The following is a 281652-nucleotide window of genomic DNA, read 5'->3' on the forward strand; positions in this document are numbered from 1 at the left end:
TTTTCCAACCCTGCTGATTCTATGATTGCCAGCGCGCTTGCTGCAGCCGCTTGTTGCTGGTGGGGGGCACAGGGCTGCTGCGCTGCCTTCCATGGGAGCAGACGTCACCCCAGCGCCCTGCTGGCAGTGCCCACTCCTGCTCTTCTCAGGCTGCCTCGCGCTGCCTGTGCGTTGAGGAGGCAGCCGCTGTGGGGCCTGGTGCAGAGCGAGGAGTCCACTCGGCCCTGGCTCGGAGGGAGGCAGCGTCCCCAGCGCTGGGGAGGGGAGAGGATGGAGAGGAGCTGCTCCCCTGCCACTGGCAGCTACCTCGACAGTTCTCGGGAGCTTTCTGCCCTTGTCTCTCCATAGGTGGTCTGCTCTCTGAAGGAGTTCAATGAGTACAGGCAGTATCTGACCACGCTCAAGCTGGAAGCGGAGAAAATCAAGAGGCGAGAAGAGGTAGGCAAAGCTCAGCAGACACGTGTCAGTGGCACGGTACAGAAGGCCGGGGCTTTCCTTGTTGGATATGAGGGAGGTGGGGAATGCAGAAGATGTGCTGGAGGGCAGGCGTTGTGGTAGGGAAAGGACGACCCAGCCCCAAGCTCAGCTAGCGCAAGCTATTGGAGGGGGGGGAGAGATGAGTGTGTGTGTGTGTGTAGGGGGGGTGGATCAGGAAAGCTACTTGCAAGCATACAGATCCCTGAGGGAAGCCCTTCTCTTCAGCCCTCGTTGCGTGGCAGAAGCAGGGCACTGGCATGGGCGGCATGAAACCTCAGCACGCAGGGACACGAGTCATTTCTGAGGCAAGAGTGAGCTAAAACCTGCTGTTCCCTTTCAGGAAAAGCTTCAGCAACAGTTCGCCAAGTTAAAGAAACTTGACGCAAGACTGATGGCGGGGAGTGACCGTTCTCGCCAGAGCTCCTCCAATAACGTGTACTTGGTCACGAAAGAGAAAGCCAGCCTACTGCAGCCTCAAAAACCAGCTGGCCCACCTACCCACAAAAGCAGAAGAAACTTTCCCCAATCTGGCCAGTACAGAAGGCTGAAAGTGACTCCCTCCAGCGTTGAGGTGGGCAGGGAAGATGCCAAGCTCCGTGAGAGTATCCATGCTGTTACTGAGTCCGAGAGAGAGTCACCCGTCCCCGCAGACGGTGTATTCAAAGCTGCCTTGGAAGAACAGGCTGCTAGACAAAACCAGAGGATTGAAGAGGTGGCTCGGGCAGTGGTGCGGCAAGTGTTTGAGAGGGTGCAGGCACTGGAGCAGTCTGTCTGCGTCTTGAAGAGGTCTCTCCATGGGATCCAAGAAAGACCATGTGCAAGGGCCGAAAGCGAAGAGCCTTCAGAGGCATCTCCTCTTGACAAAGAGCAGCAAATTGCACTGCTGGCTAAGAAGGTTGTGGCGAGCGTGATGAAGGCCGTTGAGAAGTCCTGGGAATCTGGCACACCCAGTGCATGTGAGCCAAGGCCAGAAGCCGGCCAGAAGGAGCAGCCCTTGGCCAGGAGAGCGTCCCACGTGGGGAAGCCAAACGAAAAGAAACCGAGGGAAGCCCTTGAGGGAGCATTCTCACAGGCTTCCCTTGACAAGGTCACCAATGAAGCTGTTGGAAGTGTCTGCGACACTTTGGAATCTTTCGTGGCTTCCCGGGTTGAGCAAGACTTCAACTGCAAGTATTCTGAAATCTTGGCACTTCCCACTCTCGGTCCCTCCAACAGGCAGCCACAGCCATCCCAGGGGCCTCTCTCACGGGAGGGCATGAGGGAAGGGCAGGGACTACAAACAGCATCAGAAGAGCAGAGCCCAGAAGCAAGGCCGGGAGGAACGTTGCCCATGATCCCACCAGTGCCAGACACTGATGAGGTCTCACGCCTGAGTCTCAGGATTGTGAGGGAGAGCATCCAAAAGGCTGTCTCTGAAGTTCAGCGTCTGCACACAGAACTGCAGGCCTATGCCAGAACCATTGTCCTTAATGTGATTGAAGAAGTGAAGGACAAGATGGAGAGGGAAATGAAAGCAAAGGCCTTAGACGCCGTTTCAAGCAGCAAAACTGTGGCAAGCGGGATGACGCGCTCCTTATCGGAGCAGAGCTCTCAGTCTGTGACTGCACGGAAGCTGGAGAAGAACTTGGGAAGGCGTGTCAGCAAACAGTCTGTGCCCAGCAATGGGAAGGAGAGCCGTCCCTCGGAGCACCTCCGAAGAGGCTCTGAGCAAGGTGCTGCCATGGCAGGTTCTTCTGCCCCCACAGGGCAATCCCAGACCCAGCTGAGGTCCAAGAGCACCACGGGCACCATCCCTCCCACGGGCCCACTTTTTCTCAGGCAGCCGGCTCCTCCATCTGTTCCGAAGCAGCCTGCCCAGAGCGGAGCACGGATCTTACGCGTGCGTGTCAGACCGATCCCATTCAATCCTCAGTAGCCTGAGGCGGAAGCAGAAAATAAAGAGCTTACATCCAAGTGCTTGCTTGTGCCTCCATTTGTTCAAGCCAGGCCGTGCTGTGCTTGGGGATTTTCCCTACACCGTGTGGTGGTGTCACCCAGCTGGGCAGCTGAACTCCAGCACTAGCACTCTCTCACTCGCCCTCCTCAAGCAGAAAGGGGGAGAAAATAGGATAAAACGGGCTGCAGGGTTGCGATAAGGACAGGGAGGCCACTCTCCCATTAGCATCACGGGCAAAACAGGCTCAGCCTAGGGAGATTAATATAATTCATGACCTATTAAAAGGGGCTAGAGCAGTGAGATACTAAAAGCAAACTAAAATCACCTTCTCCCTTCCACCCACTTCTACATCCACCCTCCCCCCAAGTGGCTCAGGGGAACATGGAGTGGGGGCTGTGGTCAGTCCTTAACGCTTCATCTGCTACGCTCCTACACCGTCACTCTCTGAGTGTGGCTGAGCACACTCTGTTAGGAAGGGACTTAATAATAAGATTAGGGTTGGAAATCAAGAGCCAGGGGGGAGAATTAAAAATTCAGCTCTATACCCTAACCCAAGAAGATGAGGGAGAAATAGACCCACAGGTATGGTATCAAGAGGGAGATTCAGGAAAACTAGGTATGGACCCCTTGGTAGTAGAAAGAGTGGATCCGCAACAGCCAATAAGGATTAGGCAATATCCTATCCCATTGCAGGGGAGAAGAGGACTCAAACCAGTTATAGACAGGTTGCTCCAAAAGGGGATGCTGGAACCGTGTATGTCCCCACATAATACCCCATTTTGCCCGTAAAAAAGGCTGATGGATCATATAGGTTGGTTCAGGATCTTAGGGCTGTGAATCAACAAACCATAACCAAATTCCCAGTGGTGGCAAACCCATATACTTTAGTAAACCACCTAACACCTCAGCTCAAATGGTATAGTGTAATAGATTTGAAGGATGCTTTCTGGGCCTGCCCACTAAGTGAAGGGTCTCGGAATTACTTCACCTTTGTATGGGAAGACCCCAAACAGGAAGGCGACAACAGCTCAGATGGACCTTACTTCCTCAGGGATTCACTGAATCCCCAAATTTATTTGGCCAAACCTTAGAAAAATTATTACAACTCTTTGAGGTAAAGGGGGAAGTGAAGTTGTTGCAATACGTGGATGACCTATTAATAGCTGGGGAGACTGAAAAAGAGACCCGGAGAACCACTGTTGAATTACTTAATTTCTTAGGGAAAAAAGGGTTGAAGGTCTCAAAATCTAAATTACAGTTCGTGGAAAAGGAAGTAAGGTACTTAGGACATTGGCTTAGCCAAGCAAAGAAAAAATTGGATCCTGACAGGGCATCTGGGATTTTAGCAATCTCATCACCCAAAACGAAGAAGGAAGTGAGGCAAGTGCTCAGCCTCTTGGGATATCGTAGACCCTGCATTGAAGGGTTTAGTGAAAAGGCAAAGTTTTTATATGAAAAATTGACTGGAGAAAAAGAATTAAGTGGAACAAGGGAGATGAGGAAAAGCTGAGGTTGATCAGGAAAACGTTATTAGAAGCTCCAGTGCTGAGCCTCCCAGATTTAGAAAGACCCCTTTATTTATTTGTAAATGTTTCTAACCAAACCGCATATGGAGTACTAACTCAAGAATGGATAGCCAGGCATTGCAGCACTCCAGTCATGAGAGTGGTCCCACCACGTCTCCGTGATGGCAACCAAGTCGTAGGCTGCCTGCTGCATGATGGCTTCCAGCTCCTCCTGTTTGTTACCCATGCTGCGTGCATTGGTGTAAATGCGCTTCAGCTGGGCCATTGCCTTATCCCCCGGCCTTGCCATTGTTCCTCCTGGCACAGCTCCAACAATCCTCATTTCAGCCCCATCCCCCTTTTTACCTAGTTTAAAGCCCTCTCAATGAGCCCTGCCAGCTCCTGGCCCAGGATCCGTTTTCCCCTAAAAGATAGGGGCCCGTCTGCGGCCATCAGGCCGGGTGCCGAGTAAAGTGCCCCATGGTTGAAAAAACCAAGATTTCTGTGTTGGCACCAGCCCCTGAGCCACGTGTTTATCAGGTGGGTTTTCCGTGTCCTCTCTGTACCCCTCCCTGCCACCGAAGGGATGGGCGAAAACACCACCTGCACTCCCGCTCCATCCACTAACCGTCCCAGTCCCCTAAAGTCTCGTTTGATAGCCTTCAGGCTTCTCTCTTCAATGTCATCACTACCTGCCTGGACTATCAAAAGAGGAGAATAGTCAGAGGGGCGAACCAGGTTGGGAAGCATCCTGGCAACATCCCTGACCTTGGCCCCAGGGAGACAGCAGCACACTTCCCTATGGGTAGGGTCAGGCCGACAAATAGGACCCTCTGTTCCCCTGAGAAGAGAGTCTCCCACAACAATAACTCTTCTGTCTTTCTTGGTGGAGGCAGTCCTGAGGCGTGGAGGTGACCTCCTCGCCCTAGGCATCCTCCTGGGTACACTTGCTAATTCTTCCTCACCCACCGGTCTCTCAAGCTCCAGGGCCTCAAACCTGTTGCATAAGGGCACCTGGCAAGGTGGGGCCGGAAGGGGAGGGCATCGCCTGCCATGTCGAGCAGGGACCAGTTTCCATTCCTCCTCAACTCCCAGATCCCCTCCCTCTGCCCGACGGCGACAGGGCAGGGGGTCCACCCTCATTTGGGGTGTCTCACCCCGGTACCTCTCCTTGAGGCCCTGCAGGGAGTCGCTCCACCAGTCTATCTCCCGCTCACACTCCCTGATATCCCTCAACCTCTCCAGCTCCTCCTTGAGCTCCGCCACCATGCGGACCAGGTCATCCACCTGCTCACACCTCACGCACGCAGTTTCTCTGCCTCCCGCCGATGGCAGCAACAGGCTCAGACACTCCCTGCATCCGGTGACCTGAACTGCTGCAGTTTTGAACGGGCAGTCGGTCTGGGTGTGTACCGACTTTCTGGAGAGCACACCGTGCCTGGTGGAGACCATTATCACCTAGCTGACGGCTGTCCTTACAGGAGGTGTTGGTATGGGCGGGGGGGAGCGCTCTGCCCTTCCTGATCGCCCTGCCTGCGCCAACTGCCGCGCCAACTGCCGCGCCGCACCATGTGCCATGCCATGGCTCCCTCAAGTAGGCTCGATGCCGGAAAAATGAGCCCTGCCTGGCCCGATCCCCTGCTCCGCTGCAGAACGCGTCTGCCCCGGAGCCGATCGCCTCGGCAAATGGCAGGGAAATGGCGGTGGCCAAAACCTTACAGCTTATTCTCCTTGTTAACAATCGGACAGTTTATGAGCCTGAAATAAGGGACCAAATTCATGTCAAGGTGTGGGACTGCAACTAAAAATGACAAGGTTGCAGTGGGATTGCTCGGCACCTGGCGAGCAGTCTCTGAGGCCTGAAAGAGCCCTGTGGGACCACAGTCAGAAACGTGTGGTTTGCCAGACAGTGAGGGAGCTGCGGGCTCCTTTACTGATCCGACTGCTATGCCATCGGCCCCTCTGCTGCTACAGCCATCTCAGGCCTTTGCTGTTTCGCCCCCGGCTGACCTGGACGTGCCTTTTGACCCAGGCCTCTTGGCCTTCACAAGGAGATGGCTATGCTTTTCTTCGATCCGGGAAGAACGGGCTACACAAGGCCCGAAGGCAGAGTTGCTTGACAACTTAAAGCAGGACTTATTGTTCAAAAGGAGTGGAAAATGGAGACTTGTTTGTAATCAAGAAAAGGAATGGAAAATGGACACCGTTAAGTCATGGAACTTAAAGGATTGCTTGTTATCTTTTCCTGATTGTACGTATGTGTAGGCATACTCGGTTTTAGTATGAAGGAGCAATGTTCTGTATATTTAGAATGTCTGATGTTTGTGTGTGCATGTTGGTGGAGCGTAGACTCCCCGCACACCCAGCGCTGTTTACTTGCCTTTTATACTTTTTATAAATATTTCTTTTATAAATATTACCAAAATCAGATTGAGTTGAGACTTCATTTATAACAGGCCTGTCTGCCTGGCCGTCGGAGGGGTGTCGGCCTGGAGGCACAGGGGCCAGTCCCAGACAGTTCCAGCTGGCTCAGCAAGGGCTGCCTGTGGCACCATAGCCGAGAGCGATCAGAGGAGCCCCTGGCACCGCTGCTTTCTTCTGTGTGACAATGGGTGGCAGCGGCTCGGGCAGCAGGCAGGAGCAGAAATGTGAGGATGCGTGGGCTGGGCCAGGAGGGCACTCAGAGGGAGGCAGACACAGGAGGGGACAGCAAAGGCACAGGAGGAGGCCTGTGGAAGGGGACCCTGCAGAAGTGAGGCCAGGGAAGGCACTCTGGGCAGGAGGCTCTCCATGCTTCTTGGGGACTGCGGCCGTGAAAAAGGCACCCCGGAGCAGAAGAAACAGGTAGGAGGGAAGAGGCGGCAGGACAGAGGAGAAAGTTAGGAGCGGTAGCGAGAAAGCCTTGCGCGCTGCTGCAAAGCCTCCTGCATTGCCTGTCGCCTCGCAGGAGGGATGGGGAGAGCCCAAAGGAGACGTATGGCAGAAGGCACGGCCAAGGGGAGTGGGAAGCCCAGCAGCTGCAGGCAGCAGCCTGATTCCACAGGTATTTTCCTGAGAAAATCAGGGCAATAGGTGAAGACATGACCTGCCGCCAAAACTGTCTCTCAGAGCTGCTGAAGGCTCCGTCACTGAACATTCAGCCAAGAAGCAAGCATTTCTGGTGCGGAAAATAGTAAATATTTCTGCACCTTTAGAAATCATAAGCAATGCCACTACTGATGCTCATGGTTGAATACAAACAGAAATAGAACAAGTATCCCAAATAGCCTTAGAAAACCGTCTTGCCTTAGATGGGCTACTGGCAGCCCAGGGAGGTGTTTGTGCTGTGATAAACTACAGCTGCTGTGTCTATGTAAATGAGAAGAAGCAAATTAAAACAGACATTAACCAAATCTGGCAAGCATCTCACCTGTTTCACCAAATATTTCAGGATGCAACCCTTGGTAGTGGACCAGATTCTTCCTGGCTGCCAGGGTTTGGATGGTTAAGACAACTGTTTTGAATTATTATAATAACTGTAGCAATAGTAGTGATATGTAGTTGTGTTCTGTGATGCACGCCTACTTGTTTGAATTCATGTAGTACTTTATTCAGCAAGCGCACACCTCACCAGGTAACGATGGTGAAACAAGATATAGGTAACTGAGTATTTCTTCAAATTAATAGAAATGGACAAGAACTATGCAGTGAGAACTATGAAGCCTAAAAGTGAGGTTCATAGTCTCAAAGGGGGGAAATTGTAGTCCCAAAGCTGGGAAGAAATAAGAAAACTTTGAAGAAAATTGGGAGGCCTGTAGCTTTTGTAGTCTTTCTATAGCTTGTGTAGTCTTTTAGCTGAAAGTAAGAGACAGGTAGCCTTGAGCTAGCAGAAGCAAGGAAGATAAGGGATAAAAGGTAAAAACAAGAAGGAGAAAAACAGCTCCAGGCTGACCTACAGTAGCCTTTTGCTCATTAAAGGTCATTAACATATTAAAAATCACACTCATCAAAATGCTAAGGTATGGTAATGTGGGATTTGATGTCACCCAAAACTCACTCTGCACTTTCTCTCTCTCCACACAGTAACAACACTAACCCTAACCGTAACTGGGACCATAACAAAACTGTACATCGCCAATTTCTCCCATCAAATGAGCTCACAAAGGAAGTCCTTCGTTGGACCTGAACTCCCTTATCAAGCCTTTAAACAATCCCAGACACAACAGGACTCTGTGCTTTCTCCCTCTCCAAACACCAACAGCCCTAACCCTTACCCTAATTAATAATCCAGGCTCGGCTGCAGTGGCTTGCCCACCAGCATGACCAGAAGCGCCTGCAGGTAGCCAGGGCATACGTCATAGGTGGTGCATTGGCAACGCGATGATGTAACAGGTAGCCAGGGCATACGTCATAGGTGGTGCCATGGCAACGCGATGATGTAACAATGCTTGAGCGCTATATAAAGCCGCTCGCTGGGAAACCGCCTGGGACAGACGCAGCTGTCTGCCTCTGGAGTGAGAGGTGCTAGCAGAGGGTCGCAGCTCCCGTAGAGCTCTTGGAAGGAGCCATGGAGCAGCATGGCACTGCTAGTTTCCAAAACCCAGACGCACTGCTGGGCATAGCTGAGAATTACGGAGAGGTGAGCACTGTGCCCGAGTTTAGGGCTCAGAGCAGGAGCCCGGGGCGTGCGGGAGTGCTCTGGGGCCAGAGGATGCTCCCAGGAAGCTGGGGGGGTCTAAACGTGGTCAGGCCGCAGGAGGCTTGCAGGGAGACGTGCCTCTCTCTACCCATCCTGGGCAGCGTACTGCTAGCAAGTGGGAAGAGAGATGCAGGGGGGTGCGGGGGTGGGCTGCAGAAGGGATTGGAGTGCCTGAGTGTCTGAGTGTCCCTGTCTTTCTAGCTCTGGCACAGATGGGGACTTGGAGAAGGAGGTAGCGGGCTGCTGGACCTCCCACTCGGAGTCAAAATCCCTCTGCTGCCAGGCACCAAGCCTGTCTTCTACAGGACAAAGCTGGGCGAAAAGGTAAGAGAAGGAGGAAGGGGTGGAAGGGGTGGCAAAGGTCTCTTGTGTCACGGGCTCCCTCGCCCTCGTTCCAAGAAGGCCTTGTGGCCACCTGCGCTATGGTTGGAGCTCCGGCACTTTGGTCCCAGTGGGTGGAGGAGTCAGGGACGGATGCTCGCGGCTCCGCAGCACAGAGACATTTCTAGCCGCTGGCCCGAGATGCCTACTTTGCTGGTGGGGTTTGGCCTTCTCTCCCCAGCCCAGGCCGGACCCTCAGCCCAGGCCTGGTGGGGGTGTTTTTGATGGCTTCAGAAGGAAGGTCCAGCCGGGAAGTAAGGCCGGAATCAGAAACCTCTAGCGCAGAGGCTGGCAAAGGCTAGCCCGTGTGCATGAGGAGCTTGGAAGTGCCTTTGTCTCTGTGCTGCTTTCTCCTGCCCCGTTCATACTCTGGACCACCTCTCTTGCAGCTGCACCAGCCTTCCGCTCAGTTTCATCTGGAAGATCCATATTGTCGCCTACTGCGCACAGAGTACAACTGCCTGCACGACCCGCATCTGCAGGCCTACTACAATCACAAAGACAGCCTGCAGAGCCTGAAGAGCAAGGGCTTCATCACCAGCAGTGGCAAAGTAGGTTTGGACGTGGCGCTGACCAGCACAGGTCTCCTCTGGCAGAGGCCAATGGGATGAGGTTTAACGCGGCTCAGTGCCAGTTCCTGCACTTTGGCCTCAAGAACCCCGTGCTTGGGGCAGTGTGGCTTGGGGCAGAGTGGCTCAAAAACTGTGCCGAGGAAAAGGATCTGGGGGTGCTGATTGATGCTTGCCTCAACCTGAGCCGGCAGCGTGCCCAGGTGGCCAAGAAGGCCAACAGCATCCTGGCCTGTCTCAGGAATAGTGTAGGCAGCAGGAGCAGGGAGATAGATGATGGTCCCCCCCTGCACTGTGCTCTGGAGAGGCTGCACCTCGAGTGCTGTGTTGAGTTTTGGGCCCCTCAGGACAAGAAGGGCATCGAGGCCCTGGAACTTGTCCGGAGAAGGGCTACGAAGCTGGTGAAGGGCCTGGAAGAAAAGTCCTGTGAGGAGCGGCTGAGGGAGCTGGGGTTGTTTAGTGAGGAGAAGAGGAGGCTCAGGGGAGACCTTCTTGCTCTCTCCAACTCCCAGCAAGGAAATTGTGGGGAGCTGGGGGTCAGCCTCTTCTTGCAGATGACTAGGGATAGGACTAGAGGGAATGGGCTCAAGTTGCGCCGGGGACGTTTAGGTTGAAAACTAGGAGCCATTTCTTCTGAGAAAGAGTAGTGGGGCCTTGGAAGGGGTTGCCCAGGGGAGTGGCGGAGTCACGGTCCCTGGGGGTGTTTAAGGAAAGCTCGGAGCTGGTGCTTAGCGACATGGTGTAGGGGGTGACACTGGTAGTAGGGTGATGGTTGGAGCAGATGATCTTGAAGGTCTTTTCCAACCCTGCTGATTCTATGATTGCCAGCGCGCTTGCTGCAGCCGCTTGTTGCTGGTGGGGGGCACAGGGCTGCTGCGCTGCCTTCCATGGGAGCAGACGTCACCCCAGCGCCCTGCTGGCAGTGCCCACTCCTGCTCTTCTCAGGCTGCCTCGCGCTGCCTGTGCGTTGAGGAGGCAGCCGCTGTGGGGCCTGGTGCAGAGCGAGGAGTCCACTCGGCCCTGGCTCGGAGGGAGGCAGCGTCCCCAGCGCTGGGGAGGGGAGAGGATGGAGAGGAGCTGCTCCCCTGCCACTGCGCAGCTCCCTCGACAGTTCTCGGGAGCTTTCTGCCCTTGTCTCTCCATAGGTGGTCTGCTCTCTGAAGGAGTTCAATGAGTACAGGCAGTATCTGACCACGCTCAAGCTGGAAGCGGAGAAAATCAGGAGGCAAGAAGAGGTAGGCAAAGCTCAGCAGACACGTGTCAGTGGCACGGTACAGAAGGCCGGGGCTTTCCTTGTTGGATCTGAGGGAGGCGGGGAATGCAGAAGATGTGCTGGAGGGCCAGGTGTTGTGGTAGGGAAAGGATGACCCAGCCCCAAGCTCAGCTAGCGCAAGCTATTGGAGGGGGGGGAGAGATGAGTGTGTGTGGGGGGGGGGTGCTGGATCAGGAAAGCCACTTGCAAGCACACAGAGCCCTGAGGGAAGCCCTTCTCTTCAGCCCTTGTTGCATGGCAGAAGGAGGGTGCTGGCATGGGCGGCATGAAACCTCAGCACGCAGGGACGCGAGGAATTTCTGAGGCAAGAGTGAGCTAAAACCTGCTGTTCCCTTTCAGGAAAAGCTTCAGCAACAGTTCGCCAAGTTAAAGAAACTTGACGCAAGACTGATGGCGGGGAGTGACCGTTCTCGCCAGAGCTCCTCCAATAACGTGTACTTGGTCACGAAAGAGAAAGCCAGCCTACTGCAGCCTCAAAAACCAGCTGGCCCACCTTCCCACAAAAGCAGAAGAAACTTTCTCCACTCTGGCCAGCACAGAAGGCTGAAAGTGACTCCCTCCAGCGTTGAGGTGGGCAGGGAAGATGCCAAGCTCCCTGGCAGCGTCCATCCTGTGAGGGAGTCCGAGAGAAAGTCACCCATCCCTGCAGATGGTGTATTCAAAGCTGCCGCGGAAGAACAGGCTGCTACAGAAAACCAGAGGATTGAAGAGATGGCTCGGGCTGTGGTGCGGCAAGTGTTTGAGAGGGTGCAGGCTCTGGACCAGTCTGTCTGCGTCTTAAAGAGGTCTCTCCATGGGATCCAAGAAAGACCATGTGCAAGTGCCGAAAGCGAAGAGCCTTCAGAGGCATCTCCTCTTGACAAAGAGCAGCAAATTGCACTGCTGGCTAAGAAGGTTGTGGCGAATGTGATGAAGGCCCTTGAGAAGTCCTGGGAATCTGGCACGCCCAGTGCATCTGAGCCAAGGCCAGAAGGCAGCCAGAAGGAGCAACTCTTGGCCAGGAGAGCGTCCCAAGTGGGGAAGCCAAACGAAAAGAAACCGAGGGAAGCCCTTGAGGGAGCATTCTCACAGGCTTCCCTTGACAAGGTCACCAATGAAGCTGTTGGAAGTGTCTGCGACACTTTGGAATCTTTCGTGGCTTCCCGGGTTGAGCAAGACTTCAACTGCAAGTATTCTGAAATCTTGGCACTTCCCACTCTCGGTCCCTCCAACAAGCAGCCACAGCCATCCCAGGTGCCTCTCACAAGGCAGGGCATGAGGGAAGGGCAGGGACTACAAAGAGCATCAGAATTGAAGAGCCCAGAAGCATGGCCGAGAGACAAGTTGCCCGTGATCGCACCAGTGCCAGACAATGATGAGGTCTCACGCCTGAGTCGCAGGATTGTGAGGGAGAGCATCCAAAAGGCTGTCTCCGAAGTTCAGCGGCTGCACACAGAACTGCAGGCCTATGCCAGAACCATTGTCCTTAATGTGATTGAAGAAGTGAAGGACAAGATGCAGAGGGAAATGAAAGCAAAGGCCTTAGACGCCGTTTCAAGCAGCAAAACCCTGGCAAGCGGGATGACGCGCTCCTTATCGGAGCAGAGCTCTAAGTCTGCGACTGCACGGATGCTGGAGAAGAACTTGGGAAGGTGTGTCAGCAAACAGTCTGTGCCCAGCAATGGGAAGGAGAGCCGTCCCTCGGAGCACCTCCGAAGAGGCTCTGAGCAAGGTGCTCCCATGGCAGGTTCTTCTGCCCCCACAGGGCAATCCCAGACCCAGCTGAGGTCCGAGAGCACCACGGGCACCATCCCTCCCACGGGCCCACAGTTTCTCAGGCAGCCGGCTCCTCCATCTGTTCCGAAGCAGCCTGCCCAGAGCGGAGCACGGAGGCTACGCGTGCGTGTCAGACCGATCCCATTCAATCCTCAGTAGCCTGAGGCGGAAGCAGAAAATAAAGAGCTTACATCCAAGTGCTTGCTTGTGCCTCCATTTGTTCAAGCCAGGCCGTGCTGTGCTTGGGGATTTTCCCTACACCGTGTGGTGGTGTCACCCAGCTGGGCAGCTGAACTCCAGCACGAGCACTCTCTCACTCGCCCTCCTCAAGCAGAAAGGGGGAGAAAATAGGATAAAACGGGCTGCAGGGTTGCGATAAGGACAGGGAGGCCACTCTCCCATTAGCATCACGGGCAAAACAGGCTCAGCCTAGGGAGATTAATGTAATTCATGACCTATTAAAAGGGGCTAGAGCAGTGAGATACTAAAAGCAAACTAAAATCACCTTCTCCCTTCCACCCACTTCTACATCCACCCTCCCCCCAGGTGGCTCAGGGGAACATGGAGTGGGGGCTGTGGTCAGTCCTTAACGCTTCATCTGCTACGCTCCTACACCGTCACTCTCTGAGTGTGGCTGAGCACAATCTGTTAGGATGGGACATCACCCAAAAGGAAGAAGGAAGTGAGGCAAGTGCTCGGCCTCTTGGGATATCGTAGACCCTGCATTGAAGGGTTTAGTGAAAAGGCAAAGTTTTTATATGAAAAATTGACTGGAGAAAAAGAATTAAGTGGAACAAGGGAGATGAGGAAAAGCTGAGGTTGATCAGGAAAGCGTTGTTAGAAGCTCCAGTGCTGAGCCTCCCAGATTTAGAAAGACCCCTTTATTTATTTGTAAATGTTTCTAACCAAACCGCATATGGAGTACTAACTCAAGAATGGATAGCCAGGCATTGCAGCACTCCAGTCATGAGAGTGGTCCCACCACGTCTCCGTGATGGCAACCAAGTCGTAGGCTGCCTGCTGCACGATGGCTTCCAGCTCCTCCTGTTTGTTACCCATGCTGCGTGCATTGGTGTAGATGCACTTCAGCTGGGCCATTGCCTTATCCCCCGGCCTTGCCATTGTTCCCCCTGGCACAGCTCCAACAATCCTCGTTTCAGCCCCATCCCCCTTTTTACCTAGTTTAAAGCCCTCTCAATGAGCCCTGCCAGCTCCTGGCCCAGGATCCGTTTTCCCCTAAAAGATAGGGGCCCGTCTGCGGCCATCAGGCCGGGTGCTGAGTAAAGTGCCCCATGGTTGAAAAAAACAAGATTTCTGTGTTGGCACCAGCCCCTGAGCCACGTGTTTATCAGGTGGGTTTTCCGTGTCCTCTCTGTACCCCTCCCTGCCACCGAAGGGATGGGCGAAAACACCACCTGCACTCCCGCTCCATCCACTAACCGTCCCAGTCCCCTAAAGTCTCGTTTGATAGCCTTCAGGCTTCTCTCTTCAATGTCATCACTACCTGCCTGGACTATCAAAAGAGGAGAATAGTCAGAGGGGCGAACCAGGTTGGGAAGCATCCTGGCAACATCCCTGACCTTGGCCCCAGGGAGACAGCAGCACACTTCCCTATGGGTAGGGTCAGGCCGACAAATAGGACCCTCTGTTCCCCTGAGAAGAGAGTCTCCCACAACAATAACTCTTCTGTCTTTCTTGGTGGAGGCAGTCCTGAGGCGTGGAGGTGACCTCCTCGCCCTAGGCATCCTCCTGGGTACACTTGCTAATTCTTCCTCACCCACCGGTCTCTCAAGCTCCAGGGCCTCAAACCTGTTGCATAAGGGCACCTGGCAAGGTGGGGCCGGAAGGGGAGGGCATCGCCTGCCATGTCGAGCAGGGACCAGTTTCCATTCCTCCTCAACTCCCAGATCCCCTCCCTCTGCCCAACGGCGACAGGGCAGGGGGTCCACCCTCATTTGGGGTGTCTCACCCCGGTACCTCTCCTTGAGGCCCTGCAGGGAGTCGCTCCACCAGTCTATCTCCCGCTCACACTCCCTGATATCCCTCAACCTCTCCAGCTCCTCCTTGAGCTCCGCCACCATGCGGACCAGGTCATCCACCTGCTCACACCTCACGCACGCAGTTTCTCTGCCTCCCGCCGATGGCAGCAACAGGCTCAGACATTCCCTGCATCCGGTGACCTGAACTGCTGCAGTTTTGAACGGGCAGTCGGTCTGGGTGTGTACCGACTTTCTGGAGAGCACACCGTGCCTGGTGGAGACCATTATCACCTAGCTGACGGCTGTCCTTACAGGAGGTGTTGGTATGGGCGGGGGGGAGCGCTCTGCCCTTCCTGCTCGCCCTGCCTGCACCAACTGCCGCGCCAACTGCCGCGCCGCACCATGTGCCATGCCATGGCTCCCTCAAGTAGGCTCGATGCCGGAAAAATGAGCCCTGCCTGGCCCGATCCCCTGCTCCGCTGCAGAACGCGTCTGCCCCGGAGCCGATCGCCTCGGCAAATGGCAGGGAAATGGCGGTGGCGCCCGATTGAAACAGGCCGCCGTTGACGCTGCTGGCTCCGCCTACGCCTCATCAGCCTCCCTCACAAGGGCTGCCGGGTCCTGGCGGCTCCCTCAAGTAGGCTCGATGCCGGAAAAATGAGCCCTGCCTGGCCCGATCCCCCGCTCCGCTGCAGAACGCGTCTGCCCCGGAGCCGATCGCCTCGGCAAATGGCAGGGAAATGGCGGTGGCCAAAACCTTACAGCTCATTCTCCTTGTTAACAATCGGACAGTTTATGAGCCTGAAATAAGGGACCAAATTCATGTCAAGGTGTGGGACTGCAACTAAAAATGACAAGGTTGCAGTGGGATTGCTCGGCACCTGGCGAGCAGTCTCTGAGGCCTGAAAGCCCTGTGGGACCACAGTCAGAAACGTGTGGTTTGCCAGACAGTGAGGGAGCTGCGGGCTCCTTTACTGATCCGACTGCTATGCCATCGGCCCCTCTGCTGCTACAGCCATCTCAGGCCTTTGCTGTTTCGCCCCCGGCTGACCTGGACGTGCCTTTTGACCCAGGCCTCTTGGCCTTCACAAGGAGATGGCTATGCTTTTCTTCGATCCGGGAAGAATGGGATACACAAGGCCCGAAGGCAGAGTTGCTTGACAACTTAAAGCAGGACTTATTGTTCAAAAGGAGTGGAAAATGGCAGCGACTTGTTTGTAATCAAGAAAAGGAATGGAAAATGGAGACTGTTATGTCCTGGAACTTAAAGGATCGTTTGTTACTGTTAGAAATGGCTCAGTCTTCCCAATAGGATTAAATCAAAAAATAGGATTTATTAAAAGAATAGAGGTAAGCAAACAGCGCTGGGTGCACCGGGAGTCTCCGCTCCACCAGGATGCACACCACTTACATCAAGTAGCTGATTTTTATGCTCCTAGACTAACACATATTCAGTACTACTTCTAAAAAAACTAGGTTATTATAATTAGCTTCCAGGGTCCAGTCCCTCCTACTGGAGCATGCGCATCAGTCTCTGGTGGTCCCTCTGGGGGTCTCTAGGGGTCTTTCATGCTGAAGGCTCGTAGTCTTCCTCTCCAGGTTTTTTTCTTGTCCTTCCCCTTTGCACTCCTTGGCACCGTGTCAAGTTTATACAGCATCCCCTGCAGGTCTTGTCTCCTAGCCGTCCTTCAGCTTCTTTTTTTTCTTCTTCTTAATCTCTTGGCCACCTGGCCAGATAGCAGGGGCTTGCATAGTATCCCATAACAGTCACTAGTTGTTTCCAGTTGTTCTGAAACCCCCAGACCTCAAAGACTTCATACAAACACAAATAGCTTTCTTATTAAAACATTCCTCACCAGCCATTCACAGGGACAGTCACACCTATAGCAGTGTTAAGTTAATCTCGAAGAAGACAAAAAAAAAAAGGCTGTAACTGTTTAGAAATAGAAGTCCGGAATAACAAAGGCAAACAGGTTCATAAATTTGAGGAGTACTTTCTGAAGACTTGATAAATTGACTAGAATGAGGGGGAGACTGGGACACGCTGCATCTGTGGTTCAAGAATTAAATTGCCACTGCAGGACCCAGAGGCAGACAGGACTGTTCTTTATTGACACGAATTGTTAAAACATTCCTCACATCACCTTTCCTGATTGTACGTATGTGTAGGCATACTCGGCTTTAGTATGAAGGAGCAATGTTCTGTATGTTTAGAAGGTCTGATGTGCGTGTGTGCGTGTTGGTGGAGCGTGGACTCCCCGCACACCCAGCGCTGTTTACTTGCCTTTTATACCTTTTATCAGTGTAAATATTACAAAATTCAGGTTGAGCTGAGCCTCCAGCAGCGGGCAACGAGCCCGTTCGCTGAGGAGGCGGCAGAGGAAGACCTGACTCCTCCTGCAGCAGCTTCGGTGCTGCAGACGAACACCCGGCGGCCGCCGCCTCCTCTGCACCCTCCCCTGCCTGCCGGCCCCGGCCCCGGCCCCGGGCCCCGGGCCCCGGCCCCGCGGCAGCCCCTCGGCAGCCCCTCCGCCTGCCCCGGCCCCGCGGAGGAAGAGGCGTAGCCCCGGCCGCCGCCTTTCAGTTGCGGCCTCCCCGCGCAGCCGCAGCCCGAGCCGCCGGCCCGGAGCGCTGGCCGGAGGCCCGCCGCGCTGCCATGGCGCCGAGGCGGTGCCGGGGCCTGGCTGCGGCGGGCTCCCTGCTGCTCTGCGCCCTGCTCCGCGCCGCCGCCGACAGCAGCACGGGCCGAGTGGGTGTCAGGGCGCGGGGGCCGGGGCCTGGCCGGGCCGGGGTGGGGTGCTGAGGGGAGCGGGGCGGCTCTGGGGCCGGTCGTGCCGCGGCTGGGAGGGGAGCGGAGCGGCCCGGGGGTGGGCTGGGGAGCGGGGCGGCGGCTGCCCGGCCCCGCTGCGCCCGGCTTCGGCCACGTCGCTGCTGGCCCGGCCGGAGCATCCCGGTATCTTCCTTCTCTAGGCCCTTGTCCGGCTGCTCTCCGAAGTGGCCGCTCTGGGTTGCTGCGCTCAGGGGCTCAGGGGCTCAGGGGCGCGGTGTCTGTCCGTGGCAGCTTCTGTGCCTGCAGCCGAGCCGGGTGTTTGGGGAGAGCCGGCCCGCGAAGGCAGCTGTGCCTCTTGTTGGTGCTCTGGGCTCCCGGGAGGACCTCGGTGGTGTCCGCGCAGGAGTGGTGTTGTGGCCCTTTGCGTCCCGCCCGTGTCCCGTGTTGGAGCCTGGCTGGGAAGGAGAGGGATGCGTAGCACTGCTCGGGGCTGCTTTGGTGCCGTGCTCCACCCTTGCAGCCCAAGGGCAGCTTGTTTTGGTCAGGCTGCTGGTCTGTGTGTGTGGGTTAGAGGCCAGCTCTAGAGCTTTAGTTGCCAAGACGGACGTAGTGTGTTCTCCCAGCAGTTTGGCAGCTGGGGCTGTTGGTGCTGCCTGTGTTGCCTATTGCTGCACGTCCATTGACTCGGTGAGGTTTGGCGTGGCTAGCCCTGTGCCGTTACTCAACAAGATCTGTAGATGTTGCAGTAATCGTGGGCTAAGTAGTAAGCACTGAATCGGCCAAATGGGTTTTCTAAAGATTGTAGAAATCTGTCTGTGGCATATGGAGCGCATTGTGCCTGTAGGAGAACACCAAAGCAGTTGGATGTATTTCTTGTTGATGATAAGTACCCCAGGTATCTTGACAGTGCTTGGGGAGCTTGTCAGCTGTCGTATGTTAACTCCTGATTGGTATTGTCCAGGAAAAAAAAAAAAAAAGGCTCCGGGGCAGGTGAATTAAAAGTTACCGCGACAGCAAGCCTACGCTCATGGCTTGGTGTTTTTTGGTCTTTGCACTTAACAGTGACTGAATGTTCCTTTTTCTCATGGTACTAAAATGACTCAAAAGAAAGTCTTGAATTACTTGGCTGTTTTGGGAAATGCAGGCCTTGGCCTGTAAGTTTGACATGGTTCTCTGTAAAGCTGTGTGTTTTGGGGAGGGTGGGGGGAAATAAAACTCCGTGAGGAAGCTTGTGATGGCCTGGGGATAGGGTGCACGGGAGGAACAAGAGAGGAGCTCAGCCTGTGCAAAGAATGGAGGTTCTTTGGCATTTGTGTTGTACCAAAGAGCTATGTCTGCCCCAGTTCTATTCAGTGGGGTTGCTGGCCGTTGTTAACCAGCAGGCCTGTATCATCCAGTTCGGACAGTAGATATGAAGCTGGAGTTCAGTCAGCGTTACCAATCCTAACTGCTCAAGAGAGGTGGTTAAATGGAATGGGCTTTCTTTTCAAGAAATGTTGTAAGGTGTGAAGTTGCAAGCTGAACCTGGCAGAAACTTACGATCTGTTTCTTTCTTTTTCAGGGTTGGTTAAAACCTTATGGCTACTTGCTTCCATGTGACAGCCAGATGTCCACCTTGCAGGCAGGAAAAGCTGTGCAGTCTGCAGTGGCCACTATGCAACAATTCTATGGGATCCCAGTAACGGGAGTTTTGGACCAGACAACTCTGGAGTAAGGTGATCCTAGGCTACTTTTGTCTTTCCATTCTCAAGGCCTTGTCTATTAGCTGGGTAGTTATTCCAGGAGCCAGAGGTCCTCCAAAGGGATGGCTTTCACTGTCTCAGCCCAGTCAGAGAAGTCTTGGTGTTTGTGAAAAGGCGTCCCTAATGAACACACGTGGACAACTCCATCTCGCTCTTGTCAAGATTGTTTTCAAGCATGAGAAGCTCTTGTTAAATGTCATTCCTGTTGCTGGTGCAAAGGTGAAAGAGGAGTGCTGTGAGTTTCTGAAGGCAGTGAACATCAAGGGTTTTATTGATTGCTGTCTCTGTCTGCATGTAGGTAAAACTCTGGCTTGAGAAATGATTTCTGATGTAGTATTTCTTAATTAATGGGAGTTGTGGATCTGCATAGCTGCTGCCTGTGGCGAGCTGCAGTTTGGAGCTGAAGAGAGTTGCAGCAGCCTAATGAGGACAGTCAAGACCACTCAGCTGTTGCTTAGCTGATGTTTGCTGGACATTAGATGTTACGTGCTGTATGTTTTTTGTAGTTTGCGATGGGTTTCTTAATAGCACAGAAGCATAGGCCTAAAGTGCTGAAGCTGGAGGGAGTCTGTTCCTCGAAGGCTGTTGCCTTGAGTCTGCTGTTGAGTGCACACTGCTAGATGTAGCGCAGAAGTGGTGTTTGTTGCTGTGACCTGAATGTCTTGTATCGCCTGAATGTCTGCGGTTCGTCTAGACTAGAAGAGCACCTGTAGACTGTAGCAGACTGCAGATAAGGTCTCAGTAATGCTAAGGACAAAGGGAAGTGTCTTGAGAAAACAGGTTGAGGATACGTGATTTCCTGTCAAAAGAGTAGTAGAGAATACTTGGACGAGCCTTCTCCTATTCCACATTCAGCATCAGCTCAGCAAACTTTGTGTCTGCCTGCAGTTAGTGGGTCGAACGGCAATTTGACTTAACAGCTAAGCAAAGATATAATCCTGGGAGTGTGAAATGAGAGAGAAGGCGTGCTAGTGCCTACCAGAAGCGCTCACTGTTATGTTTGTCATCATCGCGTAGACCTGAGAGGAAGCAGGAAGTAGTCTTGTGTTGGAGGTGTGTGGAGTGATTGCCTAAAGAAACTGGGCAAATTCAACTGCTTCAATTCCCGTTGTAAAGACAGGTAGAGCATTGAAGAGGTTTTCAGGGCAGGGTGCAGCTGCATGAGCTGAGTGTTCCCCAGGCTTTTAACCTTCGATGTTACCACGCCAGGGGAGCAGGGGAAGGTGGTGTGCTAACTCTAAGAAACAATAGGGAGCGTAGAGTGGCGTGGAGACACTGTGGCTAGGCTCTGTGCCAAGAGGGGGACTCGGTTGTTCTCGAGCACAGCGAAACTGATGAAGTGCACCTTTGCCACTCTGAGCCAACAACCTGTCACGGTTTTGGACAAAATGCTGTACCCTAGTGCACTTTTGCTCATTCTGCTGGTTTCCAAAACCCAGACGCACTGCTGGGCATAGCTGAGAAGTACAGAGAGGTGAGCACTGTGCCTGAGGAGAGGGCTCCGAGTCCCTGAGTGTCCCTGTCTTTCTAGCTGTGGCCCAGATGAGGACTTGGAGAAGGAGGTAGCAGGCTGCTGGACCTCCCAGTCGGAGTCAAAATCCCTCTGCTGCCAGGCACCAAGCCTGTCTTCTACAGGACAAAGCTGGGCGAAAAGGTAAGAGAAGGAGGAAGGGGTGGAAGGGGTGGCAAAGGTCTCTTGTGTCACAGGCTCCCTCGCCCTCGTTCCAAGAAGGCCTTGTGGCCACCTGCGCTATGGTTGGAGCTCCGGCACTTTGGTCCCAGTGGGTGGAGGAGTCAGGGACGGATGCTCGCGGCTCCGCAGCACAGAGACATTTCTAGCCGCTGGCCCGAGATGCCTACTTTGCTGGTGGGGTTTGGCCTTCTCTCCCCAGCCCAGGCCGGACCCTCAGCCCAGGCCTGGTGGGGGTGTTTTTGATGGCTTCAGAAGGAAGGTCCAGCCGGGAAGTAAGGCCGGAATCAGAAACCTCTAGCGCAGAGGCTGGCAAAGGCTAGCCCGTGTGCATGAGGAGCTTGGAAGTGCCTTTGTCTCTGTGCTGCTTTCTCCTGCCCCGTTCATACTCTGGACCACCTCTCTTGCAGCTGCACCAGCCTTCCGCTCAGTTTCATCTGGAAGATCCATATTGTCGCCTACTGCGCACAGAGTACAACTGCCTGCACGACCCGCATCTGCAGGCCTACTACAGTCGCAAGGACAGCCTGCAGAGCCTGAAGAGCAAGGGCTTCATCACCAGCAGTGGCAAAGTAGGTTTGGACGTGGCGCTGACCAGCACAGGTCTCCTCTGGCAGAGGCCAATGGGATGAGGTTTAACGCGGCTCAGTGCCAGTTCCTGCACTTTGGCCTCAAGAACCCCGTGCTTGGGGCAGAGTGGCTCAAAAACTGTGCCGAGGAAAAGGATCTGGGGGTGCTGATTGATGCTTGCCTCAACCTGAGCCGGCAGCGTGCCCAGGTGGCCAAGAAGGCCAACAGCATCCTGGCCTGTCTCAGGAATAGTGTAGGCAGCAGGAGCAGGGAGATAGATGATGGTCCCCCCCTGCACTGTGCTCTGGAGAGGCTGCACCTCAAGTGCTGTGTTGAGTTTTGGGCCGCTCAGGACAAGAAGGGCATCGACGCCCTGGAACTTGTCCGGAGAAGGGCTACGAAGCTGGTGAAGGGCCTGGAAGAAAAGTCCTGTGAGGAGCGGCTGAGGGAACTGGGGTTGTTTAGTGAGGAGAAGAGGAGGCTCAGGGGAGACCTTCTTGCTCTCTCCAACTCCCAGCAAGGAAATTGTGGGGAGCTGGGGGTCAGCCTCTTCTTGCAGATGACTAGGGATAGGACTAGAGGGAATGGGCTCAAGTTGCGCCGGGGACGTTTAGGTTGAAAACTAGGAGCCATTTCTTCTGAGAAAGAGTAGTGGGGCCTTGGAAGGGGTTGCCCAGGGGAGTGGCGGAGTCACAGTCCCTGGGAGTGTGTAAGGAAAGCTTGGAGCTGGTGCTTAGCGACATGGTGCTTAGTGACATTGGTAGTAGGGTGATGGTTGGAGCAGATGATCTTGAAGGTCTTTTCCAACCCTGCTGATTCTATGATTGCCAGCGCGCTTGCTGCAGCCGCTTGTTGCTGGTGGGGGGCACAGGGCTGCTGCGCTGCCTTCCATGGGAGCAGACGTCACCCCAGCGCCCTGCTGGCAGTGCCCACTCCTGCTCTTCTCAGGCTGCCTCGCGCTGCCTGTGCGTTGAGGAGGCAGCCGCTGTGGGGCCTGGTGCAGAGCGAGGAGTCCACTCGGCCCTGGCTCGGAGGGAGGCAGCGTCCCCAGCGCTGGGGAGGGGAGAGGATGGAGAGGAGCTGCTCCCCTGCCACTGGCAGCTACCTCGACAGTTCTCGGGAGCTTTCTGCCCTTGTCTCTCCATAGGTGGTCTGCTCTCTGAAGGAGTTCAATGAGTACAGGCAGTATCTGACCACGCTCAAGCTGGAAGCGGAGAAAATCAGGAGGCAAGAAGAGGTAGGCAAAGCTCAGCAGACACGTGTCAGTGGCACGATACAGAAGGCCGGGGCTTTCCTTGTTGGATCTGAGGGAGGCGGGGAATGCAGAAGATGTGCTGGAGGGCCAGGTGTTGTGGTAGGGAAAGGATGACCCAGCCCCAAGCTCAGCTAGCGCAAGCTATTGGAGGGGGGGGAGAGATGAGTGTGTGTGTGGAGGGTGCTGGATCAGGAAAGCCACTTGCAAGCACACAGAGCCCTGAGGGAAGCCCTTCTCTTCAGCCCTTGTTGCATGGCAGAAGGAGGGTGCTGGCATGGGCGGCATGAAACCTCAGCACGCAGGGACGCGAGGCATTTCTGAGGCAAGAGTGAGCTAAAACCTGCTGTTCCCTTTCAGGAAAAGCTTCAGCAACAGTTCGCCAAGTTAAAGAAACTTGACGCAAGACTGATGGCGGGGAGTGACCGTTCTCGCCAGAGCTCCTCCAATAACGTGTACTTGGTCACGAAAGAGAAAGCCAGCCTACTGCAGCCTCAAAAACCAGCTGGCCCACCTACCCACAAAAGCAGAAGAAACTTTCTCCACTCTGGCCAGCACAGAAGGCTGAAAGTGACTCCCTCCAGCGTTGAGGTGGGCAGGGAAGATGCCAAGCTCCCTGGCAGCGTCCATCCTGTGAGGGAGTCCGAGAGAGAGTCACCCATCCCTGCAGACGGTGTATTCAAAGCTGCCTCAGAAGATCAGGCGGCTAGAGAAAGCCAGAAGATTGAAGAGGTGGCTCGGGCTGTGGTGTGGCAAGTGGGGAAGCCGGAAGAAATGAAACCAAGGAAAGCCCTTGAGGGAGAATTCTCACAAGCTTCCCTTGACAAGGTCTCTCCATGGGATCCAAGAAAGACCGTGTGCAAGGGCCGAAAGCGCAGAGCCTTCAGAGGCTCTGCTGGCTAAGAAGGTTGTGGCGAGTGTGATGAAGGTCTTTGAGAAGTCCTGGGAATCTGGCACACCCAGTGCATCTGACCCAAGGCTAGAAGCCAGCCAGAAGGAGCAACCCTTGGCCAGGAGAGCGTCCCAAGTGGGGAAGCCAAAAGAAAAGAAACTGAGGAAAAGAAACCTGTGAGAATGCTCCCTAGAGGGGCACCTTGCTCAGAGCCGAAGAGGCTGTGAGCAAGGTGCCCCCATGGCAGGTTCTTCTGCCCCCACAGGGAAATCCCAGACCCAGCTGTGAGCATTCTCACAGGCTTCCCTTGCCAAGGTCACCAATGAAGCTGTTGGAAGTGTCTGCGACACTTCAGAATCCTTCGTGGCTTCCCAGTTTGAGCAAGACTTCAGCTGCGAATATTCTGAAATCGTGGCGCTTCCCACTCTTGGTCCCTCCAACAGGCAGCCACAGCCATCCCAGGTGCCTCCCTCAAGGGAGGGCATGAGGGAAGGGCAGGGACTACAAAGAGCATCAGAATTGAAGAGCCCAGAAGCATGGCCGAGAGACAAGTTGCCCGTGATCGCACCAGCGCCAGACACTGATGAGGTCTCACGCCTGAGTCGCAGGATTGTGAGGGAGAGATCCAAAAGGCTGTCTCCGAAGTTCAGCGGCTGAACACAGAACTGCAGCCCTATGCCAGAACCATTGTCCTTAATGTGATTGAAGAAGTGAAGGACAAGATGGAGAGGGAAATGAAAGCAAAAGCCTTAGACGCCACTTCAAGCAGCAAAACCCTGGCAAGCGGGATGATGCGCTCCTTATCGGAGCAGAGCTCTAAGTCCGCGACTGCACGGATGCTGGAGAAGAACTTGGGAAGGTGTGTCAGCAAACAGCCCGTGCCCAGCAATGGGAAGGAGAGCCGTCCCTCGGAGCACCTCCGAAGAGGCTCTGAGCAAGGTGCTCCCATGGCAGGTTCTTCTGCCCCCACAGGGCAATCCCAGACCCAGCTGAGGTCCGAGAGCACCACGGGCACCATCCCTCCCACGGGCCCACAGTTTCTCAGGCAGCCGGCTCCTCCATCTGTTCCGAAGCAGCCTGCCCAGAGCGGAGCACGGAGGCTACGCGTGCGTGTCAGACCGATCCCATTCAATCCTCAGTAGCCTGAGGCGGAAGCAGAAAATAAAGAGCTTACATCCAAGTGCTTGCTTGTGCCTCCATTTCTTTAAGCCAGGCTGTGCTGTGCTTGGGGATTTTCCCTACACCGTGTGGTGGTGTCACCCAGCTGGGCAGCTGAACTCCAGCACGAGCACTCTCTCACTCGCCCTCCTCAAGCAGAAAGGGGAAAAAATAGGATAAAACGGGCTGCAGGGTTGCAATAAGGACAGGGAGCCCACTCTCCCATTAGCATCACGGGCAAAACAGAGTCAGCATAGGGAGAGCACAAGTCTGATGAGGAGCGGCTGAAGAAGCTGGGATTGCTTAGTCTGGAGAAGTGGAGGCTCAGGGGAGACCTCATTGCACTCTCCAACTTCCTGAAATGAGGTTGTGATGAGGAGGGGGTCAGCCTCTTCTTGCAGATGACTAGGGATAGGACACCCAGAACAACCGAGCTCTAAAAGGGGGACTCTGGCGGAGGTGAGGTGTGCATCTTGGTGGAGCAGAGACTCCCGGCGCACCCAGTGCTGTTTATAATTTATGAAATTAATAGAGTTAAGCAAACTGTGATTGTAACCCTATTTGGGACTCAGTCATTTATAACAACTGGGGGCTCGTCCGGGATGCCTTTGGTTCCTGAATTTTGATTCGATCTAGGAGAGGCACTCCACCCTTTGGTGGCTCCTGTTCGAGTCAGGTCAGGACTCATGCCATCTTGAACCAGAATAAAGGTAAGCAAAGAATTTTATTTTGTTATGAGCTCCCTTGCCGGCTGCAGCACTGTATTTTGCCCGTAATTCTGCGCGCGAAGATCCGAACAAAGACGATGGATGGAGTCATAAGTGTTTAAGGAGTGTACTGTTCGGTTGGGTGGGATTCGGTTGCCTGTGTGTGTAAGAGTGTGACTGAGACGGAACTTAGTTCCGAAGCGAGTGTGGAGGTCTTCTAACTGCGGTTCCAATCTCTCGCGAGGGACTTGGCCGCTGAAGGACCGAAGCAATTGCTATAGGAAAAAAAAAAAAAAAAAAAGGCTCCGTTCTATTCAGTGTGGATGCTGGCTATTTTGCGTCAGCAGGCCTGTATCATCCAGTTCGGACAGTAGATATGAAGCTGGAGTTCAGTCAGCGTTCCCAATCCTAACTGCTCAAGAGAGGTGGTTAAATGGAATGGGCTTTCTTTTCAAGAAATGTTGTAAGGTGTGAAGTTGCAAGCTGAACCTGGCAGAAACTTACGATCTGTTTCTTTCTTTTTCAGGGCTGGTTAAAACCTTATGGCTACTTGCTTCCATGTGACAGCCAGATGTCCGCCTTGCAGGCAGGAAAAGCTGTGCAGTCTGCAGTGGCCACTATGCAACAATTCTATGGGATCCCAGTTCCCATTTTCCTTGTTGGATCTGAGGGAGGTGGGGAATGCAGAAGATGTGCTGGAGGGCCAGGTGTTGTGGTAGGGAAAGGATGACCCAGCCCCAAGCTCAGCTAGCGCAAGCTATTGGAGGGGGGGGAGAGATGAGTGTGTGTGTGGAGGGTGCTGGATCAGGAAAGCCACTTGCAAGCACACAGAGCCCTGAGGGAAGCCCTTCTCTTCAGCCCTTGTTGCATGGCAGAAGGAGGGTGCTGGCATGGGCGGCATGAAACCTCAGCACGCAGGGACGCGAGGCATTTCTGAGGCAAGAGTGAGCTAAAACCTGCTGTTCCCTTTCAGGAAAAGCTTCAGCAACAGTTCGCCAAGTTAAAGAAACTTGACGCAAGACTGATGGCGGGGAGTGACCGTTCTCGCCAGAGCTCCTCCAATAACGTGTACTTGGTCACGAAAGAGAAAGCCAGCCTACTGCAGCCTCAAAAACCAGCTGGCCCACCTTCCCACAAAAGCAGAAGAAACTTTCTCCACTCTGGCCAGCACAGAAGGCTGAAAGTGACTCCCTCCAGCGTTGAGGTGGGCAGGGAAGATGCCAAGCTCCCTGGCAGCGTCCATCCTGTGAGGGAGTCCGAGAGAAAGTCACCCATCCCTGCAGATGGTGTATTCAAAGCTGCCGCGGAAGAACAGGCTGCTACAGAAAACCAGAGGATTGAAGAGATGGCTCGGGCTGTGGTGCGGCAAGTGTTTGAGAGGGTGCAGGCTCTGGACCAGTCTGTCTGCGTCTTAAAGAGGTCTCTCCATGGGATCCAAGAAAGACCATGTGCAAGTGCCGAAAGCGAAGAGCCTTCAGAGGCATCTCCTCTTGACAAAGAGCAGCAAATTGCACTGCTGGCTAAGAAGGTTGTGGCGAATGTGATGAAGGCCCTTGAGAAGTCCTGGGAATCTGGCACGCCCAGTGCATCTGAGCCAAGGCCAGAAGGCAGCCAGAAGGAGCAACTCTTGGCCAGGAGAGCGTCCCAAGTGGGGAAGCCAAACGAAAAGAAACCGAGGGAAGCCCTTGAGGGAGCATTCTCACAGGCTTCCCTTGACAAGGTCACCAATGAAGCTGTTGGAAGTGTCTGCGACACTTTGGAATCTTTCGTGGCTTCCCGGGTTGAGCAAGACTTCAACTGCAAGTATTCTGAAATCTTGGCACTTCCCACTCTCGGTCCCTCCAACAAGCAGCCACAGCCATCCCAGGTGCCTCTCACAAGGCAGGGCATGAGGGAAGGGCAGGGACTACAAAGAGCATCAGAATTGAAGAGCCCAGAAGCATGGCCGAGAGACAAGTTGCCCATGATCGCACCAGTGACAGACAATGATGAGGTCTCATGCCTGAGTCGCAGGATTGTGAGGGAGAGCATCCAAAAGGCTGTCTCCGAAGTTCAGCGGCTGCACACAGAACTGCAGGCCTATGCCAGAACCATTGTCCTTAATGTGATTGAAGAAGTGAAGGACAAGATGCAGAGGGAAATGAAAGCAAAGGCCTTAGACGCCGTTTCAAGCAGCAAAACCCTGGCAAGCGGGATGACGCGCTCCTTATCGGAGCAGAGCTCTAAGTCCGCGACTGCACGGATGCTGGAGAAGAACTTGGGAAGGTGTGTCAGCAAACAGTCTGTGCCCAGCAATGGGAAGGAGAGCCGTCCCTCGGAGCACCTCCGAAGAGGCTCTGAGCAAGGTGCTCCCATGGCAGGTTCTTCTGCCCCCACAGGGAAATCCCAGACCCAGCTGAGGTCCGAGAGCACCACGGGCACCATCCCTCCCACGGGCCCACAGTTTCTCAGGCAGCCGGCTCCTCCATCTGTTCCGAAGCAGCCTGCCCAGAGCGGAGCACGGAGGCTACGCGTGCGTGTCAGACCGATCCCATTCAATCCTCAGTAGCCTGAGGCGGAAGCAGAAAATAAAGAGCTTACATCCAAGTGCTTGCTTGTGCCTCCATTTCTTCAAGCCAGGCCGTGCTGTGCTTGGGGATTTTCCCTACACCGTGTGGTGGTGTCACCCAGCTGGGCAGCTGAACTCCAGCACGAGCACTCTCTCACTCGCCCTCCTCAAGCAGAAAGGGGGAGAAAATAGGATAAAACGGGCTGCAGGGTTGCGATAAGGACAGGGAGGCCACTCTCCCATTAGCATCACGGGCAAAACAGGCTCAGCCTAGGGAGATTAATGTAATTCATGACCTATTAAAAGGGGCTAGAGCAGTGAGATACTAAAAGCAAACTAAAATCACCTTCTCCCTTCCACCCACTTCTACATCCACCCTCCCCCCAGGTGGCTCAGGGGAACATGGAGTGGGGGCTGTGGTCAGTCCTTAACGCTTCATCTGCTACGCTCCTACACCGTCACTCTCTGAGTGTGGCTGAGCACAATCTGTTAGGATGGGACATCACCCAAAAGGAAGAAGGAAGTGAGGCAAGTGCTCGGCCTCTTGGGATATCGTAGACCCTGCATTGAAGGGTTTAGTGAAAAGGCAAAGTTTTTATATGAAAAATTGACTGGAGAAAAAGAATTAAGTGGAACAAGGGAGATGAGGAAAAGCTGAGGTTGATCAGGAAAGCGTTGTTAGAAGCTCCAGTGCTGAGCCTCCCAGATTTAGAAAGACCCCTTTATTTATTTGTAAATGTTTCTAACCAAACCGCATATGGAGTACTAACTCAAGAATGGATAGCCAGGCATTGCAGCACTCCAGTCATGAGAGTGGTCCCACCACGTCTCCGTGATGGCAACCAAGTCGTAGGCTGCCTGCTGCATGATGGCTTCCAGCTCCTCCTGTTTGTTACCCATGCTGCGTGCATTGGTGTAGATGCACTTCAGCTGGGCCATTGCCTTATCCCCCGGCCTTGCCATTGTTCCCCCTGGCACAGCTCCAACAATCCTCGTTTCAGCCCCATCCCCCTTTTTACCTAGTTTAAAGCCCTCTCAATGAGCCCTGCCAGCTCCTGGCCCAGGATCCGTTTTCCCCTAAAAGATAGGGGCCCGTCTGCGGCCATCAGGCCGGGTGCTGAGTAAAGTGCCCCATGGTTGAAAAAAACAAGATTTCTGTGTTGGCACCAGCCCCTGAGCCACGTGTTTATCAGGTGGGTTTTCCGTGTCCTCTCTGTACCCCTCCCTGCCACCGAAGGGATGGGCGAAAACACCACCTGCACTCCCGCTCCATCCACTAACCGTCCCAGTCCCCTAAAGTCTCGTTTGATAGCCTTCAGGCTTCTCTCTTCAATGTCATCACTACCTGCCTGGACTATCAAAAGAGGAGAATAGTCAGAGGGGCGAACCAGGTTGGGAAGCATCCTGGCAACATCCCTGACCTTGGCCCCAGGGAGACAGCAGCACACTTCCCTATGGGTAGGGTCAGGCCGACAAATAGGACCCTCTGTTCCCCTGAGAAGAGAGTCTCCCACAACAATAACTCTTCTGTCTTTCTTGGTGGAGGCAGTCCTGAGGCGTGGAGGTGACCTCCTCGCCCTAGGCATCCTCCTGGGTACACTTGCTAATTCTTCCTCACCCACCGGTCTCTCAAGCTCCAGGGCCTCAAACCTGTTGCATAAGGGCACCTGGCAAGGTGGGGCCGGAAGGGGAGGGCATCGCCTGCCATGTCGAGCAGGGACCAGTTTCCATTCCTCCTCAACTCCCAGATCCCCTCCCTCTGCCCAACGGCGACAGGGCAGGGGGTCCACCCTCATTTGGGGTGTCTCACCCCGGTACCTCTCCTTGAGGCCCTGCAGGGAGTCGCTCCACCAGTCTATCTCCCGCTCACACTCCCTGATATCCCTCAACCTCTCCAGCTCCTCCTTGAGCTCCGCCACCATGCGGACCAGGTCATCCACCTGCTCACACCTCACGCACGCAGTTTCTCTGCCTCCCGCCGATGGCAGCAACAGGCTCAGACATTCCCTGCATCCGGTGACCTGAACTGCTGCAGTTTTGAACGGGCAGTCGGTCTGGGTGTGTACCGACTTTCTGGAGAGCACACCGTGCCTGGTGGAGACCATTATCACCTAGCTGACGGCTGTCCTTACAGGAGGTGTTGGTATGGGCGGGGGGGAGCGCTCTGCCCTTCCTGCTCGCCCTGCCTGCACCAACTGCCGCGCCAACTGCCGCGCCGCACCATGTGCCATGCCATGGCTCCCTCAAGTAGGCTCGATGCCGGAAAAATGAGCCCTGCCTGGCCCGATCCCCTGCTCCGCTGCAGAACGCGTCTGCCCCGGAGCCGATCGCCTCGGCAAATGGCAGGGAAATGGCGGTGGCGCCCGATTGAAACAGGCCGCCGTTGACGCTGCTGGCTCCGCCTACGCCTCATCAGCCTCCCTCACAAGGGCTGCCGGGTCCTGGCGGCTCCCTCAAGTAGGCTCGATGCCGGAAAAATGAGCCCTGCCTGGCCCGATCCCCCGCTCCGCTGCAGAACGCGTCTGCCCCGGAGCCGATCGCCTCGGCAAATGGCAGGGAAATGGCGGTGGCCAAAACCTTACAGCTCATTCTCCTTGTTAACAATCGGACAGTTTATGAGCCTGAAATAAGGGACCAAATTCATGTCAAGGTGTGGGACTGCAACTAAAAATGACAAGGTTGCAGTGGGATTGCTCGGCACCTGGCGAGCAGTCTCTGAGGCCTGAAAGAGCCCTGTGGGACCACAGTCAGAAACGTGTGGTTTGCCAGACAGTGAGGGAGCTGCGGGCTCCTTTACTGATCCGACTGCTATGCCATCGGCCCCTCTGCTGCTACAGCCATCTCAGGCCTTTGCTGTTTCGCCCCCGGCTGACCTGGACGTGCCTTTTGACCCAGGCCTCTTGGCCTTCACAAGGAGATGGCTATGCTTTTCTTCGATCCGGGAAGAATGGGATACACAAGGCCCGAAGGCAGAGTTGCTTGACAACTTAAAGCAGGACTTATTGTTCAAAAGGAGTGGAAAATGGCAGCGACTTGTTTGTAATCAAGAAAAGGAATGGAAAATGGAGACTGTTATGTCCTGGAACTTAAAGGATCGTTTGTTACTGTTAGAAATGGCTCAGTCTTCCCAATAGGATTAAATCAAAAAATAGGATTTATTAAAAGAATAGAGGTAAGCAAACAGCGCTGGGTGCACCGGGAGTCTCCGCTCCACCAGGATGCACACCACTTACATCAAGTAGCTGATTTTTATGCTCCTAGACTAACACATATTCAGTACTACTTCTAAAAAAACTAGGTTATTATAATTAGCTTCCAGGGTCCAGTCCCTCCTACTGGAGCATGCGCATCAGTCTCTGGTGGTCCCTCTGGGGGTCTCTAGGGGTCTTTCATGCTGAAGGCTCGTAGTCTTCCTCTCCAGGTTTTTTTCTTGTCCTTCCCCTTTGCACTCCTTGGCACCGTGTCAAGTTTATACAGCATCCCCTGCAGGTCTTGTCTCCTAGCCGTCCTTCAGCTTCTTTTTTTTCTTCTTCTTAATCTCTTGGCCACCTGGCCAGATAGCAGGGGCTTGCATAGTATCCCATAACAGTCACTAGTTGTTATCAGTTGTTCTGAAACCCCCAGACCTCAAAGACTTCATACAAACACAAATAGCTTTCTTATTAAAACATTCCTCACCAGCCATTCACAGGGACAGTCACACCTATAGCAGTGTTAAGTTAATCTCGAAGAAGACAAAAAAAAAAAGGCTGTAACTGTTTAGAAATAGAAGTCCGGAATAACAAAGGCAAACAGGTTCATAAATTTGAGGAGTACTTTCTGAAGACTTGATAAATTGACTAGAATGAGGGGGAGACTGGGACACGCTGCATCTGTGGTTCAAGAATTAAATTGCCACTGCAGGACCCAGAGGCAGACAGGACTGTTCTTTATTGACACGAATTGTTAAAACATTCCTCACATCACCTTTCCTGATTGTACGTATGTGTAGGCATACTCGGCTTTAGTATGAAGGAGCAATGTTCTGTATGTTTAGAAGGTCTGATGTGCGTGTGTGCGTGTTGGTGGAGCGTGGACTCCCCGCACACCCAGCGCTGTTTACTTGCCTTTTATACCTTTTATCAGTGTAAATATTACAAAATTCAGGTTGAGCTGAGCCTCCAGCAGCGGGCAACGAGCCCGTTCGCTGAGGAGGCGGCAGAGGAAGACCTGACTCCTCCTGCAGCAGCTTCGGTGCTGCAGACGAACACCCGGCGGCCGCCGCCTCCTCTGCACCCTCCCCTGCCTGCCGGCCCCGGGCCCCGGGCCCCGGCCCCGCGGCAGCCCCTCGGCAGCCCCTCCGCCTGCCCCGGCCCCGCGGAGGAAGAGGCGTAGCCCCGGCCGCCGCCTTTCAGTTGCGGCCTCCCCGCGCAGCCGCAGCCCGAGCCGCCGGCCCGGAGCGCTGGCCGGAGGCCCGCCGCGCTGCCATGGCGCCGAGGCGGTGCCGGGGCCTGGCTGCGGCGGGCTCCCTGCTGCTCTGCGCCCTGCTCCGCGCCGCCGCCGACAGCAGCACGGGCCGAGTGGGTGTCAGGGCGCGGGGGCCGGGGCCTGGCCGGGCCGGGGTGGGGTGCTGAGGGGAGCGGGGCGGCTCTGGGGCCGGTCGTGCCGCGGCTGGGAGGGGAGCGGAGCGGCCCGGGGGTGGGCTGGGGAGCGGGGCGGCGGCTGCCCGGCCCCGCTGCGCCCGGCTTCGGCCACGTCGCTGCTGGCCCGGCCGGAGCATCCCGGTATCTTCCTTCTCTAGGCCCTTGTCCGGCTGCTCTCCGAAGTGGCCGCTCTGGGTTGCTGCGCTCAGGGGCTCAGGGGCTCAGGGGCGCGGTGTCTGTCCGTGGCAGCTTCTGTGCCTGCAGCCGAGCCGGGTGTTTGGGGAGAGCCGGCCCGCGAAGGCAGCTGTGCCTCTTGTTGGTGCTCTGGGCTCCCGGGAGGACCTCGGTGGTGTCCGCGCAGGAGTGGTGTTGTGGCCCTTTGCGTCCCGCCCGTGTCCCGTGTTGGAGCCTGGCTGGGAAGGAGAGGGATGCGTAGCACTGCTCGGGGCTGCTTTGGTGCCGTGCTCCACCCTTGCAGCCCAAGGGCAGCTTGTTTTGGTCAGGCTGCTGGTCTGTGTGTGTGGGTTAGAGGCCAGCTCTAGAGCTTTAGTTGCCAAGACGGACGTAGTGTGTTCTCCCAGCAGTTTGGCAGCTGGGGCTGTTGGTGCTGCCTGTGTTGCCTATTGCTGCACGTCCATTGACTCGGTGAGGTTTGGCGTGGCTAGCCCTGTGCCGTTACTCAACAAGATCTGTAGATGTTGCAGTAATCGTGGGCTAAGTAGTAAGCACTGAATCGGCCAAATGGGTTTTCTAAAGATTGTAGAAATCTGTCTGTGGCATATGGAGCGCATTGTGCCTGTAGGAGAACACCAAAGCAGTTGGATGTATTTCTTGTTGATGATAAGTACCCCAGGTATCTTGACAGTGCTTGGGGAGCTTGTCAGCTGTCGTATGTTAACTCCTGATTGGTATTGTCCAGGAAAAAAAAAAAAAAAGGCTCCGGGGCAGGTGAATTAAAAGTTACCGCGACAGCAAGCCTACGCTCATGGCTTGGTGTTTTTTGGTCTTTGCACTTAACAGTGACTGAATGTTCCTTTTTCTCATGGTACTAAAATGACTCAAAAGAAAGTCTTGAATTACTTGGCTGTTTTGGGAAATGCAGGCCTTGGCCTGTAAGTTTGACATGGTTCTCTGTAAAGCTGTGTGTTTTGGGGAGGGTGGGGGGAAATAAAACTCCGTGAGGAAGCTTGTGATGGCCTGGGGATAGGGTGCACGGGAGGAACAAGAGAGGAGCTCAGCCTGTGCAAAGAATGGAGGTTCTTTGGCATTTGTGTTGTACCAAAGAGCTATGTCTGCCCCAGTTCTATTCAGTGGGGTTGCTGGCCGTTGTTAACCAGCAGGCCTGTATCATCCAGTTCGGACAGTAGATATGAAGCTGGAGTTCAGTCAGCGTTCCCAATCCTAACTGCTCAAGAGAGGTGGTTAAATGGAATGGGCTTTCTTTTCAAGAAATGTTGTAAGGTGTGAAGTTGCAAGCTGAACCTGGCAGAAACTTACGATCTGTTTCTTTCTTTTTCAGGGTTGGTTAAAACCTTATGGCTACTTGCTTCCATGTGACAGCCAGATGTCCGCCTTGCAGGCAGGAAAAGCTGTGCAGTCTGCAGTGGCCACTATGCAACAATTCTATGGGATCCCAGTAACGGGAGTTTTGGACCAGACAACTCTGGAGTAAGGTGATCCTAGGCTACTTTTGTCTTTCCATTCTCAAGGCCTTGTCTATTAGCTGGGTAGTTATTCCAGGAGCCAGAGGTCCTCCAAAGGGATGGCTTTCACTGTCTCAGCCCAGTCAGAGAAGTCTTGGTGTTTGTGAAAAGGCGTCCCTAATGAACACACGTGGACAACTCCATCTCGCTCTTGTCAAGATTGTTTTCAAGCATGAGAAGCTCTTGTTAAATGTCATTCCTGTTGCTGGTGCAAAGGTGAAAGAGGAGTGCTGTGAGTTTCTGAAGGCAGTGAACATCAAGGGTTTTATTGATTGCTGTCTCTGTCTGCATGTAGGTAAAACTCTGGCTTGAGAAATGATTTCTGATGTAGTATTTCTTAATTAATGGGAGTTGTGGATCTGCATAGCTGCTGCCTGTGGCGAGCTGCAGTTTGGAGCTGAAGAGAGTTGCAGCAGCCTAATGAGGACAGTCAAGACCACTCAGCTGTTGCTTAGCTGATGTTTGCTGGACATTAGATGTTACGTGCTGTATGTTTTTTGTAGTTTGCGATGGGTTTCTTAATAGCACAGAAGCATAGGCCTAAAGTGCTGAAGCTGGAGGGAGTCTGTTCCTCGAAGGCTGTTGCCTTGAGTCTGCTGTTGAGTGCACACTGCTAGATGTAGCGCAGAAGTGGTGTTTGTTGCTGTGACCTGAATGTCTTGTATCGCCTGAATGTCTGCGGTTCGTCTAGACTAGAAGAGCACCTGTAGACTGTAGCAGACTGCAGATAAGGTCTCAGTAATGCTAAGGACAAAGGGAAGTGTCTTGAGAAAACAGGTTGAGGATACGTGATTTCCTGTCAAAAGAGTAGTAGAGAATACTTGGACGAGCCTTCTCCTATTCCACATTCAGCATCAGCTCAGCAAACTTTGTGTCTGCCTGCAGTTAGTGGGTCGAACGGCAATTTGACTTAACAGCTAAGCAAAGATATAATCCTGGGAGTGTGAAATGAGAGAGAAGGCGTGCTAGTGCCTACCAGAAGCGCTCACTGTTATGTTTGTCATCATCGCGTAGACCTGAGAGGAAGCAGGAAGTAGTCTTGTGTTGGAGGTGTGTGGAGTGATTGCCTAAAGAAACTGGGCAAATTCAACTGCTTCAATTCCCGTTGTAAAGACAGGTAGAGCATTGAAGAGGTTTTCAGGGCAGGGTGCAGCTGCATGAGCTGAGTGTTCCCCAGGCTTTTAACCTTCGATGTTACCACGCCAGGGGAGCAGGGGAAGGTGGTGTGCTAACTCTAAGAAACAATAGGGAGCGTAGAGTGGCGTGGAGACACTGTGGCTAGGCTCTGTGCCAAGAGGGGGACTCGGTTGTTCTCGAGCACAGCGAAACTGATGAAGTGCACCTTTGCCACTCTGAGCCAACAACCTGTCACGGTTTTGGACAAAATGCTGTACCCTAGTGCACTTTTGCTAATTCTGCTGGTTTCCAAAACCCAGACGCACTGCTGGGCATAGCTGAGAAGTACAGAGAGGTGAGCACTGTGCCTGAGGAGAGGGCTCCGAGTCCCTGAGTGTCCCTGTCTTTCTAGCTGTGGCCCAGATGAGGACTTGGAGAAGGAGGTAGCAGGCTGCTGGACCTCCCAGTCGGAGTCAAAATCCCTCTGCTGCCAGGCACCAAGCCTGTCTTCTACAGGACAAAGCTGGGCGAAAAGGTAAGAGAAGGAGGAAGGGGTGGAAGGGGTGGCAAAGGTCTCTTGTGTCACGGGCTCCCTCGCCCTCGTTCCAAGAAGGCCTTGTGGCCACCTGCGCTATGGTTGGAGCTCCGGCACTTTGGTCCCAGTGGGTGGAGGAGTCAGGGACGGATGCTCGCGGCTCCGCAGCACAGAGACATTTCTAGCCGCTGGCCCGAGATGCCTACTTTGCTGGTGGGGTTTGGCCTTCTCTCCCCAGCCCAGGCCGGACCCTCAGCCCAGGCCTGGTGGGGGTGTTTTTGATGGCTTCAGAAGGAAGGTCCAGCCGGGAAGTAAGGCCGGAATCAGAAACCTCTAGCGCAGAGGCTGGCAAAGGCTAGCCCGTGTGCATGAGGAGCTTGGAAGTGCCTTTGTCTCTGTGCTGCTTTCTCCTGCCCCGTTCATACTCTGGACCACCTCTCTTGCAGCTGCACCAGCCTTCCGCTCAGTTTCATCTGGAAGATCCATATTGTCGCCTACTGCGCACAGAGTACAACTGCCTGCACGACCCGCATCTGCAGGCCTACTACAGTCGCAAGGACAGCCTGCAGAGCCTGAAGAGCAAGGGCTTCATCACCAGCAGTGGCAAAGTAGGTTTGGACGTGGCGCTGACCAGCACAGGTCTCCTCTGGCAGAGGCCAATGGGATGAGGTTTAACGCGGCTCAGTGCCAGTTCCTGCACTTTGGCCTCAAGAACCCCGTGCTTGGGGCAGAGTGGCTCAAAAACTGTGCCGAGGAAAAGGATCTGGGGGTGCTGATTGATGCTTGCCTCAACCTGAGCCGGCAGCGTGCCCAGGTGGCCAAGAAGGCCAACAGCATCCTGGCCTGTCTCAGGAATAGTGTAGGCAGCAGGAGCAGGGAGATAGATGATGGTCCCCCCCTGCACTGTGCTCTGGAGAGGCTGCACCTCAAGTGCTGTGTTGAGTTTTGGGCCGCTCAGGACAAGAAGGGCATCGACGCCCTGGAACTTGTCCGGAGAAGGGCTACGAAGCTGGTGAAGGGCCTGGAAGAAAAGTCCTGTGAGGAGCGGCTGAGGGAACTGGGGTTGTTTAGTGAGGAGAAGAGGAGGCTCAGGGGAGACCTTCTTGCTCTCTCCAACTCCCAGCAAGGAAATTGTGGGGAGCTGGGGGTCAGCCTCTTCTTGCAGATGACTAGGGATAGGACTAGAGGGAATGGGCTCAAGTTGCGCCGGGGACGTTTAGGTTGAAAACTAGGAGCCATTTCTTCTGAGAAAGAGTAGTGGGGCCTTGGAAGGGGTTGCCCAGGGGAGTGGCGGAGTCACAGTCCCTGGGAGTGTGTAAGGAAAGCTTGGAGCTGGTGCTTAGCGACATGGTGCTTAGTGACATTGGTAGTAGGGTGATGGTTGGAGCAGATGATCTTGAAGGTCTTTTCCAACCCTGCTGATTCTATGATTGCCAGCGCGCTTGCTGCAGCCGCTTGTTGCTGGTGGGGGGCACAGGGCTGCTGCGCTGCCTTCCATGGGAGCAGACGTCACCCCAGCGCCCTGCTGGCAGTGCCCACTCCTGCTCTTCTCAGGCTGCCTCGCGCTGCCTGTGCGTTGAGGAGGCAGCCGCTGTGGGGCCTGGTGCAGAGCGAGGAGTCCACTCGGCCCTGGCTCGGAGGGAGGCAGCGTCCCCAGCGCTGGGGAGGGGAGAGGATGGAGAGGAGCTGCTCCCCTGCCACTGGCAGCTACCTCGACAGTTCTCGGGAGCTTTCTGCCCTTGTCTCTCCATAGGTGGTCTGCTCTCTGAAGGAGTTCAATGAGTACAGGCAGTATCTGACCACGCTCAAGCTGGAAGCGGAGAAAATCAGGAGGCAAGAAGAGGTAGGCAAAGCTCAGCAGACACGTGTCAGTGGCACGGTACAGAAGGCCGGGGCTTTCCTTGTTGGATCTGAGGGAGGCGGGGAATGCAGAAGATGTGCTGGAGGGCCAGGTGTTGTGGTAGGGAAAGGATGACCCAGCCCCAAGCTCAGCTAGCGCAAGCTATTGGAGGGGGGGGAGAGATGAGTGTGTGTGTGGAGGGTGCTGGATCAGGAAAGCCACTTGCAAGCACACAGAGCCCTGAGGGAAGCCCTTCTCTTCAGCCCTTGTTGCATGGCAGAAGGAGGGTGCTGGCATGGGCGGCATGAAACCTCAGCACGCAGGGACGCGAGGCATTTCTGAGGCAAGAGTGAGCTAAAACCTGCTGTTCCCTTTCAGGAAAAGCTTCAGCAACAGTTCGCCAAGTTAAAGAAACTTGACGCAAGACTGATGGCGGGGAGTGACCGTTCTCGCCAGAGCTCCTCCAATAACGTGTACTTGGTCACGAAAGAGAAAGCCAGCCTACTGCAGCCTCAAAAACCAGCTGGCCCACCTACCCACAAAAGCAGAAGAAACTTTCTCCACTCTGGCCAGCACAGAAGGCTGAAAGTGACTCCCTCCAGCGTTGAGGTGGGCAGGGAAGATGCCAAGCTCCCTGGCAGCGTCCATCCTGTGAGGGAGTCCGAGAGAAAGTCACCCATCCCTGCAGACGGTGTATTCAAAGCTGCCTCAGAAGATCAGGCGGCTAGAGAAAGCCAGAAGATTGAAGAGGTGGCTCGGGCTGTGGTGTGGCAAGTGGGGAAGCCGGAAGAAATGAAACCAAGGAAAGCCCTTGAGGGAGAATTCTCACAGGCTTCCCTTGACAAGGTCTCTCCATGGGATCCAAGAAAGACCGTGTGCAAGGGCCGAAAGCGCAGAGCCTTCAGAGGCTCTGCTGGCTAAGAAGGTTGTGGCGAGTGTGATGAAGGTCTTTGAGAAGTCCTGGGAATCTGGCACACCCAGTGCATCTGACCCAAGGCTAGAAGCCAGCCAGAAGGAGCAACCCTTGGCCAGGAGAGCGTCCCAAGTGGGGAAGCCAAAAGAAAAGAAACTGAGGAAAAGAAACCTGTGAGAATGCTCCCTAGAGGGGCACCTTGCTCAGAGCCGAAGAGGCTGTGAGCAAGGTGCCCCCATGGCAGGTTCTTCTGCCCCCACAGGGAAATCCCAGACCCAGCTGTGAGCATTCTCACAGGCTTCCCTTGCCAAGGTCACCAAAGGAGCTGTTGGAAGTGTCTGCGACACTTCAGAATCCTTCGTGGCTTCCCAGTTTGAGCAAGACTTCAGCTGCGAATATTCTGAAATCGTGGCGCTTCCCACTCTTGGTCCCTCCAACAGGCAGCCACAGCCATCCCAGGTGCCTCCCTCAAGGGAGGGCATGAGGGAAGGGCAGGGACTACAAAGAGCATCAGAATTGAAGAGCCCAGAAGCATGGCCGAGAGACAAATTGCCCGTGATCGCACCAGCGCCAGACACTGATGAGGTCTCATGCCTGAGTCGCAGGATTGTGAGGGAGAGATCCAAAAGGCTGTCTCCGAAGTTCAGCGGCTGAACACAGAACTGCAGCCCTATGCCAGAACCATTGTCCTTAATGTGATTGAAGAAGTGAAGGACAAGATGGAGAGGGAAATGAAAGCAAAAGCCTTAGACGCCACTTCAAGCAGCAAAACCCTGGCAAGCGGGATGATGCGCTCCTTATCGGAGCAGAGCTCTAAGTCCGTGACTGCACGGATGCTGGAGAAGAACTTGGGAAGGCGTGTCAGCAAACAGCCCGTGCCCAGCAATGGGAAGGAGAGCCGTCCCTCGGAGCACCTCCGAAGAGGCTCTGAGCAAGGTGCTCCCATGGCAGGTTCTTCTGCCCCCACAGGGCAATCCCAGACCCAGCTGAGGTCCGAGAGCACCACGGGCACCATCCCTCCCACGGGCCCACAGTTTCTCAGGCAGCCGGCTCCTCCATCTGTTCCGAAGCAGCCTGCCCAGAGCGGAGCACGGAGGCTACGCGTGCGTGTCAGACCGATCCCATTCAATCCTCAGTAGCCTGAGGCGGAAGCAGAAAATAAAGAGCTTACATCCAAGTGCTTGCTTGTGCCTCCATTTCTTTAAGCCAGGCTGTGCTGTGCTTGGGGATTTTCCCTACACCGTGTGGTGGTGTCACCCAGCTGGGCAGCTGAACTCCAGCACGAGCACTCTCTCACTCGCCCTCCTCAAGCAGAAAGGGGAAAAAATAGGATAAAACGGGCTGCAGGGTTGCAATAAGGACAGGGAGCCCACTCTCCCATTAGCATCACGGGCAAAACAGAGTCAGCATAGGGAGAGCACAAGTCTGATGAGGAGCGGCTGAAGAAGCTGGGATTGCTTAGTCTGGAGAAGTGGAGGCTCAGGGGAGACCTCATTGCACTCTCCAACTTCCTGAAATGAGGTTGTGATGAGGAGGGGGTCAGCCTCTTCTTGCAGATGACTAGGGATAGGACACCCAGAACAACCGAGCTCTAAAAGGGGGACTCTGGCGGAGGTGAGGTGTGCATCTTGGTGGAGCAGAGACTCCCGGCGCACCCAGTGCTGTTTATAATTTATGAAATTAATAGAGTTAAGCAAACTGTGATTGTAACCCTATTTGGGACTCAGTCATTTATAACAACTGGGGGCTCGTCCGGGATGCCTTTGGTTCCTGAATTTTGATTCGATCTAGGAGAGGCACTCCACCCTTTGGTGGCTCCTGTTCGAGTCAGGTCAGGACTCATGCCATCTTGAACCAGAATAAAGGTAAGCAAAGAATTTTATTTTGTTATGAGCTCCCTTGCCGGCTGCAGCACTGTATTTTGCCCGTAATTCTGCGCGCGAAGATCCGAACAAAGACGATGGATGGAGTCATAAGTGTTTAAGGAGTGTACTGTTCGGTTGGGTGGGATTCGGTTGCCTGTGTGTGTAAGAGTGTGACTGAGACGGAACTTAGTTCCGAAGCGAGTGTGGAGGTCTTCTAACTGCGGTTCCAATCTCTCGCGAGGGACTTGGCCGCTGAAGGACCGAAGCAATTGCTATAGGGAAAAAAAAAAAAAAAAAAGGCTCCGTTCTATTCAGTGTGGATGCTAGCCATTTTGAGTCAGCAGGCCTGTATCATCCAGTTCGGACAGTAGATATGAAGCTGGAGTTCAGTCAGCGTTCCCAATCCTAACTGCTCAAGAGAGGTGGTTAAATGGAATGGGCTTTCTTTTCAAGAAACATTGTAAGGTGTGAAGTTGCAAGCTGAACCTGGCAGAAACTTACGATCTGTTTCTTTCTTTTTCAGGGCTGGTTAAAACCTTATGGCTACTTGCTTCCATGTGACAGCCAGATGTCCGCCTTGCAGGCAGGAAAAGCTGTGCAGTCTGCAGTGGCCACTATGCAACAATTCTATGGGATCCCAGTTCCCATTTTCCTTGTTGGATCTGAGGGAGGTGGGGAATGCAGAAGATGTGCTGGAGGGCCAGGTGTTGTGGTAGGGAAAGGATGACCCAGCCCCAAGCTCAGCTAGCGCAAGCTATTGGAGGGGGGGGAGAGATGAGTGTGTGTGTGGAGGGTGCTGGATCAGGAAAGCCACTTGCAAGCACACAGAGCCCTGAGGGAAGCCCTTCTCTTCAGCCCTTGTTGCATGGCAGAAGGAGGGTGCTGGCATGGGCGGCATGAAACCTCAGCACGCAGGGACGCGAGGCATTTCTGAGGCAAGAGTGAGCTAAAACCTGCTGTTCCCTTTCAGGAAAAGCTTCAGCAACAGTTCGCCAAGTTAAAGAAACTTGACGCAAGACTGATGGCGGGGAGTGACCGTTCTCGCCAGAGATCCTCCAATAACGTGTACTTGGTCACGAAAGAGAAAGCCAGCCTACTGCAGCCTCAAAAACCAGCTGGCCCACCTACCCACAAAAGCAGAAGAAACTTTCTCCACTCTGGCCAGCACAGAAGGCTGAAAGTGACTCCCTCCAGCGTTGAGGTGGGCAGGGAAGATGCCAAGCTCCCTGGCAGCGTCCATCCTGTGAGGGAGTCCGAGAGAAAGTCACCCATCCCTGCAGACGGTGTATTCAAAGCTGCCGCGGAAGAACAGGCGGCTAGAGAAAACCAGAGGATTGAAGAGATGGCTCGGGCTGTGGTGCGGCAAGTGTTTGAGAGGGTGCAGGCTCTGGACCAGTCTGTCTGCGTCTTAAAGAGGTCTCTCCATGGGATCCAAGAAAGACCATGTGCAAGTGCCGAAAGTGAAGAGCCTTCAGAGGCATCTCCTCTTGACAAAGAGCAGCAAATTGCACTGCTGGCTAAGAAGGTTGTGGCGAGCGTGATGAAGGCCGTTGAGAAGTCCTGGGAATCTGGCACGCCCAGTGCATCTGAGCCAAGGCCAGAAGGCAGCCAGAAGGAGCAACTCTTGGCCAGGAGAGCGTCCCAAGTGGGGAAGCCAAAAGAAAAGAAACCGAGGGAAGCCCTTGAGGGAGCATTCTCACAGGCTTCCCTTGACAAGGCCACCAAAGAAGCTGTTGGAAGTGTTTGCGACACTTTGGAATCTTTCGTGGCTTCCCGGGTTGAGCAAGACTTCAACTGCAAGTATTCGGAAATCTTTGCACTTCCCACTCTCGGTCCCTCCAACAGGCAGCCACAGCCATCACAGGTGCCTCCCTCAAGGGAAGGCATGCGGGAAGGGCAGGGACTACAAAGAGCATCAGAAGAGCAGAGCCCAGAAGCAAGGCCGAGAGACAAGTTGCCCCTGATCCCACCAGTGCCAGACACTGATGAGGTCTCACGTCTGAGCCGCAGGATTGTGAGGGAGAGATCCAAAAGGCTGTCTCCGAAGTTCAGCGGCTGAACACAGAACTGCAGGCCTATGCCAGAACCATTGTCCTTAATGTGATTGAAGAAGTGAAGGACAAGATGGAGAGGGAAATGAAAGCAAAGGCCTTAGACGCCACTTCAAGCAGCAAAACCGTGGCAAGCGGGATGACGCGCTCCTTATCGGAGCAAAGCTCTAAGTCCACGACTGCACGGATGCTGGAGAAGAACTTGGGAAGGCGTGTCAGCAAACAGCCCGTGCCCAGCAATGGGAAGGAGAGCCGTCCCTCGGAGCACCTCCGAAGAGGCTCTGAGCAAGGTGCTCCCATGGCAGGCTCTTCTGCCCCCACAGGGCAATCCCAGACCCAGCTGAGGTCCGAGAGCACCACGGGCACCATCCCTCCCACGGGCCCACAGTTTCTCAGGCAGCCGGCTCCTCCATCTGTTCCGAAGCAGCCTGCCCAGAGCGGAGCACGGAGGCTACGCGTGCGTGTCAGACCGATCCCATTCAATCCTCAGTAGCCTGAGGCGGAAGCAGAAAATAAAGAGATTACATCCAAGTGCTTGCTTGTGCCTCCATTTCTTTAAGCCAGGCTGTGCTGTGCTTGGGGATTTTCCCTACACCGTGTGGTGGTGTCACCCAGCTGGGCAGCTGAACTCCAGCACGAGCACTCTCTCACTCGCCCTCCTCAAGCAGAAAGGGGAAAAAATAGGATAAAACGGGCTGCAGGGTTGCGATAAGAACAGGGAGGCCACTCTCCCATTAGCATCACGGGCAAAACAGGCTCAGCCTAGGGAGATTAATGTAATTCATGACCTATTAAAAGGGGCTAGAGCAGTGAGATACTAAAAGCAAACTAAAATCACCTTCTCCCTTCCACCCACTTCTACATCCACCCTCCCCCCAGGTGGCTCAGGGGAACATGGAGTGGGGGCTGTGGTCAGCCCTTAACGCTTCATCTGCTACGCTCCTACACCGTCACTCTCTGAGTGTGGCTGAGCACAATCTGTTAGGATGGGACATCACCCAAAAGGAAGAAGGAAGTGAGGCAAGTGCTCGGCCTCTTGGGATATCGTAGACCCTGCATTGAAGGGTTTAGTGAAAAGGCAAAGTTTTTATATGAAAAATTGACTGGAGAAAAAGAATTAAGTGGAACAAGGGAGATGAGGAAAAGCTGAGGTTGATCAGGAAAGCGTTATTAGAAGCTCCAGTGCTGAGCCTCCCAGATTTAGAAAGACCCCTTTATTTATTTGTAAATGTTTCTAACCAAACCGCATATGGAGTACTAACTCAAGAATGGATAGCCAGGCATTGCAGCACTCCAGTCATGAGAGTGGTCCCACCACGTCTCCGTGATGGCAACCAAGTCGTAGGCTGCCTGCTGCATGATGGCTTCCAGCTCCTCCTGTTTGTTACCCATGCTGCGTGCATTGGTGTAAATGCGCTTCAGCTGGGCCATTGCCTTATCCCCCGGCCTTGCCATTGTTCCCCCTGGCACAGCTCCAACAATCCTCGTTTCAGCCCCATCCCCCTTCTTACCTAGTTTAAAGCCCTCTCAATGAGCCCTGCCAGCTCCTGGCCCAGGATCCGTTTTCCCCTAAAAGATAGGGACCCGTCTGCGGCCATCAGGCCGGGTGCCGAGTAAAGTGCCCCATGGTTGAAAAAAACAAGATTTCTGTGTTGGCACCAGCCCCTGAGCCACGTGTTTATCAGGTGGGTTTTCCGTGTCTTCTCTCTGAGAAGAGAGTCTCCCACAACAATAACTCTTCTGTCTTTCTTGGTGGAGGCAGTCCTGAGGCGTGGAGGCGACCTCCTCGCCCTAGGCATCCTCCTGGGTACACTTGCTACCTCTTCCTCACCCACCGGTCTCTCAAGCTCCAGGGCCTCAAACCTGTTGCATAAGGGCACCTGGCAAGGTGGGGCCGGAAGGGGAGGGCATCGCCTGCCATGTCGAGCAGGGACCAGTTTCCATTCCTCCTCAACTCCCAGATCCCCTCCCTCTGCCCAACGGCGACAGGGCAGGGGGTCCACCCTCATTTGGGGTGTCTCACCCCGGTACCTCTCCTTGAGGCCCTGCAGGGAGTCGCTCCACCAGTCTATCTCCCGCTCACACTCCCTGATATCCCTCAACCTCTCCAGCTCCTCCTTGAGCTCCGCCACCATGCGGACCAGGTCATCCACCTGCTCACACCTCACGCACGCAGTTTCTCTGCCTCCCGCCGATGGCAGCAACAGGCTCAGACACTCCCTGCATCCGGTGACCTGAACTGCTGCAGTTTTGAACGGGCAGTCGGTCTGGGTGTGTACCGACTTTCTGGAGAGCACACCGTGCCTGGTGGAGACCATTATCACCTAGCTGACGGCTGTCCTTACAGGAGGTGTTGGTATGGGCGGGGGGGAGCGCTCTGCCCTTCCTGATCGCCCTGCCTGCGCCAACTGCCGCGCCAACTGCCGCGCCGCACCATGTGCCATGCCATGGCTCCCTCAAGTAGGCTCGATGCCGGCAAAATGAGCCCTGCCTGGCCCGATCCCCTGCTCCGCTGCAGAACGCGTCTGCCCCGGAGCCGATCGCCTCGGCAAATGGCAGGGAAATGGCGGTGGCGCCCGATTGAAACAGGCCGCCGTTGACGCTGCTGGCTCCGCCTACGCCTCATCAGCCTCCCTCACAAGGGCTGCCGGGTCCTGGCGGCTCCCTCAAGTAGGCTCGATGCCGGAAAAATGAGCCCTGCCTGGCCCGATCCCCCGCTCCGCTGCAGAACGCGTCTACCCCGGAGCCGATCGCCTCGGCAAATGGCAGGGAAATGGCGGTGGCCAAAACCTTACAGCTCATTCTCCTTGTTAACAATCGGACAGTTTATGAGCCTGAAATAAGGGACCAAATTCATGTCAAGGTGTGGGACTGCAACTAAAAATGACAAGGTTGCAGTGGGATTGCTCGGCACCTGGCGAGCAGTCTCTGAGGCCTGAAAGAGCCCTGTGGGACCACAGTCAGAAACGTGTGGTTTGCCAGACAGTGAGGGAGCTGCGGGCTCCTTTACTGATCCGACTGCTATGCCATCGGCCCCTCTGCTGCTACAGCCATCTCAGGCCTTTGCTGTTTCGCCCCCGGCTGACCTGGACGTGCCTTTTGACCCAGGCCTCTTGGCCTTCACAAGGAGATGGCTATGCTTTTCTTCGATCCGGGAAGAATGGGATACACAAGGCCCGAAGGCAGAGTTGCTTGACAACTTAAAGCAGGACTTATTGTTCAAAAGGAGTGGAAAATGGCAGCGACTTGTTTGTAATCAAGAAAAGGAATGGAAAATGGAGACTGTTATGTCCTGGAACTTAAAGGATCGTTTGTTACTGTTAGAAATGGCTCAGTCTTCCCAATAGGATTAAATCAAAAAATAGGATTTATTAAAAGAATAGAGGTAAGCAAACAGCGCTGGGTGCACCGGGAGTCTCCGCTCCACCAGGATGCACACCACTTACATCAAGTAGCTGATTTTTATGCTCCTAGACTAACACATATTCAGTACTACTTCTAAAAAAACTAGGTTATTATAATTAGCTTCCAGGGTCCAGTCCCTCCTACTGGAGCATGCGCATCAGTCTCTGGTGGTCCCTCTGGGGGTCTCTAGGGGTCTTTCATGCTGAAGGCTCGTAGTCTTCCTCTCCAGGTTTTTTTCTTGTCCTTCCCCTTTGCACTCCTTGGCACCGTGTCAAGTTTATACAGCATCCCCTGCAGGTCTTGTCTCCTAGCCGTCCTTCAGCTTCTTTTTTTTCTTCTTCTTAATCTCTTGGCCACCTGGCCAGATAGCAGGGGCTTGCATAGTATCCCATAACAGTCACTAGTTGTTTCCAGTTGTTCTGAAACCCCCAGACCTCAAAGACTTCATACAAACACAAATAGCTTTCTTATTAAAACATTCCTCACCAGCCATTCACAGGGACAGTCACACCTATAGCAGTGTTAAGTTAATCTCGAAGAAGACAAAAAAAAAAAGGCTGTAACTGTTTAGAAATAGAAGTCCGGAATAACAAAGGCAAACAGGTTCATAAATTTGAGGAGTACTTTCTGAAGACTTGATAAATTGACTAGAATGAGGGGGAGACTGGGACACGCTGCATCTGTGGTTCAAGAATTAAATTGCCACTGCAGGACCCAGAGGCAGACAGGACTGTTCTTTATTGACACGAATTGTTAAAACATTCCTCACATCACCTTTCCTGATTGTACGTATGTGTAGGCATACTCGGCTTTAGTATGAAGGAGCAATGTTCTGTATGTTTAGAAGGTCTGATGTGCGTGTGTGCGTGTTGGTGGAGCGTGGACTCCCCGCACACCCAGCGCTGTTTACTTGCCTTTTATACCTTTTATCAGTGTAAATATTACAAAATTCAGGTTGAGCTGAGCCTCCAGCAGCGGGCAACGAGCCCGTTCGCTGAGGAGGCGGCAGAGGAAGACCTGACTCCTCCTGCAGCAGCTTCGGTGCTGCAGACGAACACCCGGCGGCCGCCGCCTCCTCTGCACCCTCCCCTGCCTGCCGGCCCCGGCCCCGGCCCCGGGCCCCGGGCCCCGGCCCCGCGGCAGCCCCTCGGCAGCCCCTCCGCCTGCCCCGGCCCCGCGGAGGAAGAGGCGTAGCCCCGGCCGCCGCCTTTCAGTTGCGGCCTCCCCGCGCAGCCGCAGCCCGAGCCGCCGGCCCGGAGCGCTGGCCGGAGGCCCGCCGCGCTGCCATGGCGCCGAGGCGGTGCCGGGGCCTGGCTGCGGCGGGCTCCCTGCTGCTCTGCGCCCTGCTCCGCGCCGCCGCCGACAGCAGCACGGGCCGAGTGGGTGTCAGGGCGCGGGGGCCGGGGCCTGGCCGGGCCGGGGTGGGGTGCTGAGGGGAGCGGGGCGGCTCTGGGGCCGGTCGTGCCGCGGCTGGGAGGGGAGCGGAGCGGCCCGGGGGTGGGCTGGGGAGCGGGGCGGCGGCTGCCCGGCCCCGCTGCGCCCGGCTTCGGCCACGTCGCTGCTGGCCCGGCCGGAGCATCCCGGTATCTTCCTTCTCTAGGCCCTTGTCCGGCTGCTCTCCGAAGTGGCCGCTCTGGGTTGCTGCGCTCAGGGGCTCAGGGGCTCAGGGGCGCGGTGTCTGTCCGTGGCAGCTTCTGTGCCTGCAGCCGAGCCGGGTGTTTGGGGAGAGCCGGCCCGCGAAGGCAGCTGTGCCTCTTGTTGGTGCTCTGGGCTCCCGGGAGGACCTCGGTGGTGTCCGCGCAGGAGTGGTGTTGTGGCCCTTTGCGTCCCGCCCGTGTCCCGTGTTGGAGCCTGGCTGGGAAGGAGAGGGATGCGTAGCACTGCTCGGGGCTGCTTTGGTGCCGTGCTCCACCCTTGCAGCCCAAGGGCAGCTTGTTTTGGTCAGGCTGCTGGTCTGTGTGTGTGGGTTAGAGGCCAGCTCTAGAGCTTTAGTTGCCAAGACGGACGTAGTGTGTTCTCCCAGCAGTTTGGCAGCTGGGGCTGTTGGTGCTGCCTGTGTTGCCTATTGCTGCACGTCCATTGACTCGGTGAGGTTTGGCGTGGCTAGCCCTGTGCCGTTACTCAACAAGATCTGTAGATGTTGCAGTAATCGTGGGCTAAGTAGTAAGCACTGAATCGGCCAAATGGGTTTTCTAAAGATTGTAGAAATCTGTCTGTGGCATATGGAGCGCATTGTGCCTGTAGGAGAACACCAAAGCAGTTGGATGTATTTCTTGTTGATGATAAGTACCCCAGGTATCTTGACAGTGCTTGGGGAGCTTGTCAGCTGTCGTATGTTAACTCCTGATTGGTATTGTCCAGGAAAAAAAAAAAAAAAGGCTCCGGGGCAGGTGAATTAAAAGTTACCGCGACAGCAAGCCTACGCTCATGGCTTGGTGTTTTTTGGTCTTTGCACTTAACAGTGACTGAATGTTCCTTTTTCTCATGGTACTAAAATGACTCAAAAGAAAGTCTTGAATTACTTGGCTGTTTTGGGAAATGCAGGCCTTGGCCTGTAAGTTTGACATGGTTCTCTGTAAAGCTGTGTGTTTTGGGGAGGGTGGGGGGAAATAAAACTCCGTGAGGAAGCTTGTGATGGCCTGGGGATAGGGTGCACGGGAGGAACAAGAGAGGAGCTCAGCCTGTGCAAAGAATGGAGGTTCTTTGGCATTTGTGTTGTACCAAAGAGCTATGTCTGCCCCAGTTCTATTCAGTGGGGTTGCTGGCCGTTGTTAACCAGCAGGCCTGTATCATCCAGTTCGGACAGTAGATATGAAGCTGGAGTTCAGTCAGCGTTACCAATCCTAACTGCTCAAGAGAGGTGGTTAAATGGAATGGGCTTTCTTTTCAAGAAATGTTGTAAGGTGTGAAGTTGCAAGCTGAACCTGGCAGAAACTTACGATCTGTTTCTTTCTTTTTCAGGGTTGGTTAAAACCTTATGGCTACTTGCTTCCATGTGACAGCCAGATGTCCGCCTTGCAGGCAGGAAAAGCTGTGCAGTCTGCAGTGGCCACTATGCAACAATTCTATGGGATCCCAGTAACGGGAGTTTTGGACCAGACAACTCTGGAGTAAGGTGATCCTAGGCTACTTTTGTCTTTCCATTCTCAAGGCCTTGTCTATTAGCTGGGTAGTTATTCCAGGAGCCAGAGGTCCTCCAAAGGGATGGCTTTCACTGTCTCAGCCCAGTCAGAGAAGTCTTGGTGTTTGTGAAAAGGCGTCCCTAATGAACACACGTGGACAACTCCATCTCGCTCTTGTCAAGATTGTTTTCAAGCATGAGAAGCTCTTGTTAAATGTCATTCCTGTTGCTGGTGCAAAGGTGAAAGAGGAGTGCTGTGAGTTTCTGAAGGCAGTGAACATCAAGGGTTTTATTGATTGCTGTCTCTGTCTGCATGTAGGTAAAACTCTGGCTTGAGAAATGATTTCTGATGTAGTATTTCTTAATTAATGGGAGTTGTGGATCTGCATAGCTGCTGCCTGTGGCGAGCTGCAGTTTGGAGCTGAAGAGAGTTGCAGCAGCCTAATGAGGACAGTCAAGACCACTCAGCTGTTGCTTAGCTGATGTTTGCTGGACATTAGATGTTACGTGCTGTATGTTTTTTGTAGTTTGCGATGGGTTTCTTAATAGCACAGAAGCATAGGCCTAAAGTGCTGAAGCTGGAGGGAGTCTGTTCCTCGAAGGCTGTTGCCTTGAGTCTGCTGTTGAGTGCACACTGCTAGATGTAGCGCAGAAGTGGTGTTTGTTGCTGTGACCTGAATGTCTTGTATCGCCTGAATGTCTGCGGTTCGTCTAGACTAGAAGAGCACCTGTAGACTGTAGCAGACTGCAGATAAGGTCTCAGTAATGCTAAGGACAAAGGGAAGTGTCTTGAGAAAACAGGTTGAGGATACGTGATTTCCTGTCAAAAGAGTAGTAGAGAATACTTGGACGAGCCTTCTCCTATTCCACATTCAGCATCAGCTCAGCAAACTTTGTGTCTGCCTGCAGTTAGTGGGTCGAACGGCAATTTGACTTAACAGCTAAGCAAAGATATAATCCTGGGAGTGTGAAATGAGAGAGAAGGCGTGCTAGTGCCTACCAGAAGCGCTCACTGTTATGTTTGTCATCATCGCGTAGACCTGAGAGGAAGCAGGAAGTAGTCTTGTGTTGGAGGTGTGTGGAGTGATTGCCTAAAGAAACTGGGCAAATTCAACTGCTTCAATTCCCGTTGTAAAGACAGGTAGAGCATTGAAGAGGTTTTCAGGGCAGGGTGCAGCTGCATGAGCTGAGTGTTCCCCAGGCTTTTAACCTTCGATGTTACCACGCCAGGGGAGCAGGGGAAGGTGGTGTGCTAACTCTAAGAAACAATAGGGAGCGTAGAGTGGCGTGGAGACACTGTGGCTAGGCTCTGTGCCAAGAGGGGGACTCGGTTGTTCTCGAGCACAGCGAAACTGATGAAGTGCACCTTTGCCACTCTGAGCCAACAACCTGTCACGGTTTTGGACAAAATGCTGTACCCTAGTGCACTTTTGCTAATTCTGCTGGTTTCCAAAACCCAGACGCACTGCTGGGCATAGCTGAGAAGTACAGAGAGGTGAGCACTGTGCCTGAGGAGAGGGCTCCGAGTCCCTGAGTGTCCCTGTCTTTCTAGCTGTGGCCCAGATGAGGACTTGGAGAAGGAGGTAGCAGGCTGCTGGACCTCCCAGTCGGAGTCAAAATCCCTCTGCTGCCAGGCACCAAGCCTGTCTTCTACAGGACAAAGCTGGGCGAAAAGGTAAGAGAAGGAGGAAGGGGTGGAAGGGGTGGCAAAGGTCTCTTGTGTCACAGGCTCCCTCGCCCTCGTTCCAAGAAGGCCTTGTGGCCACCTGCGCTATGGTTGGAGCTCCGGCACTTTGGTCCCAGTGGGTGGAGGAGTCAGGGACGGATGCTCGCGGCTCCGCAGCACAGAGACATTTCTAGCCGCTGGCCCGAGATGCCTACTTTGCTGGTGGGGTTTGGCCTTCTCTCCCCAGCCCAGGCCGGACCCTCAGCCCAGGCCTGGTGGGGGTGTTTTTGATGGCTTCAGAAGGAAGGTCCAGCCGGGAAGTAAGGCCGGAATCAGAAACCTCTAGCGCAGAGGCTGGCAAAGGCTAGCCCGTGTGCATGAGGAGCTTGGAAGTGCCTTTGTCTCTGTGCTGCTTTCTCCTGCCCCGTTCATACTCTGGACCACCTCTCTTGCAGCTGCACCAGCCTTCCGCTCAGTTTCATCTGGAAGATCCATATTGTCGCCTACTGCGCACAGAGTACAACTGCCTGCACGACCCGCATCTGCAGGCCTACTACAGTCGCAAGGACAGCCTGCAGAGCCTGAAGAGCAAGGGCTTCATCACCAGCAGTGGCAAAGTAGGTTTGGACGTGGCGCTGACCAGCACAGGTCTCCTCTGGCAGAGGCCAATGGGATGAGGTTTAACGCGGCTCAGTGCCAGTTCCTGCACTTTGGCCTCAAGAACCCCGTGCTTGGGGCAGAGTGGCTCAAAAACTGTGCCGAGGAAAAGGATCTGGGGGTGCTGATTGATGCTTGCCTCAACCTGAGCCGGCAGCGTGCCCAGGTGGCCAAGAAGGCCAACAGCATCCTGGCCTGTCTCAGGAATAGTGTAGGCAGCAGGAGCAGGGAGATAGATGATGGTCCCCCCCTGCACTGTGCTCTGGAGAGGCTGCACCTCAAGTGCTGTGTTGAGTTTTGGGCCCCTCAGGACAAGAAGGGCATCGACGCCCTGGAACTTGTCCGGGGAAGGGCTACGAAGCTGGTGAAGGGCCTGGAAGAAAAGTCCTGTGAGGAGCGGCTGAGGGAACTGGGGTTGTTTAGTGAGGAGAAGAGGAGGCTCAGGGGAGACCTTCTTGCTCTCTCCAACTCCCAGCAAGGAAATTGTGGGGAGCTGGGGGTCAGCCTCTTCTTGCAGATGACTAGGGATAGGACTAGAGGGAATGGGCTCAAGTTGCGCCGGGGACGTTTAGGTTGAAAACTAGGAGCCATTTCTTCTGAGAAAGAGTAGTGGGGCCTTGGAAGGGGTTGCCCAGGGGAGTGGCGGAGTCACAGTCCCTGGGAGTGTGTAAGGAAAGCTTGGAGCTGGTGCTTAGCGACATGGTGCTTAGTGACATTGGTAGTAGGGTGATGGTTGGAGCAGATGATCTTGAAGGTCTTTTCCAACCCTGCTGATTCTATGATTGCCAGCGCGCTTGCTGCAGCCGCTTGTTGCTGGTGGGGGGCACAGGGCTGCTGCGCTGCCTTCCATGGGAGCAGACGTCACCCCAGCGCCCTGCTGGCAGTGCCCACTCCTGCTCTTCTCAGGCTGCCTCGCGCTGCCTGTGCGTTGAGGAGGCAGCCGCTGTGGGGCCTGGTGCAGAGCGAGGAGTCCACTCGGCCCTGGCTCGGAGGGAGGCAGCGTCCCCAGCGCTGGGGAGGGGAGAGGATGGAGAGGAGCTGCTCCCCTGCCACTGCGCAGCTCCCTCGACAGTTCTCGGGAGCTTTCTGCCCTTGTCTCTCCATAGGTGGTCTGCTCTCTGAAGGAGTTCAATGAGTACAGGCAGTATCTGACCACGCTCAAGCTGGAAGCGGAGAAAATCAGGAGGCAAGAAGAGGTAGGCAAAGCTCAGCAGACACGTGTCAGTGGCACGATACAGAAGGCCGGGGCTTTCCTTGTTGGATCTGAGGGAGGCGGGGAATGCAGAAGATGTGCTGGAGGGCCAGGTGTTGTGGTAGGGAAAGGATGACCCAGCCCCAAGCTCAGCTAGCGCAAGCTATTGGAGGGGGGGGAGAGATGAGTGTGTGTGTGGGGGGGGTGCTGGATCAGGAAAGCCACTTGCAAGCACACAGAGCCCTGAGGGAAGCCCTTCTCTTCAGCCCTTGTTGCATGGCAGAAGGAGGGTGCTGGCATGGGCGGCATGAAACCTCAGCACGCAGGGACGCGAGGAATTTCTGAGGCAAGAGTGAGCTAAAACCTGCTGTTCCCTTTCAGGAAAAGCTTCAGCAACAGTTCGCCAAGTTAAAGAAACTTGACGCAAGACTGATGGCGGGGAGTGACCGTTCTCGCCAGAGCTCCTCCAATAACGTGTACTTGGTCACGAAAGAGAAAGCCAGCCTACTGCAGCCTCAAAAACCAGCTGGCCCACCTTCCCACAAAAGCAGAAGAAACTTTCTCCACTCTGGCCAGCACAGAAGGCTGAAAGTGACTCCCTCCAGCGTTGAGTTGGGCAGGGAAGATGCCAAGCTCCCTGGCAGCGTCCATCCTGTGAGGGAGTCCGAGAGAAAGTCACCCATCCCTGCAGATGGTGTATTCAAAGCTGCCGCGGAAGAACAGGCTGCTACAGAAAGCCAGAAGATTGAAGAGGTGGCTCGGGCTGTGGTGTGGCAAGTGGGGAAGCCGGAAGAAATGAAACCAAGGAAAGCCCTTGAGGGAGAATTCTCACAAGCTTCCCTTGACAAGGTCTCTCCATGGGATCCAAGAAAGACTGTGTGCAAGGGCCGAAAGCGCAGAGCCTTCAGAGGCTCTGCTGGCTAAGAAGGTTGTGGCGAGTGTGATGAAGGTCTTTGAGAAGTCCTGGGAATCTGGCACACCCAGTGCATCTGACCCAAGGCTAGAAGCCAGCCAGAAGGAGCAACCCTTGGCCAGGAGAGCGTCCCAAGTGGGGAAGCCAAAAGAAAAGAAACTGAGGAAAAGAAACCTGTGAGAATGCTCCCTAGAGGGGCACCTTGCTCAGAGCCGAAGAGGCTGTGAGCAAGGTGCCCCCATGGCAGGTTCTTCTGCCCCCACAGGGAAATCCCAGACCCAGCTGTGAGCATTCTCACAGGCTTCCCTTGCCAAGGTCACCAAAGGAGCTGTTGGAAGTGTCTGCGACACTTCAGAATCCTTCGTGGCTTCCCAGTTTGAGCAAGACTTCAGCTGCGAATATTCTGAAATCGTGGCGCTTCCCACTCTTGGTCCCTCCAACAGGCAGCCACAGCCATCCCAGGTGCCTCCCTCAAGGGAGGGCATGAGGGAAGGGCAGGGACTACAAAGAGCATCAGAATTGAAGAGCCCAGAAGCATGGCCGAGAGACAAGTTGCCCGTGATCGCACCAGCGCCAGACACTGATGAGGTCTCACGCCTGAGTCGCAGGATTGTGAGGGAGAGATCCAAAAGGCTGTCTCCGAAGTTCAGCGGCTGAACACAGAACTGCAGCCCTATGCCAGAACCATTGTCCTTAATGTGATTGAAGAAGTGAAGGACAAGATGGAGAGGGAAATGAAAGCAAAAGCCTTAGACGCCACTTCAAGCAGCAAAACCCTGGCAAGCGGGATGATGCGCTCCTTATCGGAGCAGAGCTCTAAGTCCGCGACTGCACGGATGCTGGAGAAGAACTTGGGAAGGCGTGTCAGCAAACAGTCTGTGCCCAGCAATGGGAAGGAGAGCCGTCCCTCGGAGCACCTCCGAAGAGGCTCTGAGCAAGGTGCTCCCATGGCAGGTTCTTCTGCCCCCACAGGGCAATCCCAGACCCAGCTGAGGTCCGAGAGCACCACGGGCACCATCCCTCCCACGGGCCCACAGTTTCTCAGGCAGCCGGCTCCTCCATCTGTTCCGAAGCAGCCTGCCCAGAGCGGAGCACGGAGGCTACGCGTGCGTGTCAGACCGATCCCATTCAATCCTCAGTAGCCTGAGGCGGAAGCAGAAAATAAAGAGCTTACATCCAAGTGCTTGCTTGTGCCTCCATTTGTTCAAGCCAGGCCGTGCTGTGCTTGGGGATTTTCCCTACACCGTGTGGTGGTGTCACCCAGCTGGGCAGCTGAACTCCAGCACGAGCACTCTCTCACTCGCCCTCCTCAAGCAGAAAGGGGAAAAAATAGGATAAAACGGGCTGCAGGGTTGCAATAAGGACAGGGAGCCCACTCTCCCATTAGCATCACGGGCAAAACAGAGTCAGCATAGGGAGAGCACAAGTCTGATGAGGAGCGGCTGAAGAAGCTGGGATTGCTTAGTCTGGAGAAGTGGAGGCTCAGGGGAGACCTCATTGCACTCTCCAACTTCCTGAAGTGAGGTTGTGATGAGGAGGGGGTCAGCCTCTTCTTGCAGATGACTAGGGATAGGACACCCAGAACAACCGAGCTCTAAAAGGGGGACTCTGGCGGAGGTGAGGTGTGCATCTTGGTGGAGCAGAGACTCCCGGCGCACCCAGTGCTGTTTATAATTTATGAAATTAATAGAGTTAAGCAAACTGTGATTGTAACCCTATTTGGGACTCAGTCATTTATAACAACTGGGGGCTCGTCCGGGATGCCTTTGGTTCCTGAATTTTGATTCGATCTAGGAGAGGCACTCCACCCTTTGGTGGCTCCTGTTCGAGTCAGGTCAGGACTCATGCCATCTTGAACCAGAATAAAGGTAAGCAAAGAATTTTATTTTGTTATGAGCTCCCTTGCCGGCTGCAGCACTGTATTTTGCCCGTAATTCTGCGCGCGAAGATCCGAACAAAGACGATGGATGGAGTCATAAGTGTTTAAGGAGTGTACTGTTCGGTTGGGTGGGATTCGGTTGCCTGTGTGTGTAAGAGTGTGACTGAGACAGAACTTAGTTCCGAAGCGAGTGTGGAGGTCTTCTAACTGCGGTTCCAATCTCTCGCGAGGGACTTGGCCGCTGAAGGACCGAAGCAATTGCTATAGGGAAAAAAAAAAAAAAAAAATCATCCAGTTCGGACAGTAGATATGAAGCTGGAGTTCAGTCAGCGTTCCCAATCCTAACTGCTCAAGAGAGGTGGTTAAATGGAATGGGCTTTCTTTTCAAGAAACATTGTAAGGTGTGAAGTTGCAAGCTGAACCTGGCAGAAACTTACGATCTGTTTCTTTCTTTTTCAGGGCTGGTTAAAACCTTATGGCTACTTGCTTCCATGTGACAGCCAGATGTCCGCCTTGCAGGCAGGAAAAGCTGTGCAGTCTGCAGTGGCCACTATGCAACAATTCTATGGGATCCCAGTTCCCATTTTCCTTGTTGGATCTGAGGGAGGTGGGGAATGCAGAAGATGTGCTGGAGGGCCAGGTGTTGTGGTAGGGAAAGGACGACCCAGCCCCAAGCTCAGCTAGCGCAAGCTATTGGAGGGGGGGGAGAGATGAGTGTGTGTGTGGGGGGGGTGCTGGATCAGGAAAGCCACTTGCAAGCACACAGAGCCCTGAGGGAAGCCCTTCTCTTCAGCCCTCGTTGCATGGCAGAAGGAGGGTGCTGGCATGGGCGGCATGAAACCTCAGCACGCAGGGACGCGAGGCATTTCTGAGGCAAGAGTGAGCTAAAACCTGCTGTTCCCTTTCAGGAAAAGCTTCAGCAACAGTTCGCCAAGTTAAAGAAACTTGACGCAAGACTGATGGCGGGGAGTGACCGTTCTCGCCAGAGCTCCTCCAATAACGTGTACTTGGTCACGAAAGAGAAAGCCAGCCTACTGCAGCCTCAAAAACCAGCTGGCCCACCTACCCACAAAAGCAGAAGAAACTTTCTCCACTCTGGCCAGCACAGAAGGCTGAAAGTGACTCCCTCCAGCGTTGAGTTGGGTAGGGAAGATGCCAAGCTCCCTGGCAGCGTCCATCCTGTGAGGGAGTCCGAGAGAAAGTCACCCATCCCTGCAGATGGTGTATTCAAAGCTGCCGCGGAAGAACAGGCTGCTACAGAAAACCAGAGGATTGAAGAGATGGCTCGGGCTGTGGTGCGGCAAGTGTTTGAGAGGGTGCAGGCTCTGGACCAGTCTGTCTGCGTCTTAAAGAGGTCTCTCCATGGGATCCAAGAAAGACCATGTGCAAGTGCCGAAAGCGAAGAGCCTTCAGAGGCATCTCCTCTTGACAAAGAGCAGCAAATTGCACTGCTGGCTAAGAAGGTTGTGGCGAATGTGATGAAGGTCGTTGAGAAGTCCTGGGAATCTGGCATGCCCAGTGCATCTGAGCCAAGGCCAGAAGGCAGCCAGAAGGAGCAACTCTTGGCCAGGAGAGCGTCCCAAGTGGGGAAGCCAAACGAAAAGAAACCGAGGGAAGCCCTTGAGGGAGCATTCTCACAGGCTTCCCTTGACAAGGTCACCAATGAAGCTGTTGGAAGTGTCTGCGACACTTTGGAATCTTTCGTGGCTTCCCGGGTTGAGCAAGACTTCAACTGCAAGTATTCTGAAATCTTGGCACTTCCCACTCTCGGTCCCTCCAACAAGCAGCCACAGCCATCCCAGGTGCCTCTCACAAGGCAGGGCATGAGGGAAGGGCAGGGACTACAAAGAGCATCAGAATTGAAGAGCCCAGAAGCATGGCCGAGAGACAAGTTGCCCGTGATCGCACCAGTGCCAGACAATGATGAGGTCTCACGCCTGAGTCGCAGGATTGTGAGGGAGAGATCCAAAAGGCTGTCTCCGAAGTTCAGCGGCTGCACACAGAACTGCAGGCCTATGCCAGAACCATTGTCCTTAATGTGATTGAAGAAGTGAAGGACAAGATGCAGAGGGAAATGAAAGCAAAGGCCTTAGACGCCGTTTCAAGCAGCAAAACCCTGGCAAGCGGGATGACGCGCTCCTTATCGGAGCAGAGCTCTCAGGCTGTGACTGCACGGAAGCTGGAGAAGAACTTGGGAAGGCGTGTCAGCAAACAGTCTGTGCCCAGCAATGGGAAGGAGAGCCGTCCCTCGGAGCACCTCCGAAGAGGCTCTGAGCAAGGTGCTCCCATGGCAGGTTCTTCTGCCCCCACAGGGAAATCCCAGACCCAGCTGAGGTCCGAGAGCACCACGGGCACCATCCCTCCCACGGGCCCACAGTTTCTCAGGCAGCCGGCTCCTCCATCTGTTCCGAAGCAGCCTGCCCAGAGCGGAGCACGGAGGCTACGCGTGCGTGTCAGACCGATCCCATTCAATCCTCAGTAGCCTGAGGCGGAAGCAGAAAATAAAGAGCTTACATCCAAGTGCTTGCTTGTGCCTCCATTTCTTTAAGCCAGGCTGTGCTGTGCTTGGGGATTTTCCCTACACCGTGTGGTGGTGTCACCCAGCTGGGCAGCTGAACTCCAGCACGAGCACTCTCTCACTCGCCCTCCTCAAGCAGAAAGGGGAAAAAATAGGATAAAACGGGCTGCAGGGTTGCGATAAGGACAGGGAGGCCACTCTTCCATTAGCATCACGGGCAAAACAGGCTCAGCCTAGGGAGATTAATGTAATTCATGACCTATTAAAAGGGGCTAGAGCAGTGAGATACTAAAAGCAAACTAAAATCACCTTCTCCCTTCCACCCACTTCTACATCCACCCTCCCCCCAGGTGGCTCAGGGGAACATGGAGTGGGGGCTGTGGTCAGCCCTTAACGCTTCATCTGCTACGCTCCTACACCGTCACTCTCTGAGTGTGGCTGAGCACAATCTGTTAGGATGGGACATCACCCAAAAGGAAGAAGGAAGTGAGGCAAGTGCTCGGCCTCTTGGGATATCGTAGACCCTGCATTGAAGGGTTTAGTGAAAAGGCAAAGTTTTTATATGAAAAATTGACTGGAGAAAAAGAATTAAGTGGAACAAGGGAGATGAGGAAAAGCTGAGGTTGATCAGGAAAGCGTTATTAGAAGCTCCAGTGCTGAGCCTCCCAGATTTAGAAAGACCCCTTTATTTATTTGTAAATGTTTCTAACCAAACCGCATATGGAGTACTAACTCAAGAATGGATAGCCAGGCATTGCAGCACTCCAGTCATGAGAGTGGTCCCACCACGTCTCCGTGATGGCAACCAAGTCGTAGGCTGCCTGCTGCATGATGGCTTCCAGCTCCTCCTGTTTGTTACCCATGCTGCGTGCATTGGTGTAAATGCGCTTCAGCTGGGCCATTGCCTTATCCCCCGGCCTTGCCATTGTTCCCCCTGGCACAGCTCCAACAATCCTCGTTTCAGCCCCATCCCCCTTCTTACCTAGTTTAAAGCCCTCTCAATGAGCCCTGCCAGCTCCTGGCCCAGGATCCGTTTTCCCCTAAAAGATAGGGACCCGTCTGCGGCCATCAGGCCGGGTGCCGAGTAAAGTGCCCCATGGTTGAAAAAAACAAGATTTCTGTGTTGGCACCAGCCCCTGAGCCACGTGTTTATCAGGTGGGTTTTCCGTGTCTTCTCTCTGAGAAGAGAGTCTCCCACAACAATAACTCTTCTGTCTTTCTTGGTGGAGGCAGTCCTGAGGCGTGGAGGCGACCTCCTCGCCCTAGGCATCCTCCTGGGTACACTTGCTACCTCTTCCTCACCCACCGGTCTCTCAAGCTCCAGGGCCTCAAACCTGTTGCATAAGGGCACCTGGCAAGGTGGGGCCGGAAGGGGAGGGCATCGCCTGCCATGTCGAGCAGGGACCAGTTTCCATTCCTCCTCAACTCCCAGATCCCCTCCCTCTGCCCAACGGCGACAGGGCAGGGGGTCCACCCTCATTTGGGGTGTCTCACCCCGGTACCTCTCCTTGAGGCCCTGCAGGGAGTCGCTCCACCAGTCTATCTCCCGCTCACACTCCCTGATATCCCTCAACCTCTCCAGCTCCTCCTTGAGCTCCGCCACCATGCGGACCAGGTCATCCACCTGCTCACACCTCACGCACGCAGTTTCTCTGCCTCCCGCCGATGGCAGCAACAGGCTCAGACACTCCCTGCATCCGGTGACCTGAACTGCTGCAGTTTTGAACGGGCAGTCGGTCTGGGTGTGTACCGACTTTCTGGAGAGCACACCGTGCCTGGTGGAGACCATTATCACCTAGCTGACGGCTGTCCTTACAGGAGGTGTTGGTATGGGCGGGGGGGAGCGCTCTGCCCTTCCTGATCGCCCTGCCTGCGCCAACTGCCGCGCCAACTGCCGCGCCGCACCATGTGCCATGCCATGGCTCCCTCAAGTAGGCTCGATGCCGGCAAAATGAGCCCTGCCTGGCCCGATCCCCTGCTCCGCTGCAGAACGCGTCTGCCCCGGAGCCGATCGCCTCGGCAAATGGCAGGGAAATGGCGGTGGCGCCCGATTGAAACAGGCCGCCGTTGACGCTGCTGGCTCCGCCTACGCCTCATCAGCCTCCCTCACAAGGGCTGCCGGGTCCTGGCGGCTCCCTCAAGTAGGCTCGATGCCGGAAAAATGAGCCCTGCCTGGCCCGATCCCCCGCTCCGCTGCAGAACGCGTCTACCCCGGAGCCGATCGCCTCGGCAAATGGCAGGGAAATGGCGGTGGCCAAAACCTTACAGCTCATTCTCCTTGTTAACAATCGGACAGTTTATGAGCCTGAAATAAGGGACCAAATTCATGTCAAGGTGTGGGACTGCAACTAAAAATGACAAGGTTGCAGTGGGATTGCTCGGCACCTGGCGAGCAGTCTCTGAGGCCTGAAAGAGCCCTGTGGGACCACAGTCAGAAACGTGTGGTTTGCCAGACAGTGAGGGAGCTGCGGGCTCCTTTACTGATCCGACTGCTATGCCATCGGCCCCTCTGCTGCTACAGCCATCTCAGGCCTTTGCTGTTTCGCCCCCGGCTGACCTGGACGTGCCTTTTGACCCAGGCCTCTTGGCCTTCACAAGGAGATGGCTATGCTTTTCTTCGATCCGGGAAGAATGGGATACACAAGGCCCGAAGGCAGAGTTGCTTGACAACTTAAAGCAGGACTTATTGTTCAAAAGGAGTGGAAAATGGCAGCGACTTGTTTGTAATCAAGAAAAGGAATGGAAAATGGAGACTGTTATGTCCTGGAACTTAAAGGATCGTTTGTTACTGTTAGAAATGGCTCAGTCTTCCCAATAGGATTAAATCAAAAAATAGGATTTATTAAAAGAATAGAGGTAAGCAAACAGCGCTGGGTGCACCGGGAGTCTCCGCTCCACCAGGATGCACACCACTTACATCAAGTAGCTGATTTTTATGCTCCTAGACTAACACATATTCAGTACTACTTCTAAAAAAACTAGGTTATTATAATTAGCTTCCAGGGTCCAGTCCCTCCTACTGGAGCATGCGCATCAGTCTCTGGTGGTCCCTCTGGGGGTCTCTAGGGGTCTTTCATGCTGAAGGCTCGTAGTCTTCCTCTCCAGGTTTTTTTCTTGTCCTTCCCCTTTGCACTCCTTGGCACCGTGTCAAGTTTATACAGCATCCCCTGCAGGTCTTGTCTCCTAGCCGTCCTTCAGCTTCTTTTTTTTCTTCTTCTTAATCTCTTGGCCACCTGGCCAGATAGCAGGGGCTTGCATAGTATCCCATAACAGTCACTAGTTGTTATCAGTTGTTCTGAAACCCCCAGACCTCAAAGACTTCATACAAACACAAATAGCTTTCTTATTAAAACATTCCTCACCAGCCATTCACAGGGACAGTCACACCTATAGCAGTGTTAAGTTAATCTCGAAGAAGACAAAAAAAAAAAGGCTGTAACTGTTTAGAAATAGAAGTCCGGAATAACAAAGGCAAACAGGTTCATAAATTTGAGGAGTACTTTCTGAAGACTTGATAAATTGACTAGAATGAGGGGGAGACTGGGACACGCTGCATCTGTGGTTCAAGAATTAAATTGCCACTGCAGGACCCAGAGGCAGACAGGACTGTTCTTTATTGACACGAATTGTTAAAACATTCCTCACATCACCTTTCCTGATTGTACGTATGTGTAGGCATACTCGGCTTTAGTATGAAGGAGCAATGTTCTGTATGTTTAGAAGGTCTGATGTGCGTGTGTGCGTGTTGGTGGAGCGTGGACTCCCCGCACACCCAGCGCTGTTTACTTGCCTTTTATACCTTTTATCAGTGTAAATATTACAAAATTCAGGTTGAGCTGAGCCTCCAGCAGCGGGCAACGAGCCCGTTCGCTGAGGAGGCGGCAGAGGAAGACCTGACTCCTCCTGCAGCAGCTTCGGTGCTGCAGACGAACACCCGGCGGCCGCCGCCTCCTCTGCACCCTCCCCTGCCTGCCGGCCCCGGGCCCCGGGCCCCGGCCCCGCGGCAGCCCCTCGGCAGCCCCTCCGCCTGCCCCGGCCCCGCGGAGGAAGAGGCGTAGCCCCGGCCGCCGCCTTTCAGTTGCGGCCTCCCCGCGCAGCCGCAGCCCGAGCCGCCGGCCCGGAGCGCTGGCCGGAGGCCCGCCGCGCTGCCATGGCGCCGAGGCGGTGCCGGGGCCTGGCTGCGGCGGGCTCCCTGCTGCTCTGCGCCCTGCTCCGCGCCGCCGCCGACAGCAGCACGGGCCGAGTGGGTGTCAGGGCGCGGGGGCCGGGGCCTGGCCGGGCCGGGGTGGGGTGCTGAGGGGAGCGGGGCGGCTCTGGGGCCGGTCGTGCCGCGGCTGGGAGGGGAGCGGAGCGGCCCGGGGGTGGGCTGGGGAGCGGGGCGGCGGCTGCCCGGCCCCGCTGCGCCCGGCTTCGGCCACGTCGCTGCTGGCCCGGCCGGAGCATCCCGGTATCTTCCTTCTCTAGGCCCTTGTCCGGCTGCTCTCCGAAGTGGCCGCTCTGGGTTGCTGCGCTCAGGGGCTCAGGGGCTCAGGGGCGCGGTGTCTGTCCGTGGCAGCTTCTGTGCCTGCAGCCGAGCCGGGTGTTTGGGGAGAGCCGGCCCGCGAAGGCAGCTGTGCCTCTTGTTGGTGCTCTGGGCTCCCGGGAGGACCTCGGTGGTGTCCGCGCAGGAGTGGTGTTGTGGCCCTTTGCGTCCCGCCCGTGTCCCGTGTTGGAGCCTGGCTGGGAAGGAGAGGGATGCGTAGCACTGCTCGGGGCTGCTTTGGTGCCGTGCTCCACCCTTGCAGCCCAAGGGCAGCTTGTTTTGGTCAGGCTGCTGGTCTGTGTGTGTGGGTTAGAGGCCAGCTCTAGAGCTTTAGTTGCCAAGACGGACGTAGTGTGTTCTCCCAGCAGTTTGGCAGCTGGGGCTGTTGGTGCTGCCTGTGTTGCCTATTGCTGCACGTCCATTGACTCGGTGAGGTTTGGCGTGGCTAGCCCTGTGCCGTTACTCAACAAGATCTGTAGATGTTGCAGTAATCGTGGGCTAAGTAGTAAGCACTGAATCGGCCAAATGGGTTTTCTAAAGATTGTAGAAATCTGTCTGTGGCATATGGAGCGCATTGTGCCTGTAGGAGAACACCAAAGCAGTTGGATGTATTTCTTGTTGATGATAAGTACCCCAGGTATCTTGACAGTGCTTGGGGAGCTTGTCAGCTGTCGTATGTTAACTCCTGATTGGTATTGTCCAGGAAAAAAAAAAAAAAAGGCTCCGGGGCAGGTGAATTAAAAGTTACCGCGACAGCAAGCCTACGCTCATGGCTTGGTGTTTTTTGGTCTTTGCACTTAACAGTGACTGAATGTTCCTTTTTCTCATGGTACTAAAATGACTCAAAAGAAAGTCTTGAATTACTTGGCTGTTTTGGGAAATGCAGGCCTTGGCCTGTAAGTTTGACATGGTTCTCTGTAAAGCTGTGTGTTTTGGGGAGGGTGGGGGGAAATAAAACTCCGTGAGGAAGCTTGTGATGGCCTGGGGATAGGGTGCACGGGAGGAACAAGAGAGGAGCTCAGCCTGTGCAAAGAATGGAGGTTCTTTGGCATTTGTGTTGTACCAAAGAGCTATGTCTGCCCCAGTTCTATTCAGTGGGGTTGCTGGCCGTTGTTAACCAGCAGGCCTGTATCATCCAGTTCGGACAGTAGATATGAAGCTGGAGTTCAGTCAGCGTTACCAATCCTAACTGCTCAAGAGAGGTGGTTAAATGGAATGGGCTTTCTTTTCAAGAAATGTTGTAAGGTGTGAAGTTGCAAGCTGAACCTGGCAGAAACTTACGATCTGTTTCTTTCTTTTTCAGGGTTGGTTAAAACCTTATGGCTACTTGCTTCCATGTGACAGCCAGATGTCCGCCTTGCAGGCAGGAAAAGCTGTGCAGTCTGCAGTGGCCACTATGCAACAATTCTATGGGATCCCAGTAACGGGAGTTTTGGACCAGACAACTCTGGAGTAAGGTGATCCTAGGCTACTTTTGTCTTTCCATTCTCAAGGCCTTGTCTATTAGCTGGGTAGTTATTCCAGGAGCCAGAGGTCCTCCAAAGGGATGGCTTTCACTGTCTCAGCCCAGTCAGAGAAGTCTTGGTGTTTGTGAAAAGGCGTCCCTAATGAACACATGTGGACAACTCCATCTCGCTCTTGTCAAGATTGTTTTCAAGCATGAGAAGCTCTTGTTAAATGTCATTCCTGTTGCTGGTGCAAAGGTGAAAGAGGAGTGCTGTGAGTTTCTGAAGGCAGTGAACATCAAGGGTTTTATTGATTGCTGTCTCTGTCTGCATGTAGGTAAAACTCTGGCTTGAGAAATGATTTCTGATGTAGTATTTCTTAATTAATGGGAGTTGTGGATCTGCATAGCTGCTGCCTGTGGCGAGCTGCAGTTTGGAGCTGAAGAGAGTTGCAGCAGCCTAATGAGGACAGTCAAGACCACTCAGCTGTTGCTTAGCTGATGTTTGCTGGACATTAGATGTTACGTGCTGTATGTTTTTTGTAGTTTGCGATGGGTTTCTTAATAGCACAGAAGCATAGGCCTAAAGTGCTGAAGCTGGAGGGAGTCTGTTCCTCGAAGGCTGTTGCCTTGAGTCTGCTGTTGAGTGCACACTGCTAGATGTAGCGCAGAAGTGGTGTTTGTTGCTGTGACCTGAATGTCTTGTATCGCCTGAATGTCTGCGGTTCGTCTAGACTAGAAGAGCACCTGTAGACTGTAGCAGACTGCAGATAAGGTCTCAGTAATGCTAAGGACAAAGGGAAGTGTCTTGAGAAAACAGGTTGAGGATACGTGATTTCCTGTCAAAAGAGTAGTAGAGAATACTTGGACGAGCCTTCTCCTATTCCACATTCAGCATCAGCTCAGCAAACTTTGTGTCTGCCTGCAGTTAGTGGGTCGAACGGCAATTTGACTTAACAGCTAAGCAAAGATATAATCCTGGGAGTGTGAAATGAGAGAGAAGGCGTGCTAGTGCCTACCAGAAGCGCTCACTGTTATGTTTGTCATCATCGCGTAGACCTGAGAGGAAGCAGGAAGTAGTCTTGTGTTGGAGGTGTGTGGAGTGATTGCCTAAAGAAACTGGGCAAATTCAACTGCTTCAATTCCCGTTGTAAAGACAGGTAGAGCATTGAAGAGGTTTTCAGGGCAGGGTGCAGCTGCATGAGCTGAGTGTTCCCCAGGCTTTTAACCTTCGATGTTACCACGCCAGGGGAGCAGGGGAAGGTGGTGTGCTAACTCTAAGAAACAATAGGGAGCGTAGAGTGGCGTGGAGACACTGTGGCTAGGCTCTGTGCCAAGAGGGGGACTCGGTTGTTCTCGAGCACAGCGAAACTGATGAAGTGCACCTTTGCCACTCTGAGCCAACAACCTGTCACGGTTTTGGACAAAATGCTGTACCCTAGTGCACTTTTGCTAATTCTGCTGGTTTCCAAAACCCAGACGCACTGCTGGGCATAGCTGAGAAGTACAGAGAGGTGAGCACTGTGCCTGAGGAGAGGGCTCCGAGTCCCTGAGTGTCCCTGTCTTTCTAGCTGTGGCCCAGATGAGGACTTGGAGAAGGAGGTAGCAGGCTGCTGGACCTCCCAGTCGGAGTCAAAATCCCTCTGCTGCCAGGCACCAAGCCTGTCTTCTACAGGACAAAGCTGGGCGAAAAGGTAAGAGAAGGAGGAAGGGGTGGAAGGGGTGGCAAAGGTCTCTTGTGTCACAGGCTCCCTCGCCCTCGTTCCAAGAAGGCCTTGTGGCCACCTGCGCTATGGTTGGAGCTCCGGCACTTTGGTCCCAGTGGGTGGAGGAGTCAGGGACGGATGCTCGCGGCTCCGCAGCACAGAGACATTTCTAGCCGCTGGCCCGAGATGCCTACTTTGCTGGTGGGGTTTGGCCTTCTCTCCCCAGCCCAGGCCGGACCCTCAGCCCAGGCCTGGTGGGGGTGTTTTTGATGGCTTCAGAAGGAAGGTCCAGCCGGGAAGTAAGGCCGGAATCAGAAACCTCTAGCGCAGAGGCTGGCAAAGGCTAGCCCGTGTGCATGAGGAGCTTGGAAGTGCCTTTGTCTCTGTGCTGCTTTCTCCTGCCCCGTTCATACTCTGGACCACCTCTCTTGCAGCTGCACCAGCCTTCCGCTCAGTTTCATCTGGAAGATCCATATTGTCGCCTACTGCGCACAGAGTACAACTGCCTGCACGACCCGCATCTGCAGGCCTACTACAGTCGCAAGGACAGCCTGCAGAGCCTGAAGAGCAAGGGCTTCATCACCAGCAGTGGCAAAGTAGGTTTGGACGTGGCGCTGACCAGCACAGGTCTCCTCTGGCAGAGGCCAATGGGATGAGGTTTAACGCGGCTCAGTGCCAGTTCCTGCACTTTGGCCTCAAGAACCCCGTGCTTGGGGCAGAGTGGCTCAAAAACTGTGCCGAGGAAAAGGATCTGGGGGTGCTGATTGATGCTTGCCTCAACCTGAGCCGGCAGCGTGCCCAGGTGGCCAAGAAGGCCAACAGCATCCTGGCCTGTCTCAGGAATAGTGTAGGCAGCAGGAGCAGGGAGATAGATGATGGTCCCCCCCTGCACTGTGCTCTGGAGAGGCTGCACCTCAAGTGCTGTGTTGAGTTTTGGGCCCCTCAGGACAAGAAGGGCATCGACGCCCTGGAACTTGTCCGGGGAAGGGCTACGAAGCTGGTGAAGGGCCTGGAAGAAAAGTCCTGTGAGGAGCGGCTGAGGGAACTGGGGTTGTTTAGTGAGGAGAAGAGGAGGCTCAGGGGAGACCTTCTTGCTCTCTCCAACTCCCAGCAAGGAAATTGTGGGGAGCTGGGGGTCAGCCTCTTCTTGCAGATGACTAGGGATAGGACTAGAGGGAATGGGCTCAAGTTGCGCCGGGGACGTTTAGGTTGAAAACTAGGAGCCATTTCTTCTGAGAAAGAGTAGTGGGGCCTTGGAAGGGGTTGCCCAGGGGAGTGGTGGAGTCACGGTCCCTGGGGGTGTTTAAGGAAAGCTCGGAGCTGGTGCTTAGCGACATGGTGTAGGGGGTGACACTGGTAGTAGGGTGATGGTTGGAGCAGATGATCTTGAAGGTCTTTTCCAACCCTGCTGATTCTATGATTGCCAGCGCGCTTGCTGCAGCCGCTTGTTGCTGGTGGGGGGCACAGGGCTGCTGCGCTGCCTTCCATGGGAGCAGACGTCACCCCAGCGCCCTGCTGGCAGTGCCCACTCCTGCTCTTCTCAGGCTGCCTCGCGCTGCCTGTGCGTTGAGGAGGCAGCCGCTGTGGGGCCTGGTGCAGAGCGAGGAGTCCACTCGGCCCTGGCTCGGAGGGAGGCAGCGTCCCCAGCGCTGGGGAGGGGAGAGGATGGAGAGGAGCTGCTCCCCTGCCACTGCGCAGCTCCCTCGACAGTTCTCGGGAGCTTTCTGCCCTTGTCTCTCCATAGGTGGTCTGCTCTCTGAAGGAGTTCAATGAGTACAGGCAGTATCTGACCACGCTCAAGCTGGAAGCGGAGAAAATCAGGAGGCAAGAAGAGGTAGGCAAAGCTCAGCAGACACGTGTCAGTGGCACGGTACAGAAGGCCGGGGCTTTCCTTGTTGGATCTGAGGGAGGCGGGGAATGCAGAAGATGTGCTGGAGGGCCAGGTGTTGTGGTAGGGAAAGGATGACCCAGCCCCAAGCTCAGCTAGCGCAAGCTATTGGAGGGGGGGGAGAGATGAGTGTGTGTGTGGGGGGGGTGCTGGATCAGGAAAGCCACTTGCAAGCACACAGAGCCCTGAGGGAAGCCCTTCTCTTCAGCCCTTGTTGCATGGCAGAAGGAGGGTGCTGGCATGGGCGGCATGAAACCTCAGCACGCAGGGACGCGAGGAATTTCTGAGGCAAGAGTGAGCTAAAACCTGCTGTTCCCTTTCAGGAAAAGCTTCAGCAACAGTTCGCCAAGTTAAAGAAACTTGACGCAAGACTGATGGCGGGGAGTGACCGTTCTCGCCAGAGCTCCTCCAATAACGTGTACTTGGTCACGAAAGAGAAAGCCAGCCTACTGCAGCCTCAAAAACCAGCTGGCCCACCTACCCACAAAAGCAGAAGAAACTTTCTCCACTCTGGCCAGCACAGAAGGCTGAAAGTGACTCCCTCCAGCGTTGAGTTGGGCAGGGAAGATGCCAAGCTCCCTGGCAGCGTCCATCCTGTGAGGGAGTCTGAGAGAAAGTCACCCATCCCTGCAGATGGTGTATTCAAAGCTGCCTCAGAAGATCAGGCGGCTAGAGAAAGCCAGAAGATTGAAGAGGTGGCTCGGGCTCTGGTGTGGCAAGTGGGGAAGCCGGAAGAAAAGAAACCAAGGGAAGCCCTTGAGGGAGAATTCTCACAAGCTTCCCTTGACAAGGTCTCTCCATGGGATCCAAGAAAGACCGTGTGCAAGGGCCGAAAGCGCAGAGCCTTCAGAGGCTCTGCTGGCTAAGAAGGTTGTGGCGAGTGTGATGAAGGTCTTTGAGAAGTCCTGGGAATCTGGCACACCCAGTGCATCTGACCCAAGGCTAGAAGCCAGCCAGAAGGAGCAACCCTTGGCCAGGAGAGCGTCCCAAGTGGGGAAGCCAAAAGAAAAGAAACTGAGGAAAAGAAACCTGTGAGAATGCTCCCTAGAGGGGCACCTTGCTCAGAGCCGAAGAGGCTGTGAGCAAGGTGCCCCCATGGCAGGTTCTTCTGCCCCCACAGGGAAATCCCAGACCCAGCTGTGAGCATTCTCACAGGCTTCCCTTGCCAAGGTCACCAAAGGAGCTGTTGGAAGTGTCTGCGACACTTCAGACTCCTTCGTGGCTTCCCAGTTTGAGCAAGACTTCAGCTGCGAATATTCTGAAATCGTGGCGCTTCCCACTCTTGGTCCCTCCAACAGGCAGCCACAGCCATCCCAGGTGCCTCCCTCAAGGGAGGGCATGCGGGAAGGGCAGGGACTACAAACAGCATCAGAAGAGCAGAGCCCAGAAGCAAGGCCGAGAGACAAGTTGCCCCTGATCCCACCAGTGCCAGACACTGATGAGGTCTCACGCCTGAGTCGCAGGATTGTGAGGGAGAGATCCAAAAGGCTGTCTCCGAAGTTCAGCGGCTGAACACAGAACTGCAGCCCTATGCCAGAACCATTGTCCTTAATGTGATTGAAGAAGTGAAGGACAAGATGGAGAGGGAAATGAAAGCAAAAGCCTTAGACGCCACTTCAAGCAGCAAAACCCTGGCAAACGGGATGACGCGCTCCTTATCGGAGCAGAGCTCTAAGTCCACTACTGCGCGGAAGCTGGAGAAGAACTTGGGAAGGCGTGTCAGCAAACAGTCTGTGCCCAGCAATGGGAAGGAGAGCCGTCCCTCGGAGCACCTCCGAAGAGGCTCTGAGCAAGGTGCTCCCATGGCAGGTTCTTCTGCCCCCACAGGGCAATCCCAGACCCAGCTGAGGTCCGAGAGCACCACGGGCACCATCCCTCCCACGGGCCCACAGTTTCTCAGGCAGCCGGCTCCTCCATCTGTTCCGAAGCAGCCTGCCCAGAGCGGAGCACGGAGCCTACGCGTGCGTGTCAGACCGATCCCATTCAATCCTCAGTAGCCTGAGGCGGAAGCAGAAAATAAAGAGCTTACATCCAAGTGCTTGCTTGTGCCTCCATTTCTTTAAGCCAGGCTGTGCTGTGCTTGGGGATTTTCCCTACACCGTGTGGTGGTGTCACCCAGCTGGGCAGCTGAACTCCAGCACGAGCACTCTCTCACTCGCCCTCCTCAAGCAGAAAGGGGAAAAAATAGGATAAAACGGGCTGCAGGGTTGCAATAAGGACAGGGAGCCCACTCTCCCATTAGCATCACGGGCAAAACAGAGTCAGCATAGGGAGAGCACAAGTCTGATGAGGAGCGGCTGAAGAAGCTGGGATTGCTTAGTCTGGAGAAGTGGAGGCTCAGGGGAGACCTCATTGCACTCTCCAACTTCCTGAAGTGAGGTTGTGATGAGGAGGGGGTCAGCCTCTTCTTGCAGATGACTAGGGATAGGACACCCAGAACAACCGAGCTCTAAAAGGGGGACTCTGGCGGAGGTGAGGTGTGCATCTTGGTGGAGCAGAGACTCCCGGCGCACCCAGTGCTGTTTATAATTTATGAAATTAATAGAGTTAAGCAAACTGTGATTGTAACCCTATTTGGGACTCAGTCATTTATAACAACTGGGGGCTCGTCCGGGATGCCTTTGGTTCCTGAATTTTGATTCGATCTAGGAGAGGCACTCCACCCTTTGGTGGCTCCTGTTCGAGTCAGGTCAGGACTCATGCCATCTTGAACCAGAATAAAGGTAAGCAAAGAATTTTATTTTGTTATGAGCTCCCTTGCCGGCTGCAGCACTGTATTTTGCCCGTAATTCTGCGCGCGAAGATCCGAACAAAGACGATGGATGGAGTCATAAGTGTTTAAGGAGTGTACTGTTCGGTTGGGTGGGATTCGGTTGCCTGTGTGTGTAAGAGTGTGACTGAGACGGAACTTAGTTCCGAAGCGAGTGTGGAGGTCTTCTAACTGCGGTTCCAATCTCTCGCGAGGGACTTGGCCGCTGAAGGACCGAAGCAATTGCTATAGGAAAAAAAAAAAAAAAAAAAGGCTCCGTTCTATTCAGTGTGGATGCTGGCCATTTTGAGTCAGCAGGCCTGTATCATCCAGTTCGGACAGTAGATATGAAGCTGGAGTTCAGTCAGCGTTCCCAATCCTAACTGCTCAAGAGAGGTGGTTAAATGGAATGGGCTTTCTTTTCAAGAAATGTTGTAAGGTGTGAAGTTGCAAGCTGAACCTGGCAGAAACTTACGATCTGTTTCTTTCTTTTTCAGGGCTGGTTAAAACCTTATGGCTACTTGCTTCCATGTGACAGCCAGATGTCCGCCTTGCAGGCAGGAAAAGCTGTGCAGTCTGCAGTGGCCACTATGCAACAATTCTATGGGATCCCAGTTCCCATTTTCCTTGCTGGATCTGAGGGAGGTGGGGAATGTAGAAGATGTGCTGGAGGGCCAGGTGTTGTGGTAGGGAAAGGACGACCCAGCCCCAAGCTCAGCTAGCGCAAACTATTGGAGGGGGGGGCGAGATGAGTGTGTGTGTGGAGGGTGCTGGATCAGGAAAGCCACTTGCAAGCACACAGAGCCCTGAGGGAAGCCCTTCTCTTCAGCCCTTGTTGCATGGCAGAAGGAGGGGAAAAAATCAAGCAGAAAGGGGAAAAAATAGGATAAAACGGGCTGCAGGGTTGCGATAAGGACAGGGAGGCCACTCTCCCATTAGCATCACGGGCAAAACAGGCTCAGCCTAGGGAGATTAATGTAATTCATGACCTATTAAAAGGGGCTAGAGCAGTGAGATACTAAAAGCAAACTAAAATCACCTTCTCCCTTCCACCCACTTCTACATCCACCCTCCCCCCAGGTGGCTCAGGGGAACATGGAGTGGGGGCTGTGGTCAGTCCTTAACGCTTCATCTGCTACGCTCCTACACCGTCACTCTCTGAGTGTGGCTGAGCACAATCTGTTAGGATGGGACATCACCCAAAAGGAAGAAGGAAGTGAGGCAAGTGCTCGGCCTCTTGGGATATCGTAGACCCTGCATTGAAGGGTTTAGTGAAAAGGCAAAGTTTTTATATGAAAAATTGACTGGAGAAAAAGAATTAAGTGGAACGAGGGAGATGAGGAAAAGCTGAGGTTGATCAGGAAAGCGTTAATAGAAGCTCCAGTGCTGAACCTCCCAGATTTAGAAAGACCCCTTTATTTATTTGTAAATGTTTCTAACCAAACCGCATATGGAGTACTAACTCAAGAATGGATAGCCAGGCATTGCAGCACTCCAGTCATGAGAGTGGTCCCACCACGTCTCCGTGATGGCAACCAAGTCGTAGGCTGCCTGCTGCATGATGGCTTCCAGCTCCTCCTGTTTGTTACCCATGCTGCGTGCATTGGTGTAGATGCGCTTCAGCTGGGCCATTGCCTTATCCCCCGGCCTTGCCATTGTTCCCCCTGGCACAGCTCCAACAATCCTCGTTTCAGCCCCATCCCCCTTCTTACCTAGTTTAAAGCCCTCTCAATGAGCCCTGCCAGCTCCTGGCCCAGGATCCGTTTTCCCCTAAAAGATAGGGGCCCGTCTGCGGCCATCAGGCCGGGTGCCGAGTAAAGTGCCCCATGGTTGAAAAAACCAAGATTTCTGTGTTGGCACCAGCCCCTGAGCCACGTGTTTATCAGGTGGGCTTTCCGTGTCCTCTCTGTACCCCTCCCTGCCACCGAAGGGATGGGCGAAAACACCACCTGCACTCCCGCTCCATCCACTAACCGTCCCAGTCCCCTAAAGTCTCGTTTGATAGCCTTCAGGCTTCTCTCTTCAATGTCATCACTACCTGCCTGGACTATCAAAAGAGGAGAATAGTCAGAGGGGCGAACCAGGTTGGGAAGCATCCTGGCAACATCCCTGACCTTGGCCCCAGGGAGACAGCAGCACACTTCCCTATGGGTAGGGTCAGGCCGACAAATAGGACCCTCTGTTCCCCTGAGAAGAGAGTCTCCCACAACAATAACTCTTCTGTCTTTCTTGGTGGAGGCAGTCCTGAGGCGTGGAGGCGACCTCCTCGCCCTAGGCATCCTCCTGGGTACACTTGCTACCTCTTCCTCACCCACCGGTCTCTCAAGCTCCAGGGCCTCAAACCTGTTGCATAAGGGCACCTGGCAAGGTGGGGCCGGAAGGGGAGGGCATCGCCTGCCATGTCGAGCAGGGACCAGTTTCCATTCCTCCTCAACTCCCAGATCCCCTCCCTCTGCCCAACGGCGACAGGGCAGGGGGTCCACCCTCATTTGGGGTGTCTCACCCCGGTACCTCTCCTTGAGGCCCTGCAGGGAGTCGCTCCACCAGTCTATCTCCCGCTCACACTCCCTGATATCCCTCAACCTCTCCAGCTCCTCCTTGAGCTCCGCCACCATGCGGACCAGGTCATCCACCTGCTCACACCTCACGCACGCAGTTTCTCTGCCTCCCGCCGATGGCAGCAACAGGCTCAGACACTCCCTGCATCCGGTGACCTGAACTGCTGCAGTTTTGAACGGGCAGTCGGTCTGGGTGTGTACCGACTTTCTGGAGAGCACACCGTGCCTGGTGGAGACCATTATCACCTAGCTGACGGCTGTCCTTACAGGAGGTGTTGGTATGGGCGGGGGGGAGCGCTCTGCCCTTCCTGATCGCCCTGCCTGCGCCAACTGCCGCGCCAACTGCCGCGCCGCACCATGTGCCATGCCATGGCTCCCTCAAGTAGGCTCGATGCCGGCAAAATGAGCCCTGCCTGGCCCGATCCCCTGCTCCGCTGCAGAACGCGTCTGCCCCGGAGCCGATCGCCTCGGCAAATGGCAGGGAAATGGCGGTGGCGCCCGATTGAAACAGGCCGCCGTTGACGCTGCTGGCTCCGCCTACGCCTCATCAGCCTCCCTCACAAGGGCTGCCGGGTCCTGGCGGCTCCCTCAAGTAGGCTCGATGCCGGAAAAATGAGCCCTGCCTGGCCCGATCCCCCGCTCCGCTGCAGAACGCGTCTGCCCCGGAGCCGATCGCCTCGGCAAATGGCAGGGAAATGGCGGTGGCCAAAACCTTACAGCTCATTCTCCTTGTTAACAATCGGACAGTTTATGAGCCTGAAATAAGGGACCAAATTCATGTCAAGGTGTGGGACTGCAACTAAAAATGACAAGGTTGCAGTGGGATTGCTCGGCACCTGGCGAGCAGTCTCTGAGGCCTGAAAGAGCCCTGTGGGACCACAGTCAGAAACGTGTGGTTTGCCAGACAGTGAGGGAGCTGCGGGCTCCTTTACTGATCCGACTGCTATGCCATCGGCCCCTCTGCTGCTACAGCCATCTCAGGCCTTTGCTGTTTCGCCCCCGGCTGACCTGGACGTGCCTTTTGACCCAGGCCTCTTGGCCTTCACAAGGAGATGGCTATGCTTTTCTTCGATCCGGGAAGAACGGGCTACACAAGGCCCGAAGGCAGAGTTGCTTGACAACTTAAAGCAGGACTTATTGTTCAAAAGGAGTGGAAAATGGCAGCGACTTGTTTGTAATCAAGAAAAGGAATGGAAAATGGACACCGTTAAGTCATGGAACTTAAAGGATTGCTTGTTATCTTTTCCTGATTGTACGTATGTGTAGGCATACTCGGTTTTAGTATGAAGGAGCAATGTTCTGTATATTTAGAATGTCTGATGTTCGTGTGTGCGTGTTGGTGGAGTGTAGACTCCCCGCACACCCAGCGCTGTTTACTTGCCTTTTATACTTTTTATAAATATTTCTTTTATAAATATTACCAAAATCAGATTGAGTTGAGACTTCATTTATAACAGGCCTGTCTGCGTGGCCGTCGGAGGGGTGTCGGCCTGGAGGCACGGGGGCCAGTCCCAGACAGTTCCAGCTGTCTCAGCAAGGGCTGCCTGTGGCACCATAGCCGAGAGCGATCAGAGGAGCCCCTGGCACCGCTGCTTTCTTCTGTGTGACAATGGGTGGCAGCGGCTCGGGCAGCAGGCAGGAGCAGAAATGTGAGGATGCGTGGGCTGGGCCAGGAGGGCACTCAGAGGGAGGCAGACACAGGAGGGGACAGCAAAGGCACAGGAGGAGGCCTGTGGAAGGGGACCCTGCAGAAGTGAGGCCAGGGAAGGCACTCTGGGCAGGAGGCTCTCCATGCTTCTTGGGGACTGCGGCCGTGAAAAAGGCACCCCGGAGCAGAAGAAACAGGTAGGAGGGAAGAGGCGGCAGGACAGAGGAGAAAGTTAGGAGCGGTAGCGAGAAAGCCTTGCGCGCTGCTGCAAAGCCTCCTGCATTGCCTGTCGCCTCGCAGGAGGGATGGGGAGAGCCCAAAGGAGACGTATGGCAGAAGGCACGGCCAAGGGGAGTGGGAAGCCCAGCAGCTGCAGGCAGCAGCCTGATTCCACAGGTATTTTCCTGAGAAAATCAGGGCAATAGGTGAAGACATGACCTGCCGCCAAAACTGTCTCTCAGAGCTGCTGAAGGCTCCGTCACTGAACATTCAGCCAAGAAGCAAGCATTTCTGGTGCGGAAAATAGTAAATATTTCTGCACCTTTAGAAATCATAAGCAATGCCACTACTGATGCTCATGGTTGAATACAAACAGAAATAGAACAAGTATCCCAAATAGCCTTAGAAAACCGTCTTGCCTTAGATGGGCTACTGGCAGCCCAGGGAGGTGTTTGTGCTGTGATAAACTACAGCTGCTGTGTCTATGTAAATGAGAAGAAGCAAATTAAAACAGACATTAACCAAATCTGGCAAGCATCTCACCTGTTTCACCAAATATTTCAGGATGCAACCCTTGGTAGTGGACCAGATTCTTCCTGGCTGCCAGGGTTTGGATGGTTAAGACAACTGTTTTGAATTATTATAATAACTGTAGCAATAGTAGTGATATGTAGTTGTGTTCTGTGATGCACGCCTACTTGTTTGAATTCATGTAGTACTTTATTCAGCAAGCGCACACCTCACCAGGTAACGATGGTGAAACAAGATATAGGTAACTGAGTATTTCTTCAAATTAATAGAAATGGACAAGAACTATGCAGTGAGAACTATGAAGCCTAAAAGTGAGGTTCATAGTCTCAAAGGGGGGAAATTGTAGTCCCAAAGCTGGGAAGAAATAAGAAAACTTTGAAGAAAATTGGGAGGCCTGTAGCTTTTGTAGTCTTTCTATAGCTTGTGTAGTCTTTTAGCTGAAAGTAAGAGACAGGTAGCCTTGAGCTAGCAGAAGCAAGGAAGATAAGGGATAAAAGGTAAAAACAAGAAGGAGAAAAACAGCTCCAGGCTGACCTACAGTAGCCTTTTGCTCATTAAAGGTCATTAACATATTAAAAATCACACTCATCAAAATGCTAAGGTATGGTAATGTGGGATTTGATGTCACCCAAAACTCACTCTGCACTTTCTCTCTCTCCACACAGTAACAACACTAACCCTAACCGTAACTGGGACCATAACAAAACTGTACATCGCCAATTTCTCCCATCAAATGAGCTCACAAAGGAAGTCCTTCGTTGGACCTGAACTCCCTTATCAAGCCTTTAAACAATCCCAGACACAACAGGACTCTGTGCTTTCTCCCTCTCCAAACACCAACAGCCCTAACCCTTACCCTAATTAATAATCCAGGCTCGGCTGCAGTGGCTTGCCCACCAGCATGACCAGAAGCGCCTGCGGGTAGCCAGGGCATACATCATAGGTGGTGCCATGGCAACGTGATGATGTAACAGGTAGCCAGGGCATACGTCATAGGTGGTGCCATGGCAACGCGATGATGTAACAATGCTTGAGCGCTATATAAAGCCGCTCGCTGGGAAACCGCCTGGGACAGACGCAGCTGTCTGCCTCTGGAGTGAGAGGTGCTAGCAGAGGGTCGCAGCTCCCGTAGAGCTCTTGGAAGGAGCCATGGAGCAGCATGGCACTGCTAGTTTCCAAAACCCAGACGCACTGCTGGGCATAGCTGAGAATTACGGAGAGGTGAGCACTGTGCCCGAGTTTAGGGCTCAGAGCAGGAGCCCGGGGCGTGCGGGAGTGCTCTGGGGCCAGAGGATGCTCCCAGGAAGCTGGGGGGGTCTAAACGTGGTCAGGCCGCAGGAGGCTTGCAGGGAGACGTGCCTCTCTCTACCCATCCTGGGCAGCGTACTGCTAGCAAGTGGGAAGAGAGATGCAGGGGGGTGCGGGGGTGGGCTGCAGAAGGGATTGGAGTGCCTGAGTGTCTGAGTGTCCCTGTCTTTCTAGCTCTGGCACAGATGGGGACTTGGAGAAGGAGGTAGCGGGCTGCTGGACCTCCCACTCGGAGTCAAAATCCCTCTGCTGCCAGGCACCAAGCCTGTCTTCTACAGGACAAAGCTGGGCGAAAAGGTAAGAGAAGGAGGAAGGGGTGGAAGGGGTGGCAAAGGTCTCTTGTGTCACGGGCTCCCTCGCCCTCGTTCCAAGAAGGCCTTGTGGCCACCTGCGCTATGGTTGGAGCTCCGGCACTTTGGTCCCAGTGGGTGGAGGAGTCAGGGACGGATGCTCGCGGCTCCGCAGCACAGAGACATTTCTAGCCGCTGGCCCGAGATGCCTACTTTGCTGGTGGGGTTTGGCCTTCTCTCCCCAGCCCAGGCCGGACCCTCAGCCCAGGCCTGGTGGGGGTGTTTTTGATGGCTTCAGAAGGAAGGTCCAGCCGGGAAGTAAGGCCGGAATCAGAAACCTCTAGCGCAGAGGCTGGCAAAGGCTAGCCCGTGTGCATGAGGAGCTTGGAAGTGCCTTTGTCTCTGTGCTGCTTTCTCCTGCCCCGTTCATACTCTGGACCACCTCTCTTGCAGCTGCACCAGCCTTCCGCTCAGTTTCATCTGGAAGATCCATATTGTCGCCTACTGCGCACAGAGTACAACTGCCTGCACGACCCGCATCTGCAGGCCTACTACAGTCGCAAGGACAGCCTGCAGAGCCTGAAGAGCAAGGGCTTCATCACCAGCAGTGGCAAAGTAGGTTTGGACGTGGCGCTGACCAGCACAGGTCTCCTCTGGCAGAGGCCAATGGGATGAGGTTTAATGCGGCTAAGTGCCGATTCCTGCACTTTGGCCTCAAGAACCCCGTGCTTGGGGCAGAGTGGCTCAAAAACTGTGCCGAGGAAAAGGATCTGGGGGTGCTGATTGATGCTTGCCTCAACCTGAGCCGGCAGCGTGCCCAGGTGGCCAAGAAGGCCAACAGCATCCTGGCCTGTCTCAGGAATAGTGTAGGCAGCAGGAGCAGGGAGATAGATGATGGTCCCCCCCTGCACTGTGCTCTGGAGAGGCTGCACCTCAAGTGCTGTGTTGAGTTTTGGGCCACTCAGGACAAGAAGGGCATCGAGGCCCTGGAACTTGTCCGGAGAAGGGCTACGAAGCTGGTGAAGGGCCTGGAAGAAAAGTCCTGTGAGGAGCGGCTGAGGGAACTGGGGTTGTTTAGTGAGGAGAAGAGGAGGCTCAGGGGAGACCTTCTTGCTCTCTCCAACTCCCAGCAAGGAAATTGTGGGGAGCTGGGGGTCAGCCTCTTCTTGCAGATGACTAGGGATAGGACTAGAGGGAATGGGCTCAAGTTGCGCCGGGGACGTTTAGGTTGAAAACTAGGAGCCATTTCTTCTGAGAAAGAGTAGTGGGGCCTTGGAAGGGGTTGCCCAGGGGAGTGGCGGAGTCACGGTCCCTGGGGGTGTTTAAGGAAAGCTCGGAGCTGGTGCTTAGCGACATGGTGTAGGGGGTGACACTGGTAGTAGGGTGATGGTTGGAGCAGATGATCTTGAAGGTCTTTTCCAACCCTGCTGATTCTATGATTGCCAGCGCGCTTGCTGCAGCCGCTTGTTGCTGGTGGGGGGCACAGGGCTGCTGCGCTGCCTTCCATGGGAGCAGACGTCACCCCAGCGCCCTGCTGGCAGTGCCCACTCCTGCTCTTCTCAGGCTGCCTCGCGCTGCCTGTGCGTTGAGGAGGCAGCCGCTGTGGGGCCTGGTGCAGAGCGAGGAGTCCACTCGGCCCTGGCTCGGAGGGAGGCAGCGTCCCCAGCGCTGGGGAGGGGAGAGGATGGAGAGGAGCTGCTCCCCTGCCACTGCGCAGCTCCCTCGACAGTTCTCGGGAGCTTTCTGCCCTTGTCTCTCCATAGGTGGTCTGCTCTCTGAAGGAGTTCAATGAGTACAGGCAGTATCTGACCACGCTCAAGCTGGAAGCGGAGAAAATCAGGAGGCAAGAAGAGGTAGGCAAAGCTCAGCAGACACGTGTCAGTGGCACGATACAGAAGGCCGGGGCTTTCCTTGTTGGATCTGAGGGAGGCGGGGAATGCAGAAGATGTGCTGGAGGGCCAGGTGTTGTGGTAGGGAAAGGATGACCCAGCCCCAAGCTCAGCTAGCGCAAGCTATTGGAGGGGGGGGAGAGATGAGTGTGTGTGTGGGGGGGGTGCTGGATCAGGAAAGCCACTTGCAAGCACACAGAGCCCTGAGGGAAGCCCTTCTCTTCAGCCCTTGTTGCATGGCAGAAGGAGGGTGCTGGCATGGGCGGCATGAAACCTCAGCACGCAGGGACGCGAGGAATTTCTGAGGCAAGAGTGAGCTAAAACCTGCTGTTCCCTTTCAGGAAAAGCTTCAGCAACAGTTCGCCAAGTTAAAGAAACTTGACGCAAGACTGATGGCGGGGAGTGATCGTTCTCGCCAGAGCTCCTCCACTAACGTGTACTTGGTCACGAAAGAGAAAGCCAGCCTACTGCAGCCTCAAAAACCAGCTGGCCCACCTACCCACAAAAGCAGAAGAAACTTTCTCCACTCTGGCCAGCACAGAAGGCTGAAAGTGACTCCCTCCAGCGTTGAGTTGGGCAGGGAAGATGCCAAGCTCCCTGGCAGCGTCCATCCTGTGAGGGAGTCTGAGAGAAAGTCACCCATCCCTGCAGATGGTGTATTCAAAGCTGCCGCGGAAGAACAGGCTGCTACAGAAAACCAGAGGATTGAAGAGATGGCTCGGGCTGTGGTGCGGCAAGTGTTTGAGAGGGTGCAGGCTCTGGACCAGTCTGTCTGTGTCTTAAAGAGGTCTCTCCATGGGATCCAAGAAAGACCATGTGCAAGTGCCGAAAGCGAAGAGCCTTCAGAGGCATCTCCTCTTGACAAAGAGCAGCAAATTGCACTGCTGGCTAAGAAGGTTGTGGCGAATGTGATGAAGGCCCTTGAGAAGTCCTGGGAATCTGGCACGCCCAGTGCATCTGAGCCAAGGCCAGAAGGCAGCCAGAAGGAGCAACTCTTGGCCAGGAGAGCGTCCCAAGTGGGGAAGCCAAACGAAAAGAAACCGAGGGAAGCCCTTGAGGGAGCATTCTCACAGGCTTCCCTTGACAAGGTCACCAATGAAGCTGTTGGAAGTGTCTGCGACACTTTGGAATCTTTCGTGGCTTCCCGGGTTGAGCAAGACTTCAACTGCACGTATTCTGAAATCTTGGCACTTCCCACTCTCGGTCCCTCCAACAAGCAGCCACAGCCATCCCAGGTGCCTCTCACAAGGCAGGGCATGAGGGAAGGGCAGGGACTACAAAGAGCATCAGAATTGAAGAGCCCAGAAGCATGGCCGAGAGACAAGTTGCCCGTGATCGCACCAGTGCCAGACAATGATGAGGTCTCACGCCTGAGTCGCAGGATTGTGAGGGAGAGCATCCAAAAGGCTGTCTCCGAAGTTCAGCGTCTGCACACAGAACTGCAGGCCTATGCCAGAACCATTGTCCTTAATGTGATTGAAGAAGTGAAGGACAAGATGCAGAGGGAAATGAAAGCAAAAGCCTTAGACGCCACTTCAAGCAGCAAAACCCTGGCAAGCGGGGTGACGCGCTCCTTATCGGAGCAGAGCTCTAAGTCCGCGACTGCACGGATGCTGGAGAAGAACTTGGGAAGGCGTGTCAGCAAACAGTCTGTGCCAAGCAATGGGAAGGAGAGCCGTCCCTCGGAGCACCTCCGAAGAGGCTCTGAGCAAGGTGCTCCCATGGCAGGCTCTTCTGCCCCCACAGGGCAATCCCAGACCCAGCTGAGGTCCGAGAGCACCACGGGCACCATCCCTCCCACGGGCCCACAGTTTCTCAGGCAGCCGGCTCCTCCATCTGTTCCGAAGCAGCCTGCCCAGAGCGGAGCACGGAGGCTACGCGTGCGTGTCAGACCGATCCCATTCAATCCTCAGTAGCCTGAGGCGGAAGCAGAAAATAAAGAGCTTACATCCAAGTGCTTGCTTGTGCCTCCATTTCTTCAAGCCAGGCCGTGCTGTGCTTGGGGATTTTCCCTACACCGTGTGGTGGTGTCACCCAGCTGGGCAGCTGAACTCCAGCACTAGCACTCTCTCACTCGCCCTCCTCAAGCAGAAAGGGGGAGAAAATAGGATAAAACGGGCTGCAGGGTTGCGATAAGGACAGGGAGGCCACTCTCCCATTAGCATCACGGGCAAAACAGGCTCAGCCTAGGGAGATTAATGTAATTCATGACCTATTAAAAGGGGCTAGAGCAGTGAGATACTAAAAGCAAACTAAAATCACCTTCTCCCTTCCACCCACTTCTACATCCACCCTCCCCCCAGGTGGCTCAGGGGAACATGGAGTGGGGGCTGTGGTCAGTCCTTAACGCTTCATCTGCTACGCTCCTACACCGTCACTCTCTGAGTGTGGCTGAGCACAATCTGTTAGGATGGGACATCACCCAAAAGGAAGAAGGAAGTGAGGCAAGTGCTCGGCCTCTTGGGATATCGTAGACCCTGCATTGAAGGGTTTAGTGAAAAGGCAAAGTTTTTATATGAAAAATTGACTGGAGAAAAAGAATTAAGTGGAACAAGGGAGATGAGGAAAAGCTGAGGTTGATCAGGAAAGCGTTATTAGAAGCTCCAGTGCTGAGCCTCCCAGATTTAGAAAGACCCCTTTATTTATTTGTAAATGTTTCTAACCAAACCGCATATGGAGTACTAACTCAAGAATGGATAGCCAGGCATTGCAGCACTCCAGTCATGAGAGTGGTCCCACCACGTCTCCGTGATGGCAACCAAGTCGTAGGCTGCCTGCTGCATGATGGCTTCCAGCTCCTCCTGTTTGTTACCCATGCTGCGTGCATTGGTGTAGATGCGCTTCAGCTGGGCCATTGCCTTATCCCCCGGCCTTGCCATTGTTCCCCCTGGCACAGCTCCAACAATCCTCGTTTCAGCCCCATCCCCCTTCTTACCTAGTTTAAAGCCCTCTCAATGAGCCCTGCCAGCTCCTGGCCCAGGATCCGTTTTCCCCTAAAAGATAGGGGCCCGTCTGCGGCCATCAGGCCGGGTGCCGAGTAAAGTGCCCCATGGTTGAAAAAAACAAGATTTCTGTGTTGGCACCAGCCCCTGAGCCACGTGTTTATCAGGTGGGTTTTCCGTGTCTTCTCTCTGAGAAGAGAGTCTCCCACAACAATAACTCTTCTGTCTTTCTTGGTGGAGGCAGTCCTGAGGCGTGGAGGCGACCTCCTCGCCCTAGGCATCCTCCTGGGTACACTTGCTACCTCTTCCTCACCCACCGGTCTCTCAAGCTCCAGGGCCTCAAACCTGTTGCATAAGGGCACCTGGCAAGGTGGGGCCGGAAGGGGAGGGCATCGCCTGCCATGTCGAGCAGGGACCAGTTTCCATTCCTCCTCAACTCCCAGATCCCCTCCCTCTGCCCGACGGCGACAGGGCAGGGGGTCCACCCTCATTTGGGGTGTCTCACCCCGGTACCTCTCCTTGAGGCCCTGCAGGGAGTCGCTCCACCAGTCTATCTCCCGCTCACACTCCCTGATATCCCTCAACCTCTCCAGCTCCTCCTTGAGCTCCGCCACCATGCGGACCAGGTCATCCACCTGCTCACACCTCACGCACGCAGTTTCTCTGCCTCCCGCCGATGGCAGCAACAGGCTCAGACACTCCCTGCATCCGGTGACCTGAACTGCTGCAGTTTTGAACGGGCAGTCGGTCTGGGTGTGTACCGACTTTCTGGAGAGCACACCGTGCCTGGTGGAGACCATTATCACCTAGCTGACGGCTGTCCTTACAGGAGGTGTTGGTATGGGCAGGGGGGAGCGCTCTGCCCTTCCTGATCGCCCTGCCTGCGCCAACTGCCGCGCCAACTGCCGCGCCGCACCATGTGCCATGCCATGGCTCCCTCAAGTAGGCTCGATGCCGGAAAAATGAGCCCTGCCTGGCCCGATCCCCCGCTCCACTGCAGAACGCGTCTGCCCCGGAGCCGATCGCCTCGGCAAATGGCAGGGAAATGGCGGTGGCGCCCGATTGAAACAGGCCGCCGTTGACGCTGCTGGCTCCGCCTACGCCTCATCAGCCTCCCTCACAAGGGCTGCCGGGTCCTGGCGGCTCCCTCAAGTAGGCTCGATGCTGGAAAAATGAGCCCTGCCTGGCCCGATCCCCCGCTCCTCTGCAGAACGCGTCTGCCCCGGAGCCGATCGCCTCGGCAAATGGCAGGGAAATGGCGGTGGCCAAAACCTTACAGCTTATTCTCCTTGTTAACAATCGGACAGTTTATGAGCCTGAAATAAGGGACCAAATTCATGTCAAGGTGTGGGACTGCAACTAAAAATGACAAGGTTGCAGTGGGATTGCTCGGCACCTGGCGAGCAGTCTCTGAGGCCTGAAAGAGCCCTGTGGGACCACAGTCAGAAACGTGTGGTTTGCCAGACAGTGAGGGAGCTGCGGGCTCCTTTACTGATCCGACTGCTATGCCATCGGCCCCTCTGCTGCTACAGCCATCTCAGGCCTTTGCTGTTTCGCCCCCGGCTGACCTGGACGTGCCTTTTGACCCAGGCCTCTTGGCCTTCACAAGGAGATGGCTATGCTTTTCTTCGATCCGGGAAGAACGGGCTACACAAGGCCCGAAGGCAGAGTTGCTTGACAACTTAAAGCAGGACTTATTGTTCAAAAGGAGTGGAAAATGGCAGCGACTTGTTTGTAATCAAGAAAAGGAATGGAAAATGGAGACTGTTATGTCCTGGAACTTAAAGGATCGTTTGTTACTGTTAGAAATGGCTCAGTCTTCCCAATAGGATTAAATCAAAAAATAGGATTTATTAAAAGAATAGAGGTAAGCAAACAGCGCTGGGTGCACCGGGAGTCTCCGCTCCACCAGGACGCACACCACTTACATCAAGTAGCTGATTTTTATGCTCCTAGACTAACACATATTCAGTACTACTTCTAAAAAAACTAGGTTATTATAATTAGCTTCCAGGGTCCAGTCCCTCCTACTGGAGCATGCGCATCAGTCTCTGGTGGTCCCTCTGGGGGTCTCTAGGGGTCTTTCATGCTGAAGGCTCGTAGTCTTCCTCTCCAGGTTTTTTTCTTGTCCTTCCCCTTTGCACTCCTTGGCACCGTGTCAAGTTTATACAGCATCCCCTGCAGGTCTTGTCTCCTAGCCGTCCTTCAGCTTCTTTTTTTTCTTCTTCTTAATCTCTTGGCCACCTGGCCAGATAGCAGGGGCTTGCACAGTATCCCATAACAGTCACTAGTTGTTTCCAGTTGTTCTGAAACCCCCAGACCTCAAAGACTTCATACAAACACAAATAGCTTTCTTATTAAAACATTCCTCACCAGCCATTCACAGGGACAGTCACACCTATAGCAGTGTTAAGTTAATCTCGAAGAAGACAAAAAAAAAAAGGCTGTAACTGTTTAGAAATAGAAGTCCGGAATAACAAAGGCAAACAGGTTCATAAATTTGAGGAGTACTTTCTGAAGACTTGATAAATTGACTAGAATGAGGGGGAGACTGGGACACGCTGCATCTGTGGTTCAAGAATTAAATTGCCACTGCAGGACCCAGAGGCAGACAGGACTGTTCTTTATTGACACGAATTGTTAAAACATTCCTCACATCACCTTTCCTGATTGTACGTATGTGTAGGCATACTCGGCTTTAGTATGAAGGAGCAATGTTCTGTATGTTTAGAAGGTCTGATGTGCGTGTGTGCGTGTTGGTGGAGCGTGGACTCCCCGCACACCCAGCGCTGTTTACTTGCCTTTTATACCTTTTATCAGTGTAAATATTACAAAATTCAGGTTGAGCTGAGCCTCCAGCAGCGGGCAACGAGCCCGTTCGCTGAGGAGGCGGCAGAGGAAGACCTGACTCCTCCTGCAGCAGCTTCGGTGCTGCAGACGAACACCCGGCGGCCGCCGCCTCCTCTGCACCCTCCCCTGCCTGCCGGCCCCGGGCCCCGGGCCCCGGCCCCGCGGCAGCCCCTCGGCAGCCCCTCCGCCTGCCCCGGCCCCGCGGAGGAAGAGGCGTAGCCCCGGCCGCCGCCTTTCAGTTGCGGCCTCCCCGCGCAGCCGCAGCCCGAGCCGCCGGCCCGGAGCGCTGGCCGGAGGCCCGCCGCGCTGCCATGGCGCCGAGGCGGTGCCGGGGCCTGGCTGCGGCGGGCTCCCTGCTGCTCTGCGCCCTGCTCCGCGCCGCCGCCGACAGCAGCACGGGCCGAGTGGGTGTCAGGGCGCGGGGGCCGGGGCCTGGCCGGGCCGGGGTGGGGTGCTGAGGGGAGCGGGGCGGCTCTGGGGCCGGTCGTGCCGCGGCTGGGAGGGGAGCGGAGCGGCCCGGGGGTGGGCTGGGGAGCGCGGCGGCGGCTGCCCGGCCCCGCTGCGCCCGGCTTCGGCCACGTCGCTGCTGGCCCGGCCGGAGCATCCCGGTATCTTCCTTCTCTAGGCCCTTGTCCGGCTGCTCTCCGAAGTGGCCGCTCTGGGTTGCTGCGCTCAGGGGTCAGGGGCTCAGGGGCTCAGGGGCGCGGTGTCTGTCCCTGGCAGCTTCTGTGCCTGCAGCCGAGCCGGGTGTTTGGGGAGAGCCGGCCCGCGAAGGCAGCTGTGCCTCTTGTTGGTGCTCTGGGCTCCCGGGAGGACCTTGGTGGTGTCCGCGCAGGAGTGGTGTTGTGGCCCTTTGCGTCCCGCCCGTGTCCCGTGTTGGAGCCTGGCTGGGAAGGAGAGGGATGCGTAGCACTGCTCGGGGCTGCTTTGGTGCCGTGCTCCACCCTTGCAGCCCAAGGGCAGCTTGTTTTGGTCAGGCTGCTGGTCTGTGTGTGTGGGTTAGAGGCCGGCTCTAGAGCTTTAGTTGCCAAGACGGACGTAGTGTGTTCTCCCAGCAGTTTGGCAGCTGGGGCTGTTGGTGCTGCCTGTGTTGCCTATTGCTGCACGTCCATTGACTCGGTGAGGTTTGGCGTGGCTAGCCCTGTGCTGTTACTCTTCAAGCTTTTGAAGCAAAGCCTTTCTCTATCCCCTGTGGAGTTTGCTATCTTCATGGTGCTTCAAAGAAATAGGAATTGTCCTCTCTCTCGTGCTCCTCCTTGCTTTAGCCCCTTTTTCCCATGGCTGCATTAGGCTAAGGGACAGCGTGCGAGCCTGGTCTGAGCGAGCAGGCTTGCAGTAATCATGGGCTAAGTAGTAAGCATTGAATCGGTCAAATGGGTTTTCTAAATATTGTAGAAATCTGTCTGTGGCATATGGAGCGCATTGTGCCTGTAGGAGAACACCAAAGCAGTTGGATGTATTTCTTGTTGATGATAAGTACCCCAGGTATCTTGACAGTGCTTGGGGAGCTTGTCAGCTGTATTATGTTAATTCCTGTGGGGTATTGGCCAGGGAAAAAAAAAAAAAGGCTCCGGGGCAGGTGAAATATTAAAATGACTCAAAAGAAAGTCTTGAATTACTTGGCTGTTTTGGGAAATGCAGGCCTTGGCCTGTAAGTTTGACATGGTTTTCTCTAAAGTTGTGTTTTGGGGAGGTTGGGGGGAAATAAAGCTCTGTGAGGAGAGCTGTCTGTTTTTGTGATCTGAAAAGTTGCTAGATATCTGGTATTCAAGGAAGAGTCCACCTAGTAAAGGTCTATGTAATTGTTGAGCTTGTTTTTGTAAGAAATCCCTTCTGTGTCTGGTGGAAACATAAAGCTGAACTTTTGTTTGTGGGGAATTTTCCAGGCCTGTTAAGCTGTCTGCTTGGAGCGCTGGTCCAGAAGCAGCAGTAGGTGGGCAGTGGGTTCTTTGGAGCGTATTGCTGTGGGGGCTGAGAAAGCTTGTGATGGCCTGGGGATCGGGTGCACGGGAGGAACAAGAGAGGAGCTCAGCCTGTGCAAAGAATGGAGGTTCTTTGGCATTTGTGTTGTACCAAAGAGCTATGTCTGCCCCAGTTCTATTCAGTGGGGTTGCTGGCCGTTTTTAACCAGCAGGCCTGTATCATCCAGTTCGGACAGTAGATATGAAGCTGGAGTTCAGTCAGCGTTACCAATCCTAACTGCTCAAGAGAGGTGGTTAAATGGAATGGGCTAGTTTGTCACCTTTCTTTTGAAGAAACCTTGTAACATGTGAAGTTGAAAGCTGAATATGGCAGAAACTTACAATCTGTTTCTTTCTTTTTCAGAGTTGGTTAAAAACTTATGGCTACTTGCTTCCATCTGACAGCCAGATGTCTGCCTTGCAGGCGGGAAAAGCTGTGCAGTCTGCAGTGGCCACTATGCAACAATTCTATGGGATCCCAGTAACAGGAGTTTTGGACCAGACAACTCTGGAGTAAGATGATCCTAGCCTAATTTTGTCTTTCCATTCTCAAGGCCTTGTCTATTAGCTGGGTAGTTGCTCCAGGAGCCAGAGGGCCTCCAAAGGGATAGATTTCACTGTCTCAGCCCAGTCAGAGAAGTCTTGATGTTTGTGAAAAGGCATCCCTAATGAACACACGTGGACAACTCCATCTTGCTCTTCTAGTCAAGATTGTTTTCAAGCGTGAGAAGCTCTTGTTAAATGTCATTCCTGTTGCTGGTGCAAAGGTGAAAGAGGAGTGCTGTGAGTTTCTGAAGGCAGTGAACATCAAGGGTTTTGTTGATTGCTGTCTCTGTCTGCATGTAGGTAAAACTCTGACTTGAGAAATGATTTCTGATGTAGTATTTCTTAATTAATGGGAGTTGTGGATCTGCATAGCTGCTGCCTGTGGAGAGCTGCAGTTTGGAGCTGAAGAGAGTTGCAGCAGCCTAATGAGGACAGTCAAGACCACTCAGCTGTTGACTAGTTGATGTTTGCTGGACATTAGATGTTATGTGCTGTATGTTTTTTTGTAGCTTGTGATGGGTTTCTTAATAGCACAGAAGCATAGGCCTAAAGTGCTTAAGCTGGAGGGAGTCTGTTCCTCGAAGGCTGTTGCCGCCTCCCAGGTGCGACCACCCCTCACTGAGCATGCGCTCTGAATTTCTCAGATCCTATACCTTTAAGCAAAAGCAAGACAACTTTTCAGCCATCACTATTAAGATATGCTTGACTACAGTTGGTCAAGCTCCACCTTAAGGCTAGCAAATAATCAATTGGCTTAAGAGAGAGGGGACGTTAGGGAAGATGCCATCCTGAAGGAAGATACCAGATAGCATCCTGACTTCTGGAGCAGTCTATGGGCTGAGCCTCCCTTCCCCCACTCCCCCCCTATTGGGATGCCTTTGGGTGAGATTTTAACACTTGAATAATCTCTACACTCTTTGTGCCTTTTAATGCCTTCATAGCCAGGCTGTGTACCTGTGTATTTCATGCATGCTAGCTTGTTTTTGCAGACAATAAATTACCAACAGCAATCCAAAGAACTTTTGTACCTGTTGCTGTAATATATTGTACTTAATTACATTATTCCTAGCCATAATAGTTCTCATTGAACGAAACAAGATTAAGGGCATGTTAAGTTGGTGGAGAATCCGTGTCTGTGATAGCTCAGTACCCTGAATCCAACCAGATCCATAACGTTAATCGGCTACACCCCTTAATGCGACAAGACCCCTTGTGTGTCTTTGCAAAGTCTTGAGCCTGTTGCCCACCTCAGGTTCCAAGACACAGCTGTCTAATTTCATTTCTTAACTCAGAGATTTTAAAGATACCACTCCTACCAGCTCAATGGTAGGCAACTGAGAGTGATAGCTTCCTCTGTTTAGGAGTCTTGTGGAGGACTTGGAGTCTGACTGGGGGAAGCAGCTGTGTCAGGTCAAGAACTGGATGTCACTGCTGTTGGAAATTACCTATTTTTCTGCATGCCAAGTAGCTGGAGGAATGCAATAGTTCAATAGCGTTAAACAATGCCATACAAACTTTTGAGGGTCCAATGCTATTGGCGCCCCTAGTGAAAATAAATATTTTTTTCAGTGGTGATTTATCTATTTGAATCCTGCCTTAAGTAATTGCCTTTTGTTGTTATTTGTGATGCATTTTTATAAATCCCCCGGAAGAAGTAAGGAGCTATCCAAAGTGCTCAGTAGAGTGCAGCTGGCAAAAAGCTGCATGTAAGAAGATCAGTGGCTGCAAGTTACAGCTCTGTGATTATTTTGACATAAATCTGCCCTGCTGAGAAAAGGAGAAGAGAGAGCTGGAATTGTACTCTAGTCCTTGTGGTTAGACTAGGGCCCATATTTCTTGAAAGGAAGTTGAACTAGGAAACCAGTCCAGATAAACCTCAGCTTGACATTAGTACAGGCTATTGGCGGCCTGGGTGTTGCCTAGCTGTAAGTGGGTGTTGTGGTGTAAATGTGGCAGGCAGCTAAGCCCCACAGAGCCACTCGTATCCCCATGGGATGGGGAAGAGAGTCAAAAGGGTGAAAGTGTTAGACCTGGTGGGCTGAAATAAAGACAGTTTACTAGTTAAAGCAGAAGCTGCACACAAGGTAAGCAAAACGAGGAATTCAGCCATTGCTGGGAAAGCAGGGTTTCTTGGGAATATAAACACCATCACTCAGAATGTTCCCCTCTCTTCCCCCTTTTTCTCCTTAGTTTTTCTTGCTGACTGTGACGTTATATGGCACAGAATGTACTTTGGCTAGTTTAGGTCAGCTTTCCTGGCCATGTCCCCCTGCTTCTTGTGCACCCCCAATGTCCTCGCTGGCAGGGCAGCACAAGAAGATGAACTAAAACATTGATGTGTTATCACCACTATTTTCATTGAAAAAAATAAAAATAAAGCATTATACAAGCCTCTGCAAAGAAAATTAACTCTATCCCAGCCAAAACTGAGATACCAGGTAATCAGGCTTTTTGTACTAGACCTATTTCAGACATTCTATAGTTGAGGTCTGGAACAAGTATAATGGGTTTGAAAGAGGAGTTAGGCAGCTGTGCATACGGAAAGTAGGGACAGCTCTGAAAATGCTGATGCCATGGAAGCTTTGGCTCAAGAAGTCCTTAAAGCCCAGAGTACTGATACTGCAGCCTGTCTCTGTTTTCTAGGCGATACTTGTAAAGATAAAATGGAAGATAATTCATGAGTTCTCATGAAGCTCAAGAGATACAAAATGCAGTGTGAATTAGGTTTTTGTAAGGTTAAGCTAAAAACTCTGTACAATTATATGACTGGAATTAAAAAAAATACTCAGATACCTAGGAAACTGAGAAATATCTAGGTAGAAACAACACAAAAGAGCACAAGTAAAGGATGTTTTAAAAACAGTATTTTGAGATTGAGTTAATATGGCTTTTGTAAATGTCAATCTCAAATGTACCACTTTTCTTTGAAGGTGGCAGCAGATGTGTGGGCATACTGTACCAATAAATGTAAGGTAAAGGAAGTGGGGAAGATGAGCGCTAGCTTCATAATACAAAACCTGCATTCTTGTCAAGTCCAGTACAATCTGTAGGGGAGGAGGCCTGACTTCTCCAATAATGGTGCATGGATCCATCTGCAAGGGACAGCATCCTTTGATCTCTGAGTTTACGTGGCCATAGAAGCCAAACTGTCCTATATCATGAGTGAGATCAAAAGACTCAAGGGGTATGGGGAAAATCTGACAGAATTTGGTGACTGTGACTCACAGATTGCAGTTACCTGTTCTGGTGGTTATAGAAAGTCATATCCATTTAGGTTGGAGGGTTATGTTGCTTTCATTCAATCTTATCTAGTGAATTCTGGCTTGGAAGGTTTTGTTTTATTTTGTTTTTACCAGCATAGGAACACTTCAACAAGAGTAAGTAATAAGAAGATTTGATCCCAGAGTATGTGTATGTGCCATTTGGGTCTGTGTCTCAGCTGGCATTATCATCATTAAGCTTTCGTCAAGAATTAGGGCTGCCTGGCCCAGTATCTGTGTTTCCAAATGGAAAAAAATGAAGCCTTTTTTGTGTGCAGAGGTGTGTGGAATGTCAACAGAGGTGGAGCCCTTCTTGGTGTCTGTGTTGATCATCTCTCATCCCTAGGAGGTCTTCTGATCACTGAGTTCTTTTTAATTTCTGTTCTAAACTCATTAGCTTTCTTTTTTGCTCTTTTCCTCCCTAGGTGGATGAAGAAGCCTCGATGTGGAGTTCCAGATCATCCACACCTAGGCCGTAGCCGGAGGAAAAAGCGTTATGCACTAACTGGACAAAAATGGAGGCAGAAACATATAACCTACAGGTAGGTACAGTATACTCCATAACACTTTAATTTTTTTTTTTGGGGGGGGGGGGGGGAGGGGAGGGGAGGGGAATGTTCTGTATTTGTTCAGTATGCACATTTTTTAGTTAGCTTTAAAAAGTGGGTTTTCCTTATGAAGCCCAGTTAAGGCTTTCAGACTTGAGGATATGGTGGAGCAGTATATTTTCAGATCCCTGGAGCAACTGAGGAGTGTTTTTCATTAGGAAATAACTGGTTAGTAATCCCAACCATCAGTTGTGTAACTTTGGCAGGAAAATCCTACTAAGCCCCTTTCTGTTCTCTGAGAAATCTAAATGCTAATGAAATCTAACCCTTGCAACTGGAACTACAGATGGAGACAGCAGGACTCTAACCCTTAAATCTTTTGTCCTCTTTAATAAATAGTACCCTTAAAGCAGAAGGTACATCATTGTCTAATGGAGTGTTGCTTTGTTCCTCCACTGATTTGCAACATTTTACTGTTTATTTTTGCAGAGTTTTTCCTTTTAGTGCTGTAGTAAAACACTTGCTTTTATCCTGGTTTAGACCTGCCAAGGCAATATGCTGAAGTGACCTACTAGTGTAAAATGCGTGTTGCATACTTACAATTGTTTTCCAGAGAGGCCTTTGTGTTAGAATCATTTAGGTCCTTAGGTTTTGAAAAGCAACGATGCCAATGAAAATTTGACACTAAGGATGTTAATTGAAAATAGAATTAATAAACCCTCTTGATGAGAGTCTCTGAAGAAGAGCTTTCTAAATTTGGAGAGAAGGGGACTTTGCAGAGGAGTAAAACTTAGGAATGTAGATGGTAAGGAGAAGATACCGGTGAATAAGGCTTAGATGGAAAGAAAGAAATCTGTTAAGGAGAGAAATCTGAGTGACCAACATGGGAAATATGCCCAAGTGTGAGGTAGTACTGAGACGGGTAGGAGGGACTCGTTCTGGGGACTAGTTCAAAGCTTCCACCAATAATTACTCCTTTAACTGAGATTACAAAGGCTTACCCTCTATATGTAAAAATGTAAGAGTCAGATCTTGCTTCTGACCTTTTCTGGACCTTAGGGAAAACTAGTATATAATCATCTGTGTAAAACATAACTTAAACCACAGCTTATTGGCTGCAGTCTTGCCATTGTCAAACTGTTAGGTATTTAACTTTCCAACTTCAGTATTTGTAGAGTGACTTTCCTGTGATGGATATATCATTTTACCACTAAATATAATACAGGATATTTCATCTCTCATCATTAGATTAAATTGAGCTGAGTTTCATTAAAGGCTGAAAGCTGTTTCTATGACATAGATGTTTCATATTCCTCGAGCCAAGTTTAGTAGGTCTTGAGTCTGTTATATATCCACCAAAAAATATAAAAATCAGTATTTTTTTTTTAACCTAAAGTTTACCATTATGGGAAATTTATGTGTAGTTAAGCTATTTTTCATGATATCCATCATGGATTGACATGCATAATATTGGCCTATCAATCTTAAATATTCAAGGACTTCTGAGAATGAAGCTGCTCACCTAAGTAAAGTTGTATAATTTACTGAAAAGTTTATTTCTCAAAAATAATTTTAGTAGCCAGGTGTTTTCATACACTGGAATTTTAGTGTGATATTATCACACAAAATCTGGAATAATTTACATTCTTTAAACTAACTGTATATGTGAGGATTTGGAAGGTTGCCAGGCTTTCAGAAAGCGATATGAGATAAACCAAAGTATTGGGATTATTTTTACTAATTAATGTACTCTCTGCATCAAGGCTGGTGGTGGTGGCTTTATTTGTAACAGCAAAACTTTGCATGCACAAAGTAGAGTCTGCAAAACAATAAATACATTTCAGAAATGGAAACTTCGTAGAGGTGGCTGTGTATTGGAATTATAATAAGAAGTCTTGTATGGAATTTGCACCTTTAAACAACCCTTCTCTCTCATTCACACAGTGTACACAACTATACCCCCAAGGTCGGAGAGCTTGATACAAGGAGAGCCATTCGTCAGGCATTTGATGTTTGGCAGAGAGTGACACCACTTACCTTTGAAGAGGTCCCTTACCATGAAATTAAAAATGACAGGAAGGAGGCAGATATTATGATTTTTTTTGCTTCTGGTTTCCATGGAGACAGTTCTCCATTTGATGGAGAAGGTGGATTCCTAGCTCATGCATACTTTCCTGGACCAGGAATAGGAGGAGATACTCACTTCGATTCAGATGAGCCATGGACCCTGGGAAATTCTAACCACGATGGTAAGGGTGCAAATCATTTTTTAGAATAAGAGTAAGTTGAATGTAGACACGTTGACAGGCTTTTAACTGGAAAGTGGTTAGCAGAGCCTTCCTCTCCCATACAATGGTTCAAATGCTTTCTAAAACATGTATTCTATCTTAAATGGTTAAAACATTTCGTTACTAGGTCTGTGACTCTGCATGCCTCTGTGCACATTTGCAAATGCTGAGGAATAAACAGAAGTGTGTATCTAGTGGCTTTATACATATTTTGAGATTTGGACCACTGTTGCTGCAGAAAGCAATGTCTCTAGAGGGTCAAGATGAACAAGAGGGTGTTGAAGATTAAACTCTGTCTTGTGGAATTATTAGCATGATTAAATAGAGCCATTTGTAGTGGTGAATAGAAAATTGAATGAGTTAAGGCATTTGTATTTCAAATAGTTTAAATCTGTATTTATTTGTGCATGATCTGAGTGTGGTCATAATTTCTCCCATCAGAGGATGGGGCTGGCTAATTTCTGAAGGAGGACTGGTGATTAGGAGAACTGCTTTTGTGACACTAAGCAATGTAGAGTTTCTGTGTCTTTCTGGCTTTGTCTTACTCTCAAATGACAATGAGCACTTTCAGATTTATTTTAAAATCTTTGAGGATAGTGGTGACTTGTAAAATTTTTAAATTGGAAAACCAAATTTTGGAAAACCAAATTGAGTATTTGGCTGACGAGAGCTCTTATTTAGTCCATATAATTTTGTTATAAACCAGCATGACTTGAAGGTTTGCTTTTGTTGGTCTACATCTGTCTTTCTGTGTTGTGGCATCTGAAGAGTTTCAGTAAATCCATAATTGGATGCAACTGTCTCCCCACAGAAGAACTATTTTGGAGTCTTTGCTAGCAGTGCCAATTGTGTGGATAAAAGTGAAATATTTCATGTAATGTCTCATCCGGTCAGAAAAAAATGAAGAATGGTTTGAACAGATCCTTCTAGGAAAACAACTCTCTGATTTGTACATGGAGATTGAGATCTATCCTATAAAAGTTTCTGGTTTTGTAAAAACACCCTGTTGGTTGTGACTGTGGTAATAGGGGCAAGTGCACCAGCACATCTGTATCATCTGCTGTGAAGAATGATCCTGTATAGAACTTCAGAGTGGATGCAAAGTTTCCTTTTTAATGAACTTTAATTATAGTTCCACTCATGCATACAGTTCTAGTAGCCAGTACTTAGCTTAGTACTGTCAATTAATGATTGCTGATTTGTTAATACTACTATGTTCTCTGACAATCCCATAGGCAAGCTATGGAAGTTAATTGTTTAATATTATGACGAGAATGTGTAAAACTAGGTAGGAAATTGAACTCATGGAGCAGTCCTTATTATCTTGGATCGTGAGGTGCAGAATTCATTTGTTAAGTTTTCAAATGAGAGTGTCGTTGGGAGCAGCTACAAGCATGAGGCAGAATATTGGAATTCAGAAGGACCAAGGCAAGCCAGAGAAGTGATGGGCAGGTGTCCCTCTCCGTGGCAGGGGCATTGGAACTAGGTGATCGTTAAGGTCCTTTGCAATTCAAACCATTCTGGTGATTCTGTGTTATAGCAAACAGGATGCAACTGAGAGAGAAGATGTGGTTTTGCATTTGGAGATAAATTAGCTACACAACAACACGATGAGGAGCAATTGGTATGGTCAAAGTAGGAGGCAATATCTTTTTTTTTTTCCCAAAAAAGTGCTTCTGAATAGAAATGAAAGCAGCACTCATCCCTTAGTCTGTCCCAGACTTGTAGCAGCAAAGGCTTCAGTTTATTAGACTTCAGTCTATGGGCACTTGGAGGCAGTTGAAGCTTTTTTGGATTCATTGTCCTTTAACAGTACATGGTGTATGTTGCTCATGGGCCAGGTGACCCCTGCTGGCTGCTTAGAGCATTTGGTCACTGAGTTACCTGTTCATGAAGATGGCCTTGGTGTCCCAGTTGCTTGTTGCTTGCCAGAAGGCACATAAAAGGTGACTTTGCTATGCTTTCTGCAAGTCCTGGGCCATTTTTTACTTGTAATAAGCCATATGTTGTCCACTCTAGGCAGCAAGCCTGTGCCCAAAAGAAGGTAAGCAGATTCGGCTATGCTGTGATCTCTCCCTTGGCAGTCTCAGTATCTTACCAAACTTGGATCAAGTGTGCATGGTCCATTAACTGGACTAAATCAAGTATTTCCCAGCCTTTATATTAAACTATTAATAATATACATATGTATGTATATATTTCCAAGAATGGCTTGAAAATAAATCCTATCAAGTGTCTGACGTTAAGTTCTGTCAGTTTAAATATCCACATTAACTGTGACTGCTCTTATATCTCTCTAAGAACTCAAACATTTGTTTAATCGAGGTTGATTACAGGAAATCACTTTTAATCCCCAGATTATGGTGCTATTTATAATGTTAAATATTCCCTAGCAAATCTTCTTCATGGTCTTTTAAAAGATCATTGCTGTTTGTGCATGTGCCAACACCATACCACTAAATGTGAGGTGCCTGCCAACCTGTTGCAGCTGTTAGCTCTATAGCTATATAGATAAAGCTGTACAGCTGTATGTAGCGATTAGGTCCTCTGTTTGTAGCGACAAAACTTGCTTTTGTCGCCATCACTGTAAATGGCAGTGCCTGTGTTTTACCATCTCGGCTAATGGCACCATCTCTGCTGTTGCCACCCGTGAGCAGTGAGCATTACTGGGGCTGTCCCATCTGCAGTGGTGATACCACTGGCAGTTTTTCTGTGCAGTCTGGATTTCATTCCAAAGCTTATATGTACCAAGCACTGTCCTGGTCAGGAAATACTCTGAAACAGTGGTTGAAGGCTTGAAGTGGAGCAGGGTTGATTTAGGCAAGAAGTTTAGAGAAGCTTTTTAATGCTAAAGCAAGGTAGGTACTGAGTTAATGATGCTCTGCCAGGGATCACCAGAAGTTTTTTTCTTTCAGCAAACCTGGAGTTGAATTATAAGATCCTCCCTATCATCTGCTTGCTGTGTGGCATGCAGGTGGGAATGTGCCCAAGTTCACCCACTTCAGCTTCCTCAGTAAACAACCCCAGCTGACAAGTTATTCCTGGAGCCACTGTGGTGTAACTCAACTTCACATCACATTTGATCATTTTGCAGTTCACAGGATGCACGTTCAGCATCCTTTCTTCCAGGTACTCTCCCAGCTTCACACCTGCATCAAGTTCTCTTTTGAAAGCGTAGGATAACCACCGCTTCATATTCAGCGAGACTGGATGTGACCGACTCTAACTATTGGCAGGAAATGCTGGTCTTTGGTAACAGGAAGCAAACAGATTTTGCAATCATTACAATAAACATGTTCCTATGGATCCCAGTGGTTTTCCTCTAGAGGTTTCTCTGGAAAGCTTCCTGTTAAAGCCTTCCGAAGACAAGCCAGACTAGTGTCAGCGTTTACAAGCCACTGCCAGAACTGATACAGGAGATGAGATTTCCTGGGTCTCATTTGGTGACAAATCAATGTAGAAGCTATTGAGAAAATTCTGGAGGAGAAGGACCTGATCCAGCTCCCAGAAAGGCTTCTGTTAGCAACGGCGAACTGGACAGACTTCCTTGTGTGATTCCACACAAGAACTAGCACTGTTCCAGTAAATAACTCTTTGGACAGCAGAGCAAGCACTTCTAAAGCCACTATCTGGACATCACATTTGTTCAGCAGATTTTTCAGGGCAGCCAGAAGCCATCAAAGCTGGTGAATGTAAATGTTCAGCAGGGATCTCAAGGAACAAGTTCCAGTTAGAGTAGCTAATTTTGGAGCAGAATCTTGCTGATGGATAGTGAGTATTGCAGCCTGTAAGGGAGAATTTTGCCTGTTGTTGGGGAGGGGCTTTATAGCTTTGAGTTGGCATTTAATTGGCAATGCCAGTGTGTTCAAAGTACGCTGACACAGACTGGGAGACACATAGCTGGAGAGCAGCTCAGCAGGAGGAGCAGCGCCTTAGGGTGCTGGTGACAGCAGCTCAGCACGAGCCAGCAGTGAACCCTGGCAGCCAAGGGGGCAAGCTGCATTTTGGGATGCATTAAGCACACTGCAGCTACCCAGTTGAAAGCTGTGATTCTCCCTTTAGCATTGGTGCGACCTCACCTGGAATATCGTGTGGAGCTCTGGACTGCACAGAATAAAAAGAACGTTAAGGTCCTTGAAAGCATCCAGAGGAGGGCAACAAAGCTGGAAAAAGAGTCTGGAAGGCCTGTCCTGTGAGAAGAGGCTGAGGGCACCTGGGTGCTCCAGGCTGGAGGAAAGGAGGCCAAGAGGCGACCTCGCTGCTCTCTGCAGCTTCCCAAGGAGGTGCCGGTCTCTGCCCCTGGGGACCGATGGCAGGATGTGCGGGAAGGGCACAGAGCTGTGCCAGGGTCAGACCGGGCATCGGGAAAATAGTCTGGACTATGAGGGTGGTCAAAGACTGGAAGAGGCTTCCTAGCAAAGCATGGTTGAACCCCATGCCTGTCATTGCTCAAGAGGCATTTGGACAATGCCCTCATTACTATGCTTTAACTTTTGGGTAGCCCTGAAGAGGTCAGGCAGTTGAACTCTGATCTTTGCAGGTTCCTTCCAACTAACTGTTCTTCTCTTCTCAAGTGGTGTCTTCCACTGGAATTTTACTGTTTTCTATTTTGGCAGTAGGAATACCCCAGACCTTCCAGATTCTCGTGACAATTGTATCCCCTTTCTTAAAGGGATTCTGCCTCTTATCTCCACTTCTGTGGAATTCAGTTGCTCAAAGAAAGACATACAGCCACTCTTTGAGAGATCCGGTTTACTCATGGATTCTGTGCTTTGTCTCTTCTTTCTCTGTCACCATTTTCTTCTAGAAATCTTCTCTTGTTCCTTAGCTAAATGTTTTTCAAAGCCAGCTTCCCTGTTGTCAGTACTACATGGTTGAAACCAGTCAAATTTTGAGTTTAACAAAAATGGAGTATGATGTCTGGGGACCTTGCTACAAGAAAAGTGTCAGCAAACTGGGAAGAGTCCAGTGCAGCAGCACTGAGGTGAAAAGGAGTCGGAGCATTTGGCACACAAGGAGAAACCAGAGGAACTGGACTTGTTCAGCCTACTGAGGAGGAGGACTGGGGAAGAGGGAGGTCTAATAGCAGCCTTCTGCCACCCGTGGAGAGATTATAGAGAAGAACTACGCTTTTCTTGGAGGTGCACAGAAAAATGAACAAGAAGTGATGAGCACAATATGCGACAAGGAAAATCTGACCTGGGCATAACAGGGACAATTCTTCACCAAGAGAATGATGCAACTTTGAGATAGAGTCCAGAGAGGTTGTGGATGCTCCATCCTGGGAGATCTTCAAAATTTGACTGTATGAGACCTTGAGCAGCCTAATACAGTTTTGAGATTAGCCTTGCTTGAAATAGAAAGTTAGGCCTAATGACCTTCAGATGTGCCTTTCAATCTATTTTTTTTTCCATAATTCTCTATAATTGCTAAGAAGACAGCATTTCAGTACCTGGAAGTTCAGTAAATTGCAGTTACTTCTCATGGCAACTCTGAGCTGTAACAAGATATTCAGCTCATAAAATTCTGTCAGCAAATCTCTTCTTAAAAACAGTTTTTTTTTAATATCAAGATTATTCACGATGGAGTACTGATTTGTATAGGTGCATAAAGGTGGTTGGCAAGTTTTTTTTCCAGGTACTTTAAAAGTACCACGTCTTACTGTTACTTTTTTGAAATGTGAGAATATAATAGGTTGCTGTAAGCATTCACTGGATTAATGGTATAAATATATTGGATGTAAGTTAGGGTATAAGTTTGCCTAGTATTAAGTGGTATGTACAAATAGGTTTAGCTATTTTTTTTCCCTGAGCCAGTCAGGTAGTTCTTTATTATAAAAGGCATCATTGGAAACATTACCTACTAAACAATCCTGATTGTATTTGATGTCTTCAGCTAACATAGTAATGTTTTAGGTGGAGAAAGGGGACTAAGAGGAATGAAGAGTATCCAGTTCTTGGGTTTTGTTTTGATTTGCATTGTTATTCACTTTTCTAGGACGACTGTACTGTCTGCTTGCAGCCCAGTTACCTGAATTGTACAGGTACAGTGCATGCTTGCTGAAAAAGAAAATATAGCTTCCTTTAACCCCTGCCCCTTCACCCAGCATAATGCCACAACTTGGTACAATCATTTATTCTTAACTTATTCTGAAATTTAATTCTGTTTCCTCTGTTTTGCCTTGCTTTCTGTCTATTTCTCTTTCATTTTACTACTAATTTAATATCTGTTTTCCGGGGAAATGCTGAGGACAGCAAAGAAAATCTACAGAGTATCAATGAGCAACTTGACAGCATATGTACTCACAATACAATACACCCATAATGTTGCTTTTTGGCTGTTAAATACTTTTAAAATTTTCTTTCTCTGATTTCTCAGGTAAAGAACGTCTCCACATCTAAAGAATTTTGTTCTAATAAATGGCATTTTGAATCTATCATTATTTCTAGGCTTCTGGCATTGTTGAAAGTAAGCATCAGAATTTTTCAGAGCAAAAATCAGAGCTGCTTTGATACTACTCACCTGTCTTCTGTTGCAGAAGACCTGTTATCTGAAAGACTTGAAAATAGATGTTGGAAACTTGGGGGCATAAGTTTGCATTAAAATTTAAACTTACTCTATCAGACTTTCCTGTAGTAGTTCACTGCACCAGATCATGCTGTTGGTCAGTACTTTTCTTCATTGAAGATCAGTTTTTAGTCTCTAAAACATACCTATTTAATGTTGGATTCATCCTGTAACTTCTCAGAGAGATCTGTTCCCATAAGTCAGAGATCTCTAAAATCATATTTTAATGTTGAACTGAATTTGAGCAAGCATGTAGATGCATGGTTTCAAAACAGCCATCCATGGTAAAAAGACATTAAATTGGCTTGCTTAAGTAAGCAAGAGTTTGAGATTACACCCCTGTCATGTCAAACCACCAAAGCATAGAAGGCCTTAAAAAAAAAAGGACCTGAAAAATTATATTTTTTTTTAAAGTGAATTCCACCAGAGAAGCTGGTCAGTCATCATAGCCACTCATATGGAAAAAATGTTCCATTTAGTGTGTGAATTACAAAAGTGAAGTGAAGACAGAAAGCCCACCAGCACACATAGAAGACTTCTGTCTACAAATTCTTCTTCGTACTGGACAGCATCTCTGTAAGTAATGCTTTCTTTTGTGTTATACGCTGTCATTTATACAAAGATAGAAGTGGCATTATGGTAGTGCTGTGCTAGTGCAGTCTGGATTTTGAAGCTTTGCTGTGTTGACAGTGATAGTTGTTGATCACAGCTAAAATTCTTGAATAAGGATCATCTGCAAATTCTACTTTCAAAGCAATGTACTTTTAAATACACCTTATGTTCACAGTGTTCTGTGAAAAGATAATTAGTACCCATTGTTTTTGTCAATAGTTGTTGGATACGTAGAGTATAAATATAGCTCTGTAGGTATTGGGAATCCTATTGATTTCTGTATAACAAAAGTAAAATATTTTACTTCATTCCACAGAGAATCATATAATCTGAGATTTGTAGGAAGGAGCCAGTAGGGATCAGAATGATGTCATTCCCATAAAAAGAAAAAAAAAAGAAAGAGGCAGAACATGAGAATCAAGGTGAGATAAAACCTTTGTGTCTTCTGATCCAGTGAAAACAGATGATGTGAAGCAAGCCAAAACACAGTAGTATCTGTAGTAAACTTGCTGCATTCCACTGAATGAGGAGATAAATAATATGCCAGATGTTAACTAGGAATATAACACAGCTGACACAAGCAGGTCCAGGAGGTTCTTAAAGCTTGTTGATGATAGCTTCTTGGTGCAGGTTCTAAAGGAGCCAAGTGGGGAAGGTGCCCTTCTAGATCCCTCTCTTGAGAACAGAGAGGGGGTAGTGGCAATTGGTGGCTATCTTGGTCATTGTGACCATGAAGTGGATGAGTTTAAAATTTTTGGTGACAGAAGGAAAACTGCCACCAAAACTTGAGCTCTGGATATGGGGAGAGCAGACTTCAGGCTGCTCAGGAAATTAGTTAGTAAGGTCCCTTGGGAAACTGCATTTGAATGCATTAGTGTCCGTCAGTGCTGGTCAGTCTTTAAGCACTGCCTCCTAAAAGCACAGGATCAGGTAATTCCGAAATATCAGAAGTCAAGCAGGCAGGGCAGAAGGCCACTTTGTCAGACCAGGAGAGTCTGGAGCTTAGGTACAAAAAGAAAGTGTATGGCTGTTAGAAGCAGGGTCAGGAAACATGGAAGGACTGCAGGGACATTGTTCGCCTTTGTAGGGAGAAAATTTGTGTGGCCAAAGCCCAATTAGAGTTGAAGCTGGCCAGGTCTGTGGGAGACAGCAAAAAGGAATTTTTTAAATATGTGAACAAAAAAAGGAAGAACAGAGAAAACATAGGTCCACTACTTGATGGGGATGGTCACCTTACAAATAAGGACATAGGCAAAGTAGAGATGTTTAATGCCTTCTTTGCCTCTGTCTTCAATGCGGATGATGGGCTTCAGGACCCAGGGTGTCCTGAGCTGGAGGGCTGTGATGGTGGGAATGACAAACTCCCAGCCAACCCTGAACATGTGTGGGATTTGCTGCTCCACCTGGATCCATACAAGTCCATGGGTCCAGATGAGATTCACTGCAGGGTGCTCAAAGAGATGGCTGACATCATCGTGGCACCTCTCAATTATTTTTCAACGGTCTTGGGAATCTGGAGGGGTCCCAGTTGACTGGAAGCTGGCAAATGTGACAATTTTCAAGGAGGGCAAGAAAGAAGACCCTGGTAACTACAGACCTATCAGTCTCACATCAGTGCCTGGTAAAATTATAGAGAAGATTATTCTGGGTGTTACTGAAACGCACCTGGGGGACAGTGCAGTCATAGGTCCCAGCCAACATAGGTTCATGAGGGGTAGGTCCTGTTTAACAAATTTGATTTACTTTTAAGATAAGACCACCCATCTTGTTGATCAAGGGAAGCCAGTTGATGTAATCTTTACTGAAATCCAAAAAGCTTTTGATACAGCTTCTCATAGGATCCTACTGGACAAAATGTCCAGCATACGGCTAGATAAAAACACCATGCGATGGGTGAGCACTTGGCTGACAGGTAAGGCTCGAAGGGTTGTGGTAAATGGGGTTACATCAGCCTGGCAGCCGGTCACAGTGGGGTCCCCCAAGGCTCCATTTTACAGCCAGTTCTTTTCAGTGTTTTCATAAACAATTTGGATGTAGGACTGGAGTAAATGGATGAAGGACTTTGAGGCAACTATGATAAAGGAGAGCATCTCAGATCTTGTATGAGTTAGTACTGCAGTTTCTCAATGTGTTTGCACTGTAGACAAGAAAACTTAAGAGTCAAATTGCCCTTATAGGGGACATCTCTCTTAGCAATATGAATTAGTTGTTTGTTACATATGCATACATACATACATGTTGTGCAATTTCTTTCAACATTGTATATCACTCTCTATTCTTTCTCCAATTAAGCTGTCTTAAAAGTTTTCATTAAATCCTTAAGATGTATCATACTCATCGCTAAATTTACAACTGTCAGAGTTTATTAACAAAATGAAGCTTATTTTTCTTTTTAAAGAGCATTTTTTTCCTTTGCAGATTGAAGAGCTGTTTTTCACATCCCTTGCTTGATACAAGCAAATGGTAGAGCAATATCACCACTTCTTCAGGGTCTTTATGTGCAAGACTGAAAGCTTTTCTCAAGCAGAGCATGTTGTGGAGGTGAATGGAGGAGCACAAGACAGATTGCATGTTCTTCTGTTTGACAGTTCAGACCTAACAGGTCAGGTCTGTAGATGGAAGTACCAAAGCATAGCTTAGAGTAGCCCTAAAGCTTCTTTAAGTTGTGCTTGGAAAACAGTTGCTGGACTTGAAATTTATTTTAAAAGCATGTTAAGTTCATGCCATCTTTTCTGTAATTACGGTATGCATGGTATTGTCACAACCAATGATTTGACTTCTTCGGTATTGTTTATACTTCAATAAAATTGCAAAATATAACCTTTGTATGTCTATTAATTATCTGAGTAAACTGCAGTAAGTAGATCAGGGTTAGCATGATGATGCAGTTGATAAAATATAAAACTAACAAGATAAAGATCAGAGATTCACAGTTGCTCTGGTATTCTTAATCAGATCTACAGTATTATTAAATTGTACTTCTGCTGTCTTACAAGCTCTAGAGTTACACTTCATTGTGCTAGGTGCTCTACAGAGTCTACCTACGCTCATTACAGCTATGTGTACAGCTATCATGTTCAGTGGTAAATACTGATAGTAATATAACAATTTCCATAATAGTAGCCCTGGGAATTGTTATTGTAAACTGATAGGCATTTAAATAAATGGTTTTTGCTGACTTACAGAACTTGGACACCCTAATATATAAAAACATTTGCCTAAGAAATGCATTGCATGAATGTTGGTAGTTAAAATGAATAAAACTATAAAAGAAGGCATGTGCTAACAGTTTCATGAAAACCTTTCCCAGAATGTTTCTTGCCTGATTTAATAGCTGTTTCTCCAGCTGAAGATGCAAATAAAAGAAGCATGAGTGGTGGAGTACACGTCTAGAAGGAAGATCATTCATAAATCTGTTTATTTATGTCTGTAGTGTTTTTTGTGTTGTTGCAACAAAACCATGGGTTTCTCATCTCTTTAGGAAAGGGCAGTATCTTATAAACAACTGGAGATTGCTTAACCAGAGAACTGCTTTTGATATGTCTCTATATTGCAATTTATCTTAAATCAGTCTGCTAAGAGGGGGTTATTCTAAACATATATATAGATATCTTCTAGTTAGGAAAATTCAACTTAAATTTACTTCTAAAGTTGTGTGTATTCTTTTTCTGGTGTCTGGTTTTTCATGGAAAGTAATAGAATTGTTAAACCAAACATAATTCTTAACCTCTTTTGGCATGATGATAATGAGCAATGCTTTTATATTGTTGCAGGTGAGCTGTCAGATATAACTTTATCTGGTGATAGCATAGTTTTTGTAAGGAACATGCACCAGCTTTAAAGCTAATTTAACTGTGTTTATTTATGTTTTAGCATAGCAAATCTAACTATTTCACTCAGTGAGCCAACTTATAAAAATGCCCTTAGTCTTGGGGGCTTATCCTCTACCTGGTAATTTTTAGTGAACTTTGGGATGCCTTGTGAGAATCGGGAAGGAGATGATGCTTGGTCTCTGACCAAGCAGATTTTATGGTACAAATTAGCAAAAAATGTTTTATTTCTCTGGAAAGCTTTCACTGCAAATACAAATTAAGGGTAGCCAGTTCCTTCTTCACCCTGCTTTATGACACAGGTGGCTGGTGTATACTGAATACAAGTTTAGTTTGTTCTTGTTGGCTTGGGGAGACAGGGACTGAACAGGAAATTAAGGAGCTTTATCTGATTGCCTGATCTTTCTGTGTGACCAGACGAGTATCAGGCTAGTCTAATGGTCCTCCCTCCTGAGTTTTGCTCCAAAAAAATGGACATTAATAGAAGAGTACTGTTCAGACAAAAGCTGTGCAGAACATAGTCAGAGACCTTACTGCGTATTCAAGAACTGACAAACAATCTGAGAAGTCCAGGCTCTAGATTTCCACACAGTAATGGGTAACAGTGCACAATGAGACATTGCAAGTCCAACCTAAGGGTGGAGATAGGACCACCATCAGGCAACAATTTTAAAACTTGATGCCTTCTTTTTAAAGTAGATCATAGCCCACTTTTGAAAAGGAAAATGAGCAGTATGTTTTCTTTCATGCTGTGAAATTCCCTACCTTTCACAATGATAAAGAGGACTTCTGCAAGTTTGCAGATAATGTACAGTTTTGAGGGGTGGTTGATACACCAAACGCTGATGACCTGGATGACCTTCTTTACTTGACCCTGCTTGAGTAGGGAGGTTGGACTAGACAATCTTCAGAGGTTCTTTCCAACCTTGACCATTCTATGAGTCTGTGCAGTTCTGTTTTCCAACTGTGGAGTGGGCTGGTATTAGTTTTGGGCAGAAACAAGTAAATGAAGGCTAATAAAACTGAATTTAAATAGTATCAGATATTATGCTCCTCATAAAGCAGCAAGGGACTTACGTAGATTTGTATGCAGACTTACAGTGAGGTAAATTCTAGACGTGCTGTCACTACAAAGACTCTTTAGATACTTCAACAAGAGATAGAATGCCACCATTTTGATGAGGAGAGTGTCTAAGCACTTGGCATGCACACCGCTCTCTTCTCATTAAAGTCAGCTCTCTGCTGAGTGACCTTTAGTTGGAATCCCATGTGTGAATAGTTGTGGCAATGAAAATTATGTTTTCACAAGCATTTAAGTGATACAGGTAGCTAAGTCCTTTTATTGTCAATAGGACCTTGAGTCATTTAATCACTTTTGAACATTGGGTACATCTTCTAAACTTGAATATTTTTGAAAACTCATGAAGAATGATCAGTCCTCCAAACTTTACTGTGAAACTACTTAATGAATTTTATAACTAAGGTGTTGAACATTTTATTGACTTGTTCCGCACACATCAAATTTTCCAGCAATGGATTACAAAAAGTAAGTCCCCATTTGGATTTTTAGAATACAGAAAGTCTGGTATTTTAAATACTTATATGGCTAGATTTTAGCCCCCCTATTTCTTTGTATGTTTGTATTTGAACATTTATTTGAAATGTGTATTTTAACATGGCAAATGCATGTTCCCTCCAACTCAAATGTTCTGATGATTTAACCATTTTGGTGTGATATGTATAACCAGATAAATATTACTTGATACTTACTTTTGGTAAGATGTCTTGAGATGCTGGTAAAGTATCCTGCTGTGAAGATTCGCAGGCCCCTGATTCAATGTTATCAGATTTTCTTGGATTACGTGGAGCAAAAAGCATTTAAAAAGTGGAGATAGTTCTACACTAATCACTGTTCGACACTCCTGTCTGGGGAAACTGGGAAAACTCCTGTCTCAGGGACACCTCAGCCATGCACACAAATCTGAAGCTTTTTGCCGCTCTAAGATAGGTGTGGTTTGAAGATGCATGAAATGGAGATGTGCAGTTTGGAGATGCTGCAAAGCAGCCACAGAGCTGCCACCACCAACTGTGTTTTCCTGTGTCTGATTGCCAATGCTCTTGGTCTGTGCCTTGCAAAAACAAATAAACAAACAAATAAAAAAAACAACAGAGAAGGCCAATTCAACAATTCAGGCAGGGGGAAAGGCTCAGGCGTTTTATTGACAGGGAAGCTCTTATTGTCGGCTGTGTCTTCACCACCTCACACAGACATTGCTTGTGTCACCTCCCATGTCAAGATGCCCTCAGGACATCCAGGGACCACTCTAGATCAAGGAGATGGGTGGCCCATATCCATGGGGCTGAAGAGGAGTGTATGTCTGTAACAGAGAGCTTCAGGTACCCCAAATTCACCCTTCTACCAGATAGGGCTCCTCCACCTTTTCTTTTCCTGTCAGGAACATGTTCCTTCTCTTCTCCATCCTTCTCTCTCCTGCCTTTGAGATTCAACTGAGTGTCACCAGCATTTTCCTGTGTGGCTCTGCCAGTGCTCACCTTCTGCTGCTGACATGGCAGTGCCAGGAGTTTAGCAAAGCAAAGCACACTGAGAGAAGCCTGTGCTAGAGGAGATGGGGCTGTCCCTTGTACCACAAGTATGTGGTGGTGAGTGTTAGCTCTAGTCTTCTGTGTCCCGCCTCCTCCCTTCATCAGCCTGGCTGGTGCATTGCAGATGTCCATTAGGATTTGGTGGTCCAGATCAGATCAGAGGACAGCACGGGAGGACCCAGAAGGGGTACCAGGCTCCCCTCCTGTCCTATGCCTTTGCTGATTAGCAGACTGGCGGCGCTCTCACCTTTCCTGGCAGCACTGGGATAAGGAAGCCATGGTATCTGAGCTGCCGATTTTATTGGCCATTTTCTGTAAACTCTACAAGAGAGTCTACAGCCAATATCCATACACTCCAGGCAGCTGCCTGTTTCAACTGCTCTGAAGGTGCTCCATGTGGCCATTGGTTAGGAGTCTCCTGCCCATTCTGTGATGATGAATGTTAAAGCCACACAAGCTTTCAGGACTGAAGCCATCTCCAGGAGCTGACACTGACACTGTGACCTGCTGTGCAGTAGGATAGAAAAGCAGTCGCTTCTTATGTGATGAGCAAGCAGGGCTTGGGATTGTGTTGAGCTGTGGCTGCATACTAAACCAGGTGTGCCTTCCTTCCACAGGGAACGATCTCTTCCTGGTTGCAGTCCATGAGCTGGGACATGCACTGGGTCTGGAACACTCCAATGATCCCAGCGCTATCATGGCTCCTTTCTACCAGTACATGGAAACACACAACTTCAAACTGCCCCAGGATGACCTCCAAGGAATTCAGAAAATCTATGGTGAGCAACGCTATCCACTCATCTATTTATACTGAGCCTGAGTGTAACATGTAGTTTACAGATGCAAACAGGTATCACTCAAAATTTTTCCAGTCAGGATGGATTTCCTACTATGGCTTAATGAGACCTGTTTAAAACCCTTAATCCACAGACAAATATCAGATGGTTGTTCCAATGGCAGTATCTTTGCACAGGTCAGGATAACCATGATCTCACTGCTGCTCCATCCACTCTGTCTGTAGTATCAAGGACCAGAAAAAAGGGAAATTATGCAAATTGCTGTACCCAAGGGTTTTCTGTTAGGAACAGCCAGCACAAATAGAGGGGAAGAATTTGAAGGACCTGAAATGTCAAGGAAAGCAAAAAGTATTTATGCCACCATTTTTTTCTCCATATACAGAAGGTAGGGAAAAGTAGTTTGGATCCACTTAGGGAACACTTCTTTTAGTCTCCTGCTGAACTAAAAGAACATCATTGTATAACATGCCACAAAGTTGTGGGTCAAGGAAATGAGAGAGAAAAGGAGATGGAGGGATTATGGGAAAAAGCCAAGGGGTTGGGGATGATATGGCATCATGTGATACAATCATGGATATCAGGGTATGAGGACAGGGATTTCATGGCGGGTTGGCTGGAGTAAACGGGGAGCAGGGGGAGATGCAGTTTGGAGGAGCCTCTGTTGAGGGCAGGCTGAGCTAGAAGATGCTCGCTGTGAGACTGTGAGGCGCTGAATCTGATGTAGTCTGTGGTCATTTATGGACAGTGCTTTGTCAAACATGCCTGATTTCTTTCTTTGAGGAAAGTACAAGTTTATCCTTACATTTACCCTATGTAGCTATGCAATATTCACAGCTGCATAACACCTGAAGTAAAATACTGGCTCCCAGTACCATTAGATATAATATGAATTAGACATAAGAAAAAGAAAACAAACAAACAAACAACAAAAAAAACCTGTTAGATGGTTGTCAGTTGGAAATCATCACAGAAAGCTGGTGTCTCTAAGGGATTGCTGCTGGGGTCAGCAGCAGACCCAATACTAGTCAGCCTTTACATGAATAATCTACCAATGAATTTTAAATTGCTGCTAATAGAATTTGTGCCAAGACCTGTAAGACTCTAAAGAAGTGCAGAGAGACTTCAGAGATCTAAACTGTATGTCAGTTGTTTTAGTCTGTTTTTTTTTGCTTGTTTGTTTGTTTGTTTGTTTGTGACTGGAATGAGATTCATTTGTCCAAATGTAGACATATGGCTATGTCTCTGTCTGGACTAGTTTCCCTGACTCCTGCCTAGGCAGTGGGAAAAAACAAGCATTTGTATGAGTGCAGGCAGATAGATATTCAAGTAAAATCCAACATTTAAAATAAGATGGCTTGAAGTACACTCGGGGAGCTGCCTTTTTCCATTAGTGCAACTGAAGATTTCTCTTCAGTGTTCATTAACAGGATGAAGTTGTATGGCAATTGACAAGTGGTATAATTTAATTATGCATACTTACACACACTATGTACACAGATACTCTGGATGGCAGAGACTCTGCATGGTTTTGAAATAAAGTGCTGGGGTAGTAGGCATTAAAGCTTCATTAAATATTATTCCTAAGCTTTCATTTCTGAAAGCTGCCATAATGTCTATTTTGAAATACTGATTTACTTCCTGTGAATTAGAAAGGGGTGAAAAAAAACTTTATATCTGACAATGAAAGTGCAATCAAGAAAATATGACTGGTTTCTCTATTTTCAGATACCTTTTTGGAAAGGAAACAGATGAGGAATTGACAGCCATATTTCTTCCACATTTGTGGTTCAAGCCAATATCAGTATAGCTCAGGCAGGGCCCCAGTGCCCAGGGCTGGGCTGCAATGGGGGTCCTGAGCCTATGGTTGGGGTGGGCCTGGAGATCATGGACGAGGCTGGTCAAGGCCATGAAGGCCTATTAGTGTCCTTTGGGGGCTGACAGTTTGTGAGAGCACTGCGTGACCTCTTGTGCATGGCTGTAATGGAGCGAAAAGCTCAGCACTCTACTCCCCATGGCTTAACACCACCACTAGACTTCAAATGAGTTTTCACTTACCTAGTGACATTAAACTTTAGCCAACAACAATGTTTAAGATTCTCCTTATGCAATATAATATGTTTAAAATTCAAAATCATGTTGAAAAAAGCAGTATGAATGAATTACTATCTAGTTCAAGTGGTAGTCAGGAATGTTGACTATCATGAAATCATGAAAGGCTTATCTCTGAGGTCTGTGAACTGAAGTGCATTGGGGTTGGTGTTGCTAGTTGTAGAGATACCTATCCCTGTAGGGAGAAGAAGGAGCAGCTTCTGCATTAAGATCTTTGCTTCTCCAGCAAGATTTCACCCCTTAGCACAGAGTTCTGGACTGGAAACTACAGAGTAGTTTATGTCTAGGTCTTACTCTTATGGGTCACAAAGAAAGGAAGATGCAGGTTTGTGTTTCTCCCTGGAACAGGAGACATGAGAACAAATCCTTTCATCGGAACGCCTTAGAACTGAGAGGGGCCTGCTGAAATATCTTTCTTTGTAGCTTTAGCAGGAACATTCAACTAATGTGCTTTATTTCCACAATGCCAATCTGCCTCATCTTGCCTTGGGGATGTCAAAAGCTTGTCTACCAAGCACCTATCCAAAAACCAAAATGTCCTGCTTTGACATTTGACAATGTGATGCTTTGACATTATCTACAGAGCAGCAGCATGTGCTCAATACATATTACGTAGGAGCATGCTATGCAAAAGTCGTAAGTCAAAAGTCAATAAGACATAGAGCTAATGCCTTGCATGTAGCATCCTTTTTTTAAAAAAAAGAAATTCAACTAAAATCTCCAATTTGTCATTCTACTGAATTTGCTAGAAAAATAAAAGAACAAGGCTGTACTGAAATTTAAGTTCACTTTGTCTTCTTTTGACAGTGATGCACTTCAAATGTGTTTTTATGTTGTATCTCTATTTTCTATCCATTAGAAAAGTATATGTCTGAGTCTCTCATATAATGATTTGTTGCATGATTAAGTTATTTTCTGATGGATTTATTTCAAAACTCACCTAGAGAAACAGCAGGTGATAGGAAATCTGATTTGTGCTTTTCTCTGGTTGGTATAAGGTTGATGTTTAAAATGTTATTTCCATTTATGAGCTAATGATGAAAGGGGCAGCAGCTCACCATGCGTAACAGAGTGGACTGTAAAACAAGTCAGCAGGATTTCCATCTTCTAACAGGTGCTTTTTGAAGTTTGCGCCTTGACATAAAGAAGGAAATACCGTGACTGTCCCTTGTATGTCTTTTTCAGAAGGATATCTCCCACTGTACTTTTGTGCCTGTGTTATGAGCAGCATGGCCAGGAAGGAATTAAACTGGAAGTAATACTAGTATGTAGGTCCTTTGGATATTCAGTTAAATTGACTGCCTCTTTTACTAGTGTTCTAGTGTTGAAGTCAGGGCTGCATGTAGATACCATGCAGATGGAGAGATGAGGCATGCTCAGCCATAGCATTGTCACATAACCCGAATCAATCATCTTTCAATGTTGTTTCTTCTGTTCTTCATGTCCTGCTTTAAGCATTGTTTTGCAGTGGGCTGTGAAGCAGCCTCTTATATTAGGAGTGACCCTCCTAACACCATGCCTGGGGTACAGAGAGGCCAACATGAGGTGCAGAAAAAACTCATATCTATATGGATACTTGAGCTGGTAAACCAGGCCATTACCTTCAAGGGCTTTTTGAAGCCTAAGGTCACAAAGGAAAGGTCTGCTGTCCACTCAAAGACAGACCAAAGCATTAAGCCTGGAGACAACCTCAAGGATCTCAATGCTCCCAAGCCCTGCTGAGGACATTAGCCTTACACATTTTTTCCACAGCCCAAGAGAAGATTTCCTAGTCAGTGCATGTGCTGCATCCCATGAGGGCTGAAGTCTAGGGTGGTAGTGAAAACCCTGCCAATGGCTGTCCAAGGAACAGATTAATCACCACGGGACAGTGCCACCTCTGACATCCAGGTATAGCTGATCAGCAAGTCCTCAGCAAGTAGCACCTTCTTCTGGTCCTTTTATTCCTGTGCAGCAAGCATAGGTTTCACAACTTAACTCACCTTTTTCCCAATGGCTTCCCATAGAGCAATCCTAGATCTGTATAACCTACATTTATGTGACAGGTGGCTTGTGATGAAACAGCAGAAAGACCTGTTGCAAAAGGCTCTAAGTTCCATGTGACAACACTGCATTGTGAGCGGGACCATCAGAGCAAGCTTTGCTGTCATGCAGGATCTAGAAACATTCGTATTAGGACCATTTTCTGATAATGGCCTCTGAAGGTGGTAAAAGTATGGAGTAACACTGAAGACCCCTGTGTATAGAAGGTGATTTTAGTGATTGTGAGATAGAGAAGCATGTTGTGCGTGATGAATTTGCATGCTTATAGTGTATCTCCCCATGCCAAAGATCAGTAATGACAGTCCTCTACAGCATTGTGATGGATGTTCATCTCCTGAAGGACAAGTACCAGAAGACAGAATTTGGAAGGGTAATTTTCACATGCAGAAATGAAGTACCTACTCTGAGAGATCCCAGCTCTTGAGGACAGAGTGATTCTCCCTGTGACTGCTCATTCCATCTAGAGCTTCTGCTTTGCAGGGGCGAAGAAGGTGAGTTTCTGTGCTTGGTGAGCAGGTGGATGAGCAGTGGCAGGGACAAAGGTGGTAAGGTCCAGGTGAGTTGGAAGCAGACTGCATGCTATCTTACAGGTGAGCCCAAGGTCACATAGTTCCCAAAATCCAAAGGCATGTGAGCCCTGGAGTCCCAGCAGTGTGGGCTTCAGAAACACCAAGGGCCACACAGATGCGTCCACTGAGATCACTGTTGTGTTTGTACTAAGGTATCAGTCCTCAAGACAGCAGTACAGAGGTTTCCAAAAATGTTCCTCTTAGTATTCCTTTCAAAACCTGTTACCATCTCTCCACTTCATTGGCAAACTGACAATACTATTTTCTTTCAAAGCAAAGAAGATGAACAGGTTTTTTTCACTGTGTGAAAAAGAACTAAGGCATGCAGCTGATCAGATAGTAGTATTATCTCTCCCTGTGTTATCTGTATTGGAAGACTGACTGGTAATGGTACAAATAATAGTGCTGCTTTTATTTTCTCCTTTTTTTTTTTTTTTGGATGGTATAATTAATCCTGTGTCCTTGCACTCTTGCACTCTGCTGAGTGCAGAGAATAGAGACAAACTGTATCCTCATTCCCAGTGACCCTCCATCCTGTGTACTTACGCAGCAGCAGCTAGAAAAGCAACTGAAATGAGCATCTCTTTGAAGACTTAGGGGTTTCCTATACTACCATCAGCCTTTCTACAGCCTCACTTGTGTTCTTCTAGCATCCCTGAAACACTACAAAATGCTACAGGATGCTCCCAGATCTGGGACTTTTAGATCCATGCTCCACAGAGGGCAGGAGAAGGACAACATTTGTCAATAAGAGAACTGAAAAGATCTGCCATGATTACACATCTCTGGCATGCTACAGAAATACCAGATTCTCTCTCTCTGTTGCTTCCCTTCATGTTCACCTTTCCTTCTTTCTAGCGACTCTGTAGGACCCAGAACAAAACATCGGATTCCACCTCTGGTGCATCCACTGAGTCTCACCTGCTATACACCAGGTCTCCGTTCCCATTCTTCCAAAATGCAGGCAGGGAGTAACCACCTGGTCCCCTGTGGTATCCCTGAGGCCCACATGACCCATGAAGGTCTCAGCCACGATGCAGGGACTCACCCGCAACCATGCTGGCCCTGGAGCTGTACGCTTTGGGCTTGAGAGGAGGGAGCTGGCCCACACTGACTAGCTGTCCCCTGGCAAAGCGGGGAGCCCACCCTTCTTAGGCACTTTCTGAGCTAAAGGAGGAGCACTGCTTTATGGTATGGCTGGGCAGGAAAAACTTCTTTCATCCTACAGATTTTTCGGAGTACAAAAAAGTGCTTTGTTTTGAAGTGGAGTGAATGTCAGGCTTCTTAATGTTTGTTTTTTTTCCAGAGGGAAACTGGGCTGCAGGCACCACATCTGGAGCATCTTGCAGAGCCCTAAACTCTCATCCTTCTTCTGCCTAAGGTCAGCCCAGGAATTTTGGACCCACTTTTATTGACCCCAAAGCAGAGAACTCAAATGCAAGGTGAATCACCTTGTTACAGAGCCCAGGAAAGAATTTCTTTTTGTTTAGAGCAAGGATTTCAGCCGTGGACTCCTGGAGTCCTTCCTGAGTGTTGAGCTGTTGTGGGTGGACCATCTCTCCTCCCTGAGCTAGCTCATTGGCAACTAGCTCGTTTAATATGAGCAGGGACCTCTCTCTGTGGGGTCTGCAGAGCATCCCAGTGTGTTTCTCTCACTCTCCCATGCTCCTTTGGATCATACATTTTGATTTTCATCTGAAAAGCCTTTCCTTTGTACCTGCATAGATGGCTAAGTCCTGCAAAAACATGTACCTCACTGTTTTACAACCCTAAGTTCCCTGTATTTTATTCAAAAGCCTAACTTCCTGGCTGTAGTCCTGTTGGTAGTCTTATTCCTGGAGTGAATATTAAGAGAATAAAGAAATACCTTTGTTTGCAGGTGGATTGTTCTCTCCCCTGACCTGCAACAAAGGATGTCCTCTGCACTGGCAGGCTTGGAGAGCCGCTTGGCTCATGCAGAGCTGGCCCTGATGGATGCCAAGCCGTGCAGGATGCCTGCAGGCGGGTGTTGTGCAGTTGAGGGAACACTCTGTCAATAGCCGGGAGGACAGTACAATTATATTTTGTCCTCAACTATCGACACAGTGGCTCCTAAATGCCTCCTCTCTCTGTGTTATCTTCACAGGTCACCTTGGTATTCAGATGGTCTGCGACAGAGGAAGCATGAAGGGAGGAGGCTAAGTGCCAGTGGCGGAAGTCACACTCCGAAGGTGATCTGCTGTGACCCAAAAGCTTTCTGACATTTTTTTTGCCTTGATTGTGATAGAGAGGAAGAAAGTCTTCTTCTCCACACAGTGTCTGTAAAATCCCAGCAAGGTGCCTCCCTGCGGAGCAGAGTTCCTGGCTCCAGGGGGTTTCTTGCCTGCTTCTTATGTGGGAATGGCTGTAGGGTCAGCCCCAGGGGAGGGTTCGGCCCCGGTGCTGGAATCACACACAGTAACTAGGTGCAGACCAATGACCAGGTTCAGGCTCAATAGCAGACCTAAGCAACAGCCTCTCACTTAATTTTCTCTCAATGAGATTTGCTCTGACTGATTCTCTGAAGTTGTTTGGAAATGCAGTGATAGAGGCTGTGATTTGTGTGCAATACTGCCTGGTTAGTCATATCAAGGGTGGGTGTAATCAGTTTCCATAATAAATACCAAGGTGCCAGCATCTGTTAAGTAACTCTTTGTTCACGGTCATCTCTGCTACTCATAAAGCTGTTATATCCTGCCCTTAGCCATCTATTTTGAAAGCAGGTTACAGTCATGACACTAATGTAATAGCAATGATTGGCAAACTATATAGGGTCTATTCATTCTGCTTTTGTGCCAGGTTGGGCTCCAAAAGTGGCTCATATCTTACAAGAGAGCATCTTTCTTCAGTAATGGGCAGGCTGTGCTACTGCTTTCCATCCCCCTAACTGTAGACCAAATTTCAGTGGCATCTCAGGATTAATGAAAGCCTTTAAGAGTTGCAGGTGCTATTTTAACTTTCTTCTTTGCTACAGAAGACTGTGACTTTGGGCACATAAGCCTTAAGAGAGATGAATGTGACTGCTGTCATGCAGCTTGGGTAGGGTAGGCTGTAGCCTGGTGTACGAATGATCCTCGCTTGTGAATCTGAGCCTTTGGTGTAACAGAAAAAGCACCCCATGTAAACCTTCATCCCCATGGGACAGCCCTCAAGCCATCCTTTTGCCCAGCAACATTCTGTGCTCCAGAGACATGCCTTTAAAGCATCTAAGTGGGGCATCTCACTTGTCTTATCCCTTGTTTAGGGAGAAGAGAACCAAAGCCCAGGGATGCCACCCCTGGGCCTGGCACCTTGAAGTTAGGTGTGGCAACAGTCAGTGCTGACATCTGTGTATTTGATTATGGATCAAGCCCAAGCACCTGCTCCGAAAACCAAACTACAAGAATGGCCTCTCACGTTCCTTGGGAAAGATGAACCAATTCAAGTTCTCCAAACCCCAGCTATAAATGAAAGGCAGTACTTTTAATTCCTGGGGTACCTTTTGGCTGGAACGGTTTTACTAAAGATTGCAGTGAGCTTTTCATTTCCGTCTTTCCCTCTTTTTAATATTAAATATGCTTAAAACTAGCATGGTTTGAACAGGAATGAAGTATGGATACATGCTACACAGCAGACAACACAAGATGGTTTCTTAGTCTTTCCTGGTGCTGTAAATCTGTGAAACAAGAAAGGGATTGTTTTTACCAGCTGCAGTCACAAATACAGCTACCGGGTGTCCAGCAGCAGGTATACCCTGCAAATCTTTGCAACTGCTGAAGCTGGAGTCCACAGCTTCTCTGCTCACAGCACATCCCCTTGTCCCCTCTCATTGTGCACATCGCTATTTCATTCTTACACAGCTCTCTTTACCCTGGGAAATGAAGCAGTTACACTGTTGGTCTTTTTCATAGTGGTATAGAAAGCATTTGGGCTGGAAGGGTTCTCCTATGTCTGTAGTTGGAACTTCCACCTGTAGCAGACTTGCCAACACTACTTGGCCCCATTCATGGCTTTCTCTAGTGAGCCCTGAAAGCCTCCAGGCTGGAGAGTCCACAAACATCTTGGGACAATTTTTCCCAGTGCTGCTCCACCATCCTGTCTTGCTGCCTTTCTGCCAGTACCTATCGCTAGTCCATATGATGAACCAGAATATCCCATTCCCAAATTGCCTGATTTTGAAGAGTTGTCTGTACTCCTATAGTTTTAACCCATTTCATTAATGCTCTGTTTTGTTATGGTTTTGATTCTTTCCATGACAATTCAGCTGTTCTAACAATTTAGAGATACTCATCTAAAAACAGACTTTTTTTTTTTTTTTTAATTATCTCTGTAAAAAGGATTTATATGCCAGAAACAAAAAAACAAACAAACAACAACAAAAAAAACAACTCTAATTCATTGAGTCTTGAATACCTCCAATGATTGGTGAAACATTAAATTATAGCATATGATTACAAAACTATAGTCTTTATTCTGCACAATATAATCAGCTTATGTCTTTTTGACCTGTCAGACACATTTAACATTAGTGTCTTTAGATACTATTCCTTTCTCAGCCTTTTTTGCTTTGAATGAGAGTTTTAAAATATTTTCATCTCCTTATCTTATTACAGTCATCTCTTTAAGACTGTATTCTTGCTCTCTTCTCTCAAAGTGTGGATTTTTTGGCTTATTATTTCTGGAAATCCAGAATGGCTGTTGATTTCAGCATTTCTGTCCATTTGCTGTGTCTGAGAAGCAGAACAGCCCCGACTTGGCATTCACTCCCTTTCTCGCTAGGGGTCTTTCCATCAAGCAGTTTGAATACAGCACACACATACATAACACAGTGACTTCTTGGGTCCGTCCCAGACAATTCCCTCTGGCAGCAGGTGTTCCTCTCTGCATTGCAGACTGCTGCCCATCTCACCCCGTTTAAAGGCAACAGTACTCCTCGGAGCCCTCCCTACAGTCATGTGGGTTTACTTCTAACTGCTTCTTAAAATACAGGGATCTTTCCAGGTATAGACTTCGTGCTGAAACAGTTGGTGGTCCTTCACAAACTACCAAATAGGTGTCTTATGAAGATGCTCCACCATATCAATTAAACTGGCAACCAAAGAAGCTTTTCTGATCCATAAATGTCAACAGAAATGCATCTTTGATTTGGTCAGCACGTTAGCCTCTTGCAGAGCGGGGAACAAATAACTACACGTCCGTTGCACTGCTGTAGCAACATGCTGCAATCTCGTTTAGAAAGGTGAACTTTGCAGTAGTCTGCTAGCACAGGAATCCAAATGAGATTTTGCAACATATTTGGGTAGACAAAACAGGCCTCCAGTTTCTTGGCCCATTTAATTTGTCAAAGCAAGAGCTGAGGACCATGTTCCCATGTCACAGCTGAACAAACCAGAACTCTGGCCTTCAGTGTATAGGATCAGCCTGGGACCTTTCCACATTCCCATCCCTTCCTCTGGCATCATGTCCTACTGTACCAACTCAGTCCTACTTCCATGAGCTTTCCAGCCTAAATCAGAAGTGCCAGCTAGTGTGTAGCTCATTGCAGGAGTTGCTTTTGCACATACTTCACATGACAATCCGTTAACTATGGCTATATTAGCAAACAACATCTATGGCTGTTAGCAAGAATAATACTAGCACATCTGTAGATGCAGCAGTTATTTAGGGATGGTGTTATAGAGTGCTGAGGACTTGGCACTTACTCTGTAAGCATCTGGGGGAATGGGGTTACTGCGAATTATCTCTAGTCTTTCCCTGTGATGCCCATTTGCAGCTGCAGTATCCTAGATGTGCTCCTGAAATGCATTTTTCAAACTTAGTTTCATCCAAAAATAGTTTATTTAATGTGTTTTGATGTGAACCAAGGCACAGATATTGAAAATGATTGATTGAGAAATTCTATCAAAAGCACACACCTGAGCTCACTGGATACAATAGTGTAGATGCACCCATACTGACACATCCAACAAGAGGGGGATGCTAATCCTGTTGGCAGTACCTGGAAATCTTTACTGCATACCAGTAGGGGAAAAAAATCACAGATCATCAGTAATAGCAGTATCACAGTTTGGGAACTTGATTTAAGAGAAATTTATGGCCTGCTAAGATACGGGGCACTAACCAGCTAAGATTGGAGGAGAATGAGAAATATAAGGTAACAGAGTAGTATTTTTATTCATTTAATGTAGGCAAATTATCTGACAGCTTTCCAAGAATAATTTTACACTGTGAATCCTCATCTAAAGAGTTTCCATGAACAATATTCAATGTCTTTTATCACAGTTCTGGAGTAAAAGTAAATAAAAACAATTGTTATTAAAAATTAAAGATGGCACAAAATACCACATGGCAAGGACAAGTCATACAGGAATACCGTTATCCATTTGCAACACTTTACAAAACAGCTGTAAGACAAGTTTCAAGATCTCAAAACTAAAAGACATTGTAGGAACAGATGGAATCGGTCCATTTAGCTCATTAAGGGAACTTTAAAGTTTATCCTTATCAAGATCTATAAACACTTAAAGGTTGAGAGACTAGAGATAGAAAAGGAAAAAAAAAAAAAGAAAATAAAAGAATATGAACCTGCACAAATTCAGACAGTAAGTCAGACAGATTTCAGAAATGACAGGGCTTAATGACTGGAACAATTTGTGCATTACATATTTTATGTAATGCCTTGAAGTTTGTGAAGTTTGAAGACTTGAAGCCCTAATGAGATGTCTCTTCCTGGAAAATATCCTGTATCTGCACCAAAAACACTAGATTTGTCATAGGATTAGCAGCTGGAGGTTTCTGTCCTAATTATACAGGAAATTGGACTATACTATCTGAGTGGCACTTTCTGAACATAACATCCATGAAACCTATGGACATAATTCTTGTTAGAACCTCAGTAACAATTAAATGTGATGACTTTGATAACTTTGTCACTATCTGTGATGATTTTCACTGGCCCTGTCACCCTTCTAGGCCATGTTAAGCACTCAGTCATTATAGGAACCTTTTGAAAATGTAACATTTAAGATCTAAGTTGATATGTGAGCTTGGACACCCAACTATCATTTTAGGCATCATAGTTCAGAATGTTCATCTGCAAAACTGTTCTGATCCCACAGGTGCGTAGCCTCCATGAGTATCTGTATCCTTACTAGTAGATTCCTTCTTTGGGTTTGAGCAAGACAATCATACACAACAGGATAGCTCTTCTTGCAGTGGCCTGTGAGGACAAGCTTCACCCAGTAATACAGCTGATGTGAAGCACATCAGTGCTTGAACCCCTAAGACAGTGAGACTGATAGCAGTCAGCCCTTGTTCTGCCTGGTGATGGTTTTTTTTCCTGCAATCTCTTTACATGGCTGCTTAAAAATCACTTTTCAGAAAGAGATGGCAACCATAATCTATAAACAATCAAATCAAATCCTATTTAATTACATCAAATGTAAAACTTGCCAAATCTCTTGCTTCTTGTAGCCTTTTGTTTATTTTCATGCTAACTTGGGGCTGTCTCTGAGAAACAACAAGAAATCTTACCATGATTTTCTTAATTAGGTATGGACCAGATTTTATCACTGTTAATGAAAGTTTCCTGTGGGACAGTCATTTCAAAAGCAGACCTTTGCTCCAAGTCTCAGCTGCTTATATTTATTATAGTTCTTTACATTCTTGCAGCCCTGTAAGATCCCCAGAATAATCTGGGTAAGGATCGAAGGGAAGAGCTGTGCTTGTAGGGGGGAGGGCATCACCTGAATGATGGAATGAGAGCAAAGGCCCTTATCACAGTTGTTCGTTGGAGTTCCTATGGTGTTCTGAAGAGGAAGATTAGTGACTAATCTGCAATAAAGTAATTGACTTCTAATTTCTAAATTCCTCTGCAGTTTCCCTTAGTTTGCAGCAGTATCTTCAATATAACTTTGTTCTGGTTGTTGTTGTTGTTGTTATGGACTAATAAACATTTCTGTTCAGTGGCTATTACCTTTAATTTCATTTGGGAATGTGATTGGTGTGCATCCTCCTTTTATCTACAGCCTCCTTGGAAAGACCTACACAAACATACTGTCTCTTCTTCAGTTCATATCCCTTGTTTGTTCTGGGACCTCTTTCATGTGTGTATACATCTTGTTCTGCTTCCCATTTCTAGGGAATGATCTCTTATGTATACATAGTTCATAAAGAATATATACATTCCTCACAACACACTTCATCCAGCCTGTTGCCTTTTAAAACCTGAGGAAAGTGCAGAAAATCCAGAATTGCCCACTTCACTAAACATTTTTATTTTCAATTCTAGGTCCTCCTGTTGAGCCCTTGGAGCCAACCAGGCCTTTACCGACTCTTCCTGTTCGCAGAATTCACTCCACTTCGGAAAGAAAACACGAGAGACAGCCACGACCTCCTAGCCCTCCTCTAGGTGACAGGCCATCTCCTCCTGGCATGAAACCGAACATCTGTGATGGCAACTTTAACACTGTGGCTCTCTTTAGAGGAGAAATGTTTGTTTTCAAGGTACTAAAAATTCTTGCTTATCTCATGGATGGTTTTCTTTAGTTTCATTACTGGAAAAGACGAATAAAAGTATAAGGTAGTTACCGTTACATTTGAAGTGTTTCTAAAGGTAGCTCTGTTCCTCTGAGGCTGATAAATGAGTAATATTAGAGGGAACTGTAAGCAGACTGGCTTTGCAATATTTTGAAACAGTGCCTAATGGGATTTACAGACTAAACAGAATTTTGGTGTCTGTGCACCAAAAAGTGAACTCATCAGTCTCACGTCAGTGCCTGGTAAAATTATGGAGAAGATGGTCTTTGAAGTTATTGAAGTGCACCTGGGGGACAATGCATTCATTGGTCCCAGCCAACATTGGTTCACGAGGGGTAGGTCCTGTTTAACAAATTTGATTTGTTAAAGGAGGGCTACAAAGATGGTGAAGTGCCTAGGGGGAAGATGTGTGAGGAGCGGCTGAGGGCACTGGGCCTGTTCAGCCTGGAAAAGATGAGGGTGAGGAAAGAACTCATAGCAGTCTACAGCTTCCTCACGAGAGCAATTGGAGGGGAAGGCACCGATCTAGTCTCTTTAGTGACCAGTGATAGGACCCGTGTGAATTAAGCTAAGGCAGGGGAGGTTTACGCTAGACATCAGGAAGAGGTTCTTCACCAAGAGGATTGTCACACACTGAACAGGCTCCCCAGGGACGTAGTCACTGCACCAAGCCTGTTGGAGTTTAAGAAGCATTTGGACTGTGCACTTAGTCACATGGTCTGAATTTCTGGGTAGACCTGTGTGGTGCCAGGTATTGGACTCGATGATCCTTATGGGTCCTTTCCAACTTGGGATATTCTATGATTCCATTATTCTATGAACTGGACAGATTGGCAGAAAATTCAGAGGCTGTTAAGCTGAGAGAGAAGTCACCCTTAAAGACAGAAAGCAATGCCAGTAACAGAAAGGGATTAAGCCTCGTGGCCTCCAGAGATAGCATATACCAAAACCTGGGCTTCAGGGAATACTCAGCATACTTGCAGCTCTTGAGGAGTTTGAATCAACCTTGCTCATAAAGTGCAGCCAGGAAAGAAGAGGCTTTGCTCAAAGACCTACATGTACATTAGATCACCTTGCATCTGAAAAACCATGGTCCTACTCCCAAAATACCCAAGGCTTTCACTCTGCCCACTGGGTATGAATGTGGAGTGGGAAATATGGAAGGTTATTAAATGCACAGAACACATCAGCCACAGAAAATGTCTGAATTGAAAATTGTTGAAGGTATTTGGAGAAGTATCAGAGACTCTGTCCTCCTCTTACTCTTCCCTGAGCATCCACTATGGCTTTAACTAATGATCTGATATCTAAAGGGATATTTAATAACTCCTTTGGGCCTATGGATGTTGTGTGTTTCACACAGTCACCATATGTGGTGGTATACATAGTGGTATACGCTGTATGGCTGTCCTAAGGTCAGACAGTTGAGCACCAGCTCTCCTGGGAGGTCATATAACTGTAAACTTGCTTCCCCCTGCTTTTTTTTCTTCTCCTTCTGTCCATCCTTTTTCACAGTACCAATAATCATCTTGTTACCCTTTTGGCTGCCATCTTCCCCATGAAGTGCTTCCCTCACTGGGATTGGTGTTGGGCAGCATTGGAGCTCTCATCCAGACCAGGACTTCTACCTTTAATGGCTACAGGCTTAGGCATGGATTAGTAGTGCTTGATGCCAGACTGCAGGATGAAAGTACTCAGTCTGAAGAGCTTTCTGATTTTCTCAGGATCGCTGGTTCTGGCGTCTGCGCAACAACCGGGTGCAGGAAGGATATCCCATGCAAATTGAGCAGTTCTGGAAAGGTCTTCCCGCAAAGATTGATGCAGCCTACGAGAGGTCTGATGGAAAATTTGTTTTCTTCAAAGGTACAGTATATTTCAGTATGAGCCTGCTACACCTGCCTTGCATCACACAATTAAAGCATTAAGATGATGAAAATGGGTTCACTGAATCCCTGTCCTTTTCCAAGGGGGCACTTCTCTCCTTGCTCATTTGCCAAGTGCAAACTGCTGCAGAACAGTGCAGATCACTGGTGCTGCGCAGCCTCCTGAGGCTTTACTGCTGGCCTATATACCATCATGTTCAGGGACAGATCTGCTCTCCTGGGTCAAAGTCTGCTACAAAGGGAGTTCAGTGAGTCAGTCAGTTGCAACTTGGGTTGAAAGTTCAGCTACAGGACCTCCTGCAGTCTTGAAAATATCTCTATGCCCATGTAGAAGTGCTTGGGTGACTATTTGCCATGCAGCTGAGTCACACAGGGCTCATATTCTCTGCCCTAGAGGCACTAGCAAAGGTAGTTGCTGTGACAACACCCCTAAAACATTTTAGTCCAGTAAGCAATGTGGGCTGTACAAGAATAAATGGAACAGGGAGGCTGTTAGCACAGACCTGTCTTTTTCTTACATATTTTTGCTACATTTTTACTAATGGTTGTTAGTCCTTCTAACAGCTGAGCCATACATAAAAGTTCTCCTTTGATTTTCACCTTCCAATGTGATAGACAAGCCTTAACATATTCCTTAGTGTGGGTTGGCCTTGCCAGTACAATCTCTGTATAAAGCTAATATAGTTCAGTAGATATTGGCTTCCATGTAATTCCAGGTAATGAGAAACAGTTCCTGTTTCTCAGGGAGTGAGGCTCCTGCCTGTCTCCTTGAACATGTTGTGGCATCGTGTTGGAGCTTCTCTAGATACAGGGCAACCCCAAACCACACTTCTAGACAACTATGAAGGTTTTGACACCTTGATCAGAAGAGTCTGGGGAAATATTAGGAAGAATGTAGTCAGTATCCTTGAAGAAGACCTTTAATTGTGGCCACTGCCCATTAATCAAAGGCTTCCATTAAACATCTGTAACAAGAGGTTGTTCATAATGAGATCAGTGAGGCATCAATATGGCTAGTTGACTTAAAGCATGTTGGTGGCTTTTATGGAAGGTACATGGCACTTGATTTATAGTCCCGGTCCTTGTTCTAGTCTAAGAGGGGCACACTACTGTTTCCTACATATTGTTTCCTGTCAGTGCAATGTGAGCATCTGTGTCATGATCTGCTCACATCTGTTCAAGATGCTGGAAAAATGTGTTATGGGTGCTTTCTCTGAAGAGTCCATATGGCCATCTTCATGTGAGGCCCATATCATCTCCTTGCGCTGTGACAGTTTCTGAACATGATCAAATTGTAAGCAAGGAAGAGTAACTGGAAACCATCACCGTGCCCCCGTACAGATGCAAAGTACATGTGGACTTCTAATATACTGCATGCGGCTTCAGTCCCTCAGCTCAGTAAAATGTATTAAAACTAGAGAAGGCTCTAAGAAAGGCAATGGAAATTAGCAAAAAGTATGGACTGGCCTTCTACAAGGAACAATTAAATATCCTATAACTCCTCAGCCTGAATGAGAGCTGACAAAGACAGGATGTGAGAGAAGCTTTTTAAATCAAGACTGGCCTAGAGGATGTGAATGGGAAAGCATTGTTTAATGTTTCCAAAACAAGAGCTAGAGTGTCAAATGAAATCAAGAGGTTTCAGGTTTAAAATGCCAAGGAGGAACTTTTCACATAATACATTTAAGCCCAGAAGTCATCACCATGCTGTGGTTCAGTGTAGGTGTTTTTCATTTGTATCACTTTACCTACTAATTAGGCATACTCATATGTTGCTTGTATCCCTGTTCATCTCCAGGAGATAAATACTGGGTTTTTAAAGAAGTGACAGCAGAGCCAGGATACCCACACAGTTTGGTGGAGCTGGGTAACTGTCTGCCCCGGGAAGGCATTGACACGGCTTTGCGCTGGGAGCCTGTAGGCAAAACCTACTTCTTCAAAGGAGACAGGTATTGGAGATACAACGAGGACAAGAGAGCAACGGACCCAGGATACCCAAAGCCCATCACTGTGTGGAGAGGAATCCCTCAGGCACCACAGGGAGCTTTTATCAGCAAAGAAGGCTGTATGTATCTGTAATCGTTATACAAATTAGGCCAATAGTATCTTGCTGAGCTCAGGAGTTGTGTTGTTGGGTTTGGGGTGTTCCAAATTTTTCCACTGAGGTAGGACTCACATCTCAGGCTTCCCAAGGCCACAGTGACACCTGCAAGCACAGGCAGTCTGCAGTTCTTCCTGACCCTCATCCCAGCCCAGGTACCTCCAAGCCACTAAAACACATTACTCTAATACTAGCCATTTGGAATGGGAAAAGGACTTTTTCTGGTTTTGCTTCCACAACAGTCCCTAACCAAGCTTTCCCAGGCTGTGGGGATGCCATACCTTGTTTTTTTCTCCTGTTCTCTTAGCTGTAGCTAGCTTAGTTGCTCTCTCCCTATTACGGGTTCCAACCTTCTGGATGTACTTTGAAGTTAGACATGCCCCGAGCATGGGTTTGGACCTCTAGAGGCTCCTTCCAGTGCATTTCTTTCTCTGACTTGAAGATTTCTTCCTTTTCCACCAACTAGGAAAGAACTAACAGAAGGGGTTTGTCCATTGAGCCCTTGTCCCACTTGTGGTGTGGGACAAGGTCTCTAGGGTTGGGCTTTCCAATACATCTGGAATACTGCAGTGACAGCCAGCTAAGCAGGAGACTAGATAAAGGAGAGCCATCACTTTCACTGGTGTTCCTTTCCCTTTTTTTCCCCTCCCCCCCAAAAAAAATCACTTAAGAGTGATTAAAAAAGGAACCTTGGAGTCCTCTGTAGAGATGAAGGATACTTCAGACAATATGTAGCATAAACCATCTGCCTGTTATTAGCAGCAGGACAAGACTGTTTCTTAACTAAGTCCAAATCTTTCAGATTCTGTCATCAAAAGGACTTGTCTTATTCAGTATTTGCTCTCTCAGGTGGGGTAAAGAGAAACACTTGTGTATCCATCCAAATAGTATCACACCAAGGCAAACACTGTCATTCTTCAGACTGTTAACGGCTTGATAATGATAAGTAAATATTACAGATGCTTTAGTAAAAAACAAATCACTACAGAACACACTAAAATTTAGGTGGAGAGAAGTGAGCTCAGTATTTTTGTTATTCACAGCTTAAATCCTGTCATCAGCTTGTCTTGGCCAAGGGGAATGGTGTTCTGTGAGCAACATTGCACCCACAAGCCAAACAAGAAGTTAGGGCTTCTCAAATCATAGAATTGTAGAAAAAGTCAGGATTGTTTGGGTTGAAAGTGGTCCTTAAGGATCATTTAGTTCCAACCCCCTGCCATGGGCAGGGACCCCTCCCACCAGCCCAAGCTGCACAAAGCCCCATCCAGCCTGGCCTTGGGCACTGCCAGGGGTGGGGTATCCACAGCTTCTCTGGGCAGCCTGGGCTAGGGTCTCACTATCCTTAAATTTCTTCCTTACATCTAATATAAATCTACTTTCTTTTAGTTTAAAGCCATTACCCCGTCTCCTCACTACAGCCCCTGACAGAGTCCTTCCCCAGCTTTCCTGTAGGCCCCCTTAAGGTATTGGAAGGCCACTGTAAGGTCTCCCCAGAACCATCTCTCCCCTAGGCTGAACAACCCCAACTCTTTCAGACTGTCTCCATAGGACAGGTGTTCCAGCCCTCTCATGATCCTCACTGCCCTCCTCTGGACGCACTCCAACAGGTCCACATCCTCTTTATGTGGTGGGAACCAGACCTGAACACAGCACTCCACGTGGGGTCTTGCAAGGGCAGAGCTGAGGTGGGCAATCCCCTCCTTTGCCCTACTGGCCCCACTTCTTTTGATGCAGCCCAGGATATGGTTGGCTTTCTGGGATGCAAGCACACATGTTGAGCATCCCATCAACCAACACCCCCAGCTTCCTCTCAATCCATTCTTCACCCAGGCTGTATTTGTGCTTGGGATTGCCCCATCCCAGGTGCAGGACCTTGCATTTGGCCTTGTTGAGCCTCATAAGGTTTGCACAGGCCCACATCTCAAGCCTTTCCAGGTCCAACTGGATGGTATCCCTTCTGTTTCTCCTTTTAATCAAGCTCTAAAAATGTCATCTTACTTCCATGGCTTTGGAATGCCTTAGATGATTGCACTATTGACCTAGACAGCTACCACCCTCCAGCCTTTCAGGCTCTCTGTACACCCTCACATGTGCACAATTTAACCTGTTGGAAATAGTGTGATGAGAAATATTCTCTGTTTTGTCTCCTAGTTTATACCTACTTCTACAAAGGGAAGGAGTATTGGAAGTTCGATAACCAGAGGCTGAGTGTGGAGCCAGGCTATCCCCGGTCAATCCTCAAAGACTGGATGGGCTGTAATCAGAAGGATGTTGAAAGAAGCAAAGACAGGCGCCTTCCTCACGATGATGTGGATATTATGGTGACAATAAACGATGTGCCTAGCACTGTAAATGCTATTGCAGTTGTGATCCCTTGCATTTTGTCTCTGTGTATCCTTGTCTTGGTGTACACAATCTTCCAGTTTAAAAACAAAGAGGTGCAGCAAAACGTTGTGTATTACAAAAGACCTGTCCAGGAATGGGTATGACACAGTCAGCTGCACATTTCAACTCATTGATCTGATGAGGATATGGACAAAAAAAAAAAAAAAAAAGCATTAAAAAAGCCTACCAAACAAAACTACTTCAGTGACTTACAAGTTTTGGACATCCTGGGACTGAAAGAAGCAGAAAAACTGGAAAAAATGCAGGCAACCTTACAATGTGGAGCCTCATTCCTTCTAACTGCCTCAGTCGTGTCAGTCTTGGCGTGCCATTCTCCACAGGCTCACTCTGCAAACATCAGAGATTTGAGACTTCAAGACAGATTTTCTTCAGACGTTTCAACTGACCTGGGAAACTTCCTTCAGTTCCCTGCATCAGTGCTCCCTGTTAAACCCAGCATTCTCCAGTGTAGCTAAACCACCTCTGAACAGAACCATTTTTTTAATAGCTGTCTCATAAATGAATTAAGATCATGGAATCTATGAACAGGAACAATTCAGTACTGTAAGAAGACATTCTGATGCTGAGCCATTCTAAAAGATCTTCTTTGTTTATTACAAAAAAACAGGGAATTACCTGGAAACAATTTTCCAATACCTGCTGGTCAGATGTTTTGTACATTCATAACTAATCGATGCTGCCACTCAGCACAGTGCATGAGGAACCATTAAGTACTCCGAGAGGTAAACGAGTGCAGAGCAGAAGCTCAAGAAGCACCAAAACAGACACCATAATGTTACTTGGTGATATCAAGTCCTAGATTGGGACAATCTAAAGACAAAAAGTAATTGAGTCTTAAAAAAAGGGGGGGGAGGGGGGGGGGGGAAGAGAATACGCTTTTGTTTTGGGAGCCATTAATGAAATATTTAGATGTCATATGATGCTGTTTTAAGCTCCCATCAGCCAGAAACAATGAACCAATAATTACCAGTATAACGAAAAATGTACAGACGTAGACTGCACTCTGCCCCTGTAAAGATGCTGGGAAAAGATGAATTGTTGTTATGTGGCATGTGTAACTAGACTGTAGAATTTGTATGTTGGGTTTCAGGAAAATGGAAATGTTTTTTTTTTGGAGTGAGATCGTCAGTATATTTTGCTGAAATAGTCAAGATACAGTAAGGATTAGGCCTGTTTATAAAACTAAAACCAATCCCTGTAGATGTTACAAACATCGTATGACTTTGAAATTTGTTGTTTGTTTTTGCTCACTTCTTCACATGCAAGAATTTGGCGAGGACCAAAGGAAGCATGCTACACAGTAGAATGAGTTCATTACTAGCCACATTTGACAGAGCCATAAAAATCAGGTAAACACTAAATAAAAACCTGAACTTTCAGTTAGTAACTTTTCACGACTCTCTTCCCACATCAGTAGCTTCTGCTTATCCCTGTTACAATTGTAAATGGTTTAGGATTTTGTGTCCTAACCACAAACTTAGTCCATTTTCGTATTGATGCCAATACTCCTACCATGTTAACTAGAAGCAGAAGAGTCTCCTGCAATGCAATCTAATGAAGTCCTGCCCAGTACAAAAGTGCCATTCATGTAAGCATATGAACTGCTTTGCACGCTCACTATAGGGAATAGGTGATTAGTGTAAGCCCTCTGCCTATAACTGAATTTTATTCAGTGCAATAGAAGTTCAATGCACAGAATGTCCAACTAGTATAGAAAAATACAGCTCCATGTCAGCTATGGAAAAAAAATCCAAGGACTTTTATTTTCTTGACAAACATGCTATGAATATTTGTAATTACAACGATGAGGAATGAAGAAGCAGAAAGATTGTTAGCATTCTGAATTTCTAACTAGGATTCAACTATTGCTATGATGAAGCCAGACAGACAAATAGATACTTCTTAGTGAAGCCCACTAGGACTGCATAACATGTGGTCTCAAACTGTATTTTGTCTTTCATAATTAATTTCCATAGCCACGCTGTTTTTTGTGTTTAAAAAGTATTACAAACATATTATGAAATAAGTGAGAAGCTAGTAGATGCAAAACTGAATTTTAGTGAAAAAATGTGGTTATGTCTCATGATGGATGAAGGAGTGCAAAGGACCAAATGAAATCAGAGCTATCAATTAGACACTCCCCCCTACATGCTACTCTGTATGTTGCTATGTGTACTATATATGTGGTAGAATGCACACTATGAATGCCACAGCCACATGGCACATCAAACTCATCTGTACGCTGCCATCTCTTCTGGGACTGTGACAGCCCAAACCTCTGAGCAACTTCCAACAGCCATCATTAAAAAAAAAAAAAAAAAAAACAACCAAGAGAAATGTCTCTTTTTGGGGTATGAGGGAGGGGTGTTTTTTTTTTTTTTTCTTAGTGCCCAGCTGTAGATATTTTTCTTCAAAATTTTATACTTAGTGCCAAGTTGTACAAGCAGCATGTGCATGATGCTGGTCTGAAGCAAGCTCAGCTGTTTCCTCAGACAGCTACATATTGCCCTGTAAAATCAGGCACCCTGCTGCAATAAGGTAAGCCTTCTGCCCTATAGTGCCAAAGTCCAGCGTTCCATGAAGAACCGATGCTTTAAAGAACTGGAGAAATAGTTTGGTGCCTTTTATCACCACCTCGTAACTGGCTGCTGATGCACACTGAACTGCTTGTTCAGTGCACCTCTGGGTGCAGGTAAATGTTGTAACTGAAGTCCGTGATTTCCAGGGGCATAAGATGTTTCTGTAAGCATTTTAGTTGCTGAGAAACAGCCCTCAACAGCTACAAGCGTTGGCACTTGGGGGGTCTGAGGCAGGTAGATGAGCAGTTCGCCCATTTACTCTGCAAGTACAACCCAGTTCACTCCATTGTCATCTCACTTTTAGTTAGATTAACACCTGTGCAATCCTGGAGTGACCTGGATCCAGACACAAATGTTAATATTCACATAGGGAACAGTTCCTTATATTCCCATGTCTGAGCTTTTTGCTGAGATCCTGTCCAATGCAATCCAATGCAAAACAAGCACATCACCCGAGTACTGACTCAGCACGCCTTCCATCAGCGCCTCCAGGGACAGGTGGCCACATTCCAGTTCTTGTCCGGACACACAGAACCAGGACACATTGCCACCACAGGGGAGCAGGGAACATCAGTGCTTACTCAACTGATACACACTGCCCTGCAGTATGTGCCATCTGTACAGAAGACAGTCCTGGCATGCTTACCTTGAGCGCAGCAGTTTCAGCTCCTCCAAGGTGCAGCCCATTTTTTGCATTCTTTTTTTTTTCCTCCACATTTTGACTGGGAATAATTTGATCACCAGTAAAGTACATTCATTTTTCCAGATAAATATGCAGGGAAATACAATCAGCAATTAATCACTACAGTCATACAATCACTACAGTCTTAACAGAGGTGGGCCTCCACTCTAAGAGGGATCAGCTTCTGCCTTGTAATTGGTCATTACACCTCAACACAAGCTCCCATCACCACATCAGGTAGTCCTCATCCCTATTAGTCAGAATGAATCATTTTGAGTAAACTTCGCTCCACTAATCCACTGCCTGTACTAAACAGGACACAATAAGCTGAACATCATGGCTTCCAGCTGAGCTCCCTATAAAAATCCGGTGAAAAATTCAGCTTTTTGCTCTTTTTCCCCCCCATCCTCTAACACACGAAAGAGCCTCCCTCTCATTCCATAGGATTATTCAGGGTCTTTAGAAGCCTTTGGCACAATACCTTGCAAATACCTTTTGGAAGTTCAGATAGATTACAAAGAAACTTCATCTTTAAATAACTCCATAGGCTTTGTTGGTCTTGCCATTAAAGCACCAGGTTTATGCTCTCTCATGCTATCATATATCCACATTTCTACTACTTTCACTCTTCACTAGTTTCTGGTAGTTTTCTTTGTACACAGGTCCACCTTACTAGTTCAGAATTCCCACAAACCCTTTGTTTTTAAGTGATAACATGTTTGCCACCTTCCAGTTCCCAGGTTTCAATGCAATACTCATAGGAGGTCATACATCACAGTTAGTAATACCTTATTCTTCTGTCTGTCTCTCACTCTGGCATATTTCTATCGCCAACATTGTCCTAGTATCTTTCTTATTTAAGGATTTGGATTTCACAGAAACTGGATTATTATATCTTATATTATTATATAAGCAATTTTTAACACGTATCAAGTTCATTAATACAAACTAGGATTTCTGCATAATGACTGTAATTAAAAGTAGAGACAAAAAATGCAGTTTTACTCATTTCACACTTGATGAATATATGCTAACACCCACAGCGATGGTCAGACGACCATTTATTCCTTATCAGAACCCTGTGAGGTGACCAAAGAAAAACAGTGTCAAACTCGAAATACTGAGACTTGCTAAGAGGAAGAAACCTGAAATCAGTGACAAAAAAGGTTGTCCACTGCGTTAAAGGGGCCACAGGCACCAGAAATTGTTAGCCAAATTATATGAAGAGCTGTAACCTGCTTATAGGCTTCCCCAGTGGCAGAGAACAGGTGAGCTATCTGGAAATGGCAGCCCCTGCCTGTCACCATTCTAGACAAGCTAGATAACAGGGCTTGCTATTACCAGAGACAATCTTATGGCAATCCTCACTTAAAACTCTAAGGAACAACCTTTAATCAACCCAAAACTTATAAATCATTCCCTAAACATCCTGACAGTCTAACGTATGTGGAGGTTTATTTAATATTCTACAGAGCCTGAACCACCAGGGCCAAAAAAAGAGCTCTGCCCTAACTGCCTTCAGGACTTAACTCCTCAAGAGAATCCAGCTGAGAATAATACAGCTACATGGAAGCAAGCAGGCAGCTTCCATATACCCTTTGGATAGGAAGTAGAGACATTTGTATGCGTTCAACATACCTGTACCAAGCAAGCACAAGAAAAGCAACTGAAATGAGAAGTCAAGGAGCAGTAGCTCTGTTTAGAAGTAAATGACTATCTTCTACCTGAAAGCAGCGTTTATGTCACTGTCACTGCTAGACAAAAGCAGAACTCTTCAATAGCAAGCTCCCAAACCCAAAACATATTACTGAATGCAGTAACTGTTTACAACTGCGTTACCTAACCTTTGTCTCCAAGGTAACTCAAGATGACATTCTTCAACCCTTTTTGATGTGCTGACTTTTAAGAGTTTTCCAGTGTAGGTGGCCAACTCCCGTACAGCACATTTAAGCCTACTGGCAACTGTACGTTTTTCCAGGCTCTTTTGCAGATGCCTCTGAAGTAGCATATATGTCACCAGACATCTGCAGACAACAGATCAAATACCACTGCTTTGGAAGCAGTCACACTTGGCTGTTAAGTCCCTGTATTAACTTCTTAGAGAAACTCCATTTCTAATCTGAGCTAATCACTTCAGAATCACCAGCCCTATGAGAATAGCTGCAAGTCAGGTCACAAGAACAGGTGATGCTTTCCAAATTATTTTTTGGTAAGTAAACTACTATATTTTTGGTATACAAAATGCAAAGGGCTCTTAAGTTCACTTACAGCAGAAATATTACTCTTTAGCAAGACTGTGAAAAGAGAAGGCAGTGCCATATACGTGCTTAAACAGTCTGCTGCGCAGCAGAACTCTGATCTGCTATTTAAGGCAAAACAATCTCTAGTGATCAATATCCAAAAGACAAAAGTAAATATTGTGGGCTAAATTGAGGGCCTCGGTCAGCATCACAAAGAAAGCACAACTGAAGAAAAACTGGAGAACATTAGCAAAGGGTTAGAAAGCATTCCATATTTGCAACTTATATATGTTATTTGTCACATTTTGCAACAATACTTAGTTTACAAAACACTACATTTGTTTTTGTAGCCTCTTCCTGGTGCTGGGCCTGCAGAAACAACAGAAGATCTAGATGTCTGTAATCCAAACTGCTGCTTGACACTTCACTCTTTAGGAGCTTCCTGAACCAACACTGCTCATGTCAAGCTAAAAAGACAAAACAGAAATGAGATTTAGAAAATGAGTGCCACAGTGCAGAAAACATTTCCAAACACCAGTATAGTCAGTTCTCAACCTCCAGCTACAAAGGACCAGTAGCAAATTTCCCTTCCTAGAACATATGAGTTTGTGAAAAGAGTGAAGGAGACCTGGTGACTGCTAACAGCTAGCTCTAAGAACACATTCGTCAAGTTGGCAAAGGCAAGAAAATCAGTCTTGTCTAAGCAGTTATTAAAAGCTTAGCACAAGTTTAATTATGGTTTTATGCTGTGCTCAGAAGCACAAGGCCTTTACATAGGAACTGTGAAGGTAAGAATAACTCTTTCAAACAGTTCTTCATTGGAAGGAATTAAGGAATTCCTTATTCTTTCTCTATGCCATAAACCATTCCCATACATTTTTATGAGAACTGAGAACTCTGTAAGTAAATTACAGTGGCCTAAGCAGCTCAAAAGCACACCTCTAGCATTACTGCAATGATAAGAGTTACAATCAGTTGAAAGTCCAAATGAAGTTCGCATTGGACATTCACCTATAAGCCATGCCTAAACCCTGTAAAAGTTTTTGTATATATCAACAAGTGGGGAAGGTCCTCTATCACTACCAGTCCAGGCAGACAAAAAAAAAGATAACCTGCATTCCACTTGGACAAAACCTTTGACATAAAGGCTTGAAAAAAAAAAAAAAAAGCCAAGATGTTAAAATGCCAGTAACTTCGCTTGACTTTTAAAACAAGATTTGTTTTCCATTAATAAATAAGTAAATAAAAAAAATCATAGGTGTCATAAGCTTAGCACTGGCATTTAGAACAAAAGTATCTGAAAGTTGAAGTGGCTACTTTTATGTTTCCTCAGAAAAAAAAAAAAATCTTGCAATTCTAAATGCAACAAGAACTGTTAATGCAGTCATGATTCATGACTAAGAGTGCTTATCAACTACATAAACCAAACCTTTCTGCAACAAGGTAATTCTCGTCAGTAACCCAATAAAAGCAAAGAGGAAGCAAAGAGAGAAATCAACTTTGAAAAACAGCTAGTGTTATAGCTTCCTTACAGTAAGATCTTGCCTGTTTCGATTATGATTATAGATGAAGCTGTATCCTCCTTACCTGTCAATCAAGGAATCTCTCATATTGGTAGCAATGGTACTTGGCTGAGCTTCGTTCAACCTGAAGATACTCTCAATGACGGAGAGCTCTGTGCTGGTTGTGTCCAGTCCACAGAAGGCACACCAGTCATTTACAACCATTCCTGCCGCAATGACCTCACTGCCACGATTCACTGTTCCAGCCTATGGAAGAAAAAAAAAAAAATCAGCAGTAGTTTGCAGAGCACACTGACATCACCACATTTTGTTACATTTCCTTATTACTAGGTCTTAAGTAGAGGGCCTCAACTCACACCCCTGAAAAGATTAAAGCTTCTGCCATCAACAAAGATTTTACTTAAACACTTAAAAGTCAACAGATAGCCTGCAGTATCTGGAAAGAACATTTTGTGACATTCAGTTAAAAATAACAAATCTAACAAACAAGCATAAAAGCATAGCAATCTTGAAATTAACAAATCCAACTGAGCCAGCACAGGATTTTATTACTAGATTTTTTTGAAATGTGCCTTTAGCCAAACCAGACAATTTCATATTCCATATGAATGAATCAGCAAATCTTGCATAATCTCAGCAGAGCAATGTTTCAGAAGCAAACTAAAGCCTCTATGCAGCTTATTCAAACTCAGAAAAGGTGGAGAAAACATCTCAGAAGACTGGCCTCCTTCAGGACTTCGCCTCATCTCCCTTTTGGAACAGCCCTGCAGTGAAAACAGTACCTAGGAGACCATGAGACTGCAGAAACTTTAAAACCATAAAACAGAAATGGAAGGGAGCAGCAAGAAAAAACACAAATGCCTTACCACAAGTGGAACCTGGAGCAATGAAGACAGTTCATCCTGATCATCAATTGATGTTTTGGGGTGCACAATTCCTCCTTGGTTACTAAAAACACAGTAACTTCCTACCAGCACCTGATCTGCTACAGTCTGCCTGAATACTTCAACCTTTAGTACATCTGCCAAGATCTCTTCAGTCTCCTGCAAACAGAGAAAGAGAACAAAATCCTCAGCACAATGGTATTCTAGAATTTGAAGTCAAGCTATTCTTGCAAAGAACTAGTTGGGATCCTTTCACCACGCACTGCAATCAAATCATCATAAAATGCTCTTACTCTTCTCCATCAACCTCTGTACTCCAGAGGTGTTTCCACTTACCTGTGCACACTTGAGCTGGAAGCAAGGCTCCTATAACTAAACACACCACCACTGAGAAGTGCTCTTCCTCCCCTTTTTCTCAAAGATGCTGGCAGTACATGAACTGTGTCAACACCTGTTGTGTAGGTATTCCCCTGTGAATCAGTCCTTTTTTGCCCAGACCTGAGTACTGTCTTAACCTTCTGCATAACTCTAAGAACTTCTTTCCCTTCCAAATAAAGCTCAGCAGGTTTTCATTGTAACTGGTTTTGATTTCTCCCTTTCTGGCCATCTTACCATACTTTTTACACTTAAAACATAGTATGCTGCAAAGACTTTTATTTGAGTATTGCCTGCAAAGGCTTTTACCTTGACCTCTTTTTTGTCTTTGCACTCCTTATACCATTTCCATCACCTTTAGCACAAACTGAAAGAAAACATCAGGACCTTCAGTAGCTGTAGCCACACAACTCACCTCTCTAGTGCTATTGAAGTATCAGCTCTCAAACATAAATTGGCAGCAACTTCATGTCCCCTGCCCTTGTTTTTAAATTTCATACAGGAGCTTCCATTTTTCTTTTACCTCACTGTAAACACACACACTGCATCATCTATGATCTCTTCTAACTCTATTAGAAATTTCAACTTGATCAGCAGCATTTTTTAACTACTGCTACAGTCCTGATCAAATTTGTTATGCTCTTTATTACACACATAGATGCTCTTTTTTTGGTCAATTTTACATACGCATAACAAACTAGACTTGACAATTAACTTCCACATCCCACGGCTTCCCACCATTAACTACAGCACACCAAACAAGAGCACACACTGAATTTACAGCAGACTCCACATTCACAAATAAGGATAATTATAGGAGAAGAGGAAGATCAACTGAAACAGAGTCAAAAGTCCCAAATCCAATTCGGTGATTTCTCTCCCAAAAATAAAGGAAATGTGAGGCAGCACAGCTTCCTACATGATATTAGCTTAACCGTTAGCATAACTCTTCTGAAATTCATGCTACTTATAGTATGCCTCAATAGCTACAAACTCCATTTGCAGCTTCAGAATAATTTCAGATGCATCCATAAGGAATGTAAAAGCATAAGAGCCGTATACCCTGTCAAGATCTGGATGAACAAGAGCTACGTAGTCATTGCAGGTAGTGACGTTGCCTAGTGCGGAGAGACGCTCTTCTACTCGCTGAATTCGTACAGAATCTGGAAGGCTATTGCGGATATGTTGAAGCTCTTGGTCTGTTGTACTGCTTGGGACCAACAGCCCGTGCCTGTTCCCTAAAATGACCAAAAAAAGGAAAGTAATACATAAAAAAGAAAAATAATTCCACATTACAGTAATTTTAAAAGCAACTATTTCCATTGTGCTTATTACTTTACTGCAGTTCAGAAAAAGGCTGGAACTGCCCCACCCCATCTGTTCATTTCAAGCCCACAAATCAGCCCAAACAAAATAACACGGCGCCACAGGTGAGGGAAAGCCATGATGAAGCACAAACTTAAAAGAATGTAAATGGGTAAATGACACTACTTTTATTCACTATTCTTTTTTAACAGTACTGAAGGAAACACAAGGTTCTCAATGAAACACTTTGTTATGAGATTTCCCCCAGTAGATGCTGGTTGTCCTCACAAAGCCTACAAATTCCACTTGATTTTGTTACTCTCCTTTAGCAAATTGGTAACATAGGACAGATACGTTTTGATACGTTTTTATTTTTTCAGGAACAAAAAGAAAGCACAAAGCATACTCTTCTGAATAGTACACCACTATCTGGAGACAGGTGAAAGAATTTTCTTTGACCTTCACATCTGTAATGCCTCCCTTGCCCTCACCCCTCCAGTCCTAGCCCTGAACCATTAACCTGCAGAAAAAAAAATGGAATGGCTTCTCCCAGTTTACCAGAAAGCAGATTTATTTGCATCAATAACCTGTCCTCAGGCCTTGAGAAGAAGATGCTCTTTATTACCCTGGCTGTTTTTTCTTGTTTGTTTGCTTGCTTTTTAGCAAAGGAGGAAATCCTTCACTGTAAGGGCGGTGAGGCACCGGCACAATCTGCCCAGAGGAGCTGTGGGTGCCCCACCCGTGAAGGTGCTGAAGGCCAGGCTGGATGGGGCCTTGGCCAGCCTCACCTAGTGGGTGGCATCCCTGGTTGAAACTACGTGATCTTTAAGGTCCCTTCCAACCCGAGCCATTCTATGATTTTTAATCGGGTGAGCTTCATTTCCTACAGCCTTGCTGTAATCCCGGCTGAGGGGTGCCACGCGTCGGCCTCCCCAGCCCAGCCCGCCCACCTGCGGGCCCCGAGGCCGGGTGCCCCCCGCCACCTACCCACACACATCCTGCCGATGATGCGGCAGCCGGCGATGGAGGCGTGCACCACCGGGATGGTCCCGAACAGCTCCCCCTCGAACACGCTGCAAGGAGAAGGAGCCGTTAGGGGTCAGCCGCGGGGGGGTCCCGCCGAGCCGAGCCGAGCCGAGCCGGGCCGGGCCGGGCCCTCACGGCTCCCTCACCTGTAGAAGTTCTCGGAGCCGCCGATAGCCACCAGGCAGTAGGCGTTGGTGAGCTTGGCGAAGCAGCCCAGCTCGTTGTTGTTCTCGAAGCTGGCGCGGATGGCCATGGCAGCGGCCCCTCACGGAACGCACGCGGGCTCCGCCGCTCCCGACCCCGGCGGCGGGCGGAAGGCAGCGGGCGGGGCGGCCCCGGCAGCGCCCCGCGGAACAGCGCCGCCCGCCCGCCGGGAGGAGCGGGAGCTCCGCCGGCCCCTCCCCGCCCTGCCGCCATTTTCCGGGGCCGTGGCACGGCGCCTCAGGGCTCCGCAGCCAGCTCCGGGCTCCGGCATTGCGCTGCGGGAGCAACGCAGCGCCGCGGGCCTGGCCCTCGCAGGCCACTGTGTACACAAAGATGGCACCGTGGGTCCAGGCACGCCGCTGTGGGCTCAGACACAGCGTTGGCATCTGCGTACTTGGGTGCTGCACCGTCCCTGTGCCTGGACCTGTCTCCTCATGCCATCACCATCTGTGATGGACCAGTGCCTGGATCTGTCTCCTCATGCCATCACCATCTGTGTTCTCAGACACGCTGCTGTGTGCTGGCACCGCCTGCGTGCCCAGGCGCACCACCACGTGTCATCGCTATCCCCGGACACAGACGCATGCTGTGGACTCAAATGTGCCGCTGTGTGCCGTCACTGTCTGCGTGCCTGGATGTACCACCATGGTCTGGACCACCACCGTGGGCCAACACTGCCCATGTGCTGGAAAAAAACATGTCTGGATGCCACCGATGTGCGGGCATAGCTTCCCCATCCAGGCATGACTGAATACCACCTTTGTTCTGCCACCACCAGTGTCCCAACAGCAGACACGTCGCCTGTGTGCAAGCATACACACAGGGATCCAGACACCATCCTTGTGCCTGGCATGCCACCCATGTCCAGGCACAACCCATGTCAGCTGCCATCTGCGTTCAGATACAATCTGTGTGCAAATGCTGCCCGTGCGCTGGCATCGCCCATGTGCAGACACCACTTACCTGCCATCACCACACATTCGCAGGTGTCACCCATGTCCCTAGACATGCCACCCATGTGTAGCCACCACCCGTATCTTCCTGGCATGGCACAGATCAGCACTGCTGGGGCCTGGCCCCAGGACAGGGTGGCAAGAGGCCCTGGCCAAGCTCAAGATGCTCACCACCTTAGGAGGGACCCAACACAGCTCTTTCCAGTAGAACAGTGCCTTTATTTTTTAACATCACCCTGCATTTGACCATTTCATTTTTAGCAAATGGCTACAGGGAGAGGTATTGCTCCATACAAAGAGAACCTGGGTTCACCCTGAAAACCTCAGTAGCCAAACAGTTTCCAGTTATAGCAGTGGTTTTCCAGTAAGTTTGGGGGGAAATAGTTCTTTTCCAAATGAGTAAAAAGTATATAGAAGTGTGCGTTCTGTTTATGTCATTTTTTCTCCCTTGCTATCAACTCGTAATTGAAAGATTGAATTGTACTTGCTAATCTCATCTTAATCAGTCATTTACGTATATTAGAAATTGCAGCACAGCACAAACACCTTTTGATAGGAACAGGACTAATTTGCCACCTGTACTTTGATTTCAAGCCCCAGACATGTTGATTGGTAGGGAAAAGCAACCACTTGAAAATAAGACCAAAGGACACACCAAGGCCCAGGAGAACCAGGTCAGAGTTCAAACCGACTGTGTATGTGTTTAGATTTTAACTTGTTGTATTTGGTGATCAGATCCAGCTTACTGTGCCCAAGAGTCATTCTTTTCTCAGCCCCGTATGCGCTGCTCTTTTCCGTCAACATGTCCTCAGTAAGTTTATCATAGGAAGGAACTGCAGGCTTTTTTGTGCGTTTGAGCTGGTTGTATGGTAATAACAGGTCCAATTTTCCTTGTCCAAGATTCTGTCTTTTTTCTGTCCCATAAAAGTTATCATTTTCTACTGTTGGTTCCCTGGAGGTAGCAGCAGCTTCTTTTTGCTTTATGCCTGTCCCAGTGCAATTGGCATCCTCTGAAGGGAACTGTGGTGTCTGCTCCTGTGTCACCGGGGAGCAGCGGCCGCTGTTTGTTTTGTCATCCCCTTGATAATTAGGTTTGTTGGAGCTGAGGACAGGGGATGGCTCTGGCTGCAAAAATGTCCTTGCTGTCATGAGATTTGATTTATGATACAAGGTGGATTTATTTGAAGGACTGTTAGGTGAGTCTGGTGGTTCCCCTTGCTGCACAGGGCAAGTGGACTTCAGAGATGTGTCTTCCTTCCCCTTCTTATCACCAGAATCAGGGCTCACATCATGCTTCTCCTGGTGAGCACTGCAACTGGGGTTTTTCATAAAGGGAGACATTTTTATGCTTCTGATGCTTACATTGGAGAGGCTGCTGGAGGCACTGAGAGTTTCAGCATCATTCTGGATGGGCTTCAAAAAGGATTCAGTACCTTTTGAGGTGTTCTGACACATGGGATCCAACACAGAGAAGCTGGTCACTGCTTTGGACTCTGCATACAAGTACCGAAATTCCTTGTCAAATTCTGCAACTATTTGACCACGGAAGTGGGTCACCAGGCTGGTGTGGACTTGGCTGCAAAGCCAGGTGAAACTACAAAAAAGGAAGAAAAAAAATCACGTGTAACTTTTGTTCACAGAGTACTGAGACAGCTGACATTGATTTTTACGAGTGATTTATCACTACCCAATTTATGTTATTAAATTAACACTTCCTCTGAAGTATGTAAATTGAGATTACTTGTAGTAATGGCTGTATTCATTACATATTTATTTTTTTAATGGTCATTTAATTTTGGCTCAGTGATGTAACGACCTGTATGAAAATACAAACAACAGACAAGAATTACACTGTACAGTCAGTGTAGAAACCATTAATACAGTAACACCAGGTTTTCTTAGCCTTATGAAAAGTGCAGAACAGCAAATGGTTCCCGTGCTAAAAAGCACAGCACTATGTTTCAGACCTTTTCTTCTCCAGCTTCTTACTGCCAGCACTCTGCCCACAGACAAGGAAGCATCGTTTCCAACTCCCATTCGAGTGTTGGAGAGTGCTAGCCTTACATCTGTCAGCAGGTTTGTCAGTCTGCCCAGGGGCACTGCAGCATGCATGGGTTGTCTGAAGATGGAGAAGCTATGGGTCATTGCAAGTGCAAGTGGCTTCCACAAAATATTCCAAACTGGAAGGGACCCACAAAGATCATTGAGTCCAACTTCTGGCTCCATGCATGACCACCCAAAAATCAAACCACGTGTCTAAGAGCTCAACCAAACACTTCTTGAACTCAGTATTGAAAGGCTCTTTCTGTCCAACTTGTATGGCAGATCTCCTAGTACAGCATTTGGCCAGCACAGGATACTGCAACATCACCTTTCATAGAGGACAGGGAGAGTGTTTTGGGGGGATATCAACACATGCCTGGACTTCTCCTCTCATCCCTTGTATTGGCAGGTCCTTTGTTCTCCATAAGAGCTGCAGCATGGTGGACTCAAGGGAGCTATATAGACATGCAGTAGGGTGAGGAACGGAGATTTCAGGCACTATCTTGAGGTGCAGAAGAGGTCTCTAGAGCTCCACATGGAAACCACAGGACAGGAAGCACAATGATGTTTTCCATAAGTATTGGTGCAAGATTCCCCAGAATCTTTTTGTATGCACTATGTTTTGGGACCTCATCAATGTTTATGTCACAAGATGGGTATTTGGGAACTCAGAACAGGAAAAGCATCTTTTGGCTTAATCCTGAGCAGTACACAGTTGTTATGGTTCATAATGTTATTTTGAAAAAAAGTAGTATAGTTACATTCAGCATACACACTCCCCAAAGAGCATGAAGGTTATTCAAAAATACTATACTGGAGGATGAAAGCAAATGCATACACTTCACAGGAAGAGGGAAGGGAAGAGAAGGGGAGGGAAGAGGAAAAAGAAAATATCTGGGATGGTTAAATTACAAAAGAGAAGCTATTAAAAGCAGAAAAGGCATCCTTCAAAAAGGTTGGGTCACACACTGCAAAAGCTGTAAGAAATAATACTCATTTCTCTGTGGGGCTAATGCATGGCCCATGTGCAATAGGCATGTTCAAAGAATTCCTTTGGATTAGCGTTTAACCATGAAGGGGCTTGGAATGGTCCCTGCCCTGAACACACCTTTATGCAGAAAGCCCGTTTGACGCCCGTGCAGCTGCGCCTTTGGCCAGGAGGTGGAGGTGCAGCACCAGCTCTCAGGCTGGAGGTCTGCGGCCACGCCGGCCTGGCCTGGGCCGAGCAGTGACAGGAGCACCCCCAGGTACTGGGGACTAGGTCTCGGTGTGCCCCTCTGGAAAAGAGGGGCGGCAGTTCATGGCTGCATTGTGCAGGTGGCTTGCAGTTCCTCACACTCAGCTCCTCTGCTTCAGCTGTCTCCAGCTGATGACATGCCAGTTTGCAGCAGATTTTTTTCTCCTCAGTAATTTCTGTTACTCGTTTTTATTGTTTTATTGCTTGACTCTGGCTGTCAGGGCATTCTGATCTTTCTGCGTTCCAAAGCAAACCTTTGTGTATCATTTTACTCGTTAAATGCAGATAATACACAGAATGCAGTACTAGACTGTTAATTTCATGTTACATTTTCTTTCTAATATCTGAGAAGATAATCTGATTTTATTGTAGTAAGCTCTTTAAGCTTGCTTCCAGTGCATTTGTAGTAATTTCCATTCCTATTTTTTCATCTTCTTTTTCATTACAAACAGTGCAATGTATTCAGTTAATTTGGGCACGCCATCTCAGTTATCACTTATTTCTTATTCATCCTTACAGCAGTATGCCTTGTCTCTTCCTTCTGGATTCAGTTTTTATTTGTACACCTGAGAATTCCTCCTCTTTGGTGCGCTCTGCAAAGTTTTATATAACTTATTGTTTGGCAGTGCTCACTTTATTGCTATACATTTCAGCCTGGGGTTTCTTGGCTGATACAGTGGTCTTTCCTTTCCTTGTATGTTCACTTCCTGCTTCATTATGATTTCTTTCTTAAGGTAAATGTACATTGGGTTAGATCTGGAACTCCCTCTTAGAAGCTCCTTTTTCTTGCGTGGGGCATGAATACCTGAAAGTATGTGTTTTCTTCTGAAGAAATCCAAAGCTTTCTCTAGCTTCCCTCCCTCCCTCCTCCCAGCTTTACCTGTCCTTTCCCAAACACTTTTGTACTTAGTTTCTTCCTTTGTGCTGAAGCCAGATGTAGAGTGTTTGTGACCATCTCTTAGCTTTCTCCCCTCATTTTTCAGTTTCATTTGTCAAGTCAGCTTGAACACCAAAAACTGAGTTCCTTTCAGTACAATGCAGCAAACAATGAGCTCCTTCCTCTCTATGCCAGTGGCAGGACGTATATCCGTACTTTGACTGCCTCCCTTTTTGAGCTGAGAAAACTTGCTCTAAGGCAACTCAGACATACAAAAAATGCCTTTCAGGCTGGCAATAACACACCTTTTTTTCTGCTCCTAGCCTGGCAAACATTTACTCAAGTTTTCCAATTCAAGATCCTGTTTAGCTCTAGTCCCATTTACCCTTAGGCTCCTCTCTCATCTGCATTAGTAAATGTCTTCATACCCTTTACTCTGTTATTTTAATATGCTCAAGGAAACATATTAATTCTTCTGGTGCTCAGAATAATACTAAGGAACTAGATTTTCTAAACTAAAGAAACAGATGGATGTTGTGGAATACCTGAGCTGAAATGATGGCTAACACAGGAGGCATCTCAGACACTTACTGGGTAGAGGAAAATCAAGGAACAATTGCAAGGGCAGAAACTATACAGAAAGAATAAATAAGGGATATGTTGCTGGGACAATAGCACAACACATTAAAGAAAAATAAGTCAATGTAAATGATATATCATCAAATGAAATATATTCCTGTTGGATTAAAATTCCAATCCCAAATATGGAAACCATAATACCGGGACTTGCCTGTGAACTTTCTGAGCAGAGTGCTGATGGTAAATATGGCGTGCTAAGGGGCTATGAAGGCAGAAAGCAGAGGAATAAAGAGACACTCAGTTATATCCATGTTGAATAGGGGCCATGGCTAGGAGAGTTGCAGAAAAGGCATTTTGCACACTATAAATGACTGCTTTGGGGAAGAAACTAACCAGAAAACCAAAAAAAGGAGAAATAACATTTCAGTTCAGAAAGTTCCTTTGGAAAGGCCAGTCGGCAAAAATAACGATGATGTACAAGTATCAAATATTCCTTCAGGAGCAAAATAATCCACAACAGTAACATTCAATTTATAAGAGAAAGTGAGGGATGCTATTAAAAAGAAATTCAAAAGAGTAACTGAAAAGGTTAAATGCTTGAGGCAGCACAGATTGTTTGAAGATGCTATATTAGAGGCTCAGAGCAAACATACCTAACAAAATAAAGACATTTAAAAACATCCCAAAAGTCACCATAGTTAAAAGGCACAGTAAAGGAAAATATTAAAATAAAGAGCCTTCAAAAAGTGGAAGTCAGCAATTTTCCAATTATTAACCAATGAATACCCTATAATTTAAAATTGAACATGGTAGCAGAGGAATGGAAATTAGTAAATGTGAACCTTTTAAAGAGCTCCTGGAAAATACAAACCAGCCACTCTTATTTCCATACTGAACAAACTGGTAGAAGCAAATAGTGAGTAAAATGATTAGATGCATAAAGAACTTTACTCATAATGCTGAAGACTCAGCATATTTTTGTGGAAGGAAGCCATGCCTCAAAAGCCTGTTGCAGTTCTTTGAAGGAGGCAGCAGCACACAGATGCATACAAACTGCTTGATTTAAGATGCTTGGATTTACAAAGAGATTTTGACAGAGTCTTTCTGTGATTAAGTGATGAGTATAAAATAAAGTCTTCCCAAAGAGTAACAGTTGATTATAGATGGGGAAAAATGCTAGCAATAGTTTTAATTTACCCACTGGAATCCCACAGATTTTGTGCTGAGATATGTGCAGTTCAACACGTTCAGAAAAGTTCTGAAAAGCAGTGGAAAAAGTCATGACAGGGCTCATAGGAAACAAAATTGTCCTCAGTGGTCAAAGGAAAACTGGATAATAAGAAACTATGAGAGTATTTTATGGTACGGGGTGAATAAGTGACAAAATGATAGACAAAATCCAGCATCAATAAATGCAAACTGTTGTAAAAATCCTGATGATCTCTGAATATTTACTAGTTCTTAGATATTAACACTTAGGAAGGAGGCCAGAGTTCCCTTGAAAAATTCAAAACAAGAATCATTTCAGTATTTAGCACTAGTCAAAAGAGCAAACAGAAGACTAGGAACTGCCAGAATGGAGACAAAGGAAAAGACAGAAGTCACGCTTACACAACTACATGTATGCTGAAGGGTATAGTGAGTGGGGATATGTTGACCACTTTGTGCAGTTCTAATTAATTCATATAATGAGAGATAGACATTATGGCTAAAGGTCTGCAAGTTCTGCATGAGAAATGACTGAACAACTGAGGATACTTCAGTTGAGAAGAGCTTGTATTTGATTGGACTAGATGATCTTTCAAGGTGCCTTCCAATCCCTAATATTCTGTGATTCTGAGAAGAGATGATTCACATGAGGGATTATAATGGAGGAGGATGAAATCATGGAAGCAGTCAAGAAAATAAATAGGAAACTGTGATTTACTGTTCCCAGGTTATGGAAATTTGGGGGCATCAAATATAATTGTACAGCAGCAGGCTTAATGTAAATAAATTGGATCACTTCTTCACACAAATCATAAATTAAACTGCATAACCCATTGCCAGAAGGTATCGTGGAAGCCAAAGACAGAACAACCAAGGTGGGAAAAATTCTCCTATGGGAAACCAAACGCAAAGAAACACACAACATACAACCCCAGAGGTCCTGAAACCTCTGATTCTTACACACAAGGCTGCTGAACTATGTAAGAATGCTCTTACTCACTTCTCTGTATCATCCCAAGATACAGGCATATATGGATCTTTGGCTTTACTCAGTAATTATACTCTTCTTTTGAATCTAGCTTTCCCAACTGCAGGGAGAGTAACCTAAATATCTGCTAAACTACATATAGTAGCAGGCTGCAGTATACCTGACTTTCTCCTGTGGAAATTTTTCTGTTCACTGTTAAACAAATTCCACAGAGAGAAACTGGTTCCTGTAGACCAGAACATCACATGGATAGTGGGACAGCAGAGAACCAGATACGAGGCCCCTATTCAACTGAATTATTATCTTCCAGAACTTGAGAAATTACAGCTACAGATATCTAGAGAGAGCAAGCATATCACAGACCCAAATCCCTGCTCCAAAACAGCAGAGGAAAGAATTGATACAGAGAACTGAATCTGCGTTTCAAGCAGTAACCTGACTCAGGGCTATTCCTGACCCTCTGATCTGAACAGTGATGGTGATCATACAATGTTAAGTGAGATTATAAAAACTGCAAAATTAGGAGAGGTAGTAATAGTGAAAGAATTCTTCATCCAGTCATACACAGAGAAGGTTAGTGCTTCACTGGAATAGGCAGTGGAGAAAAACTTTTTGGAAGCAATAAAGTATTACTTTCCAGAATTAACTAGTCTAAATTTTTTGACCCACAAGAAAAGGTGCTATTCAGGATGTGGTCTGGAATGATGCATGAGACTCAGTTCAAGAGGCAGCAGTAGAAGAGCCATTTTGTAATAATGCTCACATCCCAATTTTAACCCTGTAGTGGGAGAGAGCATCTAAATAAATGTGGCACATGGATATTGAATGTCAGGAAAGGTAAATATTTAAACTGTCCAATGTGCAATAGCAGAAAAAATCAATCAATCAATCAATGCTAGTCACTGTCAGCAAGGCTACAAAGCAGAAAGCATCATTTTGACAGTCTGTAACACCTTGGTGCCCTGCCTTGGGGGCTGCATACAGTTGAGGTGTCTGCATCTCAAGAAGTGCATAGTGATGTTTGAGAGGATGCAGAGAAAGGCTACTAAAACTACCAAGAGATTGTGCATCTGCCTTAAGAGGAGAGACTGAAAAAAGTCTTCAATTTGGACAGGTAAAGGGGTGGGGAAGGGGCTAAGATGAAGGCTTGGAAAGCTGTGAACACAGTGACTTCGCTGAAGGTAGGACAGAAATTTTACCTATGTACAGCACTAGAACTAGGGGTACTCATGAAATTAGTAGGAGATTGGTTTAAAAATAGACAATGAGTTTGGGCATATTCATGTACAGTACATTCAAAACAGATACAGAAGGGAAGAAGTAGAGAAGTACTCTCTTAACATCCCTAACTGTTTGTGCTGTGGGAGGACAAGGGAAATGCCCTACAGATAGCAGTTTGGGCTGCTCTCCCTAAAAAGCATCTGCTACTACTGGAGACAAAATCTAGGCTAGGTGGAGCATCATCTGACCTGGCAGGGCATTTTTTACATTTTCAAGAATTTAAGTGATACTTGTAGACAGATGTGTCCAGGAAGCATCGGTGTTGGCAGACAGGTAGTTAATGCTATCTGAATGTTGAACAGCAAAATAAAGGCAAGAGGATGGGGTGGAAGGTAAACCACTAAATTGAAAAAGGATGTTTATAAGGGTGAAATGAAGAGGAACAGCAGTGCATCTTTATTGTGCAGAAAAGAAACTTGGAGTTACTCAGTTATTTGGAAACGCGTGTTTTTGCAGTGTCACCAATCTTTGTATTGGTAGTCACTGTTTTTTTCTCACCTGTATGTACCAGCTAGAACTTGGTCGCAATCTATCAGGATAAACTTCTCCAGAACCTGGCCTGCAAATTTCTTGCCTGCTTTGCTGTAATATGTGTCTCCACTCAGACATCTTATGCGCATGTTCTGAAACCAAAGAAAGTAGAGATGGTAAGGGGATGTGTGTTGGACAAAACTGAAATATTTCCCTATGCATCAATGATTAGACTCTCTCAAGCAGAAGCTCTGGTTCTAGAGGTAGAATGCAGCAAGGCATAGCACTATTTTCTGACTTCTACATATGAAGTATTTTGGAATAATGCCTGTTTATATAAAATAAAAATTCCAGCAAATATTAAAAAGCTGCACTCAGGTACAAATGCTGTTTCAAAAAAAAAAAAAAAAAAAAAAAAAGAATTCTATGATCCTACAGATCATCTCTGAAGTATGCAAGAGTTTCTTCCAGGTTATTGCTAATATTTTTAATCAAATTAAATATGCTCTTCTGTTTTTATACAGTGACAGGCTTCCTAAAGCCAAAGTATTGCTCAATATAAAAGACTTACAGAACAGTATGCCTACATTTTAAGAACAACCTTTTACCAGTATTTTTTCAAATAGTATTAAGTTTCTGCTGCTGTACTCAGGTGAAACCAACCTGATCCTCACCTCTTTTAAAGACTGCAAAGAACTTCTCTGATCCAACTTCAGCCTGTAGAACTGATTGCCCTGTTCAAAATAGGAAACAAGGCTCCCGGTGTCCAACAGGAGCCTCTTTCATAAGGTGAAATTTTTGCCCATAATAAAAGTTATTTGCACCTCAGCTGGGGCAAGCAGAAGAGGAGAACAGTCACTGGAAACAGTTACTGGGCTGGTCTGTATAATACAGTGCCAACAAAACATCTCAAAAGAAAGATTTCCAAGGCTGCACCTACAGGGGCCTGCCAGATCATCCCTTCTGCCCTTCCATGCCAGCTCATGGCCACGAGGAGCTATGACAAACTGTCCCCATCTGCATTTGAACAGGTGGATTCCTTCATGGGCAGCCCATCCCTGCTTGGCATCAGTACCCTAAAAGGTGAAGACCCATGGCAGCAGAGGTAGGTATGGGTGACACAAATTGATGGGGCTGTTTTGCCCCTCCACAGAGGTGGGTTCCATCCTCCACCATGCTGTGGATTTCAGTCTGGCCAAACACAGCAGTTTTTAACAGCCACTGCCAGGATGAAACAAAAGACACAAATAGTTTTCATTTGCCTGCAGACATTCTTCGCAGGTTACAGATTCGTGTCCTTTCCCTGATGCTCCCCAGGAGCTGCTCATGAAAACAGCTCCCTTCTCCTTCCCCTCTTCCCTGGCAGGATGACCATGAATGGGCTCATGGGGCTGCCTGTACGCAGCCAGGGACTGGCTTGCTCAGTGTCTGGCCTCACGTGTAGCTCACAGCACAGAAGTTGTGCCTCGGGGATGAGAAGCTGGAGGCAACCACCCTGCGGGAGGCCCAGCTCAGCTCTGCTCCTGCCAGCCTTCCTCTTCCATCAGAGGCCCTGGAGGCAGGAGGTTGGCTTCACAGAAACATCTTCTGGAGAGCTCAGTGCAGCAGGTCAGGAAAGGCTTGACTCACACAGCATGGAGAGGAAGTCTCACCGCCCATGTAATGTCCACCATTGCCTTCAGGGCTCCTCTACGCAGGTGTCCATCTAACCCAACACTATCTCTTGCTGTGGGCCATGGCAGCTCTGGCAATCATTTATGACACTTCCCCCTAATATTGATGAAGCCTCTGTTTTCTGCTAAGGGAAATTCTTGAGCCTCTTGTGGCTTGTCTCAGTGGGCACCCCACCTGGCCCTATTCTCTTCTCATATTTGTTGAGTCTTCTCTTGAGCTCATGGAAAATTTTAGCAGGGACAGAGCTGAAGTTTCACAGTCTTTGCACTTTGCACTTGGCTCTCATTCGTTACCTTGCAACCCAGAACATGTTCTGATTTGTCACCCATTAGAAGGGATGAAATCTTTCCCCATGAAGACAGTTAAGCATTAGAACAAGTTAACTGGGCAGATTGTGCTGTCTCCATGCCTGGAAATTTTCAAGACCAGACCTCCCAGGTGACCCTGCTTTGAGCAGGAGGTTGGACCTAATGACTTCCTGAGGTTTCTTCCAACATGGATTACTCCATGATACTATGAAACGCCACCACAAATTGCTGAAATAGAGAAAGATACACTGGATGCTTGGGGAGGTGTTCACCTAATCCTGTTGCCATTCAACACAGGTATTTTTTTCTTCCAATGCTGAAGTTCTAGTAATAGTAATTCTCAATGGAAAGAGCCCACCCTTCCCCTGTGGAAGTTAAAACCACTCCAAGTAAGGGTTATTGTGTAGATTTATTTCCATAGCATATCTTTACTGCCTCTCTCCTTTCCAAAGCTGGGTGAGTTTCTGATACCTATCTCATTTTTTCCATCTTCTTCTTCTTCACGACAATCCAGGCCCTGAATTGTCCAGGCAAGATGAGAATACTGCAGTCTTGAAGGAAAGCCAGGACAATGTGTATCATTCTCCCTCAGCTTAGTAGTCTTAAGTTTAATAGAAGGTAATTTGAAAAAAAAAAAAATCAAAAAATCTTCTGCTGTGACCACTGGCAATTCCTAATGAACTACTGCAGGATTTGTTGATGCTCAGCAGTAAGATATGACACAATTAAGCTCACAGAATGTTCTCAGAAGTAAGAAGCTACAGGAGAAATTGTCCCATAATCCTCATTAAACTCCATATCGTCACCAATTTTTTACAAATGGAGATTTACCATCATATCCAATCTCAACTCAGAACCAGGAATAAAATATGTACATTCATTGAAGTGACTATCAATCATGTATGTTAATGTACTGCTTAAGATGCAGAAACCTAAGAGGGACTTGACATTGAAACCTGCGGATGAGTCACTGAATGGGTGAGGCAAGTGTTAATTAGCCATTAAAGCACAAGACGTCACATCAGGTCTAACAAAGAGATGTAGACATTTCCATGGATGTAAACCAATGTTAACATTAAAAACAATGGCCATACTTTTGGATAAGAAGCAAACAAAATACATTTTGGAGAGTTTGAATTTATCTGGATCCACTAGGTGACTTCAGTAATGCTGTTGAAATGTTTATGAAACCAAACATGCATGAAGCATATTTTCTCTAACACTTGCCATCTCAACAGGCAGGATGAAATGGGGTTGGCTTGTGATTAGCAAGAAAGGACAGTGCATCACCAACATGAGGAGAAAAGGATGCATGTCTAAATTAATCTTTGTGTAGACAGATTAAACATTATAAGAAATTCAGACATTTGCAACTGTATCTATTCTGAATGCTGTAAAATATTATTTTTGTATTTTCCCTACATGAGGGGAAAATCTATGAAATGGATGGCTGGAAGTCTATCAGCCTCATCATTCTAGGGAAGGCACACAATGCAGAGCATAGCCCCTAGGTGTTGGCCTTGCAGAACTAACAAATGATATCAAAAATCATCCTCTATTGGTAGGTGTTAACCAGAAAGGTTATATGAGGGACAGCATGCCACTGGGGTAAATTTTTGAGTCTGGGAGTTCCCAAGAGAGCTTGTCTCACTGTCACATTAATTTTCAGTGTTTGCCTTGCTCGGGATACCTCACAGCATTGATGATGGACACCCCAATGAGTGGGGAATCAGGCTCTTCACAAATCCTTCATCAACCCAGGTGCCAAACTGATTCACAAGCATAGAAGCAAATCCTACATTCACCAGTGCAGCAAAGCTTCCAGTAATGCATTGCATCTTACTGGCTTGACTTCACATCTCTTGAGTGTAAATCTGAAATGAGGACCACAAGTCATCAAGACATGGGACTAGAAGGGCTTTTCCACTCTAACCCCCATGTTTCCATAAAGATCTCAATTTACCAGACCTCAGTCTCTTAGCCTGGGGCAATGGGAAAACAGGTCCTAGAGATCAGTCGAAGAGAACAGAACAAAGAGTTCGTGTTTTTTATCAATTCCAAGACTCAGTTGTTACATTCGAAGTGTGATTAAAAACTTACTGGAAAGCTGTCCTGAGTAAGAGACATTTTATTGCACATTTCCACAAAATGCTTCAAGTATTCTTCATCCAGGATCAGGTAAACGGGGACATGCCGTCTGCTTGAGGCCTCCAGTAGGTCACACAGTATTTCCATGTCTGTAAACAGATCCATCACAATTGCTATCACCTAGCCAGGAGAAGGGGGTGGGGGGAAGGAAGAGAGGAGGGAAAAAAAAAAAAAAAAAGACGAGTATTGAAACTTCATGCCCAAGTGAATTGTACTTCAAACCATGAATTAAGTAGTCAAACTTCCAGACTTACAGTGTCAATGGCCACGAGTGGAGATAGCTTCTGGACCTTTGTATTTAATAGTCCTTACCCCACCATGGCAGATAAAATCACTCTTAATGACTCTGAAGACATTCCCTGTCCTGCTACCTCCTGCCTCATCCATCTGTCATTCACAGAAAGAAATAGCTGAAAGGGTAATGTGTGTGCAGAAGCTCTTAATGTCATTGGTGCAACAATTACATATTGCCTTAAGCAAATGCGTCAGAAACATAGCATACAAACAGGAAGAACTGAGACTGACCAAAATCATGATTCAATTTAAAGAGTGATTCCATAGATGACTAGCATATTAATCTCAAGAAGTATAATTTCTTCATGAAGTACACACTGACAGGTAAGGGAGAAGGTATGTTGCTCAAGTATGTACATGTCCTTGATCACATCCTATGGGCAACTAGACAGAATCATAGAATAAAGAACCCTTCTGCTTCCCTGCTGGTGCCAGTCCTGCTAACACAGCCCAGGATGTAATCAGCTTTCTTTGGCACAAGGCAAGGCACATTGGTGACCTCTTCCCAGGACCCCAGAGCTTTCTTCCAGAAAGCTGCTTTCTAGGCTGTTGTCCCCAGTGCGTCCTGCTGTATGCAGTTGTTCCCTCTTACATGCAGGACCGTGCATTTGTCTTTCTTTTCTGGGGTTTCCATCAGCCAAATTCTCTAGACTGCTAACATCCCTCTGAACAGAAACCCCACCTTCCAGCACATTAACTGCTCTTATTTTGGTATTGCTTGCAAGCCTCCTCAGGTTGCACTCTATCCCATCATTCAGATCATTAATAAAGAGGTTAAGCAGTACTGGCTCCAGTACTGACCCCCTCAGGCCATTAGCTAGACTTTGGACCACCTGAGTGCAGTGATAATGCCAATTTTTTTTCACCTATCTTGTGGTCCAACTATCCAAACCATGTCTCACCAGTTTGGCTATAAGTATACTATGAGACACCATGTCAAAGTCTTTGCTAAAGTTAAGGTACCCAGTGTCCACTGCTCCTCCCCAATCTACATGGCCTATCATTGACTCACAGAAGGGAATCAGGTTGGACAGGCACACTATGGCTTTCATATTCATATTTTATTCTTCATTTACCTGGATTTACCTTCCAGGAGGACTTGATCCACACTTTTTTCCTAGGGAGTAGGGTGGGGCTAACAGACCTGTAATTCCCTGGACTTTCCTTCTTGCACTTTTTGAAGATGGATGTGATGTTTGCCCTTTTCCATTCATGAAACTTCCCCTAAATGCAATAACATTTCAGACGTGTTCAGAGAGTGGCCTTAATGATGACATCAACAGGCTGAAAGAATCTGTCTCATAAATAATGTGGAAAAGAACATACACATCATTATACCGGGGATTGCCCTCACTGGGTCAGAAAGATCAAGTGGATAGTCTTTTTACAGGCAATTGGCAGTTGCCCAGATCTCAGGCTTTTGTGACAAAGATGAATTATTAACTGTCCAGTCATTTTTTGGCAAAGAAACATAGCAGGGCAGATATTGTCTATGAAGACCTTGGAATGCACTACTGATTTGTTTTCATAGAAAATGAAAAATTTCTATTTCAACACATAGAAAACTGACCAATTGGAGAGCTCTTCTGAATTTGACTTTCCAATAAGCAGATAGATATTTTAAAGCATGTTAGTAAGAGTCACCATAAAGAGATAGTTGAGAATTCTAAGGGTAGAAAGAAGGTATAACACTAAAATTAAACAAACAGAACAGATTTTTTAAAAAGATTTGCAAGGGATGCGGTTTTAAAATTGAAAATAAAAAAAAAAAAGGGAGAGAGAGAGAGAATAAAGAATACAATGGCAACCCATCCAATGGATGAATGCATTCTTGAAAAAAGTAGAAGGAAACCACAGAAAGTAGAAGGTACGTCTTTACAAGAACCTAGTACAAGTGAGTTGTCCCAGAACTAGAAAATTCATATTACAGTATGACCTGCAACAAGGACAATGGATCAAGGGAAATCAACCATAAGTAGACTAAAATGTAACTGGAAAAGCTGTTCCATTCTTCCTCAGAGTGACATTGCCTGCAGACACCTTCAAGAAGGCTATTATTTGGATCAGAAGGGGACTGCTAGGATCCATCCATTGGCCATCACGATAGGGTGACATCTTGGAGACAAAAGGATAGCACTTGCTGATCTGAATGATTAGCACCAGGCCTGAGGCACTTCACCCAAGAATGCTTGCAGAGCTATCTCATGACTTAGACCAGTGACAGTTAACACTGAGAACTCAGGGAAGTTGACATCACACTGAAGAAAGTAAAGTAGCGAAAGATATACAGACAGGCCAGCTTCATTTCAAAAGCTGAAAAAATACTGGAATTAGTGATCAATAACTTTAGTTTTGGTCCTTACCATACCTTAGCATTAAATAAGATAACTGTTACTTGTAAGTTGCATGTTTAAAGAGAATTTTGAGTTTCTCCACCTACTAGAGAATCAGAGAATGGCTGAGGTAGGAAGGGACCTCTGAAGATCATCTATTCCAACCACCCTGCCAGGCAGGATCACCTACAGCACATTGCACAGGATCGCATCCAGGCGAGGTTTGATTATCTCCAGAGAAGGAGACTCCACAACCTCTCTGGACAACCTGTCCCAGTGCTCTGTCACCCTCACAATAAAGAAGTGCCCCCTCATACTTAGCCAGAACCTCCTGTGCTTTGGTTTGTGCCCATTGCCTCTCATTCTATCGCTGGGCACAATTGAAAAGAGACTGGTTCCATGCTCTCAACACCCTCCCCTCAGATATTTATACACATTGATGAGGTCTCCCCTCAGTCTTCTCTTTTCCAGACTAAATAGGCCCAGTTCTCTCAGCCTGTCCTTGCACAACAGGTGCTCCAGTCCTCTGATCATAAGGATGCCCAAATATATACATCCCAAAAGCTCTGAGGTTTGGAGTGACTCTCCCATGGCCTTCTTTTCCCTGCTACTCAATGTTTGTGCCCTGTACTACACTTTGCACACAAAATCCACAACATAGCATATTCCTGATGCTAATCATGCACACTGGGAGAGTGGGAAGCCTGTTTCCAAACACTTCTTCTGCCGCTGTTAGAGCATGAATACAATTCTCAATAGCCCAAACCACCCTATGGAGCAGACCATATAGGCTGAGCTTCTCTCTGCTGCTTCTGCTCAGCTGCTCCTCTTTAAATAAAGAGTTAAACGCAGAAGACAGCAGTGAAGCTGACTTTCATGTGTGCAGTGGTTCAAACTTTAAAACAGGAGCAGGCTGAATCATGTTCACAGGTTAGACAAAGAAAAGAGTTGAGGAGCTCTATTGCTGTCCTTGGATGTGAGGACATGCCCATGTCTCTGCTTCATAGACTCATAGAATGGTCAAGGTTGGAAGGAACCTCTGAGGATTGTCTAGTCCAACCTCCCTACTCAAGCAGGGTCAAGTAAAGATGGTTGTCCAGGACTGTATCCAGTTGGGTTTTGAATTTTGAGTTTCTTGTACTGTGAAGCCCAGAACAGGCAAACTGTCCCAGATCGCCTGCCACCCAGTAGCTCTCCTGTGTGTTTTTATGACCAAACGGCCTCTTTCCAAGCCCACATTCATGGTTCAGGTGCTGGCTGGAGGCAGCTGCCATAGACAGAACAGGGCCTTGCTGGCCTCCCCATGCCCTCATGCCCAGTGCTTTGTCAGGCTGGTTCCTCTCAGCCCTGCTGTGTCCTTACAAGCCATTGGACCGTCTGCACCAGGACCACAGCAGAGGGGGGCAGCAATGCCAAAAGGTTGCTATCTGAGTTCTTGGGGATTTAACCCTTTTGTGGATGGACAAGGTTTCTGGCTCTATCTGAATTGTCCCCAAAGACCATCTTGGTGACATACCTCACAATGACATCGGTCCTCTCTGTCTTCCAGGAGACCTCAGCCCCAGCCCACCACAGAAGGATTTGGGGGAGTACCTTCCTGGAGGGTGTGATCTCAGGCATCCACACGGGACACAAGACAGCTGTCAGAAAGTGACAGGTGCTTTCAACAAGCTCCTCAACACGCACTAAAAAACATTCCTACTGCTCAGGCCAAAATTATGTCTCCTCCACCCTCTCGCCCTGGCAGATATGGGCTTCAGAGCCTGACTCTAAAAAGTACTTTTCATGGCCTTTGTTGCTAATGTCTTTTAGAAGCCTTATGATGCTCTGGCAAACTATCATCCCTTTCTGAAATCCCATCATCCAGCAGAGTCAGTCCTGAGAGCACCCTGAAGTTAGCAAGAAGCATTTTCAACTTTCCAAATCAAAATTACTGCTGGGTCGTCAGCATTAGGTACCACTGAGACCTACGCAAAAGAGCAGGACTTCACCCTGTCTTTCCACAGTAGCCTTCAGCCAAAGACCAAGGGTTACAAGACCAGGCAATTTAGCCAAATGACTTTCATAGGCCACTCATTCTTTAACGAGGAAGAACCAGGAAAAAAATCTATAGCCCAAACCTTGTGTAGAGCCCCAGGCAAGTCCCTCTGAGCCACACTTGCCTCTTGATAGCCCAGCTCATCTCAGACATAGTTCCTGGGGCAGGCTTCTCTCCGGAGACAATCTAAACATGCCTTGAAAAGTCAGTATGATGGAGTCAAGAGAGAGTGATGATCCTTTGGCTCCAGACCCTCCAAGCTCAGGGGCACCACATGCGCCTGAAGGGCACAGAAGGCCACACCAGTTTGCATTTCCCTACCAGTGCTCACAGGCTTTGGCAGAGCTTGGGGTTGTTGACTGCCCCAAACCAGTACAGCCAGTCTATAGTACTCACTGTAAGAGGGATATAGCTGAGCAGGTGCTATTACAGCTTTGTATGGCAGCATGGGGACACCGTGGCACCAAGTGCTCTGGGCTGGGGTGCAGCCAGCTGCCAAGCAGATCTGCATCTCCTGGCAGCGTTGTGGCAGGGCTCTGATGTAGCTGTGGGAGCAGGCACCCCAGGCAGTGGGACATCAGCTTGTGCAAGCTGGGTGGAGCCCCATGTGATAGTCAGACTCATGTTTTCTGACGTGGGTCTTCACTTGGCATCAGGAGGTAGAATGGGTGCTGGCTCTGTTCATGGCCTCCTCACATGCAGCCCCTTCACTGGAGGGATTTGGGTAGAGTTGTTCCTGGCGGCACTGGTGTGCACCCACAGCTGATGTCAGGGGAGAAAGCTGGCAGCCCCTCACACACTGTGCATTGCAGTTGGGAGAGGGGAGGTTGTGCCCTACTACAGCCTCATGCAGTGGAGGAACAGGTACCTGCGGAGGGGCTGCTTGTACCAAGTGTGGGTGCCACAGGACAACTGTAAGGGCCACTCAGATTGACATATTCTGATAAACAAAACAGGCAGCTTAAATAATAACATCAGTTAAAACCCAAAGACAAGATGTCTTGGAGGATGAAGACACTGGAAGTCTTCCCCTTGAAACATCCTAAGAATGTATTGTCACAAAAGTGAGGTCTAAACCCTCAAATATCATTTCCAGCAGCTCTCTGCAATAGTGGAAGTTAGGTACCTAAAAGCCATCTCCAATTCACGCTCCTGACAACTCAAGTTTAAAAACATTTAAGTCACTCTGGGGTAATAATGGACCCTGCGTGTCCAGGGCCCAGCTCCTTGGCCTCAGTGGTTGTTAGCTGCGAAGCTGGAGCTGGCTCAGAACCTCCTTGTTCCTCACCAAGACACCGCAAAGACACAGCTGTCCTAAAGGCTCTAGAAAATTCACACCTTGCCATTGTAGGGTTAAAGCAAGATGTTTCTGGATCTGCTTCTGGAAACTCACAATTCAACAATTACTGCAGTCATCACTTTGGGAATTACAGCATTTAACAGCACCCCACTGGGGTTGCCATCTGTCTGGTTTCTAACCAGCACAGCTGGTTTTACTGGTATTTGCCAATAGCAGTGTGGTTTTGGTTATTACTATAGTGTTGCCATTTGCAGCAATACATTGCTTCTCTGGGGGACCACCAAGGACCCTTCTACCATCACTTGCAAATGCAAACACACAGCCAGTGTCAGAGCTGTACCAGAGGGGTAAAAGAAGAAGTATGGACCCGACCCCTACAGTTGGATAGCTTGGAGCTCATCCAACAAAAGTATAATTATAATAGTATTATCAAGTGAAGGCTAAGGTGTGGCTGCACTGCAACTTCTTAAGTCTGCAAAGGGAAAAGCTCAAATCTGAAAATACATCTTCAAAGACAGCTGGTTAAATACAGTAAAGTAGAAAAACAAACCACACCAGGAAAAGGTACCAATAAAACAAATGCCCATTTTGATAATTTGTCAGTACAAATATGCTGTTGCAAAATAAGTCAGCTGATGTTGTTCACTATGACTGTACAGGAGAAAACAGCAAACAACATTTCAACACATGCTTTCCAGTCTATAGGACCAATGAAAAGCATTCAGAGATCTCAGCATCTTTCCTACATCTCACTGGCACTGTTTCCCTCTTTTATGTTACCTGTAAGCACATAGGAGAACAAACACTCTGAAGGAGGAATACGAGGAGAATTTATGTCTAGTGGAGAAAATATTTGCTAACAATTGCAAAATAGGAAGCTGCTCTCTGTGCAGTTGCTACTGGCACTTCAGGCAAAAGATGTTTCTTACCTTTGGTTGCCCTTTTGGTATTAGAAAACGTACAAATAACATCCTTTTGGATGGTTTGAAGGGCAAAATGACTGGTTTGCAGAGCAAAATGACTCAGTAACTACTTAAAGATGTGTAACTGGGGTTGTGGATGAGCTGGAACTGCTGTCAATCACAGAGTTAATCATGGGAAGTACTGGCCAGAGCTCCTAACACAGAAGCCAGTAAAACACCAATAGGGAACCAATAAGATGATTGAAAACTCATTATCACATTTCACACAAAAGTCAAAAACACTATGAGAAAATCCCCAGTTTGAAAATAAAGGGCTGAAGATCATCAGTGCTTTTTCAAGCCAAGCAAAAATAAAAAGCTCAAAAAGTACTCAGAGCACAATAAAGTACCTGATATCCAAGCAGCCTCTCTGCAGCAACAAGGAAGTTCCTCTGAACTGAAAAAGCAGCAGGATATTTTTCACATGGTTTAAAGGATCAAAATGTCATCAGAGGTCCGGGGCGTGCTAAGAAACAAGGGGACATTTCTCGGTAGTCATTTACTTTGTGCATTCTGCCATGACTGTCTTAATCCCCACTGCTGAAGTGTCAACGGATTTATCAGTTCATTTAAAATGTTATAAACTGGCTGCCTGCAAAGACAAACAAAGCTTTTTGCTTGTTACTTCCTGGAAAAAAACTTCCCATATTTGCCTACAAAGCCCAACAGAAATTCAGGTATTAAGCAACAGCTGCTTATGACTGAGCCAAAATGGCCTACTATTGGATAAAAATTGAAGACGTTCATTTTCTTCATGTCATGCCTAAATTTCAATTATATGTGGTTGTTCAACAATGTTACAAAGCTACACAGCAATTTGAGCTGCTGCATGGCCCCAGTTTCATCTACTGAGGACAACATAATTATGTTTGCTCAGTTCTGTGGGTGGTGGTATAAGATAGCACTTTCCTTCAGTCTGCCTGGAAATGACTCGTTCTTGACAAAGCTAAAGTCCAATAAGAGAAACTACCTATGAGCTGAATTAAAAGAGAAATATTTGCACTGAAAGCTAACTCAATATCACTACACTACTGGAACGAAATTGTATGAAAAAAAAAAAAAGAAAAAAAAGATGTGAAGGATGTGGAAAAATTGAAAAGAACCACGAAGAGGACAAAGCTAATAAAAGCTAAAAATGTGTCTGAGTTGCTCGTTTAGTACACAGTATAATGGCAAAGTACAAAGAAGCAACAAGTGAGAAGCATAGGTCAGTGAGTATATCCCAGCCAGGATTATGCTTCATATACCAGTATGGTGGTTGTCCAGTTATTATTACATCCACAGGCTGGCAATCACCACTCAGCAGAGGCTGTGTGATGGGGCAAAGAGAGCTAATCTTACTCATCCTCAGAGAGACACAGACATCGAGTCTAGAAGACACAACGATGTATTCTGAACTATTTCAAACCACAGGCAGGAATTTTCAGTCCCACAAGTTTACTCAGGTCCTGTTCTCCCACAGCAACTCACCAGTGCCATCCTCTTGCTCTGCCTGACATGGTATCCAGGGGTCAAGGCCAGCCCTGGCCATGTGGACTCCCTGGTGTAGGGCAGGAGGGCCAGCAGGTGCATGACTGCTGCTTGAGGACAGCGAAGCTTTAACACTGTACACCCTGCCACTTGCTCCAGGCTTTGGTACCGTGCTCTGCATACCCACAAATACAGACGTGAATGCCTTAAAGCATATTGCCTGGATGACATGAAATCTGAGGTGGAAAGAAATTACAGGAAAGGAAAGAAGCAGAACAGTTACAGATGTGCTAGAGAAAGAGCAACCACATCATACCAGACATCTAGACAGCAGCACCAGCTTGGAGCATGTGCTGTACAGCTGTAGGACCAGCCACCAGGACTTGGGGGCTGGAGCAGAAGACCCCGCTGGAGGGACACAGTTCTATACATACCGTCCGTGCCCGGCTGATCAGAGACCGGAACAAATCCTTAATGCTGTTAGCTTTGTTTCTTTGGAAAATCACAGTGGCTTGAGTCTGGCCAGACACTGTGAGGAGTGGGATTCCTGGCCACCCCAGCTCCAGCTCAGGAGGGTGCACATCAGACATGAGTGGGAAGTAGGTGCCAGATGTTAGTTCGGAGCAGAGGGAGGACCTGTCTCCAGTATCTGCATCACCGGGGTCACCCTCTTTGTCTTTGATTGTATCGAGTTCTGGATAGCTTAGGTTTCTCTGGTGGCTCATATATTCCATGTCCAGGGTGGAAAGAAAAGGCAGCTCCCGTTCCTCAGTGATGGCACTCAGGTAGCCGCGTTCCCCCTGCTCAAGAAAGGCGTCAACGGCAAGCCTGGCTGTTTCACTGTGCTGGAGCACCAGGGGGGTGGGCTCCCTCCACCACGGCTTCTTCAGCTGCTCCAGGCGGTTCCTTAGTGGCCCAGACATCCCTTGCTGGCTCCCATAGTTGCGGTGGAACTGGGGTCTCACCTCTACTGCCAGGTAGTTGAACATGACCAGAGCTATTGATGATAAGAAGAGCCTCTCCAGCCGTGTCAGTCCTCCGGCTGATTCCAGGTATTTTCTGTCCCTTTCCTGCACTCCTGAGTTCCTCCCAACAGGTTCCTTCAGGACTCAGCATGAGCTCCACTCCTCCGGTTGGAAGTGAATCACGAGGTACAGCCTCCCACCCTATGGGAGGAGCAGGCTCTCAGCTCCCTCTCGCAGCTCCGCCAACTGCACGCTTGATAACTGGGACTTAGAGTATCCCTTTTGCAAGGGGAGGAAGATCATCTCTTCTAGCTGCTCCTTCCCTTTCCCTGTAACTGATTCATGCACTGCCCTCCCTTTCTCTCCTGACAGGTCCCCACCCTTGGCCAAGCATGCTCTAACCTGTTTTGTCTCTCATTGTGCTCTCAGTGGAAATGCAGATGTTGAAACTTGTTCCTACTTGAATTTTGTTCCAAATCAAACGTGCTTCTCAGTGGCAGCTATAATGAAATACATATATCCCAAGTGGGTAATGAGACTTGGCCAAGAAACTAAATAATCCTTGAAACATAGCTCCTGTTTAGCATTTCCTGGGAGCCTGGGCTCTACTACACTGGCACCCAGCAGGGAATCCAAACCACCATCTTTTAGTTATCACAGGGCCATGGTATTTGTCTGAAACTCAGCAGGAATCTTAGCACGGTTCACATCATTAGATACCACAAGAGCAATAGCTCATATGGTCTTTTAGCATCTCCCTGTAAATTTCTCAAGGAAGGGACAGTGCAAATCAAGTCTGAGTCTGGTGCAGTGCGAACAAAGATATTGTCCACATGCCACATAGTTGGGGAGTTGTTAATTCCAGTTTTCCCAGAAGTACCATTAAGTTACTTTTGGAAAATAACAATACAGACAAACATTAATATGGGATTTAAAACACTGTGTTAGAAATGCACCCAGACCACAGAAAAATCGTCCACAGGAGGAGCACAGAAGTCCCCAGACTACAAGCCAGACCTCCCCCACCTCACTCATCCCACTTACCCTGGAGCTACTGAACTCCACAGAGGCTAACCAGAGAATGATATTAAAGCACAGGATGAAGAACTGGCTACATAGCTGATCTCATCAGTTTGTCTTTTATCTGCAAGTCACAAAAACCCAGTAGATTAAATTAATCCAGGCTAAATTAAGTCATCAAAACACTAAATGTCTACTCTCAAATAATCAGCAGGCTATAGTCAATGGAGATAGACAGCCGTGCCTAAGTGTGAACCAGCACATTAAGACACTGGGTTCTAAGTCATCTGGGATGAATCACGTCCCAAAGGACTATCACTCCCTATCGACTGCAGCTAGAGTGAGATGACTAGTTTGGATGAGCTGTTTGGTCCTTAGACTGCTGAAATCAGAACAAACTCTTACTGGGACTGCACAAACTGCAAGAACAGAAGAAAAAACAAATTTGATTAGAAAATTTGAGTTGCCTGTCAGAGCTGTGCTGCAATGTAGCCAGCAGCAAGCAGGAGCAGAGTTTGCTGCTGCAGATAATAGATCTAGGACAAAATTGTAACAAAGCTGCTGAAAGGAAGTTTATAGGTGTGAATAATTGTTAGAGCAGTTGAAAGAATGGTATTAATTTAAAATGGTGAGGTGAATAGTCAAATTAAATGTAAAGAAATTTAGGGGGAAAAGGAAGGAAGTAAAGAAGGAAGGAAGGAAGGAAAACATTTGATGGTTCTTCTCAAGGTGCTCTGTCAGGGTGATAACATTGCCCTAGTGATAACATAAAAAAGGGCAAAATCACCCTTATTTTTGCCTTTCTAAAGAGATTAAAAGAGCATAAACTTTTTAAAAAATCACATAATGGCTGAGGTTGGAAGGGACCTCTGAAGATCATCTATTCCAACCACCCTGCCAGGCAGGATCACCTACAGCACATTGCGCAGGATGGCATCCAGGTGGCGTTTGATTATCTTCACAGCCTCTCTGGGCAACCTGCCCCAGTGCTCTGTCACCCTTCCGGTGAAGAAGTGCCCCCTCATATTCAGCTGGAACCTCCTGTGCTTTGGTTTGTGCCCATTGCCTCTCGTTCTGTCGCTCGGCACAACTGAAAAGAGACTCCATCCTCTCCACACCCTCTCCTCTGATATTTATATACATTAAAAGGTCACCAGGTGTGTGTTTTCTGCTAGATGAGCAACTGCTTCTGGTTCTAGAAAGAGATTTCCACTGTCTCCAGCTAGTGTTTGGTTGTGACCTGCTCTCCCTCCAGTAATTTCTCATGGACATCAGCACATGAAAGCAACTATGGTGTAAATCTCTCCATCCGAGATTGTCAGCTTGGGCTTCTTCAGTGTTGGTCAGTGGGAAGAGGCAAAGCTTTCCTGGGAGTCAGCTCACGCTGCAGCAGACATCTGAAGCAGGTAAGATGAAACGTACCATGAAGGTATTTCTCTCTCTCTGCTGAAGAGGAGAGCTCAGGTTGTCCAGGTAAGTGACAGAGGTTTACCATACAGACATCTAAAATTAGATGAGATATATCCTGTTCCTGTCTGGGAAACAGATGTCTATAATTGGTACTCCTCAGTCTGATCAGCCAACACAGGATGTGGGAATCACATCAGATAATTTCTGCCGGCTAAAAGGATCTTATCTGGAAGTGTTGTCTACACACTTTCTGCAATCAGAAAGGGGAAAACTCCCCTCTGGCTAAACATGCATACTGATTCCCACTTCCAAGTGAATGTCTCTAGACAGCTGTACCTGGGCTCAGTCAGGATCCGAGCATTAGGCAATACCTCATGCTCTACTACAGATGTTCTTGGAGCTCACCAAACATAAAACACCTTGCCAGGACTTTCCATAAAATGTACCTGCCACTTCCTCTTCAAGCACAAGTGGAAGGGAGCCTGCCTCCTCACTCCCTAATAGCACAGGTCTTGGAGACCGTGCACCCAGGGACATAGGAGGTCCAACATCCTTCTTTCACCTCTATTTCAGCACTGAAATTCACATCCTCCACCACAAAACATCATGGTGTTCAAACACACTTATCTATAGGCATTTCTGGAAATTCATAAAACCCAGAAATGTTCCACTGAGGAGGATTCAGTGGCCAGATATAGTACAGCTAGATGGGAAAAGCCTGAGTTTTGGTCACTGCTGCTCTGTGCTGAACACAGCAAAAAGCACGTTCGGATGTCTTTTCCTTCTCTCCTTCCAAAGGAAATACATAGAAATGGAATTGGGCACTGTAATGTCAGTGGGCCTAGTTATCAGCAGGAAGAGGATATGAAGGGAAGGATGTGAGACAATGACCAAATCCACACAGGATGCCCCACTTTGACAGGATGTGGAGCAGCCCAGGATACAGGCAGGTGGGATGAGGTATGAATATGAGCCCAGCTCACTCCTTTTGCCAGTGACGTAACCATTAATGAAAGCTTTGCATTTGCAAGACTCCTTGCTTCCTAAATATGCATGGAGGTGGCTCTTACCTCCTTGAAGAGCTGCAGTAGCATGCCAACACCAACAGGATCCAGCCTCAGCAACATGATGCAGGGTCCTCTTACATGAAACACCTGCACAAGAACAGGGCTGTAGATATTTCTGTTTACACCAGTCCATCCCAGGTCCCTCAGACAGGTCTGCTGCCACATCCCCTAAAGATGCTGGGTGCAGCCACTGAAATGCACTAGAAAACATGGGATCGTGCCTATGTGAGCTCCTGCTCTGCATTCCCAGTGGAAAGATGAGGCCCAAACTTTTCTTCTGCCCCACAAATGAGCAGAGCAAGCTGCTGAGCAGGTTTAATGACTGTAAGCAAAACAAGTACTCCCTCAACATGTTCAGCAACTTCAAGAAGCTATGTAGGATGTGCAGGATGGTTAAATACCCCTGAAGAAGGGAAGCAGGAAAGAAAATCTCACCAGAGGAATCTGGGAAGGATTGTCATGCAACTGGCCCAACACAGCACAGAAGGTCCACCAGCACCAGTGGGCAAAACTCCTTTGCAGGCACAGAAGAGAGGTGGACACTTCACAAGCACAGCGCAATTGTCTAAAGCAGTAGAGCCTAGCACTCTCATGTTGAGCGTCAGGGTCTTTCCCATGTCCTTGCCAATTTTCTCAGGCTCCGGTGCAAGCTTTTGACCTCTCCTCAGCCTCTCGGACCTTCATGAAAAGACTGACAGTGCTGAAGCCAGGCTGTGCAGATGCAATATGCCCAAAGGTGGAGATATTGCTCCCCAAGGCATGCTGCAGTGGTAGTACTGTCATCCCAGCTGCTAGAAGAGGTGTTGAGTCTGCCCTTAGATCACCAAAGGCCCCATCAAGCCTGACGCAGCACTGCTGTGTCAGCTGAGAAACAGACACAGAAGTTTTGATTGAAGTTCAATGTATGAGAGACTATAGGAGAGATGAAACAAAGAGCGGCAAACGTGAAGAGGCAGATGGGGAGGGCAGAATCCTATACATTTGTGGCACAACTGTACTAAGCAGAAGAGTTAGAAACACACTCGGTAATTTCTAGGTATTATTATAAACATTTACCACTCCCAACATTGTTATTTTCACCTTCCTGGAAGAAGCCACACACAGTTCAGTTTCAGAGCTCAAGATGGGTGATGAATTGCTCAGCATACCCATGCAGTGGATCAGGAAACTTCTCCACTCATAGCAGTACTTCAGCACATCTCTGGGATGCACAGAACCTGTTACACGCTCAGGATTAAACTTGTCCTGGAGAACGCTGCAAGTAAACTGCACCAGGTCTATGCTGATAAGAATTTCTGAATGAAGGCCTCCTTTGTAAGGCTCAAAGTATCAAAGAATATGGGTGTGGGTCACCAGGGTAAGTCTGTACTGGTATGGCTCCTGCTGCTTCTCAAAGTGGTGTCATGCAGAGGCGCATACCTCAGGGACCACGCTTGCAGAACCAGTCACCATCCTCTCCCAGCTGATGGTTCTCCTCCCATGGCTATTCTTCATCTACTCTACATTCATCCAATATAAAGCTCTAGTGGAAAAATTTGCTTTTTGTCTCCAGTTTCTGCTTACCTTATTTGCCAAACCAAAGGCAGTATAAATGAGACAGGTCAGTGGTTAAGTCCCGCTGCTATGTCAGGAGCCACAGTTCTGCCCTGAGGGTTTGGTGTGGCAGGAACATGACTAAAAACTACACTTTGTGGAAGGTGAGGACAGGTCTCAGAAATCTGGGAAGTGGAAACTACATTTCAACAGGGCTGAGACACCTGGACATCATTAAGGATGTTTGTGCTCTTAGTGTATTTAACTTTAACTGTATTGAGAAGCAAGAGAAAACTATTACATATGAACACAACAAAGGGGTGTGAACACAGAGACACAGGTAATGACATGAGCTGCAGAAAAACACGTAACCACCAAAAATACAAATTAGGCATCCAAGGGGATCAGATGATTGCTCTGCACCCCAAAATGTCTCCAAATATCACTCTGGAGTAAGGGACTTCCCAAGTTTGACCCTGCAGGCAAAAACATGAACTTACATTACTACTGGTGCACAGGAGCAGAGAGGGAAAGGAGGACACCAAGGGTTGGCCTTCATTTTCTGCTTGCAGTAACAAGGAAGCCACAATAACCTAGCTGAAATAATGAGTGCTTCTGAGAGTTTGCGTCTCAGGATTTTTAGCCACAGCTGGGAGAGCAATTCCTTTGAAATAACCAGCAACATCCGAATTCTGTATATGATTCAAGATATCACAGGTTGGATGATAAAATGCTCAACATAGCTCCTTTCAGAGGAAGCAGATTTCCACATATATAAACCTAAAACTCAGTAAGTGTCCCCATGCTGAAGTAAAAAAGAATTGTCCATAAGCAAAATACCATTGATTATTCCCTTTGCAAAACACAGAAAACTGGAAAAGATGGCCTTTGCAATATTTTTTTAAAAGAACTATGTTTTGCTGCACTTGGAGCAGTTGTGTACACAGGAATCACTTAACTGCTACCCACTGCTCCTGTAACGCTTGCAAGGTGCAGATTTTGCTACTGGAAATGTACACTCTCTCAAGGACTCTCAAGTCTGGTTGTAAAGATGTCATAAGATGTAGGCAATGGCATATTTCTAGCCTACTGGCATGCATCAAGAGTAAGAGGAGTCATTTTACATCCAAATGCTGTCTCCAGGTAATTAATGTCTGGGAAGCAAAGTCCTGTGTAGTCTTCCATGTATTTTTCCTCTCTAACAAAGATCACTCGTTTCATACATTTTCTATCTTCTAGGTCTGTAACAATCTTCTAATGTCTTAATGTGCCCCACATGGTTCTGTCCAAAACACACTGTGACTGCTGGCTCAGCTCTGTAACGGAGGGGTGGTTGAAGGTATTTTCTGGAGCAAGCAAAGAACTATGATCATAGGTCTTTCTATTCTCACATTAATAAGCACAAAAACAGATGCCAACAACCACAGTCTGGCACCATATTTCTGAAGCCTCCTGCCCATAAACTTAGGAAAGCTTTAGTTTTGACCATTTGGCTGTTCAATATCCATGCTCCTAATGGCACTGCCATCCACAGACTAGTGGTCCCATGACTACTACTGAATTGCTGGCTCTGTAGCATCAGTGCCACAGACACTGCACAATCTCTGACCTGTGTGCAGCACCATGTCCTTTGGGTTGGGTGGTGTACACCCAGTCCTGTGTTCCCATGGCATGAATAACATGAGTCCAGGTTTAAATTACATAGCAGGAAAGGGGCTAAAGTTTAAATGACTGTTTTGTATATGAATTAATGTATGTAGCTTTGAGCCAAAATATCTACCATTAATTTTTCCACCTATTTCAGGAGCAGTAAGATACACAAAGTAAAGTTTATTTTGGTACTTGGTATACTTCACTCCCATTAAAAATAAATTAATCAGCAAATTCCTACACAGCTCAGCCTTCTTTTATGTAAATACAACCCAGCTGTAATGAATTACAAGGTGTTATTATCTCACATACACTGTATAATACTTCACACATAAGAGGTTTCTCTGCTTAGCTCAGCTTTCAACAAAAGCATCTTAAATAAACTGCAAGCAAGTTGTTTGGTCTGTAATGTTTTCACAGAGAAGGGATACACCTCACACATAGAGGGTTTCTTTACATGACTCATTTTATAACAAGTTAAACTGAGGAAGTTCGGCTTGGAAAAAAAATAACAAAATGCCTTTTTTGTATAGAGAAGGTTCCTTAAGTGAAGGCTAAAAAAAATGCAGGCCAGTGTTTGGGAGCCTATTTTCAACATCCCACTGCTCTTCACACAGAGGAGGGATGTCAAATATTCAACAAAACGTACAATATGAAGCATACAATGTCATAAAGAACAGTCACAGCCAGGCACAGTCACTCTTTCAGCAGAAATAACATTTCATCAACTAAGAATCATCCTCCTCCACTTTTGCTTAATAGTGTTATTAGGAATACACCCTAATATCATAGGGCTTACTCTTATCAAAGTCACGTATGGCCCAGAAAACACATACACATCATTTTTACCCAGACTGGCATTTATTACAGACTACAATTTTAGACATGAGAGAAATGAAAACTGTTTTTGTCACTGACCTGGAAATAGCCTGGTGAACCATCCACCTACGCAGTACACCTCAGCCTCTGCTGATTTAATCAGTGGAGCTATTGCTCCCGTAATTACTGTGTTGGGGTAATTTGCTTGCACAGCCATATAAACTTTTAATTGGGGTTGACAGCTCTTGTTGAAAAACCCTGGACCATTGCATTGGGAGTGGAGGGCAGCACAGTCCTATCCCATTAAGAGCCATGGACAGAAACATAGATGCTATTTTCATGAAGAAATTCTTATACCACAGCTCTCAAAAGAATATGGAAATATCAGCATGGCAGAGCTCCTCTGAAATACCAAGTGCTCTGAGGTAGCTTTTAGCAACAGCCCAGCCATGTTTCAGACTTTTTTTCCTCATTAAGATGGCTAGAGTTAGAGAATTACTGGGGACCATGCATTATTCTTTGCATCTCCTACTCCTGTGCAAAGAGTTCCTAAAAAGGATTTTCATGGAAAATCCTTCAGAACCTGATAAAGCAATTCTTTACTCTATTAAAGCAAAAATGGACCATACCATCTTGGTATCAGGCTTTTAGAATATATTAACATCTAATATGCAAAGCTCAGATTTGTATTAACAACCATTCAGTAAGCAAAGGAACACCATACAGTCTGTATGTAGCAGCTCTCTAAATGAGGCAAAGGACAGAAATGGCTTCTGGAGATAATTATAAGTCATGGTAAAACATCTGTTTTCCCAAAGATGGAAGGCAGGTCTTGCAATTTGTCTGCAAGGACCAGGCAGTGCCATAAAAAGAACACAGGTTCCCAAACCAACTAGCTTTATTCACAGGTGAATATTCAGAAGAGTAAGGCTGTCCAATTTGCTACTCAGCTACCACAGATAAGATATCTATTTAAATACGCTCTTTTTCAACAGCAGTTTTCACTTCCTGACCTCACAGCCTCTGCCTAGTTCAATTTCAGGTATGTTTCCCAAGCTGGTTTGAGAGATGCTCTCAGAGTCCTTCGTCATTGTAAACAGGGGAAAGGGGCTTGAGGATGCTGCGGGCGTTGTCCTCCACAAGAGGCCTCCAGCTCACCTCACCCGTCAACAGCAGGTCCTCCCCGCTCAGTGCATCCAGGTGCTGCACCTGCAAGAGACAGGGTGTTAGTGCAAGGCATCCTGACACTCATTAAAGGCCCTCAAGAGCTACGCAAACACGCTACTTTCTGGTATACTTTGCCATTTGTGAGAGGTACACTGAAAAAGATTTATGACTGCTTAAGCATTACAGGCAGGCTAGGAGATAAGTATCTGCAGATCAACTGGAGTTAACTGCGCAAGGTTGTCTAATTCCTTAGCTAATGCTTCCTCTGAAAGTTTGGCAACAGGACAAAGATGCAAAATAACATGATTCATTTCATCTTCCAAGCAGTTAATTCCAATGACACGCTGCTAGTACCATTATCTGCAAGGAGTGCTCTCATAAAAGTGGTTTCACATAGACCAGGGCTTTTCGCTGTAGGAAAAAACCTGACCAGCAGGGAACTTTTGAGATTTACAAAAACGCACAGGCTGATGAAGGAGATGAACAGGGAATGAACTCACATTCTTACACTACAAGAAATAATTGGCATCAAATGAAATTTCAAGGTGCAACGCAAACAAAACATTTAAGCAAAGTACTATTGTCACATAACATAGCGTTAACACATTGTAAATGCCATGCTTGCTGCCATAAGACACTGCAAGCACTGGGGTGAGGGAAAGGAACTAAAAAGCCCATCAAGAGGCATTAAAAATTAGAAACACCACCTCTGGCTCAGGAAGCCTGAGCATAGATTGCTAAGAATCAACCAGGGAAGTAGCACACACACTTGCCCTGTTGTTACATTCTTCTCTGCGCATCCAATAATAGCCACTGTTAAAGACAGGATCAGCAAGAACACATGTGAAAGACATCTTACACAAGGGATTTCCAATGTTTACTAGCAATAAAAGATAATCTGAGAAGGAATTTCTCAACAGAGGAAATACATCCATGGCAAGAAGGATCAGACTGAAGAGCCACCTAAGCACAGCATCCTGTTTCTGACAGTCCATAGCAGATTCCCCAGCAGGAGTTGAATACAATGCATGAATGCAATGTTATTTTCTTTATTTCCCCTCCCTCACAAAATTTGTTAGTACAGAGATTTTGAGCTTCAGGTTGTTACTCTACATTTATTAACCCTAGACAAATTTCTCTTCAATAAGATTTCCCAGCGACATTAAAACCCATGTGCAATTTCAGCATCCCAAGCAACCTGTGGTTACATGCATTCAGCCTTTCCTTGCTCTATCGGGCTTATATAGCAAGGTTTTGATAGTGGGGGGGCTGCATGGGCAGCGCCTGTGAGAAGAGCCCAGGAGCTACCTCGTATTAGAAAAGAGCCAACTCCAGCCAGGGGACCCAAAAGGGCCCACTGGTGGCTGAAGTGAGCAATGCTGTTTACACCCCCGGAGAGCACAATGATGAAGGGAGAAAACAAACCAAACCAAACAAACAAACAAAAAAAACCAACCCTGCTGCACAGCAGCAGCTGTGAGAAAGGTGCGAGGAAACGCAGAGAGAACCTGTAGCCACCAAGGCCTGTGCAGAAGGAGGGCAGGAGCTGCTCCAGGTATGGAGCTGAAGCTTGCCTGTGGAGAGACCCATGGTAGAGCAGGCCATTGAGGTTTTATTTATTGACCCCTATTATCTATATTTCACAGTTGCTTGTCTATGGGAGAACCTTGACTCTTCCCCTGCAACTGCTCAATTTCTTTTAAAAACAGTAATTGGTGAGATGCTTTATTGGAAGTTTCCTAAAAATCCATAAAGACTACATAAATCAAATATTCACTGTCTACAGTGTCAATGACATTTTCAAGCCACAGATTGATGAGGCATGACCTGTATTCACAGAAGCTCTGCTGACTTTTCTCTTATGTGCTACTTCTATCTGTATGGTCACTGTTTCCTATTTGACTGCTGACAGTTTCTCTCCTATCATCTGTGTTACAAAGCCTACAAAGTTGCTACAAATTCTCTACATGGCAATACTTTCCCAAATTACATATTTTTATGCTGGTTTACTTCTTGACAATCTTAAGTTTTAAACGTTCCTACAGCTTCACTGATGTTAAGCATCAGCAACCCTAAGCATTAAGTCTGTCCCTCCTGAGAATCCTGCAAGCAATCCAGAAGCAACCTCAGTCCTTGACAAATTTGAGTCCTTCACTTCCCATGCTGTTTTCTGAGAGTCACAATGAATACAATTCCAAATCTCTACCTGGTCCTGAATGCAGCACTGGAAACATTACAGAGAATGGTGCCGTGGAGGTACTAGTCTTCAATTTTCTGTCCCACAGTTACACTCTTCCTCCAGTCCTCTTCACCCTTTTTCTGTCTTTGGTACCCACCTGGACCATAGCCACAAGGTCCTACCCAACATTTCCTAAAAATCTGGTTCAGAAACTTCCTAAGGGTTGAGAGGATAAACACTGTTTAATATATTTTCCTCCAAGTAATAACTAAAAGAAACTGGAAGACAAAACCTTTTATGTATTTACATACAAAGAAGAAGAATTTTGTACATACAATACATCATCAGAAGAATTTTAATCACTGCATGCTAGCTACTACATTTTCAAGGATTCCAACTCCACAGCATCAAGTATAATTCTACAGCAAACTGCAGACCACTTCTGATGTGTTTTGTTCAGTCCCTGAAGTTCAGTATCAGAAGACAACATGGGCCCAGAAAAAAGGAATACAGGTTTGCTTTCAATCCTCTGTGAATTTCTCTGTAGTTACTTTTCATCAAACCACAGTGAATATCAGTCAGTTTTTATGGTTTTACTTTTTCTCTAAAAAATAATCAACATTAAAAAAGTGATATTGATAAGGAGAAATGAGCTACTTATTATGCAAGCAAAAATAAACATTCAATATACAAACCAAGAGAATGAAGAGAATTCACAATATGAGCTGTAGCATACCTGCTTGCGCACATACTCTACGAGTAACTCCAGATGCCGAGGGTCCTCGCAGTTCCTGTTAAAAAGGTTTCTCCAAAGAGCTGCTGCCAGAACATGATCATCAGACAAAATTCCCTAAAGTATAGAGGTGGGTTAAAAATTACTTGCCAACTGACAATATTAGATGCCTCAAAGCCCACAGCAACTACAGATAGCACATATAAAAAGGCATCAACATCACTCCTTTTACAGAACGGAAAACAATCCTGGCCTTAAATTAAGTAACTTACAGAGCAGTCTGTAACAAATATTCTGGCAAATTAATCTGGAAAAAAAAAGCTAGGTTAGGATATTCCTAAATGCAGGAGCTAATCACTGCATTTCTGTTATGAAAACTTTACCATGAAGATTTTGGCTTTACAAAGAAGACAACACCACCTTACAAAATTTGTGAAGACCATGACAATTGGAGGATGTATAATTCTCCAATTATGTACTGAAGGAAAAGGATGCATAATATGACGTTGCAGAGAAGTAATGAGGACTTTGCTATTTTGTTTTGCTTTTATGTTTTTCATACTAAATGAGAAAAAGAGAACTCTTCATCAAGAACTATCTAGATATTCAGTTAAATCTAATATTAAATTTGGCTTATAGGAGAATCACATCCATGAACACCTTTTCTATAAATTCTCTCCAACTTTTGTTGTCTTTTCAGATTACGTGGTGTTCTCACCATAGTATCATAATTCCTGTCTCTGCTGACAACATTTGCCAAAGGAAAGGGTGGATAAGAGGTCAACATTTGTCATTAATTTAATTAGACATCTTGTTTCCAAAAAGACTGTCAACAACAACAATAAAAAAAAAAACAGTCACAGACACATCGTGGCAACACTTAAAACTAGATTAAAGACTCACATTAATAACACTGTCCAAAACTCTGAAGTTTAAATTTAAGAGACATTAATAATGTATTAATAATGCAAAATAACCACATGAATGCAAATACCACCCCGTGAATAAGAGCGTGTGAAGAACAATATCCACTAGAGGGAAAAAAATAACTACTAAAAGACCTGATGCAATTGTATTTTCTCCTTGGAAATCCCACAGATGCTTGTGCACAGTGATACTTTTGCCTCCCCATATTGATCAGATATTTCCTATAAATACTTCCACATTTACACGCTCTTTATAAATACTCTATTTACTCTCAAAGTATAGCTGAATACAATGGAACTCAAAGGAAGAAAATTATTTATTGACAGCAGGGACAGTGAAACAGAACAAAGAATATTCCTTCTTCTATGTCCAGTGGTTTAAATCAGTATGTCAGGCGCTTCTTTTTTCTTAAAAAGGCATAAGATTATCACTAAGAAGTCTGCTTACGGTGTAACATTTCTCCAACAATACATATAGCAAATGCTTTACCCATCTGCAACATTCTGTGTTCTTAGTGACTTAGTTGGGTCTATTTGTTCTTGCACATTTCTCTGAAAGCACCCTTCTTACCTCATCATATCCAAATAGAGCTGCATAGAAATTTTCTACCATACTTCTCAAATCTTCCTTTAGAACAACAGAATTAATCTGAAAAATAAAGCAGAAAACCTTCTGTAGGGGATCTAAAGAGGTCATGAAAAAATTATTATCAGTAGGAAAAGAAGAAAAAGCACCTTGGCCAATGTAAGTTAGAATTTGGCTGTAAGTAATGATATTCCTATAGTTAAAGATTTTAGAACAATGTGCAATGCAGCTCAGTTAAGTCTGTACACAAAAGAAAGACAAAGTCAAGGTTATGGCTATAAAGTCAAGGAATGGCAGAAAAATCATCAGCCTCCAGTGCTGACACAGAGTTACGTGAACAGAGGAAAAGACACAACTGGGTGAAGAGTGAAGGCAACGCTGTTCCCGATAATGAAGACTCCTCTGCATTTTAACTATTAAGCTGCTTTGTCCTTTTTTTTCTTTTTTTTTTTTTTCCCTAAAGCATGGACCTCAGAGCTGGGCATTCTGTCACAGTAGAAATACCATAATACTAAAAACAACATCCCTACCACTTCTTACTATTACTTCTCAATATTGACTTGTACATTCAGGAATCACATGAATTCTGTTCCTACAGCATCTCAGTAGAAACTCAGATGCACTAGTTATTCGCTATGACTGAATTTCTTTCAGTTTGTGATGGCACAGATACTTCCTCTTATGCTGTGTGACTCAGTCTAAGTTCCACACTGACTTTTAACTAAATTTAACAAGTGCTTAAATATTTGCTGGTTATAGCCTAAGCCACTCATTGGCTTGCAGAACTAACCCCTACGTGAGATTAAGACAGAACAAAAGGATATCAGCAGAGAGAGGGTTGAAATAACTCTGTGCAACTCCCTCAGGCTGTCTACTTCTTTTGCCTGTATTTTTTTATTTCTATCAACAGAATGGTTTAATAAGCAGTTCTTCTCCTGAGGGTTGAGCTATGCTTCCATTGGTTTTTGTTTGTTTGCTTGTTCTTGTTTTAAACAGACCTCACACGCAAAAATAATTATCTTAATACCTGCATACTAGCAGAATACTCATCTATGAGACTGCATCTTGGAGGCAGGTTTTATAAAAAACTGTCAACAGGAATACAGGGTAGTCAATTCTACAATGGACTGAGCATTACTGCTTTTTGATGTACAGCTTATCACAAGGCTAAAGAAAAGCTGTGAAAACTTTGCATATTTAGTATCTTAATACTTATGAAAATATGAGCCATGTCCTAAATTCTTAGCATCCTTAAGGGTACTCAACTTGGTGCTTATGCAACAGCTTTTCTATCAAAATGTGAATTAGTTTTTGCCACACTAGCAAATCTCCAGTTAAATATTCTTCCATTAAACCACTATCTTTTTTCATCAGTTGATTTTTATAGAAATGCATATAGGGCAAACACAAGGAAAATTCCTTTTATGTCAGTTACTCATATTTTCCCATTAATTTAAGCTATTAAAATTCATGCAGATATTTTATAGGCTATCAAGATTTGGTGACTGGTTATTATTGAATGTTTTAAAAAAAAGAACTAACCATAAGAAATCAGAGGGTTAAATGATGACTGCAACTTCTGTAATGACTTAATTAAATTTTTATTGAGTACATAAACTATGATGTCATTTCTACCCAACCATGCTCAAACTTTCTGTGTATGTCAGAGATCGTGGTTTTTCTCAATAGAACATACTTCTAAATAAGCTGCACTTCTACAGCTCTAATAAGGGGGAGCAGGTCTCATGTAACACACTCAATAAATTATCCTTCCATTTTTAAACAAACAAATTCCATGAGTTATTATATATTTGCCACGCACTTTTTATGACATAATAAAAATGTTACCTCAAGGATTACTTAACACATACTACAAATGTTACAGCAGGCAACTGCAAGGGGCAAAGAAAACAAATAGTCCCATTACAGAGACAAGTCCTGGACTATACTTCCCCAGGGAAGCAGCCCTCTATACTAAAAACAAAGAGCAACAGCTTTAAGTTAGCAAGAAACAGATTGATGAAGGAGATAACCAAGTTAAACAAACATGGCAATAAATACATCTTTAAAGACAAACAGTTTAAAATATAAAATGTGACTTTGGGGATGAAGCAGTATCTTAGCAATAAAATTATGTTTAAAGGAATACTGCAGCTTCTGAAGAATACAACAGCAGAGGTTAAGTACAAACACAGTAGGAAAAAAAAAAAAAACACCTTTATAAAGTATGAAAAATGAGAAAATCTAAATCACGGTTTGTTGGAAATGCTTCCTCTTTTCAAACTTCTACATATTCTTACCACTACCAAGTTTCATGATCTGGCTGGTCATGATTCTGCTGACTCTTCCACAGTTCATTATTAAGAACAAAAAATGCTAGACAACTCCAAGCAAGTAATTGCTAATAATAAGAAAAAAAAATCTGTAACATCTGGAGCTCTTCTAGGGACTTCAGCCCTTTGCCTTCTTTGCAACAATCCATTGCAGAACTGTCACCAGAATAAATGAATGTACCATCATCTAAATTAACATACAGAACTACCTTAGTTCATATATATTTTATATATATGTGTATATAGATATTTTTGTACATCTTTCTACTATATTGCTACTTTTCATTAAAGCACTCTGTGATCCCACATTCCGCCTGCCAAACTACAGTGTGCACACTGCATTTTTGTTACTATATTGCAATGAGAAATCTTATCTTCAGCCTCAAGTTCAATATGCATCATTTAACAGCCAGATGCTGAGTATTACTGCTACATCAGGCAGTTTACTATATCAAATCCCAGTTAAGGGTTCGTATTCTAACAAAATTTCTAGGAAAGTAAGAGCAGACTGTTTCATTGTATACACTATACATGTGTGGAACTATCATACATATATGTGTACAGTTAAAAAGAAAGGTGCTTTAGGATAAGCCTATACTAATCTCTGGTTGGATGGAGAATCTTCTTTCATAATCAATCTCCTCTCCGTCCCTACCTACCAGCTTTGGTATACACTGCAGAGAAGTCTGTCTCAAAGAGCACTAGCTGGAAAATGTGCAGGGGTGTGCTCTGCCTGCTAAGAGATATCCAGGTCATGGGATCGGCCCAACACCAGCACCACATAAGGATTCAGCCCATGTATCAGGGATGCTGGATCATTAACTGCTTCCCTCAACATGCATGTTCCTGCTGGGCCACAGTACACAATAGTGTGGGCATAGCTGCCACCTCCACAGGCTATGCTACTTGAAAGCATTTTAACAGGAGTATCTTTCTGTTATGGTTTTTGCTGGCATGTATTGTGACATTAAGCTACTTTCACACATTAATCCAACCATAAAGTCAGAAGGGACACTTCCAACTCACCTTGTGCAAGCACTAGTCATTGAATTTTATGCAGCAATTCCTCTCTTTAGGCCATAAGTTATGGTTGAACTAGATTTTTTTATGAAGAGATTTCAGCCAGAAGAAATGATTAGATCATAGAACCTGACCCTCTGCATATCACAGGCCATTACATTTCACTGAGTTCCCTCTGTACTAAGCTCAGTAAGTTGTGTTTGGCTAAAGTGTATCACACTCACAGCTGAACATGTGTATCTCATTTCATATTTGAATTTTCTGGCTTTAGCTTCCACCTCCTCATTCTCATTATACCATTCCTTCTAGAATAAAATGTTTCTCCTGTAGAATGTATTTGCTCTTTTGTGTGTACACAGTAAATGTGTCACCACAGCCCTCTTTTCACACTAAGACAAGGTTGTTAAGGTAATGTTTACACTAGGTACGCTGATGTACTGCATCATCAGAGCACTCCCAGAGTAGTCACACTTGTAGTAGCAAAGTAGTGTTTTATGCTGATACAGTAAAATCAGTCCATCTCTTGCACAAAACTAGTCACACAGCTCTGAGTACCCTTCTGTTGTTATGAAGGAGTCTACTCTGAGGACTTCTATGAATTCTGTGATTCTATGACTTCTGTTAGCCATGCTGCCACAAACATGAATCACTTCTATTTACACTTCTGATTACTAGAGCAGTCAGTGTCGGCAGGAGTTCCTGAAGGACATAAAGACTAATCATTCACAATTATTTTTTGTCAATCCTCAAACATTCAGGCTTTTTTTTTCCCCAGACCTTCTCCAAATCTGCATTTGGAAAGAATGACTTATTATATGTGTTTACATTAGTTATAAATAATATAACCACATACAGTTATATATGGGCTTTTAAGTTTTTGTTGACCTTTTAATAAATGCACATGGCATAAAATGGAAAAGACTGCATACAACCCTTTTACTTCTTCTAATAACATAACTATTACTTGTAGGACAGCAATTTTGAAAGGGACTGAGACTGCAGCTAAGATCAAAAAGACTAAACTAATAAAACAGATTAAAAATACCTCCATAGCAAGGGGACGAAAACGCTAGCTCCTTCAGGCAATCTTGCATAGTTGTGAAATGACAAAGATATTACAGAAAGTATTTTTCCAATCTTTTTTTTTTTTTTTTTTTTTTTGAGTCTTTTATTAACCATCCTGTTTCTTTGTCTGCAAACAAGGTCAAGAGTATTGGCTTGTAATTAGCTGCAGCTGTGATTCCCCATACACTTTAAAATAGTAACTTTTTAAAATAATCTAATTTTCTAATTAAGAGACATTAATTTTGTAATGTACCACAGAAGATAATTAACTTCAGAGAACAGTCTTTAAAGCCACCTTAAATGTTCAACATTGTATTAACCTAAAAAAAAAGCTAAATTTATTTAGATTGTATCACAACCAGTTCCTGCCAAAACCTTCAATCTATAAAAACATGTTAATGGAAAAAGACTTTTGCATGCTCTGTTACCTTCATAACAACTGTACAATCATTAATAACACACCTTAGAGCATATCTGTTTTTTAAGCAGACATAGAAAAGCAAGTTATACTACATTATCTACAGATTTAAGAAAAACCTGATGGCCACCCCTACTAGACAGCCAGTATTAAGAAAATGAGGTATCTTTCTATACTGCAGTCTCTTAATTTGGAAACTTTGCCATGGTAACAAGTGAAAATGCAGAGTAGGTCACAATACAATCCTAATTATATTAAATATATGGCGGCTTGTTCTGAATTCTTCTTTTCTCTGTAGTATGTGGCTGGCAGAGCTCATTGACAACCTTTCAAGAGAAAGATCATGGAAGAGAGGTCAAATTGCTGTGCTCTCCGTCTAGTTGGGCTGATTCTGTAAGGGTGAGCAGCTGTAGAGAGTTTTTGCTGTAATGCTTCTTTAAAAGACCTACTTGCTAAAAGCCTAAAACTGATCATTAAAATGTTTCTGAATGAACCAGAAGCAAGAATTCTGTCTGAGAAACTGAAAGAAGAAACAAAGAAGCTTCAAAGAGGCACTTGGAGAAGACAGTAGTAAAGCTAAATAAATTTTTAGGGTAGATATTTAACATGAGCAGGTAACAGAGAACCTGCAAAACTTGGCCTCATTACTGAGACAAACTTGAATAACTATGAGGAAGTCACACACAATCCTTAGTAGGAAAAAAAAATGTAGTGGATCAGACCAAGGATCCACCCAACACACAACAGCAGTCAGATACAGCAAGAGAAGTAAAGAGTGCAAGGTTATCTGTGCTTCCTCAAAGCATTCTCCCAACCACTTTCAGCTCAGGGCATTTCTCAGCCCTTGAGATCTGTTTATATACTAACCTTCAGAAGGTCTTTATTTCAAGCAACTTATCCAGTGAACTCTCTGCATCTACAAGATGTTTCAGCAAAAAGTTCCCTTGTCTACTAACCGTGAGGAGAACCACCGTCTCCTGCTTGTTTCTCTTTAAACTAACACCTACCAGCTTCATCTGATGGCCAAAATGTTTCACTGGATGAGGCTGTGAATAAACAAAGCTCTGTCACCACCTCACTACCACCCAGCATTCTGAGTCCCTCGTATTCCATGTGGTATGATCTGCCCATAGAAAAAGATTTAAAACAACTTGACAAAAATATGGAGCAACAAAATCCCTGTGCTCCTCAAGTTCTAAACTACATGAAAAATATTAGGTAGCTTTTAAAATGATTGCAGAGCCACAAAAGGTAGAGTCAATTGTGAGAATTATTTCAGGAGACCCAAGGAAGTACAGACTGATAAATCCTGACTTCCATTAGTACGAAGTAGTAAAAAACAACAATAATAAATTGATTAACAATCACAGATAATTATGAATAATTTTCAGCGCTGATAAACGTACTAATAGTAGATGTTAAGAAAAAGTAATAATTTACAGAAAAAAAAATACAGAACAACGTACCCTTGCTTAACAGCCACAATTCAAGAAATTAAAGAGTTTTTAATGGAGATATCTCAAAAATTTCACCTCAACATTCAATAGTGGAGAAAGACGAATAAGTTTCATAAATTATTATGAACATAATACAATATTATGAATGTAGTACAAGAGGAACCTCTTCCACCACAAATCCATAGCGTGCCCATACATAAAATGCTGCACATAATACTTTTTCATCTAAGAAAATATATAAAAAAATAAAAAACACAAAATAGCAAGAGGATTAGACACATGGGAGGACACATTAGTAGCATTCATGAATGAATGAGAAAGAAGATGGAGAAGGTAAAACCATGAGTGGTATAGAGCAGGTAAATAAGGAATTACTCCTCTCATAAAACAAGATGTAGAAAGAAGCTGATGAAATGTCCAACCAATACATAAAAAATAAACAGGAGTATTTTCTCATGTAGAGAAAAAAATCTTATTAATTTGTAGAAGTCATTGTCACAGTACATTAATACATAAAAAATATGAAAGGGGTCAAAAAAGGACTACATGTTCATAGATGACTGCTCTGCTAGTAGACACTAAATATGACAGCCCTTATGCAATTTCATATTACACATCAGTGAATGCTGAGAGGACATACCAGAAGTCATGCTACACATTAGTTCTCTTTCTTATATTTTTTCCCAAATATCTCTGGTCATTGTTAGAAGTTGTATACTGGATCTTCACCTGACATCAGAAGATGACTACTTAACATGTTCCATTTCATTCATTTTTTGCTGATATTTGCAGAGAGATTGGCATCTCTTCTGCCTACGTATCTGTTCCTGTCCTAACTTGCAGCAAGACAGCCACAGCCCATTAGATGATCCTGGATTCCAATCATCAGGTCACTTTGCTAACTTCATAGAAATTCATCTGAAATAAGCTAGAATGATTAGCGGAAAAAAAAAAAAAAAGAAAAAGAAAAAAAAAGCTATCTTTAGCATAACTTTTAGTAATCTTACTGGAAGAGACTACATTTTATGTACAAATACAAGAATGATCTTGTTCATACCAAATAGCATGTTTTCCTTAATTATTTTCTTCCCCGGGGGAAAATACTCTTTCTCCAAGAAGTTTCCAATTTTCTGTTGAGTTGGAACAAGCATGTCCCCCAAAGCAGTTGCCATCTCCTCTCCAAGAAAACCCTCCACACACACAAAAGAGTTCATTTTATTTCATTTCATTTCCAAATTGAGGAATAATAGCTAGATTCCATGCAATTAGTAAACCTAATCCTTGATGCTAACACCTAGTACTGCTACTGCCTTTATCCAGTGACTGAGGTCAGGACAAATGCAAACACTCACTCTCACTATCTAACTTTGAAATTCATTATTGTAGTGTCCAGCAGCCCAGCTTATTTGTGTTTGCCCCATCAGACTTCCCAGTATTTCCTATCACAGCCCTGCTCATACATGACCCGCCTGGCATTCTCCCATCAGTTCTACATTCGAATAAAATTGAAATTTGAAGTCACAATACTCTCACCTTCTACCAATATTCTGCACCTTCTGGTTTCAATCATAAGCTGAGAAAAACCCAATTTCCCCAAGCACTCCTCCTCCCCAGGGCTTCAAACACACGCATGCCACAGAATAGTTAACAGTTAAATATTTTCTTGCCAATATTTTAAGAGTGCAGAAGGTTCCAAATTGCTGGTAAAATAAACAATGCCAGACTGTGAAAACTCCTGCCTGCCATATACTCTGATGTTAACAAGAGTTTCTTTATTACTGTAACCTTTCAGAAGCGAACAAAAATTATTTCTGTACCCTAGTTCTGCCCTCAAGTAAAAGGCAAAGGAGAAAAGTGAACCATGAAAAAGCCGCATGGTAAGATACTGTGAGTTTTCCCTCTTCTGTATTTCATTCAGACTTGATGCTGCCGTGGATAAATAAACTTCCAGAAGATCCTAAAAGAGCAATCAAGGATTTTAAAAAGGCAAAAATTTCCTTTTGCAGTTTCCTAAATAACAGAGATGAAACCTAGATATGCAGTATCTTCTCCCCTGCAAGTACAGAATTAAACAGGAAACACAAAAGGGGAAAATTAGGATACTCTCAGACTTTATTTTCAATCTTCTTGTACACAGCTCTGTCCTCTCGGGCTATCACCACCAACTTCCATCAACTAAACGTGTCTCTATGATTTCCTCAGTTTCAAAAACCAAAGTCTTCATTTAACAGCTACAAATAGAAGAAAACGTTAGTACCTTCAGCATGAACTAGACAAGTGAATATATAGTTCAGGTGATATTCCCAGAACAACTGGTCATTCACAGGAATGCTGCTTTCTGTTACCCTCCACATACATTTGGAGTTATGACATCTATGCCCAATCCATACAAAAATGAGCTCAGATCAGTGTTGCTCATTTTCCATACACCAAGACTTTAGTGACACAGTCTTCCATCCACATTACTCCTTACCACGAGCTGAATCTCCCTTTTTATGTTCAGTCATTCTCATGACCACAAGGCCATATGATTAATTTGAAAATCAATATGATGCTAGCAACATAGATCTCTTTGTAAGATCAGATATGCCGGTGTTTTGGTGAAATTGTTTCAACCTTTTGCATTATTTCCTACCCTTTGAATATGGAGACAAAAACATTCAAGTTCTAACAGAAATGTAACAATAATTATCTAGTTAATACCAACAGAGAAAGAGTAAGTGCTGTGCGTGATCTGAAACAGAAGAAGATAAAACAACTTAGGACAGACAAGGGAATAGAAAGAATTGAATCTACTGAGATTCCCAAAACAGCATGGAAAACAGAAAAGTTTGCTTAGATGTGTACAAAAAAATTGCTTATATTAAAGGAATAAAAAATAGCAAAGGAAAAAGCATGAAAGACAGCACTGCAATTACTGAATGCATTGTATTTGCACCATTTATTTTACTGTGGGAGTTGTTAGCAAAAGCAGTCAAAAATAAGGACTTCATAGAACTGGCAGTTTTATGAACAGATAAAACAGGCTGGAGAAGTCAGAAAATGAAGTAACAAAATAAACTGAGCTCTAAGAAAAACATAAACATTTGCAATCCACTTACCTAGCCAGACTACTAGGCACTGCAGTAGGTACATTATAAACATGAAGACATTGCTTCTGCAGCAGAATTTAAGACTGTACTTTGAAGAGTTGTACAACTGAAGTGGCACAGAGCTGCATTCAGGAGAAGAGAGTATACCCTCAACAAGATTGAGGACAAAATCAAGTTAGGTGGAACTGTGAATCTGCATGAGGGTAGGAGGGCTCTGCAGAGGGACCTGGGCAGGCTGGGTTGATGGGCTAAGGCCAACTGCATGACATTCAAGATCTGGGGTTGAAAGAATCAAAGTCATGAAGATGCTTCAACTTTCAAGAGTAGGTTTAGCAGAGAAGACATATCGTGAGGTTAATTGTGGACCTTTGCAATATGAGGCTGCTGGAAGAGTATGACAGAGTCAGCACATGCCTGTGTAAGCAGTGAAGCAGGAATGGAGAGCAGGCGCAACTGGCACCATGACTATAACAGGATTATGATCATCAAAGAAAACAAGAGAATGGAGAGAGGTGGTGGTGCCAGTCTGACATACAGAAAGGAATTCTGCAAGGAAACAAAGAATTAACAGGTAAAAGGAACGGGTAGAGAAATAGACTAATTCTCTAAAAGATAGTTAGGAAGGGAGAAGTATGAGACATACTGACACAGCAATTGTGAAAGCAGGTGAAAAACCTGAAAAGGGAGAAAAGATACAAGCTCAAGTGAATTCAGGCATCAGGGCAATGCAAAAGTTATCAAGAATAAGGAGAGGAAGGAAAAACAAAAACCATGCATAATGGGTGAGATAAGTTAAGACCTTAAGTAATTACCTACATACTACAAGTAAATGCCAAAATGAGGCATATCAGGAAACAATAATATGGCCAATGCATCATTACGAAAAGTCATCAATGCAGAAGTAAACTAACAAAACCAAAGAGTCAAGCAAAAAAGGCTATGAAAATAGCAGCACCCTGTTCTTATAACAGGAGAGAGTGGTATAGGCTCATCACCACAATTGCACAAATATTGTGGAAGGATGACAAAGATCCTATTAGAGTCATTGTACTGGCTGACACAGAGACTACAGTCTTGCAGTTCCTTCTGCGCAGTGCCCCTTCTTCCACATACACAGCACCATACCAGTTACTAGGCGGAAAATTAACTCTATCCTAGCTGAAACCGGGACATCCTGTAAACAGAGTAGTCTGCAAAGCTGCACACACATTTTCCCTCAGACACGAAGAAAACATAGTTGCTAACTATTCTTCAAAATAAAGACAAGAGAAGAGATCCCAAAACCACTTCATCTGTGCCCTGTGGAGACAAGGCCAGAATTTGTGCCAAATGTAGGACTTCAACCACTCCTTAGTTTGGACAGAATTAGCATTTGGAAACATTCAATGGAAGCTGAATATGTACAGAAAACGACTGGCATGATGTACCCCCATAAAGTCACCAAGCTGCTATATTTCATAAGAGTTACCATGCTTCTTTCAGGGTCAAATGCTCATGCTCAGTTAATACTACCTGACATGGCATTATTCACAGATAGACGTGCCATGGTAGGGTGGCCTAACAGCATCTGCAGAAGAACCAGAGCAGGATTTTCAGCCCTTTCATGTCAGCCCCTCTGCAGCATCCCTGCACCACACTGGAACCTTAACTAATGCTTATGTTATTGTCTTTTAATACAGACATGTACCACAAACATAAAGAAATCTTAAGTTATACAGATTTTGAAGAGGAAACAGCAGATACCAGTGACATTCGACTGGCAGTGAAAAGCATAAGCAACAATATGATCAAAGTACACGGGGAACCTCTCAATAGTTTGATTTAGAAGAGACATTGGTCTGGGTATTTTTCTGTATTGGAAAGGGAGATTAAAAGTGTATATATGTTTTCACTGCAACAGCTTGGGGTTAATAAAGAATTACATCCACATGAGATACCTTTCTTCGAAGAGACTCCAAAGACTTAGCCAAGCTGATCAGTTGATCTCAGTTGTGGAATTCTGGGACAAACTCCAGAAGAATAGAAAGCTGATAACGATTTCCAAAACACCTAGCATAACACATTATTCCACCCTGTATTGACCACAGGCAAAGCATAAGAAACAGTAAGTGATACACAGAGCAATGACAGGAACCAGGAACACTGAAAACCTAACTGCTAACAGCTCTGCTGAGCCTGGAAATTGAGACAGGTTCACTACAGATCACTTCCCTGTTTCTGCTGTCATCTCTACACTGTGAAAATAAAGATAGTGCAGTTGTGGTGAGAAGCAATTCCATTGCTCAACATTTGAATTGTGGGAATTGCACTACGTTCTGAAGAATTTGAGGAACATGAGGCAGCAGTTAACATCTACAACCACAGCACAGTAAAATCAATTTTGGCAAGTGAGTCACAAAGGTATATGCGGGGAATAATGAAAAGTATTTCTAGAAGTCACACGGCAGCTTCCAGTGTAGTTTTTTAGGCACCAGAGGAAGGCACAAAATAGATGACAAACACTACCTTAGGGCAACAGAAGCAAATACATCTGGGAAATTTAATTTATTTACTTTTTTTAATACCAGACTTTACAGCAAACTGTGGGCAGGTCAACTGCAAAGAACCCAAGCATATATTATACCTTGATTTCAATACCAGGTATCCCTGGCAAATCTAGAACTACAATAAAAAGTGAACACGAGAAAGACCCCATTAAGCTCTCATCACCATGCTTACTATTTGTTCCGGACCTCATCATGGTCCAGGTATTTTCAAGGTATTATTACACACACATGCATCTGCCTGCATACTTAAGTTAATAAGATTTCCATAATCACATAATAATAAATTTACTCTGAAAGCAGTACCTGGTGCTCTTTTGCATTTACGAAGTGAGGACTACTGGAAACTCACTAAGAACTTTGGAGCTCTTTGAGAAAGGACCAAGAGTTGATGCTTCTATTCCTTTTTTTTGCTTGTATTTCTGTTTCTATTATGTGCAGATAGACTTCATACAATAAGAATTAGATTCTAATTTTGAATATGGTGTTCTGAAACCACTGCTTGGTGACATTCAGAAGGTGAATTTAGGCAAATCAATCAAAATTCACATCCTACTGATGAAGGAAAAGCAATACTTCAACCACATACAAAGCCTCTAAGTACAAGACAAAGCTAACTTTAAAACCAGTTTCTTAATTTCCATCATATTGAACTTGACCTTAAACATGCATTTCTGACTTACCTATTAAACCTTCAATGACACTAGCCAATAAATTGGCATTTTCAGGCCACTATACTCAAGACATCAGAGTACCTCTTGTTGGAAAATATCTCCAAAAGGTTGTTTTTTTTTTTAAAGCAAAAAAAAAACCTACTCTGCTGCATAGATGATAATCATTCTGAAATTTTATTCATGCACACTCAGCATGCAATAAATAAAATATGTTTCATTATCCCCTCTGAATCACACAGCTCCTAGGATATGGTGTGACCCCATCATGCTTTCCTACTCAAAATGTAGTATTGATAGCTAGATGTAAATTTTTTTTTACTAAAAGCTTTATAGGCTGTTAGCTAAAACAGCAACTATAATCCCATTTTCTACAGGACTTGTTTTCTGTCTATTATGTTAATCTCAAAGCCATACTCTCATACTGCTAGAGAAACAGACCCTACAATTGTGATTTCAAAAACACTTTAACCACCCAAAGTGAATATTTTTAATTCACTGTGTATGACCATAAGTAACACGTTTCCTTTATGCCCAGGAACACATGTATCCTTGGCACAAAGGATCTTCAGGTCCACAGTATTTTATGTTCTAAACACAAGTGTTTTATACATACATGGCTTCTCTACCTAGAGAATCAGTATTGTGCTTAAGTTTCTACATGTGGATTAGTTTGTTAATAGAGAGAAGAGCCATCATCGTCTTAAATGGGATTGAAGAACTGTCAATAACCGTATAATCCATACCCTAACTGTATAATCCATAACCCTAACAAACAGGGGATGGAGAACCCCTGTAACAAAGAAAATCAAGTGAACACTGGCATTATTGGACCCACAAGTGGTGCACAGAACTGATGCAACTTGGCTTTCATGCTCTGAGGAAAAGATCATGTTTTTTTGTTTGTTTGTTTGTTTTTTAATTAGCAAACACCGCGGAAGTAGAAGTGCCTATGTGATATTGCTTCGATTTTAAAGAGCTGTATTGGACCTAATCTCACAAGGCCTTTGCATCCACAGCCCAGTTAATCTTCAGATTAGATTAACTACCTGTGGATAATTCAAACATCATTTTTTATGATGTTCTTAATACACTAAATTTAATTAAACATGTCATACAAAGCTTGCTATCCTATTGAACAAAAAAGCACAAAAATGTATATGGCGATTTTGAATCTCAATACTTTGAGAAGTTGTTTTTTTTTCCTTAAAATAATCATCAATATCTTAACATTTTTCTCATTAAAATGTCATAGTGAAGTTGCACATTTTAAAATGTACAGACCATTTGAAACTAAAATTTTTCCTCTTTAGCCTTAGATTTTTATTTTAACTTTTTCAACTGTACTAAAAGCTCTCTTCTTTCTTCTATCTCAGAGTTTTTCTGAAAAAAATTACTACCTTCTCTACATCTTTTCCTTCAGTATACTTTCCTCATCTCAACTACCACATCTGCTATGCTGCCAGAATACTACACACACTTTCTTTCTGCCCCAGATCTCCCCTGTTCTCCCATGATAACGTAGTTTCTGTTCTGTGCATCCCAAATTGACTCCATGACTTTGCATGACATTTTGAAGACCAGCCTGAAAGGGACCCCCCTGAGTCTTTAAGTGTAGTAGCTTCCCACTGTAGGTCAATCAACTGCATTAGTTCAATTCATACAAAGACTGCATTCAATCTTGAAAATTTTATCAATTTTACACTACGTCCTCTCATCTCTGAAAGCCATTCTAGAACCTTACTGGTCTCACTCTGACCGTGATTTCTGAGTCCTTAGGTAAGCGTCAGACTTCATTCTCCACAAAAATAACAACTTTAATTGAACTGTATCAAGTTTAGGAAAGTCCAATAATGTAGGATGTAAACCTAAATTCTGGCTCTGCCTTTTTTTTTTTTTTTTTTTTTTGCTGGTGTACAGCAAAATGGCATTTTAATCTTCTAAAGTCTTTTAATTGTACGAAGAGTATTAAGCCAAAATTGTGTTCAAATTTACAGAGCTAAATTCTGCTCTCAGCTACATTGATGTGAACCATGTTATTGATTCTGATGGTGTTACTTAAGATGTACACCAATGTAACTGAGAACAAATTATGGTCACTGTATATAAACAGCTCTAGCTAAAAGTATAACAAAGACTGTATTGTGCTATGAGCAGCAGAGCCAATAAATGAATTCAAAAGACACCTAGATGTGTTCCTGGAAAAAAAAGGGGGGCAGGGGAGCAGGGGTCTGAGTGGTCTGGTGGGAAAACAGGAAAGTGGGATTAAGATAAATTAAAACATGTTTGGGCATGCTGGGCTTGACAGCCCCTCCTATTCTCATCTCTTTTGCAGCTTTTAGAACACATACAGTTTAAAAATGAATTGTTCTTCTGCACTGAAAAAAACTTATTTCAGAAGCACAATGCTACCACAACACACAAGATTATCACTGCTAAAATGAGCTTACAACAATATATGTGCATTTGAGTGAAGAGTGATGCCTCTTTCTAAAGCTGCATGCAATCTGCATCCAGAAGTAGTGGGGGGGGGGGGAGGTTGCCTTTTATTGTGTTTGTTGTTCTTGTTCTTGTTTTAAGAATCACATCTCTATTGTCAGATTACCATCTGAAATTCCATTCCATGGAACTCCAGCATCCACAAATCCTTCTGATCAGGTCTGCAGCTTCATCTAAGCATATTAAAATACATTCAAACTTGCAACAACTGCTTTTATACACACCAGTTAGTGAAACAATACTCAGATCAGAAAGGTTAATATTCAGGTTGCTGAAGAACACTGATTGGAAGACAAATAGCAGCAATTTCTAGTAAATTTCTGATTGAATTACCCTTATAAAACGATAAAGCAGCTGCCAGTTTGGACAGTGTAAGTCTATTCACTGCAAGCCACAAGGTGGAGATCTCTGGCAAAGCAGGATCGAAAGAAGTCTTTTACCCAGCCTAACGTTACTATTAACACTTTGAGCCATTGCATCAAGCCAATTTTTCTGTTTGTTTTTAAAGTTTGATAGAAATGTCACTAGTGGAAAAATTAAGTAAAGAGCACTGGTTAGCCACAGAACTGGACACACCTGGCTGCAAATCCACCAAAAGAAACTGACTTCATTAGTACAAGGGACAGCAGAGTAAAATTTATATCTGAAATATGCCTGCACCAGTAGAATTTGCTGAGGCCACAGGCTCTCTGTGTGTTTTTACAGCTGTGTCAAGTTTTGGTTTCTGACTCTTGCCGACATTCAGGAGTGCTGAAGGAGCTCAGGCTAACAGGTCCCAAAACTTTGTAGCTGAGATTTAGATTTCAGCAATTTTAACAACCAGTTTTTGAAATAATACAAACTCCATTTGGAGTTGGAGCTGATGTAAATTAGCAGTTAAAATGCCTTGCATTCTATCACTTTCAGCTCCAATGAACTTATATACTTAAGAGCAGATGGTGTATTTCAATAAACTATCCATATCAATTCAGGAATATAATATCAATTTTCTGCATCAAATGTTGTAATTCTTGCTAGATATGAAAACAAGCTGAAGAACTGCAGCTTTGTCTGTCACCAAGTTAATCTAACTGCATCCAACCTGCAAATTTCATACAGGTCCTCTGTCACGTGTACCACTATACAGGAATGTACCAATTGGGGGTTAATATTGACCACTGATACCCTGTATGACAGAAAATCAGGGTATAGAATTTCCATTGCTCCTTTTGGGAGCTCTGCAGTTGATATCTTAGTGCCATAAAATAATTCAGGAAAAGTTTCTTTTCATTTGACTTACTTCTGAGAAAGTCTCAGATTATGAAATCTGAAAGCACCAGCAGTGAAACACTAACGTCATAATCTTTTCCCTTTATCTACTATTCTTCTCTTGACGTATTTATCTTCTTTTGAAGGTTCAATATATACTGACTGCAGGACTAAACTGCTTTAAAATAAACAGCTTTTATACATATTTCCCAACTGGATCACAAATTCTTTGTCAGATTGTAAGAGATAAGGTAAAGAATTACCTCAACTTCTTTTAAGATGAAAGGCTAGAGATACATACATCAAGATTAATAATTAGAACCTAACATCCAGTGTAAGCATCCTTTATTTATCACTTACTACTCCTAAAGCTGAGATGTGAGAAGTTCAGTGAGCATACATGAATGTGAAGTGGAAAAAAAGTGAGGAAGGATGAGAAAGCATGGGTGAAAGGAGAATTACCTGTGCAGAGGGATGGGCAAAATGGGACAGTAGGCTAAGATCACTAGCACAGAGGGAAAAAAAAAAGTGAGGATAAGGAAAAAGGGAACAGCTAACCTCTACAAACATCAATGTATAAACTGTTTTTATGCAACAGACAATAAATACTACCAGAAGAGTTAAGACTATTAAATACTACAAATAAAAACTTGACAAACTAATGACTGAAAGATTAGGAATAATTAAAGGATGAATGAAAAAACTCTGAACAATTATGAAAGCTATGTTCCTTCACAAACAGGATGGGGCAGAGCACTGTCCTGATTTCCAAGTCTACAAACTAGTACAGCTCACTAGGCTTTCTTAGTGCCTATTCTAGTTAGCTGCTACCTCAACAGTCCACCTTCTCTCACTAGGAGTCTCATTAAAATCTATGGGCTTCTGTGCAGCTAAATTGTACTAAATATACACACAGATGTAGCTGTTTGTGGGATCAAGCCTTTAAATGTGTACATGCTTTCTTTAAGCATCAGCTATTGCTACATAAAAGCTATGTTAAGAGTAGGTTACAGCCAAAAGCATATCTTGATAATGTAAAACATATTGTAGGCATCTTATTATTGCAGTATAAGCATATTTATTATTACATTGCATGATCATCATTACAAAGATTGTGAAATTTTAATTCAAGGACAAACTGAAAAGATGCCTAGCTTGCCAAAGCAAGGAATGAATGGCATTTAAACAACATATGATCTCTTTATAGTTGCATCATACAGCAAACATACAATTAAAAAAGCATATATTAACATCTGAGGCTCCAGATTAGATAAAAACATATACGGAAGCTTTCAATTTTCAACATCTGGGGGGAATTTTGAGAGCAGATGAATAATTCAGTTTGCAGAAATGGAAGCCCTGTGCTTCCCTTCACAAAGAAAGGACAATAAGCCCTATCTTTTTTTTTTTTTTTATTTCCTTGGAGACTACTTAAAAGCCTCGATACAGCTCTAACTTACACTATGCCTCGCTTTTGCATTCTACATACTTGTAAGGGTAGCAAACAGCTTTGCTTCTGTTTGCTGTTCGCTGTTGCTTCAAATCACAGAATCACACAGAATCACAGAATTGTAGGGGTTGGAAGGGACCTCAAGGGATCGTTGGGTCCAAGCCCCAAATCCTGTAAGGAAAACTAAAAGATGACATTTGAGTTCAGTTCATATAAATAAAAACAGCATCGTCAAAAAGGAACAGAGAAATAGCTTTCTGTCCAAAAGCAGTATTCTCTCTGTGCTCTGATGGAGTTCAAAGAACCCTGAAGAGATGAGAGGAGGAGAGGGGGGGCAGCTGAGGAGGGTAATGTGGTTTTGTTTGTTTTTAAAGAGGAGCAACCTTAAATTTACACCTAGGACAAGGCTCTGAACCATCTCCAGTTTCTAAAGAAACATGAAACAGCTGCTATGACATGGAAGACATGGGAAAAGGCCAAAAATGTATAAGCTATTTCATTCAGTCTTTTTCTCTGGTGCTTTTCTTAGACAAGATGATAAACAGGAAGTCAAGGCTGAAAGCACAGGACAATGAAAAACTCAAAACATAATACTTGAGAAATACAATCAAATACAGAGAGTTTAGAATAGTATATGTTTCTGCAATCAGGTAGCAAACCATGTGGAAAATTAATTATTTACAGACAAATCAGTATCTTCATCCAGGCCATAATATGGTTTCAAAACTAAAGTCAGGGGCTCAATACAATAGCCAGTGCAGCTGCAGGAACGAGTGACCAAGATTAAGGCTACATGTACCATCTTAAGGTAATACAGAACTACATATGTAGCTATAAATTTATTCTTAAAAATTCTTTCAAGACGTGAATTTACAAAAGCATTGGAAGAGATGAATCATCAAAATAATCAAGATTATCAACACCAAAGATAACTTACCCCCATCACCTTACCACGTTGTTGAACATCCTCCCACATGCAATGAACTATATAGCGACACATGTATTTTCCAGCACGACCCTCTTGCTTCATTCGTACCAGACACATCCTGCAAGAACATAAACACCATATTCATAGCTTCCAGTTTTTCTTCAAATTTAAAGAATAAATTAAATCTATTTCAGCTTATTTAAGATTCTCCTTAGAGTATGTGCTTTTGTGATCAGGAACAAAGTTTTTTTTTAAATATCCTAAATTTGTCTATTCTGTTCTCAAGAGCTGTATCTGTTGGATTTCGGCCAATCCAGCTATGGAAGAGTGACAGCAAACTCTACTTTGGCTGACAGTACTGTAATCTAGTTAAACAGTACTGCAACCTAAATTCCATAGCCTTAAGAACATATCACTCTTTGGAGTAGGAACAAATATCTTGTCTAATCCTAGGCTAGAAGCCAGCTGTTAATTCAGCCTGGTATACTAAAATGCTGGAAGAGTCTGTCCTAGCCAAGCTGCAAAAGCTTAAGCAAGTTACAGACATCACCCAAACTCACTTTAGCTTTGTCCTAAATTATTTCAACTACAGGGATCTTAGGATACACATCCAACCACTTGGTAAAACCCCTAAATGCAGTACATGCTAGAAGAAATCACAAGTTTGTGTGTTGTAGGATCGTATTTTGAGCGTCATCATGCAGCAGGGCAACCACGTGATCAGGCCCAGTCAGCATGGGTTTATGAAAGGCAGATCCTGCTCAACAAACCTGATCTCCTTCTATGACAAAGTGATGCACTTAGTGGATGAGGAAAAGGCTGTGGATGTGGTCTACCTTGACTTCAGCAAGGCTTTTGACACTGTTTCCCACAGCATTCTCCTCAAGAAACTGGCTGCTCTTGCCTTGGACTTGCGTACGCTTCATTAGGTTAAAAACTGGCTGGATAGCCAGGCCCAAAGAGTCGTGGTGAATGGAGTCAAATCCAGCTGGAGGCCGGTCACTAGTGGTGTTCCCCAGGGCTCAGTACTGGGGCTGGTCCTCTTTAATATCTTTATCAATGATCTGGATGAGGGGATCAAGTGCACCCTCAGTAAGTTTGCAGACAACACCAAGTTAAGTGCTTGTGTTGATCTGCTTGAGGGTAGGAAGGCTCTGCAGGAGGATCTGGATAGGCTGGACCCATGGGCTGAGGTCAACTGTATGAAGTTCAACAAGGCCAAGAAGGCTTGTATAAGAAGCAGTGTGGCCAGCAGGGCTAGGGAAGTGATTGTCCCCCTGTACTCGGCTCTGGTGAGGCCGCACCTCGAGTGCTGTGTTCAGTTTTGGGCCCCTCACTACAGGAAGGACATCGAGCTGCTCGAGCAAGTCCAGAGGACAGCAAAGCTGGTGAGGGGTCTGGAGAACAAGTCTGATGAGGAGCAGCTGAGGGAGCTGGGGCTGTTTAGCCTGGAGGAGGCTCAGTGTCAACCTTATCGCACTCTACAGGTACCTTAAAGGAGGCTGTAGCAAGGTGGGGGTTGGTCTATTCTCCCATGTGCCTGGTGAGAAGATGAGGGGGAAGGGGCTAAAGTTGCACCAGGGGAGGTTTAGGTTGGATATTAGGAAGAACTTCATTACCGAAAGGGTTGTTAGGCACTGGAATGGGCTGCCCAGGGAAGTGGTGGAGTCACCATCCCTGGAGGTCTTTAAAAGACATTTAGATGTTGAACTTACCAATATGGTTTAGTGCAGGACTTGTTAGTGTTAGGTCAGAGGTTGGACTAGGTGATCTTGGGGGTCTCTTCCAACCTAGATGATTCCGCAATCTTACTATGAATACCAGGTTGCGTTGTTTTAATTTTTTTTTTTTTTTTAATTTATAACAAGTTTTAAAGCCATTTGAAATTCATTGCTGCTATTCAGTCTAAAAAATAAACCACCACCACAACAAATGTATTTCCTTTTATTTCCTCCTACATTTGTAAACAGCATGAACTGAAATACAGGCTATTGCCTCACTAACCTAAGAGACAAGTCCCATCACCAGCCCACGTTCTCCACTTTACCAGTCAGCTCGGCTCCTGTTTTTCAGATTAGAAGAGCCTGTTTGGGTTGACTAAGTTACTGTGGATGCAGTGAAGCTCAAACATTGAAACTAAAATAAGTCACAGCTTTGCACAGACACATGCTACAGCTTAGGAACTGCTCACATAAAAGCTTTTTCTCACAACTTTGTAAAAGCAACAGAGCAGAGCTACTGCAGGCCTCTTTGAAGCAGCCACGTATTACCAATAGTGAAGGTACCACAAGAGTTAAGAGGTAAAAAATGATTTATGCATCTGTTCATTTCTCCAGTGGAGATAAGATCTGGGCTTCCCTTCAGGCATTAGAAGTATTTGGTGCTCTGTGAATGCCAGCTCAGAGAAAATCATAAACATTTGAAACTTGTCTGTTGGGCTGACCTGTAAAAGGGCAGATGCCAATCTTTATGATGGATTCTATGTGATGTGCTGATTAGTAAATAAAACTTTGTTTTAATCTGCAAAGATAGAAAAATTTATTGCCAGAGATGAGTCACAGAGTGAAAGCAAACTGAAGGCACCAAAACCTACATTGCTTCTCTACTCTTTTTTTCCTAAATAGAACCATACATATAAGTCCCATACAAGGGTCATTCAACTGACACACCAACAATAAAAGAATAGCCTTTGGGCCAGAATCTGATTCCTAGATGGCGGCTTTGGAAAATGACAGCAACCATTAGAGGCTCCATGGATCTGGCTCCAATATAACACAATCCTAACATAATGAGGTCAGAAGGCCAGAGAGAGGGACTGAGGCGTGTCACATAGACATGTGATCAAAAGGTGGAGTGACCGTAGTGGGTCTACATGGCAAGGTTTTGGTGGCAGGGGGCTATAGGGGTGGTTTCTGTGAGAAGAATCTAACTCACCGTCCTTATATCAACCCTTGAGCCCTTGCATTGTAATTTCTTCCCCTTTTCCTTTGAGGATGGGGAGTGAGAGAGCAGCCATGGTGGAATTTGGGTGCACACCCGAGTAAAACCACCACAGTGGCAGAGAACCTGGGTAGAGGGTGAGTAGAAAAGGGAACAGGCAACAGTCAGTGAAGGGAACACTGGGATGAGTGGCAATTCCCGTTCCAGGAAACAGAGCCATGTAAGAATTCCCAAGGTTTATATTGTGGCAGTGACAACCCCATTTCAGTCTAATAGCACCACTGTCCCAGCAACTAAATGCAATTAAGATGGTAGTAAAAAGTGAATCTGTCAGCTTCTTGCCCTCAGAAAAATGGCAAAGCTTTCTGCTAAACCAATGGTCCAGACATCAGGACAGCTGTCTATCTTGCCACAAGTCAAACACACAGCAAGCTTAAAACTTCTTTCTTACTTACTTCCACCAGTTTCAAAACCTTTGTTCCTCTTGTGTATTTATATAATTGACTTGTATGAAAATGTTAATTAGTTATTGTATCCAAAATTTTTTGCTCACTCTTAAGTCAACGAGTTAAAGACTAAGTTTAGAAGTCTAACTCTGGGTTAAGAAAAATATTTTTATGCTTCTCTCACTCAATACACAAGCACGGCAAAAAAAAAGGAAAAAAAAAGTGGCTTGGCAAGAATCCCCACAGGCATAAACACTGGTTCCCATCTAGTCTGCCTTAGCAATGGCAAACCAAGAGGAGAGTAGTTCACAGACTAGCAGTTAACAGCTGGTCACTGATGAGCAGGAATGGAGTAGTGTTCTTAGTTAAAACTGGCTACCCTTGAAGTCTAAAAGGTTTCTCTGTGTTTGGATGCATAGTGCTGTCATAGAGCTGTTCTGCAGCACCACGAGTGAGATCATGGAAATCTGCAGTTTATTTGAAAATTTGGTAGTTTGTTACTACACCTGCTGTCTGAGGTTTAAAAAAGACACACACTCTTTAAAGACTATAAACCTTCTAACTGGATCAACACAGTGTGAAACATTTTATCGTTTCACTACTGAATCTGTTCTGCAGTTTACTCAAATACTGACTCATCTTCATCAAAGCACGAAAGCAGGATTATTCCAAACTGTCTTTAGAAATCTATCTACCTAACATTTGCTGGATAATTTATGCATGCAGAGAGGTTATGTTAGAAGAAAAATATATGAAAGGATGCCTGAAAAGGAAGAGGAGCACCTTCACCTCTATCCATCTTAGGCAAGAAGTAGCAGTTTCCCACAAGAGCCTCAGCTGTGACTGTTTCCATCGGTATTCCCGTAATGTCCACTGACTAGCTTATACACCAGAAGCAGCAATTGTCATCACCCCAATTAACTGGTGGGATGTGGCTCAGTACTACACAATCAAGGTGATAATATGCTTCCACGGCTCAAGCCCACTCAGAGCTTCATACTATCCCCTGCATAGCCAGTCATTCTGGCTTCCTCAGTTGTTCCTGAACAACAATTTCTAGGGTTGTGTTACACTAGATCAGAGAAATTACTCTGGCTTAACAACAGAAATATCAACAAGAATTTTGGAAAGCTGTTGCTTTACTCTGTTTAACCCAGATCATTCATGAATGGCCAGCAATTTGGATACTGGAGAAGGAAGTTCCTGAGTAGACTTCAGCTATATGTCATGATATACTTTACGACCAATGGTAGCTTAGAATAATGGTAAGAAGCAGAATTCTGAATTCTTGCTCATTATTGTTTAGAATGTTTGCATGTTATCCTTTGCTTCAGCCTATCAAGTTTGCTAACTACTGTATTTACAACCACGTATAGTTTTTTGATAGGACACAAGCTAACAGATCTGAGCCTGGCTGCGTAGCCATCTTCCCTCCTCGTGCCTCTGCTTAGGTCAATTAGCCCATTCCCTCAAGGTAAGACAGCAATGCCTCAACTAAATGTCTAAGACAGTCCAGATAAACTTGTTCTTAAAATGTCTTTATTTAACACTCTCTCTTGGTGCAATTTTAAGCCCCTTGCTTCCTGTTCTCCTAGGATGAACCATAGACAGATTACTTCCTTTCTTCTGAAGCAGCAAATCTCATAGTACAGTAACCTCACTCCTTTCTACGAAAATCTGATAATTATTTCTTTGCAAGAACAGTTTTCTACAAACTTGATGGTTCTTTTTCTCCTTTGGACTCTCTCAAACTGCTCAACACTTTAACAAGTACAGTTTTCCTTATGGGAAGCAATAGTCAGATGAAGTTTTGCAACAGACTTCGGAGTCTGTTGTCGAATGAAGCAGAGATTTAGTTTCTCCAATGTTGTGTAGTACCTTGCTGTCAACATGTTGACCATACCTTAAGCATAAAAGAACTTCAGTGTCCCTCATTAGCTGTCTCCTTAGCACCACAGGCTCAAATTCTTGGCTTTCTCTTACGTAGCAGTGATCTTAGAAGTTCTCTATCCAGTATTCCTTTTCTATCACAGTTCCCTACCATAGTTGCCTTATTTATTTTTACACCTGTCAGTCATGAGAGAAGATTATACATCTTGACCATGATGCTGGCACAAGGTACATTTTCCTATCAATACAAAATCAAGATGTGAAAAAAAGAGTTCTTTGCAGATTCATGTTACCCCTCTTCGTTTTCCCCCAGGTATTTACAAATGGTTTGATTTTGAAGTTTATTGCAGTAGTTTTCCGAATATCAAAACATGATTGCCTTATTGATTCAATTATTAATGTCCCTTTCACAGGAAACTGTAAGAAATAAACTGCAAGTCTCAAGGGTAATCCATTAAATGATTCCACTGATTTCATTAACTGATTCAATGGTTCTGCTAATTTACTCATTGCTTGGTGAAATGAGCTGCCCCATCTTTCAATATACTGAGGAGACAGGAAATTAAAAAGAGGGAAGGGGAAAAAAAGGAGGCAAGGAAATAAGGGGCCTGTGCATAAGGCAACTATTTTAGTACAAACTTCCTTTCAGCCTTTGGATAGCTGAGTGCAAGTCTATGTACTTCAGTAATTTTTGTTAAGTGCCAGGTCTTTCATGAAACTGTACTCCCTTGTGCATCCCTCTGACCTTTATGAGTAGGTAATATTAGATGAAGAACTGATTTTTTTTGGCTATTTTCACAAATGAAAAAAGGTGGCAAAACACTTAACGTGTAAGGTGTTAAATATTTTTACATACAGCCAAGCTGGCATTCACCAACCTGTATGCACATTTCAGAGGTGCAAGAATAAATGCCAGCGCTATAATTTGTTAAATGCTTCTGACAAGCAGCAACTTCAACCACCACAAATTCTCACAATTTAAAACACTTCTACATAAATTTAAACTTTTCCTAAAACACCCAAATAAGATTTTTCCACACAGGCTAGGCAAGGCTTTTTGAAAACTCATGGCACAGATCATTCCACTACCTAGGAATTCAGAGATTTAAACAATGTTAGCTTCTCCATAGGTCTTTTTGCTCTTTAGTAGAAAACTACTAAAATTCAGTATTTAGTAAATTGAATATAAACATTGTTATCAATAACCATATATCCTCCTTCCCCCCCCCCCCCCAATAAGGTACTTATCATTCTATTTCCTAAGAATAGTTATATTACTATTTAAGTTCCACTTACCAGACATGAAGCTGTGCTACAAGGAACCAGGAATTCAAAGTATCAGGCATTTGGCACCCTTGATGGAAACAAAGCTAAATATTAATATGAATTTCATCTTTTTTTTTCCATCTAACAGAAATTCACTCCACCAAAAGCCAAATACATTTTAGTAATTTAATTTCTAGCTCTACATAGTAAATACATATTGGAAGCAAACATCATTTACTGTCAAACATGTGCTTAAAATTTAGAACATGCAGTCATGGGACACTGCAGATTCCAAAAGATTTCATATGTGTAGAACTCAGATAAAATTTATATTAGAAAAAAAAAAATCCATAATGGAGAATTAAGAAGAAAAACATGTGGCTTCTAAAGTCCCAAAGCAGTAGAGAATAACAAGGTAGTAACAATGAATGCTTTGCTCAGTTCTTACACTCATCCTTTACCAAGTGCTGTTGCCTCCTACTGGAGGCAGGACACCATGCTAGCTCTGACTCAGCTGTCAGGACTTGCTACATGGCTGCAGAACCCACTACACTCTGAGGTATACCTTGCTTCTAGCCATATTAGGATTATTAAAAACAACCAACCACGGAAACAACTTCTTCCATACTCAGTTCTTCTACAATAGCCACTGGGCTATAGAGGTTTCCATAGGCACGTTCACACTCCGAATTTGTACCATGTCATGAGGCTGTGGGGCTGGAAATTTAGTCTATAGGCCACAACAAACTCCTTTTCCTCATGTTTAAAAAGCATGGACCTATGGGCTACGTGCACATTAAGTCCTCTAGCTCCTCTCAGTCTTAAAGCTTCCTTGTGGGAAGCTATTTCTACATCTGTCTCCTGAAGAAGTTTTTAAACAGCAGTAGAGAATCCCTCAAGAGAAGGATTCAACACAGCTGCCTTCGCCTACCAAGCACTTCATCTTGTCTTCTGAACTATTCAAATCTAGCTTTAAGAAGGCCAGAGTATTCAAAAACAGACTCTCCTGTCAGATATGCCCCAAGGAAGCCAGCCTTATCTTTTTCTGTACAGGAATGTATTCTTTCCCAACTCCTATACTTCCTGGCTCCCAAGTACCACCAAGGAGGCTCACCTGGATTATGAAGCAATATTTTTACAGCCTTTCTTTTTACATACCAACCATGGTCAGGCATCCACCACAACAAACAATCACTATTGCTCCCTCCTCAAAGAGATAATTCCACCAGGGCATAGGGGGTGCCAATCTTCACCATCAAATGCCCATGTATCACCCACACCACCTCTAAGAGGGTATAAAGACACTAACAGTCTATGTTTGGAGATTAAACAGAGATTTTCCTCACCCATCTCCCTTTCTGGCTGTCTCATTCCTATTAGGAATAGTTCAAGAGCCTAGAAATGACTACTTTGACATAAAGACTTGCTAAGGCATCTCTAATCAGAGAGAGAGTACACAGCACTTGTATTAATCAAACCATTTCATTAAATGAGGGTTCCACAGGTAAGACACAGAGTGAAACACTCCGTTCAAGAGAGAGAATTTTCTGAAATCAATTCCCACATACCAGTCTCCTACCACAAAAATTAACAATTCATTGGAAAGCAAAGCTCACAACTCCACTACTGGAAATACTGAGAGTTTGTAAACACCTATTCAATAACCAGGAGGGAAGATTTTTTTCCTCTAGCTTTCCAAGTGTTGCACTTCTATTTCCATAATTCATTTTTTTTAACTTCAATATTAAGACTGACTGTATCCTAAACTTGAAGGAGAGGTGGTTTCTTTAAAGCAACAAGCTTCCCCTTAGTTATCAGCTTTTTTGAAAGAAGGTACTTATAAAATTTGGGGTTTTGAAAGACCTCATTCCAGGAAACTAACATGGCAGAAATATGCATCCTATAATTCAAGAGAAAATTATTCCCTTCAGAATATAGTTAGATGCAGAAAAAAAAAATATCACAAAGCGCAATTACCTATGAAATTACTGTGATACTTATCAGCTAGGGAATAAATCTATTCTGCCTACAGAATACCTCCTGTTCACACCTGTGCACGTAAGAGACATGAATGCCCATGATTATGAGGACGTACCTCTTTCTCCAGTCATATTCTGCACTTAAAATTCATCAAGTAGGGGAAGCAAACTTGAATGTAGAATTTTTCATGATAGATCATCTTTGCAACTATCACAATTTTAGGAAGAACACAATTGGATAGCATCCCCACACCCTGAAAAAAAAAAATAGGTGCACTACATCAGCGTTCCACTCAGAGCACGACTGAGACAGCAACAGGTGCCAATAGGATGCCTGATGGGCTTCGGAAGCCAGAAGAATCCAAAGCACTGTAGGTAAACTCCATCTCTTTTGTGCTTCTTGATAGACCCTACTAAGAACTACCTGAAATAGGGCCAGCTCTTTGTTACTGCAGCTGCATAACAACAGGTCAATTAACACTATTAACAGATGAAGATAAATTCAAGGTAACCCTACACTCCATGCTCAGACAAACTCCAACTCAGCTCTCAGTATCACCTACCTGATATTAACAGTTCTTCTGGTCTTTCAAATATAAGGATAAGCATGAAGTGTTCTCCTCACAAACAGGAGCTTCCTATATTTTATTAGAACTACCCAAACTCTACAAGCTTTATGCACAGAAGGTTTTGCACCAGTAATCTTACTTCCCTCTACTATTTCTCTGTTCTCCTTTATACAAAGGACAGAAAAAATGTTAAAACAGCCTCACTTTCCATATAAGCAACACAGTGTAGCAGATATTTGGGATGTCAGCCCAAAAGCAGAATTCCCAAAATTTTGCTTTATAATCATCCATGGACAAAGACAGAGCAGAATGGCACACACACTAAAGTTAACTTAAGTATAATACTGGAGACCCTCAGTTAGAACACCTCCTTTCTATGCTACAGAAGCTTCATGTACCTCGTATCCATAGTGTTTTAGGAACTGCTGTTCCACAGCATAATGCAGAGAAGGGCAGTAGACAGTGCTCACAGTGCATGAGAGAAACTCTCAGAAAAACGCACAAGGTATCAGTAGAAATGCACCGAGACAGCAAGATAGCCTGTAAGACATGCACTTTATGTCATTGTTCTAGTCCTCAACACTACAATATCCAGCCAACCCAAGTCACCTGTCAGAGAACCACCTCACAAAATCCACATACCAGTATGAGTTCCACAAGGTCACATCACAGTTATTATTCTAGCCATGAGGTAACCACATCACAAAAGCAGGTCCAGAAACACTGAAGACAACTCTGTGACAAACCAGTTCTGATCACACGGGGTTAATCAGCCCATAAATGGTTTTACACATGCATGGGCGTACTGTTTTCAAGGCCAGCTCAGCAGGTTAACAGCTTTCACAAACTACAGAGAAAAAGCTAATAAGATCTCCAGAGACCTGAGCTGACTGTTCATTTCACTTGGATATCTCAGCACCATGCAACTACAGCCAGAAGTGCTGGGGGCAGCAAAACATAACTACACTTCTAGGTCTGCATGTAGTCAGCTTTGGTGCAGGCAGACCTGATCTGAGTCTCACACAGCAGCATTACCATTCATAGGGGTCTTGAGCAGTGCAGTTCATTGTGTGGGTGTGTAGCACCCACATCAGCATGGTCTCAGGCACACCTGTGTTTGCTGCATCACCAAGAGACAGAGCTAAGAGGTAGTTGCTTCCTGTTCCTACTAGTATCCCAGACTGCTCTTTTGAGAATAAGCCGTAGTTCTGGCTTAGGTGTTGTTCCCTTTACTTGAAAAAGGACCAACTCAAAAAGGAAAAACCTGTTCCTGACTGATATAGTTTGATTAAAACAGGATGACTTGAACTAAGTTGGGTATCTTGTATGCCATGTTCCCACCTCTGAACCACATACTCCTCACCACCTATTTTATGCCACAGCCTCTGGCCATCAGTCCCTTCCATATGTCACTAATTCACTAACACAGCAAAACAGGAAGGCAGCAAAAAAGCAGGCTAGTTCCTTTCAATGACATAAACATTTCATCAGAGGACATGGTAATTGAACAGACTAGACACAGGCAGAAAGCCCATGCAGAGAAGAGGAAGGAAGATGGAGAAGCGAGCCTTTTCCTTTTGGCCACCCTTTCAACTCATCTGCCCGTGGAACTACATGTACAACCTAAAGCTCTTCATTGGTTAAAAATAAACAAACAAACAAAGTAAAAGGTTCCTGTCCACTCCATCCAGTCTATCTTTTAGGGGAATTAATTTTTAAACACAGATCACATGCTTATTAGGTTCTAGAGCCAATTCCCCAAACAGCTGCAGGAGATAGAAGTAACAGAAACATCTGTCTATATTAGAACAATGGGTTCTTTGGAACAACCACCATAGGCACCAACATCACAGGCATTCTTACACCAACAGATACATCATACAGTCAGTGTCAACAAAACTACTTCCTTGCATTAAAAAGGTCTCATATGAATGCAAGCAGAGATTTCCCTGTGTATAAATTTAGAACTTGACTGGCTACAACTTGTACTGTAGAGCAAAAAGACAATAGGAACAACTATGACATTCTGGAGAAAAAGGAGGGAAAGACCACCTGCTGTTTGTGATATGCTTGAAGAGAGGAAGAGCTCCAGGAATTTTTCTCTTTAAAAAGGTAAGACAGTACCAAGAATACAAAAATAATACAAAAATAGTAATTGAAGTCATTTTGCTCAGTACTGAGCCAGAAGAATCTGTAGCAAACAGAAAACACAGTATCTCTTTCCTAGACGGGTTCTGAAAATCCTTCAATCTAGGGTAACATTTATAAATCTTTTTCAATTAATCTGTTAAACAGAGATAGTGAAACAACTGCTAAAAATAGCAAAACTTATGTCTGAGAGGTACATATGACAAGACTATTTAGCTGAGAAAGTCTGAGAGGACACACAGCTGGGGAGATGTGTGTGTGCAGAAAAGATGAGGTTCTAATTTTTTCATCATCAGTGATGAATCCTACTACTTATAGAGTTCTCCCTACAACCACTGAAACCACATCATAGTTTTGGAAAACCTTTGAAAGCCATCGGAAAATCTTGCAGCAGCAATACCATGTGCCAAACCACCCTCAGAAAATTCTGCACTAGATTAAAACACAAAGATGCACCTTCAGCTCATCTCTTGAAGAAGCAGCAGCAGCTCCCACCTATGCCTAGTACAACCATAATCACACTGTCATGGGAAATAATTCATATAAGAATAATTATTTGAAATTTACTTAAGTGAATCATACAGCTCCCCATTCACCAATCTGTATTTGATACTAACAAAAGCAGCAACAGATTTTTTCACTGATAGCTAAAAAAAAACCACAAAACTGTTCAACAAGGAAGAGTCATCACAATTCCAGCTAAAATTCGTATATACTTAAAGGAGAGACTTACGTGTCTTGGTTCTAGTCACACCAACTAGTCAGGAGATGTGTCCTGGCTTAACCAGATACAAGGAAGAGAGACAAGTAGAACCCTGAAATCTAACTGATCCTGTATCATTAAAAAAAGCTGTGCATCAGTGGAGGGGGATGGTTCTCTCATGCCTGTATCCTGATTACACTGGACTTTCTCACTAGTCATGGGACTGGGTAAGACAGAGACCATCAGACCATGGTAAAAAAGAAAGAAACATTTGGATTCTTAGCTTATCCCACCCTTCGTAATAGAAATGGCAATGTCCTTCAAATTCCAGGATATTCTGGTTTTACCAATCCCACCATGTTCTTATTCTCCATTGCAGGGGACAAAATGTAACAATTCCAGAAGCCAGAGCATGCCATTGAACCTTTGCAGCTTCAGAGCTTAAAGTAATAACGTAGCATAGTCAGCTTCCAGTTGGCTGTGCACTGTTACCATATGGCAAGTCTTACTGTTGTCTTATTTATAGATATACATGTAAACCTATCTAATTATTTTTCATCATAAGTTCTCTCACCAGGGTTACATTCCAAATTCTAGTATCTTCAAAGACACAACTTACTGTTAAAGAATTCCTCATAGTCAGTTTTCTCCACACAGCATGTGTACATGCGCAAAGCTGCTACCTTAATTTTCTAAAGAAAAAGAAAAGACAATACTTGATTACACGATGAATACAATCATTCATCATAAGAACACTACTGTTTTTGTTAAATACATATGCTGTATTCTTCTGAAAAGACTTCTTTTGAGACTCACTATCAGCTGAGATTTTCAAGAGCACAATAAATTATTATTTCCCAGAAATTACACAACTGTAATTCATCTTGCCTCGAGGCAAAAAATGGCTAAGTGGCTGCTTGAATACCCTTCCAAATCTAGTTTAGTATAAAACTAGAATTGCAGAAAAATAAATGAAATAGCTTCCCTACAGAAGCTCAAAAGATCCCAACACACAACTCCTAGATTCATCCAATATTTTTACCTGTTGATATATACATTAGTGTTCTGTATGTTTTATTTTTTAAGTAGCAATATACCAGATGTACTAAAAATATCTTGTTTTTCCCCACAAAAACGAGATTTGGCCAACAAAGCTTCAAAAGCAAGAAAGCAATCCTGTGTGATGAATGATGTGAGCTATATTTCAGGTGCTTCAGAACTTTTAATTTTGTTCATCGCTTGCCATTCCACCACAAAAAAAATCAGTGCATCATCGATAACTAAGACAGACACGCTGAAGCTTCAAAAAGCACAATAACAGACAAAGTTCTGAAAGAGAATAACTGACAGCTATTCCTGTCTACCAAAATCATGGGAGGAGAAAAATAAAAAAAATTGAAAATTCCAAAGCCTACTCCCATACACGCCTAAGCAAGGGATCAGCATTGGTTTTTTTGTTTATTTGTTTTGTTTTCTTTTCATTGGTAACTACTAGGGATTGTCTTGGTGATCAATATATTATAGATGAGCACTCTATGACTATCAAATGGCACTTCAAACTGCTGAAGTACTATTTATTTTGGCTCCTCCAGCCAAAAGAAAGATAGGAAAGTTACACTTGATCTGCTGTGGAAACACAGAGGCCATTAATTTTTTATTCAGTAATCACAAGGTTCTGTCAAAAACATAGGATTAGAAGCTTTCTCAACAATTGATTACATGTCTAAAATTCTTGCAGTGAAATAATTTACACCATTTACCAGAGTTCTGAAGGTTTCAATTTTAAAAGAAACACTGCCTGGCCTGGGAGTAGAGATCTCCCCTGTGAAAGTCACTGCTCCAGACTAAGCGTTATTAGACATTAAAAACATACTGTAAAGAACAGTTCCTGCAATCCAGCCCTTAAATAAGACGAGAAACACAGGAGAAACTGCTGAAATTTAATCATGGAAGTTTTGGTGTGTAAAAGAGGTAAGAGGGAAGGGAGAAGAAAGAAAAAAACAGAAATATTAAGAAAACGTCCCTAAGATCTCATAGAGGGCACTGGCAAGGCCAAAAATGAACTCAGGTCTCCTGAGCCCTAACCACAAAATAACTCTCTCCAAACCCAGGTTCCCTAGCCAAAAGCAGGCACTAAAGAGTAGCAATTAAGGAGAGCTCTGAATCAACACTTGCAGCTAACAAGAATCTTTATTACAACAATATGTACACAAACACATGGGAGAGAAACTACCCTCTCATGATGTTTATCAGCATATGATATAAGTAACTGGTTTTCAAGCAAAATACCTCACCGCCATAACTGCCAGTTATCTTTTCTTTATATTTTCTTTCTGAGGGGCAAGATGCAATAAGCAACAGTTTCAGATCAGTCTCACAGGAAGCCCACTCTGCCTTGCAGATATTCAAAGCACCTTATAAGTTTTTAACATCTGCACAGTTGGGCTCAGCCCTTCCCAGTCATGTCACCTTTTCCTGTGACCTGGTTCACAGCAAAATTCAGAATTGCATCTGTCTTTTTCCATTGTGCAGAAGGAACTGGAGGTCTCCTACAGAACTGCTCTCATTTAGTCACTGTTAACAACTGCTTTATAAAAGGACTCTTTTACAAACACCGAAGAGAAGGACCTATTTGTGACTCTGCCTTAGGCAGCTACTACTGAAACAGCAGTAACATCTCACTACTGTCCATTTCAGAGACACTCCTGTCACAGAAACACAGAACAAGGGAAGATGCAAAGAAGGCCAACGAAAATCAAGACATGAAACTTGTTTCAATAACAGAAACAAGTTTGACTAGGTCTCTTCAGTTCAGTAAAAAGTTCAGCTAATACGGCATATGTAAGATTATAAAGCCACAAGTGAAAGGGAAAAGGTGAACATACACCCCAAAGAAAGAATAATCACCTTTTTTTTTAAAAAAAAAATGACAAAATTAAAAAACATCAATTGAAAACAACTGTACCTCTTCCCACAGCAGATACTTAAGCTACGGAACTCCTTAATATAGAATGCTGTAGATGTTACAAGCTCACAAGAGCTCAAAGTGCAACTGCATAGATTTATGGAATAAAAATTCATCTACAGAAAAATGCCAACTCTTGTTCAAGAAATCCTGAAACAGGCATTTGCTGTAAGTTCGGGAAGTACACGAGAAAAGTATCATTATATGCTTTTACTGTAATTAAATTCTTTCTAGATAACTGGTACTAGTCATTACCAGAGACAAGATTCTGGTCTGTGCAGATGTTGGACTGACTTTTAAGATAGCAAGGTGGTTATTGTGTTCTTTGGTGCACAAACGAAGAGGAAAATAGGCTATCTGAAGAAATTCAAGAAGGCTTAAAGACTCTACAAAGCTAATGCAATGTTCCTACTTAGGTCAAAGATGACAACACAGACCAAAGCAGGTTCCAGCTTATATTACTATATCCCCCGCATTATAAAACAATGACATACTTGGGTAATAATTAGAATTGTTCCATATAAATATTGTTCCTATTGCAAGAAAAAACGGTCGTGAGTTTTTCTGCTTTTGTTTGTCTTTGCTTTTTAAGAAAGCTGAAAGTATTAACCAAGATACTAAATAAATGCTTTACCCATCTGCTATACTTCAGAGGTCCTGTGAAACCCATTGCTTCTATTATCCTTGTGAAAGGACCCACTTTCTCTTCTGTCTGCAAGGAATCTTTTGCAGAAAGATGCTGTAAAACAGAAAGATTACCACAAATATCAGTTTCAGCAATTGGATCTGACTATTTTAGTTTGACAAGCTAGAAGTTTAACAGAGAACTTCAGATTTTCTGTTTACTTTCTCTGCTCAATGAAACAAATACATATTAGATTTTATCTGCAAAACAGTGTACTGTCTTTCCTTCTTGACATTCTTCTGTATATAAATGCAAGCATTACATGTCTGTTCCAATAAGAGCATCCCACTGGGAGCTCAGGCCCAGACTGCACAGAAGTCTGCTTTCTGAAATATTGCTCTTACTCTAAATTACCATATTCTTTCTGGATTACTGTCCTTTACTCAGGCAGATAAAATAAGCAAACAAATCACAAACACATAGTAAATAACAAATAGTAAATTGACAGTAAATGGATAGTAAAGAGATAGTAAAAAAACAGTTGGCCCTTTCACATCCTGTCTTACTCTCACAGCCATATTGCATTCTAGAGTAATTACGTATGATAAAAAGCAATCAGCTCCATCTTAAAATTAATGAAGGCACATGAAGCCACTGAAAAGCTTACTGAAATCTTACTAGAAAGCTCCTTCAAATTCTTGTTCCCATTGCAGTTTTTCTCAATTTTACTTGTGGAAAATCTACATCAGAGGAGTAATTTATTCTTCAATGATTTGCAGCATTTGCAAACATGAAGATAAATGTTTTCCTCCAGATTAACTATACAGCACTAGGCTGATAAGAAATCTTTGTGGCATTCTGGCTAAAACTTCCTAGCAGTACTAATCAGCCAACAGGAATTATCATTTGTACTCCAGCAAATAATTTCTAATCAATGAAGGATGCAGTATAAATATTATGTTATAAATAAATTACTTTTAACCATTCTAACCAAAATCTACTGCAAATGTATCTTGTACATATACTTGAGAAATGCAGCTGAGAGCCATTATCATCTGAGAAACTTCCATGACCAAGGAAACGTTAAATTGCTTTAACTCGCTGGAATTTCACTTTAAGCACTTCCTCCTAAGATGTGAACATACTAAGAAAAGAATTTTCTTAGCAGGGAAGCAATTTAGCCACATAAGCACTGCCATACTTGGCCAGACCACTCAGAGAAATACCCCATCTCCAACAAGGACCATCCGCAGATGCTTAGAAGAGACACTTCGAAGGGCAGAGAAATAGTCACACACACTGCAGGTTCCTGTGGTATATCTGCCCAGCTTTTAATGCTCACTCCCGTTCTGGAAAACGTATGCACACATTTATTCTTGGCAGCTACAAATTCAGCACTCCAAAACAGTTTGTAAAACCATCTAACCTCCATAATACATAGAATTGTGGTACATGACTTTCACAGCTTCGTTACATAAAATCAGTTCCCTTGAGCCTCTTTTAAACCCAACCTTGGGATTTCATTGGAAGCCTCCAATTTAACTACAAGAAGCCACAAACAGCCATCTCCTATGCCCTTTCTCAGTACCTTTTATGAATTTTACAGACCAGTATTATGTATAGGTCCATCAGTTATCAGACCGTGATTCAGATGAGTCCTAAAATAGCCTCCTCTCATATAGAAGGCTTTTCAGATTTCTCTTTATTCTTTTTGTATTCTCTATAGCTTTCCTAGCACAACTGATTTTTGAAATGGCATGAATGATACACAAATATTTAAATACTGATACATATCCAGCACAAGTTGCTATACTTCAAAAAAAATTAACTGCAAAGCTACAAAAAATGTAGCTTAGAGCCATAATCAACTCCCACATATACCCAGAGAGTACACACTATCATTAGCATTTGAGATAAAATGATTTGCACTCGTGCAATCCACAGATGGCTATTAATGTCTTGACCTCCATCACGCTTAGTATACACGTAACTAAAAAGAAACATGCTCAATGCCATTTTACTATCAGTCACCTAGTTAGACAGTATCACACTGTCCAGGACCTCAGACCCTTTAAACCTAATGGCTATTAAACCTGTTCACCAAGTCCACTGCTATCATGCAAAACAACAGCATCTGCAACACATGATAAGGAATCTGGAAACATCTTGTCACTTCTAATATGTATGGACAACATCGGACAACATCTGTTCTTCCTTCTTTGAAGGTAAGAAGGGAACGTCTGCCACCAACCCCCACCCCAATAACTACTCTTCCCAACTTTGCTTCTTTCCCCATTGGGCTCATTTCCCAAAAAAAGCAAATGCGATTTGACTCTCCTATACTAGCAGTTCATTTTCTGGAAAGCAACAGAGTTTCTTTTCAATTTATTGGATTCATTGTTAATGCTATACTAAAATATTTTACGTAAAAGATGAATCATCTCCTACATGCTTTCAAAAGCATTTCATTACCTGTATCTGTACAATTCCTAGAACAATGTGCCCTGACAATAAAAACATAAAATTCTTCTAACCTTATTTGTATTGTAAAATGTTCTATTTAGCTGTTTAATGGTTCCATTGGCTTGAATAAATCCACCACAGGCTTCAGACAGTTGGAACTGGCCAGTCTTGTGTCTCTAGTAAAAATGACGAAACAAAAAAAGAAAAAGAAAAATTGAAGACACCATTGATTAGTAAATACTTAACTTTACACCAATTACCCTCACTTTGCTTCCAAGCCAATTTGGTATAATCCTGAAGAAAAAAAAAGCACAAATTTATATCATAACTGCTACAAATAAAATGGCTGCTCATGCTTAATGCTCCACTTTACGAATTTACTAGTTTTCTGAAAATGTACTAATGGAATGGACCGGCAGAACGCTCCACTCTCAAAAACCACAGCTTAACTGCTTTGACTCACGAACTACTTCTAATTACACTTTTTGCCTCTTAAAAAAAATAATTATTTTTCCTGGCCTTGCAGAGAAACAGAGCTTATGGCATTTTTAATCTACAACTTTATAGTCCATTGAACTGCCTTTATGGCCAAGACTTGAGCAAAACAAATTACAGGGAAATAGTCGTCACTGTAACCTCTACATTGCACATGATTTGCATTACACAGCTACTGCATAATAACAAAACATCGTACAGGAGTGAGTGGAACCTCTAAGAAGCGCCGCACTGGAAAGCATATCTATCATATATCTACAGCTTGCCCAAATCAGTAGCAAACTATTTATGAATAAATTCAGACAAAGCAAATATGCTGTTTTGTTCAGTGTAGCCATTCCCAGAAGCCTCTAAATCCTAACATGTGGCTCAGAGTCAAGTCTAACTTTATCAATCAACTTCACAACTGCTAGTTTCTCTCACTACTCTCAACGCTATATGTTACTTCACGTGGGCTGGTGCTTTATTAGTATCACAAAAGCACAAGTGATTTTTCCAGGACTGGAAGGTCTTATCAGAGGATAGACATCAAAGCCAAAGAGCTTAGAAATTTCTAATTCTGTAAGTCCAAGCTCTACCAGCTGTAATATACAGGAAAAGAGAAAAGAGGATTAATCTCTGGTTACTTTGCATTCATGAAGGAAACACCCAGAGACATACCCTATTTCTGTTCTGATAACCTGCATCTATTCCCATCTGTGTTTTGTATTGCATTCCTATATATGCATTTTAACCTCTATAATTGGCTGCTATTAAGCAATCCTCTTGTTGATTTACTATAGACACAATCTGATACTAGGTATGCTTGTTTAAAACTGGAAGTAAAATTGCAAAGCAGTGCTTTCACACTGAAATAATATTCCTCAATGTTGTTCTGTGCTAGGTAAACATACCATCAATACTAGAAAGTCCAAGGCTACTGTACAGCAGAGAAATGTTCTATAACATAAAATGCTGGCAATTATCTGCAAATGTGACTTGTTTGTAATTAGCTGCTTTGAGAAAATGACGCCTACGTTTGGATTTCTGTATTCCGAATCAAAACAACTGTGTGATAAAGAGTGGGAGCTCACTCCTTCAGCAGCAGAAAGCTTTTAAGTTGCCTCCATATTTCAGCAATACACAGTGAAGTGAAGACACCGCTTCTGGAAGCCTCTTTACTGAAAAACTATTCCAGATTCAAATTCATCCCAGTGTTTACATATTTTAATATACTGTGACATCCTACCTGGAAAATGCTATGGAGCATCCTTCTACACTGGCCTTGGACCACGGCTGTCTGTAATAGTCCACTGCATACTGCTGTCCATTGAGTTACTCCAGTCCGGCAGCTCTGGAACAGAAAGAGTAGCAATGAAGAAGATCCTAATACAAAGACAGTATAACTGTCATCCTGCTTCCACAGATTTACTCATTTATACAACAACCCTCAGATTAATTAAGCTCCAAACTTGCATTTGACAGAAATCTAAATTCTGATTACAAAAAAAAATAAAATCTTGCCTTACAGTAAAGTAATGCAACCTGAGTTTGATAAGAGAAACAGATTAATCAAAGGAAGTGGTGGGCTGTCTACATCATAAAACTACACCACAGTTTTTATATCTAGTAGAACAAATTCAGATACTTATGTATTGAGTTGACTGAGTAAGATCTTTAAAAAACCCTCAACCAGTACTCAACTTTTATGCATCTTTGTCTTACTGAAGCACTGCAAATAATTCTAGTATTTCAAAAAGTGTATGTTGTCCCAATACATTTCAGCAAATATAATTATTTGTAATGCTTTACATTAATACAGGAAACAAGATATATCTTATGAGAGAACAGACTTTTCTCTATTAAAGATAGCTTAAAAAAAAAAAAAAAGCCCAAAAAGATGATAAAGGGATTGAAGCACCCAACATGTGAGGAAAAGCTGAGAGAGTTGGGACTATTTAGCTTTGAGGAAAGACACAGCAGGGAAATCTTAACAATATACAGGAATACCAAGGTGGGGGGCACACGGCCAATCTTGGCTGAGTGGCGGCAGTGAAAGGCAACCATGAGAGCAGCAGATTGCCCAAAAGCTAGGAGAAACAGACAGAACCAGTCCCTGTTCCCCCTTCCCTGCAGAGACTTTGCTGTTTGCCAGGTGCAGCGCACTGCTTCCTCAGGCATGGTACTCTTGAACCATTGAGGGAATTGATTTGGACTTCTACAAACTGAGGGAAAAAAACGTGTTTCCATTGCAAATGTGATTAGTACTCACTAACTTTACCATTTAGTACTACCCCTTTCCTCTTCTATTGTAGCTATAGAAGATCCCTTACTTTCTGATTTTTCTCTGTAGCCAAAGTACCCAGCAAGGACAGATACAAAGCTGATACGTTTCTATTCAAAAAGACATTTCAGCTGAGTAACAGAAAACAATTCTTGAGGCAATCTAGTGCTCTGATACAAACAGTTTAACTAACACTAAAAGCCAGAAAGAAAATTCTTTTTTTTTTTTTTAATTGATAAAGAATGACTAAAAGACTCCAATGTGTCTAACAGATTTTTTGAGGCTTATTCCTGGTAATAAGAAAACACACATTGATTGCAATAGATCTTTAAGTCTGCAGGCAGCATAAGCACCTCCTGCAGCTAGCTGTCTTGTCAGGATTCAGATGAAAAACAAATACCCATGGTCATCTAAATCCTCCTGGCAACCTTTCAAAAAACCTTAGGTAACACACAAACATTCATCAGGAACTCTTCTTAAGTAAAAGACAATTGTATCGTAACAGCGCTATTAACTGAAATGTTCAGACAATAATCATGACTATACCATACGCCATGAGCACCCAAGGAGGCTTGAAGATCAGAGGAAAACAAAACAGTCCCTTCCCATTTGTAATACACAGAAGAGATGTTGAAAGTATGAAGACTTACTTTCATTTGATTAGTAAACTATTAAATCCTAATGCAAAAGCAGATACTAGGAAACACCATGGATCAGCAATGCTATGATAGTACAAAGCTTGAGCTGAAGCATGGTGCTTGCTGTTAGAACTCCCCAGCCTCCCAGCTGCATCCTCCCATCCTTACTAATGCTCCAGTACTTCTCCCAAAATCACAACATGAGGCTCTTCAGATCACAAAAATTGCAGCCAACTAAATCTCTCATCCCAAGAGAAATTCTTCTGGCCAGGCTGAAGAACTGAACCAACTTCGCCATATGAATGCCAGAAGTAGCTGGGAGAAGAGCCAGGATTAGGGAGGCCAGGGAGATGAGTCCTGCCTCCTCTGTGCACGCAGCCTGGCATTGCCAGTAGCACCCTGGGGCACAGCTCCTCAGATAGCTGAACCCCCAGTGACTCACTGCTCCTCTAGCGCTCAGCTCCCCTTCCCCCTGGCTTCCCCCTCCTCTTTTGCTCCCGACTGCCTCTTCAACTCATCACAGCAGGGAACTAACTTTATGTTCCACCAGTTCTGCTGCTTTGGCATTCAGAGCATAGGGGTCAAGAAAAACACTGGGGCACACAGAGGGAGGCAACAGCGCAGAGATGTAAGGACAGAGCGCAGCAAGGGCAGAAGGAAGGCAGGAACTCACGCTCACTGCGCTTCAGTTGCTCTCAGGCAGATTTGCTCTCAGCTGCTTTCAGCTGGACAGATGAAAGGGCAGGGCTCACCATGCCTGCAAGACCACACCCTGAGACATTGGTTATAAAACCTAGGTGGATTAATTGTGCAAGCTCTCTGATTAAGGGCTTTCCATTTTCCTCAAGCATTGGTCTCCAGCTAGCAGCGTTGGCCATGCCCGTATCTGCACTGGGGCAGGGAATCAGATCCTGGCACCAACCTCTAGACGCAAAGCTGAAATCTGGTAACCTGCTGCTGAGATTTCAAAAGCCAACAGACCAAAAACATACACATGGATGAGAAACGAAGGAGCTAGTTAGTAACCCATGCTCATTAACAGGAAGCCAATCTCCTCCAACTGACACAGAAATTGGAACCTTTATAACACCTCTAAAGTGAGACAGGGATCTCCAGAAAGGGGAACCCTCAGAGGAAAAAAATAATAACAAATCCTCAAATATAAAGCCCAAGCCCAGAATGCCAAAACCCCACACGGCTCCTATGGAAGCACAAACCCAGAGGAAGCCTCCCCATCCCCAGCCAGCCCCCTCCTCGCCCCGGGTGAGCGCTGCGAGGCGAGCAGCCCCGCTCCGGTAAGGTCGGAGCACGGCAGAGGGGCCGCAGGGGCCGCTCAGCCCCCTCAGGGCCCCGCCATGCCGCGGGGAGGGGCGGGGCGGAGGGCGGCGGGTGAGGGGGGGGGGGGGGCGGCGGTGCCGCCCGCCGCTGTTGCCACTCACCACGGCCCGCACCAGCGCCGCCATGGCCCCTCGCGCCGCTTCCGGCAGAAAAGCCCCGTCCCTTCCGCCCTCCGGCCGGAGAGGAGGAGGAGGAGGAAAGGGAGGAGAGGGAGGAAGGCGGTGGGGGGGGGGATGTGCTGGGTGTCTTCCCGCAGAACATGGCGGAGCACCCCCACACACACACCCGTGTTGCCTGCCCCCAGCGCGCCTCCCCCGCCGCTCCTGCTGGCACCGTCCCGGTGGGACAGAAGCAGCCGCCTTGTTGCGCCGGGGTAGTCCCCGTCTGCATCACATCCACAGCACCTCGCAAATGTTAGTGCTAGTCCAAGGCTGGTGCAGATGTGAGCAAGAGCAGCTGGGGAAGAGGGAGGCTGCGCTTCTCGGCAGCAGTGCTGGCTTAAAGGGCTTGGGGAGCTATAACACTCTGCTCCCCTCTTTCCCGGCATATTTATTGGGATGTCAGCTTCTCAAGAGGGCAGTAGCAGCTGCTTTAATGGCTCTGAAACTCCACAGTAGTCCTTGGAATTCTTTCCTGTGTTCTTAAATGTCAGCTCTCCCAGGGCCAATGGAGACACCTGCCCGGCCTTCCTTTCCACGGGCATCCCAGATCTCTGCACATGCAGGCAGTTTTTCTGAGGTGTTCTGACTCACTGCAGCTATAGGTTGAAATACGTCTAACTAAACTGTATCTGACTGTGTTTAGTGCACAAGTTGTTCTGATGCAGTGCCAGATGTTGAACAATGCAGGGGACTGCAGGTCCCAGGGATGTGCACCATTTCATTTGTTTCTTCTGCCTGTTGTCAGTTCTAGGGAGGAAGGTCAGAGCTAGCTCTGCTTCCATTTGCTTAGCTGTCCTCTGTGTATTAGACTCAAAGCAATGTTGAATGCTGTTCATAACAGCAGCTTTTTTGTGTGTGTGTGAGAAGGTGGAAGAAGAGAATGCGCATCCATTTCTGAAGCCTCCTCTTTGCCATTAGTGAGCTAGAGTCACTGAAAGTGATGAAGCTCCAGGATTCCTACACTATGCAATTACAGAATCACAGAATTGTCTAGGTTGGAAGAGACCTCAAGATCATCGAGTCCAATCTCTGACCTAACACTAAGAAGTCCTCCACTAAACCATATCGCTAAGTTCAACATCTAAATGTCTTTTAAAGACCTCCAGGGATGGTGACTCCACCACTTCCCTGGGCAGCTCATTCCAATACCTCACAACCCTCTCAGTAAAGAAGCTCTTCCTAATATCCAACCTAAAACACCCCTGGCGTAACTTTAGCCTGTTCCCCCTCATCCTGTCACCAGGCACGTGGGAGAATAGACCATTCCCACCTCACTACAGCCTCCTTTAATATACTTAAAAAGAGCAATAAGGTTGCCCCTGAGCCTCCTTTTCTCCAGGCTCAACAAGCCCACCTCCCTCAGCTGCTCCTCATAGGACTTCTCCAGGCCCCTCACCAGCTTTGTCACCATTCTCTGGACTCTCTCAAGCACCTCCACGTCCTTCTTGTAGCGAGGGGCTCAAAACTGAACACAGTACTCGAGGTGCGGCCTCACTAGAGCCAAGTACAGGGGGACGATCACCTCCCTAGCCCTGCTGGCCACACTGCATCTTATACAAGCCAGGATGCCATTGGCCTTCTTGGCCACCTGAGCACACTGCTGGCTCATATTCAGCTGACTGTCCACCAATACTCCCAGGCCCTTCTCTGCCAGGCAGCTTTCCAAACACTCATCTCCTAGCCTGTAGCTCTGCTTGGGGTTGTGCCCCAGGTGTAGGACCTGGCACTTGGCCTTGTTGAACTTCATACAGTTGACCTCAGCACATGGGTCCAGCCTATCCAGATCCTCCTGCAGAGCCTTCCTACCCTCAAGCAGATCAACACAAGCACTTAACTTGGTGTTGTCTGCAAACTTACTGAGGGTGCACTTGATACCCCTCATCCAGATCATCGATAAAGATATTAAAGAGGACCAGCCCCAGTACCGAGCCCTGGGGAACGTCACTAGTGACCGGCCTCCAGCTGGATTTGACTCCATTCACCACGACTCTTTGGGCCTGGCTATCCAGCCAGTTTTTAACCCAACAAAGTGTGCGCCAGTCCAAGCCACGAGCAGCCAGTTTCTTGAGGAGAATGCTGTGGGAAACAGTGTCAAAAGCCTTGCTGAAGTCAAGGTAGACCACATCCACAGCCTTTCCCTTTTTTTATTATACAGAGAAAAGACTTGCCATCAGTGGCAGTCTCTGAGTCTCAGTGTGCAGCAGTCTGTCCACAGCAGTGGACACTTTCCAACTAGGAGCCGCGTGTCCGAGAAATACACTGAGTATGACAGTTTTTGATAGCAGCCTAGGTTTGGTTCAGTCTTAACTAGTATCACATAGGAGGATTTTGACACATTTCAGCAGCAGAAAATTATTGTCTTAACCTAAGATTCCTCTCCCGTTCTTTGTTATTTCATTCACCATGTAGCACTAATCCCTTTTCATGGCAATATAGCAGAACACAGCTATCTCAAGCACAGAACAGCACACCAGACTGCCTCTGAAGGGACTGTGGAGACAGAACAGTTGCTGGATCTGAATTTTAAATTCAGTTTTACAGGGATTTCCTCAGTCAAAGCAATGGCAATTTACTCCTCTTTATGTACAGAATCCTTGTTGTCCCCAAGTTCCTACCATTCAGCTGTGCTTGGTGGGCAGCTCCATGACCACATGAGTCTTACCTCAGTCATAATGAGTCTTCAGTCTGGAGCTGCTCCTGGGCGAGCAGCACCAAGAAGTCCCAGTGGCAGAACAGTGAAGTTCCCATTTCACTGCTGGTGTTCTTTCATTCAGTGCTGCTGATGGTGCCCCCTACATGTGCTGGCAACCAGGTGACTGAACAGGAAAGAAGACTCAGTTTGGGCTCAGGCAGAGGCATCCTCCAAATAGCTGGTATTTGTCATTTTCAAAGCTTGACAAAGAAGAGGTGTGGGACTGTTCAGTACTAAAGGCAGAGAATGTAGGGTGCAGAAAACAAGCAAGAGGAGGATGGAGAGACCATTCTCTGCTGCTCTTTGGAACACTGCGGGTGACAAAAGCCTGGTGACCACAGGAATGGTTGCTTCTTTACTCCAGTGATTGGGGCCATGCTATGCAGTCCTACGTGCTGCGCCCATTAGATAGATGCAGTGATAATCCACGTGTGTCAAGACAGAGCTGGTAAAGGCCTCTCCTTGCTCCTGCATATCTGGTTTGATGGGGCTGGTGGATGAAATAAGGATACAGTTTAATATAACTAAGCACCTAAAGTTACTCGTAGCTGAAAGGTTCTGCTCCTGGCTGAGCTAGCACTAGCATTCATCTAATGAATGCTGAGCCAATGAGGAGTTAGACCACCAGAAAAATGTCTTTTTTTGTTGTTTTTAGTAGGATTAATTTTCTGTGAAATTAGCTACCTGAACCACCTCTCCACGGGATCAGAGGAATGCCAGGAATGCATAGCTGGGGACAGGCTGAGGAGAGCAGACAGGCTGTTTTGGCAGTAGCCAGCTAATCGGTCAGCTTAGCTGTGTTGTCAAACCATGTGAAACCTCCATCCTGACTGCTGCTGCTGTCAGCAGTCTGTCTGAGAAGGTGCCAGTAGTGATTCTGTTCCTGCAGGTAATAGAGGGAACAAGGGGAGAAGCTGTAGTGGTCACCCTGAAAAAGCTCAGGGAGGAAAATTTCCACATCTACTTTTTATCTGGGTACATGAAGATGAGATAAGCATCTGATCCATTGGTTACTTAGAGGGGAGAAAACCAGGAACTGTGATCTTTACAGCACAGAATCAGGAGAGAGCTGGCAGCAACAGATGTGAATTACAAGCACATAGGAAGTTCTTTGGTATTGAGATACTACACCAAAGTTGAGTGGATTTAAAAAGCTAAACCCTTTGAAAGAACTCACAGATCCAAGTTGTGCCTAGAATTTCTTTTTAACAATTTTGGTTTGATTTAACCCATGAAAGCCACTGTAGGTATTTTTATCTTTTTAATCTGTTTTGATCCAGTCTCAAGTTGCCTTCTACTGACTTCACTGTTTGTCAGGACTGCAGTTCCATTGAATTGCACGCAGTCTATTTGCAGAGTTTGTAAGAAAAGAAGAGTTACAGGGGGAGAATGGTTGACTATTATCAACTGGGTGACTTGGATACCTGTTATTAAAATTTATCAGAAAAGAAACTGACTTTCTGATACAGTGAACTGCTAAATAGTCATAAAATGCCACAAGAAAGACTGGAAGAGGAGCAGAGGCCTCTAGCATAATATGGTGTTTTCACACTGACGGGCAGCTGAACTCAAATGAGCAAAACACACTCAGCATAAGGGAGATTAATGTACTTTGATTGCTAACTGCTAACAGTACTGTATTGTTACATTATTCCTTGGTTGGCATAATTAAGTAGAAACTTTTGCAAATACCATAGGTTTGTAGCTAAAAAGATCACCTAAAGCATCCTCCATGTCCAAGGCTGTACTAAATTTAGATTCTCTGGTGCACATTTCTCTTACCTGCACTTAAAAATTTTAATGAGGGGAATTCCAATTTCCACATGAAGCTCACTCCAGTCTCTCACTGTGAAAGTTTCATCATACTTACTAAAAAGATGCACAGTGTGATCCCTGTTCTCCCTTTAATGTCAAGTTCCTTAAGGTATTAGGTCAGAGCAGAGTTTGGCTAATATTTTAAGAAACTGACCTCAAGGTATTTGCTGTGAGAAGCTCTGTAGAGTTGTTAAGAAGGCTTCTTAATGCAGCTCTGCAAGTTTATTTTTAATACAACATTTACACACTACTTGGGTTTTCTTCACTCTGCTAGTGGATATGCACATATTTCCTCAGAAAATGACACAGGGTTTGTTTCAGTTTGGTTTTAAATAGCTTGTTATAGTGCCATCAGAAATAAGAAGTACAAGCAGGTATGTGAAGGCCATACCGTGAAAAACACAAAACAGTTTATGGTGACCCAGCGATCCAGGTCCTGTGTGACCTCTGTATCATAGTCTGCCTTGCAGAATGCTTATGTCTTTCAGAGTGAGCAATACAGTGCTGAAAAGGCAAAGGGGCTGCACTTGGGAATTTAATACAGTGAGCACTGCCTGACCTGCTAAGCTGGAATCTCCAGACTAAATCTTTCCTGAAATTTCCACTTTTTGGACTTTAGAGACAGCCACCTCAATGACCTCCTTCGCTATTTTTCATTTGCTATCTTTCCTCCTCTCCAGCAGTGATGATGCTCTATGCAGACCGCTCTGCAGTCAGCCAGCCTTTCTGTATGTAACACAACAGGAAATAACCTTTATCTATTTTTTTCTGAGTATTTTTGTTCATTTTCAATAGACCCCACAGACTCTCCGTACATTGCACAGAGGTCTTTGGGCTACTGAGATCTTGAGTTTTGGTATGTATTTAACCTCTCCCAAGCAGGTTCAGTGGTCAGTACTAGTTTTGTTTGTTCTTTGTCTTAATGAATGAGAAATGATATATAGCTTTTAAACAAATGCATTTAAAAATATTTTGATGTTCCTGTCCTCCTAATTTCCTGTTAGCATCAGATTTTATTTCAAATGTTAGCATAGAACATGATTTTTTTTTTCCTTTTCACTGATCATTTTTATGTAGTTATATATTTTTATCTTTTGAAAAGTAACTACACTTGTAAATCAACCTTTTTGAAACAGTTTAAATATATGAAATTCCAAGACAACTTCTATTTTTCTCCTCTTGATCACAGGAAGAATCAAAATTAACATAAAGCAATTGTTAGCCCAACATTCCTGAGGAGAGCTCCCTGTTTCCAAAACACAAACATACTCTGCACTAGGGCAAAAGTACAGATCTCAAATTCAGTCTTTTCTCTGCTCAGTCTGGAGTTCCTGTCTAAGTGCAGAATTTAAAATTATATTGATTTTCCTTCTTAACAGCCTGCTCCTGCTTCCACAGGAGAAAAGTCAAAGGAAATCTCACGAATATATAGGAAAACAGAATCTCTCTCTGTTATCTGAGACAAGTGCGGCTGGGATACTCCAGATAACAAGAGTGAAAATAGTCTCCATGGGTATTCCAGGACACCCTGGAGATCATGATAAAGAAAAACCCAATTTTAAAAACTCTGTTCAGGTCCAGCAGGTCTTATTAACTCTGGTTCAGTGCCAATGCTGCAAGACTGCCAGCTGGCCCCTCAGCTATTTGACTGTCTTTGCAGCATACTTTCCCAGTGCTCCAGGTTCTGAAAGGGCCTTGTATGTACCAACGAGCCAGTGCAGGTCTGGCACTGCATCCTGTCTAATGCACCCTTTTAGGACTTGGAGTACAAATCAGTGATAACAGGCCTTTGGAGCCCTGGCATATGTGGACTGACTTCTTCCAGAGCTCACTTGGATGTCTTTGCACTGCTCTTCCAGAACTCCCAGTCCCAGAAATGAAGTGAGGGGCCACCTGACTCAGCATGGGGAAAACCAGGTTCCACTGGGTTTCTAGCTGAGGCTCTGTGCTGAAGGAAAAGGGCATTTGTAGGGTTGAACTGGTAATTTATAATGGATTTGTCATACTTTGCTTTCACACAATTTTTCACCATTGCATGCGTAGTATATCTGGACATTTTGAGACTGAATTCAGCTTTGGGATGACATTACAAGTTGATAGAGGAATTTAAATGGAAGTTAATTGTGTTATTAACAAAGTAAAGATGCTTAGTTCTCTCTGTAAGACTGAATCAGTTTGTGGGGTTGGTATGAATACATTTACTACTGCTGCTTCTCAAGCTATATAAAAAAGCATACAAAAGAAGAGAAATTTTCAGTAAAAGTATAATCACAACAATGTATTATGGATATTGCAAGGTTTAGCAAGTATGGAGATCAATTGCCTGATCTGGAGTTCTTTGGCCACAGGTGCAAAGAGGTCCTTGCTCTGGTCTCCAAGAGGGAACTACCCCTCTCCTCTGTAAGTGCTGCAGTAGTAAAAGCAGACCTGGAGCAGAACAGGCTCCTCACTGGGGCACTCACTGGGTTTGGTGAAGCCTAGTAAGCAACATCTGAACTCCATGAGTGAACTGTTCAGGGGAAGCAGAAGTCAGACCTGATTACTTTTTCCAAGCGTATATATCCTAGTGGCTGCTGCTACTGTTAAACATGATAAACTCCTATTTGTTCACTTTAACTTGCCATCAGTAGTCACTGTTTGCTGGGGCAAGCCCAGGATGTTTCCCTCCCCACCTGTCAAGCTTGAAGTGTGCTTTGGCACCCTGCCATTGTGGAGTCTCAACATCTTGAGCAGACAGCTTCAGAAACAAGACATCCCAGTACTTAAGCCGCCTCTACTTCATGAACTTTTCTTCCCATCTGTATGCTTTCTGAAGAAGAAAATGTTTGCTGGTCAGAGAGGTTTTCCACATGCGCCTCCTTCAGCTTTCCATTACTGCTAAGAGGTTATATGGGGTGCAGTGCCATACACTGTACTGTACTATATGCAGAGGTGTTCAGACTTAATTTATTCCCTTCTCCTGGATAAAGATTATTGCAGCTGTGTGTTTTGGAAAACTATCAATGAAGGGAGTTCAGCTCATACAACACACTTTCAATAGGGTACTGTACTCTATATTTCCAGGTTCTGTTTTAATTACACTTGCATATTACCTTGGAGGAAGCTGAAATCTGGAAAATGTTTTCTCATATACCATGTCTTAAACCTCCTTGACCTTCTGTTTTATACCGAGTACATTTATGCTTGTGATTAAAACCATATAATATGGGGTAAGGCTTGGCTATCCAGGATAATCTATCAGAGGCGTGCTGTCAGTCCCTACTAGCAACGGCTGAACAATTTTCACCAAGAAATGTCCCCACCATCCCTCAACCCACCACCTTCCAGCAGTAATTCCCTCTTTCCTCTTCCCTCCCTTCACATGGCTCCCAACAAAAGCGGCAGGAGTTGGCCACGGTCTGTGAATAGGGCACAAGGTGGTCTTCCCCCGTGGTAGCAAGTGGTCCTGCTGCTCCAGAGTCCCAGAGGGACAACACAATGGGATGACTCCCGTGGTGTCAATGTATTTATTACCTGTATCTCAACAGAGACAAGTGGGAGTCCTTGTTATGCCTCCCATCACTCCTGCTGGGCTGGGTAGCTGAGCAATGTTAGTGTTGTCTACACTGGAGGCCACAGTGCAAAAAAGAGCCTGATGTCCAGAGCTGAAGTCTCCTTGAGACAGCTGGCATTGTCCAGGGAGAGTGGGGCACCGGTGGGCCTCCGGGTGTAAGCGGCTGCAAGCAAGTGACAGAAGCACCCTATGGAATAGCAGTGAGAGGTGTGAGCCTCCTTCAGCTCTCAGAAAGTGCACACCTCCTAGAGCTGACAGGATAACAAAACCTGTATGAATCAGTCTTGTGATCCATTACGGGTATGTACAGGTATATCATCTTGTGATTCAACTTGTAAAATGGAAAGATTTTCATCTGAAAGCAGTGACTAAGGAGAGCAGTGTAGGTCATAATAGAAGGCTGAGAATGAGCTCCTAATGTGGTACCAAAGCAGAGAGGGAAAGCCAAACCCTGGATGATAATGAAGGTCAAAATCCAATAAAACTACAGTCGTGTTGTCTCTGTGTCATTGATGAGACGGTTAATGTTAACCAAATGTGAAATGAGAGATCTGGTGCAAAAAGTATTTGGAAAAATGGAAAAAGTCCAACCAAACCCAACCAACCAAACAAATAAATAAAAGCAGGAGAAAGAATCTGGCAAAGAAAGGGCACAGCAAAAACATAGCCAAGGTGATGTACATGTATGTCTTCCATTGAGGAGAGGAGAGGAGAGGAGAGGAGAGGAGAGGAGAGGAGAGGAGAGGAGAGGAGAGGAGAGGAGAGGAGAGGAGAGGAGAGGAGAGGAGAGGAGAGGAGAGGAGAGGAGAGGAGAGGAGAGGAGAGGAGAGGAGAGGAGAGGAGAGGAGAGGAGAGGAGAGGAGAGGAGAGGAGAGGAGAGGAGAGGAGAGGAGAGGAGAGGAGAGGAGAGGAGAGGAGAGGAGAGGAGAGGAGAGGAGAGGAGAGGAGAGGAGAGGAGAGGAGAGGAGAGGAGATCATCACAGTCGGCATATGAAGAACAATGCCCATAGGAATAAGTTTTTAGTATAGCAGGCAAATAAGCCAATTCACTGATTCAAAGTGAAAACTGGACAGTAGGTAGAAATAAGCTGCTTATTTAAAAAATGAAGTGCTAATATTCACAGTATTAGCTTAGAGCTGACTGTGGTGAGCTTTTTAATACTTCTGGTCTTTAGATCAATTCTGGATCTCTCTTTCCATATATATAATACCCAGTTATTTTGTAACATCATTTAATTCCAATGAATTTTAAAAATAGACTTCCTTTTAAAAACAAATTGGTGGGAAAAAAGAGACCACATCAGAAAGCTATGCTTCTCTAACAGGACAGTGGCCAAGGTGCCATAAGTCCTATGCAAAGGATTAAGCCTGTACTGTACTAGTCCACTGGAAATTTGGAGCTTCATACAGAACATAAGAATGGTTTTGTGAAGTGAGCCCATGGCTGCATCTAGCCTGTGTCCAGTGGGTGACAGCAGATCGCTAAAGAAGATAACAAGGACAGGAGAAATGTGCAGTGAGGTTTTCCTGGCACAGCTTCTCAGCTACCAATGGCTCAGAAAGTCACAAGTCCCTGTGTCTACCAGCTTTTCATGGAGATTTCTTACATGAAATTAATTCTGTCAGTTTATTTATTTGTTTATTTAACATATGTAGATATGTAACATAGAAACCAGCATATAGTCAGGAGTTTTGCAGCTGGGCATGCTGTAGGAATCAGTATCTCTGTTTCAACCCTGTCCCAAACTTGTTTCATTTGGTGCACCATGGTTCTTGTTTGGGAGCAAACACTCCTTGTTCACATTCTTAGCCCTCATCACTTTTCTTTCTTGCCCCAGTCACCTCTTGCTGAAGAGCTCCAGTCTATCTAATTACTCCTCATACAGAAGCTGTTTCATACCTCCAATCTTTCTCATTGCCTTCTTCCAGCTCTACTATATCATAGTGTTCAAGAGCCATGTATATCCCTAGAGTGCCTGCATATTGTTTTCTCATTTGTTCTCTATTTCTCTCCCAGTCATTGCTAAAGTTGCATTTGCCACCTCGATGTCTGTAAAAACTGAGCTGATATTCTCAGAGATGCAGAGTCCCTAGGTTAAAGTTTTACCTTTGTGTGCAGCTCATCCAACTAAATGATCTTAATTGTTCTTCCTGCCTATGAATTAAACTACCACCCTTCAATCATATTGCAAGATTCAGTCGGTATCAACAGACCCATAATTTGCTTATAATTGCTAGGTCAAAACAGTGACCCTTTATAGTACTGAATTAAATTCCTTTTCTCCAGAGCCTCCCAAACCTCTGGAATTTCCCTAGAATTCCAAGATTTATTAAAAATCAGTAGGCTTATTGGGGCAGGTTAAATGTTCTAAAACTCAGACAGTGCCAGCACATGCTCCTCATCACTTTCTTATCTTACTGGCATGGGGAATATTTCATTACTGTTGCGAGAAGTGAATTATTTCATATGGCATTTCTCTCTTACCAACGTATTACAATGGTTTGAGAAAGAGATAGCTTAACTGTATTCACATTTTGAAATAAATAGCAGGTCTTTTTTCCTAGCACTCCAAAGAATCAACCTATTTTTAAAGTTTGTATGCCTCGGAAAATCTCCAGCTAGTCACTTACATTTTCTGGGACTCACAGATCTGATTATAATCACAAAATAATCCCTAGGGGGAAAAAAAATAAAAATGAAGTGATAGAATCATAGAATCACAGAATGATTTGGGTTGGAAGGGACCTTAAAGATCTTCTAACTCCAACACCTCTGCCATAGGCAGGGATGCCACCCCCTAGATCACGTTGGCCAAGGCCCCATTCAGCCTGGCCACCCAACACCTCCAGGGATGGGGCATCCACAGGTTCTCTCAGCAACCTGTTCCAGTGCCTCACTACCCTCAGAGTAAAGAATTTCTTCCTTACATCTTATCTAAACCTACCCTCTTTTAATTTAAGGCCTCTTCCCCTTGTCCTATCACTACACTCCCTGACAAGAGTCCTTCCCCAGGTTTACTGTAGGCCCCCTAGAGGTATTGGAAGGCCGCTGTAATGTCTCCCCAAAGCCTTCTCTTCTCCAGGCTGAACTCCCAATACCCTCAGACGGTCTTCATATAAGAGGTGCTCCAACCCTCTGATCATCCTCTTGGCCTCCTCCAGTCTTGTTCTAATACTTCCATGTCTTTCTTGTGCTGGTGACCCCAGCTGAGCAGAGCGATCAGTGAACTTGTCCCATTTCTTTAATATTTTTGCATACATTTGAGCCTCATCTTCCATGACCAACTCACCCCAAGGAAGTTCAAGTTCCAATAAGGATAACGTGAAGTGAAAATCCATGGACTGTAGCTACCAGAATTCCAAGCAAACACCTCAGCCTTGATCAAGCTTGGACACCAGGCTGTGGTTCGAGGATCTGTAAAAACACTGTGGCCACGTATCATCACTGACAGCAGTGACAGCTTCTTGCAAATACATTCTTGCACAGGCACAGTAGTTTGGATGTATGGCCAGAGCCCAAATATGAGGCACTAGTGACCTTTCTTTCTCCCCTCTTTCCCTCCCTGCACTCAGTATTTCTTGCCTGTTGGACTCTTCCAGCAGCTGTTCTCATAGTATACCTAAAATATTCATCTTTCTACAGCACAGCCATTTACCTAAGGACCCAGCAGCTAAAGGACCCAGTTGAATGTGGAAGCATTTAGCCCAAGTCCTTCCTCTGTGTTACTGGCATCACAGGCTTGGTCAGCTCAGCTACTCCCTGAAGGGTGAGCTCCCTGCAAGGCTTGCAGGTGCAGACATCTACCTCAGCCCTCCTGGGGATGCTGTTTGGCTTCCCCTTGTCGGGCATGGGTGGGAATTTCCCAAGTGGAGTCCAAATGCAGCTGCACCATGGAGGATGTGAAGTCCCCCCCACCTTGTGCCTCCCAGCAGCCACAAGCACAGCAGGAAAAGGGACAGGTCCTGGCCTGCAGCTGCCAGGCCTTGGAGAGGAGAAGTGAGCGTAGGGGGTGCTGGGCCTGGGTGCCTCTCAACAGCTCCCAGCTTGGATGCTTCCGTTCCCTTCTCTGGAACCAGTGTCTCCCCTTGGACTGTCAGGAAAGCCACTTGCTTTAGTGCTCTGAATAAGATGAAGCAAAGGGCTGTTGTGAAAAACACACGAAGGCCGAAGTTAAGACATTTGAGGTAACCATCCAGAGCTGCACGCTCAGTCTTTTTAACCTTAAAGCTGCACATGGCTTAGAGAAGACAGCCTGCCTGCCTGCAGCCCATCAGTGAGACTCATGATCCATCTGAAAAACCTCATAAATGAAAGTGCCTCATCATTCACACTCGGGTTTCTCAACTCTGTTACTTTGGACCTCCCCCAGCAGCACACATGGCCACAGTCTGTACTCATGCTAAAGCTACTGATGCTTCTGGCTGCACAGGGACAATGGCAGAAGCCATTTGACTTTGCTGGGTTTCAGCAGCTTCTTCCTGCTTTAAGTCTTCAGCAGCTTCTGGACCAAATCTCTGAGCAAAGCCCTGAAAGCCAGTGGCAAGTGGAAAGAAGAAAGAATTACTCACACTAAGCCCTCAGGGAAAAAAAAAAAAAAAAGTTTGTTTCTCTGTTTGGCTTGTGGACCTTCCTATTTCCACCAGCGGCACTGCAACCCAGCTCTTGTTCCATTTGGGTATGCATTCACTCCATAATCCTGTATTCAGTCCATCTTTGTTTTCCATCTATTGGCCAGTCCTCAGCTACTCTAGTCCTTCACCACTCCGCAAGTGCTGCCTTCCCCCAAAAGCCAGTTCTCCCCAACTCCTTCCTCGCAAGCCACATTCCCTTGGGTGTTTCTTTGGAGCACCTCCTGTGGCATGCAATTCTCCCCACACTGCCATTAGCCTTTTCTCTCCTCTCTCTGGGCTCCTGTAATCTGATCACTAACAATATGAGCTAAGGACTTCTTTACCATCTAAAATTTATGAGTCTTATTGCACCTTCACAGAAAAGATTGCTCCTATGAAGATATAGACTCCCTTCTCTAATCCTGTGGAAGACCCAAGTTGTGTTTCTCTTTCAGTATTTCTGGAGAATGATCAATGTTTTGAAGCCATTTGCACAAGCAAAAATGAAATGTGGCTGATTTTATCAATTTCAAAATTTACTTTAAAATTAACTTTATTCCAATAATAAGTGGCATCATGTCAAAAACAAGCAGACACTTTCTGAATATACAGAAGCATAACACTCATTGTAATGGCATTTCTCTGTCACTACAATGGGCAGAGTCTGCTCAGCACTGATTCCTGAATGGCAAAGCCTGGCACAAGATATTATAGTGAGCAGACTCCTAGAGAAAACAAGCAAAAAAAAAGACATTTCGTGTCCCCTAGCAGAGAGTCAGCCAATTGATTACCACTAACGGAGTCATTTCTCTTGACAGCTGTGCCCTTCAAAATGATACCAGGGAAAACAGAATCCAGCTGCATTACTTCAGCTAACCTAATCATTGCAAAAAATTGAAACTAATTCTGCAGGAAAAAAAAAAAAAAAAAAAGCAAAATAAGGACATCAGAAAACTTGAGATGACAATAAATGGATTATTCTGAGCAGTCAGCAAAGTATATTTATTGCACTGTATTTATTGTTTTTCAAAAAATGTTGAGATTTCCTTCTTTATTAAATTTGTTGAGAAGCAATGAAAGCTTGTGCAATTTTATTTTTAAATATCACTTTACTACCCAACAGCAATAGTAAATTCATAAAATAACACATGATTGTCCAGGACTATGAAGTAAAAAAAAATTGTTTGCTTTGTACATTCTTATTAGTCTTGGCTAAGATGTTATAAAAGCAGTATCTTTTAACACCTTTTATTATACAAGGGTCAAGGGGTTTTTATGTTTCTTAAAGAAAGCTTCAAATAGCCCACATAGCGGGTTACTGCATCTTTCATATGGCTGCTGTATAAACAAGCACATTTTACACAGGAAATGACATAACCATGTAAAAGTGTACATGGAGTTTAGGCACATATTCAAACACTAATGGGAATGCATTGTTTTAAATGGCATACTTTTATGTTTACCTATTCAGCTTAGTACCCATATTTTAGCCAAATACAACAAAAATTATCCACACATACCTGTCTTATAGTGTACTGTTTATTTGAAATTTGGACCTTCACAAAGACTCTCATGGGACAGATAATGACCCTAAAAAGTAAATATAAATGAGGCATTCTCAGTGAGAGAGTGAAACCTGCCATCATAAAGGTGGAAAGCTGAACTTTTAACCTGTATTACTTTACAGATCAGGTTTCTGTGCATTTCTACCATCCAGTTGCTAACACCAACTCACCCATGGGAAGAAAACCGTAACAACAATTTAGGGTGTCTACCTTTGCACATTGTATAATGACCATGCTAAAGAAAGCAGGACCAACTTGTGCAATTCCAAGTTCCTCTGTTTCTTTCCAGTTTCTTTGCTGTGTGTCTGTCCCAGGTGGTGCCCAGTCCCTGGATGTCTGCTTTCAGAGAGCCATGAGGTCTGAACAAGTCCAGCTGGGTTGTACTTCTAGGCTTGTCTATGATAATGAAAACGTGTAATAGCCACCTTCACATGGCTTGTGAAGTTTCAATACAAGTTTCTGGTCTCACTCCAGATAACTCAGATTATTCCCATGTGAAAACTTGAGAAGATTTGAAATGGTTTGTGAACAGAAAATGAATGTATACATGGAATTCAGATTATATATATATATATATATATATGTAGATACATAAAGGACAGCTCACTGTGGGTGCCTCTTTACGTTGCTGTTGAAATTTCATGTGATTTAAGAATAACAGAAACTTCTTTGAGAAGAGCAGTGAAAGAGTTCGGTCCTTTCAACACTGTATATTTATGTGATTATAACCATTCAGTATTTTATGATTAATTACAGAGACAGAAGTCTGTACCAGATGATCCCAGTGGCTCAAACAATACAGTGATAAAGCACTGATATGTTAGCATATGATTATACCACAGTGAAAGTTAGTAGACCACTCCAGAATAAAATAGCATTGAACCAGAATTCCTGGAGTTATCAAACATTTTCAGTACTGTAAATGCAAAAGGATACTCTGGGTATCACAACAAACAGCATTATATGCCAATACTCAATTTAAGAGATAAAAGTGAAAATAACTGTCTTCATCCTGCTGTCTACCAAGCCCACTGTTACAAACTCCTCACTTAGAGCTGGACCAAACTTGACAGGACTTCCCCTTCTGGAGGTCACCTGAGCTAACAGCTGAACAAGGTGGATGTTGGGTCACCACCTAGTCCAAACACTCAGGTTGAAATTACTTCTATCTGGACCAAACCCAAAATCTGGCAATTTTGATGTGGTAATAATCCTTTCTAATTATAGCATTTAATTGTCTGTAGTTTCAAATTTGTTTAAAATGGTATTAAAAATCAATTAGTTTCTGTTTGGTTGGTTGGTTTCTCCTTTCAAAATATAACTACTGCTTACCAGAATTTTGGTTTTTGAATCAGTACCAAAGGACTCTTTTTTAGGTCTTTACACATTTGTGTTTGTTTTAATTATTCTTTGGTTCATACTGTTTGCTTTGGGATAATTGCAAAATCTTAGTTTTTTGTTTTGTTTTGTTTTCCATTTAGATGCTGATACACTCAATTTCATTACCACGTATCTGAATCTTTCTCTTGTTCTATTAATGTATTGAGAAATTCATATAAAGGCAGGGAACAAGTGATACTAAGTGATAAGTAGGTTTCTAAAATGCTTTATCATGGCCAGCCTCACCAGGATCATCAGGTTGACCAACAACTCTGCAGCCTGAAATGCCAAGCAATTTTCCTCCTCAGATTTCTAAACTATTGTGTGACACGAATAACACAAATGCTACCTTCCTTCAAAGGAAGCTGCATCTCATGAATCCAGCTGGAACTGAAGCAAAGTGCCTTTTAGAAAGGTGGTGCTTAGCTACAATTCCAAGTGTTAACTTGTCTCTTAGGTTTGCTTCAAGTAAATTTACATAGGCAGTATTTGCTATTTTAAACTGATTGCCCTGAACCAGGAAGGGATGCACCTGTGCTGTTAATAGACTGAATGGCACAGCTGTGTCCATCATATGCGGGAACAGAGATTTCACTAGGAGCTTGCAAACAGACACCCGCATGGGGAGCAGTACTCTTTCACACCAAGGAGGAAGAAGACAACCCTTTCTCATGGTCATCTAACCAACCTCTCCAGAAGGCAGCTGTGCTCAGTGCTAGAGAAAGGAGCCTGAAAAGCTGCAGGCTAGTTACCCAGGAAACAGGCAGCAGAAAGATGAGAAATGCTTGAGTAGAATCAGCAAAAAAAAAGAGTATGAAACACCCTCTTGATTTGGGACTGGGCAAGAGAAAGTTTTCTCTTCTGCTGTGATAATGGTAAAACATGTCAAGATAAGCTTGTAGTAAAGCTTATGATTAAAACTCCTGGTTTTGCAATTCGTACAATAACTTGAAAGCCAGTAGATTGGCAGTCAGGGCTGGGCCAGAAGCCGTTGTCCTGGTCTGAGATCCAGCTGGGAGGAGAAGACCAGGACCTGGGAAGCGTTGACCCCGGGAGCCCTAGGGACAGCCCTGAGCCACAAACCAGATCTGTATGACAGAATTTCTCATGCACATGTTACTGAGCAGCTTCAAGCGCTCATCATTTGAAATGCGTATTACCCTGATGTTTAGTCATTCTCCCTCCAGCATTCTGACCCACCTCATGTTGTGATATTGAATAGCCTGGGCTGAGTAATATCCAGTCCTGCAGGCAGAAATCACCGTGCTAAACTACTGCAAAGAGATTGCACATATGAATGCTTCCCACAGCGCTTTTTTTCTGTATCACCGTGCTGTAGGCTGTGGTACATGACTGGCCTGTATGCCCAGGGGAGCATACCTGGTTCCACATGTCTGGAACCAGGTATTTTGAGCTGGTTACAGGCTCAGCAGCCTAGAGAGAGCAGGAGGAAGGGCAGAACTTTTTGCTACTATTTCTCTATGGCTATTGACTGGGTGCTTAGGACAGTTTGCTGCTAGTGTGAGTTAGACGTTGTTCAGTCTGGGGTAAATGCATGATGACCTCGGGGGCCATATTCACCTCGCTGTCACTGCCAATGCCAGTGACGATGTGCAGGGCAGACTTCAATCATTTCTGATGGTTCTCATGACCTGTCTGATCCTTCTACGGTCAAATGTCTGGCATCTGGTTTTGTAGATGGAAACATATAAAGAATAATCCCAGAATAAATTTATAATCCAGGTCTAGAATAGATATAGGAGATATGCAAACACAGTCATTGGAGGGTTGAATAAAAGGATAACAGAGCTCTTTTGCAATCACCTGCATGGTGCATTCTTGCACGAGATACATCAAGTGATAGTGTCATTCCACACTAGGTCAAAACATGACACATTTTCAGATTGTTCTTCCAATGTTTCCACAGTCTCTTTCTACAGCAGCAGTTAGAGGCAACCAAAATACATGAACGCACATGTTACACACACCACCAGTATTCTGCTATACTGAAAAATCCCTTTCACTTGCATTTATTGTATAAAAACATTAAAACAAATTCTTAACAGCATTATAATTATGCAGAGTTGGACAGCTGGACAAAATGTAGCACTGTGTCAATAATTTATTACATCTTATGCCATAATTGAACACTTTTACTATGATCATTTGAGAACAACGTGGGCCTTATACAGAGTAATATATCTTGCTACATAATAATGGAAAGGTGGATATTTAAGAAAGATATGTAGCTTGGAGGAAAACTTACATGGAAACAAACACCTCTTGCTTCACCTATCTCCATGTACAAATTAAAACTAAATCAGCATATTATATTTAATTATTTCATTTTATATATGCATAGTTTCAAGAGCTAATCAGAAAGAAATCATATTACAGCATAACTATTTACACCAAGATGGGAGCATGCCAGAATGCCTACCTTCTCTTTTAGATATCAGTACTTTTTTCTTACGTTTCTTAATGGACAATGCACATGGGATGTAAATTCAGCATCTAGAACATTGTTCAAAAGAGCAAACATCATATCCACAGCTCACTGATACCATCTTTACACACTGTCTCCAGGTAAAAGCAGGTGATATAGAGGCACAAAGGTCTCATCTTCTCTGACACAAACTTTAGTAAGAACCAGTCTTGTGTTGCCAAAACAAGTCTTTATATTGGGCTGCATGATAGCATCCAAATATTCTAAAATATGCCCATGGAGGAGAGATATACAGAATCACTGGATTTGTTGCTACATCTTTGTAAACATACGTACCCTAGAGGTAAGAAATTAAGTTAACCTTGTTTGAGCAGAGGTTAGATTTGGTGTGTCATATAACCTTTGGTGTGTCATATAACCTGTGTCATAACGTATTCACTTGAGCAACTGTTCTGCTACCTACAGCCACACGACTCCACTACCATGTCCTCATACTGCTTGTAGACCACATTGTTTGCAGAGTCAATGAAAAGAATGCTGATAGGACTCAGCCTGGTTGGGACACAGCAAGTTGGGGGCGTTGATTCGGGGTCCATTGAGTTCATTAAAGTTTGGATAACTGCGTGATTGGTGGGCTCCAGATGGGATCGAAGGGGAAATTCACAAAGACCTTCACAGTGATACGCTTCGTATTCTAGGGGGGCTATTATCCAGTCATCCCAGCCCATATCCTTAAAATTCACATGGAGGGCTTTTCTGCTACACCTTGCCTTCGGATTCTTACTGGGCCTCTTCCCCTGACGTGTTGCTAAAGGAGCTCTTCTCTTCCGCCTCTGATTGAATAAGTACTCATAAACGGTTTTATCATCTTGGCCAGATCTAGCTTTGATTTCATTGAAAAATAAGTCTCTTTTTTTTGTCCTCCCAAATACCAAGAAGAGAGCCTTTTCATTGACCTGTCTTCCAGTTCTATTAAATCCCACAGTCCTGAGATCAACAGCTCTCCCCCTGTCAAAAGTTTCCAGTTCAAAACACAAATTAACTAAGTTTTTAAAGTTCCTAAAAAGCTTCCAGATGTCAAACACTTCCCATTTTGGTGTATCTGTGATACTGACAGTGCGAGAGTCCAGGAGTGTTGCTGCTTGTCTGTTGGTAGAGCAACTAAATAATTTCACTTGGGAAGTTTTTCCAGAAGAATGAGACTTCCAAGTATCAGAAGGTTTTTTCCTCAATATTCGAAGCTCTGCTCCCAGCAAGCCATCTTTTTCTAATGCACTAATATCAAAAATATATTTTTGTTTTCTTATAGTTGGCGCTCGCTCATCTAAAAAAACAAAAAGCACACACATTTTAAAATGTATATCAAGCACAGACCAATCTTGTTTTTTCAGTTCTTCATGGTGTCCCAAAAGTTTGCTCATAAGACTACAATTTCCCTTAATTAGCCCACTAAACAGAAAGAACAATTTTTGTCTAAGGGATCAGCTGTGAGCAGGGACCCAGAAATATTCAGTGACTCAACAGGGAAATGAGTTTCTGAGTTTGCCCTGTAGAAATGCCATTTCATTTACCAGCGGGAATTTTCTAGCTTTAAAGTAGCAATTAGCCAATTGGAAAATAGTTCTTTATAAGGGCTGAGCACTCACAGGGCCTATTCACCACTTGCATCTCAAATAAATTACTGAAGCAGGACTTCAGCGGAGCCCAGGCCTCATGCTGGCTCCAAATATGAGCAACCGTACCCTTAAACAATACAATAGTGAATTAGTCCTTTAAAACCAACATCCCCCAGGAACTGCCAGACACAAGGATAATTGCCTTATTAACTTAACTCCACATGATTCACGACTTTCTCAAATTGGGCAGAAAAACATACCTCCCCTTGCTGATGCTACCTGATGCTACATTTGCTTAGTTAAGCTCAGGAGTAGTGCTAATGAGGAGTATGGCTGAGCCAACACTATCGACATTACATTAACAACGCTTTCCAGTGGCAAGCTGAGGACTGAAATGCAGCACTTGCAAGCAGCGTGTCATCCCTTCCTAGAAGCCAAGCTATTCTTAATTAAATGACAGACAAATCCAGTCCTGGCTGAGCCTTCCATCACAATTACTTTATTTGCTGTCAGCCTGTGTTGCTTCCTTAAGCCCATGACAAAGTTCTTATTAACGTCACTGGAAACAGCATGGAGCTAATTCTCCAACCAGAGTGATCAGGTAAACATCTTTCTTTGGGAGCCTGGTTATTTCTTGTGTGAAAGCAGACACTAGTCCAGATTTCCAAGAAAAGTTTGGAACCATAATGTAGAACTGCAAATTACAGAGTTCCAGAAGTTATTTACTCTGATTATCCCGTGCTTAGCTGTGAGCTTCTCTGGTTAGGAGGCTGGTGGTGCCTGAAAGCATGAGCTTCAAGCTACTACAGATACACCAAAGCTACACGATAATGACTCCTGTGTCTACAGTGCAGTTCCTCCCAACTCTACTTTGAACAAATCTGGGTGAACCTTCAGTAATGAAACATTTTTATTTTTATTTTTTCCACAGAATAGCCCTGTTCTCAACATAACAATAAAATCTGATGTTACCAGTTTCCAGGAGCTACTTATGGAAAAAACATAAGTCAAAAAAAAAGTAAAAATTTTATACACCTATATATGCAAGGACTGATGGATTTTCAACAACATGCTTCTAAAATATTTCCTTAATGTTTTGTTTGGCTGCCACACAACCATCTAGTTCTGTCTCTAGATGAATTTGCCAAGATAAGGCATGAGGACAAAATCTGCAGCAAAGTTGAATGATTTCATATACATTAAAAAGAGCTTTTTGACTTAAACAATGTACAATTACTTTCTAATAACACTCTCTATACGTATAAACACGCTCAGAAATCCCTCTCTGTCCACACACACACACACACACATGCACGAGCTCCTTTCTTACCTTGTCCTTTGTCTATAAAGCTGGTTATTGTATTGGCAAGTCCAGCCTCCAGTTTTACACTTCCATTAACACCTTTTCTTTCTGCATCTGAGAGAGTCCTGTACAAAGAGAGCATGTATTCATGTGGCGTTATAGGGGGATGTCTGAAAGTCTCCTTAGTTTCCCTTTGGGTTATAGGCTCTTTAGTCTTTTTGGTTTTGAAAGAATCAGTGCTGCTTGTGCCAGTTTTTTTCAAAGCCGCCTTGCTGCTAAGATTTTGAACCTTTGGAGTCACTGTCCTTACTCCAGAAAGTCTGCCTGGGAGATGTCCTACCTTTGCCTCCGTGGCTGCTGTTCTTGAGAGAACCTTCTGTGATTCATCATTCTTGGCCAAGAGAGTTCCAGCCTGAGTAGCACTGCTTTTAGTCCTAGCCTTTGAGGTGCCAGTACTGTATCCATGGTTCACAGTCCGCAGTGTACCTGCCCGAGCTGAGGGACTCCTCTCTTTTCCTTCTGTTTTTAACAAACCTAGTTTAGATCCTGGATTACTCTGGCCTGCTTCAGAATTACTCAGTGCTCCAGGAACTAGATCCAGAGACAGCCAAGTCAAATGCCAAAGCAGTAAAGTGAGAAAGTGCAGGATTTTCATCCTCTGGTCTTCCTCTGAATGCCACTAAAGAAAAAATCAGAAAAGGTTCCTCCAGTTTGGCAGAAGAAAACATGAAAGAAATTAAAAACCAAAGTCAGCAAAAATGGTTTTCGTTTGAGATTAAAACATTTCAAATCTCGTTGTTCAATACTTGTATCCAGTCCCATAGTGGAAATGCTCATGTACTCAGATACGATCTCCCCTGACTTCAGTTAGCAGCTATAAAGAACTTGTTCTTGAAAAGAGAAAGTTTACCACCTCGTTTTCTTCTGTAAAACTGACTGAAAACTTGAAGGAGTCCTGTTTAAATCTGAGGGTTTTTTTTTTTTTTCCAAGAAGGAAGAATGGCGTAATGCTGCCTCTGTGTTAAAAGGTTTTTTTAAAGTTTTGAATCCTTTCCAGTGAAAATATTTCACACACAGAGACCTGCAGGTGCTCAGAAATCTTTTACAAACCTGAACTCAGGAATTGGAAACGGAATTCCAACAAACCTATTTAATTACTCTCTGATGTCATGCTGTCTAAACTAATTTAACTGCGATATATTTCTTAAAAAAAATCTTCTTTGCCCTTTTCATTAGCATGAGTCATACTCTGCCTCATGTGAAACAACTCCACAGGCTCAAAACTCCAGAGGATGCCTTTTCAAGTGGCAATACGACCTCTACCTTAGCCTTCGATGAACTTCATGTTTAAACAGGACAAACTGCAAGATCAACAACAGATCTGTCATACAGTCCACTGCAACACATACATTAAAATCTCTAAGTATAACTCGTTTAGCTCTTTTTTTTTTTTTTTTCTGGAGCACTGTAACAGCAGCTTCACTTTGTCCTCTGATGACTTAGCCAATAATACAGGCACTTAACAAGGGTAAAGTTTAATTTTGTATAAATGCAAAATGGCCATGCCCACATTCGGTGTATTTTGGCATATTTATTGTTATGCTTTAAAAAGAACCTAATAAGCCCAGTTTGAGAAGAAGCCTGTGCCAGCAGTGCACCCTGCAGGCAGCCAGGCTCCTGCCACCTGGAGATGCTTGGGGAGCCAGGGTCACACCAAAACCCCACTCTTTCTTCCAGAAGCAGATGGATGCCACACTTTGTTTTAAAATTAGACGCAAAAAAATCAAGAGCCACCTGCCCCAAGGCCAGGGGAAGGCTAGGAGTTAGAAAACAGCATTATTTACAGGGGAAAGGTATCCTGCTTCTTTCAGCTTTACAGAAGGGAGCACAAAGCATGTGTGTCTTTCACAAGTGACAGAAAACAAGCTGTTGTTCTAAGTGAGGCTTCGGGAAATGAGGCATGGGCTGGATTGAACAGAGATTAATGGGACTCTTATCTCACCCTCCACTGATGCTTAGCCCAGTTCTTCTCCCCAGTGGGTCTTATTCCTAAAGCAAGAATATATGGAATAGATGTAACACTTAGATTTTAGATTGATTTGCACATGCTGTAGCATTTCCCATCCTGACTAGTATCAGAAACACCAAATTACTTTCATAAATAACAACAGCCCTTTCTACATGAGGAGCTCAAAATGCTCTGCCTTATTTTGGTGGAGGAACTGAAGGGTAGAAAAAACTCAGTGATTACACAGGAGTCCCAAATAAGGTAGTACAAAAAAAACACCCTCCTGATTTTGGCCTAATTGCCATTCTTCTGAAGTAGTTTTGATGTCCTCTATCAAAATAAAGCAGCTTTTCCCTGAGTTACGTCCTACAAACCCATTCCCCAGCAATTCCTTTACGCTGTCCCCATGCCCTCCCAGCCAAGCCATCCTTTCCTCCTTGCCACAGTACCACTCCAGCAGGCAAATGCAGGGTGTAGCACCAGTTCTGCACTATGGGAGTATTCACCAGCCATCAGGCCACAAAAACAGCTAAATGTTGTGTTCACGCTTTTATTCTAACAAGCTTCCAGTTTTCACAAACATTAAAAAAATTTAGTATCTTTCAGATCTCTATCGCTCTGTCAAACTTGGTTGAGATCTGCAGATACACAAATGATTTGGGTTGATGGACAGGAAAGAGCAAAAGGTATGACCGTGTAAATAGGCCTTGTCTCTTAGTAAATCTGATTAAAACCAGAATCAATCAAATGTTCCAACAATCTTTGCATATCTGAGATGAATATACCCATCAATTTATGGATTTTATTACACAAGAAAAAAATTGACTTTGCCAGTAGCAGCAAGTAAAAGAATGCACACAACAGGGGTAAATCAGGTCCTCATCTCACCATGGAATTAGATGTCTTCATAGATTGGACAGGCCAACACAGAAAAAAATAAAAATAAAATAAAAGAGTAAAAGCAAGCAGAAACTGTGCAAACTATTCTCTATCTTTCAAACAGTCTCTCTTGAGACGCTGTCCCTCTAAGTGCTCAGTCACTGCACAGAGCCCCATGGCTCCTAGAGGGGGATCTTGGCCCCAGACAGCACCCATGCAACAGGGTGTCTGACTGTGGCCCTCTGCTAATGTGGGGCGACCACGCTTAGCTCAGGCTAAGCTCAAGCTTCCCTGGTATCTTCAATATGTAGATGGAAAACCCCTCTCTCATGCAGGCTTTAGCCCAGCTACAGGACAGTGGAAGAGGATGCTCAAGGCCTGTTATTTCTCACTACTGGCCAAGGGCGTGTGCATCACTTGAGCAGTTGAGTTCATACCACCCACTCATCCGCCCTGCAGTGGCCCATTCTGTAGGGGCAGCTCCTCTCTCAGTGTGCTGGGGACTTGAAGAAGGAGGGCAGCTTGGGTTTCCACCCCATGGGGTTGCCTCCTGTTCGCCAAACTCCGAGGAGCTTGACTACAGAAGCTGTGCCAGCTTCTCAAACAGACTGCTCTGAGAGTCCCTCTGGACATCCTGGATGGGCTAGAGGAAGGGATCACAACAGGAAGCCAAGGAACATTTCACAGATTTAGCCAAATAAACTCCAAAAGTTAAGCCCCACTTGCTGACACATTGCTTTTGCTTATTGAAACCAACTAATATTCTATTTCTGTGAGAACTTGGATTTCTGCACCAAAGCTTTTTCAAGAGTGACTTTTAAAAATCTGCAGTTAATTTTGGGGAGGAATTCAGCAGTTCTGTCTTTCTTTTTTGAAAGGAAAGAATTACAGAAAATTAAGAGATGCTGTAGATTGAAAAAAAAAAAAAAAAGTAAAAAAGAAAGAAAAAAAAGACTTGTTTGGGGCTGGAGCAAAACAAAAGTAATAAAATTCCTAATAACAAAGGAAATTGTGGCATAATTTTAAAAAGCCCTAAAACGTCCTAATGATAAATAGGAAATTACAGTCTGAGGAAAGAATTGTGTCACTGGTTATCAAGACTTGGATAGCCTTTGACCAATGGCAAGCTATGGATGGGACAAACCTAGAGAAAAGCCCAGGGGTATTACCCACCACACAGCATCATAGAATATCCTGAGTTGGAAGGGACCCACAAGGATCACAGAATCACAGAATTGTAGGGGTTGGAAGGGACCTTTAGAGATTATCGGGTCCAACTCCCCTGCCAAAGCAGGTTCCCTAGAGCAGGCTGCCCAGGTAGGTGTCCAGACAGGTCTTGAATATCTCCGGAGAAGGAGACTCCACAACCTCCCTGGGCAGCCTGTTCCAGTGCTCCGTCACCCTTCGTCATGAAGTTCTTTCGCATGTTAGTGCAGAACTTCCTGTGCTCAATTTTATGGCCATTATCCCTTGTCCTGTCCACAAACCAGTGAAAAGAGGTTGGCCAAATCCCTCTGTCTCCCACACTTCAGATATTTATAAACATGGATAAGATCCCCTCTCAGTCTTCTCTTCTCCAGGCTGAACAGACCCAGGTCTCTCAGCCTTTTCTTGTAGGGGAGATGCTCCAGGGCCCTCTGCTGGACTCTTTCCAGGAGAACCCTGTCTTTTTTGTACCAGGGAGCCCAGAACTGGATGTGTCCCACGCATCCTGCTTCAAGAGCACTAGCAATAAAAAGTACCTGTTTGCTGCAATGATGGTTGTCAGTCCAGATGGTCAGTCCAATGATGGTGGTCAGTCCAGAAAGCCAGGCAGAGCACAAAAAAAGGAAACAGCATTTTTGGATGACACTTGGAATCAATTGAAAGACTTGGGATCTAATTAGTCTTAAAAGAAGATAATGAACTATAAAGAATCACAGGAGGCCTTGTGCAAGAAGTTCACCTGAAACACCACAGGAAGAAGGAGCCCAGGCCACTGGGAATCAAGTCCTACAGCAAGAGCCCAGCTGAGACCACAGCATTTTGCTAGCAAGGCTGGAGAACTCCCATTTCCACAGTAGGTACCAGGACAGTGGGACAGGCTGCATGCCTTGGCTGCTGCTCCTGTTGGGGATGGAGCTGACAAACACGGGCAGATCCATCTCAGCCTTCACCTGCCCTCCTTTCCTCAGGAGCCTTGGAGTGCTCAGAGCTGCTGTGTCCTGGCACAGCTGGGAGGGACATGCACGTGGTTAGAGACATTGAGAGGCTTGCTGTGACTTTGAGAGTGAGCCCTTGCAGAGACAGAGGTGTTGTGAGTTCCTTTGAGCTAAGCCCTGGGGACTCCTTTAGCTCTGAAAACATATTACCGGTTATTCCTGTCCCTTAAATAATTTACACCGGACACTGCTTCTGGCAGAATCTGCATGCCAGTATTTCTCATTTCTGGGAGGCATGGCCACAGGCCTCCATCTTCATGCTTCTGCATATCACTGACAGGAGTGCAACACTTACAGAGTAGCACTTCCATTAAGAAAGACAGAAAAGTTGAGACAGCATAAAATGATCCACATGCCTGGCAGCACTGCTGTATACATAAATATATATGTATTATATATATATGTATATATATGTATATATAAATAATGGCACCTTATTTGTAGATTGAACTCATTTATATTTGTAGATTGGACTCATCTAGCTGCAGGTCGAACAAACAAAAATAAAGCATTATTTTCTATTTTTGTCTCACTTGATAAGGATTTATATTTTAAATGAACCTCTGCCACTTCATGAGAAGCTAGTTTTCAGAACCCGGTTGTTTTTTGAGCCACTCCTAGTTTTCGTCATTGTTTTGACACAAGAACAGGCAGAGCACAGGCAGCTCCCTGCCACCGTTTATACCAATGTTGTTCTCCAGCTGGGCAGGCCTCCTCAGCCAGCTGCTGCTATGTCCTCAAACCCTTTTTTGCAACCCTTCATGAGACACTTCACCCAGTTTTGAATATTTCTGGTTTTGCCTGGATTTCTAACAATCCTCTAGCTATTCATGGCGGTGAATCCACCTCACCATTTAGGTTCCCACTGCATTGAAGGTGACTGCCTAGACACCCTTAACTGCCATGTCAGAAAAACGAGACGCAGCTGGAACTGTGAAATCACGGGTAGCAGCCATGACCTGCTAACTGCTATCTGAAGGCTCTGTTTTCGCTGCGAAAGCTCCGAGAAGCTCTCAGCTCAGCAGCGCCTTCTGCGCGTCCAGCCGCCTCGCCCTGCTGCTGTGAGGCCCTGCCCGTGGAGCCGGGGTCGCAGCTCCGCTCACTCCCGGCCCGCTGCCCGGGGCGCCTCAGATCGGTGCCCGCACCCAAACCGCTGACGGCCCCGGCGGCGGCCACCCCGCGGCCGCCTCAGCCCGGGGCCCGGCAGGCGGGGCGGAGCCGCCCGGACGGCGGGAGCTGAGGCGGGCAGGGCCGGGCCGGGCCGGGTGACCGGGGGATGGCGGCCGGGGACGGGGAGGCGGCGCGGAGCCAGGCCTCTCTGTGGCGCCGGCTGCAGAGCTCAGAGGAGGCGCAGCAGCGGCAAGCGGTGCTGGTGCGAAAGCTGCAAGAGAAGGTGAGGGGAGCTGCCGGGAGCTGCCCGGGGTCGGGCTGGCCGGGCGGGAGCCGCGGTGGGGCCTCCGCGGGCGTCAGGGCGTCGAGCCCGGGGCTGGGGCGAGGCCCCGGAGCCGCCCTGCTCCGCCCGGCCTGGCCCCGCTGCCGGGGAGAGCTCCCGGGAGAGCCGGTGCCCGGCGGGCATCCAGGCCTGAGCTCGGTTCATCGCGGCCCGGCTGCCAGAGAGCGCCCCGGCCTCTCTTGAAGCGCCCTCGAAGCCCTGCTGCTGGCGGTGCCCGAAGGGGTGCTGGTGGGTTTGTTTGGGTGTGCGTGGTTTCAGCCTGGCAGGAGGCTGCAGCGTAGGAAGCTGGTCAGCTGAAGTGCTTGGCAAGGCTGTGGGCAGAACTAACTTTAATTTGCTAAGCATTGAAAAGTAACGCAAATTTGAAAGGCTGTTTCTAGTTGTACAGGTATGAAGAAGCCTGATGCTTGAAAGGCAAAACCTGTACGGTTGGGCTGCGTTTGACATAGTGCAGAAATGTCTTTGGAGAGCAAGTGGTAAATAAGCAAATAAATGATAAAAGCACGTTTCTTCCTCCAGGAAGTGAACAGAAGTTCTGTTTATTCCCTTTTAAGTCTTTTCAGTTTCTGTCACTTGCATTTAAATGTTTTCTGAAGGACTGCTGCTTGTTCAGTCAGTTGCTGTTCGCAGACCTGTCTGCTCTGAAGTCCCTCTCCTTTATGCAGTCGTTTTCAGTGTTTGCCAAAGCTTTTCCTTCCACTTTGTTTTGCTGTGTAGCAAGAAGTAGCATTTTTCTCTGATGAACCTGTGTCAGATACTGGTGATACACAAAGTATTATTTGGTTAACAGAAACCTGACTGTTTTTGAGGCATCCTGAGCCACTTCGTAATTTTTTTCTTCCAAACCTGTAATTAAAAATTATTTTACTAGGATTTTACATTGATTTTGGTGTTGGCAATTCCTTCTGGATTTAATGTTGTTTGGTGAGGTTTAAACAGGATAATCTTCAGTCTGATGGATGGAGTTGGCCTGGCATGGCTGTTTTAAGTTGGTCTCATCATTCTGCTTGTCATCTCACTCTCTCAGGATGAGCAGATAATACTATGCATAAAATAAACCCTTTCTCACTTTTTTAGTATTAGATGAGGTAAAGCTTCCATGTGATAATGATTTCTCTGTATGTCAGCAGTGCTGTGAAACGTACTAGACTCTGTCTGGAAAGGCTTAGAGAAAACCTAACACAGGAGGAGCTGAGTCTGTTATAAGCTTAATTTCTCTCATCCTAATTCTGTATATCCATCTTAGTTGCTGCAGTATCGGAACTGGTGTCGTGAGTTGGAGCAGCAACTTGAAGCCGGAGGGGTGAGTGGGCAGGTACGTAACACTTGTTAAATCAGATTAAAGGCCCCCTAAAACAAGAGCAGACGAAAAAAAGATTGTCCTGAAAGGAGGATTTAAAGAAGCACTGTAACTTTGACTTTCAGTATTTTGTCCAGTTGCCATTCTTAGAGCACCCTGTAGTCATAGAAATGCCAGTCCAAAAAAAAAAAAAACATCAAGAAGGATTTTAATTTTGTGAAAGAGTGCTTTATAGTTGGAATAACATTTGTACTAAGTCTCAGGAGAGGGCTATCCTGCCTCTTACATTATGTCTGTCTCTGAATAAGAATTGGTTGAAACATAGCATCTTGGAAGTCTCTCTGCTTTTCTTTTTGCTTCATGGCTAAAGTAAACCCAGGAAACAAAGATTAGGAGAGTATATATTTACAAGCTTCAAGTCTAAGTGAGCACTTGTGGTCATTAGCTGAGAACAGATAGCTGTGAGAGTGTGAAAATGAGGAGAACTACTGACTCTTCCCCTCCCTTCCTCTCTGTGTTTGTGACACTAATTCCTGGAAGAAGATACAAGTTCCTGAGATACCAAACAAATGGAGGGGAAACCAATGGATGATAACCGTAGTGAAGGAAATGCAAGAATTTGACTAAACTTTTCCTTTCTTAAGGGATCCCTTCCAGACAAATGGGAACCCACAGAGGATCACAACTTGGAAAAAGCACTGCTCCAGTTGGAAGAGGAGCAGCGAAGGTAAAAAGGAGGAGCAATAGCGCATTCTTGGTGTCTTGGATGCTCAAGGAAGCAAGAGAAATCCTGTCAGTTTGGAAGTGGCTGGACAGGCCATTTTGAAAGGAGAAAGGTCCACAGTCCATTCTGTGGTGCAGTTAATAGTGATGTGTGCTGAATAGCTCTGTTTTCAGTGGGGGTTGGTCATATGACCTCCAAAGGTCCATCTCCAGCCTGAATTTTCTTGTTATTCCATAGGTGATCTGCTCAGTAAAGCTCTGCTTTATGTTGGAAATCAAGCCCTAACATCCTAAGGATTTCATGCGGCAGGTGTTTTCCTGTTTGGTTTGGAGTTGTATTTTGTCTGAATAGCATATCCTGTGCTTATATCAAAGCCTTTCAGTAGAACATTTGGCAACACAGGCATCTTCTGTCATATTTTTCTGTGCTTCTCTTTCTCCCTCTGCTCAAGACATGAACAGCGTGAGGTATAAAGTACATCTGTGTGCTGTGTTACCTGTGTTGCAAAGTAAAGTGAGGGAAGCACAACTCCTGTTTTTATCCAGAAACTGAACTTTGTTCTTGTTTGCTGGGCAACAGTCTTCAGATTTTGTTCATGAAATAATTTCCGAGTGGGATATATTAGGCTGTGGCCCAAATGTAATTAGCCTGCAGTGTTTGATATTTATGTTCATTACAATGAGCATAGTCAAAAGCCTTTTTGTGGGCTACAAATGCACTGCACTTTGGGAACCCTGTAGAAGTTTCTTTCAGTTGAAAGTGTCATTTAAAGCTATTTCCCCAATATATAAGGTCTTGGTTTAGTGGTGTGCAGTTTATTGTATCAACGAGGTGGGGTTTTTACTGCAAGTCCTGGTGTATTGTACAAGGACTGAGAGACTCTTAAAAAAAAAAAGGCGAGGGCAGAAGTACAACCAATATTGCAAGGGAAGGGATATGGAAACTTACAGATGTGAGTGGAAGTAGATAGGTGGTCAGGACAATTGTGCTTCCATCGGGATGCAGGATGGCAGAGCAGAGGAAAGGAAAGATGTTAATGGTGAAGTTGAAGAAGAAGGGGAGACTGAAATTGTAGATGGAAAATGAAGACTTAAAATAACAAGAAAAAAATGAGTACCATGTCACAGATGTCTTAGTTATTCCTAGAAAGCACATTTACTATCTTTCAGTTCACTAAGAAAGTCAGTGTTGAGGAAGATGGAAAACTGTGAGGATGTTGCTTGTGGATAGCAGTTGTTCAATGAGCTCATTGCTGTTTCTTCCTTTCTAAGGTGTGAGAATCTGGCAGAAGTGAACACTCTCCTGCGGGAGCACCTGGATAAAGCAAATGAGGTGAATTCAGCTCTTAAAGAAGATGTTGGAAAACTGACAGCAGATTGGATGAGGGCCCGGAAGGAACTGGAATTGAAGGAGAGTGAATGGCACAATGAACGTGAGGTAAGGATAGGCTATAGGAATGTCAACGTGATGACAGACTGGAATGAGAGTTCAGTTTACTGCTGACATAGGCAATTTATTGTGTAAAAGTTGTTGCTCTATTGAGAATGTATTGGTGCTGGCTAGAAGAACATTGGTGTGGGATGGAGGAGTGTGCCTGTTGCTGGACACTGTAGGGCAGTCATGCATGAACTCCCTATTTTTTTTTCTTTTATTTATTTATTTATTTATTTATTTATTTATTAACATTTCTTAAATACCAACAGTGAAACACAGAGAGGTCTCCGTATTTTCAAATTCAGAGTAGCTAAGAGAAGGTCAAGACACTCATCTCTTACCAATAGCCTGTCACAAGAAAATGTCACACTGGAGGGGCTTGTTCTTGTCTTCCTCCACCTGTTAGACTGTTAGACATCTCTGATCAGTATGCTTTGTTGATATCTGCTACAACAGGAGAAGTGTGGATGTTCCCGTCTCTGAATTCAGGTAGCAGGTCTACTGTGGATGTTTATGTGGTGCCTATTCAGTCCTTGATGCCCCTGTTGGAATTTTTATTAAAGAAGATTTGATGATGATGGTTGTGCTCTCTCAGATCTAGAAGAACTGTATAGTAATAGGGAAGGCTGCCATTTCTTTCTGTCTTTGTGTGTTTAGTTTTATGACAGCTACTTAAGGGGTGAGCATAACCGTCTTCTGAGCCTGTGGCGTCAGGTGGTGACCTTCCGCCGTCATTTTGTTGAAATGAAGACCGCCACTGACAGGTGAGAAGAAGTTAAGACTACATCTCTTGGAGAAAAAAATGTAAGCCTCTATTCACATCTGCTTTTGGAATCCTGATGTTGCTTTAGTTACAGCTGATACAAAGATACAATTTGTCCTTTGATAGCCTGAAGCAATGCCATTATGTGTGCTTTACGCTACTTTCAGATTCATTTTGTCTGAGGATGGTTTTCAAATAAAACTGAAGGGCTTCGGCAATGCAGAGGCCCAAGGTCCTAAACAGATGAACTTGACTATGTTGATATTTGGGCTAATACGCCCAAACTCAGATGTATAGGTACACATATACATATGGAAGAGAACAGACTCACCAAACCTATGCATACAGTAAATAAAGCAGTCCTTTCTATAGAATGATTAAAATCTACCTTAAATCTCATTGTTTTTTTTATCTCGGTGATTCTGAAGGAAATATTCATGATTATGGTTTTTTTTTTTTTTTCTTTTTATGTCCAGCTTACATTTACTCTGGGCAGTTTGCTGGTACAGGTGTAAGTGAATACACTGTTGAGAGAAAAATAAATTTTCTACCTTGTTACTCCATTTATCCAGTTTATATTGCTTAGTTTGGTACCTCTTTATTATTGTTTCATTTATTCTTGGACTCACTGAAGTTTCTTCCTCACAGTTGCTTTCTATGCAAGCAATAATATTGTAGCTTTGATATTGCATTCTTCTGATGTAAGCATGCAATTTCAAACTCTGGGTTAATGTCAGACATTTTTCTTATACATTGATAAGCTTTCCTTAATGTGTAGTGTATACCTGACATAGTAATTAATTTGTGCTTTTTTTTTTGTTAACAGCATTCAAAGATTATTCTTATGCTACCTTTCCAAAATGCTTATTATGCGCATATTTTCATAAGCCTCTTATCAGTCTAAGTGGTGATACTAAAAGGTCACTTAACACGGATATCCTAGGTATAAAAGCTGTGGACCCTGGCAAAATTCCTTATGTCTACTAATGGTGTTGATAATTAGAGTATGTTAATACAATTCAACAAGAACAGCAATTAATAAGAGTAATTAGAAGTCCTTGAAATCTTCTGGCTATGCTACACATTTCTTCTTGTCTCTGAGGAAGAAATAGACTCATTCCACAACTATCAAGACGGATCCTAATCCCAGAGTATCAAATGAATGATTTGTCCCTAGCAAAGATGTAGTATGTTGCCTAATTATGTGCTTAAAAAGTGGACTAACTGATAAAAATGGCGGTGCAAACATCAGCTCTTTTCTTTATTCTTCCTCAGAGATTTGTCAGAGCTGAAGGCAGAGCAAATTAGGCTCTCTGGATCCATACTTGTGAACTGCTTCCGTCTAAACTCTGGCATACAGCTCTGGGAGTCCATCACTCTGGGTAGACCTATCCTAAAGGATCAGGCACAGCAGCAAATGGAAAGGGAAATAAACCAGAAGACTTTGGAAGTGATGTGCTTACAAATCAAGGGTGACCTGGAGAAGAAAGAACTTCAAGATAGGTTAATATATTTTAAGCTTTTGCATTACCAACATTATCTTTTGTGACTGCTGATTCACAGGTTCATGGATAGGCTGTGTTCATGTTGAAAACACATACATTCTCTATAGCCTTATTTCTGACCATAGTCATAGTATTGCCTTTAACAACAAAAAAAAGGGGGGGAGGAGGAAGAAGAGAGTCTAGCAGTTTAGCAGAAGCCCTTCTCTTCTGAGTAAGAAGACTGGGGGGAGATTGCATATTGTAATGTATTTGCTGTTAACTGGTTCTTGGTGAGAAATTCAGAGCAGTATAAAGAGCACTCTGTCTCCTGTACAGCCCTTTTGCTCTCCAGGACTGTGCTCTAGTTGTTGGGAGGAATTTGCAGAGGACTATCATAAGCAATGTAGCACCTCTGTACTGACATTTCCTTGGAAGACCGAGTGCAGAGTCCTTTGGGCCGAGTAGTGCCTTTCTGCAACATACGGTACATGTAGAGATTAAATCTGTCTTTGCTATATTTTCTGGGCTGAACTTTTTCTGCTGTGCTTTTGGGAGCTGCTTATCTCTTTAACAGCTGATGGTGTGCTTTTGGAATGGCACGTGGACCTTCTCTTCTCAGGGTGATGGAGCTCTCAGCCTTGCTTATACAGTCTCAGAAGCAGAATGAGGAGAAGGAGAAGACCATGAAAACACTTAACAACACTGTGGAGATTCTAGTATGTTTTACCTTTATCTGGGAAATAGCCCAGTGTCTGCTTGGTCTGAGGTCTTTATTTTACAGCCTTAGCACAAAGAGGTGTAGCTTCCTCAAGAGAAAGTGTAGTAAAGATGCTAGCTGTGCAGAAACACCAGGAAGATGTTTGGCACATGTGGAGTCAGTCCAGGTGCAGGCAATGGCAGGGGAGCTACAGACATCTTGGGTGCCTTCCTTAGGGAGGTTTTACTAGTGTACTTTTGCCCCTGACTTTAAGTCTCTAGTGATAAAAGTTACTTGGAATTGACAACTTAGCTGTCTAAAGAGTTGCTGATCTTTCTCTTCTTAGTTTTAGCAAAGAAAAAAATGAATAGATTATGGAAAGTAATATACTGGAATCACTAGGGCTGAGGCTTACAAGCATGATAATACTGCTGAAGATGGGAATGCTCCAGAGGGGAGCTTCTCTTGGACACTCTTTCCTCGTTCTATTATCAGGAAGCAAGTCGATTAGAGGTAGAATATGAAGCTTCATTGACTAAAAATGCCAAAGAAGAGAATCTTGCCCTTCAAAAGTTAATCAAAGATATAACTGAGGTGAGTACAAAGTTGGGTCTGCATCCTTGTAAATTTGATTTAAAAGTACTTAATGAAGGAAATAGAAAAGCACGGTGAATAGACTCACGTGTTGTATACTGTGTTTGTTCACTGCTGCTGGCTGTTTCATTTCTGTGCCACTTTTTTGATATAAAATCTGACATAAAATGTCAGAGTTGGCTCTCCTGTGACTCTTCACCTGAGTTGCTAGGAATTTCAGTACCTATGCCTTCACTGTCATGCTAAAGTCTCTCTTGAACTGTGTTTTCTGAGTTGGCTACTTGACATTTGTACTCCAGTGTTGCTTGGAGGCTTCCCAAACCCTCCTAGAGCAATGACTGTGCTGTTCTTCAGACTTTTATAAAAGGTCACTGACTCAATCAATGTGCTTGCCAGCCTTGCTCCTTCACTCTGTCTTCACTGACCATTATCATCACAGAATCTTAACTGTTCCAACTGGTTAGGGGTAACTTTAACGTAGTCCAAAACTTCACCTTGTACAGGAGGTTTAATCATCAGATCTTTTAGACAGCCTCTCACAAAGTCAGTTCTTTCTACTTATTTTAGTCATTTTTTCCTTTTTTGCTGCCTCTCAGAGTAATTGTAAACATTAGCTATTTCATTACTGTTTTCCAGTATTCATCAGCTGTCTTCATTAATGGTTCTTTTCATTGCTATTTCCAGTGTTGATCTGGTGCTTGTATATGTGGTTCTGAGAAGCTGAAGGAGACCAAAATCATTCCCAAGAGCTTTAAGAAACTGGGCATTCAAGCAGCCTCCAACCACTTCACATTTATTTCTTCTCTTCTTGTTTATAGCAGCTGTGTTCAGAAATCTCTGGAGTACTTGTGGTGGCTGGGGTGATACTTCTTTTCTCATTGAAGAAATTATTGAATTGAGTCTTTAATAACTCTAGGGTGAAGTGGGGAAAGAAGTAGAAATAGATAAAATAGTTTGAGCAAAGAGTGATGGTTTGATGTGGGCTTTCAGGTGGTGTTAGATGACAGTGACAGCACAGTCAGCCTTGTCTGCACTGACCATTTCCAGCGTCCAGAGTCTAGCAACATCCTTTCTTGTCTGAGCTCTCTTGATGCAGACCATGCCTTTGTATTGGTTCAGGAAGCACTGGCAAGGAGGCGAAGAGCAACACAGGTGAGAATTTCTGGTTGTCATCACCACTGGCCACAGTCTCAGCTGCTCATGCCTCACCTGGCTTCAGACCTTTTTGTTTATTTACCCAGTTTCCTTCTAGCCACCCTACTCTTGCTACTATGTTTCCTTGCCAGTCTCACCAGCTCTGTGTTCCACTGCTTTTCTGTCCTGATCTCCTCCCCCTCATCACAGCTGTTGCCTTCAGGTGAGCTGTCTCTACTTGCTTGTCCTCGAGTTACTGTATCTGAAGCCATCTTCCCTACTTATTACTGCTTGTTTGTGCTATTTTCCTACCCATTCCTTACAGGCCTTAAAAGAAGAGCTTTCCGCTAGGCAGGACTCTATAAATTCCCTGCAGCACCAGCACAGACAGGAGGAAGAAAAGTGCAAAAAGCTGCAGCAAAGGATTGAGCAACTGGAAGAGGAAAGTAAGATGTCAAGCAGCCAACAGCAGCACCTTCAGTCCCTGGTAGAATCACTCAAAAGGTGTGTGTTTCATTCTTCTCCTGTGTTTTACAGACAATCTGCTTCCAGCTCTGGGAGTTCTAAGGTGTCATGGTCAAACAACTCTCCTTCCCTAGTGTTCATATGCCTCTCTTCAGCACTTTAGCATCCTGCTCTCACTGTTTTTCATGCTCTACTTTTATTCTAAGGCTGTCTTTGGAAATGTAGAGCAATGTTGGAATACAAGATGCATCCTTCTCAACATACCACTTCTCTAAATTCTGTTCTTTGGGTGCCTCCCTAGCCACTGCTTCTCACTGAATGCAAGCCAAAACCTGCCTTAAGTTCTCCTTCCCTCCACGGTTATCTTGTGAGGAGAAGAGCATGTCCCTCCTTATATTGCTCCTCGCAACTCCATCCTAGAGTTATGAAAATGGGATCAATGGTTGTGCAAGTCTCCTCATTCTTTTAACTTGTCTCTGCAGTGACTGTGAAAACCTAGAGAAAACCAGGAGAGAGTTACAGCAACAGCTAGACGAAAGTGAGCAAGAAGCCTCGCGTCTGCGTCGAAGTAATACTGAACTGCAGCTGAGGGAAGATTCAGCCCAAGGGGAAAAGCTGGAGCAGCAACAAGCAATGGAGAGAGTATGTCATGACCAGGACCTCCTGTGAGTGTTAAAGATTTCTCTGTGCAGGGCTGAGCATTTGCCAGAGTTTAGGAGATCTCTTTGCCCACAACAAAGGAATGAATTTCTTGTGCTTATCATCTGTAGCGTAGAAAATTGAGGGAGTACACGGGCAGGTCTGGGTACCTACTGACATGCAGCACAGCTGCCTCCATGTCCTTTCTTTCTGACCCTTTAAAAAAATCTTTCCAAACCTGACCGGAGTAGTTGATGAAAGGCATAAACTAAAACAGATATTCAGACTGGATTTAAATGACAAAAACAAACAAACAAAAACAAACAAACAAACAACATGACAGCCACAACATCTCTGAGCAACCTGTTCTACTGTGTGAAGGTTCCACCCCTGGGAATTTGAAAAATCCAACTGGATAGAGCCTTGAGCATCATGGACTGATCCCATAGCTGATCCTGCTTTGAGCTGAAGATTGGGCTGGTAACCTCCTGGGGTCCCTTCCAGCCTGAATCGCTCTATATAGTCCTATGATCATTGGTTTGAAAATTCATATACATCCCCTCCCCAAAAAGATTGCAAGCTCTTCCAGTGCTGAAGTTGAGAACAGTTTGGGGAAATACTATGTAAACCCAAAAAAGTATCTTACCCAAAGAAGAACTTTGCTGTCTTCTATCCATTGTATCAGAAAGGAGAGAGGTAACTAACAGACAGGAAGCTGTTAGGATAAGAGTTACCAAACTTTTTGGAAATGTACTGTGATGTTTGAAAACTTTTTTTTACTTTCTTACTGACGAACATTTCACCTACATCAGTGAGAAAGAGTGGCGCAGCTCTAGTCAGAAAAACCCAGCATTCTTCAAGTGTAAATAGAACGTTGGTGGAAATCCTTCAAACTGTTGTATCTGGGGTGTAGTATGTAGTCTTTGTTTTGGAAATGATAATGTTTTTGTCACTAAAAACGTGTTTACCTTTCCCCTTCTCAAGTCTGAAGGACTTAGCTGCACTTGAAGCAAAACATTCATTATTACAGAGTGAGTTGGTAGTTACAAGAGAGATGCTGGAGGAATCACACCTTCAGAGGGATCTGCTGAAGCAAGAGAAACACGAGCTTACAATGGCACTGGAAAAGGTATGGCCACTTTTTCCTAGATAGCACTTGTGGGAGAGGGGGTTCTGATAGCAAGACCACCACAGATGCTGTTTCTGGCAGTAGAAGTGAGGGAAAAATGGTGTTATCCTTCTTGGACAATGCTGTGTTCCATACAGATTCTGCGGTGGATTTAATCCTCATGTACTTATTGGAAAGGTTTAACTGTGAGTACATCAGGCTTGTCAGAGATGCAAAGGGGATCTGGAGTTGCTGCTTAAAGTCAGGGATATTCCTGTCTTTGTTTTCATGTTGTTCGTTTGTCTCTCCAGGCAGAGCAGTCAGTAGCAGAGTTGACAGGGGCTCAGAATAAGCAGAGTTCTGAAATAGCTGATCTACATGTTGCCACAGCAAAGATGAGCAGTATTAATGAAGCTCTTGCATTGGATAAAGTGCAACTGAACAAGCTTGTGTTGCAGGTGAGCAGAGTTTCCAAGGATTCTGCCAGGTGATTGTCTCCAGCTGCTGTTTCTTTTCAGACTTTGCCTTCAGACAGTATGACTGTCTGAATATCTAGAAGTGTTATTTTTCTGTCCAGACTTCATGCAGAGTAAATCTTGCTGTATTTTGTTTCCTCTCTGCTTCCATGTCTGTAGCTGGAACAAGAGACCGAAGTTCTGTCAGGTAAAGTGGATGAGATGGAGAGAGCAAAGACCTCTGTACAGGAGAAGATGAGCTCTTATAAAAGAACAAATGAAGAGCTTTGCGCAGAGAAATCCCACCTGGAGCAGCTGCTAAAGAAAGCAGAGGAGCAACAGGAGGGGCTGCAGGTGCAACTGAGAATACTGACAGAGGAGAAGGAAGAAACCCAGGAAAAACTCAACCAGGTAAGACAAAAAACCAGGTTCTTCTGACATTTGGCTGCTTGGCTCAGGGAAGCTGTGTCTGTTTGATATTTCAGCGCTTTTGTCGACAAGGTGCTTGGTAGTACTGGAGGTCAGAAAGCTCTCTTTACTTCCTTTTAGAAATGGTTTGGTGGCTTGCAGAGATTGTAGTTCTGGGGGAATGATCTGTCCTTTGACTCTACAGCATATTTTAAATTGTCTGCTTTGGCCTGTTTTTTTTTTCTTTTGATAAATTTCATAGAAGTTACTTTTGTTGCCTGTGCACCTGAATGAGGCTACTACTGTTATCTGTGACAAAAGAAGCAAACAATTGTAGCTCTTCATCTTTTTCTGAGGTAAAAAACAGGCTGTATGTTTCCATTTATGCTTTTTGTTGTGAAGACCACAACTTTCACAACTCCGTTCTTATGTTTAAACGTAGGAAGCAGTACAGAGCTGCAAGTCAATATCTACTGCCTTGTACTGCTAGGAAGGGGAATGACATCTTGCTGTTGTTGTTCAAACTATATTTTAAGACAAGACATAAATTGTATGTTTGAATTGTTAGAGCCTCTTTAGGCTTTCAGGAGTAATTTAAGAAATAGGTGAACAGGCAAGATTCTTTTCTCTGGACTAACTGATTTCAACATATTAGAGAAAAAGCTCATGAGAATCATATCACTGGAAGAGAGTTTTTCATCATTTAAATGACAGTTTTGTAATGTACAGTCATGTGTATTTGCGGATAACTGAGAGGAAAATAGCTTCTTTCTCATCGTCTGTTCTGTTCTAGTCTTTGGCTATAGGGTAAATTGTTTGTCAGGTACAAAGCAAAGGTGTTATATTGAAGATAAAAGCTTAAAAATAGTGGTTAATCTTCAAGATTGAATATCAGCAAGGTATATTAGAAAACTTATTTGTGTAAGATGATTAAACATTATTACTGACATGAATTACTATATAGAGTCTACCATTTTTTTGGCCATGTCAGCCAGACTTTCATAAATCACTAAATTACAATGCTCGCCATAAGGGCTGTTTCCCTATCAAACATCACCTCACTCCATCCAACAGCTTTACATTTATTCCTTTTTTTTTTTTTTAAAAAAAAAAAAAAGGAGAAACCATATTTATTTTAACTCTCTTCAGTGAGGAAAGTTACTTTTGCTGAAACCTACCTGAAAATTTCCAGCACTGATACAGATTCTGAGAGAATTTTAGTTTGCAAGGTAGCAGTTCTGGAAAATGCAGGATTTTTGCATGAAAACACGTAGTCTGGGATATGTACGTTTGTCCTAAAGTAGCTGTCTGGTCCCAGCCAACCCAGTATAGCCCTACACGTCACTTCCAAGTCCCAGTGCCTTTCGGCACTGTGAGTATTAGTGCTGTATACAGCAGATGCTCTTAGGCTTTTATCCCACAGTACAGGAGCTCTAACTGATTCAGAAGTGACACTGGTCGGCTCTGAGCAGATCTTCAGAGAAATGACTAGAACTGTATTTTATCCTGCTTTCAGGTTTACCTCCAGCAAGAGTCAGCTAGCAGTGGTTTGGAGCAGTTGCGCCAAGAGTCCTCTCGCCAAGAGGATGCACTGGCCAAGGTGTCCAAAGAGAAGGAATTCCTGGTGCATGAGAAGGCTGCCCTTGAAGTGCGACTGGCAGCTGTGGAACGGGACAGACAAGGCCTTTCAGAGCAGCTGGCAGAGGCCAGGTAAAGGCAGGGAGGAGGCCCTAGACAGGACATTATTTAATGTCTGTAATTATAAAGGTGGTAATCATTACACAAGGATTTATTGCAAACCGTATGCTTGTCAGACAGCTTGACCTTCCATAGACAGAAAACTGAAGAATCTCGAGGGGAAAAAACAACAACCCGTATATCATGTTTTTTTCTGAGAGCTAAATCTAACAAAGCTTTGGGCTCATGTTTGTGCTACCTTGCACGTGACTATGAAGTCTAAAGCAAGCCAATCTGAATCCTCAGTATCAGGTACCTTGGCTCTGCATTGAGAAATAACAGTGCCATGCTCTCTGCTTGCATCTAGATGTTTAATGGAGCCTGAGGCTTCTCTTTGTTTTTGTTTTCTTGTTCTGTACATTTAAACAGAAACCTTTAGGATTCAAGGGTACTATATACAGGCATTCTGAGTAGGACACTGTCATAGAGGGTAAAGCTAGAGGCTTCTGCTGAAAATCTTGAGGACTTTCTGTTTCTAAGCTAACTCATGTTAACTGTGGTACAGGACCTGGGTTTGGTTCTGCCTGCAGCGGGGAAGCTTCTTTTGAAACCTTGCCAGTCTTTGGGAATTGCTTATCACTGATGTGTGGGGTCCTGTACACCGTAGCACGTGGCCTCTAGAGACGGATATCACAGAGATATTATGCAGAAAAGGAACAAGATACTGTCCTTGTGCTGTATCAGGCTACTAAGATCAAACGTGACAAGTTCTGCTTTTCACAAACAATGTTTGTCCTGTGTTCTAGGTGGCTTTTAGAAGACTCCTGAACTTGCAAAGCTGTATAAATGTTATTTTGGAGGTTGTCTGTCATGCATCATGACTTACACTTGACCACTCCAGAGTATGTTGTTGGCAAGGTTGATAAACACTGTTTCAGCTCAGTATGTTTCTTGAGAGCTGCTGCTTCTTCTGAGCTCCAGCTTCTCTTATTTGATCCAGCTGAATAATATTTTGTCAATTTGGCTGTACTGCTTGTTCATAACTTTTATTGCTGGCTAAACTTCCAGAGGAGAGTGTAGCCAGAGCTGCAAGGTGGAATATGATAAATTTTGAACTTGAACTGTATATAAACAGCTCTTCGCTTTCTTCTAATGGCTGTAACACTGATGTGATTTTCCAGGTTTTATCAGTGTAGGTGAAGTGGAGGATACTTACTGCTTGATTATATCTGTTCCATGTGTTGTCATGAAAACAGAGATTGGCAGTAGGTACTTACAGAGAGTCTTTATTAAGCATTCATCTCTTTTTATTTTTCAGTGACAGCATCAGTAAAAAGAAGAGGGAAATTAGTTATAAAGAGCCTTTGTTAATAGATAAAAGCATTAGCAAGAAGAATCGTCAACTGCTCTTGCCAGATGATGGTCTCGAGCCTTTTGCTGTCACAGTTTTGGACTCTGTCTTCTCTGTTCTGTTTCAAAGGCTGATTTCTATTTATCATTAAAGTGTAGCACATTTACTTTGGACTGTCAGAGATTGGCATAGTCAGATATGTGTTTGCTTTTCTTGCTTGAAGATATGTCTTCCATTGTACAACAAAGCAGTGAAATGTTGCTATTGTGGGTTTTATTGCTGTACCTTTAATGATGTTATCCTAATTGTGTCCCTGTACTAATGAAGCAATGCTGTATAGTGTAAGACACTGGCACACAGGACACGGTATTAGAGCAGGGAAGTAACTTCAGCTCCAGGTTCCAAAATCCTGTTGTCATTCAGAAGTGCTGATGATATCAGGGCTGTGAGCCCTGATGGATAGATTTTTGCTTGCTGGTACAGATTCTGTGGGCACAACTACTTGTTTGTCATATATCAGATGACAGCAATTTAAGATTTGGCTATTGAGATCAAATTAGACTGTACTTCCTGTGTTATGCTAGGTCATAAGTAAAACCTGGGCATTCCCTTGGAGAGGCCTGCCTTGCTATTTAAAGTAGCAGAAATATGTCTTATGTTCATAAATTTCCACACAACCCATTTTCCATTCTCAGGTGTGGGGATTATGAACCACTTCTTACTGAAATAACTCCCCGAGCATGTTAGGAGTAAGAAGCTCATTCTTTCTATGTTTACAACATGCAGGTCAGTGAAGGAGACCCTGGAATCAAGCCTGTTTGAGGCACAGCAGCGTATATCTCAGCTGGAGATCACCAGGAGTCAGCTTGAAATGCAACTGCATACAGTCATCCAGGCTAAGGAAGTGGTGCAAGGTGAGAGCCTCATGTATTTTGTCTCTGGTGATACTCTCACCTGGTTGCAGTGCTGAGGAATGAAGGAGATGCAGCCAGAGCCCTTTTGCACTGAAATTAAAACAGCTTAAGGCTAGCAAAATCAGAACCATTGTTTCTGTAGGTACTGAATTTCTTGCCATTTGTCATGTTTGCAGGGGAAGTGAAGTGTCTTCAATGTGAGCTGGAAGCAGAGAGATCTTTAATGAAGCAGGAACGGGAAAACATGGCACAACAGCTCCTGCAGACAGAACAGCAGTATAACAATGCTCTCAAACTTCATCAAACTGATCATGAAGTGGAAATAAACAAACTCCTACAAGACCTGGTAGGAAACAATATGGTTTCAAGCAGTCTCTGTGGGATGGATTTAGCATAATTATAGCCTGAGCCTGAGAAATGGCAGTAATCATCTGTCATAGGCCACACACTGCTAGGTCAGACAGCAGAGCCAGTGGCTCATCCTTGAAGTCTCGTATGTGGAGGCCCACATGACTGTGTCAGGACAGTAAATGCAGTCACCAATTCAATGTGGCCTTAAGACAAATTCAGCAGAAGGTTGGGTGAACTCAACCCAAAGCCTTGCAGCAAAGGGGTAGGATCTTGACCAGACTGCTGTATATCATGAGGTAGATTACTAACATTCCTGCCAAATGCAATCACAGAAACTACGTTCCTTTCTTTCTGTCTTTTCATGGTTGACAGAGGTATTACCCTTGGGTTTAGAGCATATAGGACAAGCTCCTTGTTCCTGGTACTTCAGTCCATGGTCTGTCTTGTCACTAGAGCATCAGGATACTGGCCTCTTTCTCACCCTGCAGTCAGTCTGCATCTTTTTATTGAATAAAATGGGGTTGAGTTCTGAAAATGGAGATGAGAACAGAGAGAAATGTTAAGAACAAGGGTGTTAGGAAACAGACAGCCATCAGAGAGGGGAAGGTGTTATCTCCATTTATTCTACCTGCTGACCTGCCTTTTAAGTTCCTTGAAGGGCACAAGGCGGCTGCTGTTTGCTGTTCAGGCTTGAGGGAAGGATGGAGATTCACATGTTTCTTATGAGGTTACCTGAGACTTCATCTTGAAATCTTTTCTTTCACTCATCAGGCAAATGAGCGGGAAGGGCACCATTTAGAGCTGCAGGAGATGCTGGAGAAATGGGAAAAGGAGAAAGCAGAGACAGAAGGTGAGCATGAGAAGAAGCTGTTTGATATGAAGCAGAAGGTTGCTACAATGCAAGCTCAACAAGAAGAGGAACGAACTAGAGTTGAAAATGCTAAGCAAGAGGTAAAGAGTGTGAATGCAGAATTCGTGTTTTTACTCTTCTGGTCTCCTTATTGGTAATTTTTCTCTTGACACTATACATCTGGGTAGAGATGTCTGTTGGATGCCCTTCTGTAAACAGGAGTTGCCTTAACAGCCATAAGACTTTTGTGCCGTGAAGCAGTGCCTATAATGCAAGAGACTATCAGAGTCTAAGTTTAAGAAAGGCAGGAAGTCCAGTGCAGACCTGAAGATAGCATAAACACCATAATCATATCTCACAGTGGTGAGCTGAAGGAAGCAATGTGTACAGAAAAGATGGAGTTATGGGAGTTAGATGGATATTGGACTGTGAGAGCATGCCTTGAGTGTCCCTTTTTTTCTGAAGTGTTTGAAGTATTTTCTACTTTGAATTTGGTGAAGTGAAAGGCATGCAGGACTCTTTGGCAGTGGGAATTAAATGTTTCTGAGTAGTGTAACAGAGATGGCCTCCAGGCTGTGTTTCAAGTCACTTGCTGGGTAACTGTTTTGTGACCAGACCCATGTGCCAAAGCAACCCTATTGTGTGCTGAGAGTCTTCCTTGTGTTCTACCCAAATTCCTTCTTATGCAGATTGGCAACGCATGGCCGTACCCATAGTTGTGTCTGCAGGTACTGAAATGATAGAATTAGCTGTAAGAGGTGGCAGCGTATCCTTAAAACTGAAGTAATTTTCACCAAGCCCCACTTAGAATACAAGTTTTCTGAAGGAGCTGCTAGCTTCAGCTTTCTGGCAGACTTGCATGTTCTTTATTGCAAAGCAGATGCAAGAGTCTATATTAAAAGACAAAGAGGACACGACAGAAGACGAAGAATACCCTCACCAGCACTAGAAAAAGGTCACACATATTCCTATTAGATGGTTAAAAGTTTACTGAATACTCAGTCACAGATGGACCGCAGATGTTTATACTGCCAAACTCACTTAGGAATCTGTGCCATCTAGTGACCTAGGAAACCAGCAGCATGTTGCTTTGAGAATGTGTGAACCTATCAGCCTTCCAAGTCTTTGAAGTCTGTGTGCATTTTTTTCTGTGAAGATTAAACCTGTCTTTTCTCTTTCTGTACAGGTCCTGCTAGAAAAAGAGAGTGAGAAGAAAGCTTTATTAGAGACATTACTGCAAACTCAGGGAGAGCTAACAGAAGCCTGCCAACAGCTTGAGCAACTGAGGCAAGAGGTGAAGGAGCAGCAAGTGTATGGGCAGGTAAGTCTCACTAGTAGGGCAGGTAGAAAACACAAGCAGTTGGTAACAGAGCCAAGTAAACAGTGAAGGACAGTAAGAAAATGAAACACAGGTCCTGGGACTGAAGAGGCAAGAACTACTGTAGACACTGAAGACACAGAGCATGGTAAGCTCCAGAAGCCAGCAAAAGGAAGGAAGGGTTGCAATGGAAGGAGTGGTGGGTAGAAAAGGAGAAAGTGGCTGAATACATGTGAATGAGACAGAAGGAGGAAAAACATGGAGCTGATGGCAGGTCCCAGTAACTTGCTTTCCATTTGTATTTACAGAACATAACAGAAAAGCTGAAAGCAGAGCTGCAAGAAACTCGTTGTAAGATCAAGGCAGTGGAGAATATGCATAAGGAAGAAATCAAAACCATCAAAGAGGAACTGAATATTCTTCTTCAACAGAGGGATGATCTACAAAAACAGGTAACTTAAACAGCAAAAGATATTTTAGTTATCAAACAGGTCATGTCTCTACTTCTTCCTTTTCTGTTGCAAAACAGGCTGTTGGAGTAATTCCTCTGACTGCCATCATAGGTGTCCATCTCAGCTGGTCTAAAGGAGACTTGGCAGTCACCTGAATCTCAGCTGCTGCCCTGGACAGATGAGCTACTCCTTTTGCCTGTTTGCCAGTAATCATCTGAATGGATTTTTGCTGGTCTGTTACTGCTAGCCTTGGTTTTTAAGATTTTTATCAGACAAATGTGATGTCACTCTAGATTTTTATACAAGTCAGTTGTGTCCATTGCGAATTTAGTACTTCATGACAAGATGAAATTTAAATCTGTTCTTCCCCTTTCTTCATAGTACATGATATGGCTGACGGTGACAAGCTGTCAAGTCTTTGAGTGCTGTTATGTGTTACTTCAGGTAGAAGAGTTGACATCACAGCTAGCAGCTTCCCAAGAGTCCCAACAAGCAATTGGCCTCAAAGCTCAGCAGGATCTGAATGAGGCACAGGAATTGTCAAGGCAGAAGGTACTGGAGGTTGTGCACCTCCAGAGGATTTTGGATGAAGAGAGGAGCCAGTGGGAAGAGGTAGAACATCAGAACAAAGAGCTACAAGTGTGTCTGCAGTCCTTGGAGGGGGAAAGGAGTCGATGGGAAGAAGTGGAGCGTCACAATGCAGAATTTGAAGCTTCACTGAAGGTCCTAGAGAGTGAAAGAGCCAGGTAATTGAAAGCCTGCAAGACTCTCTGTTCTATTTAATGAACTCCCTCTTTTAGACTTTTGCATATGAAAATGTCTCTTTTTTTCTTTTGGTCACACTTCTTTTTCTGAAGCCAGTGGCTTCAGAAATAATCTTTTCCTTAAAAGGAGGTGTTCTTTTTATTATGTCAGCTTATAAATACTGCAAATTAAACTTTCAGGGGTTTAAGCCTAGAACACAACAAAGGAGGCAGGACAAGCTGCAGTATAATGGGCTAAATAGATCCACCAGCTCCACCTTGGGTTCACTACACTTCAAACATTTAAGATCTGCACTAGTCTTCCGTCCTTATACTTATGGTTGGTAGAAGCCATCATGGAAGTTGGAGGCTCCCAAGAAATGAGCACGTTTTTCACTGCCATATGTTACCCCATTCCTCAAAATATCCTAACAGGCATCTGGAGGTAACTCAAGCAGGGTCCCTTCTAGCCTCAACAGTTACCAATGTTATTGTCCAAGGAGTGCAACAAAGAAGAGAAAGGAGGCTACTTCATCTGGTGAAGTCCTGCCAATCTTAAACAGAACTCTTCACTGAAGAAGTTAAGTAAAAGGCAGAGTACTCTTTTTTCTTTCTGCTATGAGGAATCCTACATCTTATATACAGATCTGAGTATTTCCTCCAAATCTCCATTACCACTTCTGGTATCTGCCTTCATTTCTGCAGGGCTGTTCTCAATGAGTTCTTCTCCCAGTCTGTACGTCTCAGAAATATTCTGTGTGGGTGCACATTATGGCTAGCATGAGGAATATGTTTCTTAGGCTGTAGCTTTCACAGAGGTGAGGTAGAAGGCAATCTGTGGTAAGACAGTTCTCTAATTGCCTGTTTCTTGGTCTCCAGCCCTTTGTTGTACATCTATGAGCATTAACATGAGCTCCACTGCATGGAGCCACCCAGCATAGAGGTGTGCATACAGACAAACAAGAAGATAAGAAAGATAAAAAAGGTATATTGTGGATTCTAGACATTTATAAAGATGCATTATCCATAAACCCATTCACAATTTGCATGTTTTCCTCTTCCCTGGAGTTCTTAGCCTTTTATGTTCTTCTCTGGCATTCTTGAAGTTGAGAAGAACCAGTGGTGGGTAAAACTGCCCCTTGGTACCACCTGTACTGCAGAATGGCAGAACATAGGATTGTATCTGTGGGTATCACTATGGCTTTTAACATCTCTGGTTTAAGTGTTTCAATATTTGTACGCCCATATTAAGTTGTCTATATTCTTATTCACATTTCAAAAAAATATATGAAATTTAGCCAATAATTCAGATTTCCTCTGTGGAAGTGAGCATAGTGGACACCTGCTTGGGTGTGATTGCCAGCCTGGCTTAGAACTGAACAAGCAGCCTAGTTATTTAGATAAACCTCAGCAGAGACAGTAATTTTCCCCTTGGTGGTGGAAGTCCTAAGAGGTTTCTAAATGTTATACACTGTAGTAATGAGTCACATACTCTCTCTTTCTTTCAGGCTGTCTCTGTCTCTGGAACAGAAGGAACTGAGCCTCAAGACCCTGGAAGAAAACAACCTTGCCCAGCAGAACGAGGTGTCTAAACTGCTTTCTGCTATTCAACAGGCCCAGCAGCTCCATTCAGACCACAGAAGAGAAATACAGGAGCTCAACAACCAGGTACCCTATCCAACAGCATTCTTTTCTCCAGGGAAATTGAATACCACTTTCAGCTTGTAGGCCCCGCCTTTTTTCCCCTTCCAACAACACATGCTCCTGTGTTCTGTGCAGAGACTTTGCACATAAAAGTGAAGGCTGGATCTGCTATGTTCTCCCTGTGTTGTCCCCTGTTCTGTCATGGTTCAAGCCTGAACCTTCTATGAGGAAGAGCAGAAGACTCCTTTGGAATTTCTCAGTATCTATGTTGGAATGTCCCTAGGTGGTGTTTCTATCTCTATATAGAGACAGAAACCAGCGATCTGGTGAAACAGAAGTAGTTACCACAGAAGGCACTTCCATCTCAGCCAGTTCATCTGGTATTTGGGGGATGCAAAATAAGGGATGCTGACAGACTTCTATTTGCTTCTACTCCCAGGCATATCTGGCAGCCTGACCTCCGTGCAGGGATGCTTGATCTGCCACCTCACGCTGCCAGCCTTCTACTCAAACACTTGCTGCTTCTATTCTGAGGTTGGAAATTGGAATTGCAAATTCTGATGGTTGGGCTATTGCCTTCTGGATGGGGAAGCTTCCTTTTGGCCCCTTAACCTCCAGGCACCAGAATAAGTTTCTAGCCTACTGTCTGTTTTACTTGGTCTGAATCCTTGTTGTTTTTTGTTGTTGTTGTTTGTTTGTTTGTGTGTGTTTTTGTTGTTGTTTTGTTTTGTTTTTGCCTTTTGTTTCCAATGTTGTTGTTGCTTAAAGTAATTCCTGATTTTTTCCTCTACTTCCTGCTCTGCTGCCTCAGTAGCAGCACTGTCCCTGAGGCTCTGTGCATCTATTTCATAGGTACAGTCACTGCAGGAAGTGGTACTGGAGAAGGAGGCTGGCCTGGCAGCTCGGGAGAAGCAGCTATTACAGGATCTGGAGGAGTCCCGAGCCGGCGAACTGTGCTTGAGAGACTCTTTGCACATGCTGGAGACAGAGATGGCTGAACTTCAGCTGAGGCTTTGTAGCACAGAGAATAGAGCAAAGGCATTGGCTACAGAGTGCCAGCAGGCTAACAGTGCCCATTGTGAAGCCCAATCACAACTGGACAAACTGCGATTGGTTCTCCACCACATGCTGTATGACAGCACTGATACAAGCAGAGGCCTGGTCACTTGGAATTCAGGCAAGTGTGGGAAGGTTGAGGAGACTGTGGAGTACACATAGGAGAGCAGATAAAATGAAGGGGTGTTTCTTTGTAATCCTAATAGATTCATCCTTTCACTTCAGACTGACTCAAGCCTTGAGAAGTCATGAATGCCTGAGGTCTCTGCACAGAGACAAGCTCCTGTTTGTATGTGGAGAAATAACCAACACAAGAATTAAATAGAGGCCCATAGTCATGGAAGTGTATGTGCGTTCTTCCATGGAGCAGCACCCACGTTAGTGGGCAGCGAAATAATGTTAGCCTATGACATGTCTTGCTGTAACGTGAACTCTAAGGCAACAACAAAGGTGCTGCCACCTTCTCCTATGTAAAAAGAGGCCTTGTTTGTGGGACCCCCATATTAAAGCTTGAAACACAGTGGCTTTTTTCTTCAGAACAGGATCGTGTTTGGAGCCTAACTGTTTCTCAGGCCAGGGAAGTCCCTGTAGAGCTCACAGTGGACAAAGTGGCAGCTGCCATAGAAGACCTGCGTCAGGACCTGAGGCAGACTCAGCAAGATCTGGTAATGTGTCTCTGTAGTGCATCCAGAAATCCTGTCCTTCTGCTGAACTCAGCTGAGAAGCAGAGTGCCAGTGCCAGAACTGGTATAAATTGTAGGCCAGGTTTGCTTGCTGCCACAGGGAAAACAGATGATCACAATTACATTTACCATTAATGTCCAACTGCCCCCTCCCACCTTGGTTACTTCTGCCTTTAGCTTTTGTACCTCCTTGTCTTCCGCCAACAGTGGCTCTGTGAACTCATATTGCTCTTCTTGCCTCTTCCAGAATGATGCCAGGAAGAAAGTACAGGACCTTGAGCTGGAGCTGAGCAAGAGGCAAGCTGAGAGGGACCACTTCAGTGCCTGCAATCAAGAACTACAGAAGCAGTTGACTCAATGCCAGGAAGGTACGGCTTTGCCTTTCCAATCCACTGAGCCAATCCTGTCTCAGGAGCAGGGATTTCTGGTATCACACAGGAAAAGCGCAGTGCCAGGAGATGGGAGGAGGGAAAAAGCAACCGAGCATGAGATTTGCCCATAGAACTACCAGTGAAAGCTTTTCATAACAAAGATCCAGTGGCTGGCACTGCATATAGTGCTATGACTGGTGATATGTGTTCAGAGGTGATCCCTCTTAGGTAATATATCACTACAAAGTAGGTGAGACTTGATACCTTACAGCATCTTTTTTCATACACTGTTTAAAAATCCCAACCTGCTAAAAACCTTATCTTTGCAGACTTCATTTTCCTCTTACATTGCCATTTCACAGAGGATCAGTTCAGTGTTAAGCTACTGTGTTGTTGTAATTGCCAATGCATCCTGTCTTCTGCTGTTTTTCCTAGTTTTCTGTTATCTAATGCTTTTGCATCCTAGTATCTGAGCTCAAATCTGTAGCAAACATAGTTTCTTGCTCCCCTAGCTGCTTCTTACTTATGTCTTTGGTAACACATTCACTTTGGATTTATCTACAAAGTGTTTTTCATATACTACTGATTGCACTTTCCTCTAATATCCAGGACTTCACAGAGCCCTCCAGGGCTACTGTTCTCTCTGTATAAGAGCTGGACAGGCATCTCTGTTCTTCTCTCTGCTGTTATTTTACCACTCTCCAAATCAGAATTGCTTTTCTATCTTCTTGTCTTGTTTTCCTTGTCTCAGACTACAGGAACAGGAAGTGTGAGCATTGCTCGTGCTCGTTGTTTCCCTCACATACTGCCACCTGCTCATGTAATACCTTTAACTACTCAGTATTTCTTTGTGTAACTTCTGTGAGATGGAATCAATGATCATTTTTCAGACTCTTTACAGCAGAGATTTCCAGCCTTAGATCATCCCTATTTCTGGAAGATTTGTAGTGTTTGGTTTTCTTATCATACATGCTAACAGCATACGTACTTTAAATTTTGCCATTGGGTAGATTCTGCTTGTCCCACTGGTCAGTACTTTTCCTGTTTAGACTAAATTGCTAGACAGGAACTATTCCTATAGTTCTATCTTTTAGCTTGTTTTAGTTCCTGTCTAATCCTGTGTGCTTCGGATGTCAGTACTGGTATGATGCTCAATTGTTCCTGCTCTGCTGTTGTCCTAGTATCATGGAATATTTCTTTTCTTTTTTCTCTGTCAACACACAATGTATTTCCCTAGTATCCTTCTGGACAAATACCTTAAAGCGTATCTTAAATCACAATGTTGGTATCTGTTCTATTTTCTAAAGCCTCTTTTGTCATCCTGGTCGTTAACTGTGTCATAGTCAGTCTTTACTTTTGCTTCTTGTTCCCCCTCGCCCACCCCCAACCTTTTTTCTTTAGGACTCTAAATCTCTCATCTACTGTAAAACACAGACAGATAGGAAAATGTTGTTTTCTCCCTAAGATACAAATCACTTTGGTTTTGCTTTGCTTTGCTTTTCACCTTCTCTTTAACTTTTACTGCTGCAGAGAGGCAGATGGCAGAAGACAAGAAGAACTCTCTACAAGCTGCCTTGCAGGCAGAGGCTGCTGCTCTAAAGAAGGAGGCTATGACTCTGCATCAAGAGGTGGCATCTTTGGAAATGAAACTTGAGAGCACTGAGAAGCAAAGAAAGGATGTGCTGGTAAGGCATAAAGGGCAATTTCTTGCATAATTTTTTGGTCTTTTGTTAATAATTCTAAGGAATAACTTTTTCAATAGAGAGTTGGTTTTGGTTTTGGTTGATGCTGTACAGGTTTAGTCCAAATCTGAGAAGATACAAATTACACAAGCACTGAATAAGTCTCTCATGTTTTACTTTCCCTCCATTCATTATCCCATTTCCCAGACTTTTTCTTTCCTGCCAATACCCGTAGCTGAATTAGCAGAGTCAATACTTTGAATGAGAGAATACAGTCCAGAAGGGGGGGAGAACTAATATCACAAAATCCGTAGAGAGAACACAGACCACTATGAAGGCAGAAAAATAGTATTTTCACCAGTGATTATTTTTTAATTTTTCCAATAGTATTCTTCTGAATAAGGAGAATTTGCTAAATACAGTACAGTTCTCAACATTTTTTGAGTGAAAATGGAAAATATAAATCAAGCAAGGAAACTAACTGAATGGGTAGAACTTTCTACAGCTCAAACTGCAGCCCTTGACTGCCACCAAAGTGGGAATTCAAATCTAGTATGAAAACCAAACATATATAAATGTAATTATTGAATCTTTTTCTTGCTGTATTGCAGCATGAACGGGACAGACTGCAAGCAGTTGAAGAAAAACTAATGTGGGAGATAAAACTTCTTCAGGAATCAGTCACAGCTTCTGAAACACGAGCAAATACAGCAGCAGAAATGAATCACTCCCTTGAACAAGAACTTCAGACTACATTGTCTATCTTAAAAATAAAAAATGAAGAAGTGCAAACTCAGTGGGAGAAAATCCAGATGCTACAGAAAGAGGCAGCAGATGTAAAAGCTTTGGAGGAGAATCTTACTCAAACAAATGCCATCCTATCAAAGAGAGAGGGAGAAATGAAGTTATACCAGGAACAGATGAGAATACTGGAAAACCAGGAAGAAATGCATAAAACAACTCTAGATCAGATCATTAAGGACATTAAAGAGAAAAAAGAAAAGACAGAATCCCAGCAAGAAAAAATAAAGGAGCTAGAGAAGCAGCAAGAAAAACAGATGATTGCCGCAAGCAAGATGAGCAAAGACCTAGAAGACAGAGACCAGGAGATCAGAACCCAGCAAGAAACTATACGTGAGCTGGAGAAGCAACAAGAAGTGCAGAGGACTGCTGTGAGTAAGATGAGCAAAGACCTGGAAGACAGAGACCAGGAGATTAGATCCCAGCAGGAACTGATACAGGAGCTGGAGAAGCAATGTGAAATGCAGAGGACTGCTGTAAGCAACATGAGCAAAGACCTGGAGGAGAGAAAACAGGAGGTCAGATCCCAGCAGGAACTGATACAGGAGCTGGAGAAGCAGCAAGAAATGCAGAGGACTGTTGTGAGCAGGGTGAGCAAAGACCTGGAAGACAGAGACCAGGAGATCAGGACCCAGCAAGAACTGATCGGGGACCTGGAGAAGCAGCGAGAAACGCAGATGACTGCTGTGAGCAACATGAGCAAAGACCTGGAGGAGAGAAAACAGGAGGTCAGATCCCAGCAGGAACTGATACAGGAGCTGGAGAAGCAACGTGAAATGCTGAGGACTGCTGTAAGCAGGATGAGCAAAGACCTGGAAGACAGAGACCAGGAGATCAGATCCCAGCAGGAACTGATACAGGAGCTAGAGAAGCAACGTGAAATGCAGAGGACTGCTGTAAGCAACATGAGCAAAGACGTGGAGGAGAGAAAACAGGAGATCAGGACCCAGCAAGAACTGATCCGGGACCTGGAGAAGCAGCGAGAAACACAGATGACTGCTGTGAGCAATATGAGCAAAGACCTGGAGGAGAGAAAACAGGAGGTCAGATCCCAGCAGGAACTGATACAGGAGCTGGAGAAGCAATGGGAGGTGCAGAGGACTGCTGTAAGCAACATGAGCAAAGACCTGGAGGAGAGAAAACAAGAGATCAGATCCCAGCAGGAACTGATACAGGAGCTGGAGAAGCAACGGGAGGAGCAGAAGGCTGCTGTGAGCAGGATGAGCAAAGACCTGGAAGACAGAGACCAGGAGATCAAATTCCAGGAAGGGAAAATAATGATTCTAGAACAACATGGTACATCACAAGTGAGAAGTCTGCTAGTGGATCTTGATCATATGAAAGGAAACTTGCAGGAGAAAAATTTAGAGCTTATGTCTCTGACTCAGCACATCCAAGAACTGGAGATGGAGAAAGAACAGGTGAAATCTTTGCACGCAAGTCTTGAACACCTTGGAGCAGTTCTTAGAGACAGAGAGAGTGAGTCTGACACTCAAAGGGATCAGTTAAGACTCTTCCAGCAGTACAAGGCACATCAAGAGGAGTACTTGCAAGAGCTTCATGGTAAAATAGAAAAGATGACCCTTTCTTTATCTAAAAAAGACCAGGAGCTTGAGTCACAGCAAAAACAAATTCAGGAAGCTGAAGAAGTCACAGAAATGAAGTTGAAGACTGTCCATGATCAACTAGAGCAGACATTAGAAACTTTAAAAGAAAAGGACAAACTCCTAGACATCCAAAAGCAACAAACAAGGAAACATGAGGAAAAAACAGAAGAACAAATTAATATCTTATATAAAGACTTAGAATACACTAAGGCAATATTGAGAGAGAAGGATTTCATGATTGAATCTCAGAAGGAACTGATTGAGACTTTCCAAAAACAAGAAAGAGACTTTGAGCAGCAGAAGGAAATTCTGCAGCATCTTAAAGTGGCTCTAAAGAAACATGAGCAAGAAATTATATCACCTAAAAAACAATGTGAAGTGTGCAAAGAAAAGGAGGAAAAGCATGAAGCTGATCAAGCAAGTCTTCAAGAAACAAAAGTGACTCTGAAAGAAAGGGAAAGAAAGATAGAGATACTGGAGGAGACTGTCTCTAAGCTTCAACAGCAAAATGAAGAGGCAGTGATGCAGACTACAGCTATACTGCAAAAACTGGAATATGCTGAATCTTCTCTAGCAGCTAGAGATCAAGAGAGAGTGTCTCTGCAAGAGCATGTCCAGGAACTTCAAGAGCAGAAGGAGTTGGAAGGCAAACAGGCCAAGAGTCTACAGCAGGACCTAAACAAAATGAGCCAAACAATGAAAAAGAAAAATTTGGAGATCCTTAAGCAGTCAGAGCAGATTAATGTGTTCCAGCTTCGTGAAGAAAGCATGAAAGTAGCACTAACATCTTGCCAGAATCAAGTAAATCTACTTGAGGAAGTGTTGAGGAAGAGAGATGAAGACAACAAAACTCTTATGCAAAAACTTCAACAACAAGAAGAAGAGCTGAAGACCTTGCAGAATCTCCAGCTTATGCTAACTGAGAAGAAAGAAGAGATTAGACATCACAGAGAGCAAAAGAAGGTCCTGGAAGAAGCCTTGCATGAGAAAGAATGGGAGACTAAGGCTCAAGGTGAGCAAAAAAGGTTAGAAGATGAGGAAATTAGAGGTCTTCAGGAAGATGTCCAGCACATTCAGCAGATGCTGATAAAGAAGGATGAAGAGATCAAGTGCCAGAGAGACAGAGTCAGGTATTTAGAGAAGACTCTGACAGGGAGAGAACAAGAGCTTAGGAGGCAGAGTGAACTCCTGAAACAATTAACGTCAGCTTTGCGATGGAAAGATGAAGGGGAGACCCTAAAGAAACAAATCCAGAAACTCCAAAAATGGGAAGAAGAGGAAGCAGAGAGGAAGAAAGTCCTCCAGGAGAGAGACCACTTCTTGAAAAGGCAGAAGGAGCTAGCCCAGCAACTGGAAGATGAGAGGAAAGTAAAAGGAGAAGAATTGAAGCGTGTGATTGCTATTTTGAAGCAGACTGAAAGTGGAGAAATTGAATGGAAAGAGAAAGCACAAGCACTGACTCTTGCCCTTACTAAGAGTGAAATGGCCAATGGGACTTTGAGGGAAGAAATAGCCATCTTGCAAAGTATGGTTTTAGACAGGGACGAGGACCGGTTTCATCTTCAGGTAGGCAGTATGACTGATCATTAGTTATCTAAAACATCTATAAAGGATTCTAATTATGTTTCCCATAAATATTTACATGCTTGGCCAAAGAAACTATGTTTTCAGCCAAGAGGCTTGTCTGTCAGTGTAGCAGAGGCCAGAGACCACTCACCTGCTACAATTTTTTCTGTCACACCCAGAACTACTGAAAGAGCTATAGAGCTTCCTGTTAAATCAAGCCCAAAAGTTGGGGGTTAGTAATTGGTTCTCCTGTCTAGTATCCTGCGTAGGTAGGTTTAGGTGACATGATGTGGTTAGGATTTGGCATGAAGAGGAAAGAGCACAGTTGATAAAACTAATGTGCTAAACGGCTGAGCAGCAGCTACACTGACAGTTTTTAGAGTATGTTTTCAGATATCTGCTGTTTCTTACTACATTATGTTTATGTGTGGACAAGCAAGTTATTTGGTTACAAGTCACAGGAGTACATGATGGTCCCTATGTAGAGCCACTAAGAAAATAAAGTGCTGTTTTGGCCCGTGGACCAGGAGGGAAAGAAGGGAGTTAGCACTGTCCATTCCTGAAGCTGGTCACCCTCTCTGACTTGTTGATCTGGTCCTTCTAACCTTTATGTGGCACCAGCTCACATAATCTTCTCTGTGTATACCCAGCAGGCTATTGCAGAAGGGGAGCAGCTATCATGGGTCACAGAGAAGAGACTCCTGTTGCAGCGGCTGGAGTGTCTGCAGCAAGCAATTGCAAGGCTGGAACATGAAAAGACTGAGCTGAAGCAACTCAATGCTGAGCTCAGGAGGACTCTTGAGCAGGTAAAACAGGCTTTCACTGCCTCTCCAATGCCTCATGGCCTTCTAGAACAGAACACAACACATTTCCATATACTGCCCTTTGGAGTCCTCTGCTTTTTTACCTCCTCTCCCACTTTCCTCTGTGGACATACACTTTCATGTTTTCCTTCTCTTGGGGCCATACACTACTTTCATAGATGAACATTCACTTAGGTACCACTCTTCATGCCCTGGCATTGCCATACATGCACATTTGACACTTGTGTCAAAAACCTCCTCTTGCTTTCTCTCTTCCATAGTCTACATTGAGTGCTTTTTGCCTCCAGTTTTCTCTGGTGTAAGTAGAGTTTTCTCTGAGTAGAAATCTCACAATTATGTCCAGGCTAGTTTCTATGACTCTTTCTCCTATCCAACGTGCAGGTGGAACGTGAACGAAGAAGATTGAAGAGAGGTTATAGTGGTCAGTCACTGCGAGGTGCATGCAAGTTTTCTCTCTCAGAGTCTGATGAAGACAAGACGCCTGCTTCTAGACAGGTGTGAATAGAATCTTACTTGGTGGGAGAAGGGTCTGGCCCTACAGAGAAACTATATGGCAAATCCCAGTGGCAACAGTGTCCTCCCTGTATAGACCTAATGTTAAGTCTAATATAGACAGTTACCCTGCCCAGACTGGAAACTAACAAGAAATTCTTGCTTTTTCTTCACAGGAGGAGGCTCATACTCTCTCCAGTCAATTAGCTGAGTTACAGAATCAGGTGAGGAGTAGTTGTCATCAAAAGCTGCTGTAGCTGCACTGATGAGCACAACTTTACATGATGTTACAGCACAAGTTTTGTTTGGCTGGGTTCCAGCTGTCAGGAAGTGAGTACACCAGGCAATAAAAATAACCAGGTAGCTGCATCTGTTGGTCATGGTTAAACAACACTATTCATCTAGGTCTAGTCTCTGACTTTCCGTGTCAGGCATGGTGTGTGAGGGATTGGAAGAAATTCAGAAAATCGAAACTTGCCTGAAGCCAGAGATTATTCTAAGGATGTTTCGTTTGAGCCTTACCCATCCTGTCAACGGTTTCTATTTTCCCTTGATTCGGTTAAAAGTGGAGCTTGCATCTTATCAGAATTCCAGGGACACAAGGCAGCGGCTGAGCTTGTAGCTTTCAGGCAATTATTAGTCTCATACTCTTATTCTGTGCTAATCACAGTCCCAGTATTGGACTAAGTCAGAGACCTGAGCACTATCAGGATATTTGTTTTATCAGTGTAAGAGTGTACATTCCAATTACTATTCCATCATTTGATAGTGATATTTGGGTCAGGTATGCCCTGGTCTCCCTGAGGATGTTCACAGGTGATAAGGGCAAAATGCATATAATACTACTGTGGCTAAAGTACATAATGCTTAGCTCTGGAAAGTGAGCTAAGCACACTGCTGAAGACTACAAGTTATCACCGGGAAGCTTCAGTGTCTGAAGTTCTCTTGCTAGAGATAATGAATGGTACCACTTTCCCCTTATGACTCATGTCTCCCTGCACTGTGGACCTGTTTCCATTCAGCAGGAAAATAAAGGTGCTCTGGTCAAAGAATAGTCCTTAGCTCGCTAATGAGGGCACTACTTGGTTATGGGAGACTGTTAACTTGATCTTCCTCTTTCTGGGACATGCTCTAAGCAGCAAATGGCCATTTTTCCCAGTTGTATCTACATTACCTGCCAAAGTGTGGGAGGGTTTTTCAGGTTTTACATCCCAGTTTCACAAAGGTGTCCTTGTTATTTCAGATATAATGTCAGATCTGTCCCTCTCTTCAGTAGTGTGGCTCCCTAGCTCTGAAGTTAGGAAAAAGGAGTGTTTCATCCCTTTTCATGTGTTGTTAGCAGTTAAGTTTTAAAGCTACATCATAACAGAACAGTTATTCCTGAGTACCTTGCCCCTGAATAACTGGTCTTTCTTGTGACAATTGTGTAACCAGTAGTCCTGCTGAGGAAAAAGCACGTGGAACCTGTGGTGTTAGTAGTGCAAATTTCTCTTTTGAAAAAAAAGAATTGGGTTCTAAATCATGTAGGAATCTCTTTTATTTTAGCAAGTGTGAAAGAATGAAAGATACCGGTTTTGTATATGTATATGGTGTGACAGAAATAAACTGGAATTGTTGATCATCTACGCTCTGTTCAGGGTGAATTTGGAACCCCATTCACCAGTGACAAATTGTTGGTCAGGGCCGGAGGATGCTTCTGCACTGACAGCTGGTACTGAGGAGCCAAGGAGGGTCCTAACAGCCTGGGCTTCTCTGAGCTCAGCCTTTTGCCTCTTTCAGGTTACCCTTCTGCAGCAGCAGTTGGCACAAGAACGAAAATACAAGCAGGACTATATTGAGTGTTGTGCAAAGACCAGCCAGGAGCTGTCAGACCTTCACCAAGAGCTGTCTTATTCCTTGGCAGCTGTGGTCAGGGAGCCCAATGCTGCTGTTCTGGAGGCAGAGACCCAGAAGTTGGATCGGTCTCTGAACCACACCTTCGCACTAATGTCTCTGGACTGTGAGTATCCTGAGAGACAGCCATTGCATTCAACAGTCAGATCCACCACAAGGGATGGCCTGAGGTAACAGGACCAGTGTACAACCAAAGGCCTCAGCGGGAGATGAGTCAGTGGCCTGCTGTAGCAGGTGAACCATGGCAGGATGATTAGCTCAAAGCATGAGTTCTGAGGTAAGAGAAAAGTTCAGAGCACGGCATTCACTGCAACGTCCCCCGCCAGATCAGTGGTGGGACAAAACTGGTGCTGGCTTGCATGGATAAGGTGAGAGGCATAAGTAGGCAAAAGCTCTTCTTCCAAAGTGCTCCATCACAGCATGCCTCATCAGTCTCCACATGGCTCTCCAAGTTAGGTTATTCCTGTCAGCTTCTGTACTGTTTACAAAGACTTTTGTATGGTTTTATTTTTTCAATAAACTTACGTTTCTAAAACTCTGTACATTTCCTGATTTTTTTTCTCATTAGATTCTTAGAAGTCAATTCAGTATTTGGATGAATCCATTTCTTTCTGTACTTAAGGTAGTGATGAGCAGTATTCTGTGGGCAGCAGAAGAAAAGAGGTATTTTGTTAATGCTTTCTTTTGTTGTATAGGTGCAGCTGGACCCTCACAGATGTTCTGTCTTGTACTGTTCTCAGAGCTGGTGTAGGAAGTAGAGGAACACTTATTCTGTTTGCAGTTGGAAGCATAACGACAGCAATTACTTTGTTTAATAAATTGTTCAAGACTACCTTATTTCTGTAGGGGAAAAAAAAAAGCGGTAGATAAGTAATGTGGCTTAGGAAAAGATAATAATAGCTTTTCACTTATATGTATAAGCTATTGCATGACTGGGAAGAGAGAAGGAAGTGGAGCTATTACAAAAATGGAGTTTTGGAAAGGGCACCCTGGCAAGGGAAGGTGGGGGGAGCTCCCCCCTGCACACAGAAACACAGAATTGTCTAGGTTGGAAGAGACCTCAAGATCATCGAGTCCAACCTCTGACCTAACACTAACAAGTCCTCCACTAAACCATATCACTAAGTTCAACATCTAAATGTCTTTTAAAGACGCTGTACTAAAATCTTCTAGCCTCATTTGATGATGCTGAGCTTGGGCTATATGTTATGTTTGTGAACTGTCAGGAAACTATTTTTTAGACAAAAATTAAGCACTGTTGCCCTGTGCTGACTGGCTTCCAGCTTTGCTGCTGCTACGGACCGTCTGAGGAAACAGCTTTGCTCTCGAAATTGCAGAGAGCCGATCTTTAAAAGACACGGTCACTGTTAAGGGGGTGGATGGCACTGAGCAAACCCAAACCTTTATCAGCAGCTTCCCCTGGTGCAGAGAACGCCCCTCGGCTTTCAGTCACTGGCCTAGACGCCCTTCAAGAGGCGGCCGGGGCGGATCGCAGCGTGCACCATAACGAAGGGCCGGGACTGGGGGCTGGGGAGGAGGAGCCGGGCGGTGCGGGGCCGATCCCGCAGGGCCGGGCCGGGAGAGCTGCCGGGGGAGGCGGCCCCGGAAGGCGGCTTTGGTTCCGGGCCGCGCGGCGCCATGGACTCGCTGTGGCGGCTGAAGAGGTTCGATGCCTTCCCCAAAACCCTGGAAGATTTTCGGGTCAAGACGTGCGGGGGCGCGCTTGGTGAGCGGCGGGGATAAGGGCGGGCTGGGGGGGGCCCGGCCCTGGCCGCGGGGAGCTCCGCGGGACGGGAGGGAGCCGGGCCGGGCGGCGGCGGGCGGGCTGAGGCGAGCCGGGCGGGCTGACGGCGGTTCTCGTCTCCCCGGCAGTGACGGTTGTCAGTGGGCTCATCATGGTGCTGCTGTTCTTCTCGGAGCTGCAGTACTACCTCACCAAGGAGGTGAGTATGAGTAGCGGCGGGGCCCCGGGCTGCCTCCTCTCCTCACGCCTCTCTCCTCAAAGCCGCCGCGGAAGGGATCCGGGTGGCCTCTGGGCGCCCACGCAGCGCCCCGGTGCGCCTCAGGGGCCGTTTGCCAGCACCCGGCAGCCTTGGCCGTGGGCGTGGGGTGTCCTCGGAGAGCGACCGAGCGCGGGGGCCGGCCAGGGACACCTGTGAAGCTGCGGCAAAGGTCTTCTAAATCTCCTCTTGCTGTCTCTACCTGCCTGCAAGCGTGAGATGCAGAGAAAAGAAAGCACCTGTAGAACTACCCCAACCACACACCCGGAGATCCCCAAATTATTATTCTGCTTTTTAAAGCTATTGCAAGTGGCAGAAGTTTAGCTGCCAAGGGAGGTGTGGCAGACCCGAGCTAGTGCCTGTCTCAAGTCCCATGCATTAAAAATCAGCCCCTGAGGCAGAGAAATCAAGGGAAAGAGGCCTTTTTTTTTTTTTTTTCCATGTGAAACAAAACTTTTTTTTTTTTCTTTAGGTTCATCCTGAATTATACGTTGACAAATCAAGGGGAGATAAGCTGAAGATCAACATAGATGTTACTTTTCCGCATATGCCTTGTGCTTGTGAGTCAGACTTCTGAAATTCGGGGGTAATGTGCATACTGGCCGAGGGCTGGACACGCACAGTGTCCTGCTGCTTGGGAGTGCTGCACTGCTGCTTATGCTGAGGACAGGGAGGAATCCGTGACTCCTTGCAGTGATTTCAGCCAGGCCGACTGAGTGCTTAAACCAGTGCTTCCAGTTACACTGTACTGTCCTCTAGACCATAAATGAAGATGAGGCATAAACCTACTTACATTTCTGTATGGTGTTGTACTTTATGTTGCCTTTAAGAGTAAAGATTTCTGTGACAGTTGGAAACAGTCATTCTTGTACACTAAACCCCATATTTGGAAGGGTCATTTAGGATGCTGGCACAGTATATTATTTTCTCTGTAAGGTGGTTGGCTCCAACCACACATCTTCTTCCATTTATTGGTATTCCCCAGTTAAAAGGTTCTGTATTTTAACTGGTTGAAGGCTTCCTCAGACTGCTACAAGCCATGAGAAATGTGCTTTTGCAGACAACTTTCCTTGCTTGCTGGTTTCAGATTTGAGCATTGATGCGATGGATGTAGCAGGAGAACAGCAGCTGGATGTAGAGCACAATCTGTTTAAGCAACGTTTGGATAAAGCTGGCAATCGTGTGACTCCAGAAGCTGAGAGACATGGTAATATGCCATTTTGTCATTCTTGCATGGACGCTCTAGTAGTCTTTCCATTGCTGTGTGCCTATTTTGACTTTCAGGGGAACAAGTGAGAGCTGGAGGGTGCTTAAACACCATAAACTCTTGAAGAGTTTATAGAACCCAAATCTATTAAGCTGGAAGATCAGACAAACTCCTATTATACTTGCTGCTTTTGAAAGTTAAATCTTTGTCTAGATACTCTGAAATTATGACAAGGAATCATGGATGCATTTCAGGAATAAAACCCCTGAGCTAATGATATTTATTGCTAGGAATAAAGCAGCTGTCCTGGCAAAACTTGAGTTTGGTCCTATCTTTAGATTACAGTGGGCTAATAAATGAGGCAACCTGGTTAGAGGGAAGAACATTTTTTCCAAGGAAAGCTCCATTGACTAGACCCTTAAGCCTAAACTCGCACCTTGTTACACTTAACCTGCTTTTAGCAGGGGGATTAGACTCAATGATCTCCAGAGGTCCCTTCCAACCCTTATGATTATGTGATCGTTATTACCTTTTCTGTGAGTTAGTGTAGTTCTATATATCAGCATAAACTGCATTTTTGATTTGTATCAGTCAGGTATAACTGCTGTTTCTAAAGTTGAAGGGCTAAACGAAGCCAAGAGCTGCACAATCACTAAGTGTGAGGATTTCTCCGATTGTTGTGGGCAAACTGTGTGGAGACAGAAACAGCTTCTCCATATCTAATTCTCTTAACACATGTAGGCCTCTGGCGTTACATGTATTACCAGTCTCCATCTGGATTACTCTGTATGAACAGGTTACGCTGACTTCTTATATAATCAATAGAGAAGAAAAGAGGCTTGTAGGGAGCAACTCATTTTACCTGAAAGAGACACTTGAAAATAAATCAGCTGCATTGCATGCAGCAAGCTGGAGAAAGTACAGGACTAGTTCAGTTTCATCACCTGTGTTACAAGTCAGATCAGAAGAAAGAACCCTCCTATCTTAATTAAAATCTATGATTACCAGTTTCTATAGGTAACATTGACATTGACAGTTATTTAAATTGTGACTATAGCAATATTGATCTTAAATTTAGTAAAATATACCCAAATATTATGTAGTGTTATTTGGAGGCTTTTCCTAATCATAGTTATGTTAAAATAGTTAACAGTTACCAAGCTCAGTAATTTCTATGATAGATTGCATTTTGTGCTTGGATGTCATCTTATTCGTTTACATTGAATGACAATAAATTATTTCTTTGTTGATTCTTCTTGTCAATTCCTTCATTTTAATGCAGACAGTTTTTCAATTTCATGTTTTATCTGCATGCAAGTTAAGGTGTACATGTATGTTGAGAGCAAGAAACCCTCCGTGCAGAGTTTTATTTTTTCTAGTTTATTTACAGCATCTAAAATGTGTGTATTACTTCTGAATGTTGTCTGTGAGACATATGAAGGGGCAGCTACTTGATAACATTTAAAAAGCCGTTACTGGTATAGCTTGAAAGACCCCATGCATTGTACAGGTGTTTTTGTTGAAATAGTACAAATCATAGCTTTGACAAAGTGTTACAATTAATAAGCTGTACATGTATTCTTCCTGACTCTATCTTTTTTGAGTAATTACAAAATTAAAAGCTTAACCAGTCTTTAAAGATTGAATTCTTAAGTGCACTTTCAACTACTTTAGATGTTGTTAGCTTTAGAAAGGAAGTACTTTCATAATAGTTTTTATTTCCTTGATCTTAACAACAACGGGATATTGTGCATATAAACTGTGGAAAGGCACAGAATGATGCTCTGCAGGCCATTGCTTATGTGGTTTCTGGCTTACCTTTCATACAGCAGTCAAACATCATCAGCGAGGACACAGTGCTCTCCCTTTCTTAGCACACCGATGTTTTACCCTTCTGAGCCTTGCATAGGCACATTCCCTTCATGTCTTGGGATAAGATTACACATTATGGACCACTGCCTTGACTGTTACTTAAAATTTTGCTTGTATAACAGGTCCTGCATCAGTCACAATTTACTGACTGCGTCTACTTAAACAATGTTTTAACAAAGCTTTTATGCAAGTAATATACTGGCCAGTGCCCCAGCAAAGCTTACAGATAGCTAGTTTTTTCTATGGAAGGTATTCTTCAGAGGACAAACACCACTCTACTATCAGGTATTGTCTTGTAACTGAACAGGCTCTGCACATACCATTTCAGAAGGCTGATGTAGATGCCCAGCTTTGGACACAATCATTGCATTTGTGTGTAGAAAAGACAGGAATACAAGATACTGTTTCTAGATGTACTTTATCAATTGGGCTCCTATTTTGTTTTAGAGCTCGGAAAAGAAGAAGAAAAAGTGTTTGATCCAAATTCTTTGGATGCTGATCGTTGTGAGAGCTGTTATGGGGCCGAGTCTGAGGACATCCGGTAATCTTAGACTTTTCCATACCTTCTTAGCACTTGAGAGAACATTCTTATGTTGCATGCATGTTTCTTTTCAAAATGTCTGTGCAATTAAATCCTTCTGGGCACATGTTCATTGAATTATGAGAACTATTGTACTTTTGTTATGTCTTTTGAAGCTACACATATAACATTTAAGGATGGGCAGTTATGCTGTCTAGTGTGTCTATATCTGTATTCAAGGTTGATGCAAAATTGCTCACCATTATGTGAGCTGCCTTGGAATAAAACCTGGTTATGTCCCTGCCTTCTCGCTTCTGCAGGCTTTGCGTCCTTATGGGAGCAAAGACTAGACATTCACTGCTGACACAGACAACAGATGTAACAGATGTCATTTAGTTTTCCTTGTTCCTCCTACCTGCAAATTCCTGTAAGAATGGATCCATGTTTGGTCCATGAGTTTTGGAGTACCCTCAGTATTATTGTTTGCCTAATAGCTTGCTTGTCCCATCTGTCAAGTTGCACCATTCCCAAGAGATGCTTCTATCTTGAGGGTTTCACGGTTCCAGCCTTCAACTTCTGCCCAGCAGAACATGGAACCAATAGTGAAGGGTGTTGTGTTTTTTGTTTTGGTGACAAAAATGTTATCCAGAGGTAGAAAAGTATTGAAGAAAGTTAGCCATTAACCTTTCATGCACTTTTGACAGTCCTGGCCTAAAAACAGAAAAAAAGAGGAGTAGAAACAGGCAGGTGCTTTGTTCACTCGGGGAAATGCCAAACTAGTCAGAACTGCAGAACACTGATGGCATTTTTGTGGGAAATTTGTTTCCAAGGAACGACATGGCTGTCTAAATGGGCAAAGGCCTTCTCAGACCCAAGAACTGTATTAAAACAGCTTGTGTCCTTGCATCAATAAATAAATAAATATAAATAAATCAAAATGCTTGAGCTCCTTCAGGAGTATTAGGCCAACTTTCAAGGTCCAGTCCTTGATGTTTGCTTTATTTGTTTGGGGAAGAAATGTCCAGAAAGTATTTGAGTAGTGAGAGGAAACATCTCTTTATAGTAATAAAGATATTCAGTGGTACTTGTGCTTTTGCAGATGCTGTAATACTTGTGACGATGTCAGAGAAGCCTACAGGCGGCGAGGCTGGGCCTTCAAGAACCCAGATACCATAGAGCAATGCAAGAGGGAAGGGTTTAGCCAGAAAATGCAAGAACAAAAGAACGAGGGCTGCCAAGTGTATGGTTTCCTGGAGGTCAACAAGGTGAGAGACAAATTTTACTGTAAACCTGCAGGATGATGGTGATGACTGTGAGAA

The 281652-nt window shown here is 45.7% G+C and overlaps 14 protein-coding genes and 1 long non-coding RNA gene across 22 annotated transcripts in view; 11 read left to right on the plus strand and 4 right to left on the minus strand.

The window, feature by feature from the left end:
• Positions 1-439, plus strand: part of LOC137865422 (uncharacterized) — a 1961-nt gene extending 1522 nt beyond the window's left edge. Inside the window, exon 3 of the long non-coding RNA XR_011101889.1 lies at positions 349-439. This is a non-coding gene — a long non-coding RNA (uncharacterized lncRNA). The remainder of the gene's footprint in view (positions 1-348) is intronic.
• A 7886-nt stretch (positions 440-8325) lies between these two features.
• LOC137865426 (fibrous sheath-interacting protein 2-like) lies at positions 8326-12771 on the plus strand. Of its 2 annotated transcripts, XM_068700501.1 has the most exons (4): positions 8326-8920; positions 9367-9528; positions 10692-10781; positions 11159-12771. In XM_068700501.1, the coding sequence occupies exon 4, from the start codon at positions 11210-11212 to the stop codon at positions 12731-12733; it is 1524 nt and encodes a 507-aa protein (XP_068556602.1). In that variant the 5' UTR covers positions 8326-8920; positions 9367-9528; positions 10692-10781; positions 11159-11209; the 3' UTR covers positions 12734-12771. The 2 variants fall into 2 exon arrangements, with proteins under 2 accessions (XP_068556602.1, XP_068556603.1); XM_068700502.1 differs by lacking the exons at positions 8326-8920; positions 9367-9528 and having other exon boundaries at positions 10484-10781.
• A 5335-nt stretch (positions 12772-18106) lies between these two features.
• LOC137865654 (uncharacterized) lies at positions 18107-24649 on the plus strand. The gene is made up of 7 exons (XM_068700887.1): positions 18107-18163; positions 18885-19033; positions 20597-20719; positions 20958-21030; positions 21166-21327; positions 22473-22562; positions 22938-24649. The coding sequence occupies exons 1-7, from the start codon at positions 18107-18109 to the stop codon at positions 23478-23480; spliced, it is 1197 nt and encodes a 398-aa protein (XP_068556988.1). The 3' UTR covers positions 23481-24649.
• Positions 24650-30442: 5793 nt separating this feature from the next.
• LOC137865672 (uncharacterized) lies at positions 30443-39788 on the plus strand. Its single transcript, XM_068700933.1, has 7 exons — positions 30443-30532; positions 34024-34172; positions 35736-35858; positions 36097-36169; positions 36305-36466; positions 37612-37701; positions 38077-39788. The coding sequence occupies exons 1-7, from the start codon at positions 30443-30445 to the stop codon at positions 38617-38619; spliced, it is 1230 nt and encodes a 409-aa protein (XP_068557034.1). The 3' UTR covers positions 38620-39788.
• Positions 32090-80584, plus strand: LOC137865473 (fibrous sheath-interacting protein 2-like). The gene is made up of 3 exons (XM_068700569.1): positions 32090-32441; positions 41000-42466; positions 79992-80584. Exons 2-3 carry the CDS (start codon positions 41498-41500, stop codon positions 80544-80546), a joined length of 1524 nt encoding a protein of 507 aa, XP_068556670.1. The 5' UTR covers positions 32090-32441; positions 41000-41497; the 3' UTR covers positions 80547-80584.
• On the plus strand, positions 49198-54661 carry LOC137865657 (fibrous sheath-interacting protein 2-like). Its single transcript, XM_068700888.1, has 4 exons — positions 49198-49368; positions 51175-51336; positions 52483-52572; positions 52950-54661. Exons 1-4 carry the CDS (start codon positions 49198-49200, stop codon positions 53490-53492), a joined length of 966 nt encoding a protein of 321 aa, XP_068556989.1. The 3' UTR covers positions 53493-54661.
• Positions 60123-79987, plus strand: LOC137865658 (uncharacterized). Its single transcript, XM_068700889.1, has 7 exons — positions 60123-60212; positions 63745-63852; positions 76626-76748; positions 77195-77356; positions 78505-78594; positions 78972-79778; positions 79880-79987. The coding sequence occupies exons 1-7, from the start codon at positions 60123-60125 to the stop codon at positions 79985-79987; spliced, it is 1488 nt and encodes a 495-aa protein (XP_068556990.1).
• Positions 64008-69473, plus strand: LOC137865659 (uncharacterized). Its single transcript, XM_068700890.1, has 4 exons — positions 64008-64178; positions 65985-66146; positions 67295-67384; positions 67762-69473. Exons 1-4 carry the CDS (start codon positions 64008-64010, stop codon positions 68302-68304), a joined length of 966 nt encoding a protein of 321 aa, XP_068556991.1. The 3' UTR covers positions 68305-69473.
• A 3921-nt stretch (positions 80585-84505) lies between the features above and the next one.
• On the plus strand, positions 84506-129408 carry LOC137865472 (matrix metalloproteinase-24). Of its 2 annotated transcripts, XM_068700568.1 has the most exons (9): positions 84506-84826; positions 86748-86896; positions 90615-90731; positions 92682-92986; positions 107256-107417; positions 120444-120658; positions 122416-122554; positions 124373-124639; positions 126827-129408. In XM_068700568.1, exons 1-9 carry the CDS (start codon positions 84734-84736, stop codon positions 127162-127164), a joined length of 1785 nt encoding a protein of 594 aa, XP_068556669.1. In that variant the 5' UTR covers positions 84506-84733; the 3' UTR covers positions 127165-129408. The 2 variants fall into 2 exon arrangements, with proteins under 2 accessions (XP_068556669.1, XP_068556668.1); XM_068700567.1 differs by lacking the exon at positions 86748-86896 and having other exon boundaries at positions 84599-84826.
• Positions 129409-130355: 947 nt separating this feature from the next.
• On the minus strand, positions 130356-138027 carry EIF6 (eukaryotic translation initiation factor 6). Its single transcript, XM_068700572.1, has 6 exons — positions 137842-138027; positions 137657-137742; positions 136427-136602; positions 134972-135148; positions 134170-134351; positions 130356-133049 (listed from the first exon to the last, which is right to left on the minus strand). Exons 1-6 carry the CDS (start codon positions 137946-137948, stop codon positions 133040-133042), a joined length of 738 nt encoding a protein of 245 aa, XP_068556673.1. The 5' UTR covers positions 137949-138027; the 3' UTR covers positions 130356-133039.
• A 1023-nt stretch (positions 138028-139050) lies between these two features.
• On the minus strand, positions 139051-165549 carry FAM83C (family with sequence similarity 83 member C). Its single transcript, XM_068700564.1, has 4 exons — positions 160499-165549; positions 151620-151787; positions 147565-147689; positions 139051-140446 (listed from the first exon to the last, which is right to left on the minus strand). The coding sequence occupies exons 1-4, from the start codon at positions 161051-161053 to the stop codon at positions 139528-139530; spliced, it is 1767 nt and encodes a 588-aa protein (XP_068556665.1). The 5' UTR covers positions 161054-165549; the 3' UTR covers positions 139051-139527.
• A 3002-nt stretch (positions 165550-168551) lies between these two features.
• On the minus strand, positions 168552-215826 carry UQCC1 (ubiquinol-cytochrome c reductase complex assembly factor 1). Of its 2 annotated transcripts, none has more exons than XM_068700570.1 (10): positions 215673-215826; positions 212561-212665; positions 210909-211013; positions 208384-208488; positions 205404-205476; positions 199416-199473; positions 192853-192961; positions 174105-174182; positions 172611-172724; positions 168552-169737 (listed from the first exon to the last, which is right to left on the minus strand). In XM_068700570.1, exons 1-10 carry the CDS (start codon positions 215694-215696, stop codon positions 169603-169605), a joined length of 906 nt encoding a protein of 301 aa, XP_068556671.1. In that variant the 5' UTR covers positions 215697-215826; the 3' UTR covers positions 168552-169602. The 2 variants fall into 2 exon arrangements, with proteins under 2 accessions (XP_068556671.1, XP_068556672.1); XM_068700571.1 differs by lacking the exon at positions 215673-215826 and adding an exon at positions 213584-213738.
• Positions 215827-233075: 17249 nt separating this feature from the next.
• Positions 233076-237758, minus strand: GDF5 (growth differentiation factor 5). Its single transcript, XM_068700696.1, has 2 exons — positions 236741-237758; positions 233076-235118 (listed from the first exon to the last, which is right to left on the minus strand). The coding sequence occupies exons 1-2, from the start codon at positions 237366-237368 to the stop codon at positions 234250-234252; spliced, it is 1497 nt and encodes a 498-aa protein (XP_068556797.1). The 5' UTR covers positions 237369-237758; the 3' UTR covers positions 233076-234249.
• A 5023-nt stretch (positions 237759-242781) lies between these two features.
• On the plus strand, positions 242782-275272 carry CEP250 (centrosomal protein 250). 3 transcript variants are annotated; one of them, XR_011101861.1, is made up of 31 exons: positions 242782-243194; positions 244501-244569; positions 245199-245281; positions 246550-246715; positions 247370-247476; positions 248751-248978; positions 249579-249675; positions 250152-250250; positions 251241-251402; positions 251710-251888; positions 252332-252514; positions 253473-253617; positions 253908-254054; positions 254232-254462; positions 255976-256169; positions 258274-258401; positions 258578-258747; positions 259524-259703; positions 260789-260923; positions 261229-261372; positions 261817-262118; positions 263624-263783; positions 264612-264936; positions 265353-265480; positions 265746-265866; positions 267400-267554; positions 268163-271525; positions 272176-272331; positions 272731-272844; positions 273018-273171; positions 274621-274761. XR_011101861.1 is itself a non-coding variant. In XM_068700292.1 (31 exons), exons 1-31 carry the CDS (start codon positions 243078-243080, stop codon positions 274906-274908), a joined length of 8124 nt encoding a protein of 2707 aa, XP_068556393.1. In that variant the 5' UTR covers positions 242784-243077; the 3' UTR covers positions 274909-275272. The 3 variants fall into 3 exon arrangements, 2 of the variants coding, with proteins under 2 accessions (XP_068556393.1, XP_068556394.1); XM_068700292.1 differs by having other exon boundaries at positions 242784-243194; positions 273018-273065; positions 274621-275272; XM_068700293.1 differs by having other exon boundaries at positions 242786-243194; positions 272179-272331; positions 273018-273065; positions 274621-275272.
• Positions 275273-276300: 1028 nt separating this feature from the next.
• Positions 276301-281652, plus strand: part of ERGIC3 (ERGIC and golgi 3) — a 26927-nt gene continuing 21575 nt past the window's right edge. For 2 of the 3 annotated variants that reach the window (XM_068700140.1, XM_068700141.1), the window contains exons 1-6: positions 276301-276460; positions 276607-276677; positions 277207-277294; positions 277822-277941; positions 280261-280354; positions 281433-281598. In XM_068700140.1, the coding sequence (XP_068556241.1) occupies positions 276373-276460; positions 276607-276677; positions 277207-277294; positions 277822-277941; positions 280261-280354; positions 281433-281598 (627 nt within the window). In that variant the 5' untranslated portion in view covers positions 276301-276372. The remainder of the gene's footprint in view (positions 276461-276606; positions 276678-277206; positions 277295-277821; positions 277942-280260; positions 280355-281432; positions 281599-281652) is intronic. The other variant, XM_068700142.1, reaches the window with a different exon arrangement.

The sequence above is a fragment of the Anas acuta genome, chromosome 16, assembly GCF_963932015.1.
Source record: "Anas acuta chromosome 16, bAnaAcu1.1, whole genome shotgun sequence".
NCBI lineage: Eukaryota > Metazoa > Chordata > Aves > Anseriformes > Anatidae > Anas > Anas acuta.

Bases quoted from the DNA above. Each gene is read 5' to 3' on its own strand.
- FAM83C (XM_068700564.1), bottom strand. From the start codon at position 161,053: ATGTTCAACTACCTGGCAGTAGAGGTGAGACCCCAGTTCCACCGCAAC. The intron at 151,788-160,498 runs GTATGTATAGAA...TCTCCTGGCTAG, and splicing joins TGATCAGCCGGGCACGGACG to GTGATAGCAATTGTGATGGA. The intron at 140,447-147,564 runs GTGAGAAAAAAA...CCTTTTTTGTAG, and splicing joins GTTCTAGCTGGTACATACAG to TTTCACCTGGCTTTGCAGCC.
- LOC137865659 (XM_068700890.1), top strand. From the start codon at position 64,008: ATGAACACATGTGGACAACTCCATCTCGCTCTTGTCAAGATTGTTTTC. The intron at 66,147-67,294 runs GTAGGTTTGGAC...GTCTCTCCATAG, and splicing joins TCATCACCAGCAGTGGCAAA to GTGGTCTGCTCTCTGAAGGA. The intron at 67,385-67,761 runs GTAGGCAAAGCT...GTTCCCTTTCAG, and splicing joins AAATCAGGAGGCAAGAAGAG to GAAAAGCTTCAGCAACAGTT.
- LOC137865473 (XM_068700569.1), top strand. From the start codon at position 41,498: ATGGCGGGGAGTGACCGTTCTCGCCAGAGATCCTCCAATAACGTGTAC. The intron at 42,467-79,991 runs GTCTCACGTCTG...GACAATGATGAG, and splicing joins CAGTGCCAGACACTGATGAG to GTCTCACGCCTGAGTCGCAG.
- GDF5 (XM_068700696.1), bottom strand. From the start codon at position 237,368: ATGAAAATCCTGCACTTTCTCACTTTACTGCTTTGGCATTTGACTTGG. The intron at 235,119-236,740 runs GTAAGAAAGGAG...TTGTTTTTTTAG, and splicing joins CTTTATAGACAAAGGACAAG to ATGAGCGAGCGCCAACTATA.
- LOC137865658 (XM_068700889.1), top strand. From the start codon at position 60,123: ATGGCGGTGGCCAAAACCTTACAGCTCATTCTCCTTGTTAACAATCGG. The intron at 60,213-63,744 runs GTGTGGGACTGC...TCCATGTGACAG, and splicing joins GGGACCAAATTCATGTCAAG to CCAGATGTCCGCCTTGCAGG. The intron at 77,357-78,504 runs GTAGGTTTGGAC...GTCTCTCCATAG, and splicing joins TCATCACCAGCAGTGGCAAA to GTGGTCTGCTCTCTGAAGGA.
- LOC137865654 (XM_068700887.1), top strand. From the start codon at position 18,107: ATGGGTTTTCTAAAGATTGTAGAAATCTGTCTGTGGCATATGGAGCGC. The intron at 20,720-20,957 runs GTAAGAGAAGGA...TTCTCTCCCCAG, and splicing joins GGACAAAGCTGGGCGAAAAG to CCCAGGCCGGACCCTCAGCC. The intron at 22,563-22,937 runs GTAGGCAAAGCT...GTTCCCTTTCAG, and splicing joins AAATCAGGAGGCAAGAAGAG to GAAAAGCTTCAGCAACAGTT.
- LOC137865472 (XM_068700568.1), top strand. From the start codon at position 84,734: ATGGCGCCGAGGCGGTGCCGGGGCCTGGCTGCGGCGGGCTCCCTGCTG. The intron at 92,987-107,255 runs GTAAGGGTGCAA...TTCCTTCCACAG, and splicing joins GGGAAATTCTAACCACGATG to GGAACGATCTCTTCCTGGTT. The intron at 124,640-126,826 runs GTATGTATCTGT...TTTGTCTCCTAG, and splicing joins TTTTATCAGCAAAGAAGGCT to TTTATACCTACTTCTACAAA.
- EIF6 (XM_068700572.1), bottom strand. From the start codon at position 137,948: ATGGCCATCCGCGCCAGCTTCGAGAACAACAACGAGCTGGGCTGCTTC. The intron at 135,149-136,426 runs GTATACGGCTCT...CTCTGTTTGCAG, and splicing joins TTCATCCAGATCTTGACAGG to GAGACTGAAGAGATCTTGGC. The intron at 134,352-134,971 runs GTAAGGCATTTG...TTTCTTCCATAG, and splicing joins TGCTCCAGGTTCCACTTGTG to GCTGGAACAGTGAATCGTGG.
- LOC137865672 (XM_068700933.1), top strand. From the start codon at position 30,443: ATGGCGGTGGCCAAAACCTTACAGCTCATTCTCCTTGTTAACAATCGG. The intron at 34,173-35,735 runs GTAAGGTGATCC...CTGTCTTTCTAG, and splicing joins TTGGACCAGACAACTCTGGA to CTGTGGCCCAGATGAGGACT. The intron at 36,170-36,304 runs GTAAGGCCGGAA...CCTCTCTTGCAG, and splicing joins AAGGAAGGTCCAGCCGGGAA to CTGCACCAGCCTTCCGCTCA.
- UQCC1 (XM_068700570.1), bottom strand. From the start codon at position 215,696: ATGGCGGCGCTGGTGCGGGCCGTG. The intron at 212,666-215,672 runs GTGAGTGGCAAC...TTTCTGTTCCAG, and splicing joins CGGCGCTGGTGCGGGCCGTG to AGCTGCCGGACTGGAGTAAC. The intron at 199,474-205,403 runs GTAAGTTGTGTC...GTTTCCATCAAG, and splicing joins CTATGAGGAATTCTTTAACA to GGTGCCAAATGCCTGATACT.
- CEP250 (XM_068700292.1), top strand. From the start codon at position 243,078: ATGGCGGCCGGGGACGGGGAGGCGGCGCGGAGCCAGGCCTCTCTGTGG. The intron at 258,402-258,577 runs GTGAGAGCCTCA...TCATGTTTGCAG, and splicing joins GGCTAAGGAAGTGGTGCAAG to GGGAAGTGAAGTGTCTTCAA. The intron at 265,481-265,745 runs GTAATGTGTCTC...TGCCTCTTCCAG, and splicing joins GGCAGACTCAGCAAGATCTG to AATGATGCCAGGAAGAAAGT.
- LOC137865426 (XM_068700501.1), top strand. From the start codon at position 11,210: ATGGCGGGGAGTGACCGTTCTCGCCAGAGCTCCTCCAATAACGTGTAC.
- LOC137865657 (XM_068700888.1), top strand. From the start codon at position 49,198: ATGAACACACGTGGACAACTCCATCTCGCTCTTGTCAAGATTGTTTTC. The intron at 49,369-51,174 runs GTAGGTAAAACT...CCTCTCTTGCAG, and splicing joins ATTGCTGTCTCTGTCTGCAT to CTGCACCAGCCTTCCGCTCA. The intron at 52,573-52,949 runs GTAGGCAAAGCT...GTTCCCTTTCAG, and splicing joins AAATCAGGAGGCAAGAAGAG to GAAAAGCTTCAGCAACAGTT.